Source organism: Rhinichthys klamathensis, unplaced genomic scaffold (genome assembly GCF_029890125.1).
Source record: "Rhinichthys klamathensis goyatoka isolate OS25496 unplaced genomic scaffold, OSU_Roscu_1.1 h1tg000391l_1, whole genome shotgun sequence".
NCBI classification, from domain to species: Eukaryota; Metazoa; Chordata; class Actinopteri; order Cypriniformes; family Leuciscidae; genus Rhinichthys; species Rhinichthys klamathensis.
The window spans coordinates 2,689,581-2,950,000 of NW_026606894.1; the positions used below are offsets into that span (position 1 = coordinate 2,689,581).

Consider the following 260,420-nt stretch of genomic DNA (forward strand, 5'->3'; position numbering starts at 1 on the left):
CCATTTCATCACAACTTTAAACACCTACATTTTGCTTACCATAAAGGCGCCGGATGCCCCAGATATCATCTTGAGCGATGTTCCGCTGACCTGTGTACGTTGCATTGGGGTGCATTAATGCATTAGGGTCCTGTGAATGCCAGAGACCTAAAGCGTGACCGATTTCATGAGCAGCTACCTGAACCAGGTCGTTCAGCCACACACCTGTGCAGAGACAACACGCGATAAAATCAAAGAGTAAAGGACAAGAAGAATGGATGTTAATATTTGTTTCTCTTCAATTTCCTCAGTTTTGAACACGACTAACGTTTTATTAACTATAACCCTAACCTATCAGTCTACTAATACTCTAATTAGAGTTAGTTGACGTGTAGCTGACAAGTTACTTATAGTAGAAGGTCTAAAGTGTAAGCCAAAAATCATCTGGTGCTTTCCATTTCCATCATCTCGTATTTTGTCTGAAACCTACATTTTGCTAGCCTGGATGCCAGCCGAACTTAGCCCCGCCCACAACATTTGAGGATGGTAAGTTCGGTCTCTGGACTTGATCCGTTGTGAAGCAAGTATGCCCGAACCAAAGCTGTTCGGACCAATCAAATTGTCAGGGCGGGCTTTATACGATGATGACAGATGATCAACCGTAACCTAATCATCCAATCATCCATCATTCATTTTAAAAGAGGAACAGAGAACCGCGATCAAGGCATTTGTCGATCCAATTGAGTCCAGAGGCATTTTCTTTCCTGGTTGGGTTGAAACACGCCCCATAATCACAGCCCAATGGAGCAGTATCAGACTCACATTCTGACTAGAATCTGAGTATGATGACGTCAGGCTAACTTTTTGCACTAAAAATTTACAGAATTCAGATTTAGGTCAGACAATTCAAGGTCCTTGTGGGCCAAAAGTGAGTCACTGGAGGTCAAATACACCAGCAACACTTCTGCATATTCACACATTTTTTTTAAGTTGTCATTATAGCGCCACCCATCTGTCAAAAGTTTTAAGTTATAAAAATGTATAATCATTGAGAAGAGTATTATCTGTATTCTGACTAGCACATCCACCCACTTTCACAAATAAATGTATTAGATCAGCACCTTGTTTCCAGCTGAATCGGGACTTTCCCAGAATCCAGAATTCATGGTTGTCAAAGTGGATTTCTCCACGTGGAGGAAGGAAGGCGTGGGCCAGCTCACCGTTCAGTCCGTCAAAACAGGGGTGCAATGGAGACCGCCAACAATCGGTGTGATTGTACGTGTAGAACCCTGTCTCAGAAAAAGGAGAGTTTCATGCAAAAATTGGAGATTAAAAAACTGCATAAAATAACCTGTCAGCCAGCCAAAGTGCACATGCCTGATGTTTTGGCTCTTTTCCTGCAGAATTATTTACCTATAGTGATGTCAGCACTTTTGTTGGGGTTGGTGATTTCAGTGAAAGCCAGAGGAGAAACATCACTCCATTTCGTGAAGGCGATGCTGATAGCTTTGCGGGTATCATCTTTATTCAGTGTGTTGGGGAACTTCGTGATCCTTTAAGAGGGAGAAACGCAAATTACTTTCAGCCAAAAACGAATTTCATGTTTTTTGAAAGAGTCTTTGTGTCTCCTATCAATCAGAAATCACATTTACAAAAGCCGAACACTCCTGAATTCAATCTGCTGGTCCCAAAATATCCATCATCATCATCTGAACCCCAGATTACTTCTTTTGTCCACCTCTTGCATCTGTCTGTTCATACTTTAAGCATTCGCCAATCATGGCCATTAATAGAAAGGCTTTCCTTCAGAAAGTCAATTATAAAGTATATTAAAATAATGTCTTTATTGATTTTCCTGGTGGTCTCCTGTGTCTCTCTCACTTGTAAGTGATGTTAAAATGCTCCCACTTGTATCCCAGTGGGTTGATGGCATAGCGCTTGGATCGGGCCGGACCTCGATGAGACCTCGTGTCCACAGGTGCCGGTACCTGGACACATGGTTTATGCAACTGAATACTGGCCACCTGAGAGGAAGATAGAAAAAGGGAAGCTTATATGTTGTGTGTTTGATTTTGAACATTGTTAACATACTGTATGTTGTGTGTAATGTCCTCATTTAGCAAACCACCAAGTCAAATGTGTAGCACAAATGATGATTCTGATCCACATGAGTAATTCTGATCATATTTTAGAGGTGATTCTGGAGATCCACCTTCCGGCAGAATTAAGCGCCAATGTATCCTGCTTAATCTTCAGGAGAGATGGTGAGTTCAAGTCGTATTTATGAGTTGGGAAGTCATGTTTACGACGTCAGGTGTGTCACTTTAATCAGAGCAAGATGGCGGTGTACCTTCTCTTAATTATTTCCATAATAAGTACTCTTTTAAAACTTTGCTAAAGTGTACTTATTTTTCACAAGGGATAATCTAATCTCAGATATGTGAACTTTAGGAGAGCAAATAAACTAAATCAGGAGAGCAACTGACAGCATTCTGCTCAGATGTTCAGCTGTTGTGTGTTTCGTTTCTCTTCTACCTGCTCATCATATCAGTATCTGCAGTCAGAAGCTCTGTGCAGCCGAAGGTTTGGAATATCTGCCACCCATATGTGAACGCTCCCCTTCCCCCATGACCTTCAACACTGTTCCTCTCTCTTCCTCCTCCTTTTGATCTTTGCAAAATTTTACAACTCTCTCCAGAAAGAAATGCACGTTTCAGTGGGACAAATGAGTAACATCAAGATTTTAGGTCAAACATATCGTAGAAAAAGGACGTTTTTCCCCCCCCGAAGTTGTGGGTAAAACATTATTGGAGTACGAAAATACTATTAGAACAAGAAAATAATAGGCGGTCACACTTTAGATGAGGGTCCGATTCTCACTGTTAACTAATTATTAACTACAACTTTTGCCTTAGTAAACTCCTAATGACTTCTTATTAATAGTTAGTAAGGCAGTTGTTAAGTCTAGTATTAAGGGATGTAGAATATGGTCATAATAAGAAATTAATGTGCTTTATAAGTACTAATAAACAGCCAATATCCTAGTAATATGCATGCTAATATGCAACTAGTTAATAGTGAGAATTGGACACTAAAATAAAATGTTACCAAATAAGCTATTATTTCAATATTCACCTTTAATTCAATGTGTTACTTGCAATTATTTGTGAAATTTACAAGCAATTTTACACCATTTATTTGTTTTCAACGTATTTATTTATATACTAGGCTATGTTAAACATAAAGGAAAGTGTTAATTGTAGGCGACACTATTTCTTTCAAGATCATTTCTTTCTGCGGTTCCCTTCAATAGTCCTCTGCGAGAGAAATGGATTTTAAAAAAAGTAAATATTGTCTATACATAAAAAAATGCATGCATGAAAATGATAAATTAATTAGAAAATGGTGTTTAAAATCATGTGGATTATACAGGCATGTCAGATGTCCCTGTTACACTTATGCTGGAGGGCTCCATTTTCAGTTCATGTTTATGTACGAGAACTAGACCAAAAAGCAGAATATGAGGTTGACATGATATTGAGCTCTTACCGTGTGTTTTGTCCACGCAGGCACGGCCACAGCACAGTTATCCAGCACCATCAGCAACAGCGCACAGGAACAGACCCAGCGCATCTTTAAATCACACATACAACTTCCACTTTTTTACCTTCCACTTTGTGTTTGCGGTTCATCCATAAATTCTTGAGTAAGAAAGTATTTCCACAGAACTAACCGCATCCAGACGCGCGCGCGCCTGTGCTGAAGACAGATGTGCCCGCGCCTCCGGACAGAGATTCGTGCGAATGTTTCAGTTGACTGTGTTTAGACTTTATTTAATGCACTTCTGCTTCTTGCTCTGAACTTTCACTCCCTCACAGGGGTGCAGGAATGATCCCGCAGGAGCATAAAGCACCGCCCTGCTCCAATCTCCTCCCTTTACTCTTCAAGCATGTGTAGCCTGTTTATATCCTATAAAGCCTCACGATATCATAATTATCCGAAATGTTGCGAGTATTTATTATCCGCGTTGTCTTCTCGTCTTCACGACGAATGCAAAAACGTAAACGTTTTTCCTCACAGTGACCTGAGAGAATTTTCAAGTTCTCAAGTTTGGCAGCGCCAATATTCAGATCACGTCACCTGGGTGATGTCACCACGCCAATGTCATATCTATTCAATTAGCAGAAATAAAAATCATTAAAATGAAATAAAATAATTTCTTCAACAAAAATTCAGTTGTAGGGAAAAAAAAAGAGAAAAAAAAAGTATTTTTTGTTTAAAAAAAACACACACTGATAATTCCTCTTTATTTTCCCTAAATGGTCATTATAGGGGTCGTTTTCCCCAACGTCAACACCCCTAGTAAGTCTCAACAGGGATTTTTTTTCTTCACGTGCCTGCGAAAAAGTATTTGGCAAGAAATCATTAGAGAAAGTAGAAAAGCTTACCTCACTTTCAACATCCATTTCTGCAGTTTCATTGGTATCATGCTTGAATTCCAAGTGAACATGCAAGGGAGCATTTTGAAAAGGCCACAAATTAAGCATGCTTAAGTTGCGCTCATTAAAAATCCATTGTGTAGAAATGCAGATTTTGGCATAACACACGGCATTCATGGCCAAACGGCCCTGCAGTCTCTACCCCTAACCTCATTAGTTTGGTTGACCTTCAGAGAGTTCGGGAACAGCCTGGGTTTTTTTCACAGTGCTTTACTTTAACTCTCACATCACTATGGAGAGAAGTCAGTCTCTCTGAGAGGAAGTCAGTCTCTTATGATGGATTTATTTCTTTGACCTGCAGGGTCAGTGTGGCTACATGCTGTTCAATGCTGTTTGGCTTCACATTCACGATGCACCAGGCAGCTTTTTGTAGGCATCTAAAAGACGCTGCGGTTACTCAAAAGTTCGCCTTGTATACCAACAAAGACCGGGCACCCATTCAGCCCCAAATAGCTAATCCGATATTTTAGAATCAAATTACGACTGCTTTCGCATATCCGTAAGCACAAGGCCATTGAAGGTTCTTCACTCAATCCAACTGAAGACAGCAAGTCACATTTATTTACATAGCGCTTTACACAATACAGATGGTTTCAAAGCAGCTTCACATTGATAAAATAGGGAAATTACAGTGTTAAAGGGATAGTTCACTTTGAAATTAATTTTTGATATGTTTTAGCTTACCTCAAGGGCATCCAAGATGTAGGTGTCTTTGTTTCCGCAGTAGTTTCAATTTTGATATTTTTAGGTCAAACCGTTCTTGTCTGTCAGTCATATAATGCAGGTCTATGGTCACCACCTCAAAGAGCATGCACAGAGAAGTCCAAATTAAACATGATTTAATGACTCGTAAATGTAAGTACACATTGATGGCCTAAGACACGAAACGAGCGGTTTGTGTGAGAAAACGAACAGTATTTATATCGTTTTTACCTCTTGTAACCACAGCCACTTCCAAGTGATCTGAGGGCGCGGGCGCTTCGGTCTGTGCGTTTATTTCACAATTTATTTCAAAGTGAACTATCCCTTTAAGGCCCGTTCACACCAAGGACAATAACTATAAAGATAACTATAACATTAGTGCGCACAGGCACAGCACACCAGACGATAGCATAAATTGTTTATTAAGCACGCGCTGCTGCTGTCGTCTGCCGCTTTAAATACTCGTGCTCTTTAAAGTCTGATTGGCTGTCAATGCTTTTATCGTTCAACAGCTGGAAAAATATCAAAATCGATCTGAAAGTGATTCGTGTCTCTGTGCCGTTATCGTTATAATTGTGGTATATGGACTCGGCTATTCTTTCATATTTAGAATGATAACGTTCTGCTAGTGTGGACACTATATAGTTATCATCCTTGGTGTGAATGGGCCTATGTTGTAAACGTTTTTATAGAAATCAATTTAAGCTTTAAAGCACTCTACAGAAGACAATAGTGTCATTTTTCAGCTCAATGTTGATTCAATTCAGTTCAATAACAAGTTCAATTCATCTGTAAGGAGCTACAGAAGCTGAATCCACAATTCATGTACTTATGCACTATTCAATGACGTTTTGTAGTATAAATAGAGTGAGTGTGTCCGCACTGAAAATTGAAAATGAAAAAGTGCACTTTAAATACTCGGATGATGCACTTAACTCAACGAAAAAGTGTGGAATATTGGACACTTCTTGCACTCAACAGTCACAGCTTTATTACATAGTGGAGGGGGAGGGGCATCAGACTCCAATGTTGAGTGACAAAAAACAAACAAACATAAAATTCATACACTACACGGTTGAGTACATAGTGCGTCATTTAAGACACAACTATAGTGTCATTACTCGGTGAGCTGACTGGTTTTCATTGGGATTGCAGTGACACCACTGAATGAACAAAGTATGGAATTCCTGAAGCAGAGAGAAACATGGATTTGGAGAAGGGCACCTGAAAGGCAGCCTCATATCTTTTGCGAGTGGTTTTGAATCTGGCTGGAGGCCCAGGCTTTGGCTGCACTCCAGGTGACTGCGGAACCGGGGGCTGCTTGACCCTTCGCTGTCACTCACTCTGGGAAAGAGCGGAAAAGAAAGGGAGAGGGAGACGGAAGGACGGAGGAGAAAAAGAGTAGCAGGACAGGAGATTCTCTTTCAGGGGCCCTGAGAGATGAGAGTTTAATTGGCCATCGATCCATCAGTAGGTCCTCTGGCTCCTGCACCCACTTAATGATTGGCCATGACGTCAGCCTAAATACTCACACTAATGAGTGACTTCCCACACAAACACCCCCTGCCCATCCCTGCTGCAGGAAAATAACTCCCAACCAGCTCTAACCTTTCGACAGAACGCTTCTCCAGACCACCAGCAATGCGACGGACACAACAAATACAGCGCTTTGGAAAGAGTATGCATTCCTAATGAAATATTTCTATTTGAATATATTTTAAAATGTAATTTATTTCTGTGATCAAAGCATCATTACTCCAGTCTTCAGTGTCACATGATCCTTCAGAAATTATTCCAATATGATGATTTGCTGCTCAAGAAACATTTCTGATTATCAATGTTGAAAACAGCTGTGCTGCTTCATGTTTGAGATTGATTTATTTTTTGATAAATAGAACAGCATTTATTTGAAATAGAAATCTTTTGTAACATAAATGTAGTTACTGTCACTTTTGATCAATTTAATGCACCCTAGCTGAATAAAAGTATTATTTTTTTTTGAATCAAATATAAACGGATTTATCTTATATTTTGTAGAGCCATCCTATGCAGAAATGACATAAACACATGATCTACCATTTTCAAACTGATGCATTATTAAAAAGATAGTTCACCCCAAAATGAAAATTTAAGTCAGCCTCATGTATGACTTTCTTTCTCCTGCAGGACACAAAAGATATTTTGAAGAATGTTAGTAACCAAAACGTTTTTCTGTGGCCATTGACCTTCACATTTCTAAAAAATATCTTCTTTTAATGTTCGACAGAAGAAAAAACAAGTCATACAGGTTTAGAACGACATGAGGGTGAGTAAATGAAGACAGAATTGTCATTTTATCTCAATAAGCCTAATGTCAAACGTCTTGTTTTTACATGGTTCATTCTTGAGGAACAGTATTTTTTTTGTGCCACCCATCCAAACAGATTGATGTTACGCAGAACTCTTGATATGTTTGACCAAAGCTCCTTTACTTCTTGTACTAAACAAAGCCATTGAACATTAAGGCTATTCAAACACTCATAGCGCTTGGGTTTGGGTGGTTGACGTCATTCGACTTTCCTCCACATATCCTCAGAACTGAAATTATTTACAAGGTTCTACACATTTCTTGCAGCTTGTGTGTTCACATATTCAATATTTTGGCAAAGTTGATTAAAAGCATCTAGAGTAGTACAGTACACTGTGCCCAATATAAATCCACATTTAAACCCATCCATAAAGAGGTCTGCAGATTCACCCGGCCTACTGATAGTGAACTAGAAAACCTCCAAACGCTTGTTTGGAATGGATATGTTTGCATAGATATCTAGATTCTCATCCTTGGTTAGATACAAACCTAACATTTAAAGCTGTAGTCGGCAAATCTAGCAGATTGAGTGGATTTAGGAAAATTTTGAATGTTTACGACTCTTATGCCCCTCCCCCACTATCAACGGATACCCTCCTACGTGTTCATGCTCGTCAGTGCGTGTGCACCAGATTTTCAGTGAACGCGCCCGTCTCATCAGCATCCATCAACACCATGGAGTATTTGGAGGTATGCTGTCCTGGCTAATCTACCGATAGATTGCAATTGCTAACGTCATTTATACTCTAAATGAGCTTACTTGATTTTCCGCCATCACTCTTCGTTACTGCGCGAACTTCCGCGAACTTCAGGCGTGTGCATGTGATTGTAACGGGTCGGGCGCGAGAGGTGGCGTGTGCCCGATCTGTGATTGACAGTCAGATCTCACACCCCCCTACGCTGATTGGACATAATGAACCGGGAGCTATGGATTTTTGCTCTATGATTTTCAGTAGCACCTCAATGCAGTACATAAGATCCACGGGGAGGAGTCGGATCAAGATCCGAGGGGTGGAGATGGGTAGGATTAGGGGTGGGTTTAGGGATTAGGGGTGTGTTTAGGGATCAGGGGGCGGAGATGGGTAGGTTTAGGTATATGTAAGGTGGGAGGAGTTGGATCTGGATCCGACTCCTCCCCGTGGATTTCATGTTCTGCAGTGAGGACCATCTCATGATTTTTGCAAAACAAATAACACGCTCCAGGTGGAGTTAGAAGTTCGGGGTTTTTTCTAAAACCACTTTATTTATGTTGTTTCCTTCAGATTATAGTGTCGATTTCACTGAATATGATAAAAAAAATGTTGCCGACAGCTTTAATGAAGAATTCGTAATTGTCAATCATGACAAAGATTGAGAGAAGACTTGAATACCTTATTTAAACTTGCATACAAATGGAACAATATTTATATAATATATAAAAAAACACTAACTCCAGTAAGAGTAATTGATTACACATTTTATTAGGATTGAGACAACATCACAAAGTTAGAAGACGATACACTGCAAAAGGAGCCTCATCATCTCTCAGAGCTGAAACACACTGAGGTCAGACGGTGTAAGTTTATGACCAAAACGTTCAAGATGATGCACACTTAAATCTGCAGGGTCGAGTTTGTAGTGTTGTCTAAAACATAACGTAGATAGCACAAACGTCGAGGGCAGACATTAGTTTTTGTCGACTAAACTGTGCTTCCATCTCTGTGCTGTTCAACCAAAATGCCTTCGCATTAAGATAAATCCTCCGGCGTCTTCCGCGGAGTGAAGAGTTGTCATGCACATGAAAGGAGCCGGCACAGTGTTCTAGACCTTAAAGGCAGACACGGCTTATATGTTTTGACATCTCCAAAATCTCCTGCCTTAGATCAAGACTAAGGAAAGAGGTTTAGAGATCATCCCGAGGAGGAACTCCCTAATATTCCAGCCCCTCTCTTAAGTATTTAGCAAAATGCATCTTTTTGAAGTTGCATTTGCAGGCAAACTAATCTCAGGAGAAATGTTGAGAGATTTCGCCGATCCAAGGACTGGATCTTCAGTCAAGCAAACAACGTGGTAGATGATGATAAAAGTTAAAGTGTGTGACAGAAAGAAATGCTAAGCTCACAAATGCAAAGTCCCTGAGAGATGTTGGGGACCCCTGACCCACACACGTACACACCAGTCGCTATATGACACCAAATGAAAGTCTATATGACATCGTCTGAATCAGCATGGTGGTTTTGTTACAGTATTGTATATGCACACAGACAGCTGGACTTAAGCATTAGTACGATTTGTTGTTTCGATTCAAACATCCTCACACCTCATTTTGGTCACATTGAAAAATTATTTTATATTTAGACAAAAAAAATTAAGACAAAATGGTAACTTGCGTACGTAAAACCATTTTTATGGACAATGGAAAGTTAACTCTCAAGAACATTGTGGGGGCCATTGGCTTAACATTTACACCAGTTCACTGAGAACAAGAACGTGGACGATACCGAACTAATACTCTTAGGAGGGACCACTACAAAAATGAAGCATGAAGGGTAATGTTTCCAGGGTCCAAATTAGCAGACAGAGACTAAGGAGCAGGAAATGGCCACACTGTGAGCAGGAACACAGGTTCAGCGCTAATCACGCGATGAAAAGGGCCCCACATTAGCTGGGAATCAATGGGGACTGGGGGGTCTGGAATGCATCTTGTGGAAGAATTAGAAAGGAGAAATGAGTGGGGGTTTAAATCTCATCTTATAGCAAGTGGAGCGGGTTCATGAGGATAAACTATTTTTAATCATTGCAGATAAACTACGTTTTATTCTCAAGGTGGATTTGTGAGGTTTTAGATGTTCTTTTAGTGTTTCCCTTTGTTGATGCTTTCGTTGTGAACAGAGCCCCGTATAAAAAGTTGAGGGAGGGAGGGAGGGAGGGGAGAGTGAGACAATGAATAACTCCATTCTCCTCGTCCTCTGTTCATCCCGCCCATCTATTGGTCTACGTCTCTCCGCCCTCCTCACGGAGGGGCTGCTGTTAGCAGCGGGTCTCATAGATGCCACTGCGGCCGATGTAACGCACCCATTTGATGACATCATGGTCGCTGTAGTTCAGCTTCGGCTCGAAGACCTTCAGGTAGCGCACTTTCAGTCCTGATGGAGCAAAGGGTACCTGGAAAGAGACACTTAGCTTGGTTAAACAGAGACTGCCTAAAGAAAATCATCCATCTAAAGACAACATTTCTTAACAAAACACGATGAGGTTTCATTAGTAAACATTAACTAAGATTAAAGATGTAGAAGTATTTTTCATCATCCATGTTTATCTCAGGATTTACTAATAGATTTTTAAGATCAAAATTTGGATCTGTTAACATTATTTAATGCATGGTGAGCCAATTTTTATTGACTAACATTAAAAAAAGGTTAATAAATTATGAAAAAATAATAATATATATTATAAATCGATATAATTTGTAAAGTGTTACCCCAAAACATTTTTAAACTGGCATACTATTGTTTCAGCATAACTGGTGTGCCACTTAACAGAACAAGAACACAAATTTCCATCCAGTTTTAGAGACTATGCTGTTGTAGAATAATCGCAGAACATCCTGAACAAGAAGTCAATGTCTGCATCATGTGTGAAAGAGGTTCTTCAGGGATTCAAGCTGACCTCAAAGTTCATTGAGATGGGTGGGCGAGCCCACTTCTTTTTGTCATTAGTGGGTAGCAGCTCAATCTCAGCGCTGATCTGAGACTCCTTCATACCAGCCATTCGCTTGATCCTACAAAAGAACGAACAACAAAAATCAGGTCATGGATATTCAACACCTATTTGATCCATAAATTCACATGGCTTTTCCAGTTGTTCATGAGTATTTTTAAAGAGGGCATGAAATAAATTCTCCCTATTTATTTTCGAAATGCATGTAATGAACGAATGTTTCACACTAAGGTCTATGTACATTTAATTTTTTAAGAAAACTAACCTCATAATTTTTATCAAAATTACATAACGATCTTTTCATCTGCCTCCACTTTTGAGCGCCACACCCACATCTCAATATCCAATCAACAACTGAGGAATGAAACCAAATCCATGCTCTACATTTTTTATTATTCGGTTATTCGTTACAAACTACGATGTACGTCATAACACGGAAAAAAAGATCTGCAGCTATTTCTGTTTCATCACAACTTTAAAGACAATTTTGAAAAGGAATTTAAGTTATTTGTCAGGTACCAATCCTTGGAATTAATAGCTTTAAATGATTCTATTTATTATTGTAAGGACGGGCGGGCGGATGGATGGATGGATTAAATAAAATAATTTTCCTGACTTACGGTTCTGCAACAAACTTAAAATCCACCACTATTCCCAGGTTTTCCTTCACAGTTGGAGCACAGTTTAATACGTCTTGAAGCGAGTTTGGTTTTTATCAAATCTTCACTCAGTAGAAAGGTAAAACTAAACAGTGGGATTTGAAACCGATCATTGACATATAATGTGTTGTCAGACACAACACAGGCAAACTTTACATTTTACGACTGGCAAGAAACCTCTCAACTTGGTGCATTAATTCGCCTTTGGCTAAGCCCCGCCCCCCTTAGTTACTGTTGCTACGTCCGACAAACAAACTTCATCTGGGCTCTGGTATCAACATGGCTTATGCTGTGACAGCTCTTCCTGCTGAAATTTTATTAAACTTTTATAAAGCAGCAAATAAAGTGTCCGATAGAAGTAGGCAAAAGGGGCTGCAATATACGTTTGAAGGCTATATTCACGACATACAGGTGAAATGCAAGGAACAACAAGGCATCCAAATAGAGGCAAAAGCATACCGGTCACAGTCAAAAAATGAACCACCGCATATCCTACTAATGGAGACGGAGGCTGGGACTAACAATATCAAGGAGCAACACTGTTCATGCATAGCTGGGTAGGTCTCTATTCACTTCTATAATCGTTATTACAAAGCAAACGGACTACGCGAGTATAACGTTGTATTTATTAGCAGTGTGTGCTAGACGACACTTGTCAGGATTTGACTTCGGTTTTGGGAGGGGAAAAAAACGGACACCCCCCTCCAACCTCTCTGGGAAACGCGTATCTGTGTTACAAATGCCCCAGGCACAACGTTTAACCATATTTTTGATAAAACTACGACGGTAATAGCCGGCCGAGACCAAAAATATGAGACGCCTGTGTTAAAGTCAATGGAGCGCTGTGAAAAAGTGTCGGACCTCTGTGGGAGCTCGTTCTTGGCTGCGCTGTGATTGGTCAATCTACATTCTAGGGTGTGGCTTAGCCAAAGGCGAATTGAGATTTTAACTGATACATGGATTTTAACTGATAAGGTCTATAAAACAACAGCATCAAATGTGGCTCATTCAATCAAAATTTAGAGTCATATTTGTTTTGAGTACTTATGTTGGATAATGTGACATATTCATAAGTTACAATATTGAGTATATGTCCAAGTTCCAAATAACGAGAAAATAAATCAGATTAAGTATCTTTCATTCACTGAATTATCCTAAAACATGTCTTATTTAATATCTAACCCATTTTTATTTTATTTCATTTAAATAAATAAAAAAAACTACACTATCGTTCAAAAGTTTCAGGGTGGGTAAAATTGTTGTTTATGCAAGAAGTCTTATGTGAGTTTGGTTTTATCAGTTCCTCGCTCACTAAGAAGAAGGGTAAAATGAAACAGTGGGATATGAAACTGAACATTTTGAGGGTAATATGAGATGGCCTGATCCCTGTTTACCTTGTCAAGTAGTGATTACTTTATCCCAGATACTGAAACAAATGTCTCACCATCTGCACTGGGCAACAATTTTGCCAAAACAGATGAAAATGCAAATGAAGATAATGAACTTGTACAGGTGCTGGAGATACTTTTTTTTTTTTAAATCAAGCCGTACTTCCATACAATGGCGTTCTCACTGGCTTTGTACTTGGCTTTTCCCTTCATACAGATGACCTGAACCCCACTGGTGTTGAGTGGAGTAGGAATGCGCACCTGTAGAGACACAACCGTGATTTACACAACATGTACAACCAATATAGCACTTCCACCAGTCATTTTAAGACTAATGAAGGTTATCTCTGCTGTACGTCTCACCTCTATCTTCTGTGCCAGGAGGGAGGGCTTGAAGTTGGACTTGATCACCACCTTTACCTCCAGCTTGGTGCGGCCCACCTCACGGACCAATGGGATTACGCGGAAGGGGAGGATGATGTCTTTAGTGGTGCGGTACCTGAGACAAAGCCACTGTCATTGTGTGCTTGCGGATGCGTGTCACACAGCACAGACATACACGTACACACACTGTTCACTGACCTCATGAGCTCATACTCTCCGTCGGGAGGGATGAAGCTAATACTGCGCTCGGAGTCAAACTTGCTGAGACGGACACACTGGTGGAACGTGCAGTCATCGATCGCAATGGACTGTTTCCCACTGCAGCAGGGGACACAGAGGAGAGAAACACAACAATGAAGCAACGATCAGAGACCACACACACACACATTACTCATTAAGGGTGGGTGGCATGACGTTATATACTGTGTGAGACGGTAGAAAAGAGTCAACTGGTAGAGATTTTGATATAACGCAAGACATATATTTAGATGGCTATTGGTGAGAAGGGCTACTTTATGTATTAAAATGTTAGAGTGATGAATAATGTGAAAATACAAAGTGTGACGTATCCCAAACAAGTCAAAATGTGTTTAGATGTGTTGTTAGGCACAACACAAAAAGGTGGTTTTTACGATTGTCATATGCAACTTAATGCATTAATGGAGATTTTAATTGGTACGTGGAGTCCTTCATAACATTTAGAATTTAGAGTCGAATTTGTTTTGTGTACTTGTGTCGCATAATGTGACATTAGTTTGCTACAATAACAAAAAAGTATTTTTCATTCAGTGAATTATCAAAAAAACATGTCTTATTCAATATCTAAACCAGGTTACGCTTTATTTAAAGGTGTCCTTGTTACGGAGTACTTTTTTAGATAATATTACTCTGCACATTTTACATTTAAGTACAGAGTAATATTAATTGACAGTGTATGCATGTGTTTGGTGCATGCATGGAATTACAGTAAATACATGTAACGTGTGTAACAAGGACATTGCAAAATAAAGTGTATTCTAAACCATTTTTACTTGATTTCCATTAAAAATAAATATACTACCACTTCAAAAGTTTTGGAGACGATAAAGGTCTCGTACTCACCAAGGCTGCATTTATTTGATTTAAAAAAAAAAATCTAATAAATAATCAATAAACAGTTATATTGTGAAATATTATTACAATTTAAAATAAATATTTTTCCATTGTAATATATTTTAAAATGTCATTTATTCCCACGATACTGGGAATACATTACTCCAGTCCTCAGTGTCACATGATCCTTCAGAAATCACTCTAATATGCAGATTTGCTGCTCAAGAAACACTTCTGATTATTATCAACGTTGAAAACAGTTGTGCTGCTTTAAATAGAACGATCAAAAGAAAAGCATTTATTTGAAATCTTTTATAACATTATAAATGTCTTTTCTGTCACATTTGATCAATTTAATGCATCCTTCCTGAACAAAAGAATTCATTGCTTTCAAAAATATCATACTGACCCTTAAACTTTTGAATGGTAGTATATATATATATACAGTTATTAGATTATGCAAGATTTTGGTCATACCGCCAACCTCTATTACCTATAATGCACATCATCATGTCTTTTATACTGCCATTATGTTGGGAAGGGTGTTTGCTTCTAGCACTGTGACCACAACAAAACTGCAAGGTCTGTGATTTGCCGATTCCAGATTAGAAGAAATAAAGCATTATGCTGTGGTCAGAGGCGTTTGAGGGGTCACAAGAAAAGATATCAACTTTAACAGACTCTAATGAGAGCGGCTATCAGTTCAGGTAAGAGGTTCTTCAGTAAAACAAGACAGGGGAAAGACTGTCGGTATGAGACGAGACAAATGAACTAAAGAAAAAGCTACGCTCCTTCACTACAGCTGCTAAACACCTCACTCACATACTTCCTCGCACATCAGGAGGCAAAGGCAGCGTCATCCCATGCAAAAAGATCATCTTTATTGAGACGTTTGATGGCATGACACAAGGAGAGCTGACAAACGGCTAAGACAGGACTGAGTGAAGGTGATAGATCAGGTGATGTCCGGAGTGAGAGTTACACTACCTGCCTCCCAACTCACTGAAGTCCAGCGGGAGAGAGGAGAGAGGCACACAAATCAACAGAAAAAATGGAAAAAATAAAGGGCTAAAAGAAACGGCACCTCAGAATAAAACATTCCTCAGTAAAGATACAAATACCTACCACCACAAAAGGCAACAGGGGGGGGAGAGAGAGAGAGAGAGAGAGAGAGAGAGAGAGAGAGAGAGAGAGAGAGAGAGAGAGAGAGAGAGAGAGAGAGAGAGAGAGAGAGAGAGAGAGAGAGAGACTAAAATGGTATGTTACAGAAAATAATGGAACCAGGGAGAACGAATTTGCTCCACACGAGACTTCCTGTAATTATCGTGTCCAAATGTTCTGCACTTCACGGCACATCTTACCTTTCAGCACTTTTGTACTCCTGGGTGCCCATTAGGCTTTATCAAAAATGATGCTGAGAAGGATGCTATAATCAAAATCTGATTATAGCATATCCTATAAATGATTTAGTCCTTAAAGTCGACATGAAATGGCTTTACTTCAACAAAGTGATGCACTTCCAAGTAAAACAAAACATTCAACAGGATTCAATTAGTCAGGAATTGACTGTACTGTGAAAAGTTCCTATTCTTAGACGTTACACACTTATAGCAATGCCCACATGGAGGGCAAAACAAAACAAAAGACTTAACTCAGTACACACCTTATTGATGATGCATACTATATACAGGTAAGCATATGAATGCTACACGCTAACTTCCATGTTAAGAGTTTTCCCATAGAAAACCATGATAAAGAATGTGTTTAATATGGCTTAATGCATTAAGACAGTAATATGAGAGGACCAAATTCAGTACACACGTTATTAATAAAACATGCTATTGTAAAGGTAAGCAGATCAACCCAAAATATGAGCAAGGTTCAAGTTTAACGTTAAGCATTTTCCATTGACGTACAATAACATTTTTTAGTCATACTCTGAATTCATGTGCTTGCCTGTATATAGTATGCATCATCAATAAAGTGTATATTGAATTTGATAGTATAATATCACCGTCTTAGTACATTAGGGCATGTTAAGTGTTTTTCACATTAAGTGTTTAAGAATGTCCTGCTGTTTTTAGTGATTGAAATACTGCAGCAGGAGCTGAATATGGATAGCAAGTGCCCAAAACTTGCAGTCTGTTCACATATCTTTGTTTTTGAGAGGTGATCTAAATATTCGTGGCTTGAAAAATGAAATATTTACAGGCCTAGTTCTGTGAATGTTTTACCCTCCAGGTCTCTGCCCCAGTCACGTGACTGAAAACTATAACTATTTGAGAAGTGGTTGGAGGGGAGGGATTGAAAAATATATGAAAATATAATATCACCAGTGCAGTCTCACTTGTTAACTTTTTTATTTTTTTTATTCAGGTTCTCAAATGTGGGTTTGTGAACCTCTAGGGGCTCATGTTAGAACTGCAGGTTTGTAAAATAGAGAAACAAATGCTAATTCAAGTTTTATTATTTTATATGGCAGTTAGTAAAATAAAAAACAACAACAACCTCGCGTTCAACGGTTTACTCACCCTCATATATATCCATACGAGTGTCATCCAACTCACCTCTTGACTGTGTCATCAGTAGTGCCACCTTTGCCCTGCTTGTCGATGACAATCTTGTCGTTCATGCCGAACTTGCACTCTGGCATTCCACTCAGGTAGCTCTTCATCACCACACGCCCTGACACATGGGCACTCAACACCTGACCTGCACACACACGCACAGAATACAATCACTATCGCCACAGCTATATCATGCCCACTGAAGCCCGGTGGGAGACCTCCTGGGAAAACTAGGCTGGTGCTGGAAGAGGTGTTAGTGAGGCTAGCAGGGGGACGGGGACACTTTATTGTAACAAGCACCATTCTTCGGATAAGACGTTAAACCGAGGTCCCCACTCTCTGTGGTCATTAAAAAAAATCTAAATGGCACTTCTTGTAAAGAGTAGGGGTCCTGGCCAAATTCCCTCTATTGGCCCTTATAAAACATGGCCTCCAAATAATCCCTATCCACTGAATTGGCTCTATCACTCTCTCTCCTCTCCACCTGTAGCTGGTGTGTGGTTTTTGTGGATGCTGCACACTGGTGGTGGTTGAGGAGAGACCTCTGATATGATTGTTAAAGGGATACTCTACTGGTTTTTCATATTAAACTATGTTATTCCCTTAACTAAGATGAGTTGATGCATACCTCTCTCGTCTCAGTGCGTGCACTACATCGCTGTCTTGCGGCGAAACTTTGTTAGATCTTATCTCAGCCCTGTTCATTCAATACGTGCCAAGAAGAGAAGCGACCAAACACCTCCACGTTTTCCCTATTTAAATACAGTTACCGGTACACGAGTAGTGTAACTCGACCTAGGACGGTGACACAAAATAAAACGTTGCGCTTTTCTAAGCGTGTAAAATGGATAACTATATTATATTACCATAGCAAGTGCTTGGGAGCACTTCGACTCGGCGCAGTAATCCGGGGGAGAGGATTTTTCACGAGAGATGATATTATTGCGCCGAGTCGAAGTGCTCCCAAGCACTTGCTATGGTAATACAATATAGTTATCCATTTTACACGCTTAGAAAAGCGCAACGTTTTATTTTGTGTCACCGTCCTAGGTCGAGTTACACTACTCGTGTACCGGTAACTGTAAATAGGGAAAACGTGGAGGTGTTTGGTCGCTTCTCTTCTTGGCACGTATTGAATGAACAGGGCTGAGATAAGATCTAACAAAGTTTCGCCGCAAGACAGCGATGTAGTGCACGCACTGAGACGAGAGAGGTATGCATCAACTCATCTTAGTTAAGGGAATAACATAGTTTAATATGAAAAACCAGTAGAGTATCCCTTTAAGTGCTTTGGGTGTACATTAGAACATAGTACAGCACTACATAAACGCCTCATTCATTCTTCATTCATGTGCGGTTTCATTACACAGAGATGGATGATAGTAAAATTAGTAGTACTGTAATTCTCAACCATGAGTGTACTGTAACTATTTGGCCAGTAGAAGTCAGGAACACTCACCCTGAGGTGACATCAGCAAGTTCACACTTTCCAGTACATCCAGGAAGAGTTCATTGCGGCGATATTTGATGCCTTCACGTCTCCAGCCGATCTGTCCAGTCACCTGACTGGTAATCTGAGACTGCTCCTCTTTCGTCTGAGAGGAACGGGCAAGAAAAACATTAGCACAGCCAAAAAACAAGCCAGACAATTTGCATATTGCACACTATGAGGCGTCATGGAAAAAATATCATTGAAAATATAAATGTGAGGTATAAAGCGCTGCAGGGATGACACACTTTTGTAGGCCAAAACCTGGAAACAATTTATAATTTTAACACTTCTGGCTCCATCGTCCTGAAGTCAATGGGTTTGTTGAACGGGTTTTTGGTTAAACGCCTGAAATAAGGTCTGTGATGAACACAAGCTCAAAATAGTTTCGTGTTTTATTCAACATCATAAAATACACAACCTTGTGATTTTATTTAAAGCTTCTAAATGGGACTATAGAGATTGTCGGGGACATTAACGTCAGGTAACAACAGGTAAACTCATCTATTCACAACAAGTCGCTTTCACATCCCCATCTTTATAATTGGCCCAAGTAAACTATTAGAATTCGACCTTTCAGGGAATGTTTTTTAAAATAAAGAGTTGCCAGAAGCTTAATGGTGGTGAAGTCATGTGACTGCAACAACAACAGTTGAACAGATTCACACATCGTCACATCACGCACCTGCAGCGCTTCTGTAAAGAGAGAGAAAAACAGTACAATCATACATAATAAATGCGCAAAATATAATTCACTTAAATTAACAGGTTAACAAAATGAAAAAAAAAAAAAAAATAGTAGGCTACATGCTGAGTTTTGGTTCATTTTTGTGACGGACGAGGATGATGTTTTACATGGATGTTGGAACACGAGTGAAGTTCAAAGCCTAGTTTATATAAATAAATAATAGTTTGCATCCAGATATCCGAATATGGAAACATTTGAATATGTTCTGAATGAGCAAGGTTGTCTATGTGAGCCCAACACAGGTTTCGCTTTAAATTAATTTGTTTTGGCTTGACGTTTATTTTTCATTCTGTTCACTGAAACAATTTTTTTGTGACGTGAGGGGATGTTTGTAGTCTTAATGCTTGTAAATATTTCGCTTTATTTAGCTGTATTTTAAATTGATGTAACTAGTGCAAAGTGCCCGTGCAAAAACTGTTTTTGTGTGTGTTTTTAGTAATTGTTGGTTTGGTGAGTTTGAGTGCTCATTGTTACAATTACACAGCAAAAGTTCAGTGACATTTTAATTTAATTTTAATTTTATTTGTGGTAGAAAGCAGATACTCAATAAATATGGAAACGTGAACTAACGTTACACGATTCAGGGAGCATGACACAGTGAACTCAGAGAAAACACTACGCTTGAGCAAACAGTGTGTGAATAGGCTAAACTACAAATGATGGCCGCGAATAAAATATAATGTTCAGAAGTAAACATGTAGCTGACTTAATGTTCAGCTGACAGTGTTTATGTCAGAATGATTATTTTTAAACCACAACCTTCTAACTGCTTCTTTTACCGATATATTTACTGATATCTTTTGCATTTCTAATCCAAACAACGTCAAACTCGGCACTGCACTTACTCGTGCCCGTAGCAAGACACCTGTCAAGTTTGAGATCCATCGGACTAACGGTTCGAGAGATATGCGATTAACAGACAGACACACACACAGACAGACAGACAGACGTTCCTGTAATTTATAGATAGATAATAAAATGGGGGGGTGGGTGTTAACCTGGCCCTAGCCAGATGAATTTCGCTCCGCCTAGCTTCACTCATCCATCTGGAACCGATCCATTGAAATGGCGTTTCAGAAGGCTGGGCCTTATCAAAAATCCTTGCATATGATTGGATAAGCCACTTGTCTGTCATCTTTATCGACGTGCTATTTCAACCACTCACACCGAAGCCAACCCGTGACGCTGATGAGAGCGATGGGGTGCTGCACTAGTCCCATTTCCTTAACTACCAGAGGAGCCATTTGGTAGATCAAGCTCTTGCCAAAACCGGTCGGGAGAAGGGCGAAAACATCGTTTCCACCAACAAAAGCCTTAAGAGCCGTTCTCTGATGTTCTTTTAATTAAACAATATTAGGTAGATTGGACAACACGGATGAAATAGCAGAATCAATGTTAACGCTTGCTTCCTCGATGCGAGCCGCCATTGTTGTCTGAATCAAAACAGTCTCACGGTCGCTTCTCCACTACGTCACATCTATGAAACTCATGCGTCCTGATTGGCTAAATCATAACTCATGCGTCCTGATTGGCTAAATCATAAAGTTGGTTGGAGAAATCACTCTCAATGGAAGGGGTTCCAGATGGATGTGAGTGAAGCAAGGCGGAGCGAAATTCATCTGGCTAGGGCCAGGTTAGGGGGGTATAATCTCTCTGAAAAACACAATTTTATATGTATGGCATATTTTTTAACCATGCAACAAGCGTTTTAAAAAAAATCTTGAAAAATGTCTTTAACCGTTTAACCGAGAGTATTAATCAGTCAAAATTCGTACTGTCAGTTAACCAGTTAATTATGAGCATCCCTATTGTGTTCATCTGTGAAGATGACGAAGAATTGTGTCCAAATAGTCCAAAAGCCAATGGAAAAATCCCATTGGGGTTTTATTGAGGGAACCAGAGTGATGCTAACTTCCAGGCTGGCCTACAAAAATGCCATTACCGAACTCTAGAACTGTAAAAGAATAACTGTGCTTACGTGATGCTGGACGCGGTGAGTTACAGGTCATCAGTCACGTGGTGAGCGGTGATGTGAAGACGAGGGTGTCAGAAACATTAACACACAGTTCAGTTTCCACATGCTTCAATAAAGGCTGTGCTCCATAAACTCAGATTTCCACACTTCTGCTACAGGTACATTAACAGTGTCCATTTTCATAAAGCATATTCATAAAAACAAGCGAACCATATGTGTGGAGTGTCAAGCAGGACGTACCTGGCTCTTAATACCCTGTTGAGTAATGAAGGTCTTTAAGGCTCCGGTCTCAGAGTTCTGGGGGTACCCAAAATCCAGGATCTCTTAAGTGAGGCCAAAGAGAAAAACTATGAGTATGTGTGGTACTAATACAGCAGCATTGCTCTTCCACATCCGTTGGGAATCTTTAGGCACCTCACGATCTGATCCGATTCTGGGAGTCACAACCAGATTCCAAAACAATTCTTATCTACATTTTTTGTTTCTTAATTAGTTTACTGACTTTAAATCTTACATTTATTTGTGCATTTTTTATTTAATTACTTACTTATTACTAATTACTAATCCCTTAACCCTCTGGGGTCCTTCGGATCAAATGGCCCCGAAGCGTTTAAATAAAAAAATGTAAAAAAAATCATAGCTTTATCGGAATGGTCCGAAATTTGGTGACTTTGTTGGTACTTGGTATATGAACACCCAAAAAAAATGGCGACAGGATTTGAATAGTCTAAGTGGTCGTAAAAAAAATCGTCACACTCAGGACCTTCGGGTCCAAATGGTCCCCCCATAGGAAATGAATGTGAAATTGGCAAAAATGTGAAATACTGAGTTTTTTTGTGCGTACAATCTACAAATCAGCCACGATCCAGAAAAAAGCACACAACAGTGAAGGGGTGAATCTTTAAAACATCAAGAGTGCAAAACAGACACATCCACACACACACACACTTTTATACACGTAAACACTAATAAATTCAGATTACATATAGGTTTTGAATTTTTAAAATGCTCAGTTTGTCCACCAGATGGCATCCATCTCATTTCTAAAATTGCTTTCATGAGGCCTAGGCTTGACTCTAAAATGAAATACAGCTTAAAAAAAAAAAAAAAAAAAATTATATTATATTCAATAGGAACAAAAATGTGTCATAATTATAGCATAAATATTAATTATAAATCATAAAATTATCTCAAAACACTAAAAAAGAAAAGAAAAAATATTATAAAAAACAAGTAAAAGATGATTTTTTTATATAAATATTATTCCCACCCTCCCGGACCATTTGGTCCCGAAGGTCCTGAGTGTGACTCTGAAATGAAGGACCCCAGAGGGTTAAGACATAACTGACTGTATTTATATTAATTTTGTCGTAAAAGCAGTTAACTCTTTACTCCTGTGCTGCGAACGCTCTTCTCAAGGCGAACGTGAGCATTTGAAAGCAGCCGTCTGTCAGTAAGTGAGTTTCGTTTATAGAATATATAGGCCTACTGCATTTCAAATGGCATAAATGACGCCTTCGTAGAGCATTTTGAGGAAAAACACTAAAATGCCGGCAGCCCAGACCACCCATTGTAATCATAACTGAGAAAAGCAACGCTTTCCTAGTGAAATGAAGCCTGCGATTGCCCTTGTAATTCGCTTCAACCTTATCGAACTTCAGAAGGTTCGAGGGTTTGTGTAGAATTGGAAGCAAGAAGAATACCGCTGTTTCTAGAGCACACATCGTGCCGTCGCACATCTGCGGTTTAAACAAAACTCAAAATCGTTAAAAAGAGAGACAATTTTGCCCTCTTTTTGTTCCTTTAACCTATATTGCAGTAATGCTTATATTTTATATACTTTCCCAACAATCTGGCTGGAATTTATTCTAAAAATGTGTCATTATTGCTTTCGTCCAGTGTAAAGTCTGTAAAGTCGTCCAGTGTAAAGTGAGGTTTTATAGGGAAGTCAGTGAAGTAAAGTAGCTTAAACATGTACTGGCTGTCAAAAAAAAAAAAGTCATAGCGGGAAAGAAAACTATGCTCACCAACCCATGCCATGGAGTCTTAAACATCAGGTATCACAAGGGATTTTAAGGTTATGGTACAATATAATCAGTCACGACACAGTTCTGTAAAGCTGCTTGACAGCTGAAATTGATGGCGTTTCATAATTGATTAACATTAAATTGACACTTTATTACTGTGAAGCTGCTGTGAAACAATCTGTATTGTATGAAGCACTCTATAAATGAATGTGACTTGATTTGAGCTCAAATGTAAATCAACATCGACAGCATCCATCTCAGGGAGCGGAGGAGACGTCCGTCTGTCTGTGCAGTATTTTCTTTAGGCTTCGATTTTCTCATCAACATTTCATAAAAATCAAAACCTAAAAAAACAACAGCACAACAGTTGCGGGAGAGTTCGTGTCTGGACCTGGCAGGGAAGGGAACTGCAGTATAACCAACGCTACAGTCAAGCGACACGCAAGGAGAATTCTGCTGAACGGAGAAGGGAGTCATCTTACCGTCTAGAAGCTCGTAGATCAACACAAAGTTGTTCTTGATGTTCTCCTCGCTGATCTTGCCGAAATAGGCGGTCATGACGTCACACATCTTGTAGAGGAACTCGAACACCATGGCTGCGTTGACATTCTGCTTGGTGACGGCCGCCAGCCAGATGTTGGAGCGCTTGACGTGGAAGAAGCTGGTGCGGGCGATGTTGGTGACGGGCGAGCGCACCTGCTGACGCGCGTGGATCACGTTCACACGGAACGCATCCACCGCATTCCTCCTGCAGGAAGACCATCGGGCGGTGTATTAGTCCGTTTGAAGGAATGACTCAATGATTCGCTCATTAACCGCTCATTGCCGCCACCTTCTGGCGGTTTTAGTTTCATATTAAAGGGTTAGTTCACTCAAAAATGTAATAACTCTCCCTCATGTCGTCCCAAGCCCGTCAGACCTCCGTTCATCTTCGGAACACAGTTTAAGATATTTTAGATTTAGTCCGAGAGCTTTCTGTCCCTCCATTGTAAATGTATGTACGGTATACTGTCCTTGTCCAGAAAGGACATCATCAAAGTAGTCCATGTGACATCAGTGGGTTAGTTAGAATGTGTTGAAGCATCGAAAATACATTTTGGTCCAAAAATAACAAAAACTACAACTTTATTCAGCATTGTATTGTCTTCTGGTTCTGTTGTGGATCCGCGTTCAGTGCCGCTGCTGACGTAAGACGCTGCTGACGTGTGTCTGGTGTCTGGTGTGTGTGTGTCTTTCCGGTTCTGTTGTGGATCCGCGTTCAGTGCCGCCGCTGACGTAAGACGCTGCTGACGTGTGTCTGGTGTGTGTGTGTGTGTGTGTATTCTGGTTCTGTTGTGGATCCGCGTTCAGTGCCGCCGCTGACGTGTGTCTGGTGTGTGTGTGTGTGTGTATTCTGGTTCTGTTGTGGATCCGCGTTCAGTGCCGCCGCTGACGTGTGTCTGGTGTGTGTGTGTCAGCAGCGTCTTACGTCAGCGGCGTCTCTGAACGCGGATCCACAACAGAACCGGAAGACAATACAATGCTGAATAAAGTCGTAGTTTTTGTTATTTTTGGACCAAAATGTATTTTCGATGCTTCAACACACTCTAACTAACCCACTGATGTCACATGGACTACTTTGATGATGTCTTTATTTCCTTTCTGGACAAGGACAGTATACCGTACATACATTTTCAATGGAGGGACAGAAAGCTCTCGGACTAAATCTAAAATATCTTAAACTGTGTTCTGAAGATGAACGGAGGTCTTACTGGCTTGGGACGACATGAGGGGGAGTCATTAATGACATCATTTTCATTTCTGGGTGAACTAACCCTTTAAAGTATCTTTTCAATTTTAAAATAATTTCATATATCAATGTTTAGTGGCGAGCAGGACGAGGTCGAGGGACGTGACAGAACGGCACGAGGCCGGTGGCGTGATTAATGATGAACGACGCACCGTTCTCTCACGTCCCTCGACCTGCTTACCACAGTTTTATTTTTAAAACATTATTTATGCATTTGTAACTGCAGATTAAATTCATTATGTCACCTCTGAGCTGCATTAAACAGTCTGATACATCTAAATCCCACTTCAGATGTAGCTTCTGTGTTTCCTCTGCATCGCAAAGATTGATTTTGTTGATACTGATATCATTTGATTGGTAACAGCCCTATAGTGTCTTATTCTAAATGAATTTATTGAATAAATGTAATAATTTGACATAGTAAATGATGCATAGGTTACATTTAATTAGGTAAGAAAGACATGCCCTTATAAAGTTAAAAATGCAGATAAAAGGTAAACCTCAATTTAAACGTATTGGAAAATTGTATTTTTATCACTGCTGCGAAACCACCGCACAAAATATGAAGAAAAACAAAAACTTTAGGAGTCAGCTGTTCACGCCAGTCCTAAACCTGCAAAGGTGCCAGCACAATAACACAACACACTCAGCTAAATATCGTCTGATCATCGTTATCTACAAAACCCCAGAAAATATCGAGATATTATTTTTGTCAATATCGCACAGCCTTACTATATACACGTTTTCATCCCCTCTCTCCTCCATCCCAGAGTTCCCTTTCCTCCAGGCATGCTCGACATGCACACACACGCACTGCGACTTCATCGAATGATCTCTCTTTCTCACACAGCCCTGCATGCGTGCATGAACACACACACACTGCGACAGTACGAGTTGGCAGCGATGTACAGACCCACTGTATCCATAGCAACCCTTCTCTGTACAGACCATGACTAGACGATTGTCTAAAAGTCCTCTTTATTTGATCTCACTCTCCCCTTTTTCTTTATACCCCTACTGAAGGTGCAGGTGGGAAAAAACACACAGGGGTGGGTCACAACATTTGAGTGCCATTATTCCCACGGAGGCCAAACAAATGATAGGAGCTGAAATGAACAAGCACATATCCTTGATGTTAAAACCTAGATCTACTTCCTGTTGAAGCAATTAAAGACTATTTTCTAAACACAACCACACACACATTTCACAAACCACACTGACTTACCCAATGTCATCACGGTAGACACGGGAGATCAGCACCTCGCCCTTGTGGTTGTAGATGAAGAGTCCTCCGATCATGGTGGTGGTCTTGCTCAGTGTTCACGGGCCATTTTGGAAAACTGAATAAAGAGGAAGAGCCAAGCTGTCAGTCACTGGAAAGATAATTGACCAATTGCTTTGAGTTTAAATAAAAAAATATAGAAGAAGAAAAACAACTCTCCCTTAAGGCTTAACAAGAGATTAAAAAACCTTACACCTTATAGTAATCAAGCTACTGAAAAATCCAGTCTAAATGAGCATACCGCACCAACATAAATGCAAATGTTCTTTCAACAGATCGTATAATTAAAGCAATAGTTCAAGCAAAAATGAAAATTGCACCATAATTTACTCGCCCTCAAGCCATCCTAGGTGTATCTCTCAACTCTCTTGTGAACGCGCATATTGTTTATAAAGTTAAGTATATCTTTCTTACAAAAACCCATCGCTTCGCTTCAGAAGGCATGGAGACGTATGGATTACTTTTATGATGGATGGATGCGCTTTTTTGGAGCTTCAAAAACTATTCACGCCCATTATAAAGCTGGGAAGTATTTGTAGCTGAAGCTACACATGAAGCTGTTTGTATTTAGAAAATGATGATGAAAAAATGACTGAATTTTCAATTTGGAGTGAATCTCTTTAGAGCTTCAAGACCTCAATGTACCAATCCTGCCCTCAAACTCATTTAATAGACCAATGATTAAGCCTATTAAATCATATTTGATACATCAACCACTAAACTTATCAATATGATCCAAACCGTGCAGAAAAAAAAAATACTACATGCCTTCTGATTGATAGTTCTTTTCTAGCAAGTAAAAGACGTTTTAGTATAATTGTAAAACTGCCTCCCCCTGACAACTCATACTGATATGCATTTTATAGAAGTAGTCCGCTATACTGTTATGAAGACTCATTGATTTACATAAGCTGTAGATAACAAAAAATCTCATCTTAATTTTTGGCCATATAGCCTAAATGGCAACATTTGCACCAAACTGCATAATTTTCTTCAGTTTTGTCCACTGAATTAAATGGTGATTTTCTCCTCCTCGAGTATGAGCTCCATATTCTCATAATATCATACTATAACGGGTATAAAAGCCTGATGTATCAAATATGATACAAAACAGGCAAACTATTATATTTTGTATAAAGCTTCAATATTTGACTATTATTTCATGTCAGGCTTTACAGGGTTAAAGTGACATTTCCCAGTCACTGACACACTCATATCTCTGGATGACAGGACCCCTGCCATTGAACAAAGCAGAAAAATAACAGGAACAGATAACAGTTCTTGTAATTCTAAACCAAAATGAACCTAAACATTATACAGGCGTAACCACTGAAATAAATTGAGTGAAATTAATATTGATATATAGTGAGTCCTTGTACACAAGAACATTAGTAATTGTTACTGGGACACCACCAGTTACAGTGCATATGAATATATTAGAATATTCATTAGAATATGATGCATATTTTGATGATGATGTCATTCTCAGCTCTATTGCATCCATCATGGCTGCTGATGGAAAAATAGAAGAGTTCACATGGCAATGCTGGCCGGGATATTATAATATTTTTTATTATTTCCAATAATGATTTTAATCAATATAACGTTAACTTAATAATCTGCCGCATCCATTCATGTTTGCGGATGGAGCCTCAGACCAGCCCACTGCTGACTGTCTGTATAAACACTAATAAACAAACACATTCAGTCCACTATAACGTTACATATTATAGTATTATTATGAAAAACAGATTTGATTATTTAATGTAAAATGTTTATCTGAATACACGCAATTGATTAATGTAACGTTAGAGGTAACGTTAACGTTATGTGACGCTAGCCGCAGCTCTTCCATTCAAACGCACAGACATCACGATTTTAAACGTTTTATGTTAAATAACGGATCCCAACTAATCCATGTTATTCATTTAACATGTTTCCATTAGTGAATATAACGTAAAACACCCCGACTCCGGCTAATTAGCTGGTTAAGCTAACTAACTAGCCCAGCTCGGTTGTGTCACGACTGACCGGACCGGTGTCTTCACTCACTCACTCACTCACTCACTCACCTCTGCGTGTCTGTCTCGGTGTCTCCCTCCGGACCGGACCGAACCGGCTCAGCTCAGCAGAGACAGATGCGTTCGGTTCTGACCGAAGCTCAGAGTTATTGAGAGTATCTGGTGTTTTAGGATGCGGTCACCGTTCACTCATGAATCCAAGATGTCGCCCGCTGCTCCCTCCCTCTCTCTGCTGCCGTCAGCTGACACACACACACACACACACACACACCTCTATGATACTCGGTTTCGCAGTCTTCGTGGGGAGTGGACTCTCCATAGACATAATGGTTTTTATACTGTACAAACATTTTCTATTACTATTCTATGCCCTAACACTACCCCAACACACACACTTTCATGTTTTATGGGGACTTATTTCCATAGACTTTATACTGTACAAACTATATTCTATATTCTATCCCCACACATCACAGAAAACGTAGGCTACAATATTTTCAAAAAACATAACTTAGTATGATTTATAAGCTGTTTTCCTCATGGGGACCAAAAAATGTCCCCACATGGACAAGATTAAGATATTGCCATCTTTGTGGACACACACACACACACACACACACTGTTGGTTTCATGATATGACCGAGGCATCCCATCCTTCTTTTTCTTTTCTCTTTCTTAAAGTTATGTGTAAATTAACTGGGAAGACTGCTGGGTGGTATTTGACTCCAGATGTGTGTGTGTGTTGGAGGAGAGTTTTTCGCTGTGTGATTGAATCAATGAAGGGTTACAGCTCATATAATTTTCTTAGGCACTGTAAGTTTTCGGATTTTGTGCTGGCTTTTGCTCCTCCTCTTTGTCTGCTTTCTGGAATCCAAGACATTTTTAAGAGCAAAATGAATTCAGGCCCCCATTACAGTAACATCGCTCCTTGTTGTTGGCCCTACATTTCAGAAAATCACATTAGTGGATGCCTGGGGAATGTTTTAGCCTTAGCTGCCAAAAAAACCCCTAATGCTTTACAAAAAAAAAAAAAAAATCCCTTTAATGGAAGTTTATAGGATTTATCGTCAGACGAGAGTGCAGGACAGGTTACGTGCTGAAGTTTCATTCTTAGGGTTACAGGTTTGTTTATAAGATGTGAAGCATGTTCTTTTTTGCTCTGAAAGGCAAACCTTTATGAATCATCTCGAGACGCTTCATCATTTGGTTCAGTCTGAGTTGTATATAAATTACAGCTTGTCCCTGGATCTTCTTTTGATACAGTGAAAATGTAAATCATAGAACAGCTCTTCTGACAGGAAAAGAGAACAAAATACATTTCCCACCATTAAACTACGGCAGACTGTCAGAATCATTGTGGGAAAACATTCTCTATGAGAAAAAATCCACCCATCATTCTCTACCACGTTAAAACAAAGTGTGAGTGGAAATCAGCTGACGTCCCCCGACCTCAGGAGTGAAGAAGCCTCGTTTGAAAAAGAAGTATGCTAGAATGTGCACTTGTAGTGTTCTTCAAATCTTAAAAGTATGTTTTAACTTAACTGTACTAGCCGATAATATAATCATTAATTAAAGGCCATTTAAGTGTACTTAAATATAGTACACATTCATGACTGTGTTTCTTAACATACTGATACTTAAAATGTGCACTGACATTTTTACTGATAAGTGCAGTTTTAAACCATAATTTTAATATTTTTTTGTCATGCTTTAAAGTACTTATTTTATCACTTGTGTTGTCTAACATACTAAAGCACATGTAGGCTACTTGATTATAGTTTCAACTGTATGTAATAATATATTTTTAATATATTGCTTTTATATTAAAATATATTAACTATTATTATCATTATTTTATTTTACAGAACAACAATAAAAGTACAATACTAACATTTTTGTTTGCCTTGATGTGCTTTTAAACATTAAACCACTGAGCTTTTGGTTGTGACAACAAGATACAGTGGTGTGAAAAAGTGTTTGCCCCCTTTGTAAATATGATCAGAGATGGCTGTAAAAAATAAATCTGCATTGTTAATCCTTTTGATATTTTATTTAAAAAATTTGAAAAAATCTAACCTTTCATTGAAGTAAAAGAATTGAAAGTTGGGGGAAAATCACATTATGAAATAAATGTTTTTCTCCAAAACACTTTGGGAACAATTATTTGCCCCCTTTTATTAAATACTTTTTGCAACCTCCTTTTTCCAAGATACCAGCTCTGAGTCTTCTCTTATAATGCCTGATGAGTTTAGAGAACACCTGACAAGAGATCAGAGACCATTCCTGCATACAGAATCTCTCCAGATCCTTCAGATTCCCAGATCCATGTTGATGCTTCTTCTCTTCAGTTCAGCCCACTCATTTTCTATGGGTTCAGGTCAGGGACTGGGATGGCCATTGCAGATGCTTGGTTTTGTGCTCAGTGACACATTTTTGTTTTGATTTTGATGCTTGTTTTTGGATCACTGTCCTGTTGGAAGATCCAACCACAGCCCATTATAAGATTTCTAGCAGAGGCTGTCAGGTTTTGATTTTTTATCTGTTGGTATTTGAACGAATCCATGATGCCATATATCTGAACAAGATGTCCAGGACTTCTGGCAGAAAATTAGGCCCACAACATTAAAGATACAGCAGAGTATTTCATTCTACACATGGGGTACTTTTTATACCTGTATGAACCTAACCCATCTTAAGTGTTTGCTGCCAAAAAAGCTAATTTTTTTTGTTTCATCTGACCATAGAACCCGTCCCATTTGAAGTTCCTGTAGTGTCAGTTACTTTTCAAACGTTCTATGGTCAGATGAAACAAAAAAAAGAGCTTTTTGGCAGCAAACACTTAATGTGGGTTTGGTGCACACAGGGATAAAAAAGTACCCCATGTTTAGAATGAAATACTCTGCTGTATCTTTAATGTTGTGGGCCTAATTTTCTGCCAGAAGTCCTGGACATCTTGTTCAGATATATGGCATCATGGATTCGTTCAAATACCAACAGATAAAAAATCAAAACCTGACAGCCTCTGCTAGAAATCTTATAATGGGCCGTGGTTGGATCTTCCAACAGGACAGTGATCCAAAAACAAGCATCAAAATCAAAACAAAAATGTGTCACTGAGCACAAAACCAAGCATCTGCAATGGCCATCCCAGTCCCTGACCTGAACCCATAGAAAATGAGTGGGCTGAACTGAAGAGAAGAAGCATCAACATGGATCTGGGAATCTGAAGGATCTGGAGAGATTCTGTATGCAGGAATGGTCTCTGATCTCTTGTCAGGTGTTCTCTAAACTCATCAGGCATTATAAGAGAAGACTCAGAGCTGGTATCTTGGAAAAAGGAGGTTGCAAAAAGTATTTAATAAAAGGGGGCAAATAATTGTTCCCAACGTGTTTTGGAGAAAAACATTTATTTCATAATGTGATTTTCCCCCAACTTTCAATTCTTTTACTTCAATGAAAGGTTAGATTTTTTCAAATTTTTTAAATAAAATATCAAAAGGATTAACAATGCAGATTTATTTTTTACAGCCATCTCTGATCATATTTACAAAGGGGGCAAACACTTTTTCACACCACTGTATGGCTTGATGCGATCATCAAAAATCGCAACCCTTGTGATGAAATTATGTTTTCAGTTTTGACTCACAAACTGCTACTCCACGCAAACTCTGCATAATTTGCATTTGGAAACAAAACATGCGCCAACCATCTTCCCAAATTTATAATGAGAATGGTTTAAAAGTCTGTTAACAAAGAGAAGCGCTATGGTCTCCCTGTAGTTTTCTGCAAAATTAAAAGCTCAATGGTTTAACGTTTGAAAGCAAATTAAGGCAAGCATAAATGTAAAAAAAAAAATATATATATATATATATATATATATAAAATGATATAATAATTATTGTTAACAATAATAATATTTCTATTAATAGTTTTTTATAACATATTTTATTAGAATGTATTATGATTATAATGATGATGATTATTATTATTAAATACTTAATTTTTACAACAGCACATGTTGCAATAGTAAGCTATTTCTTTAATAATTTAATCAAATACAAATATTTTTAATAATAATAATAATAATTGTTGGGCGGTTCAGGATTTCTTTCATTTTTTGTCTACAGCAGATCACATACCTACGGAAGCGTATTGCATTCACTTGAAGAAAAAAAATCTACTCTGTTTTCTGAATTAACGAGTCTCAGAATTACGAGATAATTTTTCATGGAAAAAAGTTTTTGCTCTGTTTTTCTGAATTAATGACTTAATTATCTCAGAATTATGAGATACATTTTTCTTGAAAAACTTTTTTTTCACACTGTTTTTATGTATTAATGAGTTACTCTTAATTTTGAGATAATTAAGTCATTAATTAAAAAAAACAGAGCAAAAACTTTTTTCCATGAAAAATTATCTCGTAATTCTGAGATAATTAACTCGTTAATTCAGAAAAACAGAGTAGATTTTTTTTTCCTCAAGTGAATGCAATACGCATCCGTACATGCCTGAGAAGGTCTTGTTTTGTCTTAAAGAATTAAAGTGATGTCAAGAAAACCCAGAAAGATCCACACTCAGTGTTTAGGCAATAAACTATATTTATAAATAAAACAATTTGTTTTGTTTTGTCATAAAACAGTGTACAGTGAGTATTAAATTGAACCATTTAATACTGTTTTCCAATAATTAAACATGTGATAAATGCATCTGAGAAAAATGATCAGAGGTTTACAGAGAAACAATAAAGCTGAGTGCTGATAGTTAATGATGACGAACATTAACATATAAGTACTGTGTTGTTTGGGGAAGAGTGAGAGAGTGAAGAGAGCTGCTCTTTATCACATTATAATAGTGCATCATCAGGTTCATTCAGGGGTGCTGATAATATAGAAACATTAAAGGTCCATTTTGATCTACATCACACGTAATACAGGTAGAATATTACAAAGAATAACAGTACAGGACTGAATATCTCCCAAATTAATTTCTTTAAATCAACATCAAATCATAATTGACTTGAGCAACTTATTAATAAAAGTCCCTGGTCTTATTGTGCACAATTCATTGGTTCACGTGATTAAAAACAAAAACAAAAAAACATCATGTATCATGTTTAATAAATTCATTTTAACCCGAAGGTAAGGCAGACTTTAAAAGTCCTGTCTGTAAACTTAAAAACTCTCTTTTTTTTAACTCTCTCTCTCACTCTCCACAATTATTAGCAGAAAATTAAAGTCATAAATACAAAATAATTGCCAAAGATTCTATCTTTTGATAGCGTTTGTCTTTTTTTAAATCAATAAAAATGATTTGTTCATCCTTTAAAAAGCAAAAGGTGATTTAGAAGTAGAAGATTACCTCACTTTTCTTCCCCGTGTCTCATGCTTTTCTTTCATTTTGCTTGAATTAGTTTATCTTTGATTGATAAACAGATCTTAGCTTGAGGATAATAAACTGGTCAGAGGACAAAATATTATAAAATGCAGGTAAAGGACACAAAAACCAGCAAGCATTCACCTTCACTCAGACTTCATCACTGCATCCCACAGAGTCTCCATTAATCAGAGAACTCCGGTCTCTGAGGGCATGATGGGATACGTGATCGGTTCCAGTCTTCTTCACTGAAGAAAGTGCAAGCCACAGGACACAGGAGGGACATTAGGAGGGACACTCGGCGCGCTCCACCAGCTAAAATGTCAATGCATTTCTTTCTGGTCTTCCTCCCCATCTTTCTTTCTTGATTTCACATGCCTGCGCATGTTGAGTCGGCCCTCTGGGTCACCTGAAGCACATCACATGACGTCGACGAAGAACTCGCTGGGGTTCCCCATGGCCATGCGGAAGGATTGGCGCGAGGCAGTGAGTTCGGGCGGCACCGAGGACAGGTCTCGGTCTGGAGGAGAGCCCGGGGCTGCTGTGGAGGGTGTCTGTGGCTGTGGAGGGAGGCCGGGCGGTACACACACCAGGCTCTGGGCGTGAGAGTGTGTGCTTCGGATGGTGTGTGAGCTGCGCACGCTGTGTTCGCTAGGGGGCGCTGCAGAGCGTTCGCTGGGGGCCTTCTCTCTTTTCTCGGACTCGCTGCCACTGCCAGATCGGCCTCCAGACTCCTGCGCTCCAGCCGCTGCGTTCACGTCGTTTTTGCTACCGCTGCGATTCGAGCCGGTGCTTCGACTGCCTGCGAGCAAAATGAAAGAAAGGAAATGTGAGACTTTCTGTTTAAAATATGGTTTTTCCATCACTGAATTCGGACGAGGGTGGAAGAGTAGAATGCAGGGTTAAGGCTCGTACACACCGGGACGAATATCGGTGCGCGTTATTGGCCAGCGTTTTTCAACGCGTTTTTTGTGTTCACACCCAAGCGATTTTCGCTGACGATGAGCCGAGTGAACATGCAAATTCATTCCCTGACATTAGATGGCGCCCATTTGCTCTGCAATACCACTCCATAACAGTTCTCTTTTATCAAGATTTGTGTAGTCGCTGTCGCGTTTGTCATATAGTTCTTTATGTTCCGACACCAACGAGAGCAGCAGCTCTACATTCATCTTGCCTTGCATCTTCCTCCCTGGCAGTGTAGACGCTACTTGGCGTATATCTTCTTCGCCGTTACGTATGTGTGCTCAGCAAGACCGTTTTGTGTTTGAGCGCCCCCAACTTGTGTTTTACTGTAACTTCAGAAGCTCCAGACACGTGAGCAAAAGCGCCAATCTCATTGGTCGGATAGTTTTTGACGCAGAGCGTCAAACTAAAAAAACGAACCCGAGGCGTTTTTTTTTTTTTTTTTTTAATGACACTTTTACGCGTGGCGTTTTTCGCGTCGGTGTGCACACTCACATTGGCGCCCTTTGTTTAGTCACGAGGCGTTAAACGTCGGCGAATATCGCGTGCGAAATTCGTCCCGGTGTGAACAGGCCTTTAGGATAAGGAATATTATTTCCACTCCGAAAGTGATTTTCTGGGGCATTTTTGAAAAATTATTACCTATAATTAAACATATCTGTGTTGTTTTCTTTTGTAAAATTTTTGAATTTAAATTAGTGCTGTCAAACGATTAAAATATTTAATCGCGATTAATCACATTAATGTCATAGTTAACTCGTGATTAATCGCAATTAATCGCACATTTTTATCTATTCTAAATGTCTCTTGATTTCTTTTTGTCCCATTATTTTTTCTCATTTTAATGCTCTTATCAACATGGAAAAGTGGATCGGCTTGCTTTGTGCAAATGTTTTTTATTGAAAACAACATTGTCATATACTGTGTTCAATTTCACACTAACATTCTCACTTGGAGCAAATAATCTCTCACACAATGTAACACTGTCCATCAATAAAAGGGTGAAAGAAATACTGACGAGGTCCTGATATTGACGAGGGGGCGGAGAATTCGCATCAGCTGTGTGTGTGTGTGTGTGTGCTTGGCCATCAAGTGGTATTTCAGACTGGACGTGCTGCGATGATGATAGCTCAGTTCACAACGACAAAACACACAGATCACTTTGGTCTTGTAAACTTTCCATTCAGAATCTTATTGGCATTTCGTGCTCGTCATCCACTCAAAACGTAACGTTAACCAACTATTTGGCCGGCTCGCAAGCCCAAACAAGTGTGTGTAGCGTCGTGCCTGTTGTTTTGTTTCCGGTCTAGCTAGATCCGCTTGCGCTTTGGTCGACGAAGCAACAAAACGTCCTCGCGCGGCGCAAGCCATTGAAATGAATGGGTTTCATAGCCGCGCAGCGCCGCGTCCTGTTGCAAAAGCATGTGAAAAAAAAAACGACAAAGTTTGCTAAGCCAAAAAGACCGTTAATCGCACGATAAAAAAATTAACGCCGTTAAAATGGGTTTGCGTTAACGCCATTAATAACGCGTTTAACTGACAGCTCTAATTTAAACATGTTGTTCCAAACCTGTATTAATTTCTTTCTTCTGCTGAACACAAAAAAATATATTTTAAAGAGATTCTTCAAAATATCTTCTTTTGGAAATGGCAAATTATTTTAGATTCTACACAAGTAAATCAAGCTGAGAACCGTTTATGAATTAGCTTATTGCTTTTTTACAAAATGCTCAACGCTGCAAAAATCCATGTAAAAAGAAATCTTTGAAACAACATGATTAGATGTAAATGTAAATAAATATAGTTTAATTGTATAGAGGCATTACTTGACCCTGAGGGGCATTTTTGTTCATTTTGGTGGTATTTTTGCCCCAAGTAGAATGCAGCCTCACCTTCGCTGTGAGGGCTACCGGCGCTGCCGCCCCCCGCAGTGAAGCTGTATGTGGGATCGTGCACAGGATGGGGATTGTACGGGTGAGGGATCGGGTACTGATAAGGGAAGGTGAGAGGCCAGGGAGCCACCCCAGGGTGGGGCAACGGAGCCAGAGTGTCCTGGTCAGACGCCCCACTAGAACCGTCATGGTCATGCAAGGTGAGACAGGCCATATCTGAGAGAGAAGAGGAACAAACAGGAGGGAAATAGAGTTTACTCCAAATGAATAAAGAAAAGATGCTTCAACGTGAAAGAGTGGGGAGAAATCTTAGAACTAAAGATCATGCACTCACTGCCACACAGGTCACCAAAGATGTAATAGCACTGTTCAGAGAAGGTGATCTTGTTGACAGTGTGGCGGATGTAGCCGGCTTTTAACAGGTTGCTGGCGTATTTGCGTGCCTCCCGTCTGTCAGTGAAGCCCTCGACGTGATGATACAGCCAATCCACCACATCTGAACCTGATAGGAAAAACAAATATTTCCCCTCTGAAGACACTGTTGTCCTAGCAGAATATGCACAGGTGTAATTCATCACATTAACTATCAACATTAACAACCACAAAGCCTCCAAATACTCTTTGTCTTCATTTTGAACAGCGTATCTATTGTTCTATAATAAAAAACCTAACATTTGCGTAATGTTTTGGTGCTTGAGATAGCTCAAACAAAAATACAAATTCTCTCATCAGTTACTCACCCTCATGTAAATGAGTTATGAACGCAAACAAAGACTTTTATAAATAAAATTATTCATCTCTGTGAGTTTGAAAGTTGACGTAAACACAGCCATCATTGTTTTAACCCACACAACCCCAGTGGATGAATGAATGTCTTCTAAAGCAAAGCGATAATTGAAAAATAGTAATATGTTAAATCATATAAACTATCACTTTTGTCCAACCGTCGTATGTGCTTTAAGGGTTGCGTTGTGAAGCTCACGTGAGAAGTGAAGCAGAAGTGCAGTGGACTGTCAAGCTTCACAACACGCTTCAGAAGACATTGATTCTTCCACATGGGTCGTACGGATTAATGTAACGATGACTGTGTGCTTTTTGGAGCATCGACATTTCAGAACCTATTCACTTGCATTATATGGACTCCCAGAGATAAGTAAAAGATCCCTTTAAGTGTCTAAATACATTTGTATGTTGATGTTTTAAAATAAAAAAAAGTCTTTAAAGTGGGCATGATAATAAATAAAATTGACCCCATAAGTTTCATTTCTTTTATTTTAACCTTTAAATGTTTAATCAAAATGTCATAACTGGATCTTCTGGTGAAAACGACTTCTCTTTGGTGGCGTACACAGGACTTCCCCAATCATTAGTCACTTAAATCCGCCTCTGAAAGCTAACCGTTCATCTGTGTCAAGCCCACATCTCAATATCCAATCAACATCTGATGAATAGAACCAAGTCCCGCCTACATTTGGTCTTTTTTTGCTAATCCGTTACGCTCAGATGTACAGCACAATACAGAAGAAACGATCCGTTGCTACTTCCATTTAATTTCTTTTAAAAGAGATAAAAAAACACCACCATAGATGGTGACGTCAAATATTTCAATTCTTTGAAATTAATTATTATTAATTTTGGCTTTGGCTATTATGGCTGTTACCAATCAAATCAAATACAAAAGTGGCTGTAAACTGGATAGATACTGAAAATGATGGAAAACTTTAGATAACAGATAGAAAGTTTGTTTTATTTAACCAAAAAAGATTTTTATTTATATTTTTGGGGATATTTCCTCCCCACGCCCAGATTAGTTTTTAAATTTTTAAGAATGAGGGGGCAGTTTTACCTATGAATGCATTTGGGATGGTAATCTTCAGCCACATTCTGTCTCGCACCTCCAGGCCTGACTCTGGCGATGCCATGGCTTTGGCTACTGCTGCCATGTCACTATGGATGGACAGATGGAAATCCTCGAACCCTGCAGAGTAAAGCACAGTAAGAAGCTGCAGAGCAGTCCACACATGTGGGTGAATTACAAAAATGTGCTCCGCGAGAACATCAAGGTGCTGTAGCCATTACCAACTGATCTGAGAAGAGCTTCTGATTTCTCAAACACTAATTTCCCTTGTGAAAAAGAAGTGTGCTTAATTGTAATCAAGGTGCACTTGTAGTGTGCTTCAAATCTTAAAAGTATGTTCAAACAAATGTACAACCCCATTTCCAGAAAAGTTGGGACATTTTGTAAAAAATGCAATAAAATCAAGAATCTGTGGTTTGTTCATTCTCTTTAAATTGTATTTAACTGATAAAAGTACAAAGAAACGATTTCCAGTGTTTTCACTGACCAACTTAATTGCATTTTGTAAATATAAACGATTTTTGATTTTGATGGCTGCAACACACTCCAAAAAAGTTGGGACACAGGCATGTTTACCACTGTGTCACGTGACCTTCTTCCTTTTCTTTTTAATCGTTTGAGAATTGCATCTCACCTGATGCAAGACAGCTTCTCAACAGTCCAAGGTCATCATTGTCTGATTCTCCTTTTCATGATGTGCCATTCATTTTCTATAAGAGAAAGATCTAGACTGCAGGCGGGCAGTGTACAGTGAAGCCACTGTTGTAGCACGTGCAGAATGAGGCCTGGCATTGTCTTGCTTCCTAGGAAAGATGTCATCTTGATGGCAGTATAAGTCTCTGACTGTACGATCCCAATACCTCTCCACGTCAATGATATCTTCACACATATGCAAGTCACCCATGCTGTTTGCACTGATGCACCTCTATACCATGACAGATGTTGGATTTTGTACCTTTCTAAGCTCGATGCTCGTTTTTCCCCAAAACAAGCTAAAATGTGGACTCATCTGACCACAGCGCAGATTTCCACTGTCTTTTGGACCATCTGAGATGAGCTCGGACCCAGAGAACTCGCCAGCATCTCTGCATATAATTAAACTATAGCCTTCTTTTCCTTCCTTGAAGCAGCGGTCAACTGTTAAGTGACAACGGTTTTCCAAAGTACTCTCAAGCCCAAGTGGCTACAAAATTAAGTGTCCAAAAACATTAAAAGAATATACTTAAGAGTGAACTGAATGTAAAGTCCTCATGAAATCAAAATCGACCCTATTTACTTTGTTAGCACACATTAATGGTCTTAAGGTGAACATTTAATCCGAGCAAGTTAATATTCAGAAAAAAATTGTTTGTCATGGTGATCATGGTAATCAAAATCTGAAAAGTTACTTCTGGTCTGGAATGATGTTCCTTTTCCAATGATTGGGTTGAAAACGCTTAAAGGGATACTCCACTTTTTTTGGAAATAGGCTCATTTTACAACTCCCCCAGAGGTAAACTGTTGAGTTTTACCGTTTTTGAATCCATTCAGCCGATCTCCGGTTCTGGCGGTACCACTTTTAGCATAGTTTAGCATACATCATTGAAGTGGACAAGACCATTAGCATTTCTAAAAAAAAAAATGACCAAAGAGTTTCGATATTTTTTTCGATATCAAGAAACTTTACTGCCGTACCATGAGAGCAGCAGGCGTAATGATATGACGCAGCGCCTGAAAATAGGCTACCTTCCGTCAACACAACAGAACTATTTTCAGGCGCTGCGTCATATCATTACGCCTGCTGCTCTCATGGTACGGCAGTAAAGTTTCTTGATTATTACGCAGGAATGAGAGTATAGTTCCTAGCCATATCAGCCTAGAAAATAGCAACTTTACATTTTCCGTCGGTCTTAGTGCACGATGTAACTACAGAAGAGTCAAGTTTTAAATAGGAAAAATATCGAAACTCTTTGGTCATTTTTTTTTTAGAAATGCTAATGGTCTTGTCCACTTCAATTATGTATGCTAAGCTATGCTAAAAGTGGTACCGCCAGAACCGGAGATCGGCTGAATGGATTCAAAAACGGTAAAACTCAACAGTTTAACTCTGGGGGAGTTGTAAAATGAGCCTATTTCCAAAAAAAGTAGAGTATCCCTTTAACCACTCCCCTAAAACCGTCAGTCTGCTATGAGCGAGAGATGGAGAGGAGGTGCGCTAAAATAATACCCTGCCCTCTATTCGATATTACGCTTCACTTGGAAATACGTCACAACACTAAAGTAAAATCAGTTGCTACTTCCGGTTCACTGGGACTTTAAAGTATATTATTTCTGTAATAAGTATTCTTTTGTGTGCAAATGTGTGCTTCTTTTCCACAAGGGTGGCCCTAATTTCCAATGTATAGTTTTTGTATTTCATTCAAGACAAATCACAAATGTTTGATTTCCATTTGACCCACTCAGTTGATAAGGGCTACGATCGAAACACAGTAAGCAGTGGACTGGCAGATGAAGTCATCCTCTGGCGACAGACAGCGGGCCCAGCAGAGGTGGACTATGGGAAGGGTGGGTGGATAAACACTTACGCTCAGTCTCTGGAATGGAGCTTGTGATGGAGGAGCTGGTGGAGGTGATTGTACTCATGGAAGGGCTCATACCGTACACTGGGTACGCCCCCGTCATAGCGGCCGTGTGAGACACCCAGGCAGCAGGATCTATGGGACGGATCGGCTCACCTGAACAAACACAGGGGAAGCCAACGGGTCAAGAAAAGTAAAAGAAAGTAATTTAAAGGGATAGTTCACTTTGAAATAAATGTTTTGGTATGTTTTAGCTTACCTCAAGGGCATCCAAGATGTAGGTGTCTTTGTTTCCGCAGTAGTTTCAATATTGATATTTTTAGGTCAAACCGTTCTTGTCTGTCACTGTGCGTTCACACCGCCGCCGGCGAGAGCGGCAAAATTCGCTCTCGCCGCCCTGCCAACGGCGCCGTGGAAAGATCCGTGGACGCTCTGACGCTGATCGAATGCTTGGTCTTTTTTTAAACTGTATTTAAAGGGTCCGCAAAGCAAACAAGCATGTCGATCGTTATTTTTGCAGACTGACAAAGTAGGGTATAAGTTAACCTCATGGAATCTTTTAAATGTGAAAGTAATACATTGACCGATGGAAAGAACTTAACAATTATAGTGACATGTTTGCTAACTAAATAAACCAATTAAAAGCCATTTGTGTGATGTGGCTTTTGTGTTCATGGTTAAGTGCTAATCTAATTTGCTTTCCGCTGAAAACCAAGCGTTCTAGCACGAAAATCTTGCCTATAAATAGTGTTGCGCGCCCTCTTATCGGATTCAAATTATCATCCTCTCCCTCCTCTATTTTGCTTGGGAACTAATGTGGTCGGAACCAAAGTTTACAGGACTGCGTACCCTGGAATCCTCTCAAACGGAGCACATCTAAGTTTCGATTGGTTGCCGCCGAACCGCGTCATAGCTCATTACCATAAAGTTGACCTGACTTCAACTTCTCCTCGCCGCTCTCGGCCGCTCTCGCCGTCCAAGACGCGCCGCGCCGCCCTCGCCGGAGCTCGCCGCCGGCTCTCATTGAAAATGAATGGCTTCCGGCCACTTTGACGCTCTCGCCGGGGGTGGTGTGAACGCACGGTCAGTCATATAATGCAGGTCTATGGTCACCACCTCAGAGAGCATGCACAAAGAAGTCCAAATTAAACATGATTTACTGACTCGTAAATGTAATTACACATTGATGGCCTAAGACACGAAACGAGCGGTTTGTGTGAGAAAACGAACAGTATTTATATCGTTTTTACCTCTTGTAACCACAGCCACGTCCAAGTGATCTGAGGGCGCGGGCGCTTCCGTCTGCGCAAGCGCCAGAAAGCACCGGAAGTGATCTCTGGCGCGGTTGCGAAAAAAATTATACGTTGTCTGTTGCTATATAAAAATCGTCTTCCATTGCGATTTCCTGTATATCTAAATATGTTTAGATCTTCACAGTGAAAGGTAACACTTCCGAAATCTCTGTGTAAACAATGAGTGACGTACACGCGCGAGAGATCACTTCCGGCGCTTGCGCAGACCGAAGCGCCGGCGCCCTCAGATCACTTGGTCGTGGCTGTGGTTACAAGAGGTAAAAACGATATAAATACTGTTCGTTTTCTCACACAAACCGCGCGTTTCGTGTCTTAGGCCATCAATGTGTACTTACATTTACGAGTCATTAAATCATGTTTAATTTGGACTTCTCTGTGCATGCTCTTTGAGGTGGTGACCATAGACCTGCATTTTATGACTGACAGACAAGAACGGTTTGACCTAAAAATATCAAAATTGAAACTACTGCGGAAACAAAGACACCTACATCTTGGATGCCCTTGAGGTAAGCTAAAACATACCAAAAATGTATTTCAAAGTGAACTATCCCTTTAACTGTGAAAGTGAAATGGTTGCGAAAACCACTTCAGGTTGACTTGAACAGCACTGTAACCCAGTATCTCTCTTACTTCTTGGGAGGGTGAAACAGCTACGGGGGTTTGGATCCCAACATTTGGCCACAGTCAGTATGATGGGTCTGTAAACGTGAAGATGCACGATCATAGATAACGTCAGTGCTGATATAAAGATCATCTAGCCCGTAACAAGAGAAGCAAACATCACAGCATCCACTTCTTACCCAGGTTTATGGACAATCTCTCGCAGCACCCTCACTGCATCATCATTACTCATGTTCTCAAAGTTGATATCGTTCACCTACAACACAAAAGCAACTCTTAGAAATCTCTTAGAAACAGCCAAAACAGACCACGACAGAGTGACTGACCTGCAGAAGCATGTCACCAGGCTCAATGCGTCCGTCAGCAGCCACCGCACCGCCCTTCATGATGGAGCCGATGTAGATCCCTCCATCACCCCTCTCATTACTCTGCCCGACTATACTAATCCCCAGAAAATTATACTTCTCTATAGCAAGAGGAACAGAGAAAAACAAAATGGAGAGATGAGGAGCAGAGTAATGAGTAATTTAGTATTATGAGAGTGCTGTAAAACACTATTCACAACTTTCATTAAAATTGAGTAACGTCCTCAACCTCTTGTATGATCTTTTATTCATGGCTGTAGATATAAAATAATATTAATAATCTGCACAAGAAATTAAACAGTAAATTAAAAGAAACATAAGGCATTTTCTAAATACATGATATAGAATAATTCATCCGTGCACATGTTTCTTTCTTTTTTTTTTTAATTGACCTTTTAATGTTTAATCAAAATGTCATAAAATGTCTGGTAAAAATGACAAACTTCTCTCTAGTTACGTAGGCAGGACTTTCCCATCATTTTGTCTACTTAAAGGTGCAGTATGCTGAAATGTTCAGTTACCGTTTGTACAACATTCAAAAGCGGCCCCTAGCCTTTAGCAGGGCTTCTGGATCCCGAGCTTCAGACACGGACGATAAAGTCCCGCCCTGACATGTGCCGTTATTGGCTGGAGCGACACACCCACGGCCAACTCAGAACAACCAATGTATAGAACCAAATCCCGACCTACATTTTTATTTTTCAATAAGCCGTTACGCTTAGAAGAAACACACTTCCGATTCATCGCAACTTTATTGGGTAACACTTTATTTTACAGTGTCCTTGTTACATATGTTACATGTACTTACCATAGTAATAACAGTAAATTACGCATTATTACATGCAACTAACCCTCAACCAAATCCTAATCCTCCCTTAATCCTATAGTAAGTACATGTTGTTAATTAGTATTACTCAGTACTTAAATGTATAATTACATTGTAACAATGACACCTTAAAATAAAGTGTAACCCTTTATTGCCATAGATCCAATAGCAAAAAATTTAATGTCAAAGAATTAGTTCATATTTGCAGTGATAAACAAAAATGTGTACTAAGTGCACACAAACAAACAAAAACACACTTCAGGCCTCATGTAAAAAAAAAAAATCTTAATTTTTTTTTTAAATTTCAATTTGATTTGGTGCGCACATTCTACATTATTCTTTAGCTACCTGTGTCTGATAACTGAAATCCTGCTCTACATTTACTAAAGTTAGTGAATTTTGTTCATGTTGTCTTTAAAAGAGTGGAGCATGTTCAACGGCAGACACACAGATATACATGTGCACATACTCACCCATGTTTAATGTGACAGTTATGATGTTCAGAGACATGGTGGAGTCAGTTATGCTGCTGAACGATGAGGACTGGAGAGATCGAGAGAAAGAGAAACAGAGATAAGGACACTTAAAGAGACAGCTCAACAATGATAGCCGGATACAAACACAATGTTTATCAGGCACAGGAGTCTCACCCTCTCCATCCTGGGTGCTTTGGGTTTCCGTCTGCGGCGCCGATGGCGTCTCATGAGACGTGACGATGTGCTCTGCTCCGTAGAGCTGCTGAACCTGCAGTGGCATCACAGATGAATCTTCAAAACATCATATTTAGTGTCTTTTGTGCACATATAATGCACATTACAGTCCTCTCAGCTCTGATTGGTCCTGATAGTCATGTGATTCTTACCATCCAATCCTTTGAATTAGTGTAGTAGTGTATCAGACCATGGAAAACCATGCTTTGTGTTGGCTTTCCAGAGCATGTGATTTGAATGTGCATTAAGTCATCTTCATGAGGAGATATGTTTGTTTTTAAAGGAGCCATATTCTATACGTATCATGAATAGTTTCACCTCCTCTCTGATGCTTACTCTTACAATCTGTCTGTATAATTTCAACATGCCTACATGCAAATTACCGTTGTTAATACTGACCTCTGTACATGTGAAAAATGCCAGAATTCTCCTTAAAATTTAGTAAAAATGCAAAAAAAAATTACGGGTCCTAATTATAGATTTTATTATCTTTATGCACAAATACTGTGCATAAACTGCTAGGACTTTTTGCATTTTTACATTATTTTTAGGCCCATCAAGCGCATCATCATTCTGCCCCATCATTCTCATTACAGTAACATGAAACATAAAGATTAACATATATTTTATTTTACTATTATCAAGATTATAATGTATACATCATGGTTACTGTAATACAAAAAAACAAACGGACTGTATCAGGGTAATGAAAATGATCATGATGAGAAAGACAATGCCAGATGCATTACAATATTGTGAATTGGCGCTAAATCTGCTTTATTGTCCTAAAAAATAATACCACAATGCAAACAATTCTCAAGGTGCTAATAGTAGAGTAGATTGCTTTTTTTTTTACAGTCTGACTGACCAACGTGCATTTTAAGTGTGGGTTTATTACAAATCATAGATACCACAATAGTAGACCGGCAGAGGAAAAAACTATTTTAAAATCCTGCAAAATTTGTTTCCACTAATGGCTGCATGAAAGCAGAGAAAAAACTGCTTTTTTAAAATTGAATGGCCCTGTTGATGAGTTTTCATAAACACTGTGTGGACTAGGAGTTTTGCATTGTGAAAGTCTACATACAATGGGTCTCATTCATGAAACACGAGCAGAACGAATTTTTGTGTAAATCGTGTGTAAAGTGGTTCTGGCGTAAATTTTCGGATTCATTAAAATGTTCGTATTTTCCACATGTTAGTTGGTACGAAAGAAATCTCCACCTGCTCCCAGCCACGCGTAAATAGTGCGCTTAACACCCGAACGTTTTGCTCATTAATAACTAAGGCTGCATTTTAATTCACCTTAATCAGGTACATATTTACACAGCATTTTGAAAAAATATTATATATAGTAATTACATATGCTTTTTCTTTTTACTTCTGGGACTGTTTGATTAACAGATGAAACTCCAGTAACTGCATCTGTAATGCTGCCAAGCTTCCTTTTTTTAGGACCTGATACGCCACTATGTACGCTTGAAAATAAAATGTGGTGTTTTGAATGAACTTCTGATAATAAAACTTCGATTTCTGCATCTGAGAAATTTTTCTTTTTCATTCGCTTTTGAGAAGACATGTTGAAATCCTTCGTTTGATGTCATAATATGATGCCCATTTAGGCCATCCTTAAAAATATTTTGGTTTGCAGTAACAGCAAAAAAAACAAGGGGTCGGTAGGTAGGTGTCACGAAGAGGCTGAGTGGGTCGGATCCATTCGCAGATATTTATTGAAGGAGATGACAAACTGAGAACAAGCAGACAAAAACTAAAAAGATGTCAAGGGCAATCCAGAATCGTAGTCAAACACGCAATGGTCAGAGGCAGGCAGTAAAGGTTCACAAAACTATATCAGAGTCCAAGTTCAAACACAAAAGATCAAGTCCAAGCACGGAGAAACAAGAGGTACAAACTAAGACAGAGTTTGGGTAAAACAATACTTCACAAATGGGCACAGAACAGAACAGTCCAGATAAAGGGTTGCTGAGGGTGCACAGGTGAAACTGATGAAACCATAACCTATCTTGCACTCGGCGCAAATGACTTTGTACACTGACGCATGTATCATTCCTATTTTGCACCCGCGCAAAGCGGACTTTTCCCTCCACAGACACACGTCGGTTAACTAAGAAATACACTTGCGCTCCCCGGGGCGGTTCAGCGCAAAGAGGAGGCGTGTTCCGGCGCAAACTTTCCCTCATGCTATTTTGCTGTTCTATAAAACAAATGCGCCACTGACCAGAAAAAACCTAGTCTAAAGTCAGTGGCGCGTTGCGCGTTGTTCATTATGCTATTTTAAGGGCGCATGCTTGGCCATAATCAATGTAGCGTGGCACAACGCGCATACAGTTTAATTCTCTCATCTAAGCAGCAGTTTTCATTTTTGCAAATCATACATTATTACGATAGATAGATAGACAGATAGATAGATAGATAGATAGATAGATAGATAGATAGACAATTTATTATAAAAGCATACATGTAGCTTACACATTTACCCAAATTATCATACGCCTGTTTAACAGAAGTTAATTTGGGTGGGTTTCTCCATCCCCAATGTCACTTCTCTGTGTTTTACGGCCCTGACGAGAACGTTGCTCTCCTCGGCTGTGAACCGCTCCTGGCGCGCGCCTGGCAAATCCGCCGTTATAATAGGAATCCGCTTTAGAACAAGCGCGCCTGCTCTTAAAGGGAATGTGAGATGACGCTCTGATTGGTTTATTTCACGTTACGCCCAAACCACACCTATGAATAATGAAGCTACTTCAGACCAACCCCTTTTAGATTTGCGCCAGGCGCAAGAGGCATTTATCCCGCCGGGAAAATAGCAACAGCGCCGGGATCCACCCACAAAGTTACTTGCGCTTTGACACTTGCGTTTCAGATCGTTAAAATAGGGCCCAATGAGTCCATGGTGGAACATAACGCAGGAAGAGAGTGCCCTCCAGTGGCTCATGCGGGCACTCCAGCCGCTGATTGTCACAGTAGGTCTATATTTTTTTTTCAAGATTCAATGTAAAAAAAAAAGGATAATTTTGGTCATGGTGATTAGGTCGGTATGAATTTAAACAAATTTGCATATCGTGACGTCACTGACTGGGTCTTCAACCCCCATGCCTTCGGGCGCACCATTGCGAACCTCATTCTGATACAGGTTATAGACCACAAACAATTTGAAATCTTTGTAAAAAAAAAAACATATTTATTGCATTAATTCCAGCTGCATTCATTTGGAAAAAAATAGGCAGAATCAAAAAAAAAAAAAAAAGGAGCCACTAGATTTCAATGAAAGTGGATTTTCAGAGGGAAACAAATACATTAAAATGACTAATCTCACCTGCGCCGCGCCGACCAATAAAACAGCGCGTTTGGCACCATTCGTTTACATTTGACCCATACCGTTACAAGCCCCCTTTCTGGTCTAGGGGCAGGAAAGGAGGGTAACAAAAAGTTGCAGGGAGAGAGTGAGAGATTTGACCCATAAACATCTGCTATTATTAACGGAAATCAGTGTGGTCAAATAGCTAGGCGCATTGTAGGAAACTATAGGCCGATTAAGTAGTCCTGACATATTATGGAATCGTCGATTTTCTTTTGTGCAATTTAGTACATTTCGGTATGGGATGTGCTGTTTTATTGGTCAGCGCGGCGCTGGTGAGATTAGTTCCCGCCGCTCTGACCATTGGCTGCCACAAGCAAACACTTCTCCTGCGCTGTCGAGTCTGTCGCGCTCGCGCGTCTCGGTCCATTGAGCCACGCAGATTACAAGTCAGCGCAGCGCGAACTCTGTAACACACCGCGCCGTTTCATCCCCCTTTCGGTGTGTTTGGCTTCCCACACTTATGTGTGTTTGTTTGTCAGAGCCTGCAGTTGCTGTGTGACGCGCGTTCGCGGTGGGCTTATCATGACGAGCTGGACGCGCTCCGAGAAAAGGCCGTTAACATCGATTCCCTATTTGACCATTAAGAATTTCGAATAATGAGCGACTAAATGTAGGCTCATACAGACGTATTTCACAAGCAGCCGCGCCGCAGCCATCATCACCGAGCGCGAACCATTGACAGTGAATGAAACGAAGCGAACGCACAGACCATAGTGTGACATGCGTAAACCAATGGTGTAAACATAATCATAATAGATGACGCCACGGGTTTTTATTTAAAAGAAAGAACGTAGCCTACGCAATTTATATTCACAATACTTACTATAATAAATGTATATTATTTTATTGCATTTGTATTAGTTGTTTGAAGAGTAAAAAAAAAATCGGTCGGTCTTAATGCAAGTTTACAACCGGCAAGTCGGTCGGACTAAAAGGGAAAATAAATAAATAATTGGGTCGGTCCTAATTTGACAGGGTCGGTCGGGTTACGGCAAACAAGAATATTTTTAAGGATGGCCTTATAGTTGTCAGTCGGATGAATGGGCGGGATTCATGGTAATTGAGAATGAGCGTGCACGCGCGTCCCATTTATGACTGATTGGAATTCATTAACACACACACACATTTCACTATCACATCTGACGTTTACGAAGTATTTGTGAATCAGGAGATGAGTTTTCGGGAAGGTCTCTTTACGCGCAAATCACTCTCATATTTACTCGTATATTTACGAATGTTTCATGAACGAGACCCATAATGTCTACATCAGACTTCCATTTTAAAAGAGCCAGAAAAATTTCATGATGTGGTCTGTTGAAAGTGTTTCAGTGCAAGTCTCACCTGCTGGCCGAGTCGTCCTCCTCGGAGTCGAAGAAGCTGGTGGTGTCCAGCTCACTGCTCATGAGCGTGGAGGAGCTCTCATAGCCTGCGATCTCCTGTCTGCGCTCCGGCCGAGAGTGACCGTTCAACCGGCCTCCTGCAGAAGACAACACTCAGCAAACAAGCCTGCGGGGTTTCCTCATCCTCACTAAACAGCCTGGGCAGAACTGGGGGAAACTCACCATGGTCATGTGCATCTTTCCTACGAGGCCTTTCTCTTTCCCTCTCTCTGTCCTTCTCTCGGTCTCTTCGCAGCGACGGACCCACCTCAGGCTCGGTGTCGTTGACCAGGTCATCCTGACTTCCTGCGGCATTCGCACTGCATGAAAAGCGGACATAAGACAGATGAAGGCTGGGTGTTCAGAAGACAGGCAGTGATAAACACATCGCTGAGTGACACATGCCACACACACAATTCACACTTGTAGGCTTAATAAAGATAAGCTCGTGATCTGTGAACACCATTTCTGAACGGGTTCTAATTTACAGTATTTTAGATTTGGGGTCTTCCAGAACACATTTACATGATATAAAGAAAAACACAAACGCTCTGAAACGCTCTGTTTTAGCTCCGGTCTCTTTAAAAAGCCCAGTCTGCTCTGATTGGTCAGCTGGTCCAGTCTGTTGTGATTGGTCAACAGCTTAGAGCGCATGCCAGAAATATAACACCCCTTACCATAATCAGGTTTCAGCTCCCGAGGCATCGTGGGCAGCCGTAAACAGTATTATACTGCATCTATGGTGTATAATAGTGTCGGTATTGGAAGTGCATATAATGTAGCGTCTCCTTGAGCAAAATCACTAACCCAACTGTTCTTTGAGGGCGGGGCAAAGCCAATAGGCAGGTGTATATGTGTAACATGGTGATGTAGCTCACAGAAATGATGGCAGGACAAACAAGGCGTTTCAGGATGAGATTAAATCCCTTTTGTGTTGTCTTTGTGCTTTGTAGCTTTCCAGAAAGTTTACATGCACAAACAGCTGTATTACACTCTAAAGTACACAAAATGTGTATGGATATAACAAAATCGTACAATGTACAGTATACATTCACAGTGAAAATGATCACAAATAACCATTCTCAACTCAGAAAGTTGTGATTTAAAAAAATCTAGTTTGTGATTTTGCAGCATATATATCAGCTGAAGTGTTTGGGGCAAAGTACAGCTTCTGTGTGAGAAGGATCTGTACCCGTTTGTTTTGAGGATCACCAGCAGAGGGCGCTCACAGGTTGCTGCTGTATTTCTCTTAACTACATTTGGCTGTGTTCACTCACAGTGCATGAATAATTAATTAACCTGGACACACTCTCACACACTCTCACAGAGGGGAGTCTTGCTGCCTGACAGACAGAACAGGAAACACACACACACACACACACACACACAGACAGGAAACACCAGCAGGACAAACAACTATGCACACACATGTGGTTACACGCAGATAAAGAGACCCACTGACCAACAATGGCACAAACAGACCTGTGGGAAAAACCACTGATACAGGCAGCAAAACAACAAATATCAAAATCTATATAAAAAGGGATGCACGGTTTCGTCAAAGCAAATAACATTGGTATTATTTTGACAAACATTGAGTGTGAAATTTGAACTGTGAAATCATAAACATTTAAAATCACAATAGAGCGCAACAATAACTGCCCTGAGCTCCAGAAGTATTTTTCTCATTCAATTTCTCCATAGGGATTTTTTAAAAATTCAAGAATAAAGCCATGAACCAAATGCACCTTTGAAATCAAACAGATAATATATCTGTTATTTGTTACATGTTATTTACAATTAAATGAAAATGTATTATATTTAAAAGTTCAATTAGCTGAACCTAAAGAGTGTTTTTGACTTACGTACATTTTTATATTTATGGTTAGGGTTAGTAAGTGCACTGCTGAAGCATTTATGGCAACTAAAATATACTTTAATATAATTTCTACTGACACTTGTATGCCATGTATATTTAATTCAATATATTTGTAATTATATTTGAAATGACGAAGTTGCAATTTATTACATTTAAAAAATATTCACTTTAAACGTAATCCTGAATAACACGTAATAATCAAGTGCTTTACATGTACTTTAGTTTGTTAGTTAAAACAACTAAACTCTACTTTAAAGTTAAACTTTTAATTTTATATTAGTCCACTTTTTAAGTTACTTAACACACTTAAGTCTAATTAAGTGTATTAAGAAACAGTCATGCAAGTGTACTACTTTAAGTTATTATATTATCTGCAATCACATTTTTTAAAAATACATAATTTACATTGAAAAATATGAACAACTCTGAGACCAAGTGTGAAAAGACTGTAACAATGAATCATAATGCACCCTTAAAGGAAAAAATGCTACTCATCCACTTTGAGCTTTGGCAATTTAATTTATTTAATTAAACTATAGCCTTTTGCAGTTTAATAAAGGCCATAACACAATTCGATTAGTTGTGCAGCCCTAATAATCCACGTCTTTCTCTTTCTTAACCACTTCCACATCCCTAACAAAACAAGCACTTAAAGCAGTCGATGCCTTTGTAGGAAAAACATCAATCTAAATTGATGAGCGTGTCTTTCTAAGGGTCTGCAGGGTTGATTAGATTCACTAGTAATGGGCTGCTCGGATTATTGGAAAATGTAAAAACGCACAGCTCTGAGACTCCTCGCACAGCTCCTCTTAACACACCTCTTGTGATCAGGCAGATGTCATTAAAGATATTGACGTGCTAGCGCTCTCTGGGTTAGGGCTCTGATTAGCCCACATTAGAGGAAACTGGTGCCTTTGAGACTGAAGGATAATGAGAGCAAGTCAACACCGAGCACTTCCGGTCCCTAACCACCTCCAGTGAGTGTCTATCTGATAAAATCACACACAATATTTAGCAGTGGTTCCGACATTTTTTCTGCCGCCCTTTTGGAGAGATAAATATTTTCAAGCCCTTCACCTACAGTACATGCACCCATAAAGACAGTCTCAGTCTCTCGAAAAACACTATAGGAATTATTAATTCTAATATTTTGAGGCACACAACACACTGGGGTCTATAATCATTACTCGTCATATTTTCTTGTCTTGAAAGGGGTCATATAATGGTGCATGCACTTTTACAAGTTGATTGTACTGAAATGTGTGTTGGCACTGGTCTGTACACAACCATCACATAATGATAAAAATCCATCCAGTGTTTTTTATTTAATCTCCTTATGTTTTCCCGTCTCAAATCAAGCCGTTCGACCATGTGACGTCACACGGTCGGAAGCCCCTCCCACGAGTGTTGATTGACAGGAGCGTTTCAACACAGACCCGCCCTTGCTCGTGAGCCAGCGTGTCAATCATAGTCTGCGCGGACCGGCGCGGTCATTGTTGATATGCTGGAGCACTGTCTATGAGCAGAATGGCGTCTAAGCGATTGTGTGTTCTGTTCTTGGGTGTAATAACGAACACAGTCATTTTAATGTTCCTAAATCCGAACCGCTGAAGACGCAGTGGCTGAGTTTTGTTTTCAAAGGGAATATTCCCAACGAGCAACGTCAATGCTCATGTTTGCGCGAATCATTTCTCACCAGACTGCTTTATAAACGAGGGTCAGTATAAAGCTGGATTTGCTAAGAAGCTGCTCATGAATAAAGGATCGGTACCAGCTATTCGTGTTCCTGCTGAACCTTCAGAAGAACTGAAGTGAGTGAAACGTTTTATTAACCTTATATTAATATTTATATTAATCTTTGCAAATCACTTGCACGCTTCACGATGAATGCGTCTAAGGTTTACACTCAGGGTACATTACGGCATGTTTTCTATGTACGACGTTCTCAATATAATTAATAATCCCCCGTTTATAATGAACAACGCGTTATGGTTATTGTGTTACAAACGGTGTACACACAGAACAGAGGGGCGGAGTGAGCAAAGCTCATTATCATTTAAAGTCATATGCACTGAAACGGCGTGCTGATAACAGAGCTGTTTTTGACCAGGTAAAATAAGTGTTTTCTGACAATACTAATGAGAATTTGTAATTAAAGTATATTACAAATTTTTAATTTAGACCCTAAAGAATCATATTAGCTTGTACAAAAATGGCATTATATGACCCCTTTAAATCACTGTCTACTTCGCATGTAGGGCTGCACGATGTATCGTTTTAGCATTGACATCTTCCAGATTACATAGAGGAGCATTTTGATAATATATATGTACTAGGCTATTTCACAAATTCATTACATTTTTACTTTACCTGCTAGTAATGTCTTAATTTTTTAATGGAAGTGAGTAAATCTGTCATGACAGATTTTTATTATAGTTTTATTTTTTTATTATAGAATTTTTATTATAGCTACTGTTTAAATGTTAATATTTCAACAACGAATTGGAATAGAAACTTAAACAATTATATCATTGAAAAGTTGATATAAAAAATGCCTTGTGTGAAATTTAAATGCCTGTATACAATGTAAACAATATTTGCATGTTGGCATTTTTGATTCATTAATTGATTATTACATAAATTATGAAATAAATATAAATTTTTGTTTTATTTTTTAGCTAAATGAAAATTTCAATTGCAGTACAAAAATCATTTTGGTGCATCACTACTAATATCAATTGAATCTGCGTTAGTTTGGTCTGTCGGTGAACAAGCTAATAGACACACACACACACACACACACACACACACACACACATACACACATACACACAAACAGCTGTAGGGTTACTGACTGGAAGGAAGGGGGTCTGGAGTCTCCGATGCCTCCTGTCCTCTCCAGAGGGGGCGGCAGATCGGCCGGAGTGTCTGCACACACAGATCCTCCGTCAGAACCATGAGAGCCGTCTGCAGACACCAGCTGTACAGAGACACAGAGAGAGATGATAAAATTAGCTTATCTACAGCATCTGTGACAGGGTTGATATGCCTCATGTCTCATGCTAACTTACCAGTATACAATACCACTTAAAAGTTTGGGGTTGGTAAGATTTTTAGATCTCTTCAACTCACCAAGGCTTCTTTATTTGATCAAAAATACAGTAAAAACATTAATATTATTACATTTTAAAATAACGGTTTTCTATCGGAATATAGTTTAAAATGTAATTTATTCCTGTAATCAAAGCTGAATTTTCAGCATCATTACTCCAGTCATTCTTCTAATATGCTGATTTGCTGCTCTAGAAACATTTCTTATTAATATCAATTTAGAAATCAGTTGTGCTGCATATTTCTGTAGAAACCGTGATACATTTGTTTAAGGATTCTTTGATGAATAGCATTTTTATGATTTCTAAAAAAAATATGGAAATACGAAACATGATATACATATGACATATACACTGTCACTTTTAATCAATTTAATAATAAGAATTAAACTATTCATTTCTTTCCAAAAAATAAAAAGACATCACTGACCACCAACTTTTGAATGGTAGAGTATGATATTTAAAGGGGTCATATAATGGTACATGCACTTTTACAAGTTGATTGTACTGAAATGTGTGTTGGCACTGGTCTGTACACAACCATCATAAAATGATAAAAATCCATCCAGTGTTTTTGTTTTAATCTCCTTATATGTTTTCCTCTGCCTCAAATCAAGCCGTTCGATTTTGTGACGTCACAAGCTCGCACGCCCCTCCCACGAGTGTTGATTGACAGCAGCGTTTCAACACAGACCCGCCCTCGCTCGCGAGCCAGCGTGTCAATCATAGTCTGCGCGGACCGGCGCGCTCATTGTTGATATGCTGGAGCACTGTCTATGAGCAGAATGGCGTCTAAGCGATTGTGGTGTTCTGTTCTTGGGTGTAATAACGAACACAGCAGTCATTTTAATGTTCCTAAATCCGAACCGCTGAAGACACAGTGGCTGAGTTTGTTTTCGAAGGGAATATTCCCCACGAGCAACGTCAATGCTCTCATGTTTGCACGAATAATTTCACACACCAGACTGCTTTATAAACGAGGGTCAGTATAAACCTGGTTTTGCTAAGAAGCTGCTCATGAAAAAAGGATCGGTACCAGCTATTCGTGTTCCTGCTGAACCTCTAGAACAACTGAAGTGAGTGTAACGTTTTATTAAACTTTATATTAATATTAATCTTTGCAAATCGCTAGCTGCACGCTTCACAATGAATGCGTCTAAGGTTTACACTCAGGGTACATTACGGCATGTTTTCTATGATGTTCTCAATATAATTCATAATCTAACGTTTATACTGAACATGGTTATTGTGTTACAAATGGTGTACGCACAGAACAGAGAGGCGGGGTGAGCAAAGCTCATTATCATTTAAAGTCATATGCACTGAAACGGCGTGCTGAAAACAGAGCTGTTTTTGACCAAGTAAAATAAGTGTTTTCTTACAATACTAATGAGAATTTTTTATTAAAGTATATTACAAACTTTTAATTTAGACCCTAACGAATCATACTAGCTTGTACAAAAATGGCATTATATGACCCCTTTAAGTTTTGTGGCTATACTTTGAAAATTGCGTTTGTACAATTACTGTAAACGTGTTGATAGAGCTGAACTTGTATTTAACCTGAAATGTAAAAGTGTATTGCCTGCTTAGTTTTCTCCATGTTTTAAAGCAGGCATGTCATAGTTTAGGAGGGTAATAAATGATTCAGAATGCCATGAACCCTGTAGTAATGATCATTAAGAGTCTCTTGGAAAGAGAGCATTCACATCCTGTTGGACAAACAGAGAGCCTCTTGTGAGACCACAATGAGCTGCATTGGAGTCCCAACACCACCCTAAATCTGATTGAATCTTCTTGTTATACATGGGATATTTCAGGAGTGTTTTTCGCTCACCCTGTGACTTCACTTAGATAATTCAATCACAACCAACATGGAAGAAGACATTGTGCTTTAAGAAAACAGAAACACACAGAATAACTTCCCTGTCACAAATGGGCTGTGTAGTGTAGCTTAACCCACAAACTAGTGTAGATTAACCCACAAATAAAAGTGACGAAGAATAAACAAGATACAAGACGCCTGTTGCATGAACCCGGTTTCACTTCCTACCCTGGCAAGTTTGAGCAAACTGTTTTTTTGGGCTCAAGACATGTCAGTCATACATAATTGAAACAAGTAAGATTTCTGTAATAGTACTAATAAACTAAATGTGTTTTAAAGGGGTCCTATTATGCCCTTTTCCGAAGTCTTGCTTTTGTTTTTGGGGTGTACTAGAATATGCTTTCATGCTTGATTGTTCAAAACACACATTATTTTCCACATATTTTCCATTATTACAGCTCCTCTGTCCCCACTCTAGCCCGAACGCATGCTTTAGTTCCGGTTTCGATTAAGCCCCTCCTTCCGAAATACGAAATGTGCTGTGATTGGTTAGCTGGCCCAGTGTGTGGTGATTGGCAGCGTTTAGCGTGTATTTGGGAAATGTCCCGCCCCTCCATAACAACGAGTTCTGCTCTAGTGTAAATATAAAGGATGGCGGCAATTTCAAACCCGATTCAGACCCTGACAATGTTAACGAACAAGAGGAGCATTCAGAACGGATTTCATGCATAGATTTTACAGGACATTTCTGAGTGGTATGTTTTTCTTGTACATAAAAGGTACGATGTTATCCATCATTTAATCATGATATTTGTCGGAAAACTATGGTTATATAAACAGTAATCGATCACAAAAACATGGTTAATTTTTTTCTAAGGGGCAGTGAACAGCCTTACAAAAGCGAGAGCTTACAAAAGCTATAGTAAACAGCACTATATCAACACTAATGTTGGCTAGCAGGTGAGCGTATCAACAACATAAAACGTATAATTAGAACTGTCAATAGAAAACGCAACTACAAATAATACGACATACTTACAAGTTGTCATTGCACAAACAACAGTCCCGACAAAGTGGAAACTGGAGAAGCTTTTGTGTGGCTCTGGAAGCTGTTCTTCGCATAATGTGCAGCGCACAGATAAACATTGGGATTATAATGTTCAGGTACAGTGTTTAAAATAAATTTGACCCATTCTAAGTTTGTCAGCCTTAGGAAGGTCAAACAAATGAGTTGTGGAAAAAACAGCGTCTCTTTGACATAGCAGCTCATCCTGGCCTCGTCCGCTTTTCTGCGTATTCTGTGGGCGGGGATTATTTAAATGAGGAACATTGTGACTTTATAAAGCACGGAAAAATCATGTTGTAGTACAAACTTGCCGTTCGTTGTAGTTCTTCAAAAGAGGATTCTGTTGAATTAAATATCTCTCTATGGAGTGGACTTTGAGCTTTGTAACCTTGCAGAGTTTTTAAGCTCAAACAGCAACATTACACACTAACTAAAGTTGAAAAGTGGAAAAGTATAATAGGACCCCTTTAAATAGACAATAACCAGGTTTATATATGTGACCCTGGACCACAAAACCAGTCACATGGGTCATTTTTTGAACATGAGATTTATACACCATCTGAAAGCTAGAAAAAAATAAGCTTTCCATTGATGTATGGTTTGTTAGGATAGGACAATATTTATCCGAGATACAACTATCTATCCTACACAACTATCTACAAAAATCTGAAAACTGAGGGTTCAAAAAAATCGAAACATTGAGAAAATCGTCTTCAAAGTTGTCCATTTATGTTCACCATTGTGCTGCATTCACTCACAAAAATAAACGTTTTATATATTTATGGTAGAAAATTTACTAAATATCTTCATGGAACATGATCTTTACTTAATAGCCTAATGATTTTTGGCATAAAAGAAAAATCGATTATTTTGACCCATACAATGTATTGTTGGCTATTGCCACAAATATACCCGTGCGACATGACTTGTTTTGTGATCCAGGGTCACACATTTATCATCAATATATCTAATTTGATTCAATCTCATTTTAACTAATTGAATATTGCTTGTTTTACAGCTAGCCATATTTGAACCATGTTCATACTTCTTAATTGAATGCATTTCATTGTTTTAACAATGAGCAGATGTATGCTGATTCTAAGCAATTGGAATAAATGCAAACTATTAGTTAATAAACTAAGCCATGACGAGTGCAGAAATCTTACCCGTTTCATTTATGTATGACTGACAAATATGCATAACATTAAGTTTATTAGTTTATGTAATCTAAATGGAATGAAATTGTATTTGCAATTCAAATACATAAATCTTAAATGTATGTTTTTCTATGAAGGACAAAAATGAGGCCCAGGCTAGTCTAAAGATCTTGTAGAACTGATTATATATATATCTTTATATATATATATATATATATATATATTTACTTACATGTAAGGAGCTTAAGTGGGACAAAAGCAAATATCACCTTATCCCAACCCTTAATCAAGGGGTCCTCAATCACTGATCTAGCACAATAAATTAGTTTTTTTGGCAGCAAAGTTTATTATATTATGGAACTTCCTGTTGGCAGACTCAAATGGAATGACACTGGTTCTAATTCGAACTGATGGATGCCAAATATTAAATCAAATTTTATGTTTTACAGCAATAAATAAACAGCTGATATGCACTACCAGGTGCTGAAAGTGGTGCAGTACCGCTCTGACCACTAGATGTTCCTCGCTCCATCACACTTTTATATCTCTTTCCATGCCTGCAAGTTTTGACGGACAGAGCCAAGTCCCTCCCAGCCCAAAGCTTCCACAGGCTCAGCTCTGCATGGGAAAGCTCCTGGTGTGAATCTGAAACGGGGGCAGTAAAAAGACGCACATATTTCCCCAGCTCCAGGTTTCTGTCTCTCCTGGACGCCGCGTTGGAAAAGTGCATCAGAAGATGGCAGGGAGTAAAGCAGCGATAAAGAGCACACCTTGTGTTTCTCCGTGGAAAGGGAGATTTGAGAGACAGGGATCTGGCTATGTAGAAGCTTTGTGTGTGTGTGTGTGTGTGTGTGTGCTTCAATCCACATGAGGAATTGTTTGTTTCTCTTGGCTGAAAAAAAAAAACAGGGTGTGTGTGTGTATGTGTGTGTGTTTGGAAAAAAGTCAATCAGAGGGAGGTGGTGTGAGTCTGACTGACTATAGAATAAAAATAATAGGGAATGTGTAAGTGTGTTTTTTTATTTACATGTGCATTCAGCTGTAGTTTATACAGTGGAATGCAAGTGCACTGAAATTGTGCTCCCAAGTATGAGTCAGTGCCAGTGTGTGTGCAGGTGTATATTTCTAGGTTTTCTAAGTCCAACTGAAAACTTTATAGTCTTAAAAATAAAGGTTCCAGAAGGGAGTGGGGTGGGGGGGGGGTTGTAGCGAACCATCTTAATGTGAAGAATATTTCAATAACCTGAAGAACCTTTGGCAAATTCCATGGATGTTAAAGGTTCTTTGTGGAACCATCATTGCCCATAAGTGTAGAGTGGGACTTGATTTCATTCGAAAAGGATGTTCTGGATCAGCACAGCTATGGAATAACATACACTGATGAATCATTCACAAACGCCACGTTGGAAGAGACGGGTGCATTTAAATGCGAGACTAAATCCCCTAAATTATCGCTGTGTTTGGAATACAAGAGTCACTCGTGATGGGATGACTGACATTGTAACAACCATAGGAACAGTTTGGTGTCTCAGAGATGTCAATAAATACATGAATGCCAACAGTTGAAGTGGTTATGTACTTTGCTATGAATGTGTTAGTTAGTCCGTTGTATTAGCGTCCAGCACGAGGGAAGTTTATTTGGACAGACCCTTGACCCCTCGATTTTGACCAAGGAAGTGAGTCTATTCAACATGTACACTTCTGACAGAACCATAAACCACAATGCACCATGACTGTGGCGTCACAGCAGATTGCACTTAATTTACCCACACAACTCTAGTGTATGATATTAGTATTATTTTGACATTTAACCGCATTTAATCCTTGTTGTAGGTACCGTACGCTGACTGTTTTTATCATTTTCGTTTGTGTATTTTTTAATATTTAATATAAATATTTTAATATTAGTTTATATTTATTTTTTTAACAGGCCAAGCATACATACAGGCGTATAGAATGGTGCATAAAACAAAATAATAAGGAAAAGTGGGCACTCGTGCAACATAAGCAATGACGTACATCCGAGTGAACGAAACGGAGCGAAGTTAGCAAGGGAAGGGCATAAAAAAACTGGACTTAAACGCAGCCCTTGAATTGACCATCAAAAGAAAGCTTTGCCAACTGCCATGTGGAACGATAAAAGCCCTTCATTAAATCAATCGCTGACTTTCACAGGGAAAGACCCTTCGAGTAGCATCTCCTTCCAGCAGTGGGCTTCAAGGGCGAGAAAATACCATTAGCTCGCTTAATATTCTCTCCTGTGTCTCTGGGACAGACAGAGGAGGAGCAGATGTTTGCTAACCACTAAACACTCGCGGTCAATTTAACGCATCCAAACACACACTCACGCTTGACTGACCGATCTCCAAGCTCCCGTGTTCAGAGACTCACACACTTCCCTCACACCTGGGCCTTCTAATCAAACCTGTACCGCCAACATCGAGATGGACGGCCCTGTTTCATTCTGAGGTTAATGAAACTCAAGCAGGAGAATTGAGATGAGGAAGGTCTATACAGTCTGTAACTCACCCATGACACAACACGTCCGTTGAAACACGGTAGCTTGGCGTTGTCATCAGAAATCTCTTCCTTCACCACCCTGAAGAGACATAATGAAACGACAGGTCTGTTGAAAGTTTCACCAGAGTAACAGATGATTAAAACATGATTTTCACTCAAACTATACACGAAAGCAGTTGTCAGTTGCCTCTTTAATTTAATTCTGCTTAATCAGTTAAAACAATTCTATGGTTTTGTTCGAGATCAAATGCAAAACACAGATACACAAAGAAACTAGACTGAAGAAAATGTGAATGTTCTGCCTCTCAGTTGCTATAGTGTGCAACGATCGGGTTTGGAAAACGATTACGATTTTATTTTGAACGATAACTTATAAACGTTTAAAGACAGCTCTACTGTAAGCTACAAGGTTGGTAATCGATGGTATTTTCTTCTGTTGATAAATAATAAATAAATAATAAATTTTAACTTATTCTTAAAATAATCGTGTTTGACAGCAGAATTCGTGGTAAAAAACTACATTTCACCAAATTGAGAGTAAAAAAAAAAAACATTCTTCAAAATAGATCTTTAGCTCCGCCCACTCCCATGAAGCACTGCGAATGATGCAATCGATCTCCCTATAGGCTCTCAAAATACTAAAATGTTTGTATATATATATGCATATTTTGCAATAAACTTAAAATATATTGTTTTTATACACTCAATAAAACCGTTAAAGGGACATTGTGTAGGATTTTCTCCCATCTAGTGGTGAAATTGTATTTTGCATTCAAACGAATTGTGCTCTCCACAATGCTCTCTTTTTCAAATGCGTGTTGCATCTACGGTAGCCGTTATGTACCAAAAAGCCATGACAGGATGTCGTCTCTTGTTTTTTGTAATCTTGTTTCCTTTTACGTTCTATTTTGGACTTTTTTGGCGACGAGGATTTCTTCTCCTGTGGCTCGGCATATGTATGGTCCGCCATTAAAAATAACAGTGCAATGCAGCCTTTTAAACTTGTGACAAGCGCCTCTCACTGCTCTGCTCCTCCGTTTCTGCTGCTTTCAGTTACGTGACGCAGGCTGAAAACGCGTTGTGAAAACGCGTTGTGGAAACGCGTCGGCCTAGTACTTTTTGTCCCTCTCTCCTATTATAGTTTTTCAAGATGGCGGAACTACATGGAAGCCTCCGTGGACCTACCCGTCCCATGTATATAAAGATGATAAATTCTTCGTTTACAAGGATAAGTCAGATAATTGGCAGAGGTGTGGTACACCATTGAGGACATATGAATAAAAAAAATTATTTTAGATAATAAAATACCTAAAAAAGTACACATTGTCCCTTTAAGGTCACAGTCCTTTGCCTTTTTGTCTGATTTTCAATAACTTTATTGCTTAAAATCAAAGTTTGGAGTGTTGTGATTCACCTCATAGCTGATTGGTTTGGTTCTCTTTAACAAAGACTATTTTAAAATCCCTATGAAAAAAAAGTGAATTAAAAAATACTTCTGGAACCAGTGCCACTCAAAAAGGGGGCGGGCACTGTTGCACTTTATATTACGGGGCTGTTGAATGCTTGAAACTGATTGGTTGACGAACATTCTAATTATTTTCAGGGAAACACAATACATGGCTAAAATAGTTCCAGGCATGTCTTGACCGCATTACATGTCCATATCACTTTGCCAAATGATTTCAGTTATTTCTAAGGACATTAAAGCCTACAACAACCAAAGAACCAAAACCCACAATGACACTGACCAAGCAAATAAATATACTAAACAATAGGATAAAAAGGACAAGCTATTTACATGTTTTTTGCCACAAAATGAACCTCATTGCTGGTTCTTGCTGAAGCTCAAATGTGCTGCGTAACACGAGAATGAACCTCATTGGTTCTTGCTGAAGCTCAAACACGCTGCGTAACACGAGAATGAACCTCATTGGTTCTTGCAGAAGCTCAAACACGCTGCCTAACACGAGAATGAACCTCATTGGTTCTTGCTGAAGCTCAAACATGCTGCGTAACACGAGAATGAACCTCATTGGTTCTTGCTGAAGCTCAAACACGCTGCGTAACACGAGAATGAACCTCATTGGTTCTTGCTGAAGCTCAAACACGCTGCGTAACACGAGAATGAACCTCATTGGTTCTTGCTGAAGCTCAAACATGCTGCGTAACACGAGAATGAACCTCATTGGTTCTTGCTGAAGCTCAAACATGCTGCGTAACACGAGAATGAACCTAATTGGTTCTTGCTGAAGCTCAAACACGCTGCGTAACACGAGAATGAACCTCATTGGTTCTTGCTGAAGCTCAAACATGCTGCGTAACACGAGAATGAACCTCATTGGTTCTTGCTGAAGCTCAAACACGCTCTGTAACACGAGAATGAACCTCATTGGTTCTTGCTGAAGCTCAAACACGCTGCGTAACACGAGAATGAACCTCATTGGTTCTTACAGAAGCTCAAACACGCTGTGTAACAGGAGAATGAACCTCATTGGTTCTTGCTGAAGCTCAAACACGCTGCGTAACACGAGAATAAACCTCATTGGTTCTTGCAGAAGCTCAAACACGCTGCGTAACACGAGAATGAACCTCATTGGTTCTTGCTAAAGCTCAAACATGCTGTGTAACACGAGAATGAACCTCATTGGTTCTTACAGAAGCTCAAACACGCTGCGTAACACGAGAATGAACCTCATTGGTTCTTGCAGAAGCTCAAACATGCTGCGTAACACGAGAATGAACCTCATTGGTTCTTGCAGAAGCTCAAACATGCTGCGTAACACGAGAATGAACCTCATTGGTTCTTGCTGAAGCTCAAACGTGATGCGTAACACGAGAATGAACCTCATTGGTTCTTGCAGAAGCTCAAACACGCTGCGTAACACGAGAATGAACCTCATTGGTTCTTGCAGAAGCTCAAATGTGATGCGTAACACGAGAATGAACCTCATTGGTCCTTGCTGAAGCTCAAATATGATGCGTAACACGAGAATGAACCTCATTGGTTCTTGCTGAAGCTCAAACGTGATGCGTAACACGAGAATGAACCTCATTGGTTCTTGCAGAAGCTCAAATGTGATGCGTAACACGAGAATGAACCTCATTGGTTCTTGCAGAAGCTCAAATGTGATGCGTAACACGAGAATGAAACCTCATTGGTTCTTGCTGTAACTCAAACGTGCTGCGTAACACGAGAATGAACCTTATTGGTCCTTGCTGAAGCTCAAACGTGATGCGTAACACGAGAATGAACCTCATTGGTTCTTGCTGAAGCTCAAACGTGATGCGTAACACGAGAATGAACCTCGTTGGTTCTTGCTGAAGCTCAAACGTGATGCGTGACACGAGAATGAATCTCATTGGTTCTTGCTGAAGCTCAAACGTGATGCGTAACACGAGAATGAACCTCATTGGTTCTTGCTGAAGCTCAAACGTGATGCGTAACACGGGAATGAATCTCATTGGTTCTTGCAGAAGCTCAAACGTGCTGCGTAACACGAGAATGAACCTCATTGGTTCTTGCAGAAGCTCAAACGTGCTGCGTAACACGAGAATGAACCTCATTGGTTCTTGCTGAAGCTCAAATGTGATGCGTAACACGAGAATGAACCTCATTGGTTCTTGCAGAAGCTCAAACGTGCTGCGTAACACGAGAATGAACCTCGTTGGTTCTTGCAGAAGCTCAAACGTGATGCGTAACACGAGAATGAACCTCATTGGTTCTTGCAGAAGCTCAAATGTGATGCGTAACACGAGAATGAACCTCATTGGTTCTTGCAGAAGCTCAAACGTGCTGCGTAACACGAGAATGAACCTCGTTGGTTCTTGCAGAAGCTCAAATGTGATGCGTAATACGAGAATGAACCTCATTGGTTCTTGCAGAAGCTCAAATGTGATGCCTAATACGAGAATGAACCTCATTGGTTCTTGCACAAGCTCAAATGAGATGCGTAACACGAGAATGAACCTCATTGGTTCTTGCAGAAGCTCAAATGTGCTGCGTAACATGAGAATGAACCTCATTGGTTCTTGCAGAAGCTCAAATGTGATGCGTAACACGAGAATGAACCTCATTGGTTCTTGCAGAAGCTCAAACGTGATGCGTAACATGAGAATGAACCTCATTGGTTCTTGCAGAAGCTCAAATGTGATGCGTAACACGAGAATGAACCTCATTGGTTCTTGCAGAAGCTCAAATGTGCTGCGTAACATGAGAATGAACCTCATTGGTTCTTGCAGAAGCTCAAATGTGATGCGTAACATGAGAATGAACCTCATTGGTTCTTGCAGAAGCTCAAATGTGCTGCGTAACACGAGAATGAACCTCATTGGTTCTTGCAGAAGCTCAAACGTGATGCGTAACATGAGAATGAACCTCATTGGTTCTTGCAGAAGCTCAAACGTGATGCGTAACATGAGAATGAACCTCATTGGTTCTTGCAGAAGCTCAAATGTGCTGCGTAACATGAGAATGAACCTTATTGGTTCTTGCAGAAGCTCAAATGTGCTGCGTAACATGAGAATGAACCTCATTGGTTCTTGCAGAAGCTCAAACGTGATGCGTAACATGAGAATGAACTTCATTGGTTCTTGCAGAAGCTCAAACGTGATGCGTAACATGAGAATGAACCTCATTGGTTCTTGCAGAAGCTCAAACGTGATGCGTAACATGAGAATGAACCTCATTGGTTCTTGCAGAAGCTCAAACGTGATGCGTAACACGAGAATGAACCTCATTGGTTCTTGCAGAAGCTCAAATGTGATGCGTAACACGAGAATGAACCTCATTGGTTCTTGCAGAAGCTCAAACGTGCTGCGTAACACGAGAATGAACCTCGTTGGTTCTTGCAGAAGCTCAAATGTGATGCGTAATACGAGAATGAACCTCATTGGTTCTTGCAGAAGCTCAAATGTGATGCCTAATACGAGAATGAACCTCATTGGTTCTTGCAGAAGCTCAAATGTGATGCGTAACACGAGAATGAACCTCATTGGTTCTTGCAGAAGCTCAAATGTGCTGCGTAACATGAGAATGAACCTCATTGGTTCTTGCAGAAGCTCAAATGTGATGCGTAACACGAGAATGAACCTCATTGGTTCTTGCAGAAGCTCAAACGTGATGCGTAACATGAGAATGAACCTCATTGGTTCTTGCAGAAGCTCAAATGTGATGCGTAACACGAGAATGAACCTCATTGGTTCTTGCAGAAGCTCAAATGTGCTGCGTAACATGAGAATGAACCTCATTGGTTCTTGCAGAAGCTCAAATGTGATGCGTAACATGAGAATGAACCTCATTGGTTCTTGCAGAAGCTCAAATGTGCTGCGTAACACGAGAATGAACCTCATTGGTTCTTGCAGAAGCTCAAACGTGATGCGTAACATGAGAATGAACCTCATTGGTTCTTGCAGAAGCTCAAACGTGATGCGTAACATGAGAATGAACCTCATTGGTTCTTGCAGAAGCTCAAATGTGCTGCGTAACATGAGAATGAACCTTATTGGTTCTTGCAGAAGCTCAAATGTGCTGCGTAACATGAGAATGAACCTCATTGGTTCTTGCAGAAGCTCAAACGTGATGCGTAACATGAGAATGAACTTCATTGGTTCTTGCAGAAGCTCAAACGTGATGCGTAACATGAGAATGAACCTCATTGGTTCTTGCAGAAGCTCAAACGTGATGCGTAACATGAGAATGAACCTCATTGGTTCTTGCAGAAGCTCAAATGTGCTGCGTAACATGAGAATGAACCTTATTGGTTCTTGCAGAAGCTCAAATGTGCTGCGTAACATGAGAATGAACCTCATTGGTTCTTGCAGAAGCTCAAATGTGATGCGTAACACGAGAATGAACCTCATTGGTTCTTGCAGAAGCTCAAATGACATGCGTAATACGAGAATGAACCTCATTGGTTCTTGCAGAAGCTCAAATGACATGCGTAATACATGTCAAGCAAGCAAGCTTGAAATTCCGTTTACAACAACTGATTTTCCCTCTCTCTTTCTCCCTCTCTCTCTCACTCTTTAACCATCTTCAAAAATCTACTAAAGACGCATCTCTTTCGCCAACATTTGACTCAATAATACCAACACTTACTATTCTATATCTATTATATAAAAACATCCTTGCTACGGTGTGCTGTCACTGATCACGACATTTGCATATTGTTGCCCTATTGTTGATTCGACTGCTTCTATTGCTCTCTTCATTTGTAAGTCGCTTTGGATAAAAGCATCTGCTAAATAATTAAATGTAAATGTAGTGTACTAATGTAACTCCATTAGTCTGCTGTCAATGGCTCTAGCCTCCGTTACTACCTCTAAAAAGACGTTTTGGAATTAGCAACGGATTATAGATGCGCAAGAAATTAATCCTACACACATGTTTTATACGTTTTATGGACAAAAACCTGACAATTGTCTTAAAATACAACATCTGAACAATGTCTTGAGGTGTGGTTACCGTGATAAGCGGAATAATTAACTCCGGCCCGTTGAATTATTGGAAAATCATGCACACCCACTTCACGTAGTGGCCGCATTACCACCTCGGGTGTGCAATATTTATTTTCTAATAATTCAACGACCAGTCGTCAATTATTCCTTCCCTATTGTGTTCTGGCCGGTTGCCGAAGCATTCGCTGTTGTGTTGTTATGGCATCGCCAGGTGGTTGCTAAGGTGTTCTCATTGGTTGTTAAAGCAAGCAGTTGCTATAGTGTTCTGGCTGGTTGCTAGAGCATTTACTATTGTTTTCTGGTTCTGGTTGCTAAATGGACGTTACTAGCTCATGTCAAAAGAGGCCATAATAATAGTGAGGGGCTCGACTTAGCAAACACCCTTAAATAAGTAAAGCAGCTCCATTTTCTAAAAGCCCCCTCACACGCAGTCACGCACACAGGTTAATTTAGTCTCCCATAAAACAAAATTCACGGCATGCACCTCCTAGTCCCTCCCCCTTCCCAGCTGCTCCTTAAAAAGGTGCTGACCCCACTGACTCCTGTCACCATGGAAACCTTTGTCAAAGAGGAAGAGGGTGAACGACAGCTGGCTAGTAAAGCATGTGAGGTTTGCTGAAACAGACCATGTAATCTATTAATAATAAAAATCAATTGAGTGATCATGATTGCATTCATGTTATATAAATCAAAGCCAGGCGGCTATCTTTAATCACACGCATATCATGCCAAACACCAAAGCAGTGGGTACAAAACCGAGTCTGTGCTATAGAAGCACACAGGACATGCCCATTGCTTTCCTGGCCGACAAAAAAATACATGTGTGAATGCTTTCCTGTGGTCTACCCTGACATGTTTCATTTGATCTGATGGCATTTCCAATCCATACAGACCATCTGATGCATATTGCACGCAAAAAAATGGCAGCATTTGAGAACAGAAAGCTTCAATCTGATCTGATTGGATTGCTTTACCGCTTCCTCCCCTAGTCTCAGAAGATCAAGCTAAATTCGTATCAAATGAATCCAAACCCGCATTATGCAAACAATCTGATGTTTTATCTTTTTTACATCCACATTCAGGGCTTTATTTGTGTCATACATCATCTCTCTCTCTTTCTCTCTTCCTGCCAGATGAAGCTGATCTAATGAAACCCTTCAACAGTGACTGTATCTGCTGAATTCTCTCAGGCCCAAGATCTCATTCGGTGTGCCAATATGCTTGTGCTTATGCTTTTGTATCAGATTTTTCTTGTGCAATACATATCTAGAGAAGGCATAAATTCTGAATGCTGCATGATGTATCGTTAAAGGAGAACTCCGGCGCAAAATGAACCTTCGGTCTAATAAAACATTGGTACCTAGTCAACCGTTCTCTGAGATTTGTTTTCATGATAATCGAATGTAAAGAGTTTTATCTCTAAAAACTGTTTAGCGTATAACGCTAGTAATGGGGGCATTTAATAAGTAAAAAGAAATCGCTAGTTTATACCACTAACAAGGCTCAAAATAGCCCCACACGAACACAGTAACATAATGAGGGTCCCTACATGCAAAACGAAGCATTGAGAACTTTGTAAGTGTACAGACCGTTTAATAAGAAGATAAAGATAAAGACAGTCCACTTCGTGTATACAGACAGGAGCCATCTTTGGAAAACAGTCTCGACTAATCAAACCACGAACGACGTGCTAAGTGAGCTGAACTGTATGAAGTTCAGTGAACTTCTGAACTGTATGAATGGCGTTCGTGGTTTGATTAGTCGAGTCTGTTTTCCAAAGATGGCTCCTGTCTGTATACACGAAGTGGACTGTCTTCATCTTTATCTTCTTATTAAACGGTCTGTACACTTACAAAGTTCTCAATGCTTCGTTTTGCATGTAGGGACCCTCATTATGTTACTGTGTTCGTGTGGGGCTATTTTGAGCCTTGTTAGTGGTATTAACTAGCGATTTCTTCTTATTATATGCCCCCATTACTAGCGTTATACGCTAAACAGTTTTTAGAGATAAAACTCTTTACATTCGATTATCATGAAAACAAATCTCAGAGAACGGTTGACTAGGTACCAATGTTTTATTAGACAAAAGGTTCATTTTGCGCCGGAGTTCTCCTTTAACTCAGGCTTTGATTATTAGATTGTGTTGATGATGCCCAAAATGTTGTCTAGATAGGTAGCTTCTGAAAGGCAGGCAATGAGAGGGTCTAGTTGCCTGTGTGTGTTTGCGTGAGTGAGTAACAGATTATATCCCACAGGCCTCTAGACTCTGGCATTAGCACAATGATTGACAGCTCTCAGTGAATTCCAATCTGAGCACTTTGTTGCTTTTAGTGAGTGGATTTTACATTGTTCCACAGTACAGACTCTAATCCTACTTGGGCTATGCAATAAAAACTCAGCAGGGATGGTGACATAAGAGGCTCAGAGAGCAGCTCTCCTCCTCCTTTTCTCATTCTGTTCTTCTTCTCCGCTCTCCTCATTCCTTTAGCAGCATGAGGTCCCATTTCTCCTGAAGCAGTTTCATCTGAAATCCTAAGCTTGGATAAGAACGGAAATACTGCTCAGATATGAGTAATATTTTCACTTGAATAAATAGTAAAAACCAAAAATTAAAATTCTGTCATCAAAAGGCTAAGGCAGAAGCAGGGGAGGACGATATGACCAAAATCATTTATCATAGGATGAGTAAATTTAGACCATGGTTATGCTATTGTGGCGTTTTATGTTTGTTTTCATTCATGTCTGTATTTCTAGTCTTGTGTTTTGCTGTCAGTGTGTTAATTGGTTCTGTCATCCTCAGTTTCCCCTGCCTGTTTGTCACTAGAGATATTGATTAGAGTTTGAGGTCAGGTGTGTCTAGTTAATTAGTGTCATTAGTTCCTGTTTGCAGTGTATTTAAGCCCTGTGTGTCTTTCTGTTGTCAGTTCTACGTTGTGTGTGGTTAGGTTGTTATGTACATGTATATCGTTCCTGAGTTCTGTGTAAATAAATACTGCTTGTGTTTAGATCCTGCATTCATCCGTCTTCTTCATTGCAACTAACCGTGGAAGGTATATATCACAGTACGTTCAAAAAATGTTTTTTTTTTTAGATATAATGATCAAATACTTCCCAAATAAAAGATGCTTCATTCTCATTTCTCATTCTAAGAATTTCTTCTTCTTTTTTTGACTTCTGGACAAAAATATAATTGAATCACTATTCGCACAACAATTTGCACAGTGGATTCACGAGTCCTATAGATACATCTTTTGACCTATTTTAAACTTTACAGACCATGGTCAGTTTATATATGGTCCCACTTATATTAGGTGTCTTTAACTACGATGTAAAAAAAATTGTTTTTAAAATACAAGTACAACATAAAACATGAACACAATACATAAACTGTATCAAATTCATTCAAATGTTAGTGCATAGTAGTTAAAGAAAATGAACATCAAATGAGTCGTTGTGCTTTCATTTGAAAAAAACCCAGCATTAACATCCTTCAAAATATCTCCTTTTTGTTTTGGAACAACACATTTTTTAGTGAACTAAAAAACAAAACTTTAAATGAATGTTCAGTGACAGGTGGACGTCCACACACCTTTGCAAGGTTCTTCAGAGATTCAGTGAACTCTTCATCTACCCTTCCTTCCCAACATATGACATTCAAACTGTCTCGATTGACGACGAGTCTGGTTTGACTGACAGGAAATCAATTGTGAGGGGGTTTCCAGCTGGTTCAGCCAACGATCTCCTTCATTCATTACAAGCACCATAACGCCATTTGTGTCTTACATATTTCTCCATCTCTTTTCCATCTACTTTAGCAATAAAAGTACACCAATACTTGTGCGCACACACAAACACACACACACACACACACAGCCTTCATCAGGCTAGCACAGTGGAATTGGGGCAGTGTGTGCAGATGGCTCATGTGTGTAGACAGGCCCATTGATTTGTAAGCAGAGCCAATCTCTAATAAAGAGGCCTTCCTTCTTCATAGTCTGAGATGATTAGATTTTGTCCAGAAAACAAGCCTGGACTCCCACAGCAGAAGATGTGGAGGAGGAGGAAAGAGAGAGAGAGAATATAAGAGAAAAGGGCAGTAGATGAGAGTGAAAAGAAAGGGATGTAAGCACTCCCAAAGTGCTCATCCATCATTCAGTCCGCAGTCAGTCCGTCCAAATCCTGAAACCGCCAGACAATGAGCCAGTGATGCAATGAAATCCACAGAGACCCAAAATACACACAATGCTAAAAACATGGTAATCACACACGTACATTATGCTAATACTGTCCAACTCACTTGAAGAACTGTACTCACACGTGCACTAGGGAGAGGACAAGACAGGGAAATAAAGCAGGGAAAGTAGGTCAGTCTTCTTTAAAGAAACATCACTTCCATCAGAGAGAACAAGTCGGCCTGTAAATGAAAAGCTCTCTGACCCCTCACACACTTTTTATTCAGGAAATGAATTGGAAATCTCAGCTTCTGCATCAAAGGTGGTTAAATACTGTGTAACTTACAAACCACGTTCATGATCCTGCACACACTTCCTCACACACACAATCTGTCCACTACTAATCTCCAAAACAAACACTTAATAAGCGGATGCAGTATGATGAGACTGAGAGCGAGTCTACTGTGTGTGTGTGTGTGTGTGTGTGTGCGCAAGTTTTCCAGCTGTGCTATGAGAATCAGCAGAATCAAATTCAGCATTATGACCTGAGAATTGAAATCCGACAGTGAAAACACAATCAACATTGTAATTTTACAATTTACGGATCATTTCCCTCTCAAGAAAGCATCTCAGTCTTTGCTTCCATGATAATGAACAAGGCCCCTACACTTGGTCTCTTGCAACTATTGATTAAGAATCTGAATGTGGTTATGTGATCTAACCAAAATTATTTGAGATTACCGCAATAATTGTGCAGTTTAAATTTCACTGACCAAATAAATCAAATTAAAGCACTTCATACGAAATGAAGGCTTGTGGGTTTAATCAGTCTACATATTACATCATATAAATATGACTTTATTATAATTATATACAATTTTAAGTACCAATTAAATCATTAAATCGCAAATAAAATGTTTTTCCCAACCGAGCTCGAGAACTGCATGTGCGAATATACAGTAGCCTACTACTGTTTTGGAAAACACGCAAACCTAATAAATTTCATATATTGATTAAAATAAAAATGAAAACATGAAAGGCTTTCCTTATGGGAAACACATACTAAAACCCTTTGAATCTCCATTTATTACTGTTTCACCAGTGAGCAGCTTTACTGTAGCATGATCCTCCATCTGTCTGTGAAAGTGTGTATGTGTGTTTGTACTAAAATGATGATCATGATGCTAATGGCCTTGCAGCTGTTATGAGAGAGACCCAAGAGAGAGGCCGACACAAACACACACACACACACACACACACACACACACACACACACACACACACACACACACACACACACACACAATCACCACTAAATCTATTCCTGCAGTCTATTCCTAGGTCTATCTGAATGAAAACATAGTGTCTCTTTTAATCAAATACACCTGACAAGATTTCTCTTCTCACCAATAGCACAGTCTTATTTTATTAATTCTTCGCATTGTTATTTTTTATTAGAACAAGTACTTGATACAGTAGAGTCTGATCGCTTCCCTGAAACTGATGACACATCTGCAGTGATGTCAGCTTCATCATCACCTCATGTTACATCACAACCCCAAATTCCTGCCACTGGATAAAGTCAGCGTGTAGAGAGAGAGATCATATATAATGATCTTAATAATGAGTGTGCATGCCTATGTGTGTTTGTGTGGAGGGTTAGAAAGCTTGAAAGGATGATGTTTTACTGCTGACATCATATGATCATGATTTACACCTCTCATTGTGCGAGAGAAACCATGAAAACTGAAATCAGACTCACTGATAAAGACATAAAATCCTTATTATCATTATACCAAACTCAATATTAATGTCTTCCTGTCAACAGGACAAATTATTATGACGTCACACAACAAGTAACCATGCTTGTGATTGTGAGATACAACAAGACAATTAATTTACTAGCAATTTCTAAGTGAAAATTGTTTTTGCACCAAAACGTTTTTTTTTCTCAGGGTACAAAACTAATCAACCTATGAAAATCAATTAGCTGATATCATTTTCAGACAATAGTCATCTGGCCCACTGAAATGAAGGAACGTTGATGCTATAGTAGGACTAACAAAAAGTCAACTTAAAAAAGTAAATAAATAAAAAATACCCATATTTAAGCAATCTCTGTATTGTTTAAAAATAGCCTACGCTTGACCACATAAGTTATAATATTTAACAACGATCCGGCTTAACAGGTCTGATTGCTCAGGATATTTAATACAATCTAAATGAATTTAAAAAACGTACAGTATTGGATGATATTTATTAGCATTTCTTCTAAAAAAAAAAGTGAGGCTGTTACTGTTAGTGATACTTGGACCGTTTAGATAAGCAATGTTTGTGTGTTTGGCCTCATTTATCATGACTTCTGCTTTACGATATTTACAGACGCTAAGCTGCAGTGTAATCAGATCATGACGCCCTGCAATCTGTGGATTACCATAATGTGTCAAATCCTGTGATTTAAATGGTCTTCTCATGTTCATATGAGACACGAACTGAGGGATTCATAAGCTGATTTTTATAAATAAATAAATAAAACCAGTCGTACCTGCCAATCCGTTGGGTAAACCCTAATCATATGTAATGTACACGCTTTAACCACAACTCGTCGCTTATCTTCTTTCATTAAGTTTACCTGTCGGTCACCGAGATAAATTCAGAAAATGTTTTGATTTGGAATCACATGGGCATGAATCGAGCGGGCCTGTTTTGCATCATGGCATGGCCGTGTCGAGTCTGGAAGTGATTATGCCAGAGGGTGAGGAACAATGGCTGGCTGTTCACCTTGATGAGCTGGTTTGGGCAGTACATTGATACAAACAAGCAACGTGGAAAGAGAAAATGTGTTAGGAGGGTCCTGTTTCGCAGGTGTTGGACGGGTCTGTGTGCGCGCGAAGAGGTTTGTGTAGCTTGGCATCTACAGGAGAAGCGTCTGGCATGCCAAGAAAAGCAAACAAAAAGCAGATCGCATGGACTTGATTTCGCAACATGACACTGTTCTTTGTGGCTTAACAGTGACTGTGGAAATCTGTTCAGAGGATCCGTGAGCATGAGATTCCCAAGTGGTTCCTTGTTTCCAAGTCAGCATTCCAGACCTCAGCCACACATGCGTTGGGAGGTGCGCACCTAAAGTGCACTTTACCTCTCATAACACTGGGAAGACTGCGGGGTGTTGATAGAACAGTCATCCTCCGTCTAAACGCACATGCAGCCTGTGCTGTTTTATTAACAAAGCAGCATTGATGAAACAACACCATGTAAATAATGACAGATAGGATCCCACACTTTTTGACCAATGAATTTCCATGGCTTTTCCAGTCATCAGTTATTAGCGTATAAGGATTTTTGGTAACATTTTACAATAAGGTTTCATTAGTTAACTACTTTAGTTAACATGAACAATACTTTTACAACATTTATTAATCTAATTTCAACATTTACTAATACATTATTAAAATCAAATGTATTTGTTAACATTAGTTCATGCACTGTGTGAACTAACATGATCAAACAACAAATGATTGTATTTTTATTAACTAACATTAACAAAGATGAATAAATACTGTAATAAATGTATTGCTCATTGTTAGGTCATGTTAGGTAATACTGTACATTAACTAATGTAAACAAATTAGGCCTTATGTAAAGTGTTACCGGATTTTTAAAACTTACTTTATAGAGATTGCACTCACCAAGAGCAATTTCTAGGTTTTATTTTTTGAGCTGCATTTAACTTGCTACATATAGTCATTATAGAAATGTTCAAGACTTTTCCGTGACTTTTTGGGATTTTGTTCATTTTTATGACTGAAAATAACCCTAATATTTCCATGACTGTGGAGACTCTTCATGGGTAACAGGTCCTGAGTTAGGCCAGATTCACAGGAATGAATTGGTTAAAGTCGAGCTGATTAAAAGTCTGTTGTAAATCATGTGCAAATCAGAAAGTGTGTCAGCAGTTGAAGATGAGAGAGAGAAGATTATTTCAAACACGATGTCAGTTATATGAGCAAGAGTTCATGTTTATCGCTCTAACTTAAAATGTGAATGTCAGGTTTCTCACAGCTTTGACTAATTAAAGCTGCACTAGGCAAGTCTGGCAGATTGAGTGGACTTTTGAGTGGACCCTCCCCCACTATCAATGGATACGCACAACCGGCGCTACGTCATATAATGTCTCTGAACAGATTCACGCCCACTTTTGGGGGAAATAAACTAGACTTCCTATAGACTTCAATACAAAATAGCGTCACAAACCAACGTCCGTACACGGCCGAAAGGCGTGAATAACTTAAGAAATCATTAAGATTAAACATGTCAAGTAATTATATGTCCACCCTGTCTGCCTTAGAGCGTAAAAGATACATACACAAACTTAATTTGGTCAATTTAAAAACATGTCCCTTCATTCTCCCAGCGTCAATTAACAACCCCACCCAATGGCCAGAGGTGTCTTTCTTTTACTGTCTATACTATGGTCTTACCCTGACATTTACTCGTATCGTACTTCATCGAGTCACCATATGGTAAGCCAGTGAATGATTTTACTTCGTTTTTGAAAGTAAACGTCTTTAAATGTATATATTTTGTCTTATAATATACATTATAATATATATAACCTCACTGGGTGTGGGGTTGTTACACCAATTTGACGCTGGGAGAATAAACGGACATGTTTTTAAATTGACCAAATTAAGTTTGTGTATGTATCTTTTACGCTCTATGGCAGGCAGGGTGGACATAATTACTTGACATGTTTTATATAAGTGATTTCTTAAGTTATTTACTCCTGTCGGCTGTGTACGGACGTTGGTTTTTGCCGTTATTTTGTATTGAAGTCTATGGGAAGTCTAGTTTCTTTTCCCCCAAAAAGGGGCGGGGACGAAATTGACAGTTAGGTTCCCGGATGTGCCGGTTGTGCGAATACCCTCCCACCGAGTTCGTGCTCGTCAGTGCGTGTGCACCAGGTTATCAGTGAACGCGCCCATCTCATAAGCATCCATCAACACCATGGAGTATTTGGAGGTATGCTGCCCTGGCTAATCTACCGATAGATTGCAATTGCTAACGTCATTTATACTCTAAATGAGCTTACTTGATTTGTTAGTGTTTTGAAAGCGAGATACATCCGCCATCACTCTTACTGCGCGAACTTCAGGCGTATGCATGTGATTGTAACGTGCACGAGGGGTGTGCCCGATCTGTGATTGACAGTCAGATCTCACACCCCCCCGCGCTGATTGGACCCGATGATCCGGGAGCTGTGGACGCTCCAGGTGGAGTTAGAAGCTCGGGTTTTTTCTAAAACCACTTTATTTATGTTGTTCTGTCGGATTATAGTGTCGATTTCACGGAATATGATCAAAAAAATGTTGCCGACGGCAGCTTTAAAGTCCATGTCTTTGTCAGTCAGAATACTGGATAAAGATTTTTTTCAAAGCCTTTCTCATTTTTTATATAAAAGTTGCACTCACAAAGAGTGCAAATTTCTAGCTTATGAAATGTTTTTTTTTCTTATACCTGGACAGATGACAGATTCACTGACTAAAGTGACAGATGCTGCAATCACACTTTACATTACATTGTTCATGTCACAGTGCAATTATTACATGAACCAGCACTGAGCAAGCAATGAGTACCATATACTGTATAATTACATCTTGTTATTGTTATTGAAAGTCATTATTTCAACATGAAACAAGGACACTGTTAAAGGGATAGTTCACTGAAAAATGAAAATGATCCCATAATTTACTCACCCTCAAGCCATCCTATATGACTTTCTTCTTTCAGCCAAACACAATCAGAGTTATATTTAAAAAATCCTGTCCCTTCCAAGCGTTATAATGGGAGTGAATGGTACCTTATTTTTTGAAGCCCATAAACGCTCATCCATCCATCATAAAAGTAATCCATTAGACTCCATGGGGTTACTAAAGGCCTTCTGAAGCGAAGTGATGCATTTTTGTAAGCAAAATATCCATATTTATAACTTTATAAACTATAATCACTGGCTTCCGTTAACGGACGTATACGCAAGTCTAGTTCCGGCCGAAGAGTGACCTCTGACCCGACCTGTGAACGCGGAAGCGCAGAGGATAGAGCAAAACAAAACACTGGTAATTCACAAATTAGAAGTGTAAAACAAATTAAAAGAGTTTGTTGCCCAGCTCTATTAGTTTGAACCGCGAGAGGCGTCTACTCTCACCTAAGCTTTCGCTACTCCTACATCATACGTCATGCGTCGGGTCAGAGGTCACTCTTCCGCCGGAACTAGACTTGCATACTGCCGTTACCGGAAGCCAGTGATTATAGTTTATAAAGTTATAAATATGGATATCTTTCTTTTAAAAACGCATCGCTTCGCTTCAAGGCCTTTTTTAACCCCCTGGAGCCGTATGGATTACTTTTATGGTGGTGGATGTGCTTTTATGGGCTTCAAAATCTCAGTTACCATTCACTCCCATTATAAAACTTGAATGAGCCAGGATATTTTTTTATATAACTCTGAAATATATTATAAATATATTATATATATCTTATTTCAGTTTGGCTGAAATAAGAAAGTTATATAGGCTACACACCTGATGGCTTGAGGGTGATGATGGGATAATCTTTAAGCATTATCTCACTCTGCCTGGTTTATGGGTTCACACACCTGATCTGTCACTGAACTACAGCAGGTCTCTTCCTTTAAATAATCTAAAACCATCACAGACTTTGACCAGCAAATAAAGCCTCCTCTCATTCACACTGACCCCAGATCTGTAAAGACCACCGCTAACACAATAGACGCATTTGTCCTGGAAACTACGGTTTATTACCTGTTTGTCCATATACCGTCTACAATGACCTGGAAACAATACGAACACACATTCAATCTGAGCTGAGGTTGTGTGAGAGAAACCGACGGGAGGTTTGCAAATAGACAGAGAAAATAACAAAATAACGACACCAAAATAAACCCGTTAAAAAGTAGTCTGTCTAAGGTAGCTGACAGGAACACTAAATGATAAAGATACAAAGGGTGTAATTGTCTTTTAACATGCGTATTGTGCCTTACCCGAAATCATCGTCCATGGATTTGAAGAAAAATTTGTAGTTGGGTTTATTGAGGACATTTTTGAAGTCGGCGAGAGTGACGGTCTCGGCAGGAATGGGTATTTTGATGAGGTAGGGAGTCTCCTGCTCGTCGAGGTGATAGATGATCTTGGTCTCCGCCATGGCGGGCCGCTGCTGAGGGAAAGGCCGCACGCATCAGCCCCACAGCGGCGTGCGACTCTCGCGTCCACCGCTGAACGCTCGAGCGTTATAAAGCGTTATACGTTACTCACTCTCAACCTCCGCGCGCTCTCTTCACTCAGCGACAATAAAACCCGACAGCGCAGTATCCTTGCGGTCGTTTGTCACACAAATCAATCTAATAGTATAATATGTATAATAGACAGTATATCCTTTTAAAGTGAAGCGAAAGAATAGTACGACTACACGTCGGTCTTCTATGGGCTCCCTATGGATACTGTTGCTTTTTCCTCTCTCCTCTGTCCTTTGGAAACAACTGTCTGTCGGCCGATGTGAGATAGCCCCTCCTATCGATTCACCACTGCGCTCCCTCTACAGGACGAGTTATAAAATATTATAGGCTACTGTTCTTTGGCTGCTGGCTTATAAATGTATTTGAACTTCGGCTATGGGAAAGACGCATCTTGATATTACGCAAGGAGCCGTTAAGTTGTTGCTGCTGCTGCATATAATCACTCAATAGAACAACTTGCCTTTTTTGACTGCAAACTAAATAGGGTTGGTGAAATATTTTTAATGTCGATGTGAGTTTGTAATCCAGCAAATCTGCATCTGGACTCTGGAGTCGTTGCTGTAATTTACCTGGTCAGACCACTGATTTATTGTTAGTGCGCCGATATCGCCCTCTAGAGGATGAAGCGGTTCATGTACAGCGGTTTACCTCTGGAGGCGCACAAGAAAATACATTCATATACCAGCTATATCAGACATGACATACGTTTTATTTATGTGACATGAAATATGTCAAAAAACTATGTCAGATACGATTTTTTTGACAGGATCATTACGATTCATTACATCACATTTGTATCACAATTAAGCACCCTCCGTTTGTGAAATACTGTTAAGTAGGGCTATTTAAGCCTACGCTGTAAAGTATGTATTCATTACAGTAGTATTTGTCCTGCAGTTAATTTATGCTGTTTAAAAAAAACATTGTATTAGATTAAGAGGGGCGGTGATGTAATAACATGAAAATAATGTCACTCTTTATGGCCTGAGTAAAAAACATTCCGTGTGACCATATAATTTAAATAAAATATCTCTTTCCAGTAGGCTTTACTAAACATGTTCTTTGATCTCGAGATCCGAACGCTTCTGACGACAAATAGCTCCGCCCATTTACATAATTGGCGCGAGCATACAGTTCACTCATTAGCGAAGTCACTTGAAATAGACAGTTGAAGACAGAGAACCTGTAGAGATTGAGGGATGAGCAAACATTGACAAAGACTAGAGGACGAGAAAGGTTTAAGAGTAAAACCGTCCTCCCTTACTCCCAGTTTTGATGATCAAAAATACAGGCCCATCCGTCTCACTGACAAAAGGTAAGCAATTGTTTTTATTGCATCATGATTGAAACGTGTGTAAATATATTCTGATACTCAAAGAATAATGTTGTGTTTGACTATTGTAGTCGATGTCTCTGGCAAATGTACAATACTTTTAGCATAGTATCCATATCATCTCGTGGAACAATGATTTACTGCTCATTACCATGGTAATATCAATGTTTTTCTAAAACAAAATGGCGATACTCAAAGAATAATGTTGGCTTTGGCTATTGTAGTCGATGTCTCTGGCAAATTTACCATACTTTTAGCATAGTAACCATATAATTCCATATCAACTCGTGGAACAATGATTAACTGCTCATTACCATGGTAATATCAAGGTTTTTCCAAAGCAAAATGGCATTTGTAATGGGAAAGTAATAGTAACCAGGTTGCAGGGGCGTAGAATTTAGTAGGGACGCTAGGGACGTGTCCCTACCAATATCCAGTGACACTGATATATCCCTAGCAATAATTTCGATCAAAACTTAAAATATCCACGTCTGAGTGTCCCCGTCCCCACCAATTTAAAAATCAAACCTACGCCACTGCCAGGTTGTATCACAGTTAGGGATGTAACGATTCACTCATCTCACGATGCGATACGATTCACGATACTTGTTTCACGATACGATTTTCTCACGATTTTTTTAACAAATGAGATTTAAGACAAAAGTGTCCCTTTTATTATTTCTCAGACAAAATGCTGCCCATTTCTTTTTAATTTAAAATATATTTGTCAAATAAAACTACATTAAAAAAATTCCCTTCAAGGTTGTTTCAACTCAGTCTTTCTGTCTGTTTGGTCAAGAGGCTGGACACTGGTAACGTTACCTTCGCACACTATGTAAAAGACTGTCTAAAATTAGTACCAGATTGACAGGGGTTTTACATTGTAATAAAGGCAAGATTCTAATTTTGTTATAATTTGTATCATTACACTAGTAAGAGTTAAAAAAACACATTTAGAGAAAGAGATAGTAAAATAAATACAACACCTGGTTGTCACAGAAACACCGATTCACCTTGTGATCTCCGTGGCTCTCGCAATTGTCGTATTAATGACTTTTACATGAAAACGGAGGTGACTGGTGCTTCTCACGGTGGTGATTATTATTAGTCAACGGAAAGTCAAAATGCCGCCACACCTCCGATTTGAATGAGTCAACGTCAGCATCTACGCTTGCCGTCGCCATGTCTACTGTTTGACGGCGCGTGCACACCAGTCTATGGCACACACTGGCGCGGCGCGAGCAAAGCAAACCGAGCGTTTTCAGTTCATTCCTATGGAAGTTGAGCTTGGCTCACACAAGATCAAGTTTCATGAATGAAGTGAAAACACTCGCTAGCTTCACGCCAGTGTGTGCTCGCTGCTATTGTGCCTGTAAAGCGAGGTTCACAATCACAACTTCACAGTAGGCTATACAGTAAACGCGCCCTGCTATTTAAAACGTGTATCGCGATTCGTTTAACATTTCAACCGACTTGAATCGTCACACATTTTTATCGATTTTCAACCGGTTGCGAGTGAATCGTTACATCCCTAATCACAGTTGTAATAAAAATGAAGTAGGTTCATTGCCCAAAAGATTCAGCATCTACTATAATTCCATCGAAATTTCAGAGTTAATAACGTTATTGTAACTACAAAAACCATGATGAATTTCGCCTGAAGGTGTCACATGGCTGAAACAGCATATCAGGATCAGTAACACATTTCTTCAGTAAGGTAGACTATTAGATGAGGGTGGAAAACAAAGACTTTTATTATTGGCTGTGCAGTTTAAGCCTCCAATCAACAAAAGCTATGATTCTATAAGTTAGAGAAACTATTTCACTTGCTGATGAGTGTCTGTCATATAACCTTTTCTGCAAGAAGGTGTAATCCAAGGTAGGATCCTTAGACACGACAAACAAAGTGCTCTCTGATGTCTTTTAATACCTGTAAAACTGAACCTGTCTTTCCACGGTGCTTGTCATTAAGGCCACAGATGATCAGCCTGTAACTCTCCCACACTCACTGCAGTCTTACAAATCATAATCGGTTCCTTTCTCTTCAAATGTTACTAATTTAAGGGAAATTTGCCTATTATAAAACAAAAATAGAAACATTTTCTTCCAAAGGAAAAAAATGCATTTTGATTCACAACAGCATCTCAATTCCTGAAAATATTAAACATCTTAACAAATGTTGCAAGTGGTCACCAATGTCACCCTAGTATGGCTCAAATAACAAATACAGGCTGTTGATTTGGACAGAAGTGTTGAAAGGTTTGAAAGGCACTAACATGGCTCCACTTCTTCTGTCTTGATATACCTGAGACTCAATGCTGATTGGTTAGCACCAGGAAAGAGAAGCTTGAGAAAGCCAGATTCCAGTTACTGAAAAATCAAACAAAAAGGAAACAATCCATTTATCACAGAAAGGCTGAGAGCATGTGGAATCTGTAGGGTCTTCATTAGGCCATGGTCGGATTTGAACAGAGTACAGACTGTATGTGTATTCACACCAGTTGTCAAACACTGTCCAGGAAGGGGATTCGCCAGGGATTGGTCCTCCACAGAACACATCTGTGCAGCTAGCAAAAGGAAAGTCTCTGAAATCTTGTCAAGTCCTCCAATTGATTCCTCAGTTGTATTGGAGAATAGATGCAAACACAACATATGAGATGATGTGCATAGGCCAGAGGAACATATGCAAAACACCCACAAAAACTAGCAGACACACATTCACACACACTCAAAAAGGTAATGGATAACAGATGGCAACCAGAATCCTTGATAGTGATATAGCCCTATCCATATGTGCACACATGCGCACGCACACACACACACACACACACACACACACACACACACACACACACACACAGGCCATTGCATAATAACCATCACAAACATCCATCCTCTATTTTTGTTCCACAGTCCTGAGCAGCTTTACGTTTAGCTTATGAAAATCAGTGTCTGCCTTTTTTTAAATAGACATCCCAGTGTTGGAGAGAGTGTACACCCATCAGCGCTGCCCTCCCACAATGCATTGCTACTGCCCAGTCTGAACCGAGGAGTTCAAACCCTGTCCTTTTCCTGTCCTTCTGGCTTTTCACCTCAACCCTTCTGCTTCTCCCCAGAAGTTGTGATCTCATGCAGACACATTGACGTCCCGCAGGGCGATGGTCCCGTTGGCAGGGGGGTCTGTGGCTGAGGAAGGGGCAGAGGCTGGTGATACGAGTAGAGATGGCGCTGTGCTGGTGTTGAGGGCGCTGCTTTGAAACAGTATCTGCTGAAGCGTCCTCCGTAGATTAGGGTGCAAACGGGCCTGAGTTTGATAAAATACCTCCACAGCAAAACACTTCATCACTCCTCCGCACAGATCCTCATAAAGAGGCACTGTGTACATCCTTGAGGTCTAGAAAGAGAAAAGGAAGAGGAAAGTTAATAGACAACCCAGTGCTAAAACAGACTAAATAAGACATTTATTTTCCATAAATACAGTGCCCCACTACTATTTTAAAACAACACAACAGTAAGTTCAAGTCAAAACACCTCAGTAAAAGTAGCACAAAAAACCCTACATGTTACTCACACTTCGCACCAAACTCGTTTTCTATTCAACTGCGCTACTTTTCCATTGTTTTTCAATGTAAACACATGTTAGAAAGACGTCTTTAACCGTTGAGCTCGCATCTCGCACATTACACAGCATTTTAAAAGCACGGCGCTCAAGTTAAAAGTAAAAAATGCGTCTCTAGACCTTGCGCTTTTTTTTCGTTCCACTGACCTGAGTCTCGCATTTTTAACAGCAAAAACGCGTTCTGTGTGAACCGGCCCTGACAGAACTCTGACAAGTATCCCTTAAATATGTTATCACCTTTGTGTGATATGCTAAAGCTTTAATTCATGTGAGGCTGTGTTAAGCCCCGTACACACCGGGACGAATATCGGCGCGCGTTATTCGTCAGCGTTTTTCAACGCGTTTTTTGTGTTCACACCCAAGCGATTTTCGCTGACGATGAGTCGAGTGAACATGCAAATTCATTCCCTGACATTAGATGGCGCTTAATGTAAAACAGAAATAGTCCTATTTTGTAGTCGCTGTCGCGTTTGTCATAGTTCTTTATGTTCAGACACCAACGAGACCAGCAGCTCTACATTCATCTTGCCTCGCATCTTCCTTGTCTTATTTCTTCCCGGCAGTGTAGACCATAGATATCCATAATAAAGGCCATATTTGGCCAGCAGCGCGGACGAGACATCTAGCCTTTATCATGGATATCTATGGTGTAGACGCTACTTGGCGTATATCTTCTTCGCCGTTACGTATGTGTGCTCAGCAAGACCGTTTTGTGTTTGAGCGCCCCCAAGTTGTGTTTTACTGTAACTTCAGAAGCTCCAGACACGTGAGCAAAAGCGCCAATCCCATTGGTCGGATAGTTTTTGACGCGGCGCGTCAAACCAAAAAAACCAACCCAAGGTGTTTTTAAAAAAATGAAGCTTTTACGCGTGGCGTTTTTCGCGTCGGTGCGCACACTCACATAGGCGCCCTTTGTTTAGTCACGAGGCGTTAAACGTCGGCGAAATTCGTCCCGGTGTGAACAGGCCTTTACTGTGACTTTACAACCAAAAAGGAGTGTTTGTAGGTATGCAAAGAGTAGTGCCTAAAACACACAACAAAAAATATTTTTTAAATATTTACTGTAGCAAACTGATGTGCGGCGGTCAAAGTTAAGTGTATATCTTTAAACACAGCTCATCCAATCAGAATGTAGTGTTAGAACTATGTGTTTTATATCTCCACTTTGGAGGTTTATTTTATGCATTTCAAATTAATTGTTTGATGTTACCAGATCATGGTAAGGGGATTTCATAAACTAAATACAATCTCTGAAGTTGAACTGTAACCATGCTTGACACAATACACTTTAGAAAATGGAAATCAATACAGCATCCTTTTTATGAAGCAAAGGAAGAAACCAGCCAAACTTGTTGTGATTGAGCACATCTCTATGCAGCTCAGAAATGAGACATGACGTCATAAGCAGTCACTAGTCAAAGACTAGCCAAGAGTGTTCATTAGGAACACTGGAATGTGGATTCCCTTTAAGGAAAACTCAGTTTGTACTGAGTGGAGGAGTGAGGGAGAAATTGAGAGAACCAGTCCCTAGCTTCATATGGCGCTTTTCCACTGCATGGTACGGCTCACTTTTGGGGGGTTCTAAGCGAACTGTACCGATACTAAAATGTGACGTGTAAACACTGCAGATCACTGATTGGTCAGAGAGAATCGTCACTACTAGCATCATTGGATTTGTGACACGAGACACCAAACTCGCTTGATTTAAGTAGTCAGCAACAGCCACCGTAGTATCATTTGTTCACACAACTTTTTTAAACTACTTGCTTTAAATGACCGTCGCACGCAACTTGAAAAAATAAATGGCTGTATCGTGGCCAGTAGACAAGGTGGCGGCGCAACTATAACGGTTTGTCTATAATCCCACCCACTTTGAAATTAGGGCTGTGCGATATGACGATATATATCGGATGGACGATATAAAAAGCCTATCGTTTCATATTATGCCATATCGTTTATATCGTGGTGTCGCAAAAAAACATTGTTTACGGCAAAAATTTGGATGACTGCAATCTTTCACGCCACATGGGGATGCAGGCAGAAACGTGAATAACAGCATGAATGAAGGGGTGACAGAACCGGGTGTTTCCGAGCAGGAGAAGAACCAGCCAGAACAAACCGAGGAGCTCGTTCCTAAACGAGGGGCTAGATGGTTTGGTTAACTTTCTATTTGTTGTATTGACCATTTTAGGGTGGTTTGGATAAATAAACGCCAGTCTCAAATAGAGGCCTGGTCTGTTTTTTAGTTTCGGTTTGTATTTAATCTTCTAAAACCCGTCAGATCGTCTGTTTAAACCAGTTCTGTGGTGCAGATTGCGCGCATCTGGGCGGAGTTGTTAGCGCAAGCAGAGTTAGCGGAGGCCGGAGAGAGAAGGAGATCGTTTTACAGGGTATAGCCTTCATTCTTTCTTGTTGATGTGTTTCGGGCAACAAGTTCATAGGCTCGATGGATATTACCAGTAATGTATTGTTCAGCCCATGGCTGTCACATCGTTTCGTTTTTTTTTAATTCTGCCAATAATCTAAAAGCTATGGTTATATTAAATGTACAATTATCGTTATGTATATACTGACTTCACCCTGTGCTGCAACATACATTTAGTTGTACATTCATTTACAGAAATCAGCTGGTTGAATTCAAATTGATGCTGTTATCGGATTTTCAGGTGATATTCCCAATTCATTCAGTTAACGGACGCTCTGAGGTAAAGTGTTCAGACTGCAGACTAAGCAACGATTGTATTTAATTGTACAGTACTATCATAACATAGTACAGACATGATCTTAATTCCATAATGTCCTTAAACATAACAATTTGCTGGCCATAAACTGACAGCGCGCGTCCGGTGTGCGATACCTCGAGTTGCTATAGACACGGCGCGCGCGCTTCTCGTCCGGTGAGCGACCCCCTTTAGACATAATAAAGTAGCCTAGGCTAATTCTTAGATTAACGGATTTGTTAAACACATTTATAAATAAAACGTAATCTTCGTTATCTCTAGGCCTACACTAAATTAAAGGCCTGTCTCATAGACGCCTGCCTCAAATACAAGCCGGTGCAGTTCGGCGATTTGGGAAAATAAAAGCCCGGGCTATTATTTGATGTTTTACAGTATATCGTGATATATATCGTTATCGGGATATGAGATGACTTCTATCGTGATATGAGATTTTGGTCATATCGCCCAGCCCTATTTGAAATAGTACTAAACTGCAGCGGAAAAGTAAAGCGAGCCTAGCCGAGTCATGCTGAACCATGCAGTTGAAAAGCACCTATAGTGTTTGTGTCCTCTAAACACAGGCAAAACAAGATACTGACTTGCTTTAACTCGGCTCACTATCATCAGGCCACACTAAAGAATCTTAAAATCAATATGGACATGGTAACTGATAATGTATTATCAGTTACAGTGCAAGAGCCACTTCATTCACAAAACTCACATGTTTATGCAAGAAGCTGCGGACTCGAGGCAGATCAGGATAAAAGCTGTTCCGCACTACAACCTGCAGCCATCGAATCTGGACTTCAGCGTTCATACCGTCCAACATTGCAGAGTAGCAGCTTGACAAAAGACTCATCACCTCTGAAAGGCCAATCACACTTCACATTACAAGAGAAGTGTCTAACATCCAAGCAACCAAGTGCATGCTAAAATAAATGTATACAAATTGCGGGAATGATTCATAATACCTTGAGGCAGAGGTGAGCGGTCTAGAAGTCGATCCATAAAGAGGACAGTCTGAAAGGTGCTCCAGGAGGAGAGGTCAAATGTAGCAATCACTTGGGGGTCGGGGGTGTCTGTGCCCCAGAGGTCACACAAGTGCTGAACAGGACCAGTTAGAGCTCTACCCGCAGAGAGATCTGGTTCACATAACGGCGGACCACAGCCATTTAGCCATCGCTCAAATTCCAGTCCTGAGCAAGAAGGGAAGCAAAGGGGAAGGACGAAGGAGGGGAAGAAGTGTCACATTTCTGTTTATTTAGCCTCCGTCTCTCGTACTGCTAATGTTGCTTTGACCCCTCACTGGGTATTATGACTGGCTCAACAGGGAAATTCCTAACCGAGGACAAATGGAGCGCAGTGAGATGAGTAACTATAAGTGTCTCTGTGTGTTAATCATCATCTCTGACAGTTGTCGCAACTCACCCTCTCGTTGAGCAACGCAGCTCTCCTTCAGCTCAGGGAAGAAGCCAAGGAAGAAATCCAACAGATCCTGAGCGATTACGCTGGTGAATCTGAACTTCTCAATGTAGGCCTACACAGTGCATGGTGGAAGGATTCAGAACATTCATGTGTGCATGTGGACTATGCCATTTATGTGAATGTTTGTCATGTTTCTTACCCTAAGAAAGCTATCAAATCTCTTAATGTCACCACACAGCTGTGAGAGGTAAGAAACAAAGCAGAAGCCTTTCTCATAGGTGAACAGATTCATTAGACTGCTGGGGTTTACACCTTTGGAGAAAGAGAAAAAGGAAAATGGATAACTTGGTACTTTGACCCAAGATTCATGGGTCTGACACTTCGCAAGCACATAATAAATACTTGGGCACGTTTTCCAGACAGGCTGAACTTTGCAAATGAGGATTTTCCTAGCTTCTGTCGTTCTGAAATCTGAGTAACAAGGAATTTTAGATGCATTTACCATACAGCTATTTCAGGTGTGTGGTAAAATCACCATATGGCTTTTAGCCTAAAAGAGCTGGTTTATATTGTTAAAAAGGTTGTACCTGGCTCAAATTTGGCCTGCAGTTTACTGACAGGATTGTTGTCTCCAAGAAGACGCATCTGTCTGTGAAGAGCATCTAGACGGAACACTGTCTCAAGGCAAGTGAAGGCTTCTCCTGAATCAGAGAATTGAGGAGATAAGGAGAGCATTGTGGGATATAAGCCTATATGTGAATCACTGCACACTGAGGTTTTGCATTTGCTGGCATTTTTGTGGAAGCCCACATGTGTCTCTATGTTTGGACTGTGAGGATGTGTATACCATAGGCCTCTGTGGTAATGCGCCTCTGAGCATAAGTGGCCAGACCCTCACTGAGCCACATCTCTTCCCAGGTAGCATTGGTGACTGCGTTCCCAAACCAGCCGTGAGCAATCTCATGGATGACATCAATCAGCAGAAATTCCTGACTCTCCAGTATGGAGGAAATTATGAAGGTAAGACAAGGATTCTCCATGGCAACGATGGGGAATGAAGGAGGAAGGAACACTATGTCGTACCTGTAAAGAGTGAGATAGGTTAAGGCCTGAACATGACAAGAGGCTTGATGTGACCAGGCGAAAAAGACTGATATGACTGAGAAGAATAGAACTGACCTTCCCCATACATAAGGGCCAAAGAGTCCCTCTGCCACATTAAGCCAGCGCTCCACACTACCGCCCAGTTTACTGACCGCACACGTCAGGATGCAGGGCTCTGCCCACACACGACTCCTGAAAGCAAAGATAGTGTGACCGAGGTATAGCAATGAACAATAATGAAAATCCTGCTAAGACCAGCATTTCCAGACTGGTTATGCTGGATAGTACTGGTGTGGTTCTAATCTATCTGATGAACCAGCATAGCCATGCAGTTAAGTTGGTCAACCAGAATGTTTTTTTCTGAGAACCATGTTGACCAAGGTAGCACCTTTATGCTGATAAAGCTAGTATGTGGTCTTGCCAGTTAACTTCATTTGAGCAGCCTATTTGATACAAAACTGCATTTAGCAATCTCCAAAACAACATATGCTGGTATCTAGCTTTTCTGTTCTTTTCAGAAGGGATACTTCAACTGTACCTTGGCCCAATATCTGCATGCTGTAGGTCTCCTGCCACCAGGGCGACCAAGTAGGCTGGGACAGGATACTCCATGGAGAACTGGAAAACCCTGTCCTGTTTAGAGTATGCACTTCTTGAGGCACTCATCAACACTGTGACACCCTCTGGTACCTGTAACGCAAACACATACATCCACAAACAAGAGATCCGCCCCCTGAAAAGTATGTCACACTTATACAATACACATGATCTAAAAACAAAAATTAACACAGAATGCCAACAAAGATATTTTAGTGGATCTGAGCAGCTTAAGACTTACTCTGACAGTGGCAGAGTAGGTGCTTTTGACGGCCGGTGTGTCAAAACAGGGAAAAAACGACCGGTTGCAGACCGAGTGACCCTGAGTGAAGACCAATGGTCGGGTTTGTCCGCATGTCAACTCTGCATCCAGCCACCAAATCTGATATAGGGACCAGGGAGCAATGAGATGAGAGAATACCTTTGACAAATGTTCTCTGAGAGAAGAGCTTTAAATGTGCAAGTGATTCAAGATTAAAGTAACAAATCAAATTTTCTTAGGGTTTCTCATATTTGAATAAAGTTTCATGGTTTATAGATATCTGATCTCATTTATTTCATTATATTGTTGCAGTGCTATTGGTGAAGCAGTTGTGAATCCAAACTTAAGTTCTTGATGAAGTTGAAAAAGACAACTACCCATATACAGGTGAGCAGCTAAAAATTCCCATGCTTTTTGGGTATATTATGCCACTAAAATGACATGGTGTAATCCAAATCTCAGCGATGAGAGTGACCTGATAGCCAGAGGCCAGTGTAAGAAAGCTTACAGAAGTTTCCCTTGCTCTATAGAGTGGTGCGTGGATGACGTATTTTTGTAGGCCAACCCAGAAGTTAGCATCACCCTGGTTCCCTCTACAAAAACCAAATAGGATTTTTCCATTGGCTTTTGGATTATTGCAGAAAATAAGGTCTGTGTGACCAACAAAAGCTTATGATTCTTGCACGTTTTGTTCATTATAATTATGTTCACAAATGAACACAATTTTTATGAATTGCAAATACAAACGGCAGAAGTCAACAGCTCAAAGTAGGCTTGGGCTATAAATGAACTACACCCCTGTCACTCAACTTCAGCGTCACCATAACTAAGCTTTCGATTGCTCATTCAGTCTTTGTTTAAAAACATTTTACCTGAAAGTTTGAGTTATAATAGTTTGCAAGAGCGCAATTATAAACACAACCAGGCTGTGAAAGCGGACTAGTTAGTAGATGAGTTTACCTGTTCGGCTGATGACCTTTAATGTCTCACAACCTCAGTAGTCCCATTTAGCCACTTGTTAGCAACTGCCTTTTACAAGACAAGTTAAAAAAAAAGAAATCACAAGAGGGTATTACTGATATATGTTATATCGTAGAATAAAACGTGAAAATCTTTTGAGCTTGTGTTCACCGCAGACCTTATTTTAAGCATTTAACCAAAAATCCACTGACTTCAGGACGATGGAACCGAAGGGCTAAATGCTAACTCGTTTCAGGGTTTTGACCTACAGAAATACTTCATCCCTGCACCACTCTTATTGGCCAGTGCTGTGTTAATTTTGATATTTAATGTGTTTTTATACATTACAAACTTTTTTATTTGGTTCTCTGTGATGTGTTGAATATTGTTGTTCAATTTGTTAAGAATTATGCTGATTTTTTAACTGTTCACCAAGACAATGTTGTTATTTAGCTGGCCATTATAGGTGAGGTTTGATTAAAATTGTGATCATATCTTGTTTTGGAAACATCAGTGAGAATAATGTTTTGCTTTGCTGGGTTAAAAAAAGACTTTCCCAAGAAACATGTTTGTTATGCTTACAAATTATAGCTGTAGTTTTTGACTTGCAAATTAAAAACGTTGTGTTGAATTTTATTAAGTAAAGAAAACTTTCTGGCACATATACAACTACTCTGCTAAAAGCCTGTGTTGTTAGAGTCTATTGAAGACATTCAACAGAGTGATACAAACTGAAAAACAACACTAAAGGAAGCACATTAGGTTTAAAATGAACCCTCTCTGTGCAAGTGGGCAATGAGATGTACAGGTTACAGTATAAATAACATTAAATGGGTTTGTTTTTGTAATCAACACAGACAGCTACCAATTTTTGAAGGGTTAGTTCACCAAAAAAGTTCACCCTAGGTGTATATGACTTTCTTCTTTCAGCCAAACACAATCAGAGTTATATTATAAAAATATCCTGGTGCTTCCAAGCTTTATAATGGCAGTGAATGGTACCTTATTTTTTGAAGCTCCAAAAAGTGCATCCATCCATCCATCATAAAATTAATCCAAACGACTCCATGGGGTTAAAAAAGGCCTTCTGAAATGAAGCAATGTGTTTTTGTAAGACAAATATACATATTTATAACTTTATAAACTAATCACTAGCTTCCGGTAACGGCAGTACGCAAGTCTAGTTCCGGCAGAAGAGTGACCTCTGACCCGACGCATGACCTATGATGTAGGAGTAGCGAAAGCTTAGGTGAGAGTAGACGCCTCTCACGGTTCAAACTAATAGAGCTGGGCAACAAACTCAAGCTCCTCCCATATTTTCTTGAAAAGTTCTTGTTTTAGACTTCTAATTCGTGAATTACCAGTGTTTTGTTTTGCTCTATCCTCTGCGTTCAGCGTTCGTCAATACGTCGGGTCAGAGGTCACTCTTCGGCCGTAAACTCACATACGGCCGTTACCGAAAGCCAGTGATTATAGTTTATAAAGTTATAAATATGGACATTTTTCTTATAAAAACACTTCATGTCAGAAGATCTTTATTAACCCCTTGGAGTCTTATGGATTACTTTTATGATGGATGGATGAATTATGCAATAATTTTCATTTTTTGCACTGAAGCATGTTTAATACAGCCCACCTTCCAGTAATTACATCATGCAGTCATAATCATGACCTGGATAACTCTAGTTATCTACTTAAGGGGACATGTCACTACACTGAGGTCATTCTTATCAGTAGCTCCAGAACAGTCACTGTGCTTTATGTTTACAGGTATCTGATAAATAAACAGGGTGATTTCACAAGCACGTGACAATACCACAAAACCTATTTAATCTGGCGAAACAAGGCATAAAAACGAACGTGGCAGAAAGGGTGATTATCAACATTAAGGTTCCACTGCATGGGTATTTTTAGTGGATGATTTTGGCTCTGTGTACAATAGTCCTGTGCAACAAAGTTATTATTAGCGTGTATCGTCAGCTGTCACCGCGTTGACCTTACCGCAGGGCCGTCAGTGGTCGTGTAGCGGATGGTGACACGGAAAGCCCGGTGAGGCCGGTTCACCGCGGCCGGGAGGCTGATGTTCAGAGAGGATCCGTAATCGGTGAACGGTTCTACTCGGTAGGTGAGGGACATAAACACGTCAGGAGCACCGGACACGCCGGGCACCTTACAGTCCACGGAATGAATTAATAATGAAGGATGCGTGTCCAGAATGAGAGATTGGACGCCGGGCTGGACGGGCGTGAGCTCCAGAACCTGCCATCCCGTCATCCTCTTGACGGCGAAGTTCAAGTGAAGGTCCAGGTGGAAATGTCGGAGTTTAAAGCTGTGGAAGTTGGACGCTGACGCGACGTCCACCAGGCGACAGTGAGCCAGACTCCGGCCGCCCTCGCAGGACTTACCGGGCACGGTCAGCACTTTGCGACAGCAACACAGCGTCGGCCGCTGGAGCTCGGCCATCGCAAAGTTTGGCTAATAAATAACAGTTATCCGGTAACGTGACGATAACGTGAAACTTTACACGCGGCGAACGCGCACGGATATCGGCGAAAGATAGATGAACAAGCGATCGAGTTAGTTACATTGTTGCTGGAGTTAAAGGGGCGGTCGACACTCCGCCGAGGAGGAAACCGAATGCAAGAAATGATAATAAAACGGACGGGAAGACAGTAAAAGGCATTAAAACAAAACGCAAGTCTACGTAAAATCCATTAGAGCCGTAGACACGACTGAGTCCAGCCCTCCGACCTCCATCTAAAGCAGAATATATGTGTGAATGTCCCGCGGTCGATACGGCTTGCGTTCCGTCTCGAGAGGCACGGAGAGATCGGTGGAAACTACCGGTAGAGGAAGAGACGCACAGTGAAGCCCTGATGAGCAGAAATGAGCTGAGTTAAGTGACTCCCTTAGAAAACAGGAAGTAAAAACAAGGGAGGAAATCACTTCGAGACGGGAAAGTTTTCGAGCTGCAGGGGGGCGCTGCGGAGCTCCTGTCCTGATGAAAACACGATCCACCAGTGCTCAAATGGCTGGAAAACAACACAACACTGTTTTACAGTTGCTCTGTGGGTACAATGTAGCTTTTATGAGTACTACCGATAATAACAATGACCACAGCCCTACATTAGGAATGATGTTGCATAGGGTTAAACCTAGCTAACTAGCAATGCACAAATATTACAATTTTGGCTAATAGCCTACTGATAAAACAACAATAATTTTCATGTTATGGCCAGTAACCGATAACAGTAACAGCTGACATTAAATTGTTGTTAAAAAAAAGTTATCTTTGCTTAAAACAGTGTTATTAAAATAGAGCAGGGGTCTTCAACCCTGCTTCAGGAGGCAGGTTACAGGATATGATTACATTATCCTCGTCTAAAGCTCTCTATTAGATGAGGTAAATGCAATCTAAATGTAAAAATAGGAAAAATTACCATGCACAACCAGCTGGTTATCTAAACGGCATAGAGATTGCACTGAATAAGATATTAAATGATGTTTGCTTAAATACTCATTCTGGCAAAATTGCAATGTTGGTTTTACTATAGAATAAGTGCTGTACAATACAATACAATATACTGTAAAAACAAAAGGCTGGACTCTCTGAGACAGTGCTTAGATGGGTGATATTTATAAGGCAGGGGAACTTTGTGAACATTTATAATTCTAACAGGGCTATAGCATGAAAAAAAGTTCCACAAGTTTCAATCCTTGTGCCTATTCAGTGTTCACAAGCACTACTGTTCAATTTGTTATATGCTCCCACTGTGCCATATAATTCAGAACAACAATATTGCTTATCACAATCATTTCTAAAGTCAATCGTCAAAAACACTGATAGATCGGTCTTCTTCAGCCCTGTTGTGACTTCGGTCCCATAGACTCCCTGTGCCCGTGCAAAAATTAAATGAACAGCTGCATATACCAAGTTAAATAAAGAGAGACAGAGGTCATTGTATGTGGCAATAAAGATAACATATCAAACATGAATGCATACCTTTACTTCATGGGTCTATAAACTAAAAAGGAAGTCAGGAGTCTTGGTGTCATTCAGGAATATTATCTTAGTTTCAGAAGCCATATAAAAGCAATAACTAAATCAGACTACAACCAGTGGTGGGGGTAATAAATTAGAAGTAATATGAGTTATAACACAAATATACTTGATGTATTTAATCTCATATTAGCCAATGTCAATTGCAATCTAATGGCAGCAGAGCTGAATGGTTTGTTTGAGCTGAAGCCTCTACTCTACAGGCGTGAATGTGCATTTCCTTCAGCATGAGGCTTATTTGTTTAGCTGTGAAAGTGTCTTTACATTTGCCAAAAATAGATTTTTTTTTTAAATTACAAAACAAGCAAGCCCAGCCCAGGTGAGAAAAAGTAATGTAATGCATTACTTTGCACTAAGTAACACAATTAGTTACTTTTTTAGGGAGTAACACAATATTGTAACACATTAGTTTAAGTTTCCCCTACACTGCCATCTAAAAACATAGCATGAATCAGATCCTTTTCCCCCAAACAAGACCTAGAGAAGCTTATTAATGCATTCATTACCAGCAGGGTAGAAAAATGAATTTGACTTCTTACTGGCCTTCCCTGGAAGACTATTAGACAGTTGCAGCTAATTTAATACAAAACTGCTGCAGGCACCATGGAAGCCAAAAGATTGATCACATCACACCATTCCTCGGCTTGGCTTCCAGTTTCATCTCAAAGTAAAGTACTTTTAATTGTATATAATTCCTGTAATGGCCTAGGACTCAAATACCTTGCGGATATGCTAGAATAACCTCGAATTCACTTAAAACATGCCGCAGCTGGAACAAGCTTCCAGAAAATGTAAGGGTGCCCAATGGTAGCTACTTTTATTCATTTCCTTTGTAACTTTTTAAGACTACAATTTTTTTCAAATAATTTTTTAATGTAAAACACTTTGAATTACCATTGTGTATGACAAGTGCCTTGCCTATGGATCCCAGACTATGTAGTTCAATACCTTGAGCAGGACATTTACTTAAGAATAGTTTAAGAATATTTCACCTGAAATGAAAATTCTGTCATCCGTTTGACATTGTGTGGCTCGTACATACAGTTTTTGTCCATGGAACATCAAATAGTTATCTAGCTTGCCATTTTCAATACAATGAAAGTGATCAAATACCCGTGGTATTAAGTTCCACTGAACTTTATGCTTCAAGTGACATGAGGGTGATTAGATGATACATTTTTGGATGAACTATTCCTCATTATTTTGCCCAAGGAACAGTAGTAATAGTTAGTGAATCACATTATGTATGGTGTCTGAAACTATCCCATTAACCCCAGGTTTTTCTAGAGGGACTGTTAGTGTCTGTTAAATGAATAACAATATTCTACTACAATATAGTCTTGTTACAATTGGTCGGCACATATAGTGATATGATACTGTGTTCAGTTAACATGTCCATTTGACACAAGTGTCATCCTGCCTTTCACTATGCAGAGGTGTTTGTGAAGGAACTTAGTTTATAGCTTATGTACTTTCTCCTAAGGTACAAGCACTTCATACAGTCAATAAGATATCAAGTCAAAAAGAATGAATGTAATATTTTAGACATTTTAATAAAGGGCTCATTCATTGTATGACTCAAGTATATCAAACTTTCTTTGGGTCGTTGTCACCCTCAGAAATTGTAATGTTCTTTCTTTTGCAAAAATGTATTGGATAATTATAAGAAATGGCTGAGGACTGAGAATAAGTGAATCTATGGGAAAGCACATGGATTATTATTTGACTAAAATTACCTTCTATAGTCATTGGGATATCTCTCGCATTTTTTATTAGAGTTAATCCTCTCTCAGTAATCCAGAAACATAGACACAGAAAGGGTAAACCTAAAATAAATTTATTGAGACAGCGGAGAGCGTACGCTCTCCTGCTCTCTTTCCACCCTTTTCACAAGGCAATTAAGAAATCATGCTAAGGCTATGGAAAGAAATGGAAATGACACTGACATTTTCGCAGGGTCTGATGAGGGAACGAGGGTCTACAAAATCAGATTCCCCTTCATACAGACCGCAAATGAGCATCACAACCTGATTCGGAAGGTCCATTCAGCATGATCTCTTTGCACCAGTGTTGTGATAGACAACGTAACACACATGAAAACAAAAAGCCCGTTCAGATTACGCTCGATGAGCATCTTTTTTGGGACAAAATCAAAACAAATTCAGAGACCTCCTACTGAGGCGAACTCTTCTGTGGATACAAAGTGCAAAAACAAGCCAAAATGAGAAATGCTTTCATACATAAAAGAGCAAAAAAAAAAAAAACACTTAAGAGGAAAAGGAACAGGCAAAAATGTTAACAGTGTAAATAGGCTAAAAAATATACAAAGGCCTCTTAGCTAAAGAAGACTGAATCCTTGGTGTGCCGAACAAGGATACAGTGAATAAGCAGCACTGTGTCTCTTAGAAGAGTCCCACGACCCAGTGCTCGTACAGCATCCTGTGCACAACATCACCTGTGCCAAAGTTTAGGGTTCAAGTCACAAGACAACATTTACACATGTACTGAAGACAGTCAAGTTGTCAAAAATATTAAACTGTAATGAAAGATGATACATCTGAATGTATATATATATATTACATAAATGTACAAAGACCTGCAGAATCAATACAAAAGGACTCTGCAACCACCTTGTAAATGTATATATATATATACTCATAAACAGAGATATGTCCTCTCTGTAAACACACCAGTTTGCATGAATTAAACTACATGAAAACTGATTTCCCCTCTCCATTATGTAAATATCATTACAGTATCAGTGTTTCTTGACCTAACCATTTAAACTGACAAGTAGTACATCTTAACAGGCATGCCCCTAATGACAGCCCATGAGTTTCATGGAAATACAATAATCTCCCTCCCCAGGTCCCTATAGGTTTGCAGGAGGGAGTAACATTGAAGCAGCAATGACTGGAATATTAATGGAGAATGTTCCCTTCAGTCCTCGGGAGTGAAACCTTGGCTCGGAAATCCTTTAGCCTCTTACAGAGATTTTGTTCTCCACCGCTGCCAGCATCGCACAGAAGCGAGAGTTTTCATTCGCCAAGAGCTTGGACGGCTCGTCAAATTCCACCACCTGGGTCAAAAAGAAGAAAGAATTTAAAAAAAAAAGAGTCGGTTTAACAGAGGAACCACAGAAAGAGGCTTCTTTCAACAAATACGTTTGAAGGAACCACGGAGCAATGGATTTCTTCCCACTAGGGCTGGGTGATACATTGAAGATTAGCAATGGTGTCTTCAAAGGCATGTCTGACTGTGTCTATCGGCAGAACCCTAATTGGCAATATTATCGCCATATCTTTGCTGACAAAGCAATATTAGGAAATATTGTGAATATGGCAAAATTGTTAAAAGTTTAGCTTATAAAAACAGTAAGCCAATTTCACCTGTTTTTCTGTCTCATGACTATGACAGCTGATAGGCAGATGCTTTTAAACACTCCTGTTCGTGTATGATCGCGGTCTGTGAACAGTGTCAGGTTTCTATGTACAATGTGTTTAACAGCGTTGAGCATTTTAGCCAATCACGGACATGTCTGATGAGCGTGTGAACACAATAGCCAATCAGAGGCATTTGAGTTAGTTCAATACCGCTCAAAACGTTCACTTGGACAGGGTTCTACACGAAGGCCAATCCTTTTGTTATAACAAAATGTAGACACTAAGAGATTTAGACAACTTCATTGATCATAAGTGCCGAAGTGATTGATAGCCTTATTGAATATTAAGGTAGTGCTCTTTGCTTGCGTTCTGTTTATAACCAATTTAATACAAGTTTAATTTTCATGCTGCTAGATACACACTGCAAAAGTACAGGATTGATTTTGAAATACTGGATTAAAGACAAAATTGAATTCGATACAGGTTTAAATTTGAAAATATGATGATTGACACTGATAACCATAGCAATGGACAGGACCTAAAAAAATCTACAGTATACTGATACTGTATGTCAAAACATATTTCAAATGCAAACTTGTTCTATTGTAGTGTTTCTTTAATCTTCATGTTTCTTTATTTTTCAAAAATATTTGTTGTTGCAACAAACACAACTTTTAGTAGGGCGACCACAATATTTGTATATTTTTCATATTTATATTTGCGTAAATATGATTTTAAATGTTCCTTTTGTGTTCATTTAGTAAAAAGCAGCATGTCTAGATTATTTCCAGATCATGCCATTTTCATGTGTGTGGGGGCAGTGGATGGGGAATCAAATCAACTTTGGAATTTTTTTGAGAGCAAATGCAAAAATATCAATATACCTTGATGCAAAGATTTAAATACCGTAAAAATTTGGACAAAAAAATTTGAGATATGGTTCGCTATATCACCCATCCCTACGTCCCACAGCAACAACCTTTGATATTTTACTGCTACGACAGATTGCTTTCCATCAAATCTAGTCATCACACCACTACACCGTACCTGTCCCTGATTGAGCACCATAATACGGTCACAGTTGAGCACTGTGTGAACTCTATGTGCAATGGTCAGAGTGGTGCAGTCCTCGAATGCATTACGAATCGTCTCTTGAATCAAACAGTCGGTCTCTGTGTCCATGGCCGCTGTGGCCTCGTCCAGGATCAAGATCTAAAAATTGGGAGGACACAAAGTGGATGACCTGGTTAAATGAGACAAAGTCTGTTCGGTTTTATCTGCTAATCCCAATTGGCTCTGTCTCACATGGAAAATATCAGTCAGTGGGATAACTAACCTTGGACTGTCTCAGAAGAACTCGAGCCACACAGAGCAGCTGCCTCTCGCCCACCGAGAAATTCTCCCCGTTTTCCACCACCTCGGACTCCAGCTTTAAAGGCAGCTGAGACACCTGAACAACAGAGAGGAGATGCAATACATACAATTACAAAGATTCAAGGCCATGGTAAGAAAGAAAGAAAGAAAGAAAGAAAGAAAGAAAGAAAGAAAGAAAGAAAGAAAGAAAGAAAGAAAGAAAGAAAGAAAGAAAGAAAGAAAGAAAGAAAGAAACAAACAGTAATACAATGGAGGCAAGAGCAACAAGAAGTCATTCGAGATTTCATACTTGGACAAAATGAGAAGCTGCCATGTAAAAGAGTTGGTAACCTGAAACAACTTTGCCTGTAAATGCTATACATGGTGTGGGTTTGGCTTACACATTCTTTCATGTGTGTCCTCTCCAGGGCATCCCAGATTTGCTCCTCTGAATACAGCTTAAACGGATCCAAGTTGGATCTGTTAGAAAATACAGAATACAGTTGTATGACTAAATAAGAAAATGACAATTAAATGCATTCATATGAAGCGGGATTAAGTCTTGTGCCAACATTGCCCACTGTCCAGTCTATTTATGTAGTGCTTTAATACATTGTTTCAAAGCAGCTTCACATTAATAAAAATGGCAAAATAACAGTGTTAATGTTGTAAAATTATGCAAAAAATCAATTTCAGCAGTAAAGCAGGCATAAAGAAAGGCATTCATTATTCAGCTCAATTCTGTTCAATGTTGATTCAATTGAGTTTAATAACAGCGTGGGAAAGTTAATAACTTTATCCAGCTCAGTTCAGTCCAAATTTTGTTCTCAATGCATTGAACTGTATGATGTGAAGCAGAAAGCTATAGCATTACCACTGCGCTTGCACAGGTCAAGCCTTGTAATGCGATGCTTAGAGTGCAAGCAATTTCAACTTCAGCCCCATTTGCCGTTGACCTTTCAGAGTGCAGCCTATGATTACTGGACTGGATGGTGTTCAAATACACCTTCTTTTGTCTGATTTCACAGTTTTCTCTGTTTCCGATGTCTGATTTCAATATAGCAATTTTGTAAAAATCGTCCTTCTGAAACATTTTTCATGTGAAAGTTAATAATAGCACATGACGCATGAAGCCCTATCATGATTCGTGTAAAAAGGTCTTTGGGAATCAACTGATTGAATTTAAGAGGAGTGCAGTTCCACTGAAGGAGTGTATGCTTACCTGACAGTACCACTGAAAAGCACTGGCTCCTGTGGAATGATTGACAGCTTGCTGCGCAAATCTGCAAGGCCAATGTCGCAAATGTTGACACCATCAATCTTAATGGAGCCGCCACATGGTTCTACCAGCCGGTAGAGAACCACTCCTAGAGAAGACTTCCCTGAGGACAGATAAGATGGCAGATTTAATGTTTTTCTCTTTATGACATTAATTATCTGATTTCACCTTCTATTTTTGTCATGAAAGTCATATTTCATTAAAGGCTTGGGGCCTCATTTATCAAGATCTACATCAAATGATCCTAAATGTAAACATATGACGAATTCCTACGAATGATTTATAAAACACTTACGCACAAACACGTTAAAAAATATTATTTATTATAAAAAAATTATTGTAATAAATTAGGGCTGTCAGTAAAACGCGTTATTAACGGTGTTAATGCAAACCCATTTTAACGCGATTCATTTTTTTATCGCGAGATTACGGTAACGGTCTTTTTGGCACCGGATCTAGCTAGACCGGAAACACACTTGTTGCGAGCCGGCCAAATAGTAGGTTAACGTTACGTTTTGAGTGGATGACGAGCACGAGACGCCGAAATGGATGCCAATAAGAATCTGAATTAAAAAAAGTTTACTTTTTAAAAAGTTGCCAAATGGTCCCATTGAAAAGACCAAAGTGATCTGTGTGTTTTGTCGTTGTGAACTGAGCTATCATCATCGCAGCACATCCAGTCTGAAACACCACTTGATGATGGCCAAGCCCACACACACACACACACACACACACACACACAGCTGATGCGAATTCTCCGCCCCCTCGTCAATATCAGGACCTCGTCAGTATTTCTTTCACCCTTTTATTGATGGACAGTGTTACATTGTGTGAGAGATTATTTGCTCCAAGTAAGAATGTTTTAGTGTGAAATTGAACACAGTATTGTCAATGTTGTTTTCAATAAAAAACATTTGCACAAAGCAAGCCGATCCACTTTTTCATGTTGATAAGAGCATTAAAATTAGAAAAAATAATGGGACAAAAAGAAATCAAGAGACATTTAGAATAGATAAAAATGTGCGATTAATTGCGATTAATCTCGAGTTAACTATGACATTAATGCGATTAATCACGATTAAATATTTTAATCGTTTGACAGCACTATAATAAATATGTGTTATATATACATATATATCATATAATAAACGATAAACAAAAATAAAGCAGTTAAAACAGTTTCTCATTTGCTCAATATTTATCTTTACATTTTAATAAACAATGCTGGATTATTGTAATTGCTGGTATATATATGAATACAAAAACTTCAGTTGGCGTACACATAAGAACATTTTCACTTCAAGTTTTGCCTTTATAAATCCTGATTTGTTCCTCACTTTTGACATGGATGAAATCCGATCGTGTTTTATAAATGAGGCCCCTGATTCAAAAAGTTACATTAAATTGAATATCGTAATTGTTGAGAAAAAACACAAGAGAAGAGACTGACCTGAGCCCGTTCGTCCTACGATTCCGATCTTCTCTTTCGGTCGAATGGTGCAGGAAACTTTCTTCAGTATTAGTGGGAGGTTGTCTCTGTACCTCATCTCTGTTCCATCAAACACAATCTCGCCCCACTGGGGCCAGTCAGATGGCGGAGCCTTGTTTTTCACCCTGGCAGGGGCCTCCAGAGACAGAGACTAAGACAGAGAGAGGTGACAAAGCAAACGTCGGACTTCATCCTCTCTATTCTGAATTCATCGTAAAGAATGATGAAACTTTTAATGACTGAAATTGTCAGTCAAAAAAAAAATGATGCAAGACAAGTACCTTGATGTAATGATGGATTCTCTCTACTGAGGTGAACCGCGCTTCGGTCTCAGAGGCCAAGCGAACAGTAAACTGGAATAATCCTGTAAGCTGTGAGAGATGAAAGAGATGTTCAGCCAGGTAAAATCTACTTCTATTGTTATAACTGACAATATGACCCTATTCAATCACATTTGCGGCAAATAAATGTGTTCTAGACGTGTCAATCCTGTCTTATGCCGTTTCCACACTTGTTTTGATTGTTTGGTCCAAACTCGAGTCTATTTCCTATTTCACCGCAGGTCTCTTTTCACAGGTCCCTATTATTTGGCTCTAAACCACAGTACATTTGCATCATCAACATGAAGACCACCGTGAGTACTAGTGGCACCGGTTTACTAGGGTAGCTAGATAATTAATGACTCAGGAGGAGAAGGCGCTAAAAATGGAAAGCACTGTTCTCGCTTCACTTTTTTTACTTAAATTTTGGCAGAAAAACGGAAGGGACAAAAGCACAACATGCACAAAATGGCACTTGCATCCATCTGCCATTGGTGCAAGAAACAGTGGAGTTTCATTTTCTGCTGAAGCCAGCAGCAATGAGAAATGTGCCGCTTTCCCTGCAGGGCATCCGTCCTGCTTGACATCAGTTAGTGGACGACCGCTATGGATTTTTCGACGCCCAATGCTGATATCTTAAAGACCAGGGTGGTCAATGGCCAATATAAAACTGATATATAAAACACCCCCTCAAAAATTATATGATTTTGAGCAAATTGGAGCCAAATTGTCTTGTGCTTATGGGTTAGCAGTGGGGTACGTCTTGGAGTTCTGGCATGCGTTTAGTACGTGTCCTACTTGTGCAAGCTGAAACCTCAGTGCCTGTTGCAACCAAGACTTGGTCTTTTGCAGTCACTTGAGGGTTTTTCCTGAACCTGCCTTCTCAGAAATCTGGTTGCAGCTGTTGAAAGCTTCCTTTTTCTGCCCTGTCCTGGTAGTGTAATCACTGTTCCTTTAACTTTGAACTTGCGAACTATGCTTCCAGCGGTGTCTCTAGGAAAATGTAGTGCCTTCGCTATCTTTTTGTATCCTGTTCCTTCTTGTTTGTGAAGGGCGATGATATCTTCTCTTAACTTTTTGGACCATTCTTTTGACTTTGCCATTTTTCTAACGTGACACTCAAACCTGGCCAGTTCAGATATTTCATGTGTTCAAGCTCAAGCACACCTGGTGCAACTAATGAAGCCCTTGATTAGTTGCATCAGGTGTGTTTGAGACAACACCTGTTTTGCAGATTTGTGCTGTTGTGAGGGATTCTATTCAGGGGGTTGAATCATTTTGAGACTGCAAAAGTAATTTAAAAGCGATTTCAATACCCTGCATTAGTGTTGTCAAAAATATCGATATTTCGATAAATATCGATACTGAAATATCTGAACGGTACCAATACTACTTTCCCGAAGTATCGATACTCAGGCGCGTTGACAAACACCACACGTGACGCACTCGTCTCATTCGCTCTGGTTAAATAGCAAAAGTGAAGTGAATGGAAAGATGGTGAGGGCGGCGCCACCGCGACCGGCTTTGGTTGATTGATAAAGAACACCGCGAGCGGGCATGTCGGAGAATAGCGCGGACACGCGTAAAAAACACACCGCGAGCGGGCATGTCGGAGTCGGAGAATAGCGTGGACACGCGCTACACACCACGAGCGGGCATGTCGGAGAATAGCGCGGACACGCGATCGGGCTGCGGGCACCCAACAGATTGTTTGACTATCAATAATCCCTCACATCACTCATTTTTAAAATTATTGTATAGGTGAAAACAGACTTAAGGAACAGGCTCCAGGGGTAGGCTACTATTTAGCAGCATATGCTCAGCATCAGGGGTGTTTGTTGTTTGGACAGACCTGCCCCCACTGCTAAAACAAATCCTCAAGGAAACACTGTAACTCTTCTCATTTGAACTTTTCTGAAACATTAACCAAGATGGCCTAGTATTGTTGTTGATAAGAGTCTGTGTTGTCTCGTTTTAATTCTTAAAGTTAACATAATCTGACTGAGGAATCTTAGACAAGTAAATATTGTAACTGTGGTCAAATGTAAATTAACTGGTGCCTATTTAACTTTATTCAAAAATTATTATTTAATTCTGCAATTTTCCTTCATTAGCGATTATCATCAATTTGATTACACAGATATTAATTAAACTAAACAGCTATCTCTGAATTCAATAATGACATGCCTTTAACTGAAAATTGAATGTTTAATCTTATTATTATACATTACTGACTCTCTATCCTCCAATTTGATACTGTTAAGTGCTTTTTTGTTACAGTATATTTTAATCTTTGATAACAGTAGGTAATAAAAATACATCATGTTAGCTCTGGTCCAATTAAAAAAATAAACAAATAGAACTCAGGACATTTTTGTTCGTGTAAAATATACCTCATTGTCATGTTCTAGACTTGTTATATTTAGCTTTAAATAAAAAAAAATACCCCCTTAATATTGTGGCAGCTTTTTCTCCGTGGTATCGAAAATGGTATCGAATATCGATATTTTTCAAGGTATCGTATCGAAGTTAGAAATTCTAGTATCGTGACAACACTACCCTGCATATTAATCGCGTCTCCCTGATGCCCACAAACTATATACAATATAATTACCAAAATATATTTTGTATACTATTTTATATCGCTTTTTTTTTTTTCTATCATCATGTCCCTTTAGGGGCTCCAAATAATGCATCATTTCCTTTCCGAACATAGCATTCGGCTTCGGTCACATCCCTACAAGATGGTTGATAATGATTTTTAAAATGAGTATTTACAGAATCTCGGTAGTATATAAAAAGTATTATAGCATTTGCTTTTCAGTTATTAGAAAGAACTTTACAAAGACAGAAAACTAAAGAAAGACTGAGAAAAGGAGCTCCTGTACTGCGTTCTTGGGGCTGTGAAAATAAAAGTCCCACTTCCAACATCGGCCAATAATATGATAATATCGGCAATGGGGATATTTCGGTCGAACACTATCATCAATTGTGTTTTACTTTTGGAAATCAGGCTTTGTTGATATAATAACTACAGCAAACAATATCCCAAGCCTGTTTTTAAGAGTTTCAAGAGTTCATGATTCAATTTTAAACCAAATGTCAAATGGTTGACACTGAAAGAGTCAAAAGATGAAAGACGAAAGATTGTGTTTGGCACAATTTCCCTCACCTGTACAGCATAGGAAATGGCCAGGCCTGCGTATGCAGGAGGGATCTGGCCGTGCATGAGGACAATCATCAAAGCCGTTATGCTAATGAGAGCCACGCTGATCACATCCAGACGCACTGCCAGCCAGCGCATGGCACAGCTGAACAGATAGAAAGGAGCCTGGTTCTGATCCAGCAGCTCCTGATACCTGGGATAAAACACACAAAGTCAATTAAGTGAGCTCACTGGAAGTCTTATCATAAACTTATCGTACAATGCTTACCGTAAAGCACATTAAAAGAAACAGTATAAAATTATATCCCAGCATTCACCTTTGAAGGAATTCGTCCTCTCTTCCATAAGCATGCACGGTGGTCAGGCCCTGAATGCTGGAGGCAACGTGGGACAGGAAAGGTGACTGTGTGATGTTGTCTAATCGTTTGAGTTCTCGAATGAAGACTCGTGAAACCACGTGCAGCACTGTAAAGAGGATGACCAGCGGCCCTACTGCCACTAGGAACCAAGGGAACACGCTGCCAATCACACCCAGGCAGAAGAGCACCAGAATCACGTTCTGAATGAACATCTCAGCCTGGAACGGCAGACGTGTGTCCACTGAGAAGACAGGGAAGCGTTTAGAAATGTAAGACAGGTAAGAGAGCCTGATTATAGGGGTGTGTGATATGTATCGTCTACTATAATATCGTAATGTCTGTTCTAATGATGTCACTCACTTTGTAAAACACAAACAAAAACCGGCCTGCTTTCATTGCGTGATGTAAAATGCCCCCAAAATTCAATATATGAGGCGAAATCACCCCTTATGCCTTATATTTCTATAGTGCTGTCAAATCGATGAATATAACATAAAAGTTTGTTTATTTAATATTTAAATCACAAATTTATATATATATATATATATATATATGTGTGTGTGTGTGTTTGTATATATATACACATACACATACAAACACACACAGATACGCACATATGTATATATTATATATAAATATAATGATATATACACACACACATATCAGGGTTTCCGTTGTCCGGTAATTACCGGACATTGGCCGGGAAAAAAATGAAATGTCCGACAAAATTAAATCTCTCCGGTCAAATTGTCCGATTAAAATTGCGGAATAATCCCGCCCCCCTAACACAATATGAATTTGAGAATAAGCCTAAAATGTATAAAGAAAAAATACACCGACCTTTGGCTATGTTATAAAGGAACAGGCTCTACCGTTTGAAAGTTATTAAACAACATGGCATGCGCATTTCAAATAAAGCGCACGCCTTGAACGGCTGTAATATAGACCTAAACAACGAACGATTGAGTGAGACGTTTCAAATATGGCCAGGTCCATTGATATTATTGATAAAGTTGATAAATTGATAAAGTTGACGATGCAGACTCGCCATCTTCGCAGTAGGCTAGTGAACGCGCCTATAGAGAGAAGTGTGCTCGCGCCGACGCCTCCGTGTCCTGATTAGCCTATATTGTCCACTATATTTGCTTCTTATTTAATAATCCAGGCAAATTTGTTGATGAACCATTGATTAAAATTAATATACAATTTATACAAAACGAAATTTTCAAGCAAAAATAATATTCGAAGATCGTTGGGTTGATTATTATTCGAAAATCGCACCCCTCCACAACATGCACGCACACATGCATTAGACTACACACCGGAGCATGTGAGCAAAGCGGAGCGGTGTGCGACGCTTATTATAAGTTAAAAAACTTAAATATACGTTTCATTTTTATAAATAATATAATGTTATTCTTTTTTTATATCATCTATGTTGATTAGGCTATATGAAAAGGGAACCGCATGAGATGAGTAAGATAGGATCATAAGATGACCAATAGGCCTATATATCAGAAAACATTTGGAATTGGTCAGACATGATTTTGACCACTTATTTAGTTTTGTTTTGTAGAAAGCCTTTCTTTAAAGTTTATTTCGTTTTGTATAAATTGTATCTTCATTTTAATCAATGTTTCATCAACAAATTTGCCTGGATTAAAAAATAAGAATTTATTCATGTGAAGTGAGCATTTCTCTCTCTAGGCGCGTTCACTACTGCGAAGATGGCGAGTCTGCATCGTCAACTTTATCAATTTATCAACAATTTAAATGTTTCATGCATAATCATTACTTTCGCCGGTTCTTTGTGGCAAGCTTTATTTCAGGTGTTGCGTGATATCTCTGCGCCCAAGTAGCAGTGCTTCGCCTGTGTAGAGTCTCCGCAACGGCGATAGATTGAAACGCGCGTCCAAGTGAAGATTGCGCAACTCGCGCAGCGCGTCGTCCATGCAACTGATAGCAACGGACACGAGCGCTCAGCTTGATTTAAAAAACAACTGATTTTAGCGCTATCTCTTATTTAATAGCGTTCTAAATGAATGATCTGCTAGTTAACTGGAGATGTTAACTAGTTAGCTAGTTATTTATTTGTATTAGGTACATCCGTGCCTCAATGTTTCAAAAAGTGAATGTGTGTGAAACCATAGTAAAAAACAATTGGTGTTAATTGACGCCAATCGGACGTTCATGTTGTTTTCGTCTATTTGAAAGTCAGACTAATAATAATGTTGCATTCTATACGGCCTGATTATGTCATTTTTTAAGTTACATAGCCTGCCTCCAGTTTTCCTCAACTTGACTAATTAAGAGGCGATATTTGACCGGCATATCATCAAAATGTCCGTTAAACGAAACCTCTGCCGGTCACTTTGACCGGCACCATTTTTTTCTAGCGGAAACTCTGACATATATATTATATAAACACAATTTAGTTTAGCACTATCACACAAGCATGCTGATTTTCCTGAATATCACCAGCACGACTGCAAATGTGATATTGATTTTATATAACAGTTTAATAAATAAAGTTAACATTGTGAGTTACATTTTAGCCACAATATTAACAATATTGTCTCTTTTTCCTCTATTTCGGCAATATTTCCAAACCAAGCCGTTACAGAACTGCTGTGAGTCTCCGGGAAACACAGAGTGGCGTTTTGTTCCTGAATGAATCAGTGGATGTGTCCGAAATCACCCCTACACAACAGGTCTAACACATTAACCAAAATATAATTATAGTTAAATACCCAGAAAATACAGAGATGTTATTTTTGGTCAATTTCACACACCCCATTTGAAGATAATAATACATTCTAACCCTCCAACAGTTCTCACCTTCATCCATGTCTTTGGAGAATCGGTTGAGGATGCGAGCCGTGGGCGTCGTGTCAAAAAATTTCATGGGACTACGAAGAATCTTCTGGAAAAGTTCGTCATGGAGCTTTGAGGAGGCACGCAGAGTACCCTAAACAAGAAGAAGATCCCAATGAAACATGGACCTCTCCCCCTGACAGCTTGGTATAGATGCTATAAAACCAAATACATGTAAAAATGTCAAATCTCACCTTGACAAACACGGTGCCTCTCAGTAGTTTGAGGAGGAGCATGATTCCCATAGACATGGTGTAGACACCAGCGTAGTGGTGCATCAGAGGGTTATCTCGCATACTCTCGCTCACTACTGAACTGTTCCCCACCTGCACTGTGGTGTTCTGTTGAGCAAGAAGCCATAAGGCAATTATAGACACATAAAAGTGTACACAAAAGTTGTTTTGCATTAAATAGTAAACATGTTAAAAGGATGATACTCGGTAATGAAATTTTGTGTCCAGAATCTATTTATATAGTTATTAAATGAATCAATGGCCTACTTAGGGGTGCGTATTGCCAAAGACTCGTTTATACAATATTAATGTTAATGTGGATTCACAGTATGGCATATATTTATTGTCTTAACCTTTAAAGACGGCTTGAAAACTTGTAATAGCTTTTCTTCCCTATTGTTACGTAAATCCAAATGAAACAGCTTCTAGAACAAAAATAAAAAGTAGGGTGGCTCTTGGTTTTGCCCATCAGGAATTGACTGGAATCCTTGTTGTTTGCACATTGGTGTAGAGTTAATGTTAAAGATTACGAAGGCACATTAATTAAAAAAGATGTGCACCAATTAATCATTTACAGTAAACACTGCAATATTCAATGAAAAATAAGAATTGTCAATTGATATTTATTCATTACAGAAATACTGTGATGAATATGGCGCAAAGATCAAGCTTATTACACCTAACCAGTAAAAAACCAGAGCAGCTGTTCTCAATTTTTTTTTTAAATTATGTTTTAAATATTGATATTCAGTGCATGAGTTGTGATCAAAACAAATATAATTAGTCATTTGTGATTTGTCCTTTCCAAAGTTTGACACACTAACAGTAACAGCTCCAGAAAGAAAAGACACAAACCAGCGGTAAAGGTCACAAGCGCATCAAATATTTAAACACTTCTACTCTGGTCTCATGGAAATGAAGCCTTTCTGCAATTCCTTTGCTCCAAACTCCCCAGCGTCTCTTACCCCGCTGCCCTGTTTGATCCAGTAGCTGAGCCACCAGTTGCTGAAGGCTATGCTGCCCACATTGACAATAAAGAGGGCCAGGATGAAGAGGAAGACGAGCCACCCTCCTAAAGCCTGGATGTACACTTTGTACACTTCACAGGGCACTGAGCCTTTCCCTCTCTCTTCCACCTGCATCAGCTGACCTGAAAGAAAACCGACAGGAGTGAGGTAAATCATAAGGTCAAAAGGGTAAGCATGACACACCGGACGCGAATAGCGCGTCAAATTCGCGTCTAGTTTGACGCTTGACCACTTTGTGTTAATTCGCGTGTCAATGGCGAAATTGACACGCGTAAAAACAAAAGTTTATAGCGAAATTTACGCGCGTCAGAGGCGAAAGTTTCGAAACCCGTTGGCGGCCATCTTTTTAGATGTTTATCGAGCATTAGCATTAGCATTATTCGAGAGAGTCACCGCTCGTATATGCTCTGGAGAGCAGAAACAGCTGCGTAGGGGACATCGTCGCTGTACTCTGGTCCACCAGACCCTCCGGAGGGTTTCAGGAGTTTCACAATTTGCTCCAGGAGCCAGGTTTGGTGGACCTAACGGTGAGGACGCTGACGAGGACAGCGTACGCCGTATAAGGCCTCGGCCTCGAGTGGTCTTTGCCTGTCGAGCCCGCGCTCTACAGCCCGGCGCGAGGTTCACCCTCGCCCGCACCCACCTAATCTGTCATTTATTTTTGTTTTGATAATAAATGGAAAAGTGAAACCTTTCCTGTGATTTTTAAAAAAAGTTTTTATACACTAAATTGTGTTTGTTGTCTTTACATTAGAATAATAATGTTTCATATAATCTAGAATAGATATGGAATAAATAGCATTCAATACAAAATGAGTATCTCTCATATATTGAAATCGAGTTTTTATGTGAAAGATTTGCTTTGCACACCAAGCATTTTTGTCATATTACAAAATAATTTATTGAGGCCAAACATAAAATAACATTATAAACTGTCACTTCACCACGTGACAGCAGCAAGCAGGCTCCTGATTGGTTAACGCGGCGCGAATTGACGCAGAAGTTTAGATTTTTCAACTCGGGCGGCAGACGCGAATTCGCGTCAAACGCAAGAATGCACAAAAAGCACTACATAAAACATTCGCGTTTAACGCGCCAGACGCTCAATTCGCGCCATTCGCGCGAACTTGACGCGCGAATGAGGCGTATTCGCGTCTACCGCGCTCTACGCTTCATTCGCGCCGCAGGAATTCTTTACGCGCGTAACCCGTCTTTGCATTGACTTAACATTGAAATCACTCGCGCCTGACGCGCTATTCGCGTCCGGTGTGAACGCACCATAAACGCGAGGTCTGCAGTTACGTGAGGTTATGTAGAGCAGTGTTTCTCAACTGGTGGGTCGCAGAACAGTTTTGAGTGTCCGGTTCAAAGAAACAACAACAAACGTAATTCTATGTTTTTCTGATGCGAGACTTTTATTTTGAAAGACGTGCGTGAAAGCTGTTGACTCTTCTGTCAGACGCATTTAGGTAAAGAGTGGCTGATAAAAACGCGTTGTCCCGATTCAGTATCTGCGGTCAGATGAGTTGTTGTCAGGCTATATCTCAGTGGAATTATTTTAAATGGTTTTTTTTCTGAGGTGAGACTTTTTTTTCTAACAGGTTACAAAAATAACGTCCTGTCAGCTATTGTGCTCTTCAATTGCACGTGCAAATGTGGCGGCGCTCACTGCATATCACTTCATTATAAATAAAGTGCAAAAGAAATTACAAGCATGCAATGGCGTGGCTATGTTGTCAATTAGTAATGAAATTAGCAAAAAGTACCAATAAATTAGGTAACTGGTACTTTTGTGTTCGCTGGGAAGAATTTGCATGCAGGTATGATGTTCATTGTATTCATCAGGAGCAGTTTCCATGCGTTTCATTAACAGTTCATGTTAGTATTGTGTGATTACCATGGTAACTGTTGTTTATGTAACCCCAAAATGCCACTATTTTTACTTTTGTGCAATTTTGTATATTTGACTTTGGTGGCTCATACCAACTTACTAACTTTATTGTATTAACGAAGTAGTTTGGGACTGCCATTTTATTTTTTAGGAATAAAAAATTGGGTCGCAGCTTAATGACCATGGGAAAATGTTGGTCCCATGGCCAAACCTGTTGAGAATCACTGATGTAGCGCACAGTATAATTTACGGTTTAACATGCTCATACTTACCATCATCCTGATTGACTGTTTTTTCTTTTTTGACAGATCCTGCTTTTTTGCTCTCTAAGGGTTTCTTCAGGGAACTCCCAGATTTCTTATTCGGAACCTGAGATGACACAAAATAACAGATTCGAGACACGCAATGAGCAAGAACTGATGGTGCTGTTGAAAAAAAGCTGCGTAAACATTTAAAACTTCTCCTTTTCGAGTCATACGGGTTTGGAACGACATGAGGCACATGAGGGTGATGGTTTTTGGTGAACTGTCTCTGAACTATTTTACCATCTTCCACATTTCATCGGTTTTACATAAAACATGAACTTTAAGGGATAGTTCACCTAAAAATGATACTTCTGTCTGTATGACTTTCTTTACTTTGTGGATTACAAAAGACGACATTTTAATATTGTTTTAGATGTTTTGTCCATTTTATTAAATATACTGTATAAAGGCCCGATATACTTTAAGCGAAATCGAAGAACAAACTGCTGTGACGTAATTTCGAACAAAGTTCGTTTTGGGAGTTCATTTTGTTGTGTTTGTTTTGTTATTGAGAGGAAAGAGCGCAGCACATATTTACATATTCATCTAACCGTCGCTCTCAACAGTGTGGGCGGCGACGGATGTTCGCTAACAGTATTTCGCTGCTCACGTATTTCGAACTTCATTTTACCCCTAAGCAGAGATGGGGACTCGAGTTTGAGACTCGGACTCGAGTGCGACTTAAGTCGCACACACAGTGACTTCAGACTCGACTTGAGACTCGTCCTCGAAACACTTCAGACTCGACTCGGACTCGAGCTGCGGGACTCGTGAACAATGTTTATTTTTAGGAAACGTCTGATGAGCTCTCTGTTATTCCCCTCCCTCCGACCGACCCGTTACCTAAAACCTGCCTACATAACACGTACTACGTGCGCGTGGCCACACATGAGAGGACAACAAACAAACATGTCGACTGCACCGGCCGCTGCTGTGCCATTCATCGTAAGCTTTGGGTTTAAAAACTTCAAACAAGACGGGCCAAATAAAAGAAGCCTTTAATGCAAAATATGCGGTATCTGCGCGCGTGCACCTCATGGTGTTCCATGAGGGAGAGAGAGCGCGAGAGGTATGGGTGAACGAGAGAGAGAGAGAGAGACGTGCGAGAGGTAGTGCGGCGCGAATGCGCTACGGCGCTCTGCAATCAAATACGATTTTAAATAGGCTTAGTAAAAATAAAATAAAAAATCGAAAATCAATGTGTGGCGGTCAGCCAGTGCTGATATTGTGGCGGGCCGCCATAAATATATGAACGTATGAGGAACCATGTATTTCACATCATTTGGTTCCAATAGTGTTTTGCATTTAGCTACACTGTGATGTTTTCCACTATGTCAATTTTAGTGCTGTGAGGTAGGCTATAACATTTTCTATATTTGGTCTTATGGCTCCAGCTCCACAGAGCCAGCACAATAGGAGCCAAGGCCTTTCATTATAATTCAGCAACAGACATGAGAGTCCTTTTTCTTCAGAACCTCAATTTTTACAGATGCAGATATTAACTTAAAAGTACAGCATTCTTGGTGTTTTTGTCATGCCTTTTTACACTGATTATATATCTAAATCAAAGCTGATACTATATGCTAATAGATAAAGGAGTCATAATAACATTACATGCTTTGAATGCCTATATAGCTATGAAGTGTTCTAAGCAGCCTGGATGGGTCGCTGTACGTGATGCAACACTTATTATAACCACTTGAGACTTGACTTGGACTCTAGTTTTGAGACTTGACTTGGACTCTAGCTCAAAGACTTGAGACTTGACTTGGACTCTAGTTCAGAGACTTGAGACTTGACTTGGACTCTAGTTCAGAGACTTGAGACTTGACTTGGACTCTAGTTCAGAGACTTGAGACTTGACTTGGACTCTAGTTCAGAGACTTGAGACTTGACTTGGACTCTAGTTCAGAGACTCGTGAGCATCTCTGCCCCTAAGCGAAGAACGAAAAAGAACATTGCTGTGAGTATATGGGGTCCTTAAAGGGATAGTTCACTTTGAAATTAATTTTTGATATGTTTTAGCTTACCTCAAGGGCATCCAAGATGTAGGTGTCTTTGTTTCTGCAGTAGTTTCAATTTTGATATTTTTAGGTCAACCCGTTCTTGTCTGTCAGTCATATAATGCAGGTCTATGGTCACCACCTCAAAGAGCATGCACAGAGAAGTCCAAATTAAACATGATTTAATGACTCGTAAATGTAAGTACACATTGATGGCCTAAGACACGAAACGAGCAGTTTGTGTGAGAAAACGAACAGTATTTATATCGTTTTTACCTCTTGTAACGCACAGACCGAAGCGCCCGCGCCCTCAGATCACTTGGACGTGGCTGTGTTTACAAGAGGTAAAAACGATATAAATACTGTTCGTTTTCTCACACAAACCGCTCGTTTCGTGTCTTAGGCCATCAATGTGTACTTACATTTACGAGTCAGTAAATCATGTTTAATTTGGACTTCTCTGTGCATGCTCTTTGAGGTGGTGACCATAGACCTGCATTATATGACTGACAGACAAGAACGGGTTGACCTAAAAATATCAAAATTGAAACCAAAAATTAATTTCAAAGTGAACTATCCCTTTAAGGGACCTTAAAACTTCGAGCTCCAAAAATGACAAAGTGTGAAATGAATTTATCCAGAATCATCTGAAGCAGCATGATTGTTTTGTATAATAAACAGACTGAAATTTAAGCCTTTATTCCTTGAAACTCAAATCAACTATCATCAAACATTATTGGTTCTTGCACATCATGCGACAAAAGGTTCGTCACAACATGGGGGTGAGTAAATGATGATAACGTGTTAATTTTTGGCTGAAGACTTGTCTGACTAAAGAGATGCTGACCTCAATGATGTGTGTTTCCCCCAGTTGAAGGGTGTTAAACATGGCGGCGTAGTCTCCATTCACATTCATCAGGTCCTCATGGCTGCCTTGCTCTGTGATGCTGCCGTCACGCATGACGATCACGTCATCACAGTCCACCAGATACTGATAACAGAAACGCCCATTACCATAAGCTGTGATCGCGAATAATTAAGTGGCTTTCAAAGATCTCACATGACGAGGAATGACATTGTACCTGTAGCTGGTGAGTGACAAAGATGACGGTCTTGCCCCGCAGCTGCTTCTTAATGGCGTTGTTAAAGATGTGATTTCCGACATGAGCGTCCAGAGCACTTAAAGGGTCATCAAGAATATAAATGTCCCGGTTGCTGTATAAAGCTCGCGCCAGGCTTACCCGCTGACGCTGACCACCGCTCAGGTTGGCACCACGTTCACCAATCTGACAGAGGGAATCACACCACGTATAAAACATTGGCCCTGATTATAGGCTCATGTTAAATGAGAATTTAGTGTTTGTATCAAATTATTATTCTCTTTGTAGCTCAGGTCTAAGAGTGTCTCTGCTGATTAGTGATGCACCAATGTTTTTACTGAAACAACTGAAATTAAAGTTTTTAGCTAGCCGAAAACCGAAAGTTAAGTTTATTTAATAATCAATATTCATATATAAACATTTAAATTGCACATAAGGCAGTTTCTATATACATATTTTGATTGTATAATTATGTTTCTACTCCCATTCATTGTTGAAATAAATACAACAGTGGCTAGACAGATGTATTTAAATTGATTTATTTATTCAAATATACATTAAATAATAAAGACATCACTAACAGGTTAAATAAAAATATAATGAATATGTGATACAGTGCAAAAAATGCTCCTCTAAGAATTTTTTATTTCTAGCTGACGACATTCACTGGCTTTTCTGAGGCAAATGCAATGTTACATTTTATTGACATCTTTCCACAGTTGAAACACTGATTGAGCGTTACATGAGACATTTTAGTAAGTTGTACTCTTTCTTTCAACATACCTTATAATGTTCGTTCATGTTTTTGTGCTATAACTAGTGAAAAGGAAGAGATAATCAGTTCACATGTTGCTTGAACTGATGCGGCTACAGCGATCTCTTCACAGCACATTAAAGAGTAACAAAACTACATTTATTGTTTGAATTTTGTGATATTTAAAGAATTTGAAAGCTGAGACCGTTTCATATCAATAGTAGCAAAGCACGAAAGCTTAATGCAATTATTGAATGGGAGTTTTTGAGTATTCTAACTCAAATTTGGGTGCATCACTACTGTTGGTTATTCTGTAGGATGTGTTACCTCAGTCAGGTCAGAACAAGGGAGGATGGCCAAGTCTGGTCTCAAGCAGCAAGCACTCAGAACAGCCTGATACCTGCAGGAGACATGTCAAAGATACAGGACGATCAAATATGATCACGCTTTAAGGTAAAAAGTGCCATTACATCTATAATACGTAGACTATATTTCATCAGGAGGCGTGTGGAGGCTATTTAATGACAAAGAACAAGTGTTCAAGGTTGTCTGTGCTCATTTTATCTCTGTGCTGAGTCATGCACAGCCTTTACTGGCTTAGCCCTCTAGTCTACTTCATGCTGACTCAAACACATTATTCATTGCATTGCTGTAGTGCAGGCGTCTGGCAAACCAAAAAGTACTGACGTGTTTCGTTAAAAAAGGCCCCGATATACTATTACGAAATTGAAGAACAAACAGGTGTGGCATCATTTTAAAACCAAATCAGGCTAAAACGAAGTTTTGTTTCAAAACAGCTTGACAAAGCAGACTTTCCAGAAAAGTTTGCTTTGGGGGGTAAACGCCTTCGAAATACCAGTGGTCTGTGGGGATTACGTAAAAGGTGTGGCTCTGTGGCTCCGCCTTCTTTGACATGAAAATCTTCTCCGGTTCATTTCTTCTGCTTTATGCTTTCTTAACTGCCGTTTTCTCACAGCTGTCATTTTTGTTGTGTTCATTTTGTCATTAGGAGGAAAGCGCGCAGCACATATTTACATATTCATCCAAACGGCGTTCTCAGCGGTGTGGGCAGGGCCGGATTAAGAGTTCAGAGGCCCCTGGGCACAATGTCTTGTAGGTCCCCTCTTCGGCAGGCCAAATGTATATTTTGTCCAAGGACATTTTAATATGGCATTTACAGTTTTACTGACTTAAAAGGAACTTTGTTGTACTATGCTGGAGTAAAGTTCATAAATGGTCGTTCTTTCCCATAGGAATTTGAAAAACTATTGGGTGGACCTCTGTGCCTCTAGGGCGGTTCGAGGGAGCAAGAAACTTTTGTATATTTTAAGGTTAAATGCATCAATCTCGTGCTCTTCGAGAGATCAAAATTAAGAGCTTCAACCCATGACCTGCTCGTTGAACAAAGAAAAAGCATTGATTTGTACCAGGACATTAAAGCATCTTTTTAGTTATGAGAGTCTCAGTCTACATTACATTATCAATGGTGTTTTAGGATGCCAAACAATTATTATAATAATGTAATCAGTGTTAATTTCGTTGACGAAAATAACGACGAAAATTATTCGTCAACGACATTTTTTCACAGACGAAAACGAGACGATAACTAAATAAAACCTAGTTTTGAATGACAAAGACTATGACGAAAATCTATTGACATTTTCGTCAACGAATAAAAACTAGACGAAAATGTTAGATAGTGACGATTTGGGAAGCGATCCGTCAGAACTGATGTCCTGCGTGTGTGGTAGATGCGCACATTTGTAGGCTACTGTAACGTGATCTACCCCGCGGTCATAAAACGTTAAAAAATGTGAACGTCTGGGAGAATGAGTAGGGCAGACATATAGATCTCTGAATAAGAGTGACGATGCAAAAAAGAGCTCTATTCGGTGCGGTTTTCTGTGCGCACACACGACCGAAGCGTCCAGCCATAGACACAATACACCTACAGCGCGCGAGTAGGCTACTGAATTGAGCTCTCTTTCGTGTCTGAATGGAGAAATACACAACAGTATGTCTAAATGTCCTTTTTGGAGAGTATGTAACATTTAAAAGCATGTTACATACTCGCATGTTACATAAGCATGTAAACTATGCTGGTTATGTCTTAAACTGTGAGTGTGTCGGATGTGCATCAGTGCAATTGTATCCGCATGTCATTGGACATGATCCGACGTCTTAAAGTGACAGTGGCAATAAACCTAATGCAGTCCGTGTCCTTAATTTTGATCAAGCAACAAAAGAAAAAGAGAAAAGCATTCACTGTTTGTTAATAGCTTTAATAAGGATTAATTATATTTAATTCATACAAATAAATATGTCTGCTTGAAAGAATAAAGAATGATGTTTAAGTAGTTATAAGGAATGAATATATCATTCATTGTAAAGAAGACTGTGTTGTACTTTAGGAAAAGTGGTTTTATTTCATTTTAAGATATTTTTTAAGTAACAGCAGTTAAATCTGTATCTGTATTGCATGTTCAAACTTAAAAATCATTCATTTTAATAGGTTAATAGATGTTTTCTCCGGGAGTATATGGGTTTGGAAATTTTAGAGAAATTCTAAATTAACGCCTTACAATTGAACTAAACCCATTATATTTTAGTCGACTAAATCTACTGTAGATTTAGTCGACTAAAATGTTATTGTATTTCGTCGACTAAAACTAGACTAAAACTAAAACAATTCAGATGACTAAAATATGACTAAAACTAAATGGCATTTTAGTCAAAAGACTAAGACTAAAACTAAATCAAAATTTGCTGACAAAATTAACACTGAATGTAATAATGATTTATATAATTATTCCTATGACGTAAAATCCATATAGCCTATAATTGTACTATATAAATGAAAATTAATATTTTTTTATTTCAAAATTACACTATAACATAGGAAAATTAAAATACTTTTGTCCTAATTTCTTCACTTGCAAGAAATAAACCCTTGTGCTTTTATTTAGGAGAAAACACCAGGCTGATGGCGTCTGTGCAAAGTGCACACTCTTCTTTAAATCACCCAGCACAAATAGGATGCCTATTCTTAAAGTCTTGTGCTGTTTTATAAAGGCACAAAGCCATATCATGGTTTCGATTTTAGTTCTTTGGCAAAATATAACGCTAGAGACCTTTCTGTTAGGTTATACATTTTACATCTCATATGTGTTGGGAAAAGGGAGAAGAGAGAGTTCGGCAAAAGGCGGATTCGAACTTGGGTCGAGCGCATCAAAAGCTCTTTCACGCACTTCATGCTCTACGACCTACGCCACTGTAGCTATTTCGTGACAGGCGTCTTTTTGCTAAAAAGACAGGCACTTAGTGCAAATATACGCTCCGTTATCTAAAATGTAAAAAAAAAAAAAAATTCTTCCCCTCGCTTGGGCCCCAAGTGTGCATTTTAATCAGACCAGCCCTCGCGTAGAACGAAAAAGAACTGGTGCTCACCTCTCTTCCTCCATTTCCTTGCCAAACAGGATATTGTCACGGAAGGATGCATTGAGAATCCAGGCCTGTTGTGCCACATACGCGAAATCTCCATCAACAGCAACAGTCCCCTCTAAAAGAGTCATCTGGGATACACACACAACAGTGGATCTGAGGATTTCTAAACACATCTAATGGATCAATGAACGACAGCTGCCCTTTTTTACACTTTAAATCAGACAATAAACGCTCACCTGGCCGAGAATGGCAGAGATGAGAGATGTTTTGCCACTTCCCACACTGCCACACACACCGACCAGCTTCCCCTAAAGATTCAAACACAGGAATGATTATTAGCATGATTATTCCTTGTCATCTCGACCATTATAAAGCGACCAAATTAGCATTTAGAAAGGCAAAGACCTTTTGTATAGTGAGATCGATGCAGTGAAGAGTTCTTTGCAGCCGTTGGCTGATGGTCGGCACTTGAAGGGTGTGATCTTCAGGACTGGACGCCATGTCTCCAGACACATCATGCAACAGCTGGCCATGCGTTTCCTCTTCCAAAATCACGTGATGTTTCGGGTCGTCCCGCTGCCGACGCTTCTTGCGACACCCTCTCATTCCCAGGCCTATATAGGGTGTCCCACGGGGCGAAGGCTGGGCGCTGTGACCCCCCGTTTCCCAAGCCAAACTGGCACCAGTCATCTCTACTGCAACGGAGGGATTGCTTGGCTGCTCACGGATCATCTTGACCTCGGCCATCAGGAGCAAACTCTGGAGGAAAATGAAGAAACAAAGAGAAAACAGACTCAATTTATAACATTTACAGGTGCTAAATATAATACAGAACACAGAGCCTGTTTGTCTTTCTTGTTTCTTTTAAACTATTTCTCATCTACTCTCTAGTCCACTTGCACAGCCTCTTGATCAGAAGCCACTTTCAATCATGTTCTTACAATCTATTCCAAATCAAACTTTCAGGGAAAATGTTTCTTAAATAAAGACTGAAAGCTTAATGATGGTGACGTTGAAGTCAAGACTGTGGAATAATTTGTTTATTGACTAAATATCGCTTTTTACTTCTGGTGATTGTATTTAAGCTTCAAAATTATATTTGTGAAGATTACCATGATTGAACAAAACATGTAAGAAACATAAACGGTTGGTCAGAGAGCTTATTTTCTGCAATAATCCAAAAGCCAATGGAAAAATCCAGTGTGATGCTTTCCAGGTTGGCCTAAAAAAAATACATAATCACTGCAGTGCTCTATTGTTACGTGTTTGATTCCGGCACAAAAATCCAAACTAGTTGGAAGAGAGTCTTATCCAGATGCTAGACTTGTAGTCAAGACCGCCTAAACCGAGACCAAGACACTACTAAGACCAGAGGGTATCGAGACCGAGACCAAGACAGACCAAGTCGAGACCAAGACCAAGACAGACCAAGTCGAGACCAAGACCGGGTGACAGACTAGTGTTGTTGAAGCTAAGCAATAACTTGTAAGATTTTGTTTTGCATTGCCTGCCTATCTCTGCCGATTTCGAAGTCTCCAAATGAATCCATTCTGCAACTTTTAAATACATAATTATATTTTTAAAAACGAAATTATAAGCTTAAGTGCAGGATCCGAAAGTTGGTTGTTTTGTCATTGTCACACACACACACACACACACACCCCGTTGGCGTGCGCTCAAAGTCATCTGTCAGTTGTGCAGTTACCCAAAATCTCCTGAATGAAGTTAAAACCCATCATGTCACTGATATGTGTTTTACTAAATATTAATACATCAAAAACTGTACATGATATGTGTTTTTTAAATCAAGTGATCAAAGTGCTCATTGCCGCTGCGATCAGTGGCGCGGATACGGTGTTTCCTCGTGTGGCTCGCGCACACCGCACTGTCTTCACTCGGACGCGCGCTTCAATCCGTTGCGGATATCGTCGTGGATATTGTAGTGTTGTATTGCTAAATCCCCCGACCACTATGTCGGTCTGAGACAGCGAGACCTAGGCAAGACCGAGAGGTCCGAGACCAAGACAAGACCAAGACCAAAAACCCGTCAAGGCCGTGCCAAGACCGAGACCACATAAAAGTGGTCTCGAGACCAAGACCGGTCTCGAGACATACATCACTACCAGATGCATGAAGCTGAGATGTTCAACGAACACATGTTCAACAACTCTCATCAGGCTTTTTTGTAGTTTTTAAATTTGTTTACTCTTTGTTGTGTCCACTTTTATTTTATTACTCTAACAACTTCCTAAAATCACCGTTTTATGACTGTATCTCCAACACTTTTGATATGAAAGCTGTGCCGCAGATCATGACTTTATGTGATTTTTGTATTCTGACATTGAAATTATAAAGAGACAACAAATATATAATCTGCGTGATGAGGGTGAGCTGGGTGGCAACTGGAGCTTCTCAATGTGGCATTATTCTGACAAGAACAGCCCCATTCCCATCTTATTCAGCCAAATCCCCAAAATCATCTATTTGGACCAAATCAAACACACCTGAATGATACCACCTGCTCCAACACCTGGATTTACAGTGGGTGCCTTGATAACACTAGGCAAAACACACTAAAAGGACAGAGAAAATCTTGACAGAGGTGAAAGTAACTATTTGTAGAAAGAGGCACAGAAAGCTCACCTTGAACCTATCGATGGCGACAGATGCCTCCGAGAGAGATTTGACAGAAAATGGGGTGACCTTCAGTGCAAAGGTCATGGAATTGAAAACAGTGACGACAGTAAATGCCTAGACATAAAAAAGAAGAAGAAGTAAAGAGTCAATGCATGAGTTCATTAATACTCTGGTAATGATTAAACTTCAAAACAAGGAATGTAACCCTACCTGTGCAGCGGTAAGGTCATAGCCTAGCAACATGTGGGTGGAGAATGTCGCCACACTGGCAATCACAACGACGATAGGTGCCACGCCAACTGTGATGCTCTGAAAATATCCTGTTTTTTCCAAGATCTGACGCTCCTCCTCTCTAATTCCTGTTTGATGGTGCGCAATGATTAGCGAAAATGTATGCATAGAAATACAGTGGTTTATTATCGTTAACTAAAACAAAACCATACTTGAAATAAAATAAACATTAACTGAAATAAAATATACAAAAATGTGTGTACATTTCTCATTTTTGTTTAGTTTAACTTGAAGTACTAAAATAACTAAAACTACAATTTTATAAAAACTGCATAGACATAAAACTAATAAAAATGTCTAAAACTTAAATTAAAATGTAAACAAAAAAAATCTAATTAAAAAATACTAACAAAAACTATAATAGTATATCAATGATACAAATAACATATCAAAATAACACTAAGCCAAACACAAGTAAAAAAAAATATATATATATATATATATCAATCAATGATACTAAAATATATAGACATTTTAAAAATGACAAAACCACAGGATAATTACTAGAATTAAAAGAGAAAATATTAAAACAAATCTAATTCAAAATCTACAAAAGAACTATAATGGTATATCAATGATATTAAATGTAACACTAAGCCAAAAAAAAAAAAAAAAAAACTTACTTCGTACAGCTTGTGAGAACGCCTTAACCCAGGCATACATCTTAATGAACTTGATGTAGTTCAGGATCTCATTCATCTTTTGAACACGCTGGTCAGTCACGGCTACTCCCTTCCTCCTGAAGTATGCCGTCAGCCTGGAGCTAAACATCTACCGGCACAGGAAAAACAGTGGCATTACAACGCTAACTCCCAGTGGTAAAAACAAGACAAAGCAGGAACCGAAAACCTCACCATGGTCGGGTAGAAGAGGATGAAAACGGCAGACCCCAGCAGAGAAGTCGGCCCCAATACAGATAGGTTGTATCCCATTCCCAGCACGGCCACCAGGGGGCCTCCAGCCAACAGGCTGCCCACCACAGCGGCTTCAAACATGCGCTGCCCATCACTCGAGCACATATTGATCAACTAAAGAGAAAAGCAACACGCACATTGGCAAGATGTGCGACGCATACCACCGTAAAATATATTTGCGGGCATCACCTTCTTTTTCTTTCACTCTTCATCTCTTCACCATTCAACACCCTAGGATATCTGCTCCTAACCTTCCTTAATGTCCAATTCATTAATGCGAAAAACTCCTCGTCTGTCCCTCAACACCGTACCTGTCCCATGCTCTTCTCCCGAAGGCTGCGCAGACGCAGTATCTTGTGGAAGGCCATGGTCAGGACGGCTCCACGCAGACGGGTGCCGGTGCGGTAGTTCAGCCCCCAGGTGAGGGCGAGGGACCAGGAGCGAATCAGCTCGGTGGCCAAGAGGCCCAACACCAACAGCAGGCCGTAGGGCAGGTCGGGTTCGCTCTTCTGCGTGTACTCCAGTAACCGCCTCACCACAAACGCCTGGGGAGAGGGAGGACGAGCAAGGGGGCGACAGGACACAGCAGGCGTGACTGAGGATACAAACATACGATTGCACCACACCACTGCGATGATTACAGTTCAACAACATTTGATGACCTTCCTCATCATAAAACATCTGGCATTACTACGTCATTCGGCAGAAAAAGGTGATCATTGTATGCTACGTGTGGGACGTCATCATAATCACTGGAGCAACTTGTACTGAGAGACAATGTCAAGCCTGTGTTCTAATAGTTTACCTTATTTGGCCCTTTTCTCTAGCCTTTGGAAAAGAACAAGAGAGACAATGACAGTACCATTTGTGTGATACATTGTACTTTAGCAAAGTGAATCATGGACATAATGCCCCTTGTTTGTGGATTCAAAGACTTTTTACCTACAGTCACATCAGGTTGGGGGTACAGGATGGAGACGTACTTTTGTTTTAACACCTGAAAATTAATATCAATTATATCAATCATTAGTAGCAGAGTGTGCGGAAGCACAAAACACAGAAAACTTTTAACAGCTGACACAGTTCACACACACAGTCGCACACACACACATCGTTCTCAAATATCATGCACATACGCAGTCAAGGATATGCACACATAAACTGGGAATACGGGCAAACCCATGTGGTTCAACACAGCTGCTTGCTTTTATTAATGAAACCTTGAATATTTAACCTTGAAAGTTGAAACATTCAGCAGTTAAAGATTTACAAAGATGTCTGAGCAAAAAACAACAACAAAAAAAACATGGATCAGGCAAATCAATACTTGTGAGAGGAAAAAACAAAAGACATTGTTTCATTAAAGTATGATTTCAGATATAATGTCAAAAGAAAAAGCACATCTAGTTCTTTGAGAGTCCATTTGCGAGTTGTCATCACTTAAAAGCTTAATCGAGGTTAGTGGGGCAGCGATCCCTCCCTGAATGACGTACATCTTACGAGACCCATTTACACCACATAGTTGCCCAAAAAGGTGTCCATGAAATTGGTCAAAAATCCAGCAACATATTGAGGACAAAAGGTGTGGGTCTGAAAACTGCCTGTATGCCCATGGATCTCTCAAAGTTGAGAGCGTTTCAGTCCAAAACAAGAAACCCCAGCAATATAAAAAAAAAAACCCCACAAGTCCGTTTTCCATTGAGCAAAGGAGCTGGCATATGGGACAGATATCTGGAGAAGTCTGAATCAATTGTCCATTGGCACAAAATCCTGCCCACATTCGTCATCGGACATACATTGCACAGTTTGACAACCAGTTACCCAACCTTAGACACATTTGCTTGCTGAATCATTTCAAAACACATGAGATGCGAATAATTACAGAGATCAAATAAGAGAGGGGAAACGGAAAGAAAGAGAGAGAAGGGCAGCAAACAGCATTAACTCTTGATCCAGCCCTGCATAAGAAACATGCCCTTACCTCCCAGGAATCCTCACCGGCTCTGCCTGCCGTATGCTCTCCCCGCAGGTTAAATGGACACCCTGTGGAGTCTAAAGAATAGCCTCTGTCACATGTCACACACATGGGGACCCAGCGACCTCTGACCCCTAACTCCAATCTGAACCCCCACCCACTCCCATAGACACCCACCTTCCTTTACAAACCACCCCTGACCTCAGTCATCAGAGCAAGGACAGGTATCTCTTCAAGGAGATGTTCTACGGGGAGTTGCTAAATATAGACAACAGGGAGAAAAAGTCAGTTGATGATTAAACAGATTGAAATCCAAGCATTTTGAGAAGCCCGATTTTCTCCAAAAGATTGAAGGAGACAGAGCCTTGCTGTGTCGCCCTTGGTGGGACAGTGACAGAAGCTCTCCTTGAAGAATATGTTAGCCTATCCTCCTGTCCTAAGGAGATTCCTCTCTAGACTACGCTCGTGCTACATGCAATGCCCCTAAACTTAAGTTACACCCCAAATCTATCATTTCATAGCGGGCCATAAGAACAGATACTTTCCTTATTATCTACCCGATGATAACACCACATATATAAAACACCTGGTACCTGGAAGGCAACAGACAAACAGAAACTTTCACAGGCATAGAGCAGCAGTTTGTTTTAACAGGTGTAATCCAATTTTGGAACTGAAACTCTTGGAACTGTAAGTGATGACTAAGCTTTGAGTCATTTATCTTTAACTTTCTTAAAAGTACAGGAAGGTTAAGATTAATATCATTTGGCCTTAGCTATTAGACTTGATTAAAGGTGAAGTGTGTCACTTCTACACAACTGGCAGCACCAAGCAGAACTGAAAAATGCTTTAGTCCCGCCTCTAACCTAAACCAAAAAGTGCATTAATGCCCACCCACTTGTTCAGCAGTGTTTGTTCCGGAAGTATTTTTCCCATAGGGATTTTTAAAAACGTTTTTGTTAAAGAGTTATACGCCATGACCCGAAACAACCAGATATGAGATGATACACAACAGTACAAAGGTACTGTAAATTTTAAAGCTTTAGTAAGGGAAAGAGCTAAAATCCCATGAAGCACTGCGAATGACAATCAAATTTAAAATGAATAATTTCAAGTTATTGATTATATCTAGAGAAACTCTATATTTTAAGTTATATACTTTGGACAGCATAGCGAGATCGACTCGATTACATCATTTGACGTGTTTCATGGGAGTGGGCATTCCCTGCAAGAGGTTTAGGCGCAATTTGCTCACTGAAACTCTCTGATTGGTGGAATGTTCTGTACAGCATCATGGGTAATGTAGTTTTTCACCACAAATTAAGATGTCAAACACAATTTTTATTTAAAAATTAGTTGAAATAATGCGAACGGATGGCTAAAAAGCAGATACAATCAGAGCTCACAGTAGGTCTGTCTTTAAAGGTTTATAAGTTATCGTTTCTACCGACTGTTGAACTCTATTGGATGAGATAATGCCGTTATGTCCGGCTGGGCTGCTCAAAAAGATTTGCAGGTCCATTTGGTGCCGTTAGTGGCGTAGAAATGACATACTTGAATAATATTACACCGTAACATCTCAATTATTAAAGTTTTATGACGAGAAAGTCTAACTATTTGGCAAAAAGGAGCGGAAAAGTTGTAATACTCTTTTGGTGTTGGCACAAGTCATCACTTTATAAATAGCACTAATTGTCGAATGAACTGATAAAATGGTTTTAGGAGCCACACTGGAAACATCACAGATGTCAAGCAGATCAGTTCTGATGCCCAGTGACAATGTAACACAGTAACACCTTCAATTCCCCATCTGAACACTCACCTGAGCATTTGAGGGGGGCAGGTATTTGATAGGTGGATCTACAAAGCTAATAATACACAGATAGACAGATGGAGAAAGATAGAGCAAGAGTTGGAGAGATAGACAGAGGGAGAAGAAGAAAAGACACCAGAAAGACACAACAGAGCTTAGATGGTGTTACTTACTGGGCCACTGAAGCCTGCGAGTTGGGTAACCATAAGGCAGAGGATGGACAGCAGCAGACGCGTGCGGCAAAAATGCCAGACCACACGACGAAGAGACGCCCCCTCCCCTCGTGTCCTGATTTCTTCATCCCACAACCCGGCCAGCCTGTGGAAATGAAGGGGTTCATATGTAAAGCATCTACCAATGACATCAGGCCTGGCTCCAGGTCCATTTAGCACTAACAAAAGTGCCAAGAAGTACCACTGCAAAACCATTTGATTTGAGAGTTTCAAGTTGAAGACGTCAATAAAAAAAAGTTCATAAACAATGTTACATAACGTTACATTTACCTCAGGAAAAGCTCATTAGTCAATTAAATAAAATAACTCTAGAGAGGAGCATTTTGCTAAATAAATGCACTACGTTACATATTCATTATATTTTTACTTAACTTGTCGGTGGTGTCTTGATTATTGAATGTTTATTTGAATGAATCTGTCACGAAAACAAGTTTCTATGACAGTCACAATTTAGATATCTAGTTCAGTCATGAAACTTTAGATGGCGCAGGCTGATGGGTCCTTTACTTGCAATCTGCCAGCAATCACACTATTACCACACGACACAAGCTGTGTAGCCGTTGCTGATTCTGCAGCACATGAGATTGCTTGCTCAACTTAAAATAGTCTGGTTCAGTGTTCGCTGTAGGCATGTTCCTACATCAGAGTTCCTCTGAAACCCTCCACCTCCCCCAGCTCCACCTGCCTAAATCTGCTACGGGATCTATGGATGTCTATTCATGCAACAGCAGCAAATATTGCATGAACACAGCAGTCTCTACATCTAGAAGCAGTAGCGAGTTCATACTTGCATGCGTAACACATCTAGTCTGCCCAGACCAAATACATTACCACTGCCGTGCTCATTAAAATGTCAAAATTACTTGAGAGTTTCCATGTCTGAAATGTTTATATTTCAACAAGTAGAATCTTAATTATGTCAATAAACATACAAAAAAATCCTAATTGTTATTTGAAATTTAAATGTTTGTTTACAGCTCACAAGTGAATACATAGCAACTGAACTTAAATATTAGGAATATGTTGTTCATTTTATAGTATAGTATACAGCTGTATAGTTTACAGCTTTAGCTGAGAGAGATTTTTGTTGTTGACTGTACCTGATATTGAATCAAATACCCAGCCCTACTGTATCTATGGTATTGGTACCATGGTATAACCACTTTGGTACCACCATAGTACTATATGAGGAGGCTGCCCCTGCTAGGCCTGAATATATATATATATTTGTATGAATATACATATATTTTAGTTGGATGAGTGCTTTGATAGGACATATCAGTACTCACCTGCGACGATTGGTCTCACAACTCTCGAACTGGGACACAGCCCATATATCCTCCAGAAACAGTTGACCCTTCTTATGGGCCAGCATAGCCAACGAGGTCAACCAATTAAATGTCATAAAAGAGAAGAGGCCGGCGTTGTCCACTGGATGTTGATACCTGTGATGACAATGAGAAACAGACAAGAGACATGGATCAGTCCCTAATCTGCACTTCTTTTTATTACCAATTTTATTAGGGCCACCCAGTGTGAGTCCTATGTGCCTTTCTCAGGGACACAGTGTATATACAGTATACACAATCTATTCTCGTGAAACTGTATTTGAACTTAATCACTGCACCGTGACATTTTAATAGAGTTTTTTACCCTAATGCTGCTTTTGTTTAAATTCAGCAAAGAAGTCTATACTGTGCTCTCTCATCTTCTGTGTTTGTCTTATTTTGGAGCATGAATCCATGTAACTTGCATCAAACCTCAATGGTGATTTGCACTCAAGAATCAAAAAGTTAATTTTCTATTTCTATTTCTTTTACAGTTGTTCAGTTCAGTTGTTTTTGCCCTCATATTCGCCTTTGGCTAAGCCACACCCTAGAATGTAGATTGACCAATCACAGCGCAGTGTTATTATATAACCGTGAGACCGACGGTTATAGTTGAACACCGTCATTAGAACTCTATAACCGCCAAAACCGTGTTATTAAAATATCTTGCAGCAGATAAGGTTATATAGGCTACTAATATCAGTGTTGGGGAGTAATGGAATACATGTACCGTTGTTACGTATTCAGAATACAAATTATGAGTAGCCTACCTGTAGTCTCCACAGTACATAAAATATTCATTTTATTTTATTTTTCGTGTTCGCATTTATGAGGAAAAAACAATGTTACGGACGTGACCGCTCTGAAAGCATTAAAACTTTTCACAGAGACATCAAACAGAAAGCACAAAACCTTTCTTTAAAGGGTCACTTCACCCATTTCAACATTAATCTTTATTGAAAGTGGGTCATATATGTAGTCGAAATGTAAAATAAATTTTGAATTTGGTGCCCTCTTGACCGAGAAAAGACAGAAAATAACTTTTGGGCGCATTTGTATGTAAGACAACAACTCCCACAATGCACCACATTGCACAGCTCCGCAAGCCACTTCGTTTTGTATTAATTGTATTTTAATTTTAATCAATGTTTCATCAACCAATTGCCTGGATTTAATAAATAAGAAGTAAATATAGCAGACGATAGATAATCACGAAACAGAGGCGCCGGCGCGTGAACTGGAGCTCGTCTCATAAATGAACCGAAACTCAGCATATAAGGTAGCCTACTTGCCTCACAGTCACAGACATGTCTACTTTTAAACAGAACAATTCAAAACGAAAGAAAACAGACTACAGACTGCTCTCTGCTTATGTAATCCTTATGAAATGTGCATTTCTCTCTGGCGCGTTCACTACTGAAGATCGCGAGTCAGCATCGTCAACTTTGGCCGACACTGACAAAGAAAACACTTGTTTATTAATAAACAATTAAAATATCTCCTTGCTATATTTTACATATTCATAATCATTACTTTTGCCGGTTCTTTGTGACAGCTTTTAGGTGCTTTATTGGCAGCGCCACCCTCACATGTTACATGAACGCGTCACCACCGCACATAGGCAGAATAGGCCTGTTTTTTGTTTTTTTGTGTTAAGGATTTGTTTACCGTGTGTGATTCATTTAATGGAAAACACATTCACTGCTAGTTGTTTTGCTGTTAATTTTAAATAAACGTAGAACAAGTAGCTAATCAGTGTCTGCTCGTTTATTCAAACTAAGTTGTCCTATAACAGACAAACGTTACCTCTGAGTGCAGGTGAGGACATATTCGAACTGATTTCGGTACGATTGGAGCTTGAATCGGTGGAGAAACAGATCCGTGGTCTGCTAGAGAGGCAAGCCGAGCTGCGGGATCGGCGATCAGCGCTTGAAACGTCACGCGCCGATGCACACAACTCAGTGGTTAGTAACTTTTTGACTCCGACTTCGTCTACTCCGTGCGTTTCTCTGCCCAGGAGGACGCGATCATCTCTGGCATCATTCACTCCGGCACCAACCCAACACCATGGACCCTGGGTGATCCCACAGCGGAAGACACGAGCCAGGACCAGAGCAAGAACCTCTCCGCCCCTCCCGGTCTTCGAGATCTCCACCCGGAACCGCTTCTCCCCTCTTCGCGAGTCGGAACGCGACGACGCCGTGATCATCGGCACTTCCATGGTTCGTCATGTCCGTGCTACCTCAGGTAAGGGTAAGGTGCGCACTCACTGCCTTCCTGGTGCTCGTGTTCTTGATGTCGCCGCACAGGTTCCCGAGATCCTGAACGGTGAAGAGCGCGTCGGAGCTGTGGTGCTTCACGCTGGAACAAACGATATCAGGCTGCGGCAGACGGAGGTTCTGAAGAAGGACTACAGGAGCCTGATCGAGACGGTACGCAGCACAGCGCCTGAGGCAACGATCATCGTGTCTGGACCGCTTCCCACGTACCGACAAGGACAGGAAAGGTTCAGTAGATTATTTGCACTAAATGAATGGTTAATGTCATTGTGTAATGAACAAAAACTGCTCTTTGTAAATAATTGGAATCTGTTCTGGGAGCGACCTAGGCTCTACCGTGCTGATGGCCTGCACCCCAGCAGAATCGGAGCGGCTGTTCTGTCGGACAACATCTCCAAGACGTTACACACCGTATGACTAGAAAATCAAATTCCAAATCACAGTCTTTGCTGTGCCAATTTAATTGATATAAGTAGTGTAGAACATTATATAGAAACTGTGTCTATTCCTCGTTTAGTGAGGCCAAATAATAAATCCACTGTAGGATCTAGGAAAAATCTTATTGTAATTAAACCTGAAAATCTAAATATCAGTGAACAAAAACAATTTCTAAAACTAGGTCTTCTAAACATTAGATCGCTCACACCTAAGGCGGTTATTGTAAATGAAATGGTCACAGATAATAGCTTCGATGTACTTTGCCTTACTGAAACCTGGCTTATACCAAACGAGTATTTTGGTCTAAATGAGTCTACTCCACCAGGATACTGTTATAAGCATGAGCCCCGTCTGATCGGTCGTGGCGGCGGTGTTGCAACAATCTATAGAGATATTATTAATGTTACTCAGAAAACAGGTCACAGGTTTAACTCGTTTGAAGTACTTGTGCTAAACGTTACGCTCTTAGATGTAAGAAATAAATCCCTATTATCTCTAGCCTTGGCTACTGTATATAGACCTCCAGGACCATATGCTGATTTCCTAAAAGAGTTTGCAGACTTTCTCTCAGATCTATTGGTCAATGCCGATAAAGCAATAATTGTTGGAGATTTTAACATACACGTAGATAACACAAACGATGCGTTAGGGACTGCGTTTACAGATTTATTAAACTCCTTTGGGGTCAAGCAGAATGTCAGTGGTCCCACTCATCGTCTAAATCATACACTAGATTTAATTATATCATATGGAACCAATCTAACCGATATAGATATTATACCGCAAAGTGACGATCTCACCGATCATCACATGGTAACTTGTATAATACGCACTGCTGAAATTTGTCATGTTGCGCCACGTTATAGACTAGGCAGAACAATCCTTCCGACCACTATAGATAGATTCTCAAATAGCTTACCTGATCTATCTCAGCTGCTCAGTGAACCCAAACTAACAGATGAACTAGAGGAAATGACTAGCAGTTTGAGCACCATTTTCTCTAGTACATTAGATATTGTTGCACCAATTAGATCTAAAAAGGTTAGAGAGAAAACTAAAGCACCATGGTACAACAGTGCTACGCATGCTATCAAGAGAGAAACTCGTAACCTAGAGCATAAATGGAAACAAACTAATTTAGAGGTCTTTAGAATCGCGTGGAAAGACAGTATGTCACGTTATAAAAAAGCTCTAAAAGCAGCCAGGGCTGAGCATCTCCGCAAACTAATAGAAAATAACCAAAATAATCCAAGGTTTTTATTTAACACCGTGGCTAGACTAACAAATAAACAGACATCACCCGAGCAAATTATTCCGTTACAGTATAGCTGTAATGATTTTATGAACTACTTCAATGAGAAAATAGAAAGCATCCGAAACACAATTGTAAATGTACAATCCTCTATGGTGTCTTATGATTCAGCCTCAATTATCGCCCCTCAAGAACAACTACACCGCTTTACAACTATAGGACAGGAAGAGCTAAATAAACTTATCATTGCATCTAAACCAACAACATGTTTATTAGATCCAATACCAACTAAATTTCTGAAAGAAATGTTACCTGTAGTGGAAGAGCCTCTTCTTAATATTATTAACTCGTCTTTATCTTTAGGTCATGTTCCAAAAATATTCAAGCTGGCAGTAATAAAACCTCTCATTAAGAAACCGCAATTAGATCCAAATAACTTTAATAAGTTAAAAGACCGACCAAATAAATTACAGACCGATTTCAAATCTTCCATTTATGTCTAAAATACTAGAAAAGACTGTGTCCGCTCAATTGTTCTCTTTCATGCAAGAAAATGAGATATATGAAAAATTTCAGTCAGGATTCAGACCGCATCATAGCACAGAAACTGCGCTAGTTAAAATTACAAATGATTTACTTTTAGCTTCTGACCAAGGCTGTATCTCAATATTAGTTCTACTCGATCTTAGTGCTGCGTTTGACACTATCGATCATAAAATACTCTTGGATCGACTACAAATCTACACTGGTGTTCAGAGACAGGCATTAAGCTGGTTCAGATCGTATTTATCAGACCGTTACCATTTTGTTTGTTTAAATGGGGAAAAATATAACGTCAGTAGACTATGGAGTGCCGCAAGGATCGGTGTTAGGCCCTCTGCTATTCTCAATATATATGCTGCCACTTGGTAATATTATAAGAAAACATGGAATTAATTTCCACTGTTATGCTGATGACACTCAATTATATATTTCATCACGGCCAGATGAAAACACTAACTCATCAAAACTGACAGAGTGTCTTAAAGATATAAAATGCTGGATGACGCATAACTTCCTGCTACTAAATCCAGATAAAACGGAGGTATTACTTGTTGGTCCAAAAAACTATCCACAAAACCACTTACAATACAACTTTAATATAGAAGGATGTCCTGTTACTTTATCCTCTATGGTAAAAGACCTGGGAGTTATACTAGACCACAACTTGTCTTTCGAAAATCATATTTCATATGTTACAAGAACAGCCTTTTTCCATCTTAGAAACATTGCTAAATTACGTAACATGCTATCTGTTTCCGATGCAGAAAAGTTAGTTCATGCATTCATGACCTCGAGACTAGATTACTGTAATGCTTTATTAGCCGGTTGTCCTGCATCCTCAATAAACAAGCTACAGTTAGTGCAAAATGCAGCCGCCAGAGTTCTTACTAGGTCAAGAAAATATGATCATATAACACCAATTTTATCATCTCTACACTGGTTACCTATCAAGTTCCGTATCAATTACAAAGTACTATTACTGACCTATAAAGCCCTAAATGGTTTAGCTCCTGTGTATTTAATGGACCTTCTATCGCCCTACAATCCATCGCGTTCTTTAAGATCACTAAATTCGAGGCTTCTAGTCATTCCTAGGATATCTAAGTCCACTAAAGGAGGGAGGGCGTTCTCACATTTAGCTCCTAAACTCTGGAATAGCCTTCCTGATATTGTTCGAGGCTGACTCGCTGTCCCAGTTTAAAACTAGATTAAAGACGCATCTCTTTAGCCAAGCATTTACATAATGCTTACCTTTTATAATACTGCTGAATCAGATCAAATGCATTTAATACTATAAAACTTGAAGAGACTGTAGGTTATCTGTATAGGTTGCATAGTATTTGCAGTCATTACGTTCCTGTGTATATTGCGTGAATGACGGGTGGTTGGGCAGATATTGTGTTGCGGTAGGTAGTATGCCATACGGAACCGTTGTCCACTGAAACTGCCTATTCACGCACCAGTGGGGCTCGACAGCCTTAGTCAACAGGTTGGCGCGTATGGTTGGGTTGCGGAGAGATTGTGAGATTGTGGTTAGGTCTCAGCAGCAGGAGGGACGTAGAGGTCAGTAAGCTGGGCTGAGTTGAGTGGGGGACGGAGGGGGGTGATTTTGGGACGCAAGAGTCACTGTCTTCATGTTTTGTCATTTACGCCTGTGTTATGGAAATCATCATTATGAACAGCAGCTACGCTAATTATTTTCCCTTTGCTTTTCTGCTGTTATCTCGGGACGCGAGTCCCGAGAAAATGGCGTTCGTCAGCTCCAGTTTGTATCCAGCCTCTCACGGAGACTTCAGATGCTCCAATCACAAAGCCTATGAAGTGACGACTCAACACGGGCGATATGGACTCTCTATGGTGGACGGCATTGATCCTCAACAACTCGTCTTAAGACCGGCGTGCATACTTGGACTTCCAAAAAATACTCTAAATGTTCCGATCCAATCTGACTTGTAATGCTGCCCGAATCATGCACTGTTCCTTCGTTGGCCAGAGGAGAACTGGCCCCCCGACTGAGCCTGGTTTCTCCCAAGGTTTTTTTCTCCATTCTGTCACCTGATGGAGTTTTGGTTCCTTGCCACTGTTGCCTTGGCTTTTGGCTTGCTTAGTTGGGGACATTTAATATTCAATAATATTATTGATCTGCCTTACTTAAGGTGGACGTTGACGCAATTTATTTTAGAAACAAACTTTGTTATATTGTTTTCATGTTATCACTGTGAAGCGCTTTGATACAATCTGTATTGTAAAAAGCTCTATATAAATAAAGGTGACTTGACTTGACTTGACAAACGTCGCAACGCCCCGCCCCCTCCCCCGACGACGGTTATGTTACGAACCGTCACATTTGACTCACTTCATAACCGTCATCACCAATTCTAAAACCGGCACACCCCTACAAATAAGATAAGATAAGGTTTTAATAATTAGTTTTCTTGGCACATCAACATTTTTTGACAGTGATTAATATGGTGTGGTGCAAGGATACCAAGCGTTTAAATTTGATTAAATAAAAAAATAGGATTTATGTGGTGTCTTTATGTAACTATAACTTCTATTGGCATCCCCTTCTCAGGTTTACTGAGCTTTTAACATTTGAGAGACTGAACTTCAAAAGCATTTCAGATCAGTAACTTTAGTACGTACTTGCTGGTGGAGCGGATGGGCTTGAGCACACCGACACTGTGGTGGTATTTGCTTCTCCCGACTTCGTCCTCCAACTCTTTTGCGTCAGCTGCATTGCCGCCATCCAATGAGAGGCCACCCTCAGCTCTCGCTGCCGTTTCAAAAGCATCCTGGGAGAAACGTCAGCAGATCAGGTGTTTAACTTCCAGTTTGTTTGTTTTTTTTTAAAAATGCATTCATTGCATTTCAGCGCTTTTCCATGGAAAGATGTGACAATGCAAAACAATTATGGCAGGAAATGAAAGAAGACATGTTTGTCAGCATGTATTGGGCAAGATCAAATATCATCAGCGGAAAAAAAAAAACAGAGGAAGGAAACCAGTCAGACTCCTGAAACCATGCAACACATAACGTCCAATAATTCCTAGGGTAAAAAAAACAACAGCACAGTATGGGAAGGAACCTCCAGTCTCGTGCTGCACGCGGCATTAAACACAGACAGCTGATGAAGACCAGAATTGTTTACACACGTTTAAGTCATGTGTTTTGGCTTCACAAATTACTCCCAAAATAGTTTAGAAGACTAGAAGTATAAAGTAAATAGCAAGAATAGAGTAAAAATTGTAACTAAGAGACATCATCATACTTTCCCAAGCTGATTAATCAGTACATTTACAACCGTTGTGTATTATAAGTTGTGAAATGTTATGTTTAAAGTCATTAAAAAGTAAGTTGTGTATATCCGAGTGAAGCTTCTTGAACATAAAATTAAAAATTGTGGGGCAGGACTTGATTTTTGTCTATGGGAAATTGATTGGATGGTTGTGGTTTGCTATTGGTCGATGTCATGTGAGTGACAAGGTGTCCCTCACACCAATAAACACATCATCAGAGAAGAGAAGACATGTCGCTGCAAGAGGGAGGGGAAGTTATTTTGATAACTAATTATATAAAAAAAATCCCATAAAAAACTAAAATTGTCCATTTAGATTTCATGGTGTCTTTAAATGTGAAAATGAGGCGTTATCGCATTAGATATGCATTAATTAAGATATGTTTATTTTTGTTTACATTAATGTTAAAGATCTTTACAGAGGGGGTTTTGGATATTTCTTTTTAATCACATAAATCAGAAAACACTGTCAACTGCAAGAAAAAGCAACAACATTTTAACCATATTTTAAAGAAATAAATATATAATCAGGCGAATGAAAAAAAAAAAAATGCAAACTGAAATCTACAGATGCAAATAGATCAAGTGTAATACTATAAACACTTAAATGTGTATTTTCGATGTTTTCTTTTCACTAGTCTGAAATAAGACGTGTTATGGAAGCAGAATAGCCCAAAATATCAAACCTGACCAGTAAAAAAAAAAAAAAAAACAGTGGTTTCGCCTGTAGTGTCTTGCCTTAATCAAATGTACTTGACCCCACGTGCAATTACACACTGTGACATGTGCCAATGACCACTCTAATAAAAAAATATTTTATTACAGGCCAGACAACAATAAAGTGTGTGCTGCCAGCTGAGACAACAGCCTATTATATGGGCCGTTGCCCTTGGTGACGAGTACTGTGGCGTATTCTGCTGATATCCAGGCTAAGTGTTCTGAGCAGGCAGAGTGTGTGTCTGTTTATACGTGTGTGTAAGCAAAGGCAGACTCTAAAATCTTTTAAAACCCAGGGAGGCAGAAAAAGCCAGCCGGATTAGCCCTCTAAAGGGAACAGCATGTACTTTAAAGCCTCACAGGATGGGAATCTTCAAACACCGCTAGTGATATCATCAAACAAACTACACTCAACTGAAGTCAGCTATTAATCTACAACAATCTACCATAAAGAGAAAAAAAAAAATATATATATATATATATATATATATATATATATATATATATATATATATATATATATGGTAACACTTTACAATAAGATTCCATTTGTTAACATTATATATATATAACATCTAATAGACATCACCAAGATTAGAACACACAGGCAGGGAAAACAGTATGAACCAATAGCCAAACAGCCATTTCTGCATTGTTTCAGGATACTCTTGTACATAATACATCCTTCATCTTATTGAATGTTTCATGGTTTTCAACAGTAAATACAAATGAACACAAATGAATACTTTCCCTGCCAGCGCAATCATTTTTGATAATTTTCACAAAACTTACATGATCCCCAGTATATTTTGTTGTATGAATATCTAAACATGCAATATATCAAAAGAAAGAACTGAGCCTCTGCTTTTAAACAAGCAAACAAACGAACAAAATTATTCTTCATGCATTCTTTTTTTTTATGGATCGGATTCTGAAAGAAGATCAAAACATAGATGGAGTAGATAGAGTCCATCAACACCCCCAAAGCTTCACAGTCTTATGCCTCGTCCTGGGTCGACATTTCCTTCAGTAACATTAGGTAGTTTTGATTTATATGCCGTTTAATGTTTGATGATCGTGTTATTTTACATGTGTATAAGCAATGTTTTTCTATCGCTTGTTTCTGCTGCTTCTTCACCTGTGTTTTGATCGGGAGATTGTGTACTCTTTCTGAAGATGCATAATAGCGCCCCCTACCATATAACTGTGAAAACATGGATTGCCGGAAAATTCTGTCAATGACGGGGAAAGAGCTGTGGCATAAATTACGGAAAAATTCAATGGTGGGGAAAAAGTGAAGACAACGGAATAAGTATAGTTATAAAAAGGAAACTTTTTGAAAATCTCCTCTTGCCACAGTGAATTAATGATTTTTTATAATCAACTGCTTTTGAGGAGGCTGCACGATTTGGAGGAAAAAATATCTAATTGCAATATTCTAGTAACGAAGTGTGTAGCTTTAACAAAGCACACAACGATGGAGAGTTCACAATAGTTCTTTTTATTAAAGAAAATACAACAGAAACATGCAGGAGAATAACTAGGAAATAACTTACAACCACAACACATAAATGCAAACGAGACCGAAAACTGAACAGAGAGGGCTTAATAACATGGGGAGAGGTAATCAGCTGAACAGAAACAGGTGTGTGGAACTAATTAACAACCAAGGCAACCAACTAGGAAAACAGAACACAGGTAAACAGGAACAGGGAGAATAACAACGAAACACAAGAAACTAAACAAAACCCTGACATTACACACCCCTCGGGAATCAAGTCCTCGCGCAGTAAATATAATTAACAGTCCAACTGAGGAGGGATGGGAGGATGACGTGGAGCAGGCGAATGGCAGGAATCTGGAGGAGATGACGGCAGGAGAGACCAAGGTGGGATGATGGTGGGAGGAGCGAGGGAGGAGAGAAGGAAGAGCCAGGTTTTAATGGGAATCCAGAGCACAGACAGGATGATAGACGACGGCGAAGTTGAGAAAGGGAGGAGCCATGGTGGAGACTTGGCCGAGGTGGAGCAATGGGTGCCAGTGGACTGAGCTGAGGTGGAGCGATGGGTGCCAGTGGACTGAGCCGAGGTGGAGCGATGGGTGCCAGTGGACTGAGCTGAGGTGGAGCGATGGGTGCCAGTGGACTGAGCCGAGGGGGAGCGATGGGTGCCTGTGGACTGAGCTGAGGTGGAGCGATGGGTGCCAGTGGACTGAGCCGAGGTGGAGCGATGGGTGCCAGTGGACTGAGCCGAGGTGGAGCGATGGGTGCCAGTGGACTGAGCCAAGGTGGAGCGATGGGTGCCTGTGGACTGAGCTGAGGTGGAGCGATGGGTGCCAGTGGACTGAGCTGAGGTGGAGCGATGGGTGCCAGTGGACTGAGCCGAGGTGGAGCGATGGGTGCCAGTGGACTGAGCCGAGGTGGAGCGATGGGTGCCAGTGAGCCAAGGTGGAGCGATGGGTGCCAGTGGACTGAGCCGAGGTGGAGCGATGGGTGCCAGTGAGCCAAGGTGGAGCGATGGGTGCCAGTGGACTGAGCCGAGGTGGAGCGATGGGTGCCAGTGGACTGAGCCGAAGGGGGAGTGATGGGTGCCATTGGACTGAGCCGAGGTGGAGCGATGGGTGCCAGTGGACTGAGCCGAGGTGGAGCGATGGGTGCCAGTGGACTGAGCCGAGGTGGAGCGATGGGTGCCAGTGGACTGAGCCGAGGTGGAGCGATGGGTGCCAGTGGACTGAGCCGAGGTGGAGCGATGGGTGCCAGTGGACTGAGCCGAGGTGGAGCGATGGGTGCCAGTGGACTGAGCCGAGGTGGAGCGATGGGTGCCAGTGGACTGAGCCGAGGTGGAGCGATGGGTGCCAGTGGACTGAGCCGAGGTGGAGCGATGGGTGCCAGTGGACTGAGCCGAGGTGGAGCGATGGGTGCCAGTGGACTGAGCCGAGGTGGAGCGATGGGTGCCAGTGGACTGAGCCGAGGGGGAGTGATGGGTGCCAGTGGACTGAGCCGAGGTGGAGCGATGGGTGCCAGTGCAAGGTGGAGCGATGGGTGCCAGTGGACTGAGCCGAGGTGGAGCGATGGGTGCCAGTGCAAGGTGGAGCGATGGGTGCCAGTGGACTGAGCCGAGGTGGAGCGATGGGTGCCAGTGCAAGGTGGAGCAATGGGTGCCAGTGGACTGAGCCGAGGTGGAGCGATGGGCTCGGTGGATCCGGGGATCCTCTTGACTAGGCGGAGATGGTGACTGGAAGATCTGAGGTGCATCCGTGAGGCATAGTGGAGTAGACAAAGGAGGAGCCGAGGAGATGAAGGGAACCAGCGGAGGCAGGGCCGACGGACTGGCTGGATTTGGAAGAGGAGGTGGGAGAAGGGAGGCTGGGTGGGATCTCTGGAGACGAAGGAGACTTGGACCTGTTCCAATTCATAAACTTCTGCAGAGGCCAGCTGCATCTCACCCTCAACACGGTAGTGTAGGCAATAGGCAGGGCTTTCCTCCATTCCCTCGTACACCATGAGCAGCCACAGGGGGACGGATTATGTTGCCGGCTGACCCACCTGGTCAGACTCACTGCGGTGTTCGGACTCTGGGGCAATGGTTGGCTCAGTCTTTCCATCTGGCTCGTTCATCACAGCAGGCTCGGGTCTCAGTCTGTGGTGGGCTCAGGAGTTCGCCCCGCTCAGAGTGGGGCTGGTGACGTACTCCTCAGGGCAAATGGTGCAAACTGATCCATTGTTTACCAGCAGCCACTCCACAAACGCAGCAAAAACCCCTCGAAGACCAACACCGGGTAGACGTGCCCTACACCACTCATTTAGGCTTGTTCGAAAAATACACACAAATTGGTATGCCAGGTCTAGAAATTCACTGGTGTCCTTTAAACAGGGCAGACGAACGGCCTGCTCTGTTCTCGGTTCGCCCTGCTCTGTTTATAATCTGTTCTGCAGGAGAATAACTAGGAAATAATTTACAACCACAACACATAAATGCAAACGAGACCGAATACTAAACAGAAAGAACTCAAGGCTTAAAGGGATAGTTCACATTTTTGGGTGAAATATCCCTTTAATGGGGAGAGGTAATAAGCTGAACAGAAACAGGTGTGTGAAACTAATAAACAACCGAGGAAACTAACCAGGAAAACAGAACACAGGTAAATGGGAACAAGGAGAATAACAACAAAACACAAGAAACTAAACATAACCCTGACATTTCCCTGATAAAAATGCTTTTTAAAAAACAATTCCAGGTTTGCTGTGGTTGTTTGTAGGGCTGAACCATTTGGCAAAAAGTTTGTGATTCTATATCAACATCTATAAAATAATAATAATAATAATAATACTTAGCCTATTATTATTAATATTACTACTACTAATATTAAATAATAATTACTAGACAAAAACAAAATAAGAAATATTACTATTACTATTATTATATTTGACTGTAAAATAAAATTCTAGTTATGAAGACAAAATACTCCAAGGCACTGATGTGGTGAAGTAAAAAGCCTTTAACTTAATTAAAAAAGCCTTTAACTTAATTAAAAAAGCCTTTAATTAACTTAATTAAAGGCTTTTTACTTCACCACGTGAGTGCCTTGCGAGTATTTCGTCTGTTTACCTCCAGTTTAACCAATGAGCACCAGTGGCTATGTAAAGACACCAGTGTAGCACTTTCTGCTTCTGTTGTTTTGTAAAAAATTATTCTAGTATTTCAGAAAATAATAAAATGACTTAAAAGGCACACCGCGGAACTTTTGGCCACTAGTGGCGCTCGACCTGTAACTTTCACGTCTAGCGTCCCTAGAGGCCACAAGCTCCGCAGCACTGTCGCAAAAGTCAACCGGTCAGCCCATAGACAGTGGATCAGCCTCCCGTGTCTTTAGTTTTTGTGTGCTTGTAGTGTTTGAGGCGGGCAGCCTTGCCGCGCTCGATTCCCTCATAGCAGTCTGCTGAGAGAGAGCGAGCCCCGTGGGGCTTAGTGCTAACATGTCTGTCAGTGAATGTGGGCGCGGGACGGCGGGCACATTTACTGCACTAAAAACACCGTCGGCCTGAGCTGACTGTAACTTATGTGTGTTGGTTTCGTTTTACAGAAACCGTGGGACATGTTGTGTGTAGTGTTTGTAGGCACTGAGTCGTGGGAACGTTCACTACATTTAATGTACATTTGACATGAGTCGACTTTATTTGTGCGAGCCCTGCACTGTGGCGGGCAGTGTTTGTGTGTAGAAATGAACAATGGGCTGTGGGCATTTTATTAGCAGCTACACTCATAACACCATCGGCTGTGGCCGGAATACCAGAAACTACTACACTGCTTATATGATTTATCTGGGTCACCTTGGAAACGGCATTTGTGTGCAGGCAAGCGTCAGCATCGGTCGGGCACCCCTCCTCCTCCTGTAGCTCACGCCAGCGAGCGAACGCTGGACCAATGGTGAACCTCGTCCTGGCTTTTCATTTGTCACTATGCCTTTTTCTTATTTTTTAGTGTCCTATTACCTTTGCCTTCTTCCTTGTAGCTGTTGGTTCGGCCATGACGAAAACATACAGACTGCAATCAAACGCGAGTTGAGCACTCACGTCAGAATCTGAGGAAGTTGTGGGTGGTGGGGGAAGTGACGTATGCCGTAAAGCGGTTGAATTTTGTAGTTCTTTTTGTGCTCGGGTTCCTACCCGAAACCCGAAGTTACATAGTGCTAGGAAAAGCGATACAGACACATTCAGGCTACGGCAGACGTGTCATTCAACCTATTGTAAGTCGATGTACCATCTCAATGGGTTTTGGTAATATATTATAAAGGTTGAAAAGTTCCACAGTGTGCCTTTAATTTCTACCTTTTCAAGCGTTAAACCATACAACCTTCTATTTTTACAGAAAACCGCTTCTCTTTTTTGTTGATAAGCAGTTTTCACTACTAAATTGTGAAGAAGGTTGGTGTGCATGTTGCGTTCCCAAATGCACGTTAAAGTGAGCAAACTCAGAGCAGCTGCAGATGGAGTTCATGTGGAGCAGCATTTACTGCAAACCGTGTCACACTGAGACAGTGAAAACACCAGCAGATCATAAGCTGCTCATGTCTAAAAGAACAAAGCGCTTTTATTAATTTAATTAAAGCTGCAGTCCGCAGTTTTTCCTCTTTGTCGCCATCTCTGTTCGAAATCTGCAATTGCAGTCATTCGCGGAATTATCAACTTTACGTGGGTTGTGCCTCGGCACGGCACAGCGCGGATGAACACAATGTTTGAGGAGAGTGTGTAGCTGTCAGTCACGTGGATACTGTCATTCAGAATCACAGATTATTCTTTTTGGAAGTATGACCAACATCATAATTTTCACCGGAAAATGTCATCTGAACAAGTAAAGCCCAATTTATACTTCTGCGTCGAACTCACGACGTAGCTACGTCGTAGGCTGTGTGTAGCGCGCGTATCCTTCGGCGTACCCTGACTTGCACCTCTCCAAAAATGTAACAACGCGTCAATACTACGCGTACCGCAAGCGCTGTGATTGGTCTGCTAGAACCGCTCCCCGGGTTTCACGTGCTCCCTCTGCATGTGTAATTGCGCGTCAAGGCGGACAACGACGCAGAAGTTTAAATGAAAACCAAGGCGTAGTCTATAGCGTAGAGGCTCCGGCGTAGGTCCAACGCAGAAGTATAAATCAGCCTTAAAGGGGCATTATGCAGAAATCCCGTTTTTGTCAAACAGCGACCCCTAGAGTTACTGTGGAGTACTTGAATTTAACGTTCCTGTCGTAAATACCACTCACTCAAAGCGTGACATGGCCTGTTACATAGTATACAATAGTACATTGTGTTTAATTTGTCGTTTAATGAGATATAATATATGTTGTTAGTGGTGAGAATTTTCACGTGATTAAATACATAGATCCGACAATTTTAATGGTCCAGAGGCAGAACTTTTGCCAAGTGTGTCAGAGGTTCTGGGTTCTAATCGGTACTAGTAGTATAGTTTATTTTCCTCATCAAAACCGATTGTTTATTAGTGGTTGTATTTCAAGCAGGGACATGTTTTTTGTGCATTAGGTTTTGTGATTTCACCATAACAAAATATAGAGAGTCTCTCAGTCCCCGCAACGGATTCAGGCGCGCGTCACAACAGAACACTGTAACTTATCTGCACCACTGATCGCAGAGGCAACGAGCACTTTGGTCACTTGATTTCAAAAATAACACATTTCAGATCGCCTCTTATTTAACAAACGAACTAAATGAATGCTCTACTAGAGTTACCTGGAGATGTTTTATTTGTTTGTAATGGTAACGTTACATCCGTGCCGCGAGAAGTTTCAATGGGGACATAACACACCCGCAAATTACGCCTATGCTCGTGTCTGACTCCTCGCTCGGTCAGTCTGCCGTTTCCTCTTTCTCTGTTCCTCCGACAATGCTTTCCTAGCTTTCTGCATCTTATATGCCGGCTCAGCCATGACGATAGTGTGACAAACTCCATCCATCTATACCTTGTTCCTGTGTGTATGTGTGCAGTTGCCGTAAAGGAATATGTTACATCGCGAGAGCTGATATCACGCGATACTTCCTGACGCGGCCCGCCGCACCGAAGTTGCAAGTGGGATTTTTTCGCTCACAGGCACCAGGGGGGGTCGAGACGCCCACCATTCAACCCGAAAGAAGTTATATAACCATTTCAATAACTCTGAAGCTGTTCAGTTAAGCTAAAAAAGCTGCATAGTGTCCCTTTAAGAAACATCCACTTTTGTTCTGGTTCTGACATTGCAGTAAATCGCGCTGATTAATTCTAACAATCGCTTATCATATCACGTAAAACCGTGAAAATTATACTTTGTTCTCAAATTGTTAATGTTAACAACGTCAGCATTGCGTGACTACATGTAATGTCCTTCCAATATTATCCTTGTTTTCGCATTGGTCCAGTTGCAGTCTCTTCTTCTGTAGACACTCCGAAGTCCGAACGAAGTCTTTTGCATTTTACAGCGGGTGAGTCTCCAGTTGTCACTGGTGATTGTCATTTGAACATTTCTGGATCCGCCATCAAATTGATAAGTTTAATTATATCAAGTGCTGTGAGAAAAGGTCCACCTCCAGCATCCTCACACGCAATATAGCAAATACTAGCCGAGACTCTTTATGTGTACAGATGTGTGTGTACAGATGTGACGTAATGACGCAAAGACATGCTCAAATCTCCCGCGGAAATCCACCAGTACCACTGGAATTAAAAACATTATTACAAGCTTACCGCTTTGAATCGAGCAAAGGCAGGCAGATTGAACACTGTTTTGAACACTGGCTGGTTATGTATTTTCTCAAAAATGTATTTTGGATAATTTTAACCCAAAAAAAGCTACGGACTGCAGCTTTAAAATTGGGGTGACTAGCATAAAACTCGATGTTTAGCTTCCATGTCGCATTCCTCCTCAAAAAAAGGATACTAGAAGAAGAGATGAGTAGTTCTCCACAATCCACAGCAAACTCCCACTCAGATCTGCCTCTACTCTAGTATAAAACAACCCCTTATACACTATTTGTATCAGTGAATTTGTATTTGTATTCCCGATGAATAAAAACCAAACCATTTTTCTAGTTGAATATGCCGATGCACTTGGAAATAAATCACATTACAAAAGTGTAAGTACTAGCAAATGCAGTTTAAAGCTAACTTTTATTTTTAAATGTCAAACATAGTTCACATTTTACAACATTAACATGTCATAATCATGAGCTGAAAAGGGTTTGATTGTTTCAAGCATTAACAGACGATTGCCCTCAATGACGCAGACTTGAATTAATTCTGTCTACAGGAGCAGATCCGTTTATCTTTAGCAAGATACTGAAGGGTTACGAGGGTTTAAAGCACTGGGAGCAAGTTTCATGTCAAATATATTAGCTGCAGATTTCACACTCACAGATGTCTATGATATAGTACGTTTCTGACAGAAAGGGGCAGAGAAAACATGCAGAAATACACACAGCTAATTTTCTTCTTCTCAGCCATCCGCCCCATGAATTAGCCCAGCTTTAGCATTTCTGTCACAAGCTCTCATGGGAAACAGGCTTGGGAGAAAAAAACGTTATCTGGGACTGATCAGAATGCATTGAGGGAACAAGCACAGAACGATCTAGAAACCAAAGACACACTGAGAACGACAGCTCAGCTACTGGAAAACACACAAGTAAAGAAATGGACAGAGAGTAAATTGTTAAACGTGTGCGCCACGCCACTTACACAACAATGTAATGCATCACATTATTTATGTAACATTCATGTTCAAGTGCCTCGAGGTAAGCCTTACGCTACAAAACAACCCCTGAGAAAGACGGTGAAGAATTTGACGTGTCTGGATGGATTAGATGAATGAGAGAAGCCTGGCGTGAAGCGTTTTGCAAGGCTCCTCAGCACGTGCGGGGTGTCCCCCTCCCCTCCCGTCCTCACTGCTCTTCTTCCCATGTCCCTCTAACACACTCACGTTGCACAAACACACACAGCTTGCCTGAGTGCTGAGGGGGTCTTTAGCCTATCAGCAGGCAAGGCTGCTGCACGCATCACCGGAACTCAGGATTGCAATTGGCTGTCAGTGCCAAAATAGGTGGGGCTAGATTATGTAAACAGACCCAGCTTCTAAATACAGGGTGAGCAGCCAATCACTGCGCACACACGGCATCCCTAGTGATGTACTGAGTGGCTGAGAGATACAGAGAGAGAGAGAGAGAGAAAGGTAGCTTGATGGAAAAAGACAAAGAAAATTGTGGGCAGTACAGGACTCTCTCTTAACATGCTGACAAATGCTGACGGCAGGAGTGCAACAGACAAAACAAACACAAAGGGCTTGGCTACCTATACGAACAAACAACAGCCGCAGCATTTTAATGTTAAAGGCACAGTTCACTCAGAAATGAAAACCCTGTAACCATTCATTCACCCTCATGTCGTTCCAAACCTGTAAAGCTTTCATGAGGTTTGGATCGACGTGAATTTTTGGATGAGGGAATTTTCATTTTTGGGGGAACTATCTCAGCCAACACATGACTTGCACATATTTGGAAAAACATCACAGGTTGTCAGAAGCACAGTCCAGAAATCCCTTAGTACAGAAACTGAATCAATCTTCAACAGAATATTATTGTTTTTAATACTGCAATTTTAAAACTCTCGAGGCAATATATTTAGAGGTCAGGTGGGTGTTTAGTAAATGTGAAGAGGAGAATATATCAGGATGGAAACTTGCAAGGAATGTCAAGAGTCGGATTCCACCTAAAAACTTTGGTCCTTTAATACTTCTGAAAGGTATGATCACATTAATGACATTTCTGCAAAATGCCATTCACACAGAAGTCACTTTCAAAACAAGCAGCTTTGTGTTGGTCAACGTGGCTAACTTGAAAATGAGCGACGTCTGTGTGGTAAAATCTTTCGCCCTCACACGAAACTCCTCATTGCGCAGATTCCTATTGGATCGCCAGCGAATTTAATTTTCCCCGAGCAACAATGAACTTCACCGCACTTTAAAGGCCCTTGCACACTGAGTCAGAAATTTTCGTATGCGTTTTTCCGTATTCGTGATTCGGTGGCTCTGAATTGTCGAAACACCATTCAAACTGCTTGCTACGGATACGAAAAACGCAGAAAATCGAACACGATAGGAATTTTTTTATCAAAAATCTGAAAAAGCTCAATAAATGACATGCATTTGACGGACTAACCTGCACTTTAGACAGCTCATAATGGTCCTCTTCAGGTCCGGGTAAGGTCTCTCTGGACGATACGGCCCTGTACGCAGAACCAGATGCCAGACAGTCCTTTCCCAAATCATGTCCTTTCATCTTCTTGTACCAACATAGGAGCGCTTTTGTTGCTTCAACTCTGATCTTTATCTTGTCAAAGTCACCAAATCTAAGCAGATGAGAGAAGAGGTGGTTATTAACATGAATGGAAATGTTACTCTTATTTAGTCAGCATTGATTGAGCACATTATATGCGCAAATCCCCTTTTATCCCATTTAAGTCTTCCATTGAAGTCTGACAGGATGGCATTGTTGTAGGTAAATTACAGCCTTTAAATGTTAAAGGCTCAGTTCACTCAAAAATAAAAACCCTGTTACCATTTATGCACCCTCAAGTCAAACCTATAAGACTTTTTTTGTCACACGAAAGAAGATGTCTCAGTGTTTTTTCATCCATACAAATGTAGTCCAATGCTGTTTTGGACCCCACTGACTTCAATAGTATGGGCAAACTTATAACTGGTCAGACTGTCCAATATTAATTCCAGTAAATGTTATCTAATGTTGTCAACATGAAGTCACTTTTAGTAGGAACGTTTAGCTGTCTGAAAACATAGTCAGCCGTCTACCTAGATCTTATTTTTGGCCAGACTCTGTACATGCCTTGGTGAATTTTACAAAACATCACTAGGGCTGTCAGTCACTAACTATTATTTTGGCAATCGAGTAATCAGTCGATTATTTTGATGATTGATCAAGTAATCAGTTAATTTTTGTGTGGAAATAATAGACTTTAGAAAATGGTCTAAAAATGCGCTTCATGGATTCTCGTCCGTGGAATGAGCACTTCTGCTATTTTTCCGGTAACTCGACGCGGGTAAATTGCAATCGACGACTTTTTAAAATCGAGTCCTCAAATTTAATGAGGAATCGTGACAGCCCTAAACATCACATTTTAACCCAAAGTCAAAACAAATGGACTATTAAGATACTTAATTTCTTTATTTATACTTTTCACCACAAAATAATCATGACTGTAATGCATCCAGACGTTTCTCAATTCCCATTAGCCATTTTTACTGTGATTTAGTAAATACATACATTTAAAAATAAAAATTTATTTATTTTGAATAAGCTAAAATGAACGGCAGTACAAAAAATTCATGATGTATGAATAAAAACTACGTAGACACGTATTTTTAAACACTATAGTAATGAGAATTTTATTTTATTGCATTACAGTAATGAAAATTAGGGGGAAATGTGCTCAATTCTTATGTAACAGTGTCATAATGGACAACATCGTAGCAGTGCTAAAAATAGGCTTCATTTCCTTTAGGCAACATATAGTATATTACTTCTTTCTTATATGCGATATGTCCGGACAAGTTCTTGACAGGATTCACGTGACTCCCCCGCCAATGATGCTGCCCAAACATTTTTGCTACTTTATCATGTTGACTAAACAGACACCTCACTAGATTTTGAAACACGGCCAATATGTTAAACAATCATGACGATGCCGTGAATGAATATAAACATCAATACATTGATTGATTTAGAGTAAGAGCGACATTTATTAGGCGAATATTATTAGGCTTTGACTAATGGCTACATTTTCGGAAGACACAATAAAAGTACAAATGATGCCTACATTAAAGCTTTAAATCATGTATCCTGTTTATTTGAATGTAATAGGCCTCGCATCTCCTCCAGCCAGAAGAGAACAAACAGTTCCCGAAAATTTGACTGAAAACAACAGACCACACACGGCCCACGGGTTTCAAACAAGGACATCTACTGGCTTTTTTAGACTAAACAAACCATGAGTAGATATATATAACGTTACCTAATAAGATAATATATCTGTCTTTTTATTATGGCAAGAGAACACCATAAATAATACCATTCTTGTTATAATAATTCCATTAATGCGTTTGTTAGAGATCATTTCCTCACTTATTTTGAAGCATTTATGTCTCATGGATTACAATTATACATCATGGTATCATCAGCAATAACATCTACTGCATAAGTTAAATGCGTTTTAAAATCCCGTCTAGTGCATCATCAGAACTACTGAGACAATAGATGTCACCTACATCAGGATATAAAACACCGAGCAAGACGTTGGCAATAAAAACATCGCAATATTCAAACGCAAGACGCCTTTTAGTTTTCGGTTTAATCTTCTTAAGAGTCAATATAATCATTTGCCAGGACATGTCAAATTAAGTTAAAATGAATTACATTTTAAAATATTTTTTCAAGTAGAGTGTCAGATTTACAGATGGCTTAACCATGCAAAACATGCTATAATAAATCTTATTTTGCATACGGAATAAAAGATAAATGAGTCCATTGCAGCAGATACCTGTTCCTCTGGTAGGTCTGCGGATCTTCAACAGCGGATGAAGCAAAACAACTTCGTTATAAACCAGCTATTTGAAGGATTCGGATGGAGGTCGTTCTGGGAAATGTAGTGTAGAGGAATTCTACTACAAATTCACATCGTTCAAGTGCCGATGTGTTGGAACTACAGCCCCCACAATTCCCTTCGCAATGAATGCGTCACAGCTCTGTAAATGGGAGGGGCTTAATGCGCGAGTGAAAGGGACTCGCATCCTCTGCAGTCAAACGCTAGTATTACAACGTGATGATAAGCCTGAGGCTCTGGAATGGAATTTTACCATAGAAGAAAGTACAGTGCGATGATGAAGCTGCAAAATGTGCGGACATCTTTCCTCTCGGTTTACCGTTTCATCGGAAACTACACCTGCAGACACTTTAACCCTTTCAGAGCTAAATTACGTCGAAACCAAAAATGTCCATACTACTAGTTTGATAGTTTAAGTTACTCCCAATATTCAATACAGCGGTTCTATACAGCAGCATCATCCATTTAACTGTACATCTGAATTTACAAGTTATTTAAAAAAAAAAAAGGTGTTATACATCAACTTAATGTAGATTCTGGTTGTCTTTAGCATTAAGTGACATTGTGTGCGCACGTGTTAAATCCGTGTAAGGTTTATTTAATTAATGACACTTTCCAGCTATACTTGAACACTCAAACTATTCTTTCAATAAAAGTTAGAATCATAAGCTCAACAGTTTCTCTTCACCCACAAATCAATTTCCTTAGTATTTCTAGATTTACTTTTTTTATGCATGCGTTGCCTTGCCACATACCAGTACACTACTCGTACTATATCTTTCTACGGCAGAAATAGTATGCGTTTCTTAATTCAGAACTGGTCTATAATACACCCAGACAAAGTGTTCTTGTAAATGGGGCAGTGCCAAGAAAGGAAGTGTTAATTATGATAGTGGTTGTTTCCCTTAATTGCACTCTTTTCAGTTCTACAAATGATCCTCCTGAAGCATTAGTTCCTCTGTAAATCCAAGCTTGATACAACTGCACATTTCTCAGGTGTTGCTTACATTATTTGACTGAAAACAAAAGAAAAAAAAAAATTGGCAAAAGGCATCAAGACTCTAAAGTGGTTGCAGAGAATAGAACACTATAAACTGAAGGGGGAAAAAAGTTGTGAAAAGACCACAGAAGCAATTTTTGGATCAAAATTTTTATTGTCTGTACACAAAAGCATGTTACACACGAGATGGGTACAGCATCTGAAAAAAGAGAAGCAAAAAATTAGTAATTCGTTCAATACAAAATTATTATTTTTACATTTTAACCAGTCAACAAACAAGGGTGCATCAAGACATGCATGGACAACATCACCTTCCCCTTTTATGAAACGCAGAGATTGTTTACACGACAGAAAACCTTTTATGCATTTTGGCCGTTCATTAACACAACAGCGTTTTATGGGAGGTGGGCAAACTTTTAAAAACAGGTTTCAAAGAGCAAGATTTTGAAAACAATAGTTATCGTCTCTGTAAACAAAACAAAAAAGCTTTTTCGTATTTAATACATCCTTACACATCGTGTAAACGTACCCTTAATGTAGATACAAAAGGAGAAGAGTATGTGTTTGTGCACAAACATCACATCAAGTAAAAAGATTTACCAAAATCCCTTCTCATGTGTGCTTGTTACACTACTAAATAAACCTGTCATGTGTGAGAGAACTACAAAAACCCTACTGTGCCAGAGGAAGGCAAAGAGTAAGTTTGTTTTAGTTTTACTGTTCTTGAAATCAGTGATTTTGGACATGCACTTTAATATTCTTCCATTCTAGATATCTAACCTGAATGACAATTTGCAAGAAATGCAGTTTCTTTGGTTAAAGCTGCAGTCCGTAGCTTTTTTTGGGTTAAAAATTATCCAAAATACATATTTGATAACATACATAACCAGCCAGTGTTCAAAACTATCTGCTTGCCTTAGCTCGATGCAAAACGGTAAGCTTGTAATAATGTTTTTAATTCCAGTGGTACTGGTGGATTTCCACGGGAGATTCGAGCATGTCTTTGCGTCATTACGTCACATCTGTACACATAAAGAAGGAGTCTCGGCTAGTATAAGCTATATTGCGTGTGAGGATGTTGGTGGTAGAGATTTATAGCCTTTTCTCACAGCACTTGATATAATTAAACTTATCAATTTGATGGCGGATCCAGAAAGGTTCAAACGACGATCATCATCAGTGACAACTAGAGACTCACCCACTGTAACATGCAAAAGACTTCGTTCGGACTTCGGAGTGGCTACAGCAAAAAAGAGACTGCAACCGGACCCATGCGAAAACAAGGTTAATATCGGAAGGACATTACATGATGTAGTCACGCAATGCTTGCTGACGTTGTTAACATTAACAATTAGAGAACATAGTATAGCTACTTTGCACGGTTTTGCGTGAAATGATAACTTATAAGCAATTGTTAGATTTAATCAGCGCGATTTACTGCAATGTCAGAACCAGAACAAAAGTGAATGTTTCTTACTAGTTCAGATGACATTTCCCGGTGAAAATTCTTATGTTGGTCATACTTCCAAAAAGAATAATCTGTGATTCTGAATGACAATATCCACATCGGCGCGGTGACTGACAGCTGCACACTCTCCTCAAACACTGTGTTCATCCGCGCTGTGCCGTGTCGAGGGTGTTGAACTACAACCCACATAAAGTTGATAATTCCGCGAATGACTGCAATTGCAGATTTCGAACAGAGATGGCGACAAAGAGGAAAAATGCCGGACTGCAGCTTTAATTATATTGCATGAAGATTAATTAATTTAAATGACAGCCCTTCACAATAAAGCTGATGAGATATCACAACGTAAAACTATATACAAATGAACAAACAACAAGTCAGTAGTGATTCAAACTCGGGGTGCTTTGACAGTGGCAAGTTTAGTTTGAAACAGGGCACGGTTCGCATGAAAAATTGCTAATGTGAAAGCGGTCATGTTTGATTGCACTCGAACTGTGGCGCGATTCATGCGATTGTGAAATCCACACGGACTCAGGTGCGCACTCGTTCAGGAAGATAAGTAACCCGCAGATGTGTTTTAGCCGATAACTATGCATCTAGTTCAATAAAACACATGTAAGGGATGATAGTGTTGATTTACCTCGGATACGAGCGAGAGTGAGCCTGCAGTGCATTTGCGCATAGCAAGGGGCAAATGAACGGCAATCCACGGTCTCCTCAAAAGAGTCCGTTTGCTAGCAAAGCCACTTCGACACACAAACATTAAACCCAAGTGTCGTTTACGCTGCTGCGCATAGCACCAAATTTTAAAAAATGCCGCACAAGCCCTGAAAAGTGAAGCCAAAGCGTATCAATCGCCCCCCCCCCTGGTGGCTGGTCCTAGTATAGGTCATAAACCCCGCCTCTCCATGTTATTCAACTGCACGTGAGACCAACTAAACAATTAAATTACACTTCACAACTTTTTTCCAAAGACAGTGTCATTTACTGTAGTTTTGATCACGCTGATGTTATTTCAAGTGTTTGTTTTTTTTAAATAAGTTTGTTTTTAGTTAGTTATTTTGATGCTATAAAAACGGTGCTGTTACGTTATGATTGACAGCTGTGATTGACAGGTTCTCTGAGCGAAGTAGTCACTGAAGCACCAAAGGACTTTTTCGGGATCTTCGAGGACTGCGGAGATTGGAGCATTAAATTAAATATCTAAATTTTTATAATTATTTATTTCACACCGACATAATGGGTTGTTCTGTAGTAGAATGTGATCTGGTATGTCCGATCGTTTTTTCCCCCGGTTAGTTAAATTTATAAGCTAATTAGTAAATAAATGTTATGGGCCAGCTAGCTAAAAGACAACAAGCCTCGTTGAAAGCAATGGAGCAGACAGAGGCCACTTGATCGCGATTGATTCAGCGAGAGTGAGGGCGGGGCCTTGATTTCGCAGATTTACTTCCTGCTCACGACTGCGCATGTCTGGTCCCGAGATCGCTACTGCGCAGACTCAAGATCCAAGATGTCAGCGCCATATCGGGACACTGGCGGCTTCACTTCTCGCCAATGGAAGAGAGCGAAGAGGCGACGTCCATCTTTTTTTACTGTCTATGTGTGGCATGCATGTTTGTGACGACTCAAGATGAACGCAAATGCACCAGGGTTCGATAAAATCAAGCTGAGTGTGAAACCAGACCAATGCTGTGGGAAGCGCCGGAAACAATCATGCTCGGACCGCATCAAACGTGCCCAGTATTAAAGCCCCTTTAAAGGTGGCACTAAGGGCAACAACAGCACTGTCTTGAACTCAGTTTAAACCACTGCCACATTATAAAGGCAAGCATATAGTGGGCAAATTAAAAATGGACCTGTCCAACACAAAGCATAACCAGTGACAGACATTGATACTTAAAGCCAGAGAGAAACTTTAAGACCCTTACCACACGGATCCTGTGCCCCATAGCCTTTGCAGGAAGATTGCTCTTGAACTTGGCACGAACCATTCCACTGTTTCCATGAGCCCGTGTGACTTTACCCCAGATGACACGTGTCTTGTTGGGTTTACCGCCGGGTGTTGCGGTGATCCTTTAGACAACATACAGAACTCACATTAAACATTGCCGACTATGGACAAAAAAACAAAATAAGACCATCAATAGAAATTATGAAACGCGTCTCTGCATGGAAGGGTAAAATATGATCATCATCTTCACAGTACATGAAAAGCAGTTTACAACCCATTTTACTAGTGGGAAACACTACATTCAATGAGTCAAATATCAATTATGATCAAAAAATAAATAACTGAACTAAATTTTATTCAATCAATTTTCAATCATAAACCATTATGGATACATCATTATCTGAACCAGAAAGAGTTTTATTGCCAAGTGTGCTTAGACACACAAGGATTTTTTCTTGATACTGAAGATGTACTAAACCGTTTTGAAATTGGAGAAAACATTACGATGGAAATAGTATTTTAAAACCTGTTAGCAGGCTCAGTTGTGAAATCAACTTTCAAATTTCGAACAACTTGTTTAGACGTAAGGCTTGCCTTTGATTATCTAGGAAGACAAGAGTAAAAAAAACTTTGATATTTATGAAATAATGTTAAGAAGTACACTTGCTTTACAGTAAACTAACTTGAATAACTTTTTGCATTTTCATTTTTAAGAAGTGTTTAAAAAGAGACCAACCGTAGGTCTATTTTATAGCATTCATGATTCACATTCACAACTATTTAAGGTCAGATTTATGCTCAAAAAGTAAGGTGACAGTTGACAGGTTAATAATAAAACATCAAATAAACTTATGGAACAGCAAATGCTAATTAATTAATTCAAAATAAGAACAGAAACATACATTTTAAGTAAACGGAGTTAATTATATAAATGGTAACTTGCATATAAAAGTGAATATTGTCACAGGCAGAGTTGCCAAGTCCGCTTATAATATGCAACTTCTGGCTTTTTTTGGTAAATTGTGTAAACAAAAGTTTTAAAAAAATTAATCGGGTGCTTCTCAATTCTTATTTGTGCATCCTCGTTTCCTTTCCTCGCGTCTCATGCAGGACGCGAGGGAAGGCTGCAAGGAAAGAAAATGAGGACTGAGGAATCGAATGAAAGTTTTTTTTTTATACTTTGGAATACTTGATCACTCGAGCGTCACTTCACAGCGTCATCAGCAGCGCTCAAAGGATCTGCCCTTATGTTGTATTAGTTTGGTTATTTAAGAAATTAGTAATAAATAATAATAAAGCAAGATACCCTCTTGAAATATGTGAGATGTGTGGTTTATTTTAAACTGCAAAGGTCAAGTATAAATTAAAATGATTGTGACCGACGTGAAGGGGGATGAGAATGTATAAGTGCGTCACGTTTAGTCGATAAAACACTTCCGCAAAGCATGCAACTGTGCATCCTCGCTCATGACTCCTCTGGAAGCCTCCTCACAGTGCAATTAGAGAATTGAGATGTCCTTCAAGATGGCTGAGCTCGATCAGTTTCCGGGTCATAGGATGGAGGATCGAGGAGACGAGGAGGGATATTGAGAAGCACCCATAGTGTTGTTTTTTTTGTCGTTTGTTTTATCACCAGTTGTGGCTTTTTGGGCACATTTAAAAAAAAAAATATATATGGTTGCTTGTTAAGAAAACCTGACAAGCAACTTCATTTGATTACATTTATGGGTGCTGTTTTCTCCAATACATTGACAGTCTGCTCACAGCTAACAGACAATCAGTGCAATAATACGAGTGCTGTGGCCCCATCCTCCCCTCACTGGAGAAAAATCTCATTCAACATGCAGGTGTGTGACATGTACAATTTAAAAAACAATGCCACTAACAGATGTACAGGGATTGAGAGCAAACATGGGAGATGATGGACAGCGCAGGGGAGGAGAGAGACCCAATTAAAACATTTTTTTAAAATATATTTCTGAGATGCATTTATCATTACAGGCTGTAATAAAAAAGTACTAATAGGCTACTAACAGTTAGGGATGCACCGATATGAATATTTTGGCCAATACTGATAATTATAACCCGAGCCCGATTACAAAAACAAAAGTCTCACCATTAAAGCCATGTACCAAGCACACAATTATAATGTTCTCATTATAATTTTATGTAGCCTTTATGACAAAATTGTTCTGCACGTTGCACTTAACAGTATTTTCCTTTTTTGAAGCGATTTCAATCATATTTCAAGCAATTCAAAAGCATCTTGGCAAACAGTGTGCATCTGAAGTGTCTCAGCTGAAGGAAATAATCCATTTCTCATCTTTAAAATATCGGCCAAATTTTCGGGATAACATTAAAAATGAACATACATCGGCTGATTCCGATTCGGTGGCCGATATATCGTGCATCCCTACTAATAATAGATGCATATGGTTCAAATTTATTTTATTATAAATGTGGCTATTACAGCTCCCTCTTAGTGCTCTCGTCTTTTTCTCCTTTTCCATCTCTAAATCGATTCTGCTCACAGGTGATCGGAGGATAGTGCGTGTCCTCACTATATTTATGGATATATAATATTGATAAATATTAGGCTTGTTTTTGAAAACAAGCCTAATATTAGGCTCTGCTTTTGCTTATCAGTCTTGCCAAAGTTGGCAACACTGGTCAATGGACTGACAGCATGATCACACAAACAGATTACAGACTACAGAATGGAGTCAAACCGTTCCTCACACGTGCTGTTACTCGTCCCATAAACACTATATCGTGCCGTTACTTACTTTTTTGCCTTGTAGACGTAGGCACAGCGTTTGCCCAGGTAGAAATCGACCTCTGTGCGGTTGTAAACTCCCTCTAACTTGAGCAGAGCAGTGTGCTCACGCTGGTTCCTCAGGCCACGCTTGTAGCCAGCAAAGATGGCCTTGCTCCACAGCCTGAAAGAGGGGGAAAAGTTACCTCATCTTTATCTATGTACATGAGCCAAGCATTAGTTATCGCAGTTAAATATACGACATATTAACAATGCTGACAGCTTTCATGTCTTACCTTCCGGGCATAATGATGCTTTGACCAGGCTAATAACCTAAAATAAAATAAAAAACATAAGACAGAAACACATTTAGTCAAAGGGTCAATGTGCGGTGGCTCGTGATACAAGGATTTCATATTTACGTTGACTACGGTAACTTATATCCACAGCAGCATGTTTATCTTCCTCAATGCTAGTTGCTAAGTTCTTCCACAAAGTTATACGTAGTATATAGTTAATATTACGTCTTCAACACAAGCTAACCCGCGTAGTAAACATCATAAATGATTAACAAACAGCTATGTTAGGACAACAGATTTGACAGTAATGTGCAGAAATGAGCTCCGGACCACAGTTTAGCCTGAGCCAACGGGCTCAAACAATCCGCTTAAAATCCAAAACATCTTATGTCGTACATGGCAGAACTCAGCTGAATATGGACTTTATTTGTATTTTTGATCAATACTGGTAGAAATGAAGGTTTACTTTACATCACACAAGGCTAAAATGTCATATTTTAAAAGACGAGCTCTAAAACGCTCACCTGATTCAGTCTCAAAAATGGAGGAAAAGGCCGCTCGCAAGGAATGCTGGGAAAATGTTGGCGACGCTGTCTGAAAATCTGCCTGAATGAAATTAGAGCGTTTTAAATGCGATTTTTTTCTTCTACCACTTTTACAGTTTCTTCTAAATCGTTAAAAACCACAACATAGTAGTAGTGATAATAATAAATAATAATAATAAAATGTGTTATCATTTGCTTTAGTTTTAACATTATAGTATTTTCTGACAAGTGGACTTTTTCACAAAGATTTTATATATTTCTACATTTATTTATATACCTTAAAATGTTAACAAAGTGCAAAAAGACACGTGTACATAAACATTTACATGGGCTACAAGGATTTTGACTAGCAATACACATAAATTAACATATAGGCTCAAGTATTAATTTCTATATTATTTAGGCATATAGGGATTTGGATCTTCAGCAAGTTTTTTTCTCTCTTAGTAATATCAGTATTTATTTTTATAACACTAAATAAGCATTCAATTACCAAATATAGTGTGAAAATGTAAATAAAGGTATTTCATAAATTAAAAATTGCTGCTAAAGTAGGCACTCGTAAAGTAAGACAATCTTCTTCCAGACAGAGTTGCACAAACAAGGCCAGTTAGGAGAGAATATTGGAAGAACTGCCATTCACAAATCCTCTCCCGTGGCCTCATGGGATAGTAAAAGTGTCCATCATATGCTATGATCATATGCGATCATATCTTTCTTTTACGATCATATCTGCACACTTCAGAATCTTACCGGAAGTAGTCATCCGGGTATTTTATGCCTACTCTTTTTTTTTTTAGACCAAAAAATGTAGATCCAAAGCATTCTTGAATTAAAACCATTTAAGTGCATTTTCACGTCTATTCCCAAAAAAATGGGGTGACAGGTAATGGGTTAAAATTACTCAGTACTAAAATAGCTTCCCTATACTAAAAAGCTATTTGATTTAAAACATGATACATGTAATTGATCTAACAGCTTTACTAGATTTCCCATGGCCATCACTAAATTCTAGTAAAAGTAAAGATTAAATCACACTGAACATACAAAATATGTTTTCCTTTGATTTTAATCTGTACATGTATTACTAATATCATTATTATTGTTATCAATTATTATTATTTACTACTATTGTAGTGACCTTTATTTTGAAATGAGTAGGTTTCGGTGGGCGTGGCTCAACGACTAGTTCACGCTGCTGCCATTTTAGTGCGCGGTGAGAGGCGAGCGGCCGTACAAAGAGTCTGCACAAAAAAACAATGCTGCAATAGGCACGGTCTGCGGTTATTTGTGATTGAAGAGAAGTCGACGTTCATTTGCTCGGATCGCACTCATATTCCATCATGTCCACCGAAACTCCACCGGACCAGGTAAAGTAAAGACATATGTGGATTGTTGGAAATCAAGTGTTCGTGTTTGCGGCCTAGCTGTTGAGTTCGCTCCTAAAGCAGAATGCTGTCGATGTTTAAAGGTTTATTACACGCCTCTCACAGTATGCGTCGAGTGTTTGTGTTGTGGTTGTTCTGCTGGAATAAATTCGTGATGAAACATTTGAGGTAGTAGGATAGACTAGTGTTGACGTAATGCTGTTGCTTAGATGCTGGCGGTTGTATGACTGAAGCACGACACACCACGATGCCATTGATTTTCACCTCTACTATTGTTAATAGCAATGTTCAGATTTATTATGTAGGCTTGAGAAAGCCAACGTACTATTATTATTCTATTTAAACTTATTTTCTTTTAAAAAAAAATGGACTGCAACATCTCCTAAAGCTTTAAAGCTACACCATCAAACTCGGACAAGACCTTCAGACTCGGGTTGATGCGTCTTTTCTAACCGATCGGAAGATTTTCCTGAATCTGGTGACCAGAAACTAATTAGAACACCCTAGCAACATTCAGTCACCATAGCAATACCCTAGTAACCACATAGCAACCTCCAAGCAACTAACGTTACCCTGCTTAGCAACACCCTACCCTTCACACAATATCATAACTTCTCTGTCTGGCCTTTAAACCTTCCAAATTCTAGGCCACCATTTAAAAACATTCAAACTTAAAGCTAATTAACAGCAATTTAAACTGAATACTTTCACACTTCAAGATTTTAAAACTACTTCACACTTAGCCAGCCTCGCTCGACCCAACATCGTAGTTTGTCTGACAAACTTTATCTAGTTTATTACAAATAACAAGATTGTTTATCCTTTAGTATATTACAATGACTTGATTGTCAAAATGCCGTCTATGAAAGCATCTTTCAAAGTTTTTAAACGCAACAGAATAACAGCTATATTTCATGTACACTGCACAATTCCTATGCTTTAGATTGAGAACCATTGATGTTTAGCTTATGGATATATGTCCCACCAGAATGAAATGTCTTTTTTTGGGAACAAATGTTGCTCACACATTTCAGGATAATCTGGTCTCACATTTGTTGTTTCTTTTCCCCTCAACAGGCAGCAGAGTACATCCCAGAGAAGGTGAAGAAAGCAGAGAAGAAGTTGGAAGAAAACCCATATGACCTCGACGCTTGGAGCATACTGATTCGTGAAGCACAGGTTTAGTGACACAGGGTTGCATTCCTTTCTACCCGGGGGTAACATGTTTTGGGAGGGGACGGGAGGGCGAATCTGATGCTGTTTCATGTAAACGGTCTTTGGGACGTACATTATAATTCTGTATGTAAATGAATTTTACTTCTTTTAGAATCAACCCATAGACAAAGCAAGGAAGACATATGAGCGACTTGTCGCCCAGTTTCCCAGTTCGGGCAGATTCTGGAAGCTATACATTGAAGCTGAGGTTAAACTTTTTATTTGAATTTAATGACATTTTCATATCTGTGCATGACGATGCTTCTCCCCATTTTGATCAACAATGTGATATTCACACACACCAGCAGTGCACAATAATCGCAGGGCGTCAAGGGAAACTCTCATAGCTTGTATCATTTAGAGGTTCTCAAGTCATTCTTTTCCTTATACTTTGCAGTTTTATGAGGTGATATTGTTGCATGTTTTATCTGCAACAGCATTAAAACAATTTTAATGGTATTGGAGTGCTTTAGCCTTTATTACTTGTGTCAATTTCTTGCCTCCTGTGTCATTTCTTTGAGGTTGTTGTGGTTTGTTTGTAATTAATTATTCAAGATTTGCTCCATACTAGCGTCTAATTCTCTTGTCCCTCATTCCATATTATACATGTCAGGTGTAGTCCAGCATGCACAGCAGTCCACACATCAACTAAGTCTAGTTTGTCTAAACCCTGAGGCGAATTTTACGGTATTTTACAAGTATACACTTGCACCACACATGCTCACATTCTCTTAGATTTACTATTAGATTATTTCTAAATGTGAATATGAAACAGGCATGATATGATGTTTAAATGCACGAGTGCAGTTTAGGGACAGATTGTAATGGTAAGTATCTTACAAGTAACATTTAGATGCACATTTACATTCAACTAACTTAACAAGTGTAGTCACTTAAATGGTTAGGTTTTTGGTCTTCTTTTTTTAATATTCCTAATAGAATTAGATTTTTTTTTTGCCCATTATATTGTCAAATCATTTTCTGGGTATAAATGATTCAACATCGCCCAAAAAAAACTAAATATGATTTTTTTTTGTATATTTTTGGTGGAGGGTGGTTGTGAATTTTTTCCTCTCTTTTTATGCTTAGTTGATCGTTACAGTTAACCCTTTGCTAAGCCCCGCCCTATAACATTACTGACCAATCCTGCCTTTGCAACTTGGCCGTTTTTAGATAAGTTTTGCTCTTTCCAAATATCTCCAGCCTCATTCCCAAATGAACATGTATAATATCAGTAAGAGCAGATTTGCTCCAATATAATGTTAAACTTAGATGTCATTTTCATAGTAATCAATAAAAGAGTTTGCAGTACTATTGTGAATGTTGTAGAAAGTTACTAGTCGTTCTGTTTACTCACATTGGTAATCACTTTCAAATTATCATTATTTTTCACTTGGGAAAAAGGTAGCCACAATTCTGATTTGCAGTCTTTAATTTTTAATCATTTCTGCATCCAAAAGTGTAGAGAGTGTCAATTAATTTCACCCCACGTAATAATAATTTTCCAATCCATTTTGATCGCTTTGAGCACATTTTATTGATAATCACTCCATTTACTGAATTCTCCTCTTCCTGTCTGTGGGATGTTTTGTAAAGATGGAAACGCTAACCAATTAGAGTGGGGCTTATTGAAGGGGTCAGTTATGATAGGAGCTGCAATCACAAAATAATTTCCTCTGTAAAAACAGACCTTGCCATGGATAAATCAATTGGAGAGCTGGGGTTGAATGAAATATTATTTATTTTCAGATCCCCAATTGTGATTTCTTGCTAATCAACCTTTTTTTGTTGTCGTCTGAATTTAAATCAAAAGTGTAAAATCATTTATTTTAAATTCAGTAAATTTAATTGAAATAGTATAATGGACCAATCAATTGTAGGTGTTTATGCACTGAGTATGATTGAGCATTTCCAATCATTATTTAATTCTTGTTCAAGCTTCTCAACCCTTAGTCAAAACTGTTTTTTTTTTTTTGTTTTTTTTTTTTACCCCTACCGTAATAAAATGCACTTTAACAAGTTTGGCTTGTCGTTGTAATGTGCATTCATTGTAATCTTGTGTCAGTGAGTGTGCGTGCATGCGTGTGTCCGAGGCAAGGAGACGGCAGTACCACAGTGATCATGTCCCACAGCGACTCCAGTATTTCTCACACTCTGTCATGCTGAGTTTTGATTTCGTTTGGAGCTGTTGGGTGGTTTGGTTAAGTATGTCAGTCTATCACCGTTTGCCCTGGAGCACAGACACACTGCCAACAACCTCTCACAGCTGACCTCAGCGTTATTAATTCGATTTAATGTCACCAAGAACCACAGAGCTAATCTGAAATGGCCTTAATGAGAGAGCATTTACTCACCGTTATATCATTACAGACCTGTTTGAGTTTTTTTTTTTTCTGTTGAACAAAGATGACCTTTTGAAAACAAAAATCTGTACAGTGAAAGTGAATGAGGACCAATGTTATTTTGGTCCCCATTAACTTTCATTGTATGAATTAAAACGGTTTAAATATCTCTCGTCTCTGTGCGTTCCACAGAAGAAAGTAAATCATACAGGTTTGTTATGACATAATCATGAGAATTTTAATTTAAGTAAACAATCCCTTTAATGATAACATTGCACGCTTAGTCCTATTATGTAATTATATTATTGCATTAGGCAGATGCTTTTATCCAAAGCGACTTACATCGCATTTCAAGGTACACATTTACATTCTTATCAGTTCTTGCTTTCCCTGGGAATCCAACCCATGACCATGGCGATGCAAGCGCCAACGCTCTACTGTTTGAGCCACAGGAAAGCTGAATAGTTGCAGGTTGTCCTATTTTACTGCTATTTAGGGAAAGCGGTGGACAAAGGGCTTTGTGTGCTGAAAGTACTACCATAGAGTGCATTACAATTGCACAGACAGAAAAGTAAGAATCTGACTTTACCTCTTATATTGTTATCAGTGAAAATGCATCAATCCTTGATGGCATATACTGGTAATCTGTTTCTTTTTAAATGGGATTATTTAATCCCTGTCCCTATCTAACCATTACCTCTTTCCTCAAAATACATTTGAGCTCTTAAGACATTTACTCTTAATTTGCATCCCCGCAATCTCAGTACCACTGAATGACTCCAGCGGTTATCTATAAGATCTCTGAATACTTAGGAGAGTTTTCACATTCACCTGCTTTTTGTCCTCTGGAATACATGATGTGCAGTTGCCTCAAATTGTATTCATATTTGATCAGAATACTGAAACATTTGCAAGTGCATGACTCGGTCAGTGCGAGGTTTAGGCCGGTTACCAGTCCAGCACTAAATCATGCATCTCTTTAATATTATGTTTTTTAACATCTGAAATTCTGTTATTTATTGAACACTTGTTGCAAATCGTGCTGATTAATGTTATCTAGCTGGGAAATAAAAGATAATTTATGGGAATTGCCAGAATGACTAATGATCGACTTAAGAGCTTCACTTCAAATTGGTTATAAACAAATTCGACACATGTTTTGCACTGTAAAGTGTTTGAGTTTATAGCTGTTATGGTGATACTGTACATTATAATTTTTTTTGTGGTGGCATAGTGCTATATTGTTTCTGACCCATATTAAAATATGGTGCTGGATGTAGTTATTTTTTATATTTGTGGCGCACCAGCAGAGAAAAATCCTTCTTGGTGAGCCCTGAAGTTTCATTTCTGTTTGTCTTAGTGGTGAGAAATTGGTTTCTTGTTTTTTTTTTTAATTCTATTAATACACATTATGGCGATTTTATTGTTGGCTCTTATTCAAAGGGAAATATTTATTTTAAGTTAAGATTTTCCTGCAAAAATGAATAAATGGTGATCACACTTACACAATTTCCCTCAAAATAGCAACTTCTGCTAAATAGATTTTTGTGTTTCTCAAAGGAAGTTGGTGAATAAGAGAATTCATCTTAAGTAAACCTGTGTTTTAAATTATTGTAAATGTCTGAGTGTAATGTTTCATTTTTGACGCATGCTAAACTCTTATACTTTGCCTCATAAAAATATTCGCTTTGTAAAACCTTCAGATGCAAACCACAGGGATGTTAAATCTTAAATCTTTTCTATAGGGTTTTGCACTCCAAAAAGCAATACATTTACTAACACATAATGGCCTGGTTTCATAGACAGGGCTTAGATTAGTAGCTTTTATAAAAACGCCTTGGGAAAAACATTACAGGTGTGCATCTTGAGATTAAACAATGGCACTGGTATATTTTAAGATATGTCAGTGCAAGTTGCTTCCAGTTAAAACAGCTCAAACATGCATTTTAGTCCGAGACTAGGGTTAAGTCTTGTCTGTGAATCCGGGGAAATTTGCACCATTTGCAGCTTTGTGGCCCTTTCATACGCACATGAAATAAGTCATTCTTCAAACTAGCTCTAGTGAATCTTGTGACTCTATGCAGTTAATAGAGGAAGACAGTCATACAACTGACATAATATTATGCAGGGTTGTGTGAATGTCACATCGTTGACCTTAAAAGGGTTGTGTGTGCATGTGTGTGGAGCAACTTAGTCTTGATACTGACATTTAAAAAAAAATTAAAATAATATTGGTTTTCAAATGTGTCCACAGATCAAGGCTAAAAACTATGACAAGGTTGAAAAGGTAAGCATTTGTTATCGCATGGAAGCCACATTTTGAATTTATTGGTTGTATGAAATTATTGTGATGGACACATCCATAGGTGTAAGTCCATAAAAGCTGAGCTTTACCTAGGTCACCACTCAAAAGCTCAGGGAGAGTAAACACGAAGATGGTGAAGTGAAATAAAATGACACCCTGCTTCACTAGAGATATCCTGTTTGCTTTCCCGAATCCAGAAAACAGGCAATCAGACAATAAAATACGAGGGGAAAAAGTCCCAGATTTGATTCTGCATGATGGAGGACGCATTATCCGAGTTTGTTAGATCCCATTTCAGAGAGCAATTCACTGTTAATGCAGTTTGGCAACAAAACATCAGCCGTACAGGGTCAATATTGAGTCGCTTGATGTCTCACGTGACCCTTTTATTTCTGAAAACGAGAAAGTACAGGATGCCGACGTGATATTCTTTGCTCTAATTACCATGTAAATGTGAATTATTCAGTATTATGTCAAAATACCGTGGTATTGTAATCTGACGATTACAGATTATCTGCCAAAAATCGATGCAGAATTATAACATCAGTATATTTTATATGATTTAAGTGAAATCTAGAATTAGTTGACTTTGATATGTTTTGTATTAACCGCCATCAATGCTACGGTCACAGTATTGTTTGTAAGCATGAATCCGTGCTGTCTTGTACATCAGATGGGTTTGTTCACTGTTCAATCTCTTGCTCAGTTATTTCAGAGGTGCTTAATGAAGGTTCTGCACATTGACCTGTGGAAGTGCTACCTCTCATATGTCCGGGAAACCAAAGGAAAACTACCCAGCTATAAGTATGTGAGATGATTGTGTTTCCATGGCTTTAAAGCGATCAACTGCCTTTGTCAATGCCTTATATCTATAGCAATATCAATAATGGCAATATCTAAAGGGAGAAGGGTTATTTATATTCCCTATACAATGGGTTCAAAGACCACAATTCAGTCTGGGATTTAAAATCTAATTATAAAATGGAGAGTTCTGGTCCTTGATTTAAATCTAGTTTTAGATTATAAAAAGAAACGTTAATATTTAATAAGCAATATTTTAGATTCTTCCTTATTCAATGCCTTATTCTAGTTGACTAATCAAATTTGTGACAATTTGATTTGATTTTCAAGGTCATGACTGGACATGACAATTGTCAAGGTCATTGTCACAAATTTGATTAGTCAACTATTATAGTCAATTAATCATTTGTGACAATGACCTTGAAAATCAAAATTTCAAGGTCATTGTCACAAATGACTAATTGACTATAATAGTTGACTAATCAAATTTGTGACAATGACCTTGAAAATTGTCATGTCCAGTTTTCAGCTTCCATTGAAGCACAAGATACTCTTTGAAATTGAAACATCCTTAAATAGTTATGGGTAACATGATTTTCAGTTTGTTTTTTGTTTTTTTATTATAGTGGAGGGATATACCAAATTATAAAATGTTCATTTTTCACTTAAACTTTATGTTCTGTAATACTGATGATGTAATTTATATTAGAAGAATGCATTTTTATTAGTTTCTCAGACTTCTGGCCCTATTGCATATACTAACATTTAATTCTAGAAAAATTATGGAAATTAAATGAACAGTTATTTAATAATGTCACTTTTACATCACAACATATTTTGAATACAGGAAATTGTGAGTTGTATGTTTCTTGTTGCATATAGTTAGAAACCGACTTTAAATGTGCTGTTCTTCGACAGAGAAAAGATGGCACAAGCTTATGATTTTGCTTTGGATAAGATTGGGATGGAGATTATGTCCTATCAGGTGAGGGTTTGACTGTCCTTATTAATCCTGATTTGTTGTCCTATGGCATCCTAAACATTAACTTAAAACTCTTCTCTTAGATTTGGGTGGATTACATCAATTTCCTCAAAGGCGTGTAAGTACACCATTTGGATTCTCAAAAACCCATTTCACGGTCTTTTAAAGAAGTTATATTTGGAGGAAAGGCGTTTGACGAGCTCTCTGTATGTGTCATCTAGAGAGGCCGTGGGGTCGTACGCTGAGAACCAGCGGATCACAGCCGTCAGACGCGTGTACCAGAGGGGTTGTGTTAACCCCATGATTAACATTGAGCAGCTCTGGAGGGACTACAGCAAATATGAAGAGGTGAGTACATGGAGGATGATGGATGTTATTCTGATTCAGGGCAGTTTGGGTAGTGGCAGTAGTCAGAGTAATGGCGGCAAAACTGTGGAATAGTCTGCCAGTTAGTATTATAATTGCCACAACTTTAGATGATTTTAAATCAAAACTTAAGTCTTATCTGTTTGCCATTTCTTTAAAATAAATGATGCAGTTATATTATCTGTTCTGTTGTTTGTTAGTTGTCATATTTTTGTGTTTTAAGCTATATTATGTACAGCACATTGATCAACAGTTGTTGTTTTAAAAGGTGCATATAATGTGACATTGACATTGTAAATGGCAATAATTCAGATTTGTTATGAGAAACTTCTATTCAACATTGAACAGGAATTTCTATTGCTTAATTGGTTGTGATCAGAGCTAGAAATGCTTTTGGTTGTTATGTGTGTATGTACCATTTATGTTTGTCATAAATTGCTTTTGTTCCGTCATAAAGGGCATAAATGTGCACTTGGCTAAAAAGATGATTGAAGACCGGAGCAGAGACTACATGAATGCCAGGAGAGTAGCCAAGGTGAGTTAAGCACAGGTTAAAATTCACCACAAAAAAAAAACAAATTTGCTGTCATTGTTTGCCACTCTAAAACCTTTTCTTTGTTGTGAAAGTTGAAAAGTTCTGAATTCAAGTGAACCTGCACTTCGGTGGGCGGTTTCTAAGCACCAGAATGAATAGTCTGTTTCTATTGGTCGCTCTCCCTTGGCGCAATAATTTGGCCACTCCCAATACTTCCTTTTTCACGGTCCACATTACAGCGCAAAAATTGCGTTTTCAAATGTATCCACTTGAGAGAGCATCTTAAAAAAGCTCATTTTTTCCACAGGACAAAAATGCAGTCTCATTGTGTACAGAAGGCCAAAATGTAAAGAAACGGATGCGTTTTTAAATGTATCCGGATTAGTGTAGACGTGGCCTTATTTTATCTGATGCCGAAAACACTTTAAAGGGTTAGTTCACCCAAAAATGAAAATTATGTCATTAATGACTCACTCTCATGTCGTCCCAAGCCAGTAAGACCTCCGTTCATCTTCGTAAACACAGTTTAAGATATTTTAGATTTAGTCCGAGAGCTTTCTGTCCCTCCATTGTAAATGTATGTACGGTATACTGTCCTTGTCCAGAAAGGAAATAAAGACATCATCAAAGTAGTCCATGTGACATCAGTGGGTTAGTTAGAATGTTTTGAAGCATCGAAAATACATTTTGGTCCAAAAATAACAAAAACTACGACTTTACTCAGCATTGTATTGTCTTCCGGTTCTGTTGTGGATCCGCGTTCAGTGCCGCCGCTGACGTAAGACGCTGCTGACGTGTGTCTGGTGTGTGTGTGTGTGTGTGTGTCCGTGTATTCGGGTTCAAATAAATATGGCTGAGCAAAGAAATGCAAGTCTTCCTCTGTGTGGAAATCCTTAGACATGTTTGTGAAGATTGTTTTGTTCACAGCGTGCGTCTCCCTCAGACTGTAAACGAAGCTCGGGCGCACCAGACACACACACACACACACACACCAGACACACGTCAGCAGCGTCTTACGTCAGCGGCGGCACTGAACGCGGATCCACAACAGAACCAGAACACACACACACACCAGACACACGTCAGCAGCGTCTTACGTCAGCGGCGGCACTGAACGCGGATCCACAACAGAACCATAATACACACACACACACACACACACACCAGACACACGTCAGCAGCGTCTTACGTCAGCGGCGGCACTGAACGCGGATCCACAACAGAACCAGAATACACACACACACCAGACACACGTCAGCAGCGTCTTACGTCAGCAGCGGCACTGAACGCGGATCCACAACAGAACCATAATACACACACACACACACACACCAGACACACGTCAGCAGCGTCTTACGTCAGCGGCGTCACTGAACGCGGATCCACAACAGAACCAGAATACACACACACACACACACACACACCAGACACACGTCAGCAGCGTCTTACGTCAGCGGCGGCACTGAACGCGGATCCACAACAGAACCAGAATACACACACACACACACACACCAGACACACGTCAGCAGCGTCTTACGTCAGCGGCGGCACTGAACGCGGATCCACAACAGAACCAGAACACACACACACACACACACACCAGACACACGTCAGCAGCGTCTTACGTCAGCAGCGGCACTGAACGCGGATCCACAACAGAACCAGAACACACACACACACACACACACACACCAGAGACACGTCAGCAGCGTCTTACGTCAGCGGCGTCACTTAACGCGGATACACAACAGAACCAGAATACACACACACACACACACACACACACCAGACACACGTCAGCAGCGTCTTACGTCAGCGGCGTCACTTAACGCGGATACACAACAGAACCAGAATACACACACACACACACACACACACACACCAGACAGACGTCAGCAGCGTCTTACGTCAGCGGCGGCACTGAACGCGGATCCACAACAGAACCAGAAGACACACACACACACACACACACCAGACACACGTCAGCAGCGTCTTACGTCAGCGGCGGCACTGAACGCGGATCCACAACAGAACCAGAAGACACACACACACACACACACACCAGACACACGTCAGCAGCGTCTTACGTCAGCGGCGGCACTGAACGCGGATCCACAACAGAACCAGAACACACACACACACACCAGAGACACGTCAGCAGCGTCTTACGTCAGCGGCGTCACTTAACGCGGATCCACAACAGAACCAGAAGACACACACACACACACACACCAGACACACGTCAGCAGCGTCTTACGTCAGCGGCGGCACTGAACGCGGATCCACAACAGAACCGCAAGACAATACAATGCTGAATAAAGTCGTAGTTTTTGTTATTTTTGGACCAAAATGTATTTTCGATGCTTCAAAACATTCTAACTAACCCACTGATGTCACATGGACTACTTTAATGATGTCTTTATTTCCTTTCTGGACAAGGACAGTATACCGTACATACATTTACAATGGAGGGACAGAAAGCTCTCGGACTAAATCTAAAATATCTTAAACCGTGTTTACGAAGATGAACGGAGGTCTGACGGGCTTGGGACGACATGAGGGAGAGTCATTAATGACATCATTTTCATTTTTGGGTGAACTAACCCTTTAAGTCAATAACACTTTCAACAACTTCTCGTCACTTTCCTCTCGGTTCCTATTGTATGCTGATGGTGTGATTTTAATCCCTTTCAGGAGTATGAGACTGTGATGAAGGGTTTGGACCGGAACGCCCCCTCGGTGCCGCCCCAGAACTCCCCACAGGAGGCCCAGCAGGTGGAGATGTGGAAGAAATACATCCAATGGGAGAAGAGCAACCCACTGCGCACCGAAGATCAGACTCTCATCACCAAGAGAGGTAGATTCATTAATAATGAGCAGAAGGTTCTGGCAATCGACCAACTGCTGTTTCAATCCTGTATTTAGCAGGACTGTAGTCCAGTCACATTTATTTGTCTAAAGTTGTTCACAGTATATATTGTTTCAAAACAGCTTTACAGAAAATCATGATGTTATGTTTTATAATATCCTAATATCTTCATTGCCTTTAGCAGATTAGAGCCGGACTATAATATAGTTTTGAGATGATACAGCCGGACTATAATATAGTTTTGAGATGATACAATCAAGCAGTTGAGATTTGCTATAGTATACAGTATATCGCCCAAATGTGAGAATACTGTATTTAGTTGGACACACTTAATATAAAGAGCTGGTTGATAATAGTTTACATTTACAACGAAATAAATATCAGGCAGTTGAGATTTGCTATTTATTATATATCGCTTTATGTGAGTGTACTATGTATGCGGATAAAGTTGCATACAATATACAGTAGTGTCCAAAAGTGATGTCTGGCCTTTATTCTGTACCCTTTTTTAAATATTGTTAATTTAAAGATTTTATAAGCATATCGCATAGTTGTGCTTGGGAGTCATTTGGTTTATTTGTGATGAAACATGCCAAATTGTGCAGACATGATTTTTGGCAAGGCTGTCATACAAAGAAATTGTTAAATTATTCATATTTAAAAGTGCTGATAAACGGATATAAATGTACTGAAGTAAATTGTGAAATTCAGTCTAAAATATTGGGCTAAAAGAATTTAGTCACACGCTGAATGCTGGAGGACGATGTCTAATGTTATATGTTGTTAAATCAAGCCATTTTCTGTATCTAGCTATATTATTTGTCACTTGCAGTGATGTTCGCCTTTGAGCAGTGCCTTTTGGTTCTCGGGCATCACCCTGACATCTGGTACGAGGCGGCCCAGTACCTGGAACAGTCCAGCAAACTGCTCGCCGAAAAAGGGGTTGGTTTGCACATCAGTTTAAATAAAACACTGTTTTACTGCCGGTGATTGTGTGCTTAAATTTGAAATGTTGCTTAGGTGTCATATTAACATGCAATTGATGCACATTTCCATCATCTCTCTCCCTTTTATTCATGATCTCCTCATTCAGGACATGAACAATGCCAAGCTGTTCAGTGATGAGGCGGCTAACATCTACGAGCGTGCCATAGGAACTCTGCTCAAGAAGAACATGTTGCTGTATTTCTCTTTTGCAGACTATGAAGAGGTAATGATGACAATGATGCATTTGAAGGCCTTCAATTACCCCTTTTTCACCAAAGCATTTTGAGAGCCGGTTCGGAGCCGGTGCCTACTCGCAAACCAGTTCTTTGTGTTTCGACAGCCAAAGAACCGGTTCTCGGCCAGGAAAACTGGTTCCAAAGCGGCACCAACTCTTTGCTGGACTAGAACCGTTCTTTTACCACGTCATGCTTACGGCGGGGGCTGGAGGCGGGTTTAGATGTGTTCTAAACATCTTTTCTGACCCCAATATAGGATCGCCAGGAGAAACATTTGCAGAAACACAATGTAGTCCGCCATTGTAATTGTTATGCTTGAAGTTGGCGCAAGCGTTTCTAGTTTTTTTATTATGTTTTTTATTGAAAACATTAGGTAAGCAAAGAAGAAAACAGTCACAATATAGAACAAATAAACGAGAGAAAAAAAGACAAGACAGGGGTACATAACTAATCAGAAAAGATTACATATCAAAGGAAAAGATTAAAAGACTTACATATTTCAATTGTTTTTAAAGCCTTCTTGGTACACGATTTAGAGATAATCCCAAAGTATTGGCGGCAGTGGCTCAGTGGTTCATGTATGTTGTCTACAAACCGGAAGGTTGGTGGTTCAATCCCCGGTTCCACCTGACCTAGTGTCGAGGTGTCCATGAGCAAGACACCTAACCCCAGCTGCTCCCGACGAGCTGGATGGCGCCTTGTATGGCTGACACCGCCGTCGGTGTATGAATGGGTGAATGTGAGGCAAATTGTAAAGCACTTTGGTGGCCATTGGGTCTGTGAAAGCACTATATAAATGCAGTCCATTTACCATTTTACCATTTACCAAAGTAATGTTGTACTTGCAAGCGTTTCTAGCTAAGATGTATGGCGACGTACACAGTGACGTAACGACGTCGTTCGCTGGGCGCTCTAGTCAGTGGAAAAACAACCAGGTTCGCAAGTTGAACCAACTCCGAACCACCTTTGAACCAGCACCAGTTCCGAACCAGTTCTTTTTTGGTGGGAAATGGGGCATATGAGGTCTGTTTATGTTAGTCAAAGTCTTGCACCAAAAAGAGTCAGAACTTAAAACCCATTTTCTGTTGTCTCACCTCACAATTGAACAGGCTGGTTTGCTATTGTACCTTTAGGACTTCTATACGTAAATTATTTATGCATTTATCAGCATTACTATGTCATTCAAGATGGGCAAGTCTTTTAGTGCCGAATATGCCATATGTTAAAGTGGCCCTATTATGTTTTTGTTTTTTTTACATGTTCAACTTTCTTTAGTGTGTTTAGTTGTTTGAACATGAAAAAGGTCTGCAAATTTACAAAGCACAAATTCACACCAAAGAGTTATTTTTTTCTGTTTCTGCACTCCCTGAAACACCTCGATTGTAGAGTTTTTGTACACGTCACAATATTCCTCATTTAAATAATTCCAAAAAAGGGCGAGGCCTGGTTGAGTTAGTTAAACTTGCGGTTATGGTAAGGGGCGCGACATTTCCCAATCACGCTCGAAGCGGTTGACCGGGCCTTTATTTCAAAGGGCCAAGAAAAATCCTGACGATTCAATATTTGACCATTCATTCATAGTATTGATCTGTGCTTGATTCGCAGAGTCGCATGAAGCATGAGAAGGTTCATAGTATATACAACCGTCTCCTGGGGATTGAAGATATCGACCCTACTTTGGTGAGTCCAGCTCTCTTTGGAGACAAATGCTATAGGGTTTCCACTGTCATGGGAAAATGGCAATAATAAAGTTCTGCTGTAGAATGAAGCTTGTTTCCGCCACTGAATAAAAAAATAAAGGTATTTGCAAGTACATCGCTCAATTCTGAGAAAAAAAGTCAATTGTGATAGATTGAGAGATAACAACTCACAATTATCTTTTAAATAGTTTTATTCCGTGGCAGAAACTGAGTGATTCAAGAAAAAAAATCTCCACTTATATCTGGGAAATGTATTAATAATCACAAATATGTGGGACGACTGTAATATAACATTGCGTAGTCAAGCATGAATGAGTCATAACATTTGTGTTTGTTTTGCATTTTGTCTGACATTTTGATGTTCTTGAATCGTTCAGGTCTATATACAGTACATGAAATTCGCCAGAAGAGCTGAAGGCATTAAGTCCGGTCGCTCCATCTTTAAGAAGGCCAGAGAGGATCTTCGCACACGGCATCATGTGTACGTCACTGCTGCTCTGATGGAATACTACTGCAGCAAGGTAACATCAACACCACTCTCTGTTATATAGACACCACCGTTCAAAAGCTTGGTGCCATCTGCTACATGTTTTTGTGGAAACTGATACATATTTTTTGGGGTGACTTTTTTTCAGGATTTTTTGAATAAAAAGATCAAAAGAACAGTATTTGAAATGGAAAGCTTTTGTAAATTGAATGATACATGTCTTTACTGTGACTTTTGATTAATGCATCCTTGCTGAATATAAGTATACATTTCTTTGACAAAAAAAACTTTTGAACAGTACTGTATATATGAAATACATATATTTTGGGGTCAGTGGTCAATAACCTTAACGGTATTCATGATGTACAAAACTTTTATCGAACTGCTGTTCGATATCATGACTAAAAAAATGTCAAGCGGTGTAAATATGAAATACATATGTTTTGGGGTCAATGACAACCATTAACGGTGTCAATCTTTAATAAAAAGAAAAGAGATTTTGTTGTTTACCAAAGGTTTGATTTTGCGACTAAACATGTCAGGTGGTATGACCAAGTAAAAAAAAAAAAAAAACTCTGTAATTATTTCTTTCTTTTTTTTATGGTTTTCTTGCTAATTGACAACAAGAGAGCATCCTGGATTTGTTACACACCACTGAAATATTAGTAATATTTTAAACACAAAACTAATTCAGTGCGTCTATTCTTTTAAAGAAAAAAAATTAACCAAACAATGTCATTTTTTTTTCTTTCTTTTATTCTTTTTAACTTTGAAAATCAAAGGCTAATCGATGATAAAAAATGAACCATTTTTCATAATGAGACCTTCACATTTGTTACACCACCTGTGTTTTATGTTACGTATTGCCCCTCAAACGTCATAATGACTAAATTCAGAAATTGCCTTTTAAATAAAATAAATATCCAGATACAAAACCGACTATCTGAATGACTGTTCCCTCGACGACAGGACAAATCTGTGGCCTTTAAGATATTTGAGCTTGGACTGAAGAAATACGGTGACATTCCTGAGTACATTTTGGCGTACATTGATTACCTCTCTCACCTGAACGGTAAGAATACAATTCGATTCTCGTCATCCATACGTTTGGTGAATTCACAATATCCTTTTAATCTGATGCCAAACAATCAGTGCAATTTTTCAAGCCTGTACTACTGTCACATTTCATACAGTCTGTCTCATGTTAGGTGAAACACTGTAGGGAAAACCATTTCAGCCAAAGCATTGTGAGATTGCGTATCATTGACACGTCCTCGAGATGGCTGTTTATCCACACACACGCATACACATACACACACACACAGGATGATATCTGACTCAGGAGTGCTTATCAGACCAAACAATCCATCCGTCTGCTTTATGAAGTAGATAGCTAGGAGACAGTGTTTGCCTTGCAGTAAACATCGGTCGTGTTTATATTGTTGCTAGGCTATTACCAAAAAAAAAAAGAGAGGTAAAAAGCCTGGCCAGGAATGAGTTTTCCAAAATGACAATGAATTATTGAGCTGTTTGCCCTTCCCTCCATCATAGAGGACAACAACACCAGAGTCCTGTTTGAGAGAGTCCTGACGTCCGGCAGTCTTTCCCCTGAGAAATCTGGGTTAGTGGGATTTTATTGATCTTTTATTTTACGCAAATAAATTATTTTAATTTGCTCTTAAACATTCCTAACTATCTGCTGGGCTTTTCACACTTTAAAATGGTTAAAGTCTGTTATTTTAACCCAGGATTAACAATCATTATTAAAGGGTTAGTTCACCCAAAAAATGTCGTTCCAAACCCGTAAGACTTTCGTTCATCTTCGTTCATATTTTTGATGAAATCGGAGAGATTTCTGTCCCTCCATTGACAGCTACATAACTGAGACTTTGATGCTTCAAAAAGTTCATGAAGAGATTGTAAAACTAATTCATATGAATTGAGCGGTTTAGTCAAAATTTTCTGAATAGACACGATCACTTTATATGATGAACAAATTTAATTTAGGCTTGGGAACGAAAGTCTTACGGGTTTGGAACGACATGATGGAGAGTAATTAATGACAGAATATTCATTTTTGGGTGAACTAACCCTTTAGCATTTAATGTTTGCACTACTTTACATGCAATCAAATCATCTTTTAGTAAACGGATTGATGGCAAAATCGGATTGAAAAGCCTCACTTAAAGGGATACTCCACTTTTTTTGGAAATAGGCTTATTTTACAACTTCCCCAGAGTTAAACTGTTGAGTTTTACCGTTTTTGAATCCATTCAGCCGATCTCCGGTTCTGGCGGTACCACTTTTAGCATAGCTTAGCATACATCATTGAAGTGGACAAGACCATTAGCATTTCTAAAAAAAAAAATGACCAAAGCGTTTCGATATTTTTCCTATTTAAAACTTGACTCTTCTGTAGTTACATCGTGCACTAAGACCGACGGAAAATGTAAAGTTGCGATTTTCTAGGCTGATATGGCTAGGAACTATACTCTCATTCCTGCGTAATAATCAAGAAACTTCACTGCCGTACCATGAGTGCAGCAGGCGTAATGATATGACGCAGCGCCTAAAAATAGGCTACCTTCCGTCAACACAACGGAACTATTTTCAGGCGCTGCGTCATATCATTACGCCTGCTGCTCTCATGGTACGGCAGTAAAGTTTCTTGATATCGAAAAAAATATCGAAACTCTTTGGTCATTTTTTTTTTTAGAAATGGTAATGGTCTTGTCCACTTCAATGATGTATGCTAAGCTATGCTAAAAGTGGTACCGCCAGAACCGGAGATCGGCTGAATGGATTCAAAAACGGTAAAACTCAACAGTTTAACTCTGGGGGAGTTGTAAAATGAGCCTATTTCCAAAAAAAGTGGAGTATCCCTTTAATTGATCCGATTGAGCTTGATTCAAATAAAATTACGATCAGATTGGAAGGGGTTGTTGATCTGAAATAATTGGATTAAATAGGATTAATCTTTGTTGTGTTTAAAAATTGCCATATGATGTAGATGTTTGTCTTACGTGTGTTTTTTTTTGTCTTATGACTGAATACATATACAGAAGAGATTGTTTAGCAAATATGTAGTATATGTTAACTTTCTTTTTCGAAATGTCGTCAAGGCAAAAGTGGCAATTATGCATTTACTTGTGGTTTTGTGTAACAGGGAAATCTGGGCGCGCTTCTTGGCCTTTGAGAGCAACATCGGGGACTTGGCCAGTATCCTGAAGGTGGAGCGAAGGCGTTTCATGGCCTTTAAAGACGAATATGAGGGAAAGGAGACGGCTCTACTGGTGGACAGATACAAGTTCATGGATTTGTATCCCTGCTCCCCCTGTGAGCTCAAAGCCCTTGGTTACAAGGTACGATAGGAAACCTAGTCATTTTAATTCGCTGTCGTTGTAAAGGCCCCGATTTACTCACGGGAAAGTTATTTTTCGTTCTTCATTAAGAGTTTGAAATACCTTTTCCACCCCACCTCACACTGCTGAGAGCGACGTTTAGATGTAGATGTAAATATGTGCTGACTGCTTTCCTCTTAATAACCATAAACGCACGACAAAATAACAGTGGCGAGAAAACAGCAGTTGAGAAAGCATCAAGTAAGTGTTCGCACCAGCTCTGCAGTCAAGTCACGCCATGTTTATTTATATAGCACGTTATACAATAGATTGCAGCAAGCAGCTTTACAGTATTAAACATGATATGAAACGGTGTCGCCCTAGTCAGAAACATCAGTTTCTACTACCAGTGTGTTCATGTTTTCACTCGCGTTTGACCTCGACGGACTGAACAGAAGATTTCCATGTCAAAGAGCAACACCAACCTATTACATAATCACCACAGACCGATTAACTTTTCCTGAAAGTTTGCTTTGGCACTACAAAAACGAATTTCGTTTAGGCCCGAATTTGTTCAAAATGACGTCACACCAGTTTGTTCTTTGATTTTGCTTTAAGTATATTGGGGCCTTGAAAACATCACTAACTTGGTGTACAACAACCATCTGAACATTCTCCATCATCTGATTTGCAGGACGTGTCCCGTGCCAAATACGCACTGATTCAGGAGGCGGTGGTCACTCCTTCCACTCCTGCGCAAAAAGACGAGGCCGACCGCAAACCCGAGTACCCCAAACCAGACACCAGCCAGATGGTTCCTTTCCAGCCGCGTCATCTGGCACGTGAGTGTGACTGCATCAACACCTCACGGCCTGCGTTTAACATTAAAACCCCAAGCTGCGTACTTTGAGTCTCCCCGGTCTAAATCATGTCAATAAAGCATACGGTTGTACTCTTGAGGTGCATTGCTGAGTTTGGTGACGTGTTCTCCTAACAGCTCCTGGACTACATCCTGTTCCTGGAGGAGTGTTTCCTGTCCCTCCCACTGCTGTCATCCTCATGAAGATGCTGCCTCCTCCCAGCTGTTTTACAGTCAGTTCAACACCTCGCCTTCTCTTTACTGCTTTAGACCAAACCGTAGCATGACAGTGTCATCATGTGTGTTTTGTGTTTTGTTTTCAGGGTCCCTTTGTACAGATAGATGAGCTGATGGATTCTCTCAGAAGATGTGTATTGCCAGAAAGTAAGTATCTCAGAATATCATTACTATCATCATCTGCTCTCTGAAGTCTCACTCACCGGTTCAGTGGGGATTCATAATACATAAACATTACAGTAATGTAGTTTTTGGTAACGCTTTATACATTTTACAGTGTCCTAGTTGTACAAGTTACATGTACATACTACATGCAGTACAAACAGTTAATTATTCATAATTACAAGCAATTAACTCTGAACCTTAACCCTATAGTAAGAACACGTTGTTAATTAATATTACTCGGTACTTAAAGGGATAGTTCGGCCAAAAATGATATTTAAACCATGCATTACTCACCCTCAAGCCGTTCGAGATGCATATGTCAATCTTGTTTCAGACGAACACATTTTCAGATATTTTAGAAAATGTCTTAGACCCTTCAGTGGATATAATGTGAAGCAATGGGGTCCACCTCCTTCAAGTCCCAAAATGTGCATATATCCTTCACAAAAGTAATCCATCCGGCTCCAGGGGGATAAACGTGGGCCTTATGAGGGTAATCCGTGCGGTTTTGTCGTAAATATATACATATTTAAAACTTTATAAATGAAAATATCTGACTTCCTGCAACGATCGACGCGCGTCCACGGGTGATGGAAGTCGGCGTACGAGGTAGGACGTAGCGTCGTGACGTAGAACGAACGCGCCCGCGCAGCCAGAGAGCAGAGCAAAACATCACCCGTGAACGCGCGTCGATCGTTGCCGGAAGTCAGATATTTTCATTAAAGTTTTAAATATGTATATTTTTACGACAAAACCGCACGGATTACCCTCATAAGGCCTTCGTTTATCCCCCTGGAGCCGGATGGATTACTTCTGTGAAGGATATATGCACATTTTGGGACTTGAAGGAGGTGGACCCCATTGCTTCACATTATATCCACTGAAGGGTCTAAGACATTTTCTAAAATAACTGAAAATGTGTTCGTCTGAAACAAGATTGACATATGCATCTCGAACGGCTTGAGGGTGAGTAATGCATGGTTTAAATATTATTTTTGGCCGAACTATCCCTTTAATTGTAGAATTACGCTGTAACAAGGACACTGAAATAAATGATGAATGAACATTACATCTGCCGTCCTAAACAGTACAATAAATATTACTAGGAGGTTTAAACATTTTACATTTGGAATTATATATACTACTATAAATCTTACCAACCCCAACCTTCTTAAACGGCAGTGTATAGGCCCTACTTTATATATTTTTATTTTTAAATACTTATTTTAATATGCTGTATTTTTGCATTATGATAATGGGAATGGAGGGGCTTGATTGCCATACATTATTTTATTTATTTTTTTAGTTAAATGTACTTATTTTTAACTTTTATTAAAGTAAAAATGATGGCAAAGCTAATATAATAAATATCTTTTTGTAATTAAAAAGTAATATAATTATTTGGAATGAAAAATTTCTTGAAATATGACACATGTAAGTTGTTGAGAGGTTTTATGTAATTCATCCAGACACATTGTTTATATACTTTGTTTTATATACTGCATTTTTGCATTATGGTAATGAGAATGGAGTGGCTTAATTGTCATGAATATAATACTTATAATTCTCAGTATTTTTGATAGATTCTCATATTAAAGTGAAAATTACGGTAGTTATTATAAAATCATTTTTGTAATTAAAATCGACATAAAAGCAGTCTAATAAAAGCTACCATGCTAGATATTTAACCGCATAATTAATATAATTGTTTGGCATTAAAATAATGAGGTGGAGGTGCTTAATTGTCACACATGCCTCAAACAACATCATGATGCAAAACATGTTTTTGGGTGAAATATGCCACGTACATGTTCTTGAAGTTTTATGAAATCCCGTTGTCAACTATAATGATTATGCACTAATTCCACACACACTCTCTCTCTCTCTCTCTCTCTAGCTGTAGATGCTGCTGTAGAGTTGATCACTGGGAAACAGTTAGACATGACCAGCGAAGGAAACGGGCCTGTGGAAAACCACGCTGTTGCAAACAAGTCCTTGAAAAGGCCTAATGCGGATTCAGATGAAGAGGACGACAAAGGATCCATCGCACCTCCCATCCACGACATCTATCGAGCGCGACAGCAGAAGAGGATCCGATGAGCTGACCCACAAACACACACGAACATCACAAAGGACAATTGAACCCGAACCCACCCGTGTGTCTCAGCTCACTGAAGCTGTTCTGACTGGTTTAATGTGTCCCTGCACTCCTACAGCCAGGGGACGAGAGCCAAACGTGTCCCTCAGTGTTGACCCGCGTTTCAGAGGGCTTTCAGACTCATCGCTCGAGATCACAAGTCCGTCTATTACCCGTCATCGCTGATCTCGTTTTGGTTCAGTGCTTTCAAAGTTTCTTTTTTAACAGTTTTATTTTTTAAAACTGGGTGGTTTATACTGTATAAAGTTTTTATTCTGATTTGCCTCATAGTTCTGAACTTGCCATGTGTAGTTGATGGTGATGGAAGAGTTGAAACCCCTTTTGTAGTGAACTGATGATCACACACAACTTGCTTCCAATAAAACAAAAATGATAAAAAATTGCATGTGGTGGTGTGTGTGTGTTACTTTGCTGTCTGGCAGTGTGCCTTGAAACAAACGTCAATGCATTTATGCTCACCACTAGGATGCACTATAGCGCAATAGATGTTAAGCTGTTGGTGCACTACTGTGAAGAGGAAACCACATCAGTTTGAAGACTATTACAAAGGACCATTCTGTGAAGCGCTCAAAAACATTTAAGATTTTACCTCAAAATGAGTAGAGGTATATTTTGCATAAGATAAATTAAAGCTATTTTTAGTAAGTCTCGGATCAAATATAAAATCCTCCTCCTGACGTACAAATCTCTGCATGGACTTGCACCTCAGTACCTTATTGATTTACTACATCCCTACACTCAGCAACGGTCCCTGCGGTCCTCTGACAAGGACCTGCTCGCTGTCCCTAAGTCTAGGCTCCGGACATTTGGTGATAGAGCTTTCTGTGTTGGTGCTCCATCACTCTGGAACAAGCTTCCTCATGCCATCCGCTCTGCTCCCTCTCTAATGACCTTTAAAAACCAGCTTAAAACACACCTCTTCACTGAGGCTTATGGACTTTAGCTCTCCTGGCCTCTCACCTTTCTCCTCCTATCCCCTCCCTTCTCCCCCCTCTTGCTTTTGTTAAGCGTCCTTGGGTTTTATGAAAGGCGCTATATAAATTAAAGTTATTATTATTATTATTAAGCCATTACATTTGTTAAATTATAATAGTAGTTGTGTCCCAAATGACACACTATGCACTTGTGCACTATATACTATGTAGTGTATGAATTTTATACGGTTATTTTGTCATTCCATATCAGTCTGATGCCCCTCCCCTTCCGCTAAATAATTAAAGCTGGAAAGTTGAGTGCATGAAGTGTCCAACATTTCACTTTTTTTTTCTTCTTTTATGGCATTATCCAGGTATTTAAAGTGCATGTGTTTTGTTTTTTCTTCTTCAGTGTGAACACATCACTCGCATTATTTATACTACAAAATGTCATAGAATAGTGCATTGGGACACACCTAGTGTTTTCTACTCCCTTCTCAAATTTTCAGAACTGTAATGCAGTATTTTTAATGTAAATGTGCTGTTCTGAAAATCGGATTGTTGTGAAAATACATAAATGCACAAATAAATATAAATAATGGCCCTAAAATAGACTTCTTTTGGAGTTTTATTTGGGGCTAAAAAAAAGGAAATGTAACCTTTTTTAGTGATACCATTTTTTAGTGATTTTATATATATACACTCACCTAAAGGATTATTAGGAACACCATACTAATACTGTGTTTGACCCCCTTTCGCCTTCAGAACTGCCTTAATTCTACATGGCATTGATTCAACAAGGTGCTGAAAGCATTCTTTAGAAATGTTGGCCCATATTGATAGGATAGCATCTTGCAGTTGATGGAGATTTGTGGGATGCACATCCAGGGAACGAAGCTCCCGTTCCACCACATCCCAAAGATGCTCTATTGGGTTGAGATCTGGTGACTGTGGGGGCCATTTTAGTACAGGGAACTCATTGTCATGTTCAAGAAACCAATTTAAAAATGATTTGAGCTTTGTGACATGGTGCATTATCCTGCTGGAAGTAGCCATCAGAGGATGGGTAAATGGTGGCCATAAAGGGATGGACATGGTCAGAAACAATGCTCAGGTAGGCCGTGGCATTTAAACGATGCCCTATTGGCACTAAGGGGCCTAAAGTGTGCCAAGAAAACATCCCCCACACCATTACACCACCACCACCAGCCTGCACAGTGGTAACAAGGCATGATGGATCCATGTTCTCATTCTGTTTACGCCAAATTCTGACTTTACCATCTGAATGTCTCAACAGAAATCGAGACTCATCAGACCAGGCAACATTTTTCCAGTCTTCAACCGTCCAATTTTGCTGAGCTCTTGCAAATTGTAGCCTCTTTTTCCTATTTGTAGTGGAGATGAGTGGTACCGGTGGGGTCTTCTGCTGTTGTAGCCCATCCACCTCAAGGTTGTGCGTGTTGTGGCTTCACAAATGCTTTGCTGCATACCTCGGTTGTAACGAGTGGTTATTTCAGTCAAAGTTGCTCTTCTATCAGCTTGAATCAGTCGGCCCATTCTCCTCTGACCTCTGGCATCAACAAGGCATTTTGGCCCACAGGACTGCCGCATACTGGATGTTTTTCCCTTTTCACACCATTCTTTGTAAACCCTAGAAATGGTTGTGCGTGAAAATCCCAGTAACTGAGCAGATTGTGAAATACTCAGACCGGCCCGTCTGGCACCAACAACCATGCCACGCTCAACATTGCTTAAATCACCTTTCTTTCCCATTCTGACATTCAGTTTGGAGTTCAGGAGATTGTCTTGACCAGGACCACACCCCTAAATGCATTGAAGCAGCTGCCATGTGATTGGTTGATTAGATAATTGCATTGAGAAATTGAACAGGTGTTCCTAATAATCCTTTAGGTGAGTGTATATATACATACACACACACATATAAGCACCAACAACAGTTATATATAAAGCATTTATTCACCACCTCTTAAAATGAATCAACAATACCAGTAACTTATGACCAGTGTTGGTGGTAATGGATTACTTTTTCAAATAAGTAACGCAAGTTTTTTCCATTTATTGACTGACAGCTCTCCTGTCCTCAAATATGATTGAAACACTTTTTTATTTTGATAGTTTTCTCTCTATAAATAAGTTCACATATGCTTTTAACAGACTCAACCTCAAAGGCTATTATTATTATGGTGCCTTGAAATGTCGAATACAATCTCAAGACAGAAACTGACAACATGCACATGGATGTTCCCCTCACTTCAACATCTGTCTATAATTACCAACCCACCTATTTCCGGCCTTCATGTTCTGAACACATGCAGATGTGTTTGGGTTTTTGTCTCTTATAATCCACCATCATTAGTCTGATGTTTAACTATTATCAGCGTGTGATGGTTGATGCTGTCGTTCCAGTAATTGTCTTTTGTTCACTCACTGAACAATGACCTCGGAGCAGAAAGAGGACCTTCAGGATAAAGTCTATCTAGACTCTGTTCACTTCTATTTTTCTTTTAAAAAACATTTATTGGAAGTTTAAGTTGTGATCTGACAGCAGGAGGTAGTCTTAGGATAATAAGTGATAATATTATGTCATAATTTTGTGATATTGTGTTAATTGTCCAACAAATGTCATTCTCTCATCAATACAGACATAAAAGAAGTAGTATTTCGTTTCTTTCTATAATATATACATATTTACAACATACAAATTACTCTTTACATATAATACAATATTTGGAATATCAATTGAAGATCCTATTAAATATAAGCATTTGATATTCTGTTGCCAAAATATTGCACGAATATTTCAGGATGGCCTCTGTAGAACTGTCCGAGCAGACGGCGCTTCTCCTTCAAAGAAAGTTTGGTGTTCTCGTGAATTGTTTTTAGTAATGTCCAAAGCTCCTCTCTGGTAGTTTTCTGAACCGTTTCCATGTAATCTTTTCCAGTGAGACGGCGACAGTACGTTGTTCCTACAAGAGGGAAGATTAGCAAATAAAGGATCATGCATTGGCAGTGTTTTCCTTGCAAACATCTACAAAGATTTCTGATTAAAGGTATTACCTTGATTAGCAGGTAAATCTTTTTTTTCCCCCCATAAAATAACCAGCATGAAAAACTTAACATAAATACATTTTTCGACATATATTTCTAGTTTTACCTGTAATGAGATCAGGATCTGTTCCTTTGATGATACTGGCAAATTTATCACTTACAAGGTTGTGCAATGTGACGGGAATCTAGGGCAAAAAGGCAATCAAATTATTAGTACAAATATTTCCATGCTGTCAGTTTACCTCAGGCACAGAAACACTATGATGTTATATTTACGGTGCTTCGCGAAAGTATTCAAACCTCTTCGTTTTTTTCACATTTTATGTTGCTGTAAATGTTAAACTACTTTAAATTACTTTATTTCCTCATCAATTTACACGAAAATGTACACAAAATACTGATTTGTGACAAATTTGCTAATTTATTAAAAAGGAAAAACTGAAATAAGTACATTGCATAAGTATTCAAACCATTAACTCAGTACTTAGTTGAAGCATCTTTACAGCCTCAAGTGTTTTTGGGTATGATGCGACAAGCTTTGCACATCTGCCATTCTTCTCCTCAGATCCTCTCAAGCTCTGTCAGGTTGGATGGGGACCGGACCGTCAATGGACAGACATTTTCAGGTTTCTCCAGAGAAGTTCGGGCTCTGGCTACAGAGTTGTCCATAAGCGACTCTTATATTGTCTTAGCTGTGTACTCAGGGTCATTGTCCTGTTGGAAGGTAAATCTTCTGCCCAGTCCGAGGTTCTGAATACTCTGGACTAGGTTTTCATTAAGGCTATCTGTATATTTTGCTGCGTTGAGCTTTGCTTCTACCCTGACGAGTCCCTCAGACCCTGCATGAAGCTCCTCCACCACTCTTTACTGTTAGGATGGTATTGTGCAGGAGATGAGCAGTGGTTTCCTCCAGACATGATGCGTGAAACTGAGGTTCATCAGGCCACAGAACATTGTTTCTCACAGTCTGAGAGAGTCCTTTTCTTAAAAGTCCAAGTGGGTTTTTTCACGTGTCTTCACTGAGGAGAGGTTTGAGTCTGGCCACTCTTCTATAAAGCCCAGATAAGCTGAGTGTTGCAGTGATGTTTGTCCTTCTGGAAAGTTCTCCATTTAACCCAAAAGATTGGGGTCTGTACGATTTTTTAGTGTTATTGAAAGGAGTCTCTTCTGCTCACCAAGGTTGCATTTATTTGATAAAAAATACAGTAATACAGTAAAATCAATAATATTGTGAAGTATTATTACAATTTAAAATAGCTACTTTTTATTTGAATATATTTTAAAATGTAATTTATTATGCAAAGCTGGATTTTCAGCATCATTACTCCAGTCTTAAGTGTCACGTGATCCCGCAGAAACCATTCCAACATCTCAAGAAACTCTAGAAACATTTCTTATTATCATCAATGTTGAAAACAGTTGTGCTGCTAAATATTTTTTCCCTTCAATCAATAGAGATCACAAGAACAGCATTTATTTGAAAGAGAAATCTTTCTTACTAACACCAAAATAGTTTATTATACCATGTATGACTGATTGTATTTAGTTAGCCATTCTCTCACACACAGTGCAAATAGTTTGTATTTGGGTTTTAGAGGTCAGTCTGAGCTGGCGACTCACCTTGAAGAGGTCGTGGTGGTTGTCCATCATGAAAAGAACCAGAAGATCAACCTTCCCTTTGGCTAATTTAGTTCCATACACAATGGCATTGGAGAACGCTCTCTTTACTGCCATTCTGTTCTCTATCTACAGAAGAAAACAAACAAACGGCTTGTCAATTGTCTGTACGGATGTAGGAATTGAATTCACGTAGGTGTAAAAAAATAAATAGAAAAGCGACTGTTTCATTCATTGTCTTTTCACTAGCATGGCAACTGCAAATCACTTTAGTTTCCATGTTTTTTAACAATGACACTTTTGTGTGATGTCAACACTGCCATATACTGTGCACTGGTCTAATTTAACAGCAAGAACGCTGGACGATCCACATCAATTACAGGGACGTAATTGCATTCCACATTTTGCAGTGTTTTTCTTTTTTAATTTTCAACATCTCCAAACACATTCTGCAACTATGATGTTCATCTATATCATTCAGAAAATAAATCAGAGCGCTCATCAACCATAATCATACACCATACATACTTCATATCCTTATAACATAATTGAGTTACATCAGCATAAAAACACAGTCTTAGGGTGGGCGATATGACCAAAATCTATATCATCATACGAGTAATTTTATTTCACGATAACGATATATTTCAATATATAGTTAATTTAGCTTTAAATAAGGTTTTTGTGACGATCTGCGGCTGGAGTGCCCGCTTGAGCCTCTGGGGGGCACTCCTTCCTAGTTTATTATTTTCCATTATGTTTTACCCTCTACTGATTATGGTTGATTTTATGCACCTGTGTCTGATTATCTTGTTTAGCGCACCTGTCTTAAGCCTGAGTTATCCCTGGGTCCATAGAGGGTATGCGCATGACGTCACCGTCGGCCGGAGTGAATGCGGTCACGCCCACAAGTGGCAAAAAGACTGAGCGGCAGCATTTGTTTTCAGCGTGAATGCCGTGAAAATCACACAAAACACATCTAAAACGGGAAAGAGCTTTGCGATTGACTGTACAACTAGATTTGACCAGAAATCTGAGGTACTGTATATTTTTACAGACTGCAAAAAGCTACAGAACAGACTATATTCTGCATAATTGGATGTTTTTAAATAAACACTGACAAAAAACTATACAAGTTTTAGGGCTGGACGATATGATGATATACAGTATAACATTAATGTAAGTGATCACTCGGATTTAGACCTATCTATATTGTATTTATATAAAACGTTTACAGGCAAATTGTCTTCATTTATTTCCCCGGCGTCGAAATCAGGCACATATAAATGTCAGGAAACACGATTCCTGGCTGCATGTCAATATCCATGGATCACTGGATCTTTGATAAGTTGTAAGGAACACTATATCGAGTCCAACTTTTAGTTTAAACTGATAATAGTTTGTTTTACTCGCGTTAACGCAGTTTCCCCTATTAACTCCAGTCACGCAGCAGCTCTTCTGCCACTCAGTCCCGCTGAGGGGGGCGTGTTCCGGCGGGGAAGTGACGTTAATGCATTCCCTTTATTGCGAAGTCTTGTTTTGCCCTGCAGACATTTCCAAGTATCCCTGGTTTTCCTGGTTCCCTGATCTTTGCCTGTTTTCTCTCTGAGTGCTTTTCTGTTTAATAAAGTTACTGCGAATGGATCCGCACGACTCTGCCTCTGCGTTACAGTTTTTATGATATACTTTTTTTTAAACTATTGAAATTTCGTTCTTCTTAAAATATAAATATATTATATATTCTTATATATATATATATATATATATACATATATATATATATATACAAAAATATATTTTAAAAAATAATACGGACGCGCGAGCTCCATGTAGTAACGTTAACTTTAGCAGCTGATTTTCGCAATGCATAACACCAGAGAATATCTACGGCTTTGTAAATTTTTGGATGAAAAATAAAAAAGCAGTTCAGTACACTTGAAATCAAATCGCAGTATAGACTAGTGTGTGTGAATATTAAACTGCAAAAAGACTATTTAAATACGAATCCTGCATGTTCTGTGTGAATGAATGGTGCAGACGACGCAAGGTTTCATTTAACGTTACCTTACACACACACACACACACACACACACACACGTGTGACGCTCGCGCTGTTTTTTTGCCTTTATGAGGACATGAATGCATGAACTTCATCTCCAGACCCTAGATCTGCTCTGAAAGTCACTTCGTGAGCATTTAACCGCTTAATTTGAGAAAAACTATCGTCATGTCATAAATGCAAAGAAACTCAAAGGTCTTCACGGCAACCCGTCAAAATAAAAGTTTGGATTAAATTGACAGAAATATATTACTCTTGTACAGTAGAATTTAGATACGTCTCAACACTAATACAAATAAATGATCATCAAAACTAAATTTTTTAAGGCATAATCACAATTTCCTTCCATGTTTTAATTTTAAAGGTAAAGCTCATTGTGCAGCACGTTGTTTGAATTTCATATGATTAAAATAAATTAAATTAATGTTTTATCTCTTTATTTGATTACCAGACAAAACACTGGTAAAAAAACAAATCATAAATCAATTTTTATTTTTATTTTATTGTCGTAAGTTTAATAATTGTATAGATTTCATGATTTCAATTAATTAGATATGCTTTTTGATTACTAAAAATGTTACACCATGTATCCGTAACACACCTGATCCGCGACACTAGTAGTTTCGGGGGGTCTACCACCCCCCCTGAAAAAAATCCCAGGGGAAACACTGAACTCAGTTCAGTTCTCACGCGCTTTATGAACGGCGGCTTTATGTCTGGGCGTCTCTTAGACAGCGCTCAGAAACGTGTTTCAACGTTTTAAAATCACTTGTTTTTAAACCACAATCCTTAATTGCATGCTAACGATAAGCGCAGAACAGCAACGTCACACGAGTGTAACCGCTATAGAGATCATAGTCCAAAGTTTCTACCAGTTGACACATTTCTACTGGTTAATCGCGTCTACCGGTATATCGCCCACCACTAACACAGTCAGAGTCATGATTTATTTCATTCTCCATCCTCACTAGACCTCCGCTGATTATTGGTACCTCTTTGTGTAGTTTGATCTCCCGAGGGCCGGCGGCGAGGGCCATGAAGCGCAGTAACCGGCGGAGCTCCTCTCTACTGCGTGAATCCTGCAGTTTCAGACACAGCTGAAGAGACTCCAGCGCCTGCTCCTGCTTCCCGTTCACTGCACACGTACAGAATCATGTAATATATTAGCAGTGCAATGATACAGTGATGAGTAACAGATTTTAAACAACATTCTACAAGTGGCCTTCCAGTTGGAAAAGAAGTCTGCTCATTGTATTGGATGTGTACTTGTAGGCTACTTCAAACCTTAAAAGTATATTAAAAAAAAATACTATTCATAAAATGAAAGAAACTTAAAGTGTACTTAAAGAATAAAAAACAACTTTTAAAAAGAGCACTTGTAATAATGTTAAATTAAACGTTTTGCAAGTACATAAAGTACATCATTATGTTAAATCATTATGTTTCAATAATACTTTATGATTTAAAGAAGTACACTTATTTTGATGTGTTCACTGACTTCTTTTTTTTACTGTAGTGTTATTCAGTATTACATTTAAATATTTAAAATGTAGTTATTTGCAACTTCATCATCACATATGTGTAATTAATTACAAATATATTTAAATACATGACATAAACGTTTCAATAGAAATTACATTAAAGTATATTTTAGTCTACCGTACATGCTTGTCAGTACACTTTTACCATTTTAATTATGAAATTACATATAAAGATGTACTTCAGACCTACTTAAGTGGGTCAAAAAAGCAATAAAAGCCTAAATTAAATCTGTTCATAATATAAAGTGATCGTGTGTCTTCAGAAAATTTGGACTAAGCCGCTCAATTCATATGGATTCGTTTTACGATTCCTTTATGAACTTTTTGAAGCGTCAAAGTGGTAGTTGCGTAGCTGTCAATGAAGGGACAGAAAACTCACAGATTTCATCAAAAAGATCTTCATTTGTGTTCAGAAGATGAATGAAAGTCTTAATTAATCACAGAATTTTCATTTTTGGATGAACTAACCCTTTAAAGGAGTAGTTCACTTTTTAAAAAACTTTTGCTGATAATTTACTCACCCCCATGTCATCCAAGATGTCCATGTCTTTCTTTCTTCAGTCGAAAAGAAATTAATGTTTTTGATGAAAACGTTCCAGGATTTTTCTCCATATAATGGACTTCAATGGTAGCCAAACGGTTCAAGGTCTAAATGACCGTTTCAGTTCAGCTTCAAAGGGCTTTAAACGATACCAGACGATGAATAAGGGTCTTATCTAGTGAATCGATCTGTCATTTCAAAAATAAATAAAAAAGTTAAAGTTTTATAGGCACAAATGCTCGCCTTGCGAACTCTCCTGTTCGAACTCGTTCATCAAAATGAACGAATCTTTTTTCGAGTCATTGACTCGTTCATCAAAAAATGAACAAATCTTTTTTCGAGTCATTGACTCGTTCATCAAAATGAACGAATCTTTTTTCAAGTCATTAGAGACTCGTTCATCAAAAAATGAACAAATCTTTTTTCGAGTCATTGACTCGAAAAAAGATTCGTTCATTTTGATGAACAATTTCGAACAGGAGAGTTCGCAAGGCGAGCATTTGTGCCTATAAAACTTTAACTTTTTTATTTATTTTTGAAATGACAGATCGATTCACTAGATAAGACCCTTATTCATCGTCTGGTATCGTTTAAAGCCCTTTGAAGCTGAACTGAAACGGTCATTTACCTTGAACCGTTTGGCTACCATTGAAGTCCATTATATGGAGAAAAATCCTGGAATGTTTTCATCAAAAACATTAATTTCTTTTCGACTGAAGAAAGAAAGACATGGACATCTTGGATGACATGGGGGTGAGTAAATTATCAGCAAAAGTTTTTTAAAAAGTGAACTACTCCTTTAAGTTCAACTAACTACATTAAATATTGATATACATTTTCATTTCATTGCAATGAACATGCAATTAAGTGTTTGAAAACCATACATTCAGTTCACACTTAAGTATATTAATTGCATAATAAGTACTCTTTTTAATAGTATGCTACAGTGTACTTCTTTTTCACAAGGGCCACTAATAAGCCACATTTCCCTTAATATAAAACTCAAGTCAAGCTAACATATAGTGTACTGATGTCTTACCAAGCAGCTCGGAGACTCCGGAGTGGATGTCAAAGACGTGGTTGCTGAGCAGTGGCGGGTATTCAGACTGGCCGTAGTGCTGGACAAGGACACCGTAGAGGAGCTGCTTGTACTGGGACGTCTCCTCGGCACACTTGGCCAGCCCTCGGCTCACATCCACCACCAACTGATCCGGGAGAAACTCCAGACAGTCCACAGCTGCTGACAACCAGCTATCTGCTCTGTTAAAGACATGAAGAAGGACAGAAAATGATGGAGAGATCAGATACAGTAGTACACAAGTCCAATTATTTAAAATAAAAATAAAGTCAAATCCAACATTTAGAACACTTAAAATGCTAAGACATTATAAATGAGAAGATATTATATTATTAAGTATATAGTTCTATAAGATATAATATTATAAAGAGGTTTCATTCATCAGAAAGTGTGTTAGATGAAAAAGGGGGTTTCTACAATATGTAAAGCTACACAATGTCAATTTTTAAATAAAAAACAACAAAATGCTATTGAGAGTGCAAAAAGAAAAATCCTCTTATTTACCCAAATTCATTTTGATTAACCTGCAATAATGATTTACATTTTTTTAGCTGTCGGGATGGGTTTCGACATATTAGCCTGTGCATTTCAAAGTACCCCCCTTACTATAGTTGTAATTCTTTAAAATCAATAATAATTTTTACACACATTTGCACCTAAGTTACCCTACATGTATTCATAATCATCTTTAATGTAATTACCTTACATTTTTTGTTAAACAAGTGTTAATTGTTCAAATATTTTAGTTATAAAACGAATGTAATGATGTTGTTATTCACTTAATGATATTAAGTGAAAGAAATTATGTTCAATTTGTTTTATTATGCATTATAAAGTAAGCTATACATATTTAAAAATTAATATCGTTTGTATATATCATCGTTAAATGATAGAGACCTGATTTCGAGGGAGGACCCGATTTGTCATGACACCGGCTGTGGTTAGCGTGAAGCTGAAAGTCTTTTGTCACAACCAACGAGAAAATTTACCACGAACCAAACGCAAACCTAAATAAAATAAACCGTTTATTATTTGTCCTTCCGCTCTGATAACATGTGTAAGTTACATTTTTCACCAAATTTCTTCCGCGCAGAGGAGCAGAGCCGAAGCACAACCAAAACAATGCTCTTCCGCAAGCCGCATGCAGTTTAATTGTTTAACCGCTAGAGGGCCACAAGTGTCATAGTGTAGCTTTTATTATATTGATTTAAATACTACTATACGAGTCTACTAAACATGTCTGATTCATCGTTGAGGTTATAGTCTGGGATAAGAAAAATTATGTTTAAACTGAACACTTTTGCATTGTGGTGTAGCAAACACAACTCATATTTCCTTCATAAAACATAAATTCTAGTTTTGTCATTTAAAGCAACACTAAAACACCCCAGAAGAAAAAGGATAGAAAGAGAGAAACAAAAAGAGATGGAAATAATCATCCTACTGAGCCTCGCTGAAGGCCTTGAGGATCTCGCGGTCCAGGTAGCTGCTGGTGTAGAGCAGGTCTGGGTCGCTGTCCATGCTGTGGAGGGGTGGACGAGGGCTCTCCTGACCCTCCAACAGGCTCTCCAGAAGAGGCAGCTCAATCAACTGCAGGAGCCTTAGTACCGTCTGCTGCCGCCATATCTCATCCATCACTGACAGACAGTCACCACACACGTAAGCTTTGATACTTTAACTTAATAAAACATCCAGTATATTTCTGCATTAACTTCCTTTAACAATAATAAATCATTTAAAGTTAAAAATCACTGATATATGTATATAGTGATTTGTGGTGTTTACACACAAAAATGTCAAATTACATGTCAAAAAATATCAGAGCTCAAATTGTGTTTTATGACGTTAACGAAGACCTACACTCCTGTGATAAGCCCAGATTCATCTTCTGTGGTGTGCTGGTTGCGTTCATGTTCAGATTTCCTAAAACATCCTCCAGAGATTTATCCGTTTTGACAGGAGAGTTGTTTGAATACTCAGAATCCTCTTTCCTGAAGAAAACATCAGGAAGTAATGTGAATATTATAAGTCTGAAATCGTTTACAGTTCACGAAGAACTAAACTGAACAAGTTCCATGCATTCTTGTAGGAATCACCAAGGCTGCATCTGAAATCGCATACTTTCCTTAAATACAGTAGGCGAAAAACACTAACAGTATGTGACTAAAGAAGTGTCTGAATTCACAGTACTCATAAAGAGTAGGCAAAAAGTACCCAGATGAACTACTACTACTTCCAAGAGAGTATGCGTTTTCGGACGCAGCCTATATATGGGCTGATTCACTGTGATGATGACATTTCACGGGAAAGTTTGAGGACCTTTCCAGAAAACAATTCAGAGAAATACACAGCATTCTGTAAGATCTCTAGGTTTTCCTGTGAAAAAGAAACAAAACTGATGACAAGTAAATGATTAACTAGTTTTGCAAGGTTCTAAAACAGGTCTATCTTAGGTGATCTACTGCAAGTGGAAACACGATGCACTTTTCTGTTGTTTTCAATACGTTTTGTTATCCGTGTCACAAATTTTCAGAATTACGTCAATGTTAATTTTGTCGTAATCTTGTGTCGGGCCGGATCTGAGCCGACACTATGTTGCTGTCTGGGAAAAATCCCCCCAAAGTGATTTTTTTTTTTATTCTGCGTTACATAAAAAGAAGATATTTTTAAGAATGTTGGTAACCAAATAGTTTTGGTTACCATTGACTTTAAAGGACCATCTTATATTACACAGAAGAAAGAAAGTCATACAGGTTTGAAATAACATGAGGGTGAGTAAATAAACACAGAATTCTCAGAACAGAAGCACAAGTCTGCAAGTTTCTTCATTGGGACATATCTGACTATATCCAGAAGTAGTTCCACACCCAGAGAGCAACATAGTGTCGGCCCAGATCCGGGCCACATCCGGTACATGTGGATTCAACGCGTACCAGATGTGGGCCAGATCCGGGCCGACACTATGTTGTTGTCTGGGCAGAGAGGTGATATGACCTGGGAGAGAGGTGTTGTGAGATGCCTATACCTTTCGTAGGGTGGGCTGTACGTGTTCCTCTGTATGCTGAGAGAGTTGTAGCCACTCTCAAAGGTCTCTGAGCTTGACGTGCTGGGAGTCGGCCTGTTTAGAAACCTGTACAGACTACAGCTGCTGTCCTCAAACTTCGCTTGCCTCTTTTCTTTCCCGAACACTTTAGTGTCCACCGCTTCAAAGACCCTGGCCTCCATGAGGGCCTGGCAGAGGCGAACCGCTTTGGAACGGGGCACTTCGGCGTCCCCGCAGACTTTGCTCTGAATGATGTGAGCCAGAACCACGTCCACGGCCTCGGACCCCAGAAAGCAGTCATGGTAGATTTTCAGATTGTGGCGTCTCCTCTTCACCTCCACCTGCGTCTGAAGGTTGTTGATGATGTTAGTCCAGATGTACGTGGCTCGGAACGGCTTCCCAGCCATTCCCGTGTCTGTCGAGAGATGGACTGGATGAGAAACGCCATGTGATATTCCAGAATAATGATCTCAAACTCCATTCCTGGGTTTCTGATTTTCCACACATTAAAGGGATAGTTCACTTTGAAATTAATTGTTGGTATGTTTTAGCTTACCTCAAGGGCATCCAAGATGTAGGTGTCTTTGTTTCCGCAGAAGTTTCAATTTTGATATTTTTAGGTCAAACCGTTCTTGTCTGTCAGTCATATAATGCAGGTCTATGGTCACCACCTCAAAGAGCATGCACAGAGAAGTCCAAATTAAACATGATTTAATGACTCGTAAATGTAAGTACACATTGATGGCCTGAGACACGCGCGAGAGTGCCGGAAAAGACTGAAGCGCCCGCGCCCTCAGATCACTTGGACGTGGCTGTGTTTACAAGAGGTAAAAACGATATAAATACTGTTCGTTTTCTCACACAAACCGCTCGTTTCGTGTCTTAGGCCATCAATGTGTACTTACATTTACGAGTCATTAAATCATGTTTAATTTGGAGTTCTCTGTGCATGCTCTTTGAGGTGGTGACCATAGACCTGCATTATATGACTGACAGACAAGAACGGTTTGACCTAAAAATATCAAAATTGAAACTTCTGCGGAAACAAAGACACCTACATCTTGGATGCCCTTGAGGTAAGCTAAAACATACCAAAAACTAATTTCAAAGTGAACTATCCCTTTAAATAAGTCAAGCTTTAGACTGAAAGGATACACATTTTGGAACATTTAATAGAATTTATTAAAATACCGTTTACACCAAGAACGATAACTATAACAAAAACTATATTAGCCTCAACACCAGCGGACGATAACGATAACGTTATGTCGTCTGCCTGTTTAAATCAAGCTCTTTAAAGAGAATAGATTCTGATTGGCTGTCAATGTTTTTATCATTCGTTAGCAGAAAAAAACATCATTCTGAAAGTGATTCCAATTATATTGTTCCTCTGTCATCATTATCGTTATATTTGTAGTGTGGACTTACCAATTCTGATCAAATTAGTATAATTATTCAACTTTATAGTTATCATTATCATTACAGTTTTCATCCCTAAAACGGTTCCATGATGCTTTAGATTGATTGGAAGTTTCTTTACTTCATATAACATCATGTATCACGGTGGACACATAGACATAATGCCAATATATTTGACAGTTTTGCACTTTAATGCGGTTTAAAATCAATTAAAACAATAAACTACACAAAAACTTTGTCTTTTAATACTGGAATAAGTCTACAAAAGGAAGCTTCTTCAGACTTTTGAAACTGGACCAAGAGGTTTCAGTTTACCCATATTTAAATCCGGCACTTTATCATTATAATCAATGTGACGGTTGCAGAACATTAAGCTTCCCATATTTTGTTCTCACGGGTGTATTGCTGGACTAAAGTGAAAGCTTTTACAGATCCTTCTTCCAACACGAAGAGCATCTGCTGCCAAGATCAATACCTCACAAGCCTTATAAATGACACCGGTTGATCATTTCTCGCTAGAAGTGTTTCCTGCAGATTTTTATGTCCAGCCCTGAGGTAATGATGAAGGTCTAAATTACCCATTAGGGATCAGGATATTTACTAGGGGTGGGTAAAAACCTCCAGGACAACTGTTGTGATTACATAGAGATTCCCCTCACACACACACACACACACACCTAGTCTCAATGAAGGCTTGAGTGAACAACAGCTGGCCGCAATATAAAAGCTTCTCTCTAGACACCGCAGTTCAAGAGTTTTCCCGGGAAGTCTGGGATGCTGCAAACAGGAACCAGTTGTGTGAATATAGTCCTTGTTTGCCCTTGTGAAAAGGAAGGGTATTTTTGAAGAGCACGGAAACAATAAAAGAATATGCAAGAAATCAAACTGAATTGATTTTTTTGGACACTTAATTCCAGGACTTAAGTACATCTTTATTTATAATTTCATAATTACTTTTATTGTCTTTGAAATATGGTGAAAATGTCCTGCAAAATGTGCTGACAAGCATTTGTGGTAAACTAAAATATATTTTAATGTGATTTCTATTGAAACGTATCAAGTTAAATATAATATTGAACACACTACGGTTAAAATTATAACTAAATACTTTACATGTGCTTTAGTATGTTAGTCAACACACTTTTTGAAAGCATGACAAAAGATTATTAAAACATGATTTCAAATGTACTTCAATGTAAAACTTCTTTTATTCTCTATAAGTACACTTAGGTGTCCTTTTACTTCATTAATTTATATGATCTACAAGTACAGTTTTTAAGTATACATTCAATACGACTAAGCGCATCCCAGTTTTTATGCTTAACAAGCAATAGGCCTATTTATCAAGTCAGAAACTTAATAACGAATTTAGCAAAAGATTTGACTAAAATTATCAGATGCGTCAATAACACATAATCCCTCCATCTGAAAAACTAGTTGATAAGGTAACTTCCTTATGTTCACGTCATGCAGGCTTTATTTAATTTGCATGCCGCTAGTTGAACAACTGTTTTAGTACTTGCTGAGATTTTGATGTTAAGTTAACCATTTTAATTAGTTGTCCTTTATTTTACAGTACGAGCACTTACAAGTAGTTAATATAAGGAAACTACATGGTTAGGTTTAGGGTTCAGGGTTAGTACCTGTTATTACCCAGTTACTGTCACAACTACAATAAGTCCATAGTATGTACATGGGGAACAGGACTGTAAAATAAAGTGCTACCTTTATTCCTTATAAATGTCAATAAACCTTACAAAAAACACTGTTGATACAGTAGTGGTGTGGAAAGTAGGCTCATAACACAATGTCATATGGTACTCCAAGTACTTCAAAGAACAGCAGAGTATTACCATGGTAAGTCCACAATGACCACTCTAACATGCTCATATTATGATACCTTTTTTGTTGTGCATGATTAATAGCAGCATTGCAGTATCATAATGCTTCAAATTAGAATCCGAGATCTGCACAACGTGCATTAGAGGACATTATTAGATGAGTCGCCATGGTGTTTGTCCCCATGGATGGACAGAAGGAATCTGATGGGATTTCACTCCTCTACTGATGGACAGCACACGTTGCTGTGTTTGCCCAACACTCAGATAAATAATCCCAGAGGGAGAACACCTAATAATTGCACATCTACACTAGGCTATTGTTATGACAAACAAAAGTCGAAAACAAACACAAAACTGACTTTGTCTTAAGTGTATAAGAGCTCTAATAGTTTGTCAAGCACAGACAAGCCAAACGGGTTTGCCCTCCGGCTACTGTAAACGCACACAATTAAATGAAAACATTTGCCAACTAAACCTCTTTAAATTAATATGACTACCTAGGCTAATAAAAGTACCTAAATAAATTCACTTTAGCATTTAAATGGAATACGTCGGGAAATCAGTTTAACCATTACACACAACAATTACAAAACTATTTTAAACGTAAAGAAAAAAAGCATACAATAATAAGTCGAAATAAATTAATATAAATAAATAACATTTTCAGACATAACATGCAATCATATGCATTCTATTTTTAATATTAACTTTGGAATTTAGTTTTTAGTCACGTTTGATTAAAAAACTAAATAGCCGATACAGCATTCACATTGCAAATGCACAAAACACAATATAACTTAAATAAAACCAGCCAGTTGTACACGCAGAAACCTACCTGGAGGTCTGAGCATGTGACGTCTGTAGTTCGGGTTAAAGCTGCATGTCTCGCGTCGTTGCTGTATTCATGTAAAGCATCTCCTTTTAGTCTCGCGCTGTAAATAATGTTCACACTCGCGCGCTCTGAGCTCATCTACGCTCACACACACATACACACACACACAAGCCACTGAAGCCAGCGGCAGCAAGCCTGCGCGCGCTCTCACACACTCTTCTCGTGACGTCATGAGGGCAGTCGACAGTCATTCGCATTATAATGGTTTCATTTACACTATAGCAGTCGCCGAAACTTGTTGCAAATGATAAACAAGCACCTCTTAGACAAAAGGAACTTATTTTGGCTTTTTATAGGTTTACAAGAAATTTCAATAGAAACCAGTTACAACAACAGATTATTTGGCGTTCCAGCACGTAGGCCTATTTTAATGTGTTGACTAACATAAAGCAAAAAATGCTTTTATAATTTGAACTGTAGTGTTATTGGATATTTCACTTAAAGTGAATATTTTAAAAGTACTAAATTGCATTTCATCATTACAAAGTGTAATTACAAATGTGTTTAAGTTGCAATAGAAATTGAAATTACATGTAAAGATGTCAAAAAAAGCACTCAAATTCAACTAAATGCATTAAGTTGAATTTGAGTGATTTTTTGACATCTAATAAGCCTATACATTTAAAGTATATGACATTTCCATTTAATTACGAGCAAATAAGTTTCCAAAAACATTATATTCAGTTCGCAACAGTATTGTTTACTTTTATTTTAAGGTGTCCTTCTTACAGTGTAATTATACATTTAAGCACTGGGTGATATTGATTAACAACATGGGTTGTGATTAACCTATAGGGTTAGGTTTAGAAATAAGGTTTGGTTTGGGATTAGTTGCATGTAATTATGCACAATTTACTGTTATTACTATAGGAAGTAGGCTACATGTGTAACAAGGACTGTAAAATAAAGTGTAACCATATATTCTTTTAAAAGTATATTTCCTTAATACTTGCTAAAGTGTTTTTTCCAAAAGGGAATAAGCAAAACTGTCAAAAAAGTTTTTGAATGAGATCTCATATTTCTTTATTATGATTAACGGCCTGGCCTGGAATCCTTGAAAATTGATTTGTTTTCTAAAAACATATAAAAAAATATAATCTGCGAGGTCAAATGTAATTCTGTATGAGTCGTCTTATGTATCACTGGAATAAATGTTGGTGCTTATCAAGACCTTATTAAAAATAAGACTTGAAGACTTATCAAGACTTGATTCGTTTCAGCCTCTCGTCTCAACTGGTTGAACAGAAAGAATTCTGATAACCATGAAATGAAAAAAGCTCTCACACCATGTGAGGTTTTAAATGAAATTCAATTCTGAGAAAACTTCACTCAAAACACTATATCAGTTCAAGGAATTTATCCATGATTTAAGTTACTTGGAAATGTTAACAGACTGTGGCTAATAAGGGTTGAGAAAGCTGTGACTTAATTTGCAAATATAATTTTTAATGCATCATTGCATACAGTGTCCTCTATACGATAAGAAACCAGTAGGTAAACTCGGTTCAAGCTGTTCTTGACAGCATGCATTTGCATGTCCTATACTTCACCCGTCGATGTAAATCATTGCTCATGACATCCCCATAAAACCTTCAAACTGAAGTTATGAGGGACAGCTCATGAAACTCTGATTGGAATAATGCAAATAAAGCTGAATTCAGTAACAACAATTTGAGAACAGTATACTGAGGTTATTGAGCATGCAGTTGATATGGTCATAAAGCGTATTTTTTGTTAAAGCATTCAAACTAAGAGATTATGACGTATTGAGTTTTTACAAAAGCTCATCAACAATATCTTAACCAGACTTCAGTCCTCCGCATCAAAGGAAGAGTCAGATTAGACTGTGTGTATTATTAGTATGTGAGTGTAAAGAAACCGGTTAGACAGGGGGAGGGATGGGATCTATTTAAAAAGTCCCTCTTCCTCTGTCATCTTCTCATATGCTTTGTCACAGATTCCAGGCCAAAGGATTGTAAGACAGGATTTGCCTCTCAATGCTAACTTTCACACTCTTCAGGGGGTCTCATTCACTCCTTTTTTCCCAAGTCATTAGACCTTTTACTGTCCCTCTCGGCCACGGAGCACTTTTGCATTCCAACACACACAACCAACCACTCTGATTCAAGCCGTATATGCCAGTCAAACATCCTCAATGTAAATCTTCCATATATCTCCATGAGTCAACTAACTATAAGCTTTTGTAATTAACTGGCCCATAAAATCTTTTAAAAGACATAAATAAACAGTTTTCCTAATTTTACAGAAAGCTACCCATATGGTAGTACAAGAAGATATAAGAAGGTGGTTGGGAAAGTTTAGGAAAGTTTACTTACCTGGTCAGAACAAACAATGAAAAGTATCCAAAGTTAAGCTCATGCGAAATATAATATATTACATATCTATAAAAAGAAAATAAGTTCTCCGTAAAAGTGACGCTTCCAACCACCACAAAAAACACACATGTGTCACCAGAACTGGTTCTATCACTTCTGCGTCCTACTCGTGTGTGGTGATGTTGTTGTGTAAACCTGTGTCGCAAGCTAAAGGATTGCTAAAGCTCATTTGATCACACACAGCCCTACAGCTCAGGGTTAAATCATGCTGAGGAACCTGTTGGCAAGGTCACTGTACCTTTCTGCTGTTCCGGTTTTCTTATCAAGCATCCAGAGTCACCTTCCCTTCCTATAAACTGCCCATCTGAGCCCTGTATGTAGGGTGGTTTATCACCGGGCTTTATGGGAACACATGAGATTTGATAAGCCATGCAGTGGTAATTATGATGACCGGGGGGGTGTTATACTTTTTGTCAGGTTTATTGGTCTGGTCATGTCTGACACATCACAGCTCAGGAATGGAATGTCTTCTGGAATGTTTGGATCTCTTGAAGAACTGAACAGGTCACATTCCCCCTAAAATGAAAAGAATTTAAAAAGAAAATGCTACTTGACAATTGACTCTTTTTGGGACAAAACCAAGATTGTTTTGTTTTGACAATTTTATCTATCTATCTATCTATCTATCTATCTATCTATCTATCTATCTATCTATCTATCTATCTATCTATCTATCTATCTATCTATCTATCTATCTATCTATCTATCTATCTATCTATCTATCTATCTATCTATCTATCTATCTATCTATCTATCTATCTATCTATCTATCTATATATCTATCTATCTAGATAGATGACAACTATCTAACTTTCATGGACTTAATGTTAAATACAGCTCTCTTGGTCAAATATGATCTTGTTATAATGAAACCATTTACGCTGCATTTTGAAGCTCCTGTCTGTTACTTGCAAGTATCTCCAGGACGGATGGTTAGCGGTTTGATTGTATCAATTGCCCATCAACTGTCCCCATAAACAAATTCCAGTCTCAGTGAAACCAGAACATTGCGTGGACCAGCGTCAAAGAGTCCTCTCAGATCTGCTCCCACACAAGCCCAAAACCATGTTCCTATCAATATTCATGTGTCTCAGCATTTGGGACTGGACAAACATCCAGTTCTCCAAGCAATATGCAGCCTGGAATCTACCAACGCCCCTCACAACTTGAACTATACAGTGGCTTCCTTCATGACGGGCCATTTGTAGACATTGAAGCCTTTGTTTTCAGCCATAGAGATGTTCGAGTTTGCAGCATTGTGGCTCGCAACAATCATATTTTATTCAACAGTCCACTGACCCAGCCGGACTGAAGTCACCCAGTCTCAGTCACATGACTGAATATTTTTTCCATGAGACAACTGGAGAACAGTAAGGATATGCGTATAGGAAACCGCTTAGAGATTTTGATTGTATTCCTGAAGGGCACATGCATGCACTCTCAAAAGAAATTCATGGGACCTATTACTGCAACAAAAATTAACTTGCCCCATTATGCTTTTTTGAATACTACCTTTCATGCAGTGTGTAATATGGCTGTTTGGGAATGTAAAAGGTCTGCAAAGTTTTAAAGATCAAAGTCTACAACAAATAAAGTTATTGTCTCCTAAAGGAAAGAATCGATTCTGAACTGCTGAAATGAGTCATCAGTAATTCTAGACTCGCTTCCTGTTTCATACCTACATAACAATGTAACACATTTGCATAATTCCAGCATATGGTCTTCATTGGCGTTTGGTTTGACACATAGTGTAAGTAGTCGACCAATCACAACAGACTGGGCCATCTGACCAATCAGAGCAGAGTAAACCAATCACAACAGACTGGGCCATCTGACCAATCAGAGCAGAGCAGACCAATCACAACAGACTGGTCCATCTGACCAATCAGAGCAGAGTAAACCAATCACAACAGACTGGGCCATCTGACCAATCAGAACAGACCAATCACAACAGACTGGGCCATCTGACCAATCAGAGCAGAGTAAACCAATCACAACAGACTGGGCCATCTGACCAATCAGAACAGACCAATCACAATAGACTGGGCCATCTGACCAATCAGAGCAGAGTAGACCAATCACAACAGACGGGTCCATCTGACCAATCAGAGCAGTGTAGACCAACCACAACAGACTGGGTCATCAGGGCAGAGTATGGCTCTTGGAAAGGAAGGATTTGGAGAGACTGAATCCTTGAACAAACCATTTTCAGACTCTTTGAGAAATTAGGTGATGTACAATGCATGTTATGAGAAAATTAAAGATTTTATTTTTTGCTCTTGGATGCTTCTAAACCTATTGTAGAAGACGTCCAAAACAAACATAGGAACCTTTAAAATTGCATAAAAGGGGCACTTTTAAAAACTTTGAAGTTTCAAACACTATTTTGATGAGTTCTGTTGACATAATGTTAATTATTACATCAGTGTTGATCATCAATCTGGGTTAGGGGGAAAAAGTTGTAGTAACAATAAAATTGTCTTGGTAACTTTGAAAATTGGATTTGGAAATTGAACAGTGGATAAGGAGATTTTTTTTTAAATCGAGTGATATATATATATATTTTTTTTTAGTAAAGGAAAAATACCTGTTGGTGTTTAAATTGGTTACGACTGACATTTAATTGTTATGTTCTTTTTTTGTCTGTTTACCCTTGTGCTGAAGTATTTACTTTTAGTATTTAGTATTTAGCTGAAGTATTTACTTTTAGTATTTACTTATATATATATTCTTTATAGTGTAGAGATTGTGGTGAGGTTGTTAGAGAGAGATTGGCTACATGAAGTTTTACACTGACCACACGAGCAATGATTACACTAATGCCAGTGACAAATAATATCTTGTTGTTTAAATCTGTATGCTAAATACATATACAATGTGCTATGTTTGCTGTTAATTTGATCTAAAATAGATAAGATTAATTGGTTCCACTCCATTATGTTGAAATTTTGTTTTCTAATAATACATCAATCACATCAATGAAAACTACTGCAGATTGTATAAGTGCTTCTTCATTCGGTTGCTCTAAATTCACAGACCACACAAACAATGCACTTCACAAATCCTCTAGTGAATTTGTGTGAAGACAGGCTAAAGATTAACCAGCCTCTCCCAGTGGAAGTATGCGAGTATGCTGAGTGATAAATCACCCCGATCCACAGGTCACATCACACTGTCCACTCACAAATCTGCAGCATCACTGCTTTGCTCTGCAGAAGGAGGAACAAGAACAACAGACTAGACAAAAAAAAATACATATCAGAGAATATAACTTCCTGTTTGAGGCTCATGTGGTAGAAACACTTTCACTGCAGCTGCCTTACAACACATTCAACACAACTGCTTAATGTATTTGGCAACTTAATGTGCAATAAGTCCTTGTATTCTGATTTATGATAATGAAGCCGAGTAATATGATTTTAAAATGTTTTTCTTTTTTTGGTCCCGTTATCTTACATACACCGTCAGATTTTGTTTTGCCTGCGTCAAGAGCTCCTGTGACGGCGTTTCATTAACACTAACTGATAGCGGCGCACTGATAGCAGGAAAATCTGAAGTGGACTCAAATGTATAGACAAAACACAAAGCTTAGTGGTCATAAAAGCACACAAAGTTGAAAATTTAAATTCTGTCATCATTTACTCACACGTATGTCGTTCCAAACTTGTATGATTTTCTTTCATCTGTGGAACACAAAAGATATTTTGAAGAATGTTGGTAACCAAACCACATTTGTTATCATTTACTTGGTAATTGTATGGACAAAAACACTGAGCCATTTCACAAAATATCTTCAGCAAACAAAAAGTCATATAGGTTTGGAATGACATGTGTAAATTATTTTTTTGGAAACTATCTCTTTAACTCAACTGAAGCGAATGACAGGATATTGACATTTCTCATCTCATGTTATAATTTATAAGCCTTCATATGTATGCCTATCACATATATATACAGTGTTGGGGAAAGTTATAAAAGTAATGCATTACAATATTGTTACTCCCGAAAAAAAGTGACTAATTGTGTTACTTATGGAAAGTAATGTGTTATATTACTTTTGCCTTACTTTTTTCTCACCTGGGTTGGGCTTGCGTATTTGTTTCTTTTAAGAGGCGCATCTCAAACCTTTCAGCTGTGCTGCCATTCTGGATTGCAGAAAAAAAGGACACAGGAAAGTTCAACACTCTGGCCGCATCCAAAATGACATACTTCCCTACTATATAGTAGGCGAAAAGCAGTATGTGACAAAAAAAGTATGTCAGAATTTATAGTACTCATAAAAGAGTAGACACTAAGTCCCCAGGTTCTTCAGGCGAGATTCTGAAGTGTGCATTAGATGGACACTTTACTATCCCATGAGGCCGTAGGAGAGGATTTTTTCAATGGCAGTAAAGTGATGCAACTGACACTGGTAGGTCACATGATAATGAAAGCATTGCAGATGTAGTATGTCCGAATTATAGATTAAATACATAAAGTATGTTTGTGTAATTTAACATTTAATTATCATAGGTTTGCACAATATTCTGTTTGCATTTCATTGTCTTTATTCATTTTGAAAGAAAAGTCGGCTCCAATTTGCTCAAAACCTTATAAATAAGCCACAGTAGTTTTGGGATTCTGTTCTGAGGAGCGATGAAGCAAAAAGGGAACTTTTCAGCCCTATAGACGAAGAAGAATGAAGCATATGCAGTTAAAGGGATAGTTCAATTTGAAATTAATTTTTGGTATCTTTTAGCTTACCTCAAGGGCATCCAAGATGTAGGTGTCTTTGTTTCCGCAGTAGTTTCAATTTTGATATTTTTAGGTCAAACCGTTCTTGTCTGTCAGTCATATAATGCAGGTCTATGGTCACCACCTCAAAGAGCATGCACAGAGAAGTCCAAATTAAACATGATTTAATGACTCGTAAATGTAAGTACACATTGATGGCCTAAGACACGAAACGAGCGGTTTGTGTGAGAAAACGAACAGTATTTATATCATTTTTACCTCTTGTAACCACAGCCACGACCAAGTGATCTGAGGGCGCGGGCGCTTCGGTCTGCGCAAGCGCCGGAAAGCGTCCCGGAAGTGATCTCTCGCGCGTGTTCGTCACTCATTGTTTACACAGAACAGAGATTGTAGGTAAGACGGCTAATTAAAATGGTACTAATTTGCACTTATCCGGGATGTTTAAACCGTCGTAAAAGAAAACAATTACGTATGCTCGCGCGAACTCATCCGGGAGTGGTGAGTTTTCACAAATTCCCAATTTATGAGCGCGAGAGATCACTTCCGGCGCTTGCGCAGACCGAAGCGCCCGCGCCCTCAGATCACTTGGACGTGGCTGTGTTTACAAGAGGTAAAAATGATATAAATACTGTTCGTTTTCTCACACAAACCGCTCGTTTCGTGTCTTAGGCCATCAATGTGTACTTACATTTACGAGTCATTAAATCATGTTTAATTTGGACTTCTCTGTGCATGCTCTTTGAGGTGGTGACCATAGACCTGCATTATATGACTGACAGACAAGAACGGTTTGACCTAAAAATATCAAAATTTAAACTACTGCGGAAACAAAGACACCTACATCCTGGATGCCCTTGAGGTAAGCTAAAACATACCAAAAATTAATTTTAAAGTGAACTATCCCTTTAAGCATGGTGGTGGCAGTGATGCTCTGGGGCTGCTTTATATCCTCTGGCACTGGAAACCTACAGCGTGTGGATTGAAGTATCAGGAAATCCTAGGAGAAAACGTCATGCCGTCAGTGAAGAAGCTGAAGCTTGGGAGTCACTGGACCTTTCAACGGGACAATGATCCTAAGGATACCTCAAATTCCACCAAGGCTTGGTTGCAGAAGAAGTCCTTGAAGATTATACAGTGTCCGTCACAGTCACCTGACTTGAACCCCATAGAAAATCTCTGGTGGGATTTGAAGACGGCGGTTGCAGAACGCAAACCCAAGAATATTCCTGAACTGAAGGCCATTGCTCATGAGGAACGGGCTCAGACTCCTCAGAAACGCTGCCAGAAGCTGGTGTCTGCTTAAACATCTCGTTTGCAGAAGGTCATAACAGCAGAATGGTGTTCTACTGAGTACTAAAGATGCTTCCCATGAAGGGGTTGAATCATTTTGAGACTGCAGAAGTCATTAAAAGTTGCATTTTCAGTTGAATTTAGGGAAACCACTTGAAACATTTGTTGTGTTGAGCTATTTCAATTACTTTTGTTGTTTGATTTGTTCATTGCAAACAGCTGAAAGTCTGTAAATTCTGCCAATAAACCTGATTTGCAACGGGAGTTGAATAATTTCGATTACAACTGTATGAGCCCTCAAGTGCCAAAACTGGTAGTAATGTGCTAAACTAATCGAATCAAAAGGGCTTTGACATTTGACAGCCAAAAAAAGCAAGCATCAACTTTGATTATTTATAAATTAAGTACTCACTCAAAGTTCTCATTTAATAGGAAATTTATTTTCACATGTCAGCAAAAACATTGTAGTGTTTAACACAGCTACACATGAAAAGCATAAAACTAATCCAATGCTGTCGGCACAGTAATCTGCTTAAAATGGTGGAAAACCAGCAAAATCCCCAAATAAAGGAACTTCCTAAATGTTTTATACAATGTGCATATGACATAAACGTATAGGCAATCTACAAATGTATGACAAATGACCACAATATTTCCTTCTGTGAAAAATACATCTATCTGTGAGATAAAATAAATGCTTTGAGGAAAAAAAAGGACAAAAGAGTATAAAGAGATTTTTACCTCAGAAAAAATAGTTTAAGTAAATGCTTTTTATTACAACAAAATATATCACAAAAGCATTATTAGAATTGCACCAACTCTGTTATAACAGAGTTTCAAAAGCACATCGGGTAAGTGTTCTATATTATGTCATGAGAATCCTTTGACAAACAAGCTCTCTATACAAAATGTACATTATCATATATAAATTTGGCATTCGGTCTTAAAAAGTGATGTTTTACATATATATCTATGTATAATTTCATTTTTATAATCACCTTGGCCTCCTAACCATAGTTCCAGACTGATATTCTTTTAAACCAAAGATGGTTTAAAACTTCCCAGCAAGACACTCTGTATCACATAACAGATCATCAATTCTGGTCCTTATTGATAAAAGGATGCCGACATTGATTCAGCACAGAAAAAAACTCAACTACAGCTAGTTTAACCAAAGCATTTTTACATGTAAAACCACATTCGAAGTCCATCGTCTCTGTGGATGTCAGGAAAAGGCAGCTGTTTGGTCTATTGTATTCCATTTGTTAAAACCCTTACAGTCTCTTCGTATCGATGTCTGCCCTCAATGGAGCTTTAAAGCATTTCATCAGGTTTATGAATGCTCATTCCAGTATATACTTGTCTATCAGCATAATCTAAGCTTCTGTTTAAAGGCAGGCCTGCTGCACCTGTGTCAGAAGCTCCCCGAAGCGATCGAACAGGCCCTCTACCCATGTCCTGTTGCCCATGCAAGTCTGGACCGTCTCCTCCTGCCCCAGGTCTTTACCTCGCGACTTCAACAACTGAATCTGGGATATGAGAGAGAATCACAGTGCATCAGTGTTGTAAACACAAAGAAGATTTTAACATTTTATAAAGAAAACAAAAGGTGCTCCGAGTGGTTGTTGGGTCGTAGCAACCAGATTCGAACCTGAATCTCCCATATGAGCACCACAGCTCAACATGGAGCACATGTGCCAAGCGCTGGGCAGATGTTCCCAAACTTTTTTGGTCAGCTGAACCCCTTAGGACATAAATATTTAAATAATTGAATGACACATTCGCATGTTCATGGTTCTGTGATGTTGGTTAAAGGGTTAGTTCACCCAAAAATGGAAATTCTGTCATTAATTACCCACCCTCATGTCGTTCCACACCCGTAAGATTGAAGATGAAGATGAACAAATGAAGATATTTTTGATGAAATCGGAGAGCTTTCTGTCCCTCCATTGACAGCTACTCACACTATGAACAAAAAGTTCATAAAGAGATTGTAAAACTAATTCATATGAATTTAGCGGTTTAATCCAACTTTTCTGAAGAGACTCGATCATTTTATATGATGAACAGATTGACTTAAGTCTTTTATTCACATTTAAACATTGATCAGCAAATTGAGCATAAACAGAAGCTCAACTGAACCTGTTTGACGCATGAGAACAAACCTCATGGAATGAACCTTATTGGTTCTTGCTGAAGCTCAAACGTGTTGCGTAACACGAGAAGGAACCTCATTGGTTCTTGCAGAAGCTCAAACGTGATGCGTAACACGAGAAGGAACCTCATTGGTTCTTGCTGAAGCTCAAACGTGATGCGTAACACGAGAATGAACCTCATTGGTTCTTGCTGAAGCTCAAATGTGATGCGTAACACGAGAATGAACCTCATTGGTTCTTGCTGAAGCTCAAACGTGATGCGTAACACGAGAATGAACCTCATTGGTTCTTGCTGAAGCTCAAATGTGATGCGTAACACGAGAATGAACCTCATTGGTTCTTGCTGAAGCTCAAACGTGATGCGTAACACGAGAATGAACCTCATTGGTTCTTGCTGAAGCTCAAATGTGATGCGTAACACGAGAATGAACCTCATTGGTTCTTACTGAAGCTCAAACGTGATGCGTAACACGAGAATGAACCTCATTGGTTCTCGCACGTCAAACGAACATGCTTGAGCTTCCTTTTACCACAACTGATGTGTGCGTTGATGAATGTTTATATGTGAATAAAAGTCTAAATTCAATCGTAGCTGTCAATGGAGGGACAGAAAGTTCTCAGATTTCATCAAAATATCTTCATTTGTGTTCTGAAGATGAACGAAAGTCTTAAGTGTTTGGAATGACATGAGGGTGAGTAATTAATGACAGAATTTTTGGGTGAACAAACCCTTTAACGGTCACATGACATGCAAGTAAACAGATAAAATATAGATTATTTTGATTTTAATTAGTTTAATTTTAAATTCTTTTATATACAGGGCTGCAAGTATAAGGCTTGTTTAAATATATTACTGTTGTAAATTACAATTGTCCTATAAAATAAATGTAATATTTTATATTATTTTACACTGCAAGTTTACAATACTAACATTTATGCTTTAAAGTTGGCGTGAAACTAAAGTTGTGATCTTTTTTTCATTTATTGTGGTGTAAATCCAAGTGAAAATTATTTCTAAACAGAATAAAAGTAGGGTGGGTCTTGATTTTGTTCATGGGGAATTGATTGGATGGTTGTGATTTGCTATTGGTCGACCTCGTTCGAGTGAGGTTTCCCCGCTCTCACACCAGTAAACGAGTCATCAGTGAAGAGAACAGATGACGCTGCAAGGGGAAGTTATTTTGATTAAAGATTATGAGGGCATATGAATATTTGTAACAAAAAAAACGTGCACAGACTTTAACTTTCAACTGTTCATATAGTCAATTTAGTGGAATACTGGTAAAATGGTGTAAGCTTCTATCCCAAAATGTTGGAAACTGTGTGAATGTGCAAATAAAGTGAACCTAGTGCACATTGTGTTCCCAAAATGCACATTAAACTGGTTGGAGATGGAGTTTACTGAGAACTGGGAGGCAACAGACTATAAAGCTTATTCATATCGCAGCCTTTGATTTGATAATTGCACCAAGCTATATCACAATTTTAGTTTTATTTTCGATGAATTCTGCAGCCAAATGTTTTTGTTTGCATTTTACCTTAGATTCAATTAGTCATTAACTCACCCCCCGCAGTTCACCCATTTGGAAAACCCTGCACTAGGCCAACGTTCAGGTCTTATATTGCATAAGCAAACAGAGTGAGGTGGAGTATTTTACCAGAGGATAAAACAAGACAGTCAAAACAAGATTCCTTCAAACATTCCTAGAGCTTGTCAACAAGGACTAGTAGATTGGTTATCCTTCCAAAAACTCACACAAACAAACACATTGATTCCTCACCTCCTCCATACACATCAGGTATGTGTGGTACTTATAGTGTTGTAGAGAGTGATATAGGGAAAACCACTTCGTCTTCTGCTGATCCACTGTGTATTCCTGATCGAGTGGGAAAAACAGAGAAATAAAGACTTTAACCGTGCATCATAAAAGCCAGTATGGTATACCTCCTAGTGGTCAAAAAATTAAGCTTGTTGTTATCAGGACATTTGGCATTAGCAACACTAGACTACTAGACCTGGAATACTCACCAAGGGAAGTTTGCTGGGGGATTTCGAGGGCTTCATGGTTTTCCTGTTGTAAGCCCTCCCACTTAACCTTACTTTAAAAACGGGAGTCTCGCAGTCTGTTTTCAGCTCGGTGACCACAGACAGCTCCGGAAAGCTGTCTAATGCATTCTGCCAGATAAAATAACATGCAAGAAAAATCACATATGTTTACATGCACAGATTTACATTAGTTCTATTTTCTTTAATCAATTTAATCTGACGTTCTCACTATATATATATATATATATGCATTAAATGTTTTCTGAACAAAATGTTTGTGCGTGTGAAGAGCAGCACTTTGTTTCACCGGCTGTGTCAGAGTCATGATCAAGTCGGCTATCTAAAGAATTCAGATATTTGATAAATTTGCCTTTCTAGAAGGGATGTTTAAAAGTTGTCGGGTTGTCTAATAACTTATCAAATAGTTGGTTTAAAGGAAGCCATGTAGTTTGGCTAGTTTAGGGTCATGCTCACCAGATGCATCCCATCTGAAAAAAAAATATTACAGGAAAGCATTCTTCTCATGTCGCTAACTTTACTTTTGAAGTCAGCATTACTTGAAAATTCTAGATTGTAAATTGATGTTATAAGAAAGTGACATTTGAAGGCCAAGTATGGTAACCCATAATTGGAATTTGTCCTCTGCATTTAACCTATCCAAGTTTGTGAAAATTACCTCGTAAATTTTTTATCAAAATTCCAGTGAAAACGACAGACTTCTGTCTGGTGACGTATGCAGGACTTCTCCAATAGGGATGGGCACATTGATACAGCAGTATCCATATACTCACAAGCTACTTATTTGGTATTGATTCCTTTAAAAAAACATCATTAATGCAAAATGTCAGTTTCTGAAACAATATCAAATGTTTTCAGTACTTTTTCTAATGATTGTGCCAAAACCCACCTGACATATTGTGTCACATAACTATGAGAAGTGCGTGTGCAGCGAAAAATAAATACCATTTTTTTAAAGAAATCTTTAGGAAGTGCATGTTTAATGTTGTTGGTATTTTAGTTTAATTTATTCATATTTATGTTGTAATAAATTATATTATTATTTAATCACAATATTTGTACACCTATTGGTATGAAATTTTTACTTAATTGTGCTCATATTTGCTTTTGTGATACATTTATTAATGCAGAGTATGTCATATGAGCGACACATGTAATGTGTAATAATCTTTTTTTCTCCTAAAAATGAACATTATTTTGAAAAATCACATACCAATTTAAGAAATAATCAGTATCAGTATCGATATTGGTATTGTTACTATCAGACAAACTCACAAGAGGTGAAAAAAGTGACTATTTATAAGTGTTTATTACAAATTAAATCCCTGTAGGGGGTCTGGGGGCATCATCACCTTAAAATCATGATTTTAACAATGCTTTCTGGTGCAAACTGACATAAAAATAAAAGGAAAAGACCCCATTTGTTGAAAAAAAAAAGGTTCACTACTTTAACATATCTAAATTGAATACTTTATTAATATCGTTTAGAAGTGTCTGTTTATAATAAACCTTTACCCAAATAAGTGAGCAGAGAAATCGATACAATTATCCTTCCTGACGCTGATATTAAAATGGGCGCTGATATCTTCACAGTGTCCGCGGTTTGGCTCTATTTATTAATTGTATAATTACATTTTTTCATCCGATATCATTTATATTGAAATTAAATGAAAGCATACAAAAGATTGGTGGGCAAACAGGAGCTCAGGTAGGTAAAAAAAAACAGAAATTAGGTCACAAATTTCTTTAAAGGGATACTCCACTTTTTTTGGAAATAGGCTCATTTTACAACTCCCCCAGAGTTAAACTGTTGAGTTTTACCGTTTTTGAATCCATTCAGCCGATCTCCGGTTCTGGCGGTACCACTTTTAGCATAGCTTAGCATACATCATTGAAGTGGACAAGACCATTAGCATTTCTCAAAAAAAAATGACCAAAGAGTTTCGATATTTTTCCTATTTAAAACTTGACTCTTCTGTAGTAACATCGTGCACTAAGACCGACGGAAAATGTAAAGTTGCGATTTTCTAGGCTGATATGGCTAGGAACTATACTCTCATTCCTGCGTAATAATCAAGAAACTTTACTGCCGTACCATGAGAGCAGCAGGCGTAATGATATGACACAGCGCCTGAAAATAGGCTACCTTCCGTCAACACAACAGAACTATTTTCAGGCGCTGCGTCATATCATTACGCCTGCTGCTCTCATGGTACGGCAGTAAAGTTTCTTGATTGGATGGATTCAAAAACGGTAAAACTCAACAGTTTAACTCTGGGGGAGTTGTAAAATGAGCCTATTTCCAAAAAAAGTGGATTATCCCTTTAACGTCCTCTATGAAAACTAGACCCGTCCAAATAGGGATTTATTTTGATTCTTCCCTACTTTAAATAACAACAACAGAATCAAACCCAAACAATACTAAAGATACAAAATAAGAAAAAAAGACAAAAACAAACAAAAAAAGAAAGAAAGATCTTTGATTCTTATTGACCAATTAGTCCCAGTTTCAAATGTGATTATTACTGTGAGTTGAAGCAGGACTCTCATATACTGATGGCAGAATGGAAAACGGTGACTCACTTTGAAGATCTGACCCATGCGCAGTTTGGGCAGCAGTCTCCGCCTGTTGTCTGTGATCATTCCATCCACCCTCTTCATGTGAGGCAGCAGCAGCTCGTCTGAATGCAGGACCAGATCAACCACAAAGGTCAGCTTCACCATCTGCCACTTATTAACACTCCTGTTACAAAACAGACAGAACTTCTCACCGTTCTCTTGCTCAAGCGCGTTCATGACATCCGTGTCCAGGGCGACGCTGATCAGCAGCTCTACGAAGCTCTTAAAGGTCTCCTTCATTGTTCTGGTGTTCAGGAAACGGGAAGCGAACGGAACCGGAGGCGTAAACTCTGAAACCGAGAGATGGGATTGGACGCAGCATGAGTGTGGGACAACAGCAACAGACAGATTGGTCCCCCATGAGATATTATATTGCAGAAACATGGAATAGGAAAATATTAGCCAGCACAAACTGAATTATTTTGTTTTAATAATATATACCTTCTAATTTGAAGGTAGCACTTTCAAATTTCAGATGCTAGCATTACATTATATATATATACACTCACCGGCCACTTTATTAGGTACACCTGTCCAACTGCTCGTTAACACTTAATTTCTAAGCAGCCAATCACATGGCGGCAACTCAGTGCATTTAGGCATGTAGACATGGTCAAGACAATCTCCTGCAGTTCAAACCGAGCATCAGTATGGGGAAGAAAGTTGATTTGAGTGACTTTGAACGTGGCATGATTGTTGGTGCCAGAAGGGCTGGTCTGAGTATTTCAGAAACTGCTAATCTACTGGGATTTTCACGCACAACCATCTCTAGGGTTTACAGAGAATGGTCCGAAAAAGAAAAAACATCCAGTGAGCGGCAGTTCTGTGGGCGGAAATGCCTTGTTGATGCCAGAGGTCAGAGGAGAATGGCCAGACTGGTTCGAGCTGATAGAAGGGCAACAGTGACTGAAATAACCACTCGTTACAACCGAGGTATGCAGCAAAGCATTTGTGAAGCCACAACACGCACAACCTTGAGGCGGATGGGCTACAACAGCAGAAGACTCCACCGGGTACCACTCATCTCCACTACAGATAGGAAAAAGAGGCTACAATTTGCAAGAGCTCACCAAAATTGAACAGTTAAAGACTGGAAAAATGTTGCCTGGTCTGATGAGTCTCGATTTCTGTTGAGACATTCAGATGTTAGAGTCAGAATTTGGCGTAAACAGAATGAGAACATGGAACCATCATGCCTTGTTACCACTGTGCAGGCTGGTGGTGGTGGTGTAATGGTGTGGGGGATGTTTTCCTGGAACACTTTAGGCCCCTTAGTGCCAATTGGGCATCGTTTAAATGCCACGGCCTACCTGAGCATTGTTTCTGACCATGTCCATCCCTTTATGGCCACCATGTACCCATCCTCTGATGGCTACTTCCACCATGTCACAAAGCTCTAATCATTTCAAATTGGTTTCTTGAACATGACAATGAGTTCACTGTACTAAAATGGCCTCCACAGTCACCAGATCTCAACCCAATAGAGCATCTTTGGGATGTGGTGGAACGGGAGATTCGCATCATGGATGTGCAGCCGACAAATCTGCGGCAACTGTGTGATGCCATCATGTCAATATGGACCAAACTCCCTGAGGAATGCTTCCAGCGCCTTGTTGAATCTATGCTAGAAGAATTGAGGCAGTTCTGAAGGCAAAAGGGGGTCCAACCCGTTACTAGCATGGGGTACCTAATAAAGTGGCCGGTGAGTGTATATAATGGTTTTAACTGATATATTCAGTTCCTCTTCTTCAGTCGGTCAGTCGACGCCACGTCGAGACCGACGAATAGGAATCTCGCTAGAGAGCCCAATCGAGTGAAACTAAACGAGCCAATGCACATTGGCGTGCAATCATTAGCATCAGCTGCTCAGCCACACAGCGCGGGTATATAATGAGCAACAGGTGCGATTGCACTTCAGCTTTTTTGCTTCGGAGCCGAGCACTTCGATGCTGTGTTCTCTACATACAGAGGGCGATACAGCGCGGTCTCTCTCTTTTTTGTTTTCTGTAAGAGCAAAAACAAAAAAAAGCTGTTTTTACAGCTGGTAAGGTGCGCCGTGAGAGCGCTGAAAGGCTGTTTTCGCGGCTTGTAAGATCGCCAGCGAGAGAGACAGCGCACGACAGGTGCACATTCCTGTCTGTGTTCGCTGTGACCGTTCCCCTGCGTGCTTCAGCACCAAGGAGAGCAGTCCCTGAAAGAGCTTACATGGGTAGAGCGCGTCTTTTTAAAGATGTCATGAACTGCTTGAACACGTTCAAAGGCAGGACGGCGGTCCCGCTGAAATTCTTTCAGAGGCTCCTGGGGCATATGGCAGCGGCAGCAGCTGTAACCCCGCCCGGCCTGCTTCATATGAGACCGCTTCTTGAGACGAATAGCGCCTTGAGTTCGGGCCGGGTGACAACCACGTTGTACTGAGACCCCGGCCTGGCTATGTGCCCAAGGTTCCTACCACTCCCTTCAGGGACCAGGTAGTGAACCTGCAAGCGCTGCCCCTGGAGGAGACAGACCCAGCCCTGGCTTTGCTCTGTCTTGTTTGTGTTCTGCGTATGTACGTGGACAGAACCCAAAGTCTTAGGACCTCAGACCAGCTCTTTGTCTGCAGAGGATGACCCACTGGATAGTGGACGCCATCGCCTTGGCTTACCAAGCACAAGGCATGCCCTACCCGCTCAGGGAGTTGCATCCTCCTGGGCGCTGGCACGTGGCTCCTCGCTAACAGATACATGTAGAGCTGCGGGCTGGGCGACACCTAACACGTTCGCTAGATATTTTAGCTTACGTGTAGAGCCGGTCTCCTCCCGTGTTCTCACCCTAAACGGGAAGAAGCACTGAGAGGTCCGGCTCTGTCGGCTTGCTGCACCCTATTGTGCAGCCTTATTGCTCCAGAGTGAAAAACCTGTTGAGTCCTCCGCCAGGCCTTTATCCGCTGAATCCTTGAGAACCGGGTCTAGGCTGGTTCCCATATGTGTGACCCTAAGGGGGGCCCATATGAGTATATTTTCTCCACGGCTGCTCTTAACGGAAGCCCGTGTCTTTCCCTTGGGCTAAGTCACCCAGTATTTCATGTAGTACAACCTTCGGGCTAGTCCACATGTATTTACCACATAACTCCTTCGAAGAAAGTGGCTTCCTCAGTGTTCTCCTTCCTAACAGAAGGGCACGCTTAGTGTTATCCAATAATCTCACTGTATGGGTTATCATGGAACAACAGTGACAGATACACTCTGTGTAAGCCCTCTCCCATCGTCCTTCCAGGCAAGAAGGGGTAGAGGCTTGCACAGGGCGCTGGATGGGGTGCAGCAGCTGTGGCCCTTTGGTAGGGATTCCTATTCGTCAGTCTCGACGTGGCGTCGACTGACCGACTGAAGAGGAACGTCTCGGTTACATATGGTAACCCTCGTTCCCTGAAGGACGGAACGGAGACGCCACGTCCCGTCGCCACATCAGCTGTGACCCAACGGGGCAGCCAGCTCATCGGCTCGGTTACTCAGCAAAAAAGCTGAAGTGCAATCGCACCTGCTGCTCATTACATACCCACGCTGTGTGGCTGAGCAGCTGATGCAAATGATTTCACGCCAATGTGCATTGGCTCGTTTAGTTTCACTCGAAGTAGATTGGCCTCTCTAGCGAGATTCCTATTCGTCGGTCACGACGTGGCGCCTCCGTTCCCTCCTTCAGGGAACGAGGGTTACCATATGTAACCGAGACGTTTTATCCCTTTTTATTAATACAAGTTTAGTTGAATTTTCTATAAATTTCTTAAAATATGTAAGATATACAGACTTGTTGGTACAAAAAATAAGTGCTATAAAATTAAACTAACTAAAATATATAATTTATATTTAATGGAATTAACTGATATTTTAGATTAGAACATATTTTTGCTGTGTTCCCATTGTATTTACACAGCTTTATCCAGAAGATGTCCTTAGTGAGCAGTAGTTTTGAGCTCTTCAAAAAAAGTGAATTTTTTATTCCGAAACAATTGGTTCAATTAAAAGCATGCTTTTCCCATCATTGATGTGCACACATCTAGGCTTTAAGGTCAATTTTCTCCAGCTGTCACATGTCTCACCGTCATCTTCACTCACAGCCTCTGGTGAGGAGTCGGAGGGAGATGTCGTGAACTCCTCTTTCCATTTCTTTCTCTTTTTGGGTGGCGGTTCAGCCTTGGCTTTCGTCTGCTTGGGTCTGGGTTTAGACAGAGCTTTCTGTTGTGTCGTTTTCTGCGTGGGAGAGTCCGACACAGTCACTGCAGTGAATCGTTGGGCCAGAAGAGCTTTAGCCTGAGAGCCTCTGGGAAAAACATACATCACAGATAAATTAATTAGTCACTTATTGAGTCTAATATGTACATTATCAATAGCGTGGCTAATGGAACGGTTCTGACCAAAACCACAATCCTGTGAATTTTGTGCTAGCTGGCTGGAATAGAGTAATGTGTGGGATCAGTTTGAAGTTGGAGATTTCAAACAAAACTGGCAGGAGATTGATGTACTATGGAAAAATATTTGGCTGAGTGGGATTGCACAATAGAGCCTGTGGCTCAGCATGACATTTTAGAGAAGAATAGGAAAAACATGATTGCTAACAAATCTGAGCTATTTTCGTTACGCGATTCATTTATACATTTACATAGGGGTTACAGACAGGACACATTCTTGTGTTCAAAGTCAATTAGGTGAGGCCAAAGTCTCTTTAAAGTCGTAATGAAAAAGAAGTAAGTGGACTAAATGATTGGAGAAGTCCTGCATATGTCACCAGAGAGAAGTCTGTTGGTTTCACCAGAAGATCCAGTTATGACATTTTGATTACACGGTCAAAAAAAGTTTAAAATGAAACAAGTGCACAGATGAATTATTCACATAAACATAATTCTAAATTAGCTGAATTCACGCTAATAGAGTAAGGCAGATACGGCCCGTACCTCATTGAATGCATGGGCTTGCATCGTGGTTTCCTACTGCAAACTCGAACATACTCCCGCTTGTTGACAGTGTCAAGAAATTTGACATGTACTCTCCTGTACATAGACTTCGCATCACCAAAGTACCCCAAATACTGTGAAGAGTATATGACACTGAGTGTTGTTCACAGCATTTTGATATATACATTGGAAGCACACTATGTTGCTACTAGGGGTGTAATGGTGCGTTCACACCGGACGCGAATAGCGCGTCAGGCGCGAGTGATTTCAATGTTAAGTCAATGCAAAGACGCGTTATGCGCGTAAAAAATTCCTGCGGCGCGAATGAGGCGTAGAGCGCGGCGCGGTATACGCGAATACGCCTCGTTCGCGCGAATTGAGCGTCTGGCGCGTTAAGCGCGTTACGCGCGAATGATTTAGTTAGTGCTATTTGTGCATTCACGCGTTTGACGCGAATTCGCGTCTGCCGCCCGAGTTGAAAAATCTGAACTTCTGCGTCAATTCGCGCCGCGTTAACCAATCAGGAGCCTAGCTGCTTGCTGCTGTCACGTGGTGAAGTATCTGGATGCTTCAATAAATTATTTTGTAATATATGACTGTGGTTCTAATGCACAACAAAGCAAATATTTTATCACATAAAACTTGATTTCAATATATGAGACATATTCATTTTGTATTGAATGCTATTTATTCCATATCTAGATTATATGAAATATTATTATAATGTAAAGACAACCAACATATAAGTTAGTGTCTGGACAGTGATGTGTGTGAGAGAGAAAAAAATCACAGGACAGATTAATCACTTTTGGAGGCTGGCTTCGTTTATTATCAAAACAAAAATAAATGACAGATTAGGTGGATGCGGATGAGGGTGAACCTCGCGCCGGGCTGTAGAGCGCGGGCTCGACAGGCATAGACCACTCGAGGCCGAGGGCTTATACGGCCTACGCTGTCCTCGTCAGCATCCTCACCATTAGGTCCACCAAACCTAGCTCCTGGAGCAAATTGTGAAACTCTTGAAACCCTCCGGAGGGTCGGGTGGACCAGAGTACAGCGACGATGTCCCCTACGCAGCTGTTTCTGCTCTCCAGAGCATATACGAGCGGTGACTCTCTCGAATAATGCTAATGCTAATGCTCGATAAACATCTAAAAAGATGGCCGCCAACGGGTTTCGAAACTTTCGCCTCCGGATTTCGCCTCTGACGCGCGTAAATTTCGCTTCAAACTTTTGTTGTTACGCGCGTCAATTTCGCCATTGACACGCGAATTAACACAAAGTGGTCAAGCGTCAAACTAGACGCGGTAGACGCGAATTTGACGCGCTATTCGCGTCCAGTGTGAACGCACAGTAACGGTTCAAATTCCTCACGGTTCAGTTTTATCGCGGTTTTAGGGTCATGTTCAGGCAAAAAAGGACTACTGTCAAATAAAAATAAAGAAAATAAGAACAAATAATCAAACTACAAGCAACAGGACAAATAAATACAATAGAGCAAATATATAAATAAAATAAACGTTGCTTTTAAGGTTATTTATTTAGGTATCTAACAGTAGTTTCAGGTACACAAATTGAATGAAGTAAACAAATGTAAAACAACACTGCATATAATCTTCACTGTATAAATTAAATAAGGATCAATCATTTTTAAAGTTACAAAAGCTATTCAGTCAATAGCAGGGAGTGATTTTCTTGTCTTTCGTTGTTTGATTAACATTAAAAACACAGACAGCAGCAGGAATATTAGGCTGCTGTCACTTTAAGAGCTGCACGGATCCGAAATACTGATAATGTACACATGCGTTGTCTTTCTCAACTGTATATGTTCACATAACCTACTATGTTTGCTAAGATACTCTCCAAGACGGGCATGTTGACAATTTTTGTGCGAATTTGTCCACTTAAGCAACAAGACTTGAAAGAGAACTCAATATTTGCTCGTTGTCTGAGAAGCAGGTTTCCGCATGCGTGCTTCAGATGAGTGCACTTGAATGTTTAAATTGGCAAGGCTTAAATGAGTTTAGTTTAAACACAGATAGCAACGTGTGCTGTTCAGGTCTTCCCTGCACTCACGAGCTATCAACACCCGTGTGATGGCGGCGTAAATGACTAGTCATATTAAAGAATACAGCACTTGCATTGAACAAAGTTTAGGGGAAGACATAATGCATATACATCCACAGAAACACACATTATCCTAACTATCTGTTTTTACCATATTATAAAAGAGTAAGCGTCGTTAGATTTGAGAAAGTGAAAGTGCGTGCCGAACGGTACGCTTGCGATTTTTTACCGAGAACCTTTACACCCCTAGTTACACATACATATATTGTTTTGTATTGACACTTACACTGTTGGTGGCAAAGAACACTCGTTTCCCGTCCCTGAGCTCAGGTACAAACTTCTGCAGCAGGGCTTTCTGGACCTTCCAGATGGCTGGTGGTTCAACCCCAGCAATCATTGTGATCTACACCCAAAACACACATCAAAGGCTTACAGAGACATAGGGTTTAATGAAACACAGTCAGGCAGTCTGCGCAATGTCTCATATATTTGACAGGAGGAGGTTGGTGAAAACATCACAAACTGCTCAGCAACAACAGATACGTCACATAATGTAATTTGAACAATTTAGAGTCAACATGAAACGGCATTAACAACTCATTTTACTTCCATAATATGAAATATTTTGGAAGCAAATAGCATATTCAATGAAGGGCGGTTGTTCCATTAGTTCAAGTTAACCAATAGCTTGTGCATCCTAGGTGAAAGGGTTACGAAGGCAGGCATTTTTTTCATTGTAATAATGTCCAGAATAGATTGTGCTAGAAGACATTGTCGCTCTCCAAATGGATGACAAATTTTTTGACATTGTCTTTGCATTTTTTGCATATTTGTAATATCTATATTATTTGCTGCAGTTGTATATTGGTAATGTTCTGTGCAATACATGTAAACTACCACGCTCTCTTTGGCTGTGTCCGAAATTGTACCCTATACCCTTAAATTGAGCACTATTTGAGGGGACAGCCATTTGTAGTGGTGTCCGAAACCATAGTGGACGTTATCGAGTGCACTCATTCAATCCCACAATGGACCGTGCAATCAGTGTACAACTGATGTGCGCTCAACGGCTAGAGAATACCCATAACGCACTGTGAGAGTCGTGCGCCAAATTAATTCACACGCCTGACCAGAAGATGGCGCCGCAGCTGAATCAACTATCCATCCATTCATTTTACAAGCCGCTGGTCCAATGTGGGTACAGGGTACTATCATACTTTGATTATTAAATTGTTTAATTAAGGTTTTAAAAAGTTCACTTCTTTTTAATACTGGAGCAGCCAGTTTTCTAAGTTTCAAAATGATTATTAAACAGCAAGGACAAAGTATGCAAATCGGCAGGCCTTCCAGCGCAATTCAGTGTCTGAATTCACTCACTCGTTTTCATTCACTCCTTCAAGTGGACTATATTAGTGGAGTAATGTAGGGAATAGTGAATGAGGGTATAGGGAGCGATTTTGAACACAGCCTTTGAGTTCTACTCTTGCTAATTGAATCCAGCTGATTATCCCTAACTGGTAATCTAAAAAGAAAAGGGTGAATGTTTGTTGTAATGTGACGCAATGTGCTGAAATCTCTGCTTGTCTAACTTTTTATTCACTTGAAAATTTTTTGCTTCATGCAGTTTATAAAATAAAATATTTGTGCTAGACTTTCTCTAGTCTGGAGTCTGGACTGAATTCAGTGTGCGGTTAGCTTTTCTTTTTTTTGTTCGTTCAGAATAAATTATGTTGATTCTAACATCTAAGTGCTGATTTCATGCTGACTTCTATAAATAAATGGCACAAAAAGCACATCTCAGCATACCTCCATCCTTTCAATGTCCTCATTCCTAACCACAAACTCATCTCGCTCCCGGTACATGCCCTCCCCTCCACTATCTGACAGCTCCTCGTCCATCAGACCCTCGATAGCAACTGTGGTCAGTTGAACAGCTAACTTGTCTGGAGGCACATCCTTCACCAGCTCCTCTGTAGAGATCTTCTGTACAGCCTTCGGTTGCTCCTGTGGCTTGGCAACTAGAGGCTGTGTGCTGGAGGCCTGAAGCTGCTTAGTATTGTCACCTAAATATATGTTGTGTTGAAACAGGAGAAGATTAACTAGGGTTGTCATAATACCTAAACTTCAGTATCTCAATAATAATGATTCATTTACAAAATATAATACTACAGCAACATGCTTTACCTTTACATTTAGTCCTTGAAGCTATCCTAAATATTATATTATATTATAATATAATGACCTGGGCACATAATGCAATATTAAAGAAAATGTCTTCAAAAGGGGAGCTTCCATACCCAACTTCTGCTTTTTTTCTGAGGGCTCATCTAAAGATGAAAGCGCAGAAGTGATGCTCTTTTGCAGATCCTGGTTTTTCCCCACTGAATCATCTTCGTCAGAGGAAAAGGATGGCAGTGTTTCCAGGTTCCTCTGGAGCTCTTCATCAAGTCGCTTTGTCGAAATGACACTATGAGGGTCTGGAGATATCAATGGGGTTGAAGGAAGGGGAGGTTTAAAAGGAATAAGTAATGGATTAGGAGGCCTCTTGGAGGTCGAAGGCTTTCTGGTGCGACTGGGTGACCGTATTGGTGGAGATGATAGGTTTTGTCTGGATCCGGATTTAAGGAAGTCCAGGAAGGAGCCCAAGAATCCAGTTTTGACCTCTGGCTGTTTTTCTTCAACCTCTTTTAACTTCTGACGCATCCTCTCCTGCTGTTGGAAGCTATCATGGGAATTCTCTGAGGTGGAAGTTGAACTTGCCTCACTGGCACGTGAATTCTGGCGCTTAACTTGTGTGCTTTTCTTCTGAGATTTGGATTGACCGTTTTCATCTTCAACAGATTGCTTTGATGAACCCTTCGATCTGGATCGTTTTTTTGAAAGGCCATCAGTAGGATGCTCAATAAGACTGTCATCGTTTTTAAGGCCTTTCGATCCCTTCAGCTGGCTTATATTATTATTTGACACATTTTCAATATTCAGATGTCCTGACTGACTTTGTTCCTGGCCAGCCAACTGAAAGTCAGAGGAGGTTGTATTACTAATAGCAAGTCCATTAGCATTCAAAGCAGAACCATTGCTAGAGTTAACAAAATGTCCTTTGGGTAACACATCATTCTTCTCATGAGCGTTTGCTACCTTGTCAGATATTTCTTGTGCAGAATTGTTTCTTACCACTGATTGGTTATGAGAGTTTGAGAGCGTAAACACTTGGTGTCCCTCCGTTTCTTCTTTGGAGTATGTCGTTTGTGCACCAATTATAGTCATCGCTTGTGAGTTAGCGATTATCATGTGCTGAGATGGGAAAGTATTTAGTCTGTTCTCAGAGGACTGAAAATTGCACTTGGAATCTATAGAGTTTGCTACCGATGACATGTCGCCATCAGATGATGTGGATTTGACGAAATCCTGTGGTGTGACGCCACAGGCAGCTGCCGTAGCAGCAAGAATGTCATCGACATTTGAGAGGATGTTCCTCTCATCTGCCAATAGCATGGAGTCAGGAAAGCATACAGAACTGAGAGTAAAGTTCTGCTTTGTGTCATGAGGATTTGAATGATTGAAGTTGTCTTTTTGTGTTGGGTCCTGTTTAGTGGACTCTGCCGAGTTGGGCACTTGGTGAGAGACAATTTGCTGGTTGTGACGCCCATTAACTGTCAAATGACCAGTGTCGCTGTTCATTTGGAGATATTGGACTGGTACGGACTGCATGTACATAGTCTGCTTGGGCTGATTCTGGCCTGAGGTGAGCACAGGCTGCTGCAGAACAATCATGTGAGAGGGATCGAGTAGCACTTGGGCACTGGGAACCCGGATGAACTGTGTTTGGTCCTCAGACAGCTGTCTGGGATCGCTCGGTTGAACTCGGATAATCTGACCCTGATGATTCTGCTGCTGAGATATGGACCCTTTCAGAACTAAAGTATGCTGTTTCAGCTGGTCGGCACTCAAGGGTGCATGGGTGGAGTGCATCAACAAAGGGTTACCCTTGGGGTCGGAGGGAGTATTGGCACTAGTAGCGAGCTCCTTTGTGGTTTCCAAATGTGTAAGGATCTGCTCCTCAGATCGGGAGTTACTGCGAATGACACTTTGGGTGTTATGCCTGTCTTCCATCTTTGAAACTACATAAACGTCATTTTTTGTGCTGTTCAGTGCTCCGATTTCAGTGGCTGAAAGGGTTTGGGGAGAGGTCCCCATAGATCCTTTCTGTAATGCCTGCACATCCTCAAGAGGAAGCTCTCCAGAGCTCTCTTTTGAGGAAAGAAAGATTCGTTCATCTTGCTGACGTTGTTTGAACTCAACTGAGGACTGGTCAGTTGGCAAGGCTTGGGTGTGGGTGGCAGGAGAGGAGGTTGATGACTGGACAGATACCAAGTACTTCTGCTGTAACAGGGCACTGTCTGTCTTGCTAACAGGGGAAGACTGCATTAGGATGTAATCCGGGCCTGGGTTAACGGATGATAAGCTTCGGGCACGACTGGGTGAGAAAGAAGAGACAGAGGACAGGGACTGACTTGACACATAGTTCTGTGAAGGTATGCTAGCAGATGTTGGCCCCTGGGTATAGAAACTAATGGTTGGCAGGCTCTGAGAGTGGCTGGAAGAATAGTTTTGAGAAGGACTTCCCATGCAAAGAGTTTGCCCTGGTGTCTCATACCCATCCCTGTTTCCCACATGTGGCAATTCCTGCTGCTGACTGGAGGAATAAACAAGAGACTGGCTCACAGATGTCTCAGCTTCAGATGGGCTAGTGTATGACAAGAGAGTCTTGTAAATGGAAGGAAGCTTCTCAGACAAACTAGATGAGAAGGCCTGTGTTTGGCTCAGGTTGCTCGACAGGCTTTGAGATGTGATATAAGCATGCGAGGCACTAACGGACACCAGGCTTGAAAGCTGCGTGGATGTGTATGGTTGCGATTGGCTGGCGATCACTGAACTTTGTTTTTGGGCTGAGGAAGAGTAGCTCGGTGGCTGCAGGCCTGGAGAGCTTGTCTGGGCTTGAGTGTCTGTGTTCTCACTGGGATGTTGAGCTATTTTGGTAGAACCGTCTTTAACCTTTACTCCAGATGTGCTGGAAAACATAGGGGAGGGGACAGAAGAAGCGTAGGCCTGAGTTTGCGGCAGCGCTGTATTAGAAGTCTTCTGTTGTGCAGTGCCGTTTAGGGGTGAAGGGTCAGACGCAGGACTGCAGGGTACAGGTGTGTGCGGGGAAAGGTCCTGTTGATATGAAATGTCATCCTCGTCATGCAGGTAACTCTGTAGGGAGTGCTGGGTACTGCTAGCCAGCTGCTCCTGGACTGGCTGGGTGCTAGAAGGCCGCTGATGGTGCTTGATCACACTACATTCACGTTGAAGTGCTCGTTCGATGGAGCCTGAGAAAACCGGGCCACCGTAAGGCTGAGGGGCCTGCTGGGAACTGCCCAAAGATGTGGAGAGCAGACTGAACTGAGGCTGAAGGAGGTGTGGGGCTGACTCTTGTGCTGAGCGATACGTGGAGGACTGAGGTGGCAAGCCAACCCCTAGAGACGTACCACCAAAAGTAAGTGAAGTTGGCACAGTGTTCTGGGAGGATTTGAACTGGAGCAGAGGGTCATTAGGGGATAGCAGACCATTCGAAGAGATGAAAGTGCTGTCCTGAACAGCAAGTGCTGATGTAGTGGTGAAACTTCTTGTAGGAAAGGCACTAGGGTGCTGATAGGAGGAGAGCGCAGAAGGTGTTGGGAACGTTCCTGATGAATGCAGGGCTCCGGTGAGAAAAAGTTCTGTTGAAGTGTTTGCACCTGTAGCAGAAAAAAAATAAGTTTGATGAACTGCAGGCAGAATTTAAATTACATGTCGTCTCTAAACCAATTTTCTTTTGCACTAAAATACCCCTTTGGTCTGTAACAACAACACTTCAGGGGGTCATACAATATAATTGAAGGATGGGACAGTGCAAACGAGACAATAAAGTTGCAGCCTATTCGTGAGTGCAGCAATGCACTAATTTATTTCACATGCTAAGAGGGAGTTTACAAAAGAGTCCGGCAGCAAAAAAAAAAAAAGAAAGTTGGGTGGTAAATGCCATGAACAACAAAATTATGACCTATTATACAGAGATCTTAGGAAAAGATTTCATTATTTCATTTTAATAAAAAGAAAACACAATGATATGACCCCAACTATTGCCCTAATGACCCATTAAGGATGACTGGCAAAGAGGGAAGATGGTGCAGCCAAAACTTCAGTGGTTCCTCTAAAACAGAGACCTAATGCACATTTACCTGTTTGCCAGGAGGGGCTTCTAAATGGAGGGAGAAGAGTAGAGCCAGCAGGTCCAGCCTGAAGGCCTCGGGATTCAATAGCGGAGAGGAAGTTCATGACTGATGATTCAGTAGTGTTGCTGCTGGCTGTGCTGTGCTGATTTGAGTCAAACACTCCTAAAAGAGAGAGATACCATACACAGATAACAGGCTGTCAGTGACTTAAAGGAGGGACTATATTTCATTACAGCATGAACCGTTTGCTCACCTGTGGGGTGGTGGGTGGTGGTAAACGTAGGCTGGTGACTAGAGGCAAAAGTCTGCCGTTGGAGGATCTCAGACTCCAATTGTGTAGAACCATAACTTGAACTATTAAAGTAAAAATGTCACTTTTAGATAGTACATAAAAAACGACTGACCACAAGCTTTCACTGAGCTCACACAAAGATCTTTAATCTTCACATAAGACAGGCACATTTGTATACAGTCTCTTCACACGCAACCTATTCTTGAGGTTCTGTACACTTCACACAAACCAAACTCTTTAGTATAACAAAAACAAACTATTTTAAGCATAATAGCAGATATCACACATGTTCTCTGTGAAGCAGCCTAGTTTGGTAGTAGTAGCCTACATAATAGGCTGGTAGAAGTAGCATAGTTTGGGTAGTTATATAGTCTGCATATTTGAAGTGAATTATAAAAGTTCTCCGTCATAAATAAATAGCCATACTTCACAGCAAATGAGACAAAAAAGTCACAAGCTACAAAGAACATAGAGTCTGGACAGAGAAAACACATGGAAACTATTTTAGTTGGTTTGTCTGGTATGATTGTAGCAAAGCCACATCTCTTGCTAAATAGAGGCAAGTCTGTCTACATAATATATTTTGCCAAATAAACATCTGCATAAGTAAATGTCACAGCTGGCAAGATTCATTTTTGAGTTTGTTTCCTAGCTGTTTTTGATGGCTTCACTGTGTATGTGTGTACAGACATCCCATAAACTAACAGAGAGGATATCATCAGCTAGTTCTAGTCAGTTAAATTATCTATTTCAGTTAATAGTAGTCAGAAAACTAAAGTGGCAACACATCGCTGGAGAATCAGAAAATTAAACAAGACTTTAGTGTCCATGACTGATGTCTTACACTCGGATGTTTAATTATTATAAGAAACAGTTGATCATTTTAACTAGTGAATCCAAACTACTATTAATAATAGTATATATTTATAATATATATTTATTCCTTCTCAATTCATATTTTCTTATGATAAAACACAAAATCTTGTTCTTTTTCACCAGGCATAAAATTAACGTCACTGATTTCTGATGTATGGTGTCAATGTAAATTTCTACAAAACCATAAGTTAGAAGATGGGAACTTCTGATTTTTGAGTAAACAGAGCTGCCCGGACAATGTGATATTTGCATGCTAGGACAGTGTAATAAACTAACTGTCCCTGGTTCTGACTGCTAAACCACCTGGTGCTTTTTGGCACTGTCTCAAAATCTAGTGTGCTGCTGACTAACTACCCTGCCTAGGTTTTGTTTTTGCACTTAAATTAATTTTACAGAACAGTTATACTGATTAAATGACTTGTAGATCACTGCCTGATAAACAGAAGCAATTTATGCATATAAATGCGATGCATTGGCACCATACATGTGTAAATTAAGCTAATTAATGACAGACAGACCTAAATAAGACACTTTTGTGTAAAGTTGCAGACACGTGTTCTGCAACACTGATCGATCAATTGTTTACAAACCTCCTCCATGTCTGCAAACACACTGTTACTGCAGTGTAACTTACAAGTTTATATACGACAGACCAAGCTGACACAGTTCTTAACCTCCACTTTCTGATCATTCATGCACAAAAACATATACCATAATGAATAATAACGAATTACGGTGTGAGTGCAGTGCGGATTGAAAGGTGATCAGTGATTTGAGCACATTCATGAGATTTACAAAAAGCACCACGGTGTATTACTCCGCGAGTGACTAAAGCTATAAACGCATTAGCTACATTAAAACTGCCTTTATATGTGTCTTGACACTTTTACATGTGTGTTTGTTTCGCTAGGCCTTCCATCACCGGAGTTTTCTTCGGGAGGCGACCCACCCTCTCGTACCTGGGTTTGTAGGCCCAGCCCGCGCTCTGAGCCGCCGCGCTGACCGGCTCTGTGAAGCTGGAGCTCGGGTAATTCCTCTCCATCATCCGCCTTGGATCGGGAATGACGCGCGTCCCCTGATACAGTTACACATTCAACCAAGCGTGACAAAATCACATATTTCTCCAAACGTTGCTGGTCCCGCGGTGATCCGAGCGCTGGTCCCGGGGGTCGGACGGCTGATTTGTGCTGTGGATTAATAAGCGCAGGGTGAGAATCACTGCTCGTGGCCCCCGAACACAATCACAATCAGCAGTCAGAAGCGCTGCTGCATCGAGTCCCCATATTGACGTTTTTCTCCCAAACATTCACTTCCGAGTTCCGACAAACTTTAGATGGAAGTTTTTTTTGCTTTTCTCCCCCCTCTGTCTCTCTCTCTCTCTCTCTCTCTCTCTCTCTCTCTCTCTAGAATCTAGACACACACGCGCGCGCGCAGCCCTGTGGAGACTTGGATCTATTGTTGCTAAAATTAATAGCCTATATGGTTCCACTTTATAAACTGTGTGCTGTCTTTAACTGTCTACTACTATGTATAACATTTAAATTAATAATTTGATGCAATGCACTTATTGTGTAGCATACATAGCCTATTTTTTACATTGTTCTTTTTTTGCATTAATTTATGCAATTACATCTATTACACTGTAGACGTTTCTCTTACACCTAACCCACCCTTAAACCGAACCATCAAACCTGTCCTAACCGTATCAAACTGGTTCGCAATACAACGTGAAGGCAATAAGTACACCTAATATAAAGTGTGACCATAATTATTATACCTTCTCCCTATCAATAACTTGATACACCCAATGTCATAAGGAGCAGTTGTTGTCAATATATTTGTATAGGACGCTGACGTTCCCTACCTTTCCAAATTGTTCTTATACGCTATGTTTTATTTATCATTTGGCCCATATATTAACTTTGTACCTTCAACTTTGTATTAGCTAAATGTTTATGTTCACACACACAGTGGCCCCAATGATGTCTTAATGCCATTGCATTTAAATATCAAATGATTTTTGTTGTTTGTCTTTGAACCAACGTCTTTTTTTAGAAGACAGTTTCCTTCAAATTCAGACAGGTGTGTTAGTACAGTGGCTCTCAAGCTGTGGTTTGTGAAGAATGCCAAGTGGTTTGGCTGATTTAAAGGGATAATTCACACAAAAATTTTAATTCTTTCATTTCGTAAAACTAATCCATATGGTTTTTGAGCAGTTTTGTCCAAAGTGTGTTACGCAGCACGTTTGAGCTTCTGCAGGAACCAATGAGGTTTGTTCTCGTGCGTCAAGAAGGTTCAGTTGAGCTTCTGTTTATGTTCGCTGATCCATATATGAGAATAAAAGCCTAAATTCAATCTGTTCATCATATAAAGCGATCGAGTCTTTTCGGAAAATTTGGACAAAATGCTGAATTCATATGGATTAGTTTTACGAACTCTTTATGAACTTTTTGAAGCATCGGAGTGGTAGTTGCGTATCTGTCAATAGAGGGACAGAAAGCTGAATAAAAAGTGTGAATAAAAGCCTTTTTGAAAAGTTTCACGTACACATTTTTTACCTATGAAACTAAATATGAAATGCATGATAAATGTGTCTATATATCACAACAAAATATTCTGTTTGTACAGACGACAACGTTGTCAAAGCAATCCCCGTTTACATGGATCCGCGAGAACGACTAAAAATGCTGTATTATGCTGCCAGGCCAGTAGGTGGCGATGTCACTTTGTAAAGAAACACTATACACACCTGTAGCCTGAACACGTAACACGCTGTCAGGCGTAGCAAGGGGTGGTGTAGTAGGTAATCCAACACGACAATGCAATATACTTTATTAACAAATAAATAGAAGATAAACCGTAACCAAACTTAGCTATAACATTAACGAGAACCGACAACTAAAAGGAGAAACACAGGCATAAAAATACTAGACAAAGATGATTGGACAGTGCAGCAAACAAGGGGACTAATGAGTAACCAAGGAGACGAAGGGCAATTTCCAATCGGAAATGAGAATCCCTATGCCCCAATCACTCTGAAATACAAATAAATGTACATTTATAATGAAGTTTTAAAAAAATGCTTTATGTGTGTGTGTGTGTGTTCTAGATCTGCTTCGATCTGAAGTTAAGCATTAAACACATTTTTACCTATAAAACTAAAAATGAAATGCATGACAAATGTGTGTATATATCACAACAAAACAAAACATTCTGTTTGTATGTTAACTCCAACTCTAAATTTATCTAAAATTTCTTATTGAATCCTAAATTTATTAGCCATATCTAAATTTAAAATGAATCGTGAGGATTCGCCACCCTGGGTCACATGACCATGAACGATTAAATTACTTCCTTGAAGTGACCATCGCATGTCCCCTTTGCGAAGGGATTCGTTTGGAACGCCCCTTCAAATGGCGTCCCCTTCCCGAAGTGCCCTTCAAGGGTGCAAAAACGCTGTAAGGAACTCACCCTAATAAGAACCCAGCCAAATAGGAATGAAGCAGACAGGTGAACACGAAACCAAATGATATAAACAAAATGTTCATGTGACACACGCATGCACATGACATCACTGTTTTCCCAAATTAGGCCGTGAGACAGAGGGTTGATTGGTGCCATTTTGAGGGATTAAACCCATGGTGATTTTTGTGTAGGTATATGACCCTGTATTTGAAAAATGTGTGATAGCATTAGATTCAAGGTAGTTTTTGGTTACAGAGGACGATTTTCAAACATATGTCAAGAAAAAGGATAAATGAATTTATCTTTAAATAAATTTTAAATTTTATAAAAAATTATAAAATTTTATGAATTTTTATAATAAAAAAATATGATTTTTTAAAATAAATTTTTAAAATTCTAAAAGGATAAATTTTTCTCTCTTGTAGTCACTGAACACACCTTGAGGTAGGATGATATAAGTGTTGATTTCTAATGAAAGCTACCATGGATCGGATGCTATCACACATTTTCCAACACTAGAGATGTGTACCTTCATGAAAATCAAAAAGAAAATTAATCCCTCAAAATGGTACCGGTAGCCCAAATTTGGGGTCCCGTCCATTTGGCCTAAATGTGCATTTTTGTAATATGGAGACGATAACGGTATAGTTTTCAAAAACTAGTTTTAAAAGTTTGCATTTTCAGGCACCCAAAACGGCGTTGTCGTGTAAATAAACGACCAAACCGCATAAAACGTTTTCCATTTTTAGTTGAAAACTGTGTTGTGTAAAACGCCCCCTTAAATAGCCAACACTTTCCCACTAATCTGCCTAACATCTGCATACAATATCTGATATCTCCAAAGAGTGTGAAAATGTATTGTAAAAAACAATACAATACAGTACCTAAAAGTTGCTTTAGGCATATCACCAATTGTAATTAATATGCCAAGTGTTTTCATCATGCACAAAAATGTAACAAGACAACACTAAGATACAAAAATAGTCAAAGCAGGAATTTTATTATAAAGTCTATTAATATCCCTATGGTGATAACACCAGAGCCTATCATGTAAAAGGCATCAAAGAGACGCTTCAGTCTCCAGAGATCTGGAGCACAACACAACCTGGCATGAGTGTCATAACGTTAGAGGTAATCTTGTTTTGAGTTATTTCTCACAAATGTAGACCAAATATTGATCCAGTAAATACACTAATTGTAAGTCACACTCTACTAGATCTCTAAAACACCTTAAAAAAATTATAAAATTACATGTATACTTATGTATATGTCCTTCACAATAACCCAGTATGTTAAATAAAACATTATCAACCTTTTATTGTTATAATAAAATAATTAATATCAAAACTGGTTTTCAATGGTTATAGTTTTAAATAAACACAATTAAAAAGAATTTACAACAAGTGATTACGGTAGATTTTGAAAGTTATCTTTCCAGTCAATCCTGATTTAGTTTGGCAAATGATGAATGGTTATCTTCTGATGCTGCCTGGCCTGGAACTGCGGATAGATATTAGATGTGCGGAATTAGATTTGTGACCATTTTAACTGAAAGTACACTATAAAAAATAGATTGCAAAATTGATTCATTTTTGTGTAGACCAGTGGTTCTCAAACGTCCGAGATTATGACATAAAATGATTTAAAATGAGACAAAACAACATAAAAAAAATCAATATAATTCTTATTTGAGTTCACTTATTTTTTTTGAGGAACCAGGATTTGTATGGTCTTGGAAACTTTGGATATATATGAGTTCCAATTCCAATTTCCTGCAAAAAGTTATGTAAAGTAATAAAAAATCTCAACAGCATGGCCATCTTTAATGAATATATTTTTTCCTAGTTAAGCAAAGCTCTACAATACTTTATTGAGTAGATATTTCGAGTAAAAAGCATTCTTCAAAACGATAAAAAAAAAAAAATTGATGTAGAAACCCTTATCCAGTAAATCATGATCAACTGGAAAAGCATGGGGGTCATTCTGTGACAAATCAACCAAAATCTGTAAAGTTCCCCAGCTAAAATTACTTTAAAATGATTCGATTTTGTTAATATGTTTTTTTTCCCGAAGACAGACAAACAGTGATGAAAGCCAAAATATTAAATGCCATGGATGAATATATACTAATCCACTATTTTGTAGAGGGGGGTCAGAATGACGAATTTCACCTGAGATTTGGAGCCAAATTACAGGTGAGCAAAAATGACTTAAGAAAGATGGCAGCATCATTATTTTAGTTGTACACATACATTAGATAGGTAGGCCTATTAGTAAAAATCTGTTGACTTTAACAAGTTTGCATGCCTGTAACTCAAGATGTAATAAAGATATCTCAATATCCTTTTATACTTTGTTTTCTTTTGGTATGTTTATTTGTAAGGCCCTATATGAGTAATTCCCGGAGATATTGGGATCTTAATGTGGGTCTATGAGTAAATTGTACAGATATTCAGTGGTGAAAAACCAAATGTGGGTCACTTTGCATATAGTTGATACTTTTTCTTTTAAAGAGAAATGTTTAAATAACAAATTATGTTAAAACTATAAATGTATCTTGTTTCCCTTTATCAAAATAATTGTATAGAACATCCCTGTCTGAGTGCCATAAATATTATTTTTCCAAAGTTTGCATGACTGTTACTCAAGAAGTAATACAGATACAGTATCTCAATATCTTTTTCGATTCTGGTTCTTAAACTTTTCTTTTGGTTTGTTCAGTTTTAAGGCCCTATATGGTTACTTCCCAGAGATATGGAGATCTCAATGCGGCTCCATGTGCAAATTGTCTAACTTTACCATTTTCAATGGTCGAAAACGAGCTGATACTGATACCGTTTACTCATAGTAAGGAATGTCTGAAGAACAAAAAAAAAATAGAAAAACTAGAAATGTATTTTCTTGTCTTCTATCAAAACAACTGCATTGAACATACTAATGTTAACAATAGTTAAGAACCAAAAATACACTGAAATAGCCAAGTTGAGGCACATTAACCTCCTTCCAGAGATCTGTAAAAGTGCATTTCTGAAATACAAAAGTGAGATAGAAGTATTGCACCAGCTAAATAGCATGGTTTCCTGATTCTTAATAACAAGGATGTTGACATTGTTGTTTTTATGTGAATAAATATAGGCACTTTTTAACATTATTTGTTCTTTAGACACACACATTTTTTGGACCACTGAAAATATGTACAATTTACTCCTAGAGCCACATTGAGATCCCCATATCTCTGGTATTGAAGCATATATAGCCTTAAAAATTAAATTACCAAAAAAAATGTTTGTTAAAAACCAGAAAATAAAAACATATTGAGATATCTTTATTGCTTTTTGAGTTACAGGCATGCAAAAAAAAAAGAAAAAAAAAAAAAGAGTGCATCTCCCCATTTTTGAACTGTCAGCATTGATAAACTATTCCACAAGGATTGTTAAATACAACAGAATTTACTAATAGACATTTTCTTCCCCCGTAATGTGGCTTTAAATTGTAGGTGACAAAACTGTGGATTACTCAGTAAATATTTATCCATTTATCCACTTTCATTACTATTTATGTTAAGAAAAAATATTAACAAATTAAAAAAAATGTATTGAGTTGAGTTGACACGGAATGACCCATGGGGCCTTTGAAAATGGCTGTGGACAATGGGAAGCCTTGGAATCAAAAAGATTGAGAACCACTGGTGTAGAAGAGACTTCAAAACAGGCAGCAACTTTCTCTTTAGAAAGCAATTAAAAACCAACAGTGATTACAATTAACCATGAGTTGCTTGCTGTTATGGCAATTAGTGTACTATAAATTGTTTTTGACATTGTTTAAGAAAAGTTAAATGGTCGGTAATAAATAACTAAATGACATAATAGAGGTGTTATAAAAATGACACAGAGGTTACATAAGGGAACGCATCAAATGAAATGGTGTGTCTGTACCCAGGGTATGGTGGAGGTGGGGCATCATGTGGTCCAGTGATGGCGATGGCCTGTTCATAAGAAGGTAAACCAGGAGCACCAGGGTGCCCATCGGAGTCTGTGTGAGGAATAGGATGCAGAGAAACCTCCTCCAGTCTCCGGATAATCACGGAGGCATTGCTTCGGTTGGATCGACGTCTGATGGAGCTGAAATGAAAAAGCAAAACATTGTTCTTCTCAGTCTCTTCAGGCACCAACTCTTAGGATAATTGTCTCAAACATACAGAATGTGGTTCACACTTTTAAAGCCTTACCCTCGGAAGCCATGGTCTTTATTCCTCCCCTGGCAGAAGTACCAGATAACCAGGCCAACTATAACAATAAAGACTCCAGCGGAGATAATGCCCACCAGCAGCGCTGTTACATCAACTTTTGATTGGGATTCACCTTTATCTATGAGTACAGGTGGAAATAAGCCCAAAAGTTATCAAATCTAAAAATAAAAGAAAACAAATAAATAATAAAATAAAAATGATTATTATTATTTGATGATGAATATCTGACAGTGCTTTGTACGTTCATTCTTTGAAATATAATACTACAGAAATAATAAGTGCATACACAACCGGTCAATATTAATAAAAAGTTATGTATTTATTTGATCAAAAATACAGTAAAACAGTAATATTGTAAAATATAATTACAATTTAAAATAACCATTTCCTATTGTAATATATTTTAAAATGTAATTTATTCCTGTGATGCAAAGCTGAATTTTCAGCATCATTACTCCAGTCTTCAGTGTCACATGATCCTTCAGAAATATGCTGATTTGCTGCTTAATTATTATCAGTTATTATTCAAGACCAAATATTGATATTAAATGTTAAAAACGGGTTACTATTTTTTGTGGAAACTGTGATACAAGCATTTGTATTTATTTGAAATAGAAATCTTTTTAACATTATAAATGTCTTTACTGTTACTTTTGATTCATTTAATGCATCCTTGCTGAATAAAAGTATAATTTTTGTTTTGTTTTTTCCACTTGAATCTTTCTTACCCCTAACTGGCATATCATGGTTTCCACAAAAATATGAATGTTTTCAACAATGATAATAATAAGAAATGTTTCTTGAGTGCTAAATTAACCGTGGGGTTAATGTCTGTGTGTTTGTATGGCTATGTCTTTGTCTTTATTTTTGTACAGCACTTTGTTCAATGACCAAGAGTGTAAAAGTGCTTAATAAATAAATAAATGATATGAAATGAAATCAGCATGAGCATGTTAGAATGATTTCTGAAGGATCATGTGACACCGAAGACTGGAGTAATGATGATTATATATATATAAACCAGCCATTTCAAATTGAAATATTTTTTATCAAATAAATGCAGCTGTGGTGAGACTTCTTTCAACAACATTAACCCCTGGTTTCACAGACAAGGCTTAAATTTAGTCTAAAATGCATGTTTGAGCTGTTTTAACTGAAAGCAACTTGCACTGAAATCTTAAAATATGTCACTGGCTGCTATTGTTTTGTCCCAAGATGCACACCTGTAATATTAATTTCTAAGGCATGTTTATAAAAGCTACCTAAATTAAAGGCCTAGTCCTGGCTTAATCTAAGTAGTGTACAAGGAAAGGATTCCACATATATAGAAAAATGACAGCATTTTCTTTCTTTTTTTACAGACAAACACAAGGACACAATCCAGAAGCTGTTTAAAAAGAAGTGGAACTTTGGCAAACTGGGAATATTAAAATAGTATGCTAACAACTCTGGATGAACAAGTTTCTTTCAGTAGATAAACATTTCAATGAGAAGATTTCCGTGTTTTTTCTTGCAGCTGTATGTGCATCACAAACTTACCCTCGGTATAAGTTTTCCAAAAGGTATTCTGTCAAAACAGAAATTAAATGCAAATTATATTAATGTCCAGTATGAAATCAACAAATGGGTGTTTGTTAATGCAGACATATTTAGACCTGATCATCAGATGCTGGGAGTGTGTCGCTCCAAACACACTTTGATATCATATTTTCATTTGTACTGCATAAAATTGAGACTTATCTGCCCAAATCCAACCCATGGGCAAGTACACATGACAATGTCATTTAACTGGGAGTGGTTGTCGTAGGCTGTGTAATGAATTAAATGTTGATTCATTAGTCAATAACAATAATGAAGGGATTACTCAACTGTATCAGGGATATTCTCAAAGACTTCCCGAGCCTCCTCATAGTTGCATATCTCTTCGTAACACTCCCGTTCCAGATTACCTGGGGTGAAGATCTCAAAGTCGAAGCGGTTGAACAACAGGTGGCGTCCTAAAAAAGTGTTGGCCTCCTGGTCCACAACAAACACTACACGCCACAAATAAAATGCCACATGTGACTAAAAATTTATAATCCACAAATAACCATTAGTAATATTATATCAAGGAAACAGAGATGGAGATGACTGACTTAGACAACATAATTTGATAGGAACAATGATCTGAACATAAACAAACAATCATTAACTGATTACAACATTTATAAATATGCACTCATGACATCAGATCATGATGGCATTTTAATAAGAACATGTGCTTTTATCAGTGTTTGAAAAAGAAGAAGCATTGCCTACCTTCACTGTCTTGACCTGCTTGTACTTGAAGGGTTTTTCTCATACAAGTACAGTGTCCACATGAAGTGAAATGACACAGTAGGAGGATAAATATGAGCATGTCTAGTCAACGGCGGGGGAAAAGGACAAAAAAAAATCAGGCTTCTCAAAGACAAGGAACGAGAGACAGAATTTTAGACCCATTTTATGTTATTTCAGAGGTTAAATTTACAGTAAACAAATCAGTCACAATCGCTTCACTAGTTTCAGTTCTTCTTTCCCGTGTTAGTTTTAATTTCAATAAGACAAATTACATTTTAGTAGGAAAAATGGACCACGGCTTTGGTTGTCAAAATCGAAAGAACGTGAAGGACGCTATCAGATTACTTACCTTTCGATATTAGTGTATATCTCCAAAGTTTAGCGTTCAACTTTTATTAATTCCCAGAGAGCACCTAAAGGCATTCATGGTTTGGACGAAATGCCATTTTGTTGTGTTCCAGGAAATGAATTTCTGTTTACAACACACACACACACACAAACTGGTGAGTTGGAAAACACCTGCTCAGACCCGACTAATCGATCTTCGTACCTGGATTCAGAGAGTAGAAGAGAACAAACCACGATTTTACCAGACCTACTATGACGAGGGCTTAGCTCATGAATATTTATTAAGCTTCATGACGTTCCCTCAGGACGCCTACCTGGTTTTACGAAAGGCAGACGTTGTGACTCATTTATGAAAACTGGTTAGGCGTCATACTGGATGCTTTAGTAACTTGTCAATGCATATTCAGAACATTGGCCTCGCCATAGGATTCCCAATATATTCCCACGCAAAACTGGGCTGGCTTCACGATTGCTGCTAATGAGGTTCAGTTCTATGCTGCCAGTGCCTCGGTTGCTGAACATGCTGGTATTCATCATGATGTTTGTAATTTATGTAATTATGATGACAATCTTTATCAAAATAGTAATATTTCATATTTTGATTTTAGCTATGGGAAATATGTAGCCTATTCACCACTGTGAGATTATTATATTTTACGAAAACAAAGGAGGACAAGGACATATTAAACTTTTATTTTGTTGGCCAAATTTCATTTTCATAAGCAACAATGCAAATACTTTTCAAATCTATTCATGAGGAATTGAAGAGTTAGTTGACCCAAAAATGAAAAAATAAAAAATAATCATCAATTAGCTACTCACCCTCATGTCCATGTTCCAAGCCTGTAAGACTTCGTCTTCAAAACACAATGAAGAATTTAAAATTTCTCTCCCTTCATTGACAGCTGCGCAACTACAATTTTCTGAAGAGACTTAATCGCTTTTGATTTTATTAAATATCCTCATATAGTGTTTTGAAAATGACCCACTGAAGTGCCTTGAAACCTTTTCACAAACTCTGATGATGCGTTTTAACGGTCAGCGGCATCATAAATCTCGCAACGTTTTTTTTTTTTTCATTTTCATTTGAAAAAAGAAAGGCTATTATAACACTATACTTAGTATTGTATTACCTTTGCATCAAATTACAAAAAAAAACACTTATCGCTGCTGTGAGGGTGTTTCTAATACTGCGGCTATGGGAGTAACGGTAAAGTTGACATCTTTCTCTCTTCTGACTGCCGTTATCAATCTCTCTCTATTTTCTTCCTCTTTTTGAAAGTTGTGAAAACACTGTTGTCGAAAATGTATGTAATCTCTCATTCACTGCTATAGAATTTTATCTGACTATGACGACTTCCGCTTCTGAGAAACCCGGAAATGTGAAAAGGGTCTTAAGAAAGGGCGGGGCATATCGAGCAGCTCCTCCCCTTTTAAAAATAGCCAATAGCTTATCGTTTAAATCACAGCTCGGCCAGAGCCGTTGAGCTCGGTAAAGCAGCAGTTTCTTCCTAATCTATACCGTTTCTCCTCCTAATCTCCACCATATAGCATTCTGTGTAGACTTCAAATGGGTCCGATATGTTTTCTGGTCTGCGTCCGCTCTGTGCTGTCGTGTCTCTAGACCCGAGCTGTGGAGGTTCGTGTGACACAATAACGTGAAACCAGACTTCATTCGCACCAATGGAAAGCATATTTACACTGTGAATTGTTCCCTATAATGCACTATGTGCCATTCACAATGTAGAAATAAGTAAATATGTGAACAAATGACTGATTTTAGCTGCAGCTTCAGCGTTTATTTATAATGTAGGGGGCGGAGCTTCAGATTCTAGAGAGCATTTGATTGCACAGAAAATCTGATGAGAAGATGAGGTGCAGAGTGATGTCATCAAAATCATTGATCCATAATGTGGAAGTGAGACTAAAGATTTGAACACTTATATCTTCTAAATGCAATTTTTGTCATTGTTTTGGAGCACACTAGCTTATATATATATATAACAATAAGGCTAACGTATTCATACTAAAAGCCAAAAAAAGTTCAATTTTGATTTCATGGGGACTTTAAACCCATTAGAGGCATTTGAGCCACAGGTTGATGTAACTTACATGAACCACTAGATGGCAGTGAAAACTTGCTGTCCACAGTTCTTGTGGCTGGAAGCTTTGAGCAGAAGTTGAATTTCAGTTTCACAATCTTCTCATTTATTCATTTGACACTAACAGAGTTTCCAAAATATAGGGGAGATTGAAGCTAGTTGTCACAATTTATAATCCAGAGAATATTATACTCAGAGTGGACTTGTTGTTCTGTATAACTTCTGTATAAAACATTTTGAACACTTCCAAAGTTATTGTTTCTGGACAGCCAAAATGGAAAAGGTAAGTATTCAATTAATAATTAGCCTAATGAATTGTATAAAATTACAAAATGTAAAATGCATGTGAAAACTTGCTCCAACGTGGCGAGAAACACATTAGTCCCGAGAGCAACTTTTTAGATCTTTATACTACACTACATGGACAAAAAATGATTGGGACACGCCTCTTAATTATTGAATTCAGGTGTTTCAGTCAGATTGCCACAGCCATGCCGTCTAGATTTACAAATATCCGTGAATAAAGTGTCTCGTTCTGAAGAGCTCAGTGAATTCAAGTGATAGGATGTGCCAACTTTGCAATTAGTCAGTTCGAGAAATTCCATCCCTCCTAGATATTCGGTCAACTGTGTAAGTGGTATTATTAGAAAGTGCACACATTTAGGAACAGCAGCAACTCAGAGGCTGTGTCCTTTGAAGGCGTGAAGGTTGGACTGAGCGTTGTTAAATAGGACCGTCTAGCGTATGGAGGACTGTTCATGTCATTTAGCAACTGTGACAGCTGCTGTTGATGAGTGGCAGTAACATTTGTACTAGACTTTTTTGAAAGTTATATTAAACTGTCTGAAAACAAATGGTCCACTATGGTCAATTTCTGTTCATAATAAAGAGTACAAACTATATATAATTGCATCTTAGTAAGATATGTCAACATTTGAACAGCTTTAAAGATCTCTTTATTTGTACATTTGTATCATAGATATTGGAGTAAGCTGAAACCCAATACTTGCGTTTGTAAGTGTAATTCAGCAATTTCTCCTGTCGTCACTGCATGGCACACAATTAATTCTGGGGTATAGGCAATGCTGTGAAGGATCCATCTGTTGTATCCTTCATTGCACGGGAAACGAAGGACGCATTTGAAGGAGCCTTCGATTGGGACAGCCTTCGCAATCGGCCTTCGAAGGATGCAGATATAAAGTCACAGAGCGGTGTGAGCTGAGGCGCATGATGCTTAAAGTCATCAACACTGACGATTCCACAGACTTCCAAACTTCCTAATCAGGATTCCTAATCAGAGTCAGCATTAATATCAGCACAAACACTGCGGCGGCAGCTTCATGGGTTTCCATGGCCGAGCAGCTGCATGCGAGCCTCACATCCCGAAGTACAACCCCGAGCGTCGGATGGAGTGTGTTTATCCAGCCGGCAGTGGAAACCTGTTCTGGGGAGTGACGAATCACAGAACACACTTCTGGCAATCTGATGGGCGAGTCTGGTAAACAGCAGGAGAACATTACCTGACTGACTGCATTGAGCCAACTGTAAAGTTTGGTGGAGGAGGGATACTGGCGTGGGGCTGTTTTTCAGGAGTTGAGCTAGGCCCTTACTTCCAGTGAAGGGGAATCTTAATGCTTCAACATTAAGGCAATGCTATATGCTCTCATCTTTGTGGGAACAGTTTAGGGAAGGCCCTTTTTTATTCCAGCATGACTGTGCCCCAGTGCACAAAGCCAGGTCCATAAACACAGGATTGGATGAGTTTGCTGTGGAAGAACTTGACTGACCCGCACAGAGCCCTGACATCAACCCCATTAAACACATTTGGGATAAACTGGAACGTAGTTTGAAAGCCAAGCCTTCTCGACCAACATCAGTGTCTGACCTCACAAATACTCTACTGGATGAATGGGCAAAAATTTCCACAGAAACACTCCAAAATCTTGTGGAAAGCCTTCCCAGAAGAGTGGAAGCTTTTATAGCTACAAACCAGCCTCATACTAATGTCTATGAGATCTCATTACAGTCACTGTTGGTGTAATGGTCAGGTGTCCCAATCCATTTGTCCATATAACTCTTGTCTGAGTGTGTTCCCCTGTTTACCAAACAACTACAACAAAAATATCTATGGAATTTTTGTTCAGAAGAAGACATTTTTTTGAGATCAACATAACCACTACAGAAAACAAACATTTAGGCCCTGTTTCACAGACAGGGCTTAGATTAAGCCGGGATTAGGCCTTAGTTCAATTAGGGCATTTAAGCAGCTTTTTTAAAACATTACGGATGTGCATCTTGAGACAAAACAACAGCACTGACATATTTTAAGATTTGTCAATGAAAGTTTCTTTCAGTTACGCTTGAGCCTTATCTGTGAAACCGGGGGTTAAAACCTCTATGTAAGTAATACAGGCCTTGAACTGATCAGGAAACTAAAGCCGTGCCTTTGACCCTTGAGGAGTCCGGGGTTATAATTAAAGACCGCAGGTTCCTAATAATCTCAGCCTTTTCTACTCCAAACCATTCCCAAGAGTATACCTCGTTTAATGCACCATATGGTAATATGTTTAAAGCAACACGAAGTGATGCAGACTTTTCCTCTGCGGTCGCCCTACAGGTTGGAAGCGGAATTGTCCATTACCGCTGTCGCAAATAATTTAGCCTAGCGCATCCTACTGTCACACGCACGAACGCACATGCTCTCTGTTTATCCAGCACCGGCTTTGGAATCAACAATGGCCACCGACAAGGTAGAGTATGATGCCTGACTTTATGAAAGTGTAGTTTTAGTCTACTGTCGAGTACGCTCCACCTGTCGGCAATTGTAACGCGTGCCGTAAAGCAAGTCAATTTGTAGTTTTCTTAGGTCTCATTCACACTACAGAAACGCGACCCGATCAGACAATCTTAGGCCCTGTCCCAAATGGCACACTCCGGACTTGTGGACTTCCTCAGAGTCCACACTTCGGTGACGTCATGTAGTGCAGACCTATGAGCGCGAGTCCGCGAGGGCGCATTGAGAGGTATTTTTGGGACAGACTCGCTCGTCACGCCGGAAACAGGAAGACGGTCTGATTGTTGTTATGGACAGGAGCTACAGGTTCGGGGAAATATGCTGCCTATATTGTTGTTGTGTTTACATATGACTCAGTAAAGCCCTGACATTCTGTTCTATTTATTTAATGAATCATAATGCGATCGTATTATTCAGCTCGCTATTATTAGCCTATGTTTGAGACATCAACCACTGGTTGTCATAAAAACTGTAATGATAATTACACTTAAATGTTTTCTTCTCAGCCATGTTAACAATTGTCCGTGAGCGAAATCTCCTCCCATCCGTTGTCTGATTGGCCTTCCGCAAGGATTCCTGGGTAGTTAGGATTCCTGGGTAGCGCAATTTAAGTCCACGAGACCGAAAGTCCGCATGAAGTGCGCCATTTGGGACAGGGCCTTACATAGCGTGGATATATCAGATAAAGGACCGCAAAGCGGTGGCATAAGTGCATTTCACCATGTCACGACTTGATGAACCACTGAAACGATTTTGAAAACATTATTTTAAGGTAAAAATTCTTACTTAGTGTTGCTTTAAGGACACATGCTTATGTGTTCTTAAGTTATCTTAACCATATTACAATTTTTGCCATTTATCTAACATCAACAAGGCTTGCAATGCATTAACATACACAATCCATGGTGCAGCTGACAAGATGACTTAATGCTTAATGGAGACCACAATTTTTTTTTTTTTTTTACATTTTTATAAACATCTTGAAAATACCAAACATCACAGATAAACCTCATCACTTTATAACATGATTGCCTTGTATGATTTCTGGGGAAAGCAACTCCTTTTCTGCCTCACCCAAATGATCTCCTGGAAAAGTCCCCAGTTTAACAGTGATGTATTTGTGCTCCTCGTGGAGACTGGTGCTAATTGACCAGTAATAGGCCTGTGTTTCCCCCGTCCTTCAGCAGGGGTCTGGACACTGTTGTAGCGGCCGCAAGAATGCTGATGCAGTTAAGCAGTGTCTGTCCACACCGAGCTGTGCGCTGATATAAAGCTCACATTCCTGTCTTTATCTGCTGTGTAAGACCAGACGACGTTGAACTCGTCAGAACCCCTGAGGATCTGAAACATGCGCTCCGCTCTGGAGGAATAATGATGGATAAACCAGGGTCTGCTGGAAATGCGATGATTTCTCTACAATGGGAAATACCTCCTGCTATGTTGCTGGATTCATGTTTTATAGAGTGGGAAGTATGCCAAGTTTATAAACTCACGCTGAGGAAATGATTTATTCTGTTTATATTGCTCTGAAATTAAGATATCGACTTTTCACCAACTTTGGCAAAGCGTTTTAAGCTTAGCAGAAACTCACCCAACTATTACTCAACAGCCTGCAGGCATTTTATTCAAAACAAAATGTGTTTTCACACACAAAGTTATGAAATATATGCAGAGTCCCTCCAAAAGAGCTTTGAACACTTTAGATAAACTTGAAAAAGTCTGAAAGTCATTGAACTACATTAACAAAATATCAAACCAAGTAGAATTTATTTGAAAAAAAAAAAAAAGCACAAGCAAAACATTTTGCTAAAAAGTTTGTTACAAGAAGTCTTGAACATAGATGGCACAGAATCAAATTTTATCAATCTCATCTGAATATCAAAATTAGTGAGTGCTGGGTAATTACTTACACATTGTAGTCTATTACTGTATACAATTTACATGATCAAAATGCAGTTAGTAGTGTAATCTATTAGATTACACATTTTACGTAATGTAATCTGGCTATTATTTAATTACTTTTAGATTACTTTTGACCTAAATCATCTATCACATTGATTTGAATAGGATAATCTTGTACCATATTGATATACAAATACAAAGTGAAATATTTTTTTTCCATTCTTTATTATCAACAACATTAAGTGAATACATTGCATTACACAAGGGTTTCCCAAAACCGGGGGTTTGTAAATAGATGAAAAGCTAATAATTATTTTAATCTTAAAAATGTTAAAATAAAAGAAATATTTTAAATATAAAAAGATATAAGCAATATGCTTGCTTGGAAAAATATTTAAAAGATTATAAAATAAGAATTATAGGCAAAATTAATCAATCACAAAGTTGATTGATTCTGCCTAATTCTTCTTTTCGTTTTCAATTTTTGGAATCTGATTACATAATCCAGATTAAATATAATCACTTGTGTGTGTGTGTATATATATATATATATATTTTTTTAATTCATTGATCATTTCCGTCATTGGTGATTCTGGACCTACCCTGTAAAAATCATTGGCAAGAAAATTCATGGACAGTCTCTCGCGTATGGCGATAATAATCATTTTCTTGCCGATGATTTTTCCGGGGTAGGTTGCCAGGTCTTTCCTCAATCCTCCTCATTAGATGTCTTGGGACTCACAGACACACACATTCACACCTACTGACAATTTAGCATCTACAATTCACCCATACAGGGAGAACATGCAAACTCCACACAGAAAGGCCTCCTGGCTCAGCCGGGACAGGAACCGGGGACATTCTTGCTGTGAGGTAACAGTGCTACCCACCCACACTTTCTGGTTGTCAAATATTACAGGATCATGTGGTGTCTATATTATTTTAATGCGATTATGATGAACTACACCTGTGAGAACTTGAGGAAAACAGACTTCATTCATCCACTAATGCAATGAAATCCATTTCTGAGTGCCTATACTTTGTGGGGCCACCATATAATCAGAGAGATAAGAAACATTACCTACGACTTCTCAGCAGAAATATGATTCAACCTGTATCAGATCATGATAAAACGGGGTCGTGAAATCGGACACAGTGGATAAAGAAAAGGAGAGATAACTGGTAAATCTCACACAACACATCATTTGAGCCTGAACTGTTAACCTGGGATAGTGAGTGCAAATGGAGAAGGGAAGGAACAGGGAAAGTTGTTTTTCTCTCAACACGTGCTCCAGTGTTCAGCGTCAAAATCAGCTGGGCTGAAAATGTGTTGACTTTTATCTGACAATATTTAATGCAACTATTAACACATCTAAAGAGTAAAAAGTTTCTTAATCATCATCCTCTCATTTCCAGAGTTAATCTTTGTCCGGCTAAATCAGGGGTCTCCGATCTTGCTCCTGGAGGACCATTGTCCTGCAGAGTCCTGCTCCAACCCCAGTTAAACACACTTAAACAAGCCAATCAAAGTCTTCCTAGGCACAGTAGAAACTTGCGGGAAGGTGTTTTGAGGGAAGCTGGAGCTAAACTCTGCAGTGGCGACCGGGACCGAGTTTGGACACCCCTGTGCTACGTAAAGACACATTGAATGGTTGGTTAAAAACATTAACCAGGGAATTCTGTCTCTCACATTCACATCCAGTTCCACCAGGATATTTCCTTTATTATTTACATCAGTCTCACACTCGATGGCTACATCCGAAATAAGCATATTCTACGAGTAGGAACCTCTTCTAAAAAAGTTATTACCATTAAAGTCACAAAGAAATCAAAACTGACCATTCTTATTTTTTTTATGAAATATTGTAGTAATTATTATAAATTATTTATCTGTGCACATCATTGTTTTTTTAATTCATGTGCCTTGTAATCTTTAAATCGAAATATCTTCCCCACCCTCTTGCATGAACATTTCTCTGATTATGTTAACTGGTGTGAGGGCGGGACAACCTGTCACTCACAAGATCGACCAATAGCAGACCACAACCATCCAATCAATTACCCATGGACATTTTTTCTTGTTCGAGAAGCGGTTTCACTCAGATAAACATCACAATAGGCAATACAAGACTATTGCAACTTACATTTTATGCTAACTTTAAAAACAAAAGTATCTTCTATATAGTATGAATGATTGTAGTATCAATCCGGACGTACATTCATCATGTTGTCATTGTCATGTGACCTATGTGGCCGCACGGGATAGTAAAGTGTCTATCGGATACACAATGTCCGGAAGTAGTAGGTCATCTAGGTTCTTTTCGGCTGATTTATAAATACTGTGAATTTGCACAGCATTTTCACATCCTGTTTTTCGCGTATTATATTAGAGAAGAATGTCATTTTGGATGCAGCCAAGGTGTATTCCTGATGGTTAATGTCTGAGAGGATTAATGTGGTCATATTTAGTGGTTTAATATTCCTGTTGCTCATATTTAAGGGACTTGAACAAACCCATAACACTAAATGTTAAACATTTGTGTGCACCTAAGAGGATCTGTATTTTTTTTTTTTTTTTTTTACCAAATCAATACCGCATGTCCACTTACTTATTTGATTGAGTAGCCATGTAATAAGTGGGATGTTCATTCAGCTGGTCAAAATGATAAATAAACCCTTTCAAAGTGATAAAAGCTCCATGGAGCATGAAGGGGTTCGTTTCACAACGATGACCATCTGACTGCCCATCATCCTTTACACTGGCACTGACAGTGAAGTGTGATTAAAAGAAACACTGTGCACAATCAAAACTGGTCTTCATGAGTCGTTTATTAGATGTATATAAAAACTGAACCTGCTGTGTCAGGCAGTGGGAGAGAGCGTCTGAAGGCTGCTCTTCACAGTGGACAGATTCTGTTTCCAGGAGGTGAGTGTGTCGAAGAGCTGCTGCCACTGCTGTTTGCCAAAGGTGCGGTGTGTGCTGTGGCTACAAGAAGAGAGACAGAAGCACAATCACATCAGTACTACCCCTGCTGCGGATCAATACAACTTAGGGGTGTAACGGTACATGTATTCGTATTGAACCGTTTCGGTTCGAGGCTTCCGGTTCGGTACGCATACAAACCGAACGATTCCTTGGACCATTTTTCCTGCCGACAAAATCCGCGCTGGCGCGACCACCACAACGTTGCGCAACATCAAATGGCAAGCGTAATGAAAGCGGAACGAAACTGCGCTACTCATTATTGTGCTTCACGGGTCGTTTATCAGTTCGGACCAGCAACATCTGTGCAGCGCGAGCCGATCTCGATCAAGCGACACTGTTACTACACAGCGCTAAGAAATCCAGTAAGAAAACACTTGAATTCGCCACTGAAGTAATAACATCGCTGCGAGATCTAGTGAGAAGCATTCAAATATTATAGAAATAAATATATGAAGAGTTCAGATGCAAAAGCCTCTAAGTGCCATTTGAAATTTTCTTCTAGAATGATCATTTTTATGAAGCTTGTATATTTAAGTTCAGTAATTTCACTCAAATGACAATTAATAGGTAATCTTCATTGCCATTTAAGTGAAATAACTGAACTTAACTATACAAGCTTCATAAAAATTATCATTCTAGAACAAAATTTCAAATGGCTATTGCATCTGAACTCTTCATATATTTAAATGTTTTTTTTAATGTGATGACCAAAACATTATTTGTTCATCCTTCAAAGATGACCCCCATTTATAAACCTGAAAGTTTCAAGATGTAGGAAAACTCACACTTATTTAAAAAATATTTTTTCTTTTAACAAATAGGAAATTTCTCTGGCATTTCTTACTTTTTGCTGTATCGAACCGTGACTTTAAAACCGAGGTACGTACCGAACCGTGATTTTTGTGTACCGTTACACCCCTAATACAACTTATTCCTTTACAGCAGCGCTTCTCAATTCCAGGCCTGGAATATAAACATTAAATTACTATTAAATATAAATTGTCATATTCAAAACGCTTAACTATGCGATAAATGTCTGTTGCATGCAATGCTTTTTAAAGGTGTGGTATGTGATTTTCTTTTTTGACCATTTTTTTCAAAATCACTTGAAATCCTATTCCTAACCCACTTACAGCCACTGAGTTAGAAGCACTGAAATGAAAATTAAGCAATTTAATCATCTGTGGAACGGGCAGGACTCGAAAAACTCCAGCCAATCATTTCCAAGACCACCTAGAATCATTGGTCAGAAAATGCGTCAATCAAACGGTCGTACCATACCCCCTCCACCTCGCGCGCGCGTGTCCCCTTCGTGTGCATACTCAAAGCTCGTGACGCAGTCACAGTAAGTGCAAGTCGCCACGGTACAGAGAGAGAGAGTGCAATCTCGCGCATCTGACATCTGATGCATGATTGCATCAGATTGCGTCCATGTTCTTCGAATGGGTGGGGTCAGGGCCAGCGTTGGAGGAAAGAAGGTAGGACCTTTTCAGTTGTGTATTTTCAAAATCTGACGGCCGTTTTGCAAATCCCATACCCTACCTTTATTTTTTTCCTTTTAGCGTGTATCTGTTATAAGATCAAAAAAGAAGTAACAAAGCTCCCACAAAAGGGATTTATTCTAACAAAGGAACACTGCTTCAGACCTGCCAAAAACCCTGATGAAAGACCAGATATTATTTCCGGGAATGTCTACATCACAATGTGACATCAGCTTCAGTCAAATGTAGTATTGTCGTCATGTTGTGGCGTTGCAATGTTGGTACCGATGGATCTTGGGTACATTTCCCAAAGCCAATTGCGGCTGCAAGTATTGTTGTTACAACACAATTCAAATGGAACTTGTGATCATAGTTGGCCAATGATCCTTTTGGGAAATGCTTCCACATTTACAGAATTGATTCAGGTTAGATTGATTCAATTGATGGAATTGATTCAGGTTAGAACTGATGCGGTAAAACTGACAACATTATTATATGTTTGTGTTTACAGTTGCTTTAGAAGCATTGGAAGCTAAAACTCACGGTTATGGTAAGTGGTGTTAAATTTCTGACACGATCCAGGTGTTTGGCCAATCACAACGCACTGGGTCAGCTGGCCAATCAGAGCATTCTGTGCTTTTTGGAAGGAGGGGCTTTATAGAAATCAGCGTGTTTCAGACAGACTGGGAAAAGTGCAGCTGCAATAATGTATGGCATGCGAAAAATAATGTGTTTTTTGACAATAAAAGCATGTTTCTATTACATCCAATAAACAAATTAATGACTTTTTAAAATAGCATCATATGCCCTAATATTTTTTATATGAATATAAATGTTCTATTAAACTACTTTATAAGGACTGAAATTGAGAACCCCTGTTTTGAGTGTGTTTTCAACTTGTTTGAAATGGAAAGAAGATACCGACTTACCTCACCACAACCTTCCGCTGTGTCTGGTCGATCTTGCAATAGACCATTTTGGTTCGAACAGCTAGAAATTGACAGAAAAACACAATATGTATAAAAGTATGTGTTTTTGTCCAATAACAAGCTTTTTTTAACATTCATTTGGCATACCGTCAATGACGAAGGCCTCCACATCTTCAGCACCGATCTGCAGCTCCTGCTGCATAGTGTCAAATAAGATCTCCTTCATCTCTACTGCCATGCCCATGAACGTCAACAGCCTCATTTTTGCCATGTTCTGCTCATGAGACAAACCTGAAAACACAACACCAAGCATTCAGTACTCAGTAGTTTGATCCTTAAAAGCACAGTACCATGGTCTGTCTGAATACTCAATTCTGATTGGCTGACGCGACTGTAATAGTGACAACAGCCAATCCATTCAATACCAGCCAGTCCATTACTTCCAGCTTGGGCTTAAAAAAAAAATTGTTTGGTTCCGGTTTCCGACCGACCCTGTCAATTTATGTGCGACCCAAATTTATTTTATGAGCTTGGGGAAGAAATAATAAAAATTAAATAAATACACAAATAAAAAACTGAGGCGAACTATAATTTACGTTTTTGTACAGCACGCGATGCAAGATGCCTGTTGTCAGGGGCGGCCTTACCTATGTTTCACCCGTTTCAATTGAAACGGGCCCCGCCCTCCAAGGGGGCCCCAACAGACCAGCAAAATCCCATTCATTTTCTCCGTAGGATATTGATTTTCAGCCATAATGTCTAAACCATTCAAGGTAGATTGACCACGAGCTACGAGGTTGTGAAATGAAAGTTTTTGCTCCTTTAAAAGCCACAAGCTACGAAATCAACCTTGTTATTTGCAAAACACTGACGTCTCTGATTGGTGGAACTCGCGGTTACCATGGCGACGTTTACCACTCCCGCGAACGGCTTAAGCGATCTGAAGTATAATATCGGTAGTTTATGTATTTATACCTTTGCCTTTTTTGCCACTATTTTATTTTGAGCAGAAAAAGCATTTTAAGAGGAAATGAAACTGAAAAACGAAAGATATCGGACAACAAAAGAAAAGCTTTATTCAGTCTACCAAAAGTGAAGTTACCCTGCGTGAAAGGGCGAGGCTTATTCCATGATATATAATTGTTTATAGTTTTAATCAAATAAGGTTGGATTATTTCTATGTTGAGCTGCCTGTTTGAAGCTGAAAGAGCATGTAATAAAATAATATACCATTGATGCAAACCAACAGGAATCCTTGCTTTTTCTGCTCTATTATGTTTATGTTTTATGTAGGGCCCCATATTAGTTATTGAAACGGGCCCCCAGATGCTTAAGGCCGCCACTGCCTGTTGTCCTCCAGCAAAACAAACGAGGTAGCTACATGGTCGTTCACACATCGTTCGTCAAACTGAACTATAATACATATACAAGTATTTTTTTTTTTTTGTCATTAAGGACACTTTTATTCATATACGCACACATACAAATGCATGCATTCATAGGCACGCACACACCACATGATGAGTTACAGAGTAACCTCCATCCGCCTCCCAAGTTTCATTAAAAATCATCCCAAATCCCAATACCCTCTTCTGCTGTCTACCACTTCTTTCGCCATGTATTTGTTCGTTTCTTTTATTATTTTATGCAATCCAAAACACTCTAACCTGCCGCGCTTCGTATCTCCAGAGCCCGTCTAACTTGTCCGCGACAAATGGATTTTTGAAGGACAAGTAAAAGAGAATTTTACTTGCCCGAACGGACAAGTAGCCTGATTAGAACATCAATAACAAACAAAAAAATAACTAGGGAATCACTAAACCGAGAGAATGATTCTGATTTTATTACATTTATTGTAAGTTGCGATCGATTGTGGATAATAAATGTATTAGCCTGCTGACGGTGAGGTGCGCTGTTGACGCTCGCGCAGCCTCTCGAGGAGAAATCTACACACATGAGCGCAGCACACATACACACACTCAGTTAACAACATACTGCCTATAAAAAATCTAAATGTGGAGTTTCTATATTTTAACATATGTGTTAAGCAGCCTCAATTATTTTTCCTGAATACCATATCACGATTGAAAATGTGACATTGATTTCCTACAACAGTTCAATAAACAGTTAAAATTAAGTCACTTACATTTTAGATGAAATATTGGCTGTTTTTGTTCTGTTTCTGCAGCGAAAATAGTTCCAAACAAAAATTACAGCAGAACCACGGCGCATCTCACAGGAACACTCAACCTGTTTTCATTACTGAATGATTCAGCATTTTGACCGAATCGGTTGAGTCAAAGATTCAATGACCCATTCATTTCATCTGTCTCATTCTAGAATGAATCAACCGTTTAAACGAATCGTTTGAATTAATGAATCAATGACTCACTCATTAATACGGCCGCCTGCCGCCACCTATTGGCAGTTTAGTGTTATGTTTATAAGTAGCCTAGTATACTTCTTATTTGTACATTTAAATCAATTTCATAACATTATTTTATGCAATTGTAATTTTTCAGTGTAAATTATTTAATTTGATCAGCCCTACCTAGGGTAACAGTATGCTTGATCTTTCATTTTAAATTCCTAAATTTGATCAATAAATTCAATTATTTAGAATAAGACGACACTATAGGGCATTTAATAAGATTGGGGGAGGGGATGCCCTTCAAAGGTGCAGATATTACAATATGCCAATTTAAATATCAAAGCTGATTGAACACTGATGAGAACATTGCTTCAGAATAAATAAATTTAAAAATTTAAAAAAATCCGGACAAGCAACTTTTTTACTCTGACAAGTGAATGACAGATTTACTTGTTTGGAGGGCAAGCATATGAAAAGGCTTAAGGTCTCGCCCTGAATAATTTCCTACCTATCCCTTGCTGCTGCCACAAAAAAAAAAAAAAATATTCCCTACCGACCCATGACCTCAACTGACAACAAACCAGAACCAAACTTTTTTTTTTTTTATGCCTTGGACTGCAACATGCTAGGGTATTTGTATAAAGGCGATCTGATTGGCTGACGCCTGCGTTGGCGCTTGAAAAGTTGAACATTTTTCAACTTCTGCCACAAGCAAAGTAAATGAAGATGCATTAACACAGACGGCCCATGTGAATGCACCGGGACTTTTATTAATAAAATAGCTTTGTTACTGAATCACTACATTGTATTTTTCAGCAACGAGGGGAGAGACGCTGAACAGACGCAGGTAATTCACACACGCATCTCTCCCTTTCTCTCTCTCCCTCGACAATTAATTGAAATAAATGCTGTAATCATTAATTGAAATAAATGTAATTAAATTAAACGCACTACTTTACCTCTGTGTCTGATTCAAAGTGGGCAGAATGCTAGATCTAACAAACCGTAACGGACGAAAATAACCGTAATTTTTACCCTTCCAGTCACACAATGCGCTGCAAACATCAATAATAGCTTTAAGTTGTCAATGCTGGCAAATGAACTTGGTATAAGCGTGCTAATCCACAGCTAGGTGTGCATTAAAACTCCGCTTCGCGTCGGGCAGTTCTTTGGCTCCTCCACGTTGTGCATTAAAGCCGTTAAATGCACAGCTAGCCCTGGATTATCCCTTAGTTACTTGTGCCACTGCCGTGCTTTGAACAAGTCACATGACACTGAACAGAATTCTACATTAACACCTAGTAAAAGTTTTTTTTTTAAATATTGTTGCAAATAAATGACTAACATTCTCTTGCTATATTTTATAGGCAATGACTAAAATCAATAGTCTATTAATAAAAAATATTTTACTGTTGGTGATTCAATTAGATCGTTCGCAAAGCTTCTGATGGAGAAAACGAATGGGAAAAATTTATATTTTGGGCTATTTGGCTTTTCATAACATGTTTCAGACTAGTGGAAAGAAAAAATACAAAATATTATTTTATTGTACTTTAAGTCTTTATCTATTTGCATCTGTAAATGATTTTAATAACAATACATATCTTTAAAGAGTTTTTTCTCGAGCACTGAGCTATAAATCTCCATTTCAGCAGCACTTACATACACCAAACTTTACAGTTTTAACATATGCTTGATTTTACACAAAAATTATATTCCTGAAAACATGAAAATGGGTTGACAGTATTCTCTAATTTATGGAGTGAAAAAAAATCTCTCAAACCTCCTCTGGCTTTATCCAATGTTCAGATATCTGTTCTGGAACCTTATTCAAATTGGTGCATATTTAATTAGATAATGCCTTTTTTGCATATTTAAACCCACCATTCAGAAAACTTAATACAAAAAAAAAAATCTCTGCAAGTCTTAATGTAATCAATCAACTGGGGATTTTTTTTAACCTTATTCTTGTCATTGGATGTAGGTGAAAAAGATTACTGCTGACGTTGACTGTAAATAGTTTAACCTTCTCAACAGAAAATCTGTTTATATTAATTATAAAATAATCAAAATGAGAAGGTCAATGAGCCATTTCCTTCAGAGTTCAGAGGGAGGTGCAGCGGGCTCTCACTGTTAGATCAACACTTCATCAGGACTGGTCTGAGTTGGCTGTCGCTGGTCAATGGCAGGGAGGATTTTGCTCTAATTAACGTTTGCCTTTTAAAAGAAGCGAAACTGCTGAGACTCAAATTCCACCAGTCCAGCGACACAACAGCAACACAGACTCCAGACGCGTGTGCGTGCCTGAACAGTCCAGTGCATTTAAAAACAAATTAAAGAGGACCAGCAACGGACAGAAGAGAAATGACATTTTATTAAATGTTATTTTAAATATGAACACTCCTTAAAACTAATTAACAGTAGCAATAAATTTAACAAAAAATAAATAATTTATTATAATTATATAATTTGATTATTATAACACCATTATAAAATGAATATTACTGCCCCCAAAATTATTATTATTAAAAATATTCTTTATTTGATCAAATTAATGAAGAAATATAGTATTGCAATAATCCACTGCATTGCAAAAAAAATTAGTATTTAATCATAATATATTACAATGTATGCATTTAATAAAAAAAAGTTGTAATTGTTTTCATTACTATTCCTATTAATTTCACGATTTCAATTATAATACAGTAACCAGCCTCACCCAACCACTTTTAACTCAGATTTACACCATTCAAGCGAGTCAGAAAGGTCCGAAAATATGGAAATCCGCATAAATACATTCTTGAAAAATAATAACCATTTTAAAATTATTACAAACACATACTGAGTGACTGACACAGTCTCTGTCATGGAATAGACTTGTTTGTTCATACAGAGTTAACCGAGTTTGACAGTTCTTGTGTCCTTTATTTTCAAGATCTGAGTTGAATTATCCAGTGTGGCTATAAAAGGTAACGCAAAATGATATTCAAACTCGCATTAGAAACTTTAAGCACATAAACATCATCTGCGATCGCCATACTTTATATGTTGTTGTTCCAGCCGTGACCGTTGCAGAAATAGAAACTGTTTCTAAAATAGAATCGTCGTGTTTTACTGACGTGGCTTGTTGGGACAAAAACTATGATTTATCGCGCCGCATCGCATCTGGTTAGGACTCGGTGTTAAGAGTGTCATCATGGTTATGACTGTAAAGCCCTTTAGACTGTACTCACCGAGAGACTCAATGAAGTCTTTGTTGCTCTGGTAAAACTTCACATACGCGGCAAGCTTCGCGCTGACAAAGATAGTGAGGAGCTGGAAGGAGAAAAAGGCATTTACTCCAGAGGCTTTAACGATTTAAATATGTAATACATTTTTTTTTATAAAAAACAAAGTATTTTCTTACATCATGGATGAGTTCTCCCTCCAGGAAACGCACCGGTTTCAAAATCAGGAGATGGTCGAACAGATAGGTGTTTGGGTCTTTCAGGGCACGGACGATGCACCTGGGAGAGCAGGCCGCATATGTTATTCTCTAAGACAACAGATCAAAAACTGAGCGAATGAAACGGTTGAAGTGAAAAGAGAAAGTCATACCTGTGTGCATCCACTCGGGCTTGTGAAGCATTGTCCTCTGTATAACTGCCCAGCAACTCCACCATTACTTTGGCTGCAGCTTCACTGAAAGAGACAAGAGAAAGGTCAAATGAGCAATCCCTGGACACTCACAGCTGACCTAAAACCTTCGAGAGCAGGTACCTCTTCTTGCAGTCGACCAGCGCTTCATACACCAGACGGAGCAGAGTGTGTTTCTTCTCTGTGTTCAGATTCCAGTCTGTGATCCACTTCCGCACCTGCATAAGACACAAAACACCAATCAAGCTTCACGATTTCACTTTTTATTGTCAGGAATAATTACATCAATACTGTGGAACTAAGAGAAATAAGCAGTTTGAGGGTTAAAGCTAACGATGACTACCGGTATATAGGTTAATCTCACAAAGAAATTTCCAGATCATATTCCACCCTCCATAACAAACATACATATTCTAAATAAAATAATTTAATTAAAGTCATGATGAAACCGTCTTTTCTTTCATTTTGTGATGCACTGTTACTCAACAGTTTCTGATTGGTGTCAAATGTGGATCCAGATAAACGTGACCTTGCCGGGGCGGATTTAAGATTAAATGATTGGAGAAGACCTTCATACGTCACTAGAGAGAAGTCTGTCTTTTTCACCAAAAGATCCAGGTGACATTTTGATTAATCATTATGAGGTCCATAAAAAAAAGAAACGTATATCATATATTGTTCACTATACGTTCTATAACATGCATTTAGAAAACAGATGGGTTAATTTATTGCTGACTCCTGGCAAAATTGATTGCATTATAACCTTATTTTCATTTAAATTAAGCACATTCCCACTCCAAATTCTCATTACTGTAACACACAAAACAATCTCCTTTTCTTTACTGTAATATTCACACCCATCTGGACACTAACGCTGCACGAATCTGGATAAAATGAGAATCACTTTTTAAATAGACATCATGATTCTCCCACTATTCTGATTATGTTAATTGTAGCAGTCTAATTAAAAAAATATTGAATCAATTTGAATTCATTTAGAAAAATAACCTGGGTTAAATTAATGATTCAATGACAAACGAATCTTTGTACAAACTATTCAATGACATATTTTAACACTCACTTGTTGCCAGCTCCTGGCGTAACAATTTAATTAATACAATCTACATCTTATAATATACAGCATATTGTACAAATGTATTTGAATATATATCGTTTTACAGTGGGCTACTGACAACTGGGGAAAGTGTGTTTAATTACTTGGTTTTTGTGTTAAGTTTGAGATGAAATATGAGCTGGACATTTATTGATATTTCTTTGTGAGATTCCCCCAAACATCTTGTGTAGATTAAGCGCAGGAAAGGAAAAAACACTGATCGGTTCTGCATCACGCTGATGTCTGTACCTGGTCCAGCTCTGTAGGAATGAACGCAATGGCGTTGCAGGTGGCTGCCACTTTAATCAGACTGCAGTACACAGTGTGCCTCACGGGTGTGTTCTCATCCATACCGTGGAACAGATTGCTCAAGCTGAACAAAGAGTTTAATAAAAGCAAATGAACAAGACTAGAACAATAGAGATAGCAAGTTCTCAACAATTGAGTGAAAAGCACTCACAGCTGCATCCTGAGCGAGGGCCGTTCACCCTCACGAAACTTCACCAGCTTCTCACATAAACTTTCAATGAGAGCTTCCTGTTTCTCCGTCTCCAGAATCAGCAACAGGGACACAATGCTGTTCATCACACTCTCAACATCTGCAGAGGAACACAGAGCGCGGTTGAAAATGTTCTTCTTGTATACTACTACATGTAGGCTTCAAAGCTCTAACTTCAGCTATTTCATACCTTTATCATCGTCTTTGAGGCAGACGTCA

General features: G+C 39.3%; 11 protein-coding genes across 20 annotated transcripts in view; 1 reads left to right on the forward strand and 10 right to left on the reverse strand.

Annotated features, from left to right (window-relative positions):
• mmp23bb (matrix metallopeptidase 23bb) overlaps positions 1-4,061 on the reverse strand; it is an 8,726-nt gene extending 4,665 nt beyond the window's left edge. Inside the window, exons 1-6 of one of the 4 annotated variants that reach the window (XM_056234183.1) lie at positions 3,713-4,060; positions 3,529-3,612; positions 1,861-2,003; positions 1,393-1,532; positions 1,101-1,268; positions 40-204 (exon numbers count right to left, since the gene is read on the reverse strand). In XM_056234183.1, the coding sequence (XP_056090158.1) occupies positions 40-204; positions 1,101-1,268; positions 1,393-1,532; positions 1,861-2,003; positions 3,529-3,612 (700 nt within the window). In that variant the 5' untranslated portion in view covers positions 3,713-4,060. Of the gene's footprint in view, positions 1-39; positions 205-1,100; positions 1,269-1,392; positions 1,533-1,860; positions 2,004-3,528 lie in introns of all 4 variants that reach the window. The other 3 variants (XM_056234182.1, XM_056234184.1, XM_056234185.1) reach the window with 3 other exon arrangements.
• A 6,272-nt stretch (positions 4,062-10,333) lies between these two features.
• On the reverse strand, positions 10,334-28,892 carry ap2m1b (adaptor related protein complex 2 subunit mu 1b). Its single transcript, XM_056234190.1, has 13 exons — positions 28,699-28,892; positions 26,570-26,684; positions 24,038-24,303; positions 21,769-21,851; positions 21,532-21,537; positions 18,776-18,911; positions 17,317-17,461; positions 15,737-15,751; positions 13,856-13,975; positions 13,637-13,772; positions 13,437-13,534; positions 11,176-11,287; positions 10,334-10,671 (listed from the first exon to the last, which is right to left on the reverse strand). Exons 2-13 carry the CDS (start codon positions 26,641-26,643, stop codon positions 10,537-10,539), a joined length of 1,326 nt encoding a protein of 441 aa, XP_056090165.1. The 5' UTR covers positions 26,644-26,684; positions 28,699-28,892; the 3' UTR covers positions 10,334-10,536.
• A 4,335-nt stretch (positions 28,893-33,227) lies between these two features.
• Positions 33,228-79,681, reverse strand: LOC130069957 (segment polarity protein dishevelled homolog DVL-3). 2 transcript variants are annotated; one of them, XM_056234168.1, is made up of 15 exons: positions 79,136-79,681; positions 61,457-61,526; positions 54,625-54,749; positions 50,074-50,210; positions 49,853-49,988; positions 45,070-45,163; positions 44,893-44,962; positions 43,555-43,694; positions 43,408-43,484; positions 43,238-43,305; positions 41,373-41,450; positions 38,725-38,856; positions 37,213-37,380; positions 36,879-37,094; positions 33,228-34,822 (listed from the first exon to the last, which is right to left on the reverse strand). In XM_056234168.1, exons 1-15 carry the CDS (start codon positions 79,294-79,296, stop codon positions 34,440-34,442), a joined length of 2,055 nt encoding a protein of 684 aa, XP_056090143.1. In that variant the 5' UTR covers positions 79,297-79,681; the 3' UTR covers positions 33,228-34,439. The 2 variants fall into 2 exon arrangements, with proteins under 2 accessions (XP_056090143.1, XP_056090142.1); XM_056234167.1 differs by having other exon boundaries at positions 41,301-41,450; positions 79,136-79,677.
• A 3,922-nt stretch (positions 79,682-83,603) lies between these two features.
• Positions 83,604-94,383, reverse strand: rnpepl1 (arginyl aminopeptidase like 1). 2 transcript variants are annotated; one of them, XM_056234169.1, is made up of 11 exons: positions 93,409-94,380; positions 90,427-90,567; positions 90,127-90,278; positions 89,664-89,780; positions 89,332-89,567; positions 89,072-89,185; positions 88,684-88,796; positions 88,488-88,596; positions 88,031-88,255; positions 87,781-87,923; positions 83,604-84,114 (listed from the first exon to the last, which is right to left on the reverse strand). In XM_056234169.1, the coding sequence occupies exons 1-11, from the start codon at positions 93,868-93,870 to the stop codon at positions 83,848-83,850; spliced, it is 2,079 nt and encodes a 692-aa protein (XP_056090144.1). In that variant the 5' UTR covers positions 93,871-94,380; the 3' UTR covers positions 83,604-83,847. The 2 variants fall into 2 exon arrangements, with proteins under 2 accessions (XP_056090144.1, XP_056090146.1); XM_056234171.1 differs by lacking the exon at positions 87,781-87,923 and having other exon boundaries at positions 83,937-84,114; positions 93,409-94,383.
• A 3,237-nt stretch (positions 94,384-97,620) lies between these two features.
• Positions 97,621-199,838, reverse strand: abcc5 (ATP-binding cassette, sub-family C (CFTR/MRP), member 5). 2 transcript variants are annotated; one of them, XM_056234163.1, is made up of 29 exons: positions 151,257-151,406; positions 148,862-149,051; positions 136,798-136,946; positions 129,601-129,756; positions 128,252-128,396; positions 124,602-124,835; positions 124,231-124,404; positions 124,000-124,147; positions 123,296-123,444; positions 123,092-123,199; positions 120,854-121,207; positions 120,685-120,756; positions 120,452-120,576; positions 117,332-117,404; positions 116,233-116,436; positions 115,998-116,141; positions 113,115-113,211; positions 110,889-111,073; positions 109,885-110,031; positions 109,655-109,784; positions 106,775-107,057; positions 106,464-106,650; positions 103,253-103,342; positions 102,933-103,122; positions 101,426-101,585; positions 100,605-100,683; positions 100,187-100,300; positions 99,898-100,062; positions 97,621-98,546 (listed from the first exon to the last, which is right to left on the reverse strand). In XM_056234163.1, exons 2-29 carry the CDS (start codon positions 148,979-148,981, stop codon positions 98,445-98,447), a joined length of 4,284 nt encoding a protein of 1,427 aa, XP_056090138.1. In that variant the 5' UTR covers positions 148,982-149,051; positions 151,257-151,406; the 3' UTR covers positions 97,621-98,444. The 2 variants fall into 2 exon arrangements, with proteins under 2 accessions (XP_056090138.1, XP_056090139.1); XM_056234164.1 differs by lacking the exons at positions 124,602-124,835; positions 128,252-128,396; positions 129,601-129,756; ... (1 more) ...; positions 148,862-149,051; positions 151,257-151,406 and adding an exon at positions 199,834-199,838 and having other exon boundaries at positions 124,231-124,287.
• On the reverse strand, positions 152,454-159,415 carry rpl35a (ribosomal protein L35a). Its single transcript, XM_056234189.1, has 5 exons — positions 159,320-159,415; positions 158,793-158,829; positions 158,528-158,680; positions 155,719-155,863; positions 152,454-152,518 (listed from the first exon to the last, which is right to left on the reverse strand). Exons 2-5 carry the CDS (start codon positions 158,801-158,803, stop codon positions 152,495-152,497), a joined length of 333 nt encoding a protein of 110 aa, XP_056090164.1. The 5' UTR covers positions 158,804-158,829; positions 159,320-159,415; the 3' UTR covers positions 152,454-152,494.
• Positions 160,545-182,696, forward strand: cstf3 (cleavage stimulation factor, 3' pre-RNA, subunit 3). Its single transcript, XM_056234166.1, has 21 exons — positions 160,545-160,710; positions 161,806-161,907; positions 162,056-162,151; positions 166,540-166,572; positions 167,297-167,394; positions 168,310-168,376; positions 168,457-168,491; positions 168,595-168,721; positions 169,197-169,274; positions 171,969-172,131; positions 172,976-173,085; positions 173,237-173,353; positions 174,972-175,046; positions 175,444-175,587; positions 176,523-176,625; positions 177,105-177,174; positions 178,720-178,915; positions 179,589-179,736; positions 179,892-179,986; positions 180,077-180,137; positions 182,053-182,696. Exons 1-21 carry the CDS (start codon positions 160,684-160,686, stop codon positions 182,253-182,255), a joined length of 2,148 nt encoding a protein of 715 aa, XP_056090141.1. The 5' UTR covers positions 160,545-160,683; the 3' UTR covers positions 182,256-182,696.
• depdc7a (DEP domain containing 7, paralog a) lies at positions 185,996-203,101 on the reverse strand. 4 transcript variants are annotated; one of them, XM_056234175.1, is made up of 10 exons: positions 202,664-202,898; positions 200,271-200,331; positions 196,158-196,590; positions 194,993-195,123; positions 194,577-194,769; positions 193,094-193,314; positions 190,965-191,107; positions 187,917-188,042; positions 186,403-186,481; positions 185,996-186,214 (listed from the first exon to the last, which is right to left on the reverse strand). In XM_056234175.1, the coding sequence occupies exons 2-10, from the start codon at positions 200,284-200,286 to the stop codon at positions 186,000-186,002; spliced, it is 1,557 nt and encodes a 518-aa protein (XP_056090150.1). In that variant the 5' UTR covers positions 200,287-200,331; positions 202,664-202,898; the 3' UTR covers positions 185,996-185,999. The 4 variants fall into 4 exon arrangements, with proteins under 4 accessions (XP_056090150.1, XP_056090148.1, XP_056090151.1 ...); XM_056234173.1 differs by lacking the exons at positions 200,271-200,331; positions 202,664-202,898 and adding an exon at positions 202,962-203,101; XM_056234176.1 differs by lacking the exon at positions 200,271-200,331.
• A 6,064-nt stretch (positions 203,102-209,165) lies between these two features.
• On the reverse strand, positions 209,166-231,392 carry qser1 (glutamine and serine rich 1). The gene is made up of 13 exons (XM_056234314.1): positions 230,966-231,392; positions 229,092-229,192; positions 228,845-229,000; positions 224,879-228,361; positions 224,388-224,644; positions 222,868-222,984; positions 220,515-220,648; positions 219,663-219,883; positions 215,740-215,877; positions 215,552-215,649; positions 212,933-213,079; positions 212,685-212,780; positions 209,166-210,276 (listed from the first exon to the last, which is right to left on the reverse strand). The coding sequence occupies exons 1-13, from the start codon at positions 231,049-231,051 to the stop codon at positions 210,136-210,138; spliced, it is 5,175 nt and encodes a 1,724-aa protein (XP_056090289.1). The 5' UTR covers positions 231,052-231,392; the 3' UTR covers positions 209,166-210,135.
• Positions 231,393-234,452: 3,060 nt separating this feature from the next.
• Positions 234,453-240,161, reverse strand: prrg4 (proline rich Gla (G-carboxyglutamic acid) 4 (transmembrane)). The gene is made up of 6 exons (XM_056234296.1): positions 240,019-240,161; positions 239,590-239,753; positions 239,260-239,287; positions 237,700-237,838; positions 237,407-237,592; positions 234,453-234,971 (listed from the first exon to the last, which is right to left on the reverse strand). The coding sequence occupies exons 1-6, from the start codon at positions 240,116-240,118 to the stop codon at positions 234,944-234,946; spliced, it is 645 nt and encodes a 214-aa protein (XP_056090271.1). The 5' UTR covers positions 240,119-240,161; the 3' UTR covers positions 234,453-234,943.
• A 9,835-nt stretch (positions 240,162-249,996) lies between these two features.
• eif3m (eukaryotic translation initiation factor 3, subunit M) overlaps positions 249,997-260,420 on the reverse strand; it is an 11,116-nt gene continuing 692 nt past the window's right edge. Inside the window, exons 2-11 of the mRNA XM_056234272.1 lie at positions 260,392-260,420; positions 260,163-260,301; positions 259,952-260,075; positions 258,712-258,806; positions 258,550-258,633; positions 258,359-258,458; positions 258,186-258,267; positions 252,729-252,872; positions 252,582-252,642; positions 249,997-250,171 (exon numbers count right to left, since the gene is read on the reverse strand). The exon at positions 260,392-260,420 is cut by the window's right edge and continues 104 nt beyond it. Coding sequence (XP_056090247.1) covers positions 250,048-250,171; positions 252,582-252,642; positions 252,729-252,872; positions 258,186-258,267; positions 258,359-258,458; positions 258,550-258,633; positions 258,712-258,806; positions 259,952-260,075; positions 260,163-260,301; positions 260,392-260,420 — 982 coding nt within the window. The 3' untranslated portion in view covers positions 249,997-250,047. The remainder of the gene's footprint in view (positions 250,172-252,581; positions 252,643-252,728; positions 252,873-258,185; positions 258,268-258,358; positions 258,459-258,549; positions 258,634-258,711; positions 258,807-259,951; positions 260,076-260,162; positions 260,302-260,391) is intronic.

Bases quoted from the DNA above. Each gene is read 5' to 3' on its own strand.
- ap2m1b (XM_056234190.1), bottom strand. From the start codon at position 26,643: ATGATCGGAGGACTCTTCATCTACAACCACAAGGGCGAGGTGCTGATC. The intron at 17,462-18,775 runs GTGAGTGTTCCT...GTGTGTGTGCAG, and splicing joins CTTGCTGATGTCACCTCAGG to GTCAGGTGTTGAGTGCCCAT. The intron at 13,535-13,636 runs GTGAGACGTACA...GTGTCTCTACAG, and splicing joins TCCTGGCACAGAAGATAGAG to GTGCGCATTCCTACTCCACT.
- LOC130069957 (XM_056234167.1), bottom strand. From the start codon at position 79,296: ATGGCGGAGACCAAGATCATCTATCACCTCGACGAGCAGGAGACTCCC. The intron at 43,306-43,407 runs GTAAGAAGTGGA...TCACGTTTACAG, and splicing joins GAGATTGTCCATAAACCTGG to ACCCATCATACTGACTGTGG. The intron at 37,095-37,212 runs GTGAGTGCATGA...CTTCTCTCTCAG, and splicing joins CTTTGGTGACCTGTGTGGCA to ATATGGCCTGTCTCACCTTG.
- rnpepl1 (XM_056234169.1), bottom strand. From the start codon at position 93,870: ATGGCCGAGCTCCAGCGGCCGACGCTGTGTTGCTGTCGCAAAGTGCTG. The intron at 88,797-89,071 runs GTACAACCTTTT...CTTTCTCCAAAG, and splicing joins GCAGGCCAAATTTGAGCCAG to GTGTAAACCCCAGCAGTCTA. The intron at 88,256-88,487 runs GTGAGTTGCGAC...CTTCTTGCTCAG, and splicing joins CTGCGTTGCTCAACGAGAGG to GACTGGAATTTGAGCGATGG.
- abcc5 (XM_056234163.1), bottom strand. From the start codon at position 148,981: ATGAAAGGACATGATTTGGGAAAGGACTGTCTGGCATCTGGTTCTGCG. The intron at 124,148-124,230 runs GTGAGGTTTTCG...CTGTGCCGGTAG, and splicing joins TCCTCTTCTACCCGACCATG to ATGTTTAGCTCCAGGCTGAC. The intron at 123,200-123,295 runs GTAGGGTTACAT...TTTTATGTCTAG, and splicing joins ATGACCTTACCGCTGCACAG to GCATTTACTGTCGTCACTGT.
- rpl35a (XM_056234189.1), bottom strand. The intron at 155,864-158,527 runs GTAAGTAACGGC...TGTTGTCTAAAG, and splicing joins TACGTCTACAAGGCAAAAAA to GATCACCGCAACACCCGGCG. The intron at 152,519-155,718 runs GTAAGGGTCTTA...CTCTTTTTTCAG, and splicing joins TGGGGCACAGGATCCGTGTG to ATGCTGTACCCATCTCGTGT.
- cstf3 (XM_056234166.1), top strand. From the start codon at position 160,684: ATGTCCACCGAAACTCCACCGGACCAG. The intron at 162,152-166,539 runs GTTAAACTTTTT...ATGTGTCCACAG, and splicing joins AGCTATACATTGAAGCTGAG to ATCAAGGCTAAAAACTATGA. The intron at 168,377-168,456 runs GTGAGGGTTTGA...CTCTTCTCTTAG, and splicing joins TGGAGATTATGTCCTATCAG to ATTTGGGTGGATTACATCAA.
- depdc7a (XM_056234173.1), bottom strand. From the start codon at position 203,094: ATGGCTTATCAAATCTCATGTGTTCCCATAAAGCCCGGTGATAAACCA. The intron at 186,482-187,916 runs GTGAGTCGCCAG...TTTTTGCCCTAG, and splicing joins ACCACCACGACCTCTTCAAG to ATTCCCGTCACATTGCACAA. The intron at 186,215-186,402 runs GTAAAACTAGAA...TCCCTCTTGTAG, and splicing joins AGATCCTGATCTCATTACAG to GAACAACGTACTGTCGCCGT.
- qser1 (XM_056234314.1), bottom strand. From the start codon at position 231,051: ATGATGGAGAGGAATTACCCGAGCTCCAGCTTCACAGAGCCGGTCAGC. The intron at 222,985-224,387 runs GTATGCTGAGAT...TTTTGGGTGTAG, and splicing joins AGGACATTGAAAGGATGGAG to ATCACAATGATTGCTGGGGT. The intron at 215,878-219,662 runs GTGAGACATGTG...TCTCGGTTTCAG, and splicing joins GGCTGTGAGTGAAGATGACG to AGTTTACGCCTCCGGTTCCG.
- prrg4 (XM_056234296.1), bottom strand. From the start codon at position 240,118: ATGCTCATATTTATCCTCCTACTGTGTCATTTCACTTCATGTGGACAC. The intron at 239,754-240,018 runs GTAGGCAATGCT...TGTGGCGTGTAG, and splicing joins AGCAGGTCAAGACAGTGAAG to TGTTTGTTGTGGACCAGGAG. The intron at 239,288-239,589 runs GTTGAGTAATCC...CTGTTTTGACAG, and splicing joins TTGAGAATATCCCTGATACA to AATACCTTTTGGAAAACTTA.